The sequence below is a fragment of the Hyperolius riggenbachi genome, chromosome 1 (genome assembly GCF_040937935.1).
Source record: "Hyperolius riggenbachi isolate aHypRig1 chromosome 1, aHypRig1.pri, whole genome shotgun sequence".
Classification (NCBI taxonomy): Eukaryota; Metazoa; Chordata; class Amphibia; order Anura; family Hyperoliidae; genus Hyperolius; species Hyperolius riggenbachi.
In genome coordinates this window covers 518,955,935-519,204,459 of record NC_090646.1, presented here as the reverse complement: position 1 = coordinate 519,204,459, position 248,525 = coordinate 518,955,935, and the positions used below count along the sequence as shown (strand labels likewise).

The window sequence follows — 248,525 nt, the reverse complement described above, 5'->3', positions numbered from 1 at the left end:
TTAAAGAGCAGTGAACTTTATAAGGGAGAGAGGTTGTCACTAGAAATTGAGGTTGGCCTGCGACTCTATGTAGGGCTATTATGGTACCTTTCTAACAAACCAATGAGAGGTAATATTTAAAGAAAACAAGCTGATGGTACTTTATTATGTACCACCATTCCACTTGCAATATTATTTAAAAAGAAGAAAAATCTGTACTTTTTTGAATGTTAAACCGCACGGCAGTCAGGTATACTTAACATGGAAGGTTCACTAACCCAAAATAATCATTTCGTACTTAATAAATATTGCTGTACTAATCTGACTTCATGAACCTGACGCGTGATTGGCTGCTGTCAGTATAGTCTGAACCTCATTCTCCTTCTTACCGTGTTAAGCTGAATACTCACCTGAAGAAGCAGGAGGATGGATCACAGTGACATCACCTGACGATGACTGTTCCCTGATCCATCCTTCTGTCTGCGGTAACATACAATGGCACACGATGACTTAAAGATCCGATCCGCTATGACGGCAGTTATCACCGCGTGTCGCTAAGCATCAGTTTGCCTAGTTGCGCGCTTCCAACGATTTTGTTCGCCGGAAGAATTGCCAAAAAATCGTGATGTGAGTACAAGCCTTAAGTGTGCCTCACTGTGGAAAGCCAGTAGAAATTAAAATTATTTTTTACATACTTCATTTTACAGCTGCATTTTTTTTTTAAATTTGCCTTAAATGTTTTATTAACATATTATGCTTGTTTTAATAAACATGAATTTGTCTTACTTGTAATGTGGTTGCATTTTGAACTAATATCTTATAAAGGGAATGTCATGCATGTGATTTGGCTGTTTGGATGTTGCGTCTACATAGCTCCCAACTGTTTCTTTTTCAGAGTGGGACAGTCCCTCTTTGTGAACTACCAGTATATTCCCTGTCCCTCTTTCTTCTTCATTTGTCCCTCTTTCAAGACTGCTGTACACATCTGTGTAAAAAAAAAAAAAAAATCTACTGAAAAATGTTTGACAATAAATTTTATTCCCATCCTTTAAATTGATATAATTGCTATTTTTCAAATGTTAAAATGGAGGAAAACTAATGATGGTAGGAAGCGCTAGTGTGGTTTGGATGACACAAATGTACTGTACTCCCCAGGGCCCCATGCACCGTTTTTGTCAGCATAGTGCAGTCTGTGCACTCTCATCTTCATTGACTCTTCTCAGTGACCTGCAGGGCCGGTTCTCTCATGAAGCAAGGTGAAACATTTGCATCAGGCAGAGAGATTTCAGAGGCAGCATTTTTGTACTGTGTCCAGCTTCCTGAGGAAGAATGGAGTGGCTGAAGATGAGCAGTTTTTGTCACAGACTCACAGCCAGCCAGTGTGTGTTGAGCTGCAGTATGTCATGTGAGAACATAAATGAAGCAGAATAAATTGCTGGGAGCTGTGCGATCATTCCATATCGGGGGATGGGGGCGCATCCTCACAAGTTTGCCTCAGGCAGCAAAAAGTCTAGAACTGGCCCTGGTGACCTGGCACATGTTACTGCGGAATGACCTGGAGAAGAGGTAGTGAGCATGGATGAAGACGAAGAGAATGGATGGAGCAGCACGCTGGAACATTTGTGCTGCTATGTTGACAAAACTTTGCAGGGCCCCCAGGAAGCACAAGTCAAGGGGAGACTGGGGGGGGGGGCAGCAGAACTTGGGAGTTCTAGGGAAATTGCCCCCTTTGCCTCTGTGGTAGCGCCGGCCCTGTGACTAAGGGTGTGGTGGGGTTGTGTTTAGAGTTGTGGAAGGGGCACATCTTTAAGCAAACCTGTAATGAAAAAAGTTCTCCTTGGGCGTACTTACCTAGGGAGTTGGAAGCCTCTGGATTCTAAAGAGGCTTTCCCTGTCCTTTTTAGCCAGCATGATCCAGCGCAGAGACACCCAAACTGTCTACAACCATAACAAGCTTGTGATGTGCCTTGCGCAGTCGCAGTAGTGTCTTTCTGATGGTTAGGGATGGTCGCTGGATTCCGCAGAATTTTAAATTTCCGTGATTCCGGACGGAATTTGGTGATTCCGGTTCCGATATGACGGAACGGAATTGCTGTAGGGCTGAAACGGAATTCAAATTTGTTTCCCCACCAAACTGATTTCTGCCTGAAAACAGGTATTTCTACTCCCGGAGGGAGGAGGGTCTCATCTTCCAGGGAATTGTAGTATTTCAAAAGCCAGCTTACATAGCTTGGCCGGGAATTAAACCCAGGTTTGAGTGTGTGGTAGGTAGCTCTCTTCACCACTATACCACCACCAACACTACATGCTGAAGCCAGCCTAGCATGTACCATTATGATATATCCAAGAGAAAAATGAGAGAAATATGGTACTGACAGCACTCCTGTGATATTAGCAGTCGATGTGCCAGGTCACTGGGTCTCGCAGCATTCGAGGCCCAAACTTGATCCAAAGGAATTGAGGACCGGCACCATCAGGTGAGTATTAAGCTCTTTATTGTAGACAGATGAACAGATGCATTAAAGCATATCAGCGACGTTTCGGAGGACAATCCCTCCTTTATCAAGCTCTGTCCGTGTCTGAATGAATATAATCATTTCACATCACATTTATATATGGAATGAACCAATCATAGTGTTGCAGCCAATTTTGGCGACCAATCCCCATCCGTCCCCCAAAGCGGACTTGATAGGGGACTGCTACTTAATATGCACACTCTATGGCAGCCAATGAAAACCTGCCGTACACGGGTCACGTGCAGAGTGGGGCCGAACCTCCGATTTTAGGTTTGCGAACTTCCGCGTAAGGTTTGGTTCGCGTAAAAGTTCGCGAACCGCCATAGACTTCAATGGGGATGCGAACTTTGGAAAAAAAAAATTATGCAGGCCACAAAAGTGATGGAAAAGATGTTTCAAGGGGTCTAACACCTGGACCCCCAGGTGGAGGAGTGGGATACATGCCAAAAGTCCCCGGGAAAAATCTGGATTTGACGCAAAGCAGCGTTTTAAGGATAGAAATCACATTGAATGCTAAATGACAGGCCTAAAGTGCTTTAAAACATCTTGCATGTGTATACATCAATCAGGTAGTGTAATTAAGGTACTGCTTCACACTGACACACCAAACTCACCGTGTAACGCACCGCAAACAGCTGTTTGTGTAGTGACGGCCGTGCTGGACTGGTGCGCACCATGGCGAGAACAGGTATGCAGTGGCGGGTTCACTGAACAGAACAGGTATGCAGTGGCGGGTTCACTGAACAGAACAGGTATGCAGTGGCAGGTTCACTGAACAGGTATGCAGTGGTGGGTTCACTGAACAGGTATGCAGTGGTGGGTTCACTGAACAGGTATGCAGTGGTGAGTTCACAGTACAGGTATGCAGTGGTGGGTTCACAGAACAGGTATGCAGTGGTGGGTTCACAGAACAGGTATGCAGTGGCCGGTTCACTGAACACGTATGCAGTGGTGGGTTCACTGAACAGGTATGCAGTGGTGGGTTCACTGAACAGGTATGCAGTGGTGAGTTCACAGTACAGGTATGCAGTGGTGGGTTCACAGAACAGGTATGCAGTGGTGAGTTCACAGTACAGGTATGCAGTGGTGGGTTCACAGAACAGGTATGCAGTGGTGGGTTCACAGAACCGGTATGCAGTGGTGGGTTCACAGAACAGGTATGCAGTGGTGGGTTCACAGAACAGGTATGCAGTGGCAGGTTCACTGAACAGGTATGCAGGTACTGAACAGAACAGGTATGCAGCCAGGAACAAGCTAAGCCTAACTAATCTTTCCCTATGAGAGACAGTCTGCAGCAGCTCGCCCTACTCTCACTAACGCAGGCACACGAGTGAGCGTAATGGCCGTCGCTGCCTGCCTTGTATTAGGCGGGGAGTGGCTCCAGGGGCTAGTGTAGCCTAATTGGCTACACTGGGCCTGCTGACTGTGATGTAGAGGGTCAAAGTTGACCCTCATGGTGCATTATGGGGCAAACCGAACTTCCGCAAAAGTTCGCCTGCGGGACGCGAACGCGAACCACTGAAGTTCGCATGGAACCGTTCGCAGGCGAACCGTTCGGCCCAACTCTACACGTGTGGGGGCAGCGCGGCATGACATCAGCGGCGCACAGCCACTCCCCACAAGACGCCGACCAGTGGAAAGAGGAAGATGGAAAAACGTCATCAGGCTCACGCCCCCAATAGGAGCGGACCTGATGGGAAACCTCTACCACCAGAACGGAGCGAAACCACACCCCGAAATGACGTCTCTCGCCAGACTCCGTGCGGCGAGATGTAAACAAACCGCCCACGTGTCTGGATGGAGCGCTGTGCGTCGCCCATGCCCGCCGCAGTGTCCCACAACGCCAGGAATAGACCCTACAGATACAATAAAGAATATTAGAGAAACATAACACAATACCATACACAAACAGAAGTGGACACAACAAGCTCATGTAGCCACCTAAAGCAAAAGTCTGTATCACAATAGTGAAAATAATGTATGTGAAAAATGTTTTGGGTGTAGTATTTTTTGGCCACAAGATGGCTACATTTTTTTTTGCAGGCGTCCTACAAGCGTCGGAAGGACGCTTGCAGGAAGGTAGGCTGGGAAACTGAGTTTTTTCACAATGGTCGCGCTGCTTCTCATAGAAGCATGCTGATCATTGCGGGGGCAGAGATCAACGACCGGGAATGGATTTTCCCGTTCATTGAGTTCCGGGCGAGCGGGTGGCGGCGTGCACGACCGCGGGAGTGCGCGCACGTGCGAGCGGCAGCAGTGGCGTAGCTTAGGAGCTGTGGGCCCCGATGCAAGTTTTACATGGGGCCCCCCAAGCACTCTATACATAACAATTGATATGGCGCGGCAAAACCTGCCAATGACAACTACAGTGTCAGAGGTGCAAGAAGGGGATAGGGAACAGTTTGTTAATGATTACCACTATTCAATATCTCTATAGAAGTTATTATTATGGGTGCAGGACCAATAGAGAGCTAATGCTGAAGTTCAGGGAGGGACCTACCAAGGGCCCCGATGCGGTCGCTACCTCTGCACCCCCTATTGCTACGCCCCTGAGCGGCAGCGCGGGCAGCGGTGGGGGGTGCGTATATCTGCGCTCCGGGCGGGGAACTGAAGTCCAAAAGATCGTAGATATACTGTACCCGGGCAGCGAAGTGGTTAATTAAGCAATATACAGTATATCACATATATTTTCTACTGGCAAGAGGAATCACTGTGGAATGGGGCTGAACCCGCTACTGTACTGAAATTGTGGTTAATTGCAATTGCAGGATAAACAGCATTTTGAGTGTGTTTGCGCTCAATGTGAAGTATAGAAATGCTGCAAAATCGTATTGAAAAGCAATTTTGCTGCAATTTTGGGGGTGAGCGATATGAAGATTAATAAAGTCAATTATACTTACCGGGTGTCCCGAAGTCAGGCTTCCGTCTGTAGCCCCATCCCCAAGCAGAAAAGTTAACAGGCGCTTCTCTGATTGGTCCTAGAGAAGCACCCATGACCTCTTCCTTTGGAGGCAGGGCTACGGACAAAAGCTGGACATCGGGACACCTGGTAAGTAAATGAAAGTTCATTTATAAAAAAAATTGGAGCGCTAATCAGAAGCGCTGTACAGTTAACTATACAGCGCTTCATAACAAAGGCAATGGTACTCACTATCGCCCTAGAAATTGCTGCACACAGCACTGGCTCAATTTAAAAAGTGCTGCAATGATTCCTAGTGAGTTCCAGCCCTTAGGCGGTCCGATCGCATTAGCGTTCGAGTTGGGCGTTTTTTTTTTTTCCTTTATCTTTTTTTTTTTTGTTGCAATTCCCAGCAATTTCTGTGCGTTGGGCATTTTTGGTAAGACTTTTTGTAAGCGCTTTTTTGGGCGCTTAGCGATTTCTAAGTATCCTAGGCCTTGTTTTTAAAGGGAAAAGGACCTAAAAATCCTGGAAACACTTCACATTTAAATTGACAGGGAAAAAAACGCCCACAAAATCACTGGCAAAAGCGCTTTTTCTAGCGCTTTGTGCTTTTTTCCAATACCTTCCATTACCGCAAAATCGCCCCGAAAATGGTCCATGCAGCACTTTTCAGATCAGAAAGCGAACAGAACGCCCCAATCTGAACTAGCGCATAGGAAAGCATGGTGTAAGCGCTTTCAAGCTTAAAAAAATGAAAAAGTGCCTCTAGTGTGACCGAGCCCTTAGGGCCCATTCACACTAGAGCGCTTTTCAGGCGATTTCTGCATCGCTGGAAATCGCTAGCGTTTTGAAAAGCGCTTGTGCAATGTAAAGTCTACATGGCTGTTCTCATTTAAGCATTTTGTGTTTTTCAGCGATTAGCTGAAACGCAAACTCGTAGCATGCACCATTTCTGTGCGATTTTGAGTGATTAGCGCTTCAATGCTAAAGATAGGAGCACTTCAAAATCGCACCAAAAGCGCTGGGCTGTTCACAATCCTCAGCGTTTTTCCAATGCTTTTACTCAGTAAATATTGCAGATTGCCCACTAGACAGAGCAGATTACCCATTAAAACACCTCTGTTTCCTGTCTAGCAGCAATTTCCTGTAAGCGAGAGCTAAACGCAAAACGCTGAAAAACGCTATCTCATACAGTGAAAAAAACGCTGAAAACCCTATGGAGGAAAATGCTGGAAAACAGCAGAAAAAAAGCTCAGCGTTTTCCTTAGCGTTTAGCGATTTATAGTGTGAATGGGGCCTTAGAGTTTCCTGGACTGCCAGAAGATTACACCAGCCAATACTTGGAGAAATAAGGGGAGAGTGCTCACTAGAAGGGTTGACTTACTATTAAAACTAAAGTACTTTGATCACATAATGAGAAAACTAGATTCTTTAGAGAAATCCTTGATGTTTAGAAAAATTAAGGTTAAAAGAAGAGGACCGGCAGAGGGTAATGGTGGCCACACACATTACAATTTTTATTTTGTTCAGTTTGACAATTTTTTGATCGTTTTTTTTTTTCCTCTTAGACTCTCTTAACCAATGTACCACACACTTCCGATTTTTACACAATCAAAACAAAAAGGATTGAATAAAAGATATAAATTAGATGAAATAATATATACATTTTCATTTATAAATGTGTATGGGGTGCTTTATGCCATCACTGCTGCGTGTAGAGCACACAAACAACTGTAGGCCTGGTGCACACCAATCGTTTTTGGTAGCGTTTTCAAAACCGCTGCTGCCTGTGAAAACGCTTGGCTAATGTATCTCAATGGGATGGTGGACACCAGCGGTTTGAGGTTTTTAGCAAACCGAAAACGTGGCTCCTGCAGCGTTTTTGCGGTTTGCAGATGCGTTTCTGCCTCAATGTAAAGTATAGGAAAAGCTCAAACCTCTCTGAAAAACGCTAGATCAGAGTGGTTTTCCAGGCATTTTTGTTACAGAAACTGTTGAGTAACAGCTTTACTGTAACAATATATGAAATCTGCTACACAAAAATGCTCCAAAAAACGCTAGGCATGTTTGGAAAACCTCTCTAAACATGCCTAGAATCGCTCTGAAAATCTGCTTCAAAAACCTATTGCGTTTTGCGGATCTGATAGAGGTTTGCACTGGGCCTTAGAAAATGTACTTTACATTAACAAATATATTCCTCATTTATTTTAGGCTGCTTTCACAGTGGGATGTTACAGGTGCATGTTAGAGCAGTCTGTAATGCAGCCCAACTCACAGTAATGAAAAAACAATGGGCTGTTCACAGTGCCCACGTTGCGTTACATTGTAACGCTGCACGTTCAATGAAAGTGCAGCATGCTGTGCGTTATACACGGTTTTAGCCGCGTTAGACTGTTTGCACATGCTCAGTAATGTTGTTTTTTTTAGTTTTTTTCCGTGCAGGAGAGGAGGAGGGGAGAGTCCACTATTGTGTTTAGCCACATGGCTAATTAATATTCACTGCACTGCAGTGTTTACTTCCTGGATCGGCGCTTATTGGCTGGTGGAGCCATGTGATGTGGAGTGTTCCGATCACGTGGTCTCCCCACTCTTGATGCATGCGCCGTTTTCGTTCTATCACTATCGAACAAAAACGGCGCACCAAGAGATGCATAACGCGTCTCTTAATAACGTCCAAATTTAACCCCACCATGCGTTGCGTTCGGCGGACGTTATGGGATTATAACGTCGCCTCTAACGCAACGTCCCTGTATAAAAGAGCCCTTAACAACACTACATTTATTACATTAAAGAAATACAGTACATTCTAATGTGTCACATTGACAAATAAAGTTTCTTTATTCTTGAATGCAAATTTAACATTAGGTCGAATAACTTTCATACAACCTACCACACACCATTCAATTACTAACAAATTTAATCAGATTTTTCCAAGCTTTCTGATTTTTTTTTTCTGTTTTTTTTCCCACACAATCAATCCTTTCAATTGGAATTGGGGGTTCATATGGTCATGAGGAGTCAGGCCCAGTGCACACCAAAAACCTCTAGCAGATCTGCAAAACGCTAGAGGTTTTTGAAGCAGATTTCAGAGCGATTCTAGGCATGTTTAGAGAGAGTTTCTAAACATGCCTAGCATTTTTTGGAGCATTTTTGTGTAGCAGATTTCATATATTGTTACAGTAAAGCTGTTACTGAACAGCTTCTGTAACAAAAACGCCTGGAAAACCGCTCTGATCTAGCGTTTTTCAGAGCTGTTTTCCACTTTCCTATACTTTAACATTTAGGAGGAAACGCCTCGGAAATCCAAAAAATGCTGCAGCCTGGGAGTTTGCGTTTCTGGAAAAAACGAGCCGCTCTGGTGTGCACTATCCCATTCACTTTCATTAGCCAAGCGGGTTTCCCCCTGCAAGCGTTCTAAAAAACGTTTCAGAACCGCTCCTGTGTGCACCAGCCTTCAGAGTGGACATAGGCCTCATACACACATCAGACCATAGTCTTTTGAAAATGAAAGATCACAGACCAATTTTACCCCCTTCCATGTAGTTTGAGAGCCATACCTTCACAGTCTATTCTATGGAGCTGAAATCCCCATCAGACAGAAATCTTTGCAAGATGCTGCACACAAAAATGTTGTAGACATTCAAAAGATCAGTATCTGCAAAAGATCTGTTCCTGAAAAAGATCTGTTCCTGCAAAAGATCCGTTCCTGCAAAATGCATTCATAGTCTATGAGATCTGCAGATCATCATACACACTTTGTTTAACAGACATTCATCTGCAGATCAGATCCCCCAGGATGGATTTTCAGATCTGCAGATGATTGTCTGATCTGCAGATGAAGGTCTGTTAACTTCCTGGGCGATAATCCCGAGCTGAGCTCAGGGTAAGCCGCCGCGGAGGATTTCTCAGGCCCTGGTGGGCCGATTTGCACGTTTTGCTAGCTGCGTGTACGACACGATCGCCGCCGCTCCGCGCCGATTCACCCCTACTAGCCGCACCGCGCTGCCCCCCCCGACCCCTTCGCAGCCTGGTCAATCGCCGCCAGGCAGCGATAAGGGGTGGATGTGGATTCCCTCCGACGCCATGACGTCGATGACGTCATCCCGATCGTCGCCAAGGGCGTCCACAGAAATTTTTCCAGGGGGGCAAAAAGGGAGGGAGGAAGAAGTGGGGCGCCGAAAATTTGGGGTGGCGCCAAAAAATGGGGCTACGTCATGCAAAATGGGTGTGGTCATGGACCAAAATGTGGGTGTGGGTGTGGTCGCGGGTGGAACAAGTTTACATGAACTTAGCAATGGTGGGACATTAGATTAGGACAGTGGTGGCGAACCTTTTGGAGGCCGAGTGCCCAAACTGCAACCCAAAAGTCACTTAACTATCGCAAAGTGCCAACAGCAATTTAAACTAAATACAAACGTTTTAACTTATATATGAACATTATGGAAAATCCAAGTTGTGAATAAACTGTGAAGATAAATAATTTCATCCATCCTACTCCTGAAAAATGTATTCATTTTTTTAAAACCTCCCAGTTTCTTTTTCTGTTTTAAAAAGCTGAAAAAAGTAGGTTTAATGCTATTGTCTCATATGATGATGATTCAGCTTTTTCCATAGTCTCGAAGTTAGCAATCATGAGGCCCCCCATCAAGACAAATTCAGCAATCATGAGGCCCCCAACATGACCAACTCAGCAATCATGAGGCCCCCAACAAGACAAATTCAGCAATCATTAAGCCCCCAACAACACAAATTCAGCAATCATGAGGCCCATAACAAGACAAATGCAGCGATCTTGAGGCCCCCAACAAGACAAATTCAGTAACCATGAGGCCCCCAACATGACCAACTCAGCAATCATGAGGCCCCCAACATGACCAACTCAGCAATCATGAGGCCCCCAACAAGACAAATTTAGCAATCATGAGGCCCCCAACAAGACAAATGCAGTAATCTTGAGGCCCCCAACAAATCATGAGGCCCCCAACAAGACAAATTCAGTAACCATGAGGCCCCCAACAAGACAAATTCAGCAGTCATGAGGCACATAAATAGACAGCATTTCACATAAATAGGCAGAATGCCCCCTTAATATGGTAGACACCTCTCACCTGGCAGCAGTTCCCCAAAATACACTCAATCTGACAGCAGTGGTTCCCCAAAAATAGGTAGCCCCAGGTCTATAGGTGTCCCCAGAATAGGTGGCCAGCAGTATAGATTTCCCTAGAACAGGTAGCCAGGGGTAGAGATGTCCCCAGAACAGGTAGCCAGGGGTATATGTGCCCAGTATACAGTATGTAGGCAGGGATATAGGTTCCCAGTATATGTAGCTAGAGGTATATGTGCCCAGTATATGTAGCCAGGGGTATATGTGCCCAGTATATGTAGTCAGGGGTATATGTGCCCAGTATATGTAGTCAGGGGTATATGTGCCAGTATATGTAGCCAGAGGTATAGATGACCCCAGTATATGTAGTCAGGGGTATATGTCCCCAGTATATGTAGCCAGAGGTATAGATGGCCCCAGTATATGTAGTCAGGGTTATATGTGCCAAGTATATGTAGGCAGGTGTATATGTGCCCAGTATATGTAGGCAGGTGTATATGTGCCCAGTATATGTAGGCAGGTGTATATGTGCCCAGTATATGTAGGCAGGTGTATATGTGCCCAGTATATGTAGTCAGGGGTATATGTGCCCAGTATATGTAGGCAAGGGTATATGTGTCCAGTATATGTAGGCCGGGGTATATGTCCCCAGTATATGTAGGCAGGGGGATAGATGACCCCAGTATATGTAGTCAGAGGTAAATGTCCCCAGTATATGTAGCCAGAGGTATAGATGACCCCAGTATATGTAGTCAGGGGTATATGTCCCCAGTAGAGATGTGGCGAACTGTTCGCCCGGCGAACATCTCTGGAGCTGTTACTACCTCCGGGTCGCACTGACCCAGAGTAGTATGCCTGTGCTGCCCGGCGGAGCGTGTCCTAGATCGCGCTCCTGTTGCCGGGCACTCTCTGCGCATGAGAGTGACATCATGACGTCACGCACACGCGCAGAACGTGCCCGCGCCGGGCAGATCAGGCGTACTACTCCGGGTCAGTGCGCCCCGGAAGTAGTAAGAGCCCCAGGGATTTGGAGATGTTCGCCGGCGAACGGTTTGGGAACCGTTCGCCACATCTCTAGTCCCCAGTATATGTGCCCAGTATATGTAGGCAGGGGTATATGTGCCCAGTATATGTAGGCAGGGGTATATGTGCCCAGTATATGTAGGCAGGGGTATATGTGCCCAGTATATGTAGGCAGGGGTATATGTGCCCAGTATATGTAGTCAGGGGTATATGTGCCCAGTATATGTAGTCAGGGGTATATGTGCTCCGTATATGTAGCCAAGGGTATATGTGCCCAGTATATGTAGGCAGGGGTATATATGCCCAGTATATGTAGCCAGGGGTATATGTGCCCAGTATATGTAGCCAGGGGTATATGTGCCCAGTATATGTAGCCAGGGGTATATGTGCCCAGTATATGTAGCCAGGAGCAGGGGCAAATCCAGGATTTTCAAGGGGGGATTCCTGATAGGTCTCTTTTGGCAAGCCGCACACTACCGCGCATGCGCTTGCCCACAAAATCCACATGATGCACAGCATTTCTCCACAAAATACACAATGCGCAGTGTTTCCCTACAAAATACACATGATGCAGTAGTGTTTCGCCAAAATATATATAATGTGGCAGTGATTAAGTAGCTAGATAACCCCCCTTTATTATGGATAACGAAATTACCCCACCCCTCTTTAGTATAGGTGACCAGATGACCCCCATTTATCACACAGGTAGCCAGATGAGGCCCCCCCCCCCCCAGTTAGGATAGGTAACCACATGATCCCCATTTATAGTATATATCCAGATGACTCCCCGTTCAGTACATTCCCCCTTGTATTTCGCCAGATCCCCCTTGTATATATAGCCAGTGTATATAGTCAGATCCCCTGTATATATAGCCAGAAATCCCCCCCCCCCTGTATATAGCCATATACCCACTGTATGTAGCCAGATGCCTCCCCCTGCATATAGCCAGTGTATATAGCCAGATCTCCCTGCATACAGCCAGTGTATATAGCCAGATCCCCCTGAATATAGCCAGTGTATACAGCCAGATCCCCCTGCATATAGCCAGTGTATATAGCCAGATCCTCCTGCATATAGCCAGTGTATATAGCCAGATCCCCCTGCATATAGCCAGTGTATATAGCCAAATCCCCCTGCATATAGCCAGTGTATATAGTCAGATCCCCCTGCATATAGCCAGTGTGTATAGCCAGATCCCCCTGCATATAGCCAGTGTATATAGCCAGATCCCCCTGCATATAGTCAGTGTATATAGCCAGATCCCCCTGCATATAGCCAGTGTATATAGCCAGATCCCCCTGCATATAGCCAGTGTATATAGCCAGATCCCCCTGCATATAGCCAGTGTATATAGTCATATCCCCCTGCATATAGCCAGTGTATATAGTCAGATCCCCCCTGTATATATAGCCAGATGAACCGACCCTCTCTCCCTCTCACATATGGTGGATCATGGCATGGCTGGCTGGCTTCCAAACACCCCCCCCCCCCCCCCCGTTCCCGCCCTGCCTCTCAGTGAGCCCTTGCTGCACTTGCCTTATCCAGACTCCAGCTCATCCAGCAGAAGTACTTCTCTCTCCATGGACGCATACTCTGATGTCCAATGGCCTTCAGGGGGAGGAGCGTGGCCACTGCGGCTGGATGGCGTGGTGACGTCACGTTAGAGCCAGGATGAAAGGTAGCCAACTAGCCATGGAGACCAGGGAAGCCATCACCGCCGCCGAGAAAGGTAATGTATCTCTGCGCCGCCCCCCTAGTACCCCTGCTCTCATACCGCCAGTCAGAGAGACCCTCCCCCAGGGGCGTAACTAGAAATCACTGGGTCCCCCTGCAAAAATGAGGATGGGGCCCTTCCTTATAGGCACCAAATAATCGTAATGGGGCAGCGTTTCACTATAAAATAATCCTAATGCAGCAATGTTTCACTAGAAAATAATCCTAATGCAGCAATGTTTCACCAGAAATTAGTCGTAAATTGGGCAGCATTTCACCAGAAATGAATCGTAAAATGGGCAGCATTTCACCAGAAATGAATCGTAAATTGGGCAGCATTTCACCATAAAATGATCGTAAAGTGGGCAGCATTTCACCATAAAATAATCGTAAAGTGGGCAGCATTTCACTATAAAGTAATCGTAAAGTGGCCAGCATTTCACTAGAAATTAATCATAAATTAAGCAGCATTTACCTATAAAATAATCGTAAAGTGGGCAGCATTTCACCATAAAATAATCGTAAAGTGGGCAACAGTCACCAGAAAAAAATCGTAATGTGGGCAGCAGTCATCAGAAAATAATCGTAATGTCGGCAGCAGCCATCAGAAAATAATTGTAATGTGGGCAGAAGCCAGCAGTCATCAGAAAATAATCGTAATGTGGGCAGCATTCACCAGAAAATCACAATGTGGGCAGCAGACACCAGAAAATCGCAATGTGGGCAGCAGTTACCAGAAAATTGCAATGTGGGCAGCAGTCAGCAGAAAATTGCAATGTGGGCAGCAGTCACCAGAAAATCGCAATGTGGGCAGCAGACACCAGAAAATCGTAATGTGGGCAGCAGACACCAGAAAATCGCAATGTGGGCAGCAGGCACCAGAAAATCGCAATGTGGGCAGCAGTTACCAGAAAATCGCAATGTGGACAGCAGACACCAGAAAATCGTAATGTGGGCAGCAGACACCAGAAAATCGTAATGTGGGCAGCAGACACCAGAAAATCGTAATGTGGGCAGCAGACACCTGAAAATCACAATGTGGGCAGCAGTGACCAGAAAATCGTAATGTGGGCAGCAGACACCTGAAAATCGCAATGTGGGCAGCAGTCACCAGAAAATCGTAATGTGGGCAGCAGACACCTGAAAATCACAATGTGGGTAGCAGTTACCAGAAAATCGCAATGTGGGCAGCAGGCACCAGAAAATCGCAATGTGGGCAGCAGTGAGCAGAAAATCGTAATGTGGGCAACAGACACCTGAAAATCACAATGTGGGCAGCAGTCACCAGAAAATCGAAATGTGGGCAGCAGTCACCAGAAAATCGTAATGTGGGCAGCAGAAACTTGAAAATCACAATGTGGGCAGCAGTGACCAGAAAATCGTAATGTGGGCAGCAGACACCTGAAAATCGCAATGTGGGCAGCAGTCACCAGAAAATCGTAATGTGGGCAGCAGGCACCAGAAAATCGCAATGTGGGCAGCAGGCACCAGAAAATCGCAATGTGGGCAGCAGTGACCAGAAAATCGTAATGTGGGCAGCAGACACCTGAAAATCACAATGTGAGCAGCAGTCACCAGAAAATCGTAATGTGGGCAGCAGGCACCTGAAAATCACAATGTGGGCAGCAGTGACCAGAAAATCGTAATGTGGGCAGCAGACACCTGAAAATCATAATGTGGGCAGCAGACACCTGAAAATCGCAATGTGGGCAGCAGACACCTGAAAATCATAATGTGGGCAGCAGACACCTGAAAATCATAATGTGGGCAGCAGACACCTTTTATTATTATTATTATTTTTTATTTATATAGCGCCAACATCTTCCGTAGCGCTGTACATAGTACAAACAAATAATGGGGAACAAATATACATAAGAAATACAAGACACTGTACAGTCATGACATTTAATAGAATAAATACAGATACATACATAGTTGATATGTAGTTGGTACATATGCATATGTTAAAATTACAGCATTATGAGAAACACTAGGAGGAGGTCCCTGCCCTTGCGAGCTTACAATCTAGAGGGTAGTGGGGAGGAAACAAAGGGGAAGGAAACACCAGGATTAGTGGGTGAGCCAGTGTGCCTTCAGTGCTGCCTATAGCAAATTATAGGCTTTTCTGAACAGGTGTGTTTTCAGAGTACGTTTGAAGGTTTCCAGACTCGTGGCATGACGAACCGGCTGAGGGAGAGAGTTCCAAAGGAGAGGGACCGCCCGTGAGAAGTCTTGGATGCGAGAGTGAGAGGAGGTGACTAGGCTGGAGGACAAAAGGGTCTCCTGTGAGGAACGGAGGGTCCGAGCGGGGAGGTATCTGGAGATTAAAGAGGAAATGTATGGAGGCGACAGCTTGTGTAGAGCTTTGTATGCAAGTGTGAGAAGTTTAAACTGGATCCTTTGGGCAACTGGTAACCAGTGGAGGGATTGGCAGAGAGGGGCTGCCTCAGAGGATCTAGAAGAGAGGTGGATGAGACGGGCCGCAGAGTTTAGTAGGGATTGGAGAGGTGCCAGTCTGCTTTTTGGTAGACCACAGAGTAGGGTGTTGCAGTAGTCAAGACGGGAGATGATTAGGGCATGCACAAGCATTTTAGTTGCTTCTTGAAAATCATAATGTAGGCAGCAGTCACCAGAAAATCGTAATGTGGGCAGCAGACACCTGAAAATCGCAATGTGGGCAGCAGTTACCAGAAAATCGTAATGTGGGCAGCAGACACCTGAAAATCGCAATGTGGGCAGCAGACACCTGAAAATCGCAATGTGGGCAGGAGACACCTGAAAACCGTAATGTGGGCAGCAGACACCTGAAAATCGTAATGTGGGCCGCAGACACCAGAAAATCGTAATCTGGGCAGCAGACACCTGAAAATCCTAATGTGGGCAGCAGTGACCAGAAAATCGTAATGTGGGCAGCAGACACCTGAAAATCACAATGTAGGCAGCAGACACCTGAAAATCACAATGTAGGCAGCAGACACCTGAAAATCACAATGTAGGCAGCAGACACCTGAAAATCGTAATGTGGGCAGCAGACACCTGAAAATCGTAATGTGGGCAGCAGACACCTGAAAATCACAATGTAGGCAGCAGACACTAGAAAAAAAATGCACCTGTGAAAAAAAAAACAATTCACTTACCTGACAGAAGTCTTCTCCTCTGCTGGCATCTGGCACACAGCTCCCCGACCCGAGGATCCTCCAGCAGCACATCTCCCGCGCTGACAGGCAGAGTGCAGGGCTATGACAAGATGGCTCCCGAAGCCCTGTATTGGAGACACAAATAGTCTCCAGAGCAGGGCTTCGGCAGCCATCTTGCCGTAGCCCTGCTCTGCCTCTCGGGAGACTGCAGGCTGCGGGGAAGAAGTTGTACACCTGGCTGGGGGGTCCCGCAATCGGGAGGGCGACAGCCTCCCCCCACACACAGCTGGCGGGCCCCGGGCCCCCCTGCTGCGCACATACATGAGCTGGCGGCAGCTGCACTATAACATTCAGTGGCTGCCGCTGCTCAGATTCAAGAGGCACTTCCGGTCTAGGTGCGAAGGGGTGGTTCCAGACACCCGGAACACCCCCTTCCGTGCGCCAGTGAGGAGTATATGTGCCCAGTATATGTAGCCAGGGGTATACTGTATGTGCCCAGTATATGTAGGCAGGGGTATATGTCCCCAGAATAAGTAGCCAGGTGTGCCCCTAGCAGGAGGGGAGCAGCGCAGAGAAGAGGGAGAGCTGTGGGGACAGCGGGGAAGGGGGGCCATCTCCCCCCTCCTTCCCTCACCTTGGGGCTCTCCCTCCCTCGCTCTTCTCCCTCCAGAACTAAGTCGTGTGCAGCGGCTGGCAGGGGGAGGACATTACCTCCATCTCGTTGCAGGCGCTGGATGGATTTGCCGCTAGTCTGGTCTGGTCCAGACCAGAGGCACCAGAACTTCCGGCGCTTGGAGCGAAACTGAGGTAAGTTCCGCCCGCTGCCAGACGCTGCACATGACTTAGTTCTGAAGGGGAGAGCGAGCGAGGGAGAGCCCCAAGGTGAGGGAAGGGGGGGAGATGGCACCCCTTCCCCGCTGTCCCCACACGGAGGGGCAGCGGGCGGCTGGGGGGGGTTTATTGCCAGCCGCCCGAATTTGCCATACGTGCGGACGCCCATGATCGTCACCATGGCGACGGGGGAAGCCAAACATCCTGCTCTGATCGCCGGAGGTGGAAGGATGCCGCTGCACAGCGGCTATCATGTAGCTAGCGGTAGGCTAGCTACATGATTTAATTTTTTTTTTTAAAGTACTGCGCCGCCCCCCTGGCGGTTTTATTGTATCGCCAGGGAGGTTAAACAAGGTGTGTATGAGATCTGCAGATATCATAGACTATGAATAAATTTTGCAGACACGGATCTTTTGCAGATACTGATGTTGTATTTGTACAGCATCTTTATGTGGAGCATCTTGCCAAGATTTTTATCCGATGGGGAGTTCAGCTCCATAGAATAGACTGTGTAGTAGAGTATGGATCTCATACTACATGGAAGGGGGTAAAATTGGTCTGATATCTTTCATTAATCTTTTAGGGCCCGTTTCCACTCTCGCGGAAACGGCCGCGAATCCGCAGAGTTTCCCCGCAGGCAAATCGCGCAGCGAAACTCTGCCATAGGGGATAACTGCGCCGCCGGCCGAATCGCTTGCAGTAGCGATTTGGCCGGAACCCCCTACAGAATTCGCGGCGGAGTCTGCGATTCCCATAGCCGTGCATGGCTCGGCTCATGGGATTCGCCTGCGATCCCGCTCACCCGCTCAGTGCCGACGTGCGTCTACGAGACGCACGTCGCACTAGTGGAAACAAGCCCTCAAGTGTGTACACACACCATAAAGATAGGCAGGTAGTAAAATGCAGAATCTCATTGGGCTCTATTCTCAAAGACTTCCCGCATGCGGTAAAGTACATGCGGGAAGTTTGCGACCAAAACACCGTCAAGTTGACATTCTCAAAATGTTCCGCATGTTTTTTCCACATGTGGAAAAAGTGCGGCATTCATGCGGAAACATTTCCGCAAAAGTCGGTATTTTCCCCAATAAAAAATCAATTCTCAAAAGTGTTCAGGCGCATCATTTCGTTGTTATTTACCGATTTTTTTATGACCTACAAGTAGTAGGTGATATATTCCGCATCCCATTGACTTTAATGAAGTCTGGAGGCTTAAGGGCTGTGCTTGCTAGACTTTAATTTTTTTTTGAATCATTTTTTAATGCGACCTTTTTACCGCATGATTCCCGCATGAATAATGGCTGTTTCCGCATCTTTTTCCCCGTATGCGGAAAACATGCGGAAAATATTAGTGAATGTGGAAAAAATGCGGAGTTTACCGCTGGCGGAAATTTAGCGGTAAAATTTTGCGGAAATTTTGGCTCTTTGTGAATAGAGCTCATGGTGATAGATAGTGGTTAGCGCTCTCGCCTTGCAGCGCTGGGTCCACGATTCAAATCCCAGCCAGGTCAACATCTGCAAAGAGTTTGTATGTTCTTACCGTGTCTGTGTGGGTTTTCCTTCTGAGCACTGCGGTTTCCTCCCAAAAACATACAGATAAGTTAATTGGCTTCCCCTAAATTGGCCCTAGGCTATGATACATGCACTACATATCATAGACTATGAATGCATTTTGCAGAAACTGATTTTTTGCAGATTTAACCACTTGAGGACCGCCCCCAGCCGATGGGCAGCGGCAAAGTCCGGGCCCAAACGACCGCAATACGCCCATCGGCGGGGGCGGCTGCGGGAGTGGCTATGCGGTGATCGCGTCATTCGTGACGCGATCAGCCGCCGGGGACTGGCTCCGCCCACCGTTCGCTGTAACCCGCCGGCCGTTCAGGAGCGCCGGCGGGTTACTAGCACCCGGATCGCCGCTGCACGTATGTATAATAGGCTTTGTAATGTATACAAAGCCTATTATACTGGCTGCCTCCTGCCCTGGTGGTCCCAGTGTCCAAGGGACCACCAGGGCAGGCTGCAGCCACCCTAGTCTGCACCCAAGCACACTGATTTCCCCCCCCTGCCCCCTGATCGCCCAGAGCACCCCTCAGACCCCCCCCCTGCCCACCCCTAGACCACTGTTTGCACCCAGTCACCCCCCTAATCACCCATCAATCACTCCCTGTCACTATCTGTCAACGCTATTTTTTTTTTTAGTCCCTAATCTGCCCCCTACTCCCTCCTGATCACCCCCCACCCCTCAGATTCTCCCCAGACCCCCCCCCCAGATCCCCCCCGTGTACTGTATGCATCTATCCCCCCTGATCACCTGTCAATCACCTGTCAATCACCCGTCAATCACCCCCTGTCACTGCTACCCATCAATCAGCCCCTAACCTGCCCCTTGCGGGCAATCTGATCACCCACCCACACCAATAGATCGCCCGCAGATCCGACATCAGATCACCTCCCAAGTGCAGTGTTTACATCTCTTCTCTCCTCTAAACACCCACTAATTACCCATCAATCACCCATCAATCACCCCCTATCACCACCTGTCACTGTTACCCATCAGATTAGACCCTAATCTGCCCCTTGCGGGCACCCAATCACCCACCCACACGCTCAGATTGCCCTCAGACCCCCCTTATCAATTCGCCAGTGCAATATTTACATCTGTTATTCCCTGTAATAACCCACTGATCACCTGTCAATCACCTATCAATCACCCATCAATCACCCCCTGTCACTGCCACCCATCAATCACCCCCTGTCACTGCCACCCATCAATCAGCCCCTAACCTGCCCCTTGCGGGCAATCTGATCACCCACCCACACCAATAGATCGCCCGCAGATCCGACATCAGATCACCTCCCAAGTGCAGTGTTTACATCTCTTCTCACCTCTAAACACCCACTAATTACCCATCGATCACCCCCTATCACCACCTGTCACTGTTACCCATCAGATTAGACCCTAATCTGCCCCTTGCGGGCACGCAATCACCCGCCCACACGCTCAGATTGCCCTCAGACCCCCCCTTATCAATTCGCCAGTGCAATATTTACATCTGTTATTCCCTGTAATAACCCACTGATCACCTGTCAATCACCTATCAATCACCCCCTGTCACTGCCACCCATCAATCACCCCCTGTCACTCCCACCCATCAATCAGCCCCTAACCTGCCCCTTGCGGGCAATCTGATCACCCACCCACACCAATAGATCGCCCGCAGATCCGACATCAGATCACCTCCCAAGTGCAGTGTTTACATCTCTTCTCTCCTCTAAACACCCACTAATTACCCATCAATCACCCCCTATCACCACCTGTCACTGTTACCCATCAGATTAGACCCTAATCTGCCCCTTGCGGGCACCCAATCACCCGCCCACACGCTCAGATTGCCCTCAGACCCCCCCTTATCAATTCGCCAGTGCAATATTTACATCTGTTATTCCCTGTAATAACCCACTGATCACCTGTCAATCACCTATCAATTACCCCCTGTCATTGCCACCCATCAATCACCCCCTGTCACTGCCACCCATCAATCAGCCCCTAACCTGCCCCTTGCGGGCAATCTGATCACCCACCCACACCAATAGATCGCCCGCAGATCCGACATCAGATCACCTCCCAAGTGCAGTGTTTACATCTCTTCTCTCCTCTAAACACCCACTAATTACCCATCAATCACCCCCTATCACCACCTGTCACTGTTACCCATCAGATTAGACCCTAATCTGCCCCTTGCGGGCACCCAATCACCCGCCCACACCTCAGAACGCCCTCAGACCCCAGCCCTGATCACCTCGCTAGTGCATTGCTTGCATCTATTTCCCCCCTCTAATCACACCTTGAGACACCCATCAATCACCTCCTGTCACCCCCTAGCACACCTACCCATCACATCAGGCCCTAATTTGCCCCGTGTGGGCTCCTGATCACTTGGCCAAACCCTCAGATCCCCCTCAGACCCCCTTCCGATCACCTCCCCAGTGCATTGATTGCATCTATTTTACCCTCTAACCGCCCCCTGAGACACCCATCAATCACCTCCTGTCACCCCCCTAGCACTCCTATCCATCAGATCAGGCCCAAAACATCCTGTCATCTAAGAGGCCACCCTGCGTATGACCGGTTCCACAAAATTTGCCCCCTCATAGACCACCTGTCATCAAAATTTGCAGATGCTTATACCCCTGAACAGTCATTTTGAGAAATTGGGTTTCCAGACTACTCACAGTTTTTGGCCCGTAAAATGCCAGGGCAGTATAGGAACCCCACAAGTGACCCCATTTTAGAAAGAAGACACCCCAAGGTATTCTGTTAGGTGTATGATGAGTTCATAGAAGATTTTATTTTTTGTCAAAAGTTAGCGGAAATTGGATTTTTATTGTTTTTTTCACAAAGTGTCATTTTTCACTAACTTGTGACAAAAAATAAAATCTTCTATGAACTCACCATACCCCTAACGGAATACCTTGGGGTGTCTTCTTTCTAAAATGGAGTCACTTGTGGGGTTCCTATACTGCCCTGGCATTTTAGGGGCCCTAAACCGTGAGGAGTAGTCTAGAAAACAAATGCCTCAAAATGACCTGTGAATAGGACGTTGGGCCCCTTAGCGCACCTAGGCTGCAAAAAAGTGTCACACATGTGGTATCGCCATACTCAGGAGAAGTAGTATAATGTGTTTTGTGGTGTATTTTTACACATACCCATGCTGGGTGGGAGAAATCTCTCTGTAAATGGACAATTGTGTGTAAAAAAAATCAAAAATGTGTCATTTACAGAGATATTTCTCCCACCCAGCATGGTTATATGTAAAAATACACCACAAAACACATTATACTACTTCTTCTGAGTACGGCGATACCACATGTGTGACACTTTTTTGCAGCCTAACTGTGCTAAGGGGCCCAAAGTCCAATGAGTACCTTTAGGATTTCACAGGTCATTTTGAGACATTTGGGTTCAAGACTACTCCTCACGGTTTAGGGCCCCTAAAATGCCAGGGCAGTATAGGAACCCCACAAGTAACCCCATTTTAGAAAGAAGACACCCCAAGGTATTCTGATAGGTGTATGATGAGTTCATAGAAGATTTTATTTTTTGTCACAAGTTAGCGGAAATTGATATGTATTGTTTTTTTTTTCACAAAGTGTCATTTTCTGCTAACTTGTGACAAAAAAAAAATCTTCTATGAACTCACCATACTCCTAACAGAATACCTTGGGGTGTCTTCTTTCTAAAATGGGGTCACTTGTGGGGTTCCTATACTGCCCTGGCATTTTAGGGGCCCTAAACCGTGAGCAGTAGTCTAGAATCCAAATGCCTCAAAATGACCTGTGAATAGGACGTTAGGCCCCTTAGCGCACCTAGGTTGCAAAAAAGTGTCACACATGTGGTATCGCCGTACTCAGGAGAAGTAGTATAATGTGTTTTGTGGTGTGTTTTTCCACATACCCATGCTGAGTGGGAGAAATATCTCTATAAATAGACAATTGTGTGTAAAAAAAACAAAACAATTGTCATTTACGGAGATATTTCTCCCACCCAGCATGGGTATGTGTAAAAATACACCCCAAAACACATTATACTACTTCTCCTGAGTACGGCAATACCACATGTGTGGCACTTTTTTGCAGCCTAACTGCGCTAAGGAGCTCAAAGTCCAATGAGCATTTTTAGGCTTTACAGGGGTGCTTACAATTAGGCACCCCCCAAAATGCCAGGACAGTGAACACACCTTACAAATGACCCCATTTTGGAAAGTAGACACTTCAAGGTATTCAGAGAGGAGCATAGTGAGTCCGTGGCAGATTTAATTGAAATGGAAACTTTTTTTTTTTTTTTTGTTGTCACAAAGTGTCATTTTCCGCTAACTTGTGACAAAAAATAAAATCTTCTATGAACTCACCATGCCTCTCACTGAATACTTTGGGATGTCTTCTTTCCAAAATGGGGTCATTTGGGGGGTATTTGTACTATCCTGGAATTTTAGCCCCTCATGAAACCTGACAGGTGCGCAGAAAAGTCAGAGATGCTTGAAAATGGGAAAATTCACTTTTGGCACCATAGTTTGTAAACACTATAACTTTTACCCAATCCAATAAATATACACTGAATGGTTTTTTTTTTTATCAAAGACATGTAGCAGAATAACTTTCGCGCTCAAATGTATAGGAAATTTTACTTTATTTGAAAAATGTCAGCACAGCAAGTTGAAAAAGTCATTTTTTTGCCAAAATTCATGTCTTTTTTGATGAATATAATAAAAACTAAAACTCGCAGCAGCAATCAAATAGCAGCAAAAGAAAGCTGTATTAGTGACAAGAAAAGGAGGTAAAATTCCTTTAGGTGGTAGGTTGTATGACCGAGCAATAAACCGTGAAAGCTGCAGTGGTCTGAATGGAGAAAAAGGCTCTGGTTTAAGGGGCGAAAAGACTGTGGTCCTTAAGTGGTTAAACAGACATTCATCTGCAGATCAGATCCACCAGGATGGATCTTCAGATCTGCAGATGATTGTCAGATATGCAGATGAATGTCAGTTAAACAAGGTGTGTATGATGATCTGCAGATCTCATAGACAATGAATGCATTTTGCAGGAACGGATCTTTTGCAGGAGCTGATCTTTTGCAGATACTGATCTGTTGCATGTGTACAGCATCTGTGTGTGCAGCATCTTGCAAAGATTTTTATCTGATGGGGAGTTCAGCTCAATAGAATAGACTGTGTAGGTGTGGCTCTCATACTACATGGAAGGGGGTAAAATTGGTCTGTGAGCTTTCATTTTCCAAAGACTATGGGCTCTATTCTCAAAGACTTCCCGCATGCGGTAAAGTACATGCGGGAAGTTTGCACCCAAAATACCGTCAAGTTGGAATTCTCAAAGAGTTCCGCATGTTTTTTCCGCATGCGGAAAAAGTGTGGTAAAAGTGCGGAAAACATGCGGAAAATATTAGTGAATGTGGAAAAAATGCGGAGTTTACCACTGGCGGGAATATAGCGGTAAAATTTTGCGCAAAATTTGGCTCTTTGAGAATAGAGAGCCCTATGTTCTGATGTGTGTATGCACCCTAACTATCACTACTGATCACATACCCACCACAGGATTCTGAATATCACTACCAGTCTGCCACTAAAATCTACCAATCATTACCTACCTCCAAAGGATCGTTGAAGCCCCATGTAAGTGACACTTTTTGTTTTTAAAAGCCCATACAAAACCCCTTTAATCATTAAGTTAAATTCAGTATTCCTCTTTAAGTTAAAGCCTGCCTCCCACTTTTATGATCACTTCACTTATTGTATCAAGAGAAGATCATATCAGGATTTTTTTTTTTTATTTATTTATTTCAAGGAAGAGATTATCGTGACAGAATCCTCTCTGTGGTTCTCTAGATTTTAGGGAACTGAGAAACAGAAAGTGAACTTTCTATTCCCTGAAACACCACTAATGAGATTGCTCCAGGAGCGCGTATAGTAAGTAGGTGGTGTTATAGAGCCCTCTCCGGCTCCACCTTCCCTGCCTCGCAGAGCGGTCATATGACAGGCTGGAGTTCACAGTAGTCCCGGGCCGGCTGCTTCTACAGTCATCATGTCCAGCGGGGGCTGCTGCGGGGAAGTGTACAGCTGTGTGTTAGATTACAGCACCCCTCGCATAGCGCTCATCAAAAGCAGGAAGATTGGATTACTGAACAGACTCATCCAGCTCCTGATCCTGGCTTATGTCATTGGGTAGGAGAAAATGAGAGTAATTTCTGCTTTCTGCCGCTCTAGGCACGCAGCGCTGTGCATTTCACCTGTGAAGATGCTCTGCAGGTTACGTGTGTGGGATGTGTGTCGATTGCCATATGCTCCACTGTGAAGTGTCTGTGCCATGTAGCACGGGACTGAGCTAGCTGGGTATGACGCGAGGGAGTTTTCTGTGAATTTCCAGGGAAATGCAGGCTTCAGTCATTGTCATGTTACAAAATGTTAAGTTCCCACCACATTTTCAGTCTCTTCTTTCTCACTTTAAATGTGTGTTGTACAAAGATGTGCGTGCTTTTTACTTATAGTCCGCTTTTGTGATATGTGGTGGTACATAAGTCTCCCTCCAGAATCTACTTCCCTCAATACATATCATATGTACTGTATGTGGAAAAAGTGTTGCATGTGTAGTCAGACTGCCAGTGGCGTAGCTAAGGAGCTATGGGCCCCAGTGCAAGTTTTACGTGGGGCCCCCCAAGCACTCTATACATAACAATTGACACGGTGCACCAAACCGTGCTAAGGACAACAACCGTGTCAGAGGTGCAAGTAGGGGATGGGAAACAGTTTGTTAATGATTACTACTATTTTTTTAAAGCATCTGTTGAAGTGATTATTACCAACACAGGGCCAGTAGAGAGCTAATATTGTGATTGAGGGAGGGCCCCTCTGACCCTAGGGCCCTGATGCGGTTGCTACCTATGCAACCCCTATTGCTACGCCACTGCAGACTGCTGCTAGGGATATTTTCAGTACTACACCTTGCTGAATGATTACCTCTGTTTTTTTTTAATTTAAAGTATGATTGTGATCAGCTGTAACCTTTCACTAAGCAGTCAGAAAGTTGACAGATGGCTGCATGTGTGTGGTTTTTTTTTTTTTTTTTTTTTTGTTTCCCCCCCCCCCCCCCCCCAGCCTCTGGTTGTGGGGGGAGAGAGAAGGTGGTGTATTCTACCAGAGATGTCCTGTGCACTTAAAGGAAAGATCGGAGAAGTGGAAAAACAAAACAAAAAGCAGATTCTATTTACCCAGGCTCCCTCCAGCCCCTGGCAGCTGATATGTCCCTCGCTGCAGCTCTGGTATCCTGGGTTCCCCTCCCCGGAGCAGTGCTTTTCAGCGCTGCTAGATTTGGGCGCAGCCATCGCCGCCATAGACTATAATGGGAATCAGTCTATCGTGGCGCTCTGTAACATCAGCTGCGTCAGAAGACGGAGCCAAAATTGCTTAAACACAATAATTCGGCCTCCAGCAATTGCTGGAAGCCGAATTATATCATTCCCCCACTATCCATGGCGGCCTGGAGGGGGAATAATAATTAACACGGCCCGGACTTGTGCAGAAGCAGGATCAGCCATATAACAGCTGTATCCTGCGCCCAAGTCTACCGGTGCCGGTTTCATATGTATGCCCCCTCCCCCCAGGTCGGCATCTTCTGCATCTGCTCTGATTGCACTCATGTGGTCTGGCGCATTTTGCGCAGGTGCAGTAATTCTGTGCCTGCGCAAAACGCTCCAGACCATGTGAGTGCAATACATTGAAGTGCAAATGCTCCCAAAATGCTGCATGTCTTGCGATTTTGTTAAACCCCAATTATGCTCTGAACTGATCTTGTACAATTCTGGTGATGGCAGGTGGGTGTTTGTCTGGGAGAAGGGCTACCAGGACTTTGACACAGTAGTCAGCTCTGTGACATCCAAGGTGAAAGGCGTCTCCATTACGAATACGTCCAATCTGGGACTGAGGATCTGGGATGTGGCAGACTATATTATTCCTGCTCAGGTATGTGCTGCTTACATCTATTTGTTGTTTTATATTATGGATGGTCCAGGTACATAATACAGAGTTGGTAGACAATCAATTGTTTATAGTCCAGTGTGTGTTTTCATTTTATTATACTAATGCCTCTTCCCAGTTCCACCTAGTTATGTAAACAAAATGTGAAAAATATCAGAAGTATGTAGAGCATGTATGTATTTGTATTACCGTATGTTTTTATTTTTTTTTATTTTATGGAAATAGTGTCGGTCCTTTATCACAGATTTAGCAGAAAGACCACTGCTTTCTGGGAGAATGTGTGAGTGAACTACTGAGCATCGTGTGTACCTGACACCTTCCAACAATAATGCCATAGGGGTGTGTGTCCAAACTAACACTTAGGGCTTAGCCACACTATAAGCGCTTTTCTGAGCGCTTGTTATTTATTAGTGCTTTTTAAAAATCGCTCCAATTCACTTTCATAAAAATCGCAGCTAATCATTCACAAAGTGCTCAGAAAAGCGCTTATAGTGTGGCTGAGCCCTCACAGTGAGTATCAAACAAACAAAACCAGATACTCGCCTAGGGAGAGGGAAGGCTCTGGATCCTCCAATTCCTTCCTGTTCTTTCTCCGGTCGCCGTGTTCCAGCGCTGCGTGCCCCGTTAGTAGTCTCCCTCCAATCGGGTCGGGCATTTTGTTTAGAAAAAAATCGCAAAATGCAAAACACTTTTGTGATTGTGTTTCATCTTGTATGGTGTGAAAGAGTCCTCACAGTGCAGCGTTGCGGTGCGACGTAACAGCTACATTGTAATTGGTCTAATGGTGTGTGGCACCCAATACACTGCATGCAGTGTTACTGCAAAATGTGTGCAGTGACAGTGAAGCATACTTTTACAGGGAAAGCAATGTCCATTGTGAACTTGCCTTAGATGTTCGACTCCATATATGTGCATTCCATTGACTTTACAAACCAATTCCATGATCTTTTTATTGAGGCCCTATTTACAATTAATGCATTACGTCGTGTTGCATTCCATTTGCCAAAATTGGATGCAGTGTGACGCAAGGCATTAAGTGTAAATGGCTCCTCTAAGTTTAAATTGTGTGGTAAGCTATTACAGTTTTCGTTTTTATATCGGTGTTTTGTGTCCTAGTCTGTCAGGGCCCGTTTCCACTATCGCGAATCCGCATGCGGGCAACGCATGCGGATTCGCACAGTCAGTACAAGTGGATGGGACTGTTTCCACTTGTGCGTTTCCCCGCACGTTTTTCTGTGCAGAAAAAATCTGCAGGGAAGGGGCCTCAGAATTCGCCTACGCGTGGAATGCAGGCGAATCGCACGCAATGTATTTAATAGGGAAATCGCATGCGTTTTCCCCATGCGTTTTTTGCCGCGATTTCGCATGCGACTTCGCATAGGTACCCATGTTAATTCACACAGGCAGTGACATGGTTAAAATCGCATACAGCCTTACCTATGCGAAATCGCATGCGAAATCGCGGCAAAAAACGCATGCGGAATCGCACCCGCATGCGATTTGCCTGCGGTGATTCGCCGGCGATTTCGTAACGCTATAGTGGAAACGGGCCCTCAATGTGTATCACTTCCTCTCCAAACAGAAAATGGGAAAAGCGTCTTCTAGAATGACAGACAACACATTTTTTTTTATTTATTTTTTATTTTTTTTTAAATGAAGCGTTAGAATCCCCAACTGGGGTTTCTAGTTGTCCCTCATTTCCTGTTCTTGGGCCTGCTTGTTTTATATTGAAACAGTAAAACTCTACAAAAGCGAGGAGAAAATGTTCCCAATTAGGGAATGTTAATGAGCCTGAAAAGTTTCTCACTTTTTTTTTCCATATTCTTTGCAGTTCAAATTAGAAAATGTTCCTGTGCTTGAGGTATAAAGGAGAAAGTTGTCCACAAGTTTTAATCTGAAGTGACTTAATCGCTGTCTTTTCAGAGCCTTACAATCTGCAAAATGTAAAGGACAATTGTAGCAAGAAGGATATGGAGGCTGCCATATTTATTTCCTTTTAAGCTATCCCAATTGCCTGGAAGCCCTGCTAATGTACTGTGTCTAATCATTTTAGCCATAGACACTGAACAAGCATACAGCAGATCAGGTGTTTGTGACATTATTGTCAGATCTGACAAGATTAGCTGCATGCGTGTTTTTGCTGTTATTGAGACATTACTGCAGCCAAATAGATCAACAGGGCTGCCAGGCAACTAGTATTATTTAAAAGGAAATGAATATGGCAGCCTCCATATACCTTTTTTAGTTCAGTTGTCTTTTGTTAAACATCTGTATGCTTGTTCAGGTTTTATGACAAAGTATTAGAGACAGATGATCAGTAGGACAGCCAGGCAATGTGCATGGCTTAAAAGAAAACAAATGACAGCATTCATATCCCTCTCAGGTCAGGTGTCCTTTAATGAAGGTCTACTTTTAGAGATTGTACAGTGTGCTTTAATACCACTGTGTCATCAGCAAGGGCTTAAAGAGAACCAGAGACTAAGCATCCTCATGTATTTTACCATATATATCAATGGGAACATGACAGTAAACACCGACCCTGCTCTCTGCTTCATTCTTCTCTGCTAAATCTGCCTGTTATCAGCCCTGATAAGAATCCGACTGAGCATTCAGTCTAGCTTTGCCCTGGAATGATTATAGCTGAGTCAGTCTTCTGTGATGTCTTTTCAAGCCCAAGTCTTCCCCCTTGTGGCTCTGCTTTCCTGCTATGTACCCTCCTAGCAGGAAATCAGAGCCTGGAGGGGGGCGGGCTTGGGCTTGAAAAGACATCACAGAAGACTGAATCAGCTATAATCAATCCAGGGCAAAGCTAGACTGAATGCTCAGTCTGGGATTCTTATCAGAGCTGATAACAGGCAGATTTGGCAGAAAAGAATGAAACAGAGAGCAGGGTCGGTGTTTACTGTCATGTTCCCATTGATATACAGTATATGGTAAAATACATGCTGGTTCTTAATCTCTAGTTCTCTTAAAAATGTACTAGAGCGGTAAATATAAGAACCGATACTTACCGGCTGCTTCCTCCTGCAGCATAAACAAGTGAGTCCCTCGCAGTCCTCCTGTGGTTTGCCGTTCAGCTGTGATTAGCCCCTCAGTCGACTGAGGCGACTGAACCAATTACCAGAGCTGAGTGGCAGATCATGGGAGGACGGCGTGGGACTCGCACGTGTTTATGCTGCAGGAGGAAGCAGCCGGTAAGTATCAGTGGTCCTTATATTTACAGCTCTGGTTTCCTATAACTGGCTGATGTATACTGGCTGCAAAAAAAATCAACCCTTCCATTTAATTGGCTCTTTGAATTTTTGCAGAAAGTCAAAGCTACCAGAATAGGTTTAACTTTACTAGGTTAAAGATTTATAGCATATATAAACTGGCATGCTTTCGTCTTCTGACATCAGCCTTTAGACCACAGCTCATAAAATCACCGGTCTTATTCTAGTTTTGTGGCGCTTGTAAGTTTACATTCCCAGGGCAGAAGAAGTCAGTGTTCTCTCCACCCTGTTTACATGTTCTTATACTAACCACCGCTATCTGGAATTATGCTGGCAGGGTTTCAGTGTAGGTGTATTGCACCTGTCATGATTGTTACTCAATATTCAATATGCCGAATAGGAGCTGAAGCCCCAATGTGGGGAGGGGGAGTTAGTGGCAGTTCAGCAATGTCACTTCCTGTAAGAGTCTGTCTGGCTCAGTCAGAGGACTCAAGGTGCGTACACACATGCGACTATAGTCGTTTGTAACGATCGTTCCCCGATCTTTACCAACGACGATCGTTACAAAAAACGAACCACCGACTATTAAGTCTAACGACGAACGAGCCAAATCGCTACAAAAGAAAGTTCTGTCTCGGCGGATTTTAACCAACGACGATCGTTTGCAAAAGTAGTACATCGTTGGAAACGATCGTTTGTACCAGGCTGGACATGCGCATTTCACTTTTTCTCCAGGGAACTTTACAATTTTATGCGCAGGCGCATTAAGTGCTTTTACGTGGTGTAACGTTCGTTCTAACGATGTGATCGTTACACACTTTTTAGAACTAACTTTACTCCAGTCGTTCTTTCGTCAATTAAAAGATCGTTCGTCGTTAACAACGAACGATCATAGTCGCATGTGTGTACGTAGCATTAGACTCCAACTCCAGGCTGTCCACCACCTGTGCTGAGTGCTAGCAAGCATCTGGTTGTTGTACGAATTGGGTGGTTTCCCCGCCTGCAGCTGCCCATGTAAAAGAGCTCTGAGGCAGGGAACACACTTGACAGTTTTCGTACGCGGTTTCTGCACAGAACTGAGAACTCATGTTAATCAATGTGCTAGTGCACACTTACTGTGGTGTTCGCGTGCAGAAAAAAAACCTGACATTCTGCATGATGACTCTGCACATTTTGGCAGTTTCCTCTATCATTTACATCAGCTGCTGTGAAAAAACGCGCACGTTTTCCTGCATGGAAACACACTTGGTGTGCAGAAAAAGGTACTTATCCATTAGCCGGGCGCATCCGGCAGGTGGCGCTAATTACTATTCCCCCTCCAGGCCGACATGGATAGTAGAGAAAGATGTAACTCTGGTGGAGTTTTGTCGCCACCTAGAGGATGCGCCCGGCTAACGGATAAGTACCCAGAAAAAGTATGCAGAAAAGGTTTTTATTTTAATTTTTTTTTTTTTTATGAAGATTACAAAGCAGTGTGAGATTTAGCAGTAGTTTATTTTTTTGATTAGCTACAGTGGTTTGCTAAAGTATTTGGCCCCCTTGAAGTTTTCCACATTTTGTCACATGACTGCCACAAACCTGAATCAATTTTATTGGAATTCCACGTGAAAGTCCAATACAAAGTGGTGTACACATGAGAAGTGGAACGAAAATCATACATGATTCCAAACATTTTTACAAATAACTGCAAAGTGGGGTGTGCGTAATTATTCAGCCCCCTTTGGTCTGAGTGCAGTCAGTTGCCCATAGACATTGTCTGAGTGCTTATGACTAGAGTGCACCTGTGTGTAATCTAATGTCAGTACAAACACAGCTGCTCTGTGACGGCATCAGAGTTTGTCTAATAAGAGAATCTTGGGAGCAACAGCACCATGAAGTCCAAAGAACACACCAGACAGGTCAGGGATAAAGATTGAGAAATTTAAAGCAGGCTTAAGGTGCATACACACATCAGACTATAGTCTTTGGAAAATGAAAGATCACAGACCAATCTTACCACCCTTCATGTAGTATGAGAGCCATACCTACACAGTCTTTTTTTCTATGGAGCTGAACTCCACAGCAGAAAAAAAATCTTTGCAAGATGCTGCACACACAGATGCTGTACAGACACAAAAGATCAGTATCTGCAAAAGATCCGTTCCTGCCAAAAATCCATTCCTGCAAATTGCAATGATAGTCTATGAGATCTGCAGATCATCATACACACATGATTTAACTGATATTCATCTGCGGATCAGATCCACCAGGATGGATTTTCAGATCTGCGGATGATTGCTTGATCTGCAGATGAATGTCAGTTAAATCATGTGTGTATGATGATCTGCAGATCTCATAGACTATCATTGCAATTTGCAGGAATGGATTTTTGGCAGGAACAGATCTTTTGCAGATACTGATCTTTTGTGTCTGTACAGCATCTGTGTGTGCAGCATCTTGCAAAGATTTTTTTCTGATGTGGAGTTCAGCTCCATAGAATAGACTGTGTAGAGTATGGCTCTCATACTACATGAAGGGTGGTAAGATTGGTCTGTGATCTTTCATTTTCCAAAGACTATAGTCTGATGTGTGTATGAGCCTTTAGGGCCTGTTTCCACTACACGCAGATTGGATGCAGAAAAACTGACTCCAATGAATGCCTATGGGCCTGTTTCCACTAAACGCGATTTTTCTGATGCAGATTTTCCCATAGGCATTAACTTGAGTCAGTTTTTCTGCATCCAATCTGCGTGTAGTGGAAACAGGCCCTTATGCTACAAAAAGATTTCCATCCCACGGAGCACTGTTCAAGCGATCTTTCAGAAATGGAAGGAGTATGGCACAACGGTAATCCTACCAAGACAAGGCCGTCCACCTAAACTCACAGGCCGAACAAGGAGAGCGCTGATCAGAAATGCAGTCAAGAGGCCCATGGTGACTCTGGATGAGCTGCAGAGATCTACAGCTCAGGTGGGGGAATCTGTCCATAGGACAACTTAGTCGTGCACTGCACAAAGTTGGCCTTTATGGAAGAGTGGCAAGAAGAAAGCCATTGTTAATAGAAAAGAAGTCCCGTTTGCAGTTTGCCACAAGCCATGTGGGGGACACAGCAAACGTGTGGAAGAAATTAGACCAAAATGGAACTTTTTGACCAAAATGCAAAACTCTGTGTGGCGGAAAACTAACACTGCACATCACTCTGAACACCCCATTCCCACCGTCCAATATGGTGGTGGCAGCATCATGCTCTGGGGGTGCTTCTCTTCAGCAGGGACAGGGAAGCGGGTCAGAGTTGATGGGAAGATGGATGGAGCTAAATGCAGGGCAATCTTGGAAGAAAACCTCTTGGAGTCTGCAAAAGACTTGAGACTGGGGCGGAGGTTCACCTTCCAGCATGACAACGACCCTAAACATAAAGCCAGGGCAACAATGGAATGGTTTAAAACAACATATCCATGTGTTAGAATGGCCCAGTCAAAGTCCAGATCTAAATCCAATTAAGAATCTGTGGCAAGATCTAAAAACTGCTGTTCATCTAATCTGACTGAGCTGGAGTTGTTTTGCAAAGAAGAATGGGCAAGGATTTTAGTCTCCGGATTTGCAAAGCTGGTAGAGACATTTCCTAAAAGACTGGCAGCTGTAATTGCAGCAAAAGGTGGTTCTACAAAGTATTGACTCTGGCCTTAATAATTATGCACACCCCACTTTGCAGTTATTGATTTGTAAAAAAATGTTTGGAATCATGTATGATTTTCGTTCCACTTCTCACATGTACACCACTTTGTATTGGTCTTTCACGTGGAATTCCAATAAAATTGATTCATGTTTGTGGCAGTAATGTGACAAAATGTGAAAAACTTCAAGGGGGCCGAATACTTTTGCAAACCACTGTATATTTGTAGGTTGGGGTTCTGCTGAACAAAGCGTTCCGTGCGCTCTGTTTTCAATTGCAAACCACTGTATATTTGTAGGTTGGGGTTCTGCTGAACAAAGCGTTCCGTGCGCTCTGTTTTCAATAACTGTGCTTGAGCCATTTTAGGGCATTTTTGCTATAATGGGAGTTATAGGAATAACGCAAAACGCTCACAAAACCGCTTTGTGGAGCGATATTTTTAAGAGTAAATAAATTGCTTTTTTTTAAGAATAAATACATTGTATTTATTTTCTGGATCAAAGAGTTCACTTCCTGACTTGCGTCAGGGAATTAATTACCAAAACGCTCTGGAAAAACCCGTTGGAAACCGCTAACCCTCCCAAAAAAATCGCCCACCCAAGCGCCAGGAGTCGGAAAGAAAAAAAGCCTCAAAATAAGGCCACCGCGGATGGACTCGTGAACCGAACGCAATGTGAACAAGGCCTGAGAGGAGCTCACAATCTATTCCTTTCCACGGTCATTGTGCTGAGTCCCTATCAGTCTAGTTTCTTTCCAAAAATGTCCGCAGATTGCCTGGAGATGCCTTACAAACATTCAAAGAACACCTAAAATGCGTTCAGTTATTTTCCTAGCTCAAGTTTAAAGCTGAGGCTGTAGTTATGCTAGACAAGTGCCATGCATAACATTACTGTGCTCACTGCTGCCCACGTTTCTTTTGAGGAAATATTGTTTCTGTAGAAGAGCAAATACCATAAATACATAACTAATACTGTGCATGCCGGCTTTGGCACAATGTTATCTGCACAGTTTATTTACATTCTTATCAGCCTGCATGCTTTAGTGTTCTATTTGTCTGGTGTGTGCATGTAAGTTCATTTTAATGTATATTATTGTTGGTGGCATCCATGCTTCACTCCCTCTTCTGCAGAACAGATACAGCTGCTCTCCAGCCAGGGTCCTCTATTAGTGCAGTCATGAGGGCTTTCTTGTTCCTCACTCAAAATTGCTAACCCAACCGGCAGCATGTTTGTTTTGCAAGGATGGGAAATTGACTGTTGTACAGTTTCAGCACATAATTCTTTTACACGAGCCTGGGCTACTCTACTATTTAAGGTGGACCTGCGCTGTACTTCTAAAAGTAGCTAAATGGAGAAACCCAATGCGATGCTAATCTATGCACAAATTTGAGTCAAATTTGGATCAATTTAGACAGTTTGGCATTGTCAGCAATTTGTATTAACTCAGGAAATTGGCATCTCCTATATTGGGCTCTATTCACAAAACTTCTCATACATGACTTATCACTTAATTGATAAAAAATAACCTTTCAGTACATTCACAAGCAAAATAATCGCTCAAAGGAATTTGTTCTGAACTTCATTTCTATATTGCTTATCTTACCTTAATTATATATTTTTGCTCTTTGGGAGCTTAACAATGTTACATAGATAAGGTGTAAACAGGGGGAAAAAGCTTTGAATCATGCCCATTATCTCTGTTGCGAAACTCATTTTAAGAGGCAATGCCAGTTACCTGGGAGTTATGATTATCTTTTGGCTTAAAGAGAATCCGTGACCAAGAATTGAACTTCATCCCAATCAATAGCTGATACACCCTTTCCCATGAGAAATCTATTCCTTTTCACAAATGGATCATCAGGGGCTGTGTATGGCTGATATTGGTACTGATGAGAAGTGTGACTCCTGCCTACCTCCTTTACTATCAGCTGTCACATTGCTGTAGTGCCAGCCAACCTCTCCTTTATCCAATGACTGATAGTGTGGTGTATCTCCTTCCACTGACATCACCTGCCAGCAGTAAAAATGTCACCATGTGGTAAATGTCAGAATGTAAATCAGGGAGAGGAAAGCTTTTACAATGGGAAACCGCCTACTAAATTATTTGTACATAATTATTGTAAAAATGAAGCACTTTTTTTTATTACATTTTCACTGTCGTTCCTATTTAAGTAATTTGTTGCCCACCTGCAGGAGAGAGAGAAGATAAAACCTCTGATTTGCATACTTGTTTTGAAGCAAATCATTTAAAGCAGGGGTCCACAAAGTTTTCGGGTCAACATAATTCAAACTAATGGGGGCCGGAGTATACATAATATGATGTAGAAAACATTCCATTGAACCTAGTAGTGTAAACTATTACCTGTTTACATGTGCAGCCCTTTTGTCTCCCATTTAACCAAAGCAGATATTATGCCCCCAATACAGCATGTGCAGATAGTGTAAAAAGCAAACCTCTTTTCAACACAGTGATGCATACTCGGGGAGTAACTTGTCGTCCAATTGGACAGCAGTGTCACCTGATGCTTAATTGGATTGGAAGCCAGCGAATTACTGCTCGCTGGCTTCCCTTTGGATTGATGGTACCAGCACTGCTATTCTATATGCGAGACACCAATATTTAAAGATGCAGTGGACCGCATCTATAAGTAATACATTTTGTGAGTGGGGGGCCGGTGAAAAAGCCTCAGGGGGCCGCATTTGGCCCGCGGGCCTTAGTTGGAGGACCACTGATTTTTAAAGGCACGAGATCACTATGACAACCTAGCAGCTTTAATGCTGGGAATACGCGGGTCGATCCGGCGGCCGATTAGCCGCAGGATCGACCCCAGCCGCGCCCCCGCTCGTCAGCGCGGATCGATTACCGCTTGTCCCTGCTGGCGCTTCCTTATCAGCGTTCGATTCCCTGCCATTGTCCGCCGGCGAAGGGTCGAGCGGCTTGATCGGGCCAGCTGAATATTGTCAGCGTCAGCTGGCCGATACACGGTACAGAAACGTACCGTGTATGCCCAGCATTAAAACCAGGTGAACCATAATCACAATAGTAATGTATACAGATAATTCTTATCTACTTCATCTAAGAACTACAGGTCCTTGTGAATAGTGACCCCCCCCCCCCTTCCCCTCTCCTTGTTTTGATAGGGAGAGGTCCGTGAAAAAGACCTGTGATTTTATTTATTTTATATATTTTCTTTCAAGACCACGTGATTACTATAGGGCATATTTACTAAAACCTGGTAAATTAACCAAGCACATGACCGTTTTTTTACTGGTGATTACGTGACTCTTGTAGTGCGTGTTCCACTAGCAAACACTGGGGCTGGTTCAGACGGACGTCTGCGTGGCGTCGCGTCTGGGGCGTTGCGGCGGCTGCGCATTCAGGCTTTCAGTAGCCTTCGGTCGCGTTCCGATGCGGTCGCGTTTTTTATTTCCCCTAGGGGAACATTAGCCGTCGCAGTTGGCCGCTCCCTGGAAGCAACATGTCGCTTCCAGGGGCAGCTCGAACGCTAACGAAAATCGGGACCCGAACGCCGCTTTCGGGTAAAAGCGCGCAAAAGCTCGGTGTAAACGCTCCCATTCACTTGAATGGCATCGTTTACCGCGGTGTTCCAAACGCTTGTGGTAAACGCTCTGCAAGCGTCCATCTGAACCAGCCCGAGGTTATGCGTGTTGCACTACTTGAGCACTCACTACTTATAAGACACCTGAGGTGAAAATAAACTAATGAAATAAACAATTGTATTTATCTTCCTTCTCCTAAAAATGACTTTTTACGATACTCCCACAGTTTTTTATTTTGTTTAAATCTACTTTTTAAGTTGTTACTGCTTTGTTTTTGCTCAGTGACACATTCCTTGAAGTATGCCAGAGCTAAAATCTATGAACTATTTTCCCTTTTTATCTCTTTCCTGTTCACAGAAGCCATTTTCTGCTAGGAAAGTGTTTTATAGTTGGAATTTCTTATCAGTGAGGGTCCCACTGTAGTCCCTTCCTGTCTGAGTCAGCCACTTGTATACCTGATATTTAACTCCTTTCAGACAATGAAGAAGGAGGAAAAAAAAAAAAAGGAACACAGCATAGTTATTGTGTGCTAGGCACTGTACATTCCCATGTCTATCTTATCATGTCACCTCAGGCATCCTTTAAGTTGTTTATATAGTAATATTGCCATAGACATGAAGTGCTGGGTCAGAATTATCGAGACTCCAATCTCTTCCATAAGAAAGATTGATGGCATGCCAATTTCATAACCTGTTTATTTCATCACCCCACCATCAGGGTGGCCCTCGCGCAGAAAATGGTATACACCAGATGGAGCAAATGACACTCCTTGGCCAATAACACAGACCAGTGGTATCGGGCATGGGGCTGTGGGTGGTCTGGGTCCCTACACTTCCCTTGATCACCTTCTGTGTGTAATATGTTTCATTCCTGTACCTTGAAACCCCTGCTACAGCCTAATATGTATGCAATAGAGTGATGGTAATTGTTCCAAATTATAGGGTTATTATGTAAAAATGATATGCATAAGACTTGTAAGACCTATTCATACATCTAGCCACATTTTACATCCTGGAAAATTGCAGGGGCAAAGGGAAATGTGAGGTAAGAGTGTTATCCATTACACCACAATGCTGCTCTGCAAGAGATGGCCTCCAATTAGACTCAAATTATACACCATGCGCATTGATTTGTTAAAAAAAAAATTGATTTGTTAAAAATTGTACACCATGATCATATAAAGCAGTTCAACAGCCTGCCAAATAGTTACGTGTGTGTTTGTTTGTTTGTTGTTGTTAATCTAGTTCATTATTTCAATCTTCATACAGGAGGAAAATGCTTTCTTTGTGATGACAAACTTAATCCTGACACAAGATCAGAAGCAAGGCCACTGTGCAGAGGTGGGTTAAAGTGACTTCTGCATCGCATATCTATTCCAGGACAGAACATTGCGATTGTGGATACTGTTTAACTATGTCAGATGGGGGCTTTGAAAGTTATAATTTCCTATTCTTCAACGTGTCTTTTGCTGCTAAGATTGCTCTTGTGTAGAAGCACATGATCAGCTGGTAGAATGTTGATGTCCTCACGGTCTTCCTTCCTTCTGGCATATGATTGTGACCAGCCATAAAAATCAGTCACCTGGTCACTGTGATCACAGGCCTCTCCATGGGTTGTCATGCCCACAGTTACCACATGGGTGTATCCTTTTTTTTTTAAATTCTTAAAGCTGTCAGCAAATGTACTGTGACATCTGAAGACTCTGAGGGGCAGTGATTAAGAGCACCCTCCTACCCTGTCCATTAATGCATCCTGGGATTTATTTATTTTGCTTTTTGTTTTTCTTCTTATAAGAGTATATAATAGAATAAACGGGATAGAAAAGAGCAGGTTATGGAATACAGAATTGTCTAGCCAATTTAAAAAACAAAATGAGATTCAAGCTATAGAATGTAGAGTAGAAAAATATCATTGTGTAGGATGTGGCATATGGAATGGAATATAAAATATAGAAAATAGAATAGATTGAGGATTGTAGAAGAAAATGGAATAAAGGATGGCTTATAAAAGAGAACAAGCAGAACTATACAGAAGCAGATTAATGAAGATAACTGTAAAGTTATTAGAGCAGAAGAGAAGCTGTCCAGTGCAACCAATCAGAATCCTTTAAGGCTCCCTGCACACTGCAAATCAGTTTTGCGATTCAGTTTCCGATTTTTTTTTTTTTTTTTTTTTTAATTTATTTATTTTTTTTTTTTCCCCCCCAATTCCGATTTTCCCTGAATACAATCAACAGAAAAATGCAGCATGCAGTGGAATCGGATGTAAAAACCGATTAAAAAACGGAATCTGAATCGCATGAAGTGTGCAGGGAGCCTAAGGCTGGCTTCACAGTGGTGTGTTGTATAACTTGTTAGGAGTGTGAACTGCAATGGAGACTGGACATGCAATGCGATCAGTTACAATGCAGTACTATGAACAGCCCCATAGAACTGTATGGGCAATGAGTTAACCTACAGAATTATTCTGCAACCAACTGGTGCATTGTGAACTAGCCTTAATGTACATACTAACTGAAACCTGATTGGTTGCTGTAGATTCTAGGTTAACATGTGGTAGACTTCTGATGGGTTGATAAAGTAAATGAAGTATTACACATTTTATTTTCTTGATGGATCACACAAAAACAAAACCAAATGAGTATATTTTTGTTACCTAAAAGCAATATGGAATGTTGAGAAATGTACCGTTTTCGGACTAGAAGACACTCCTGACCATAAGACACACCTAGGTTTAGAGGGCAAGACCCAGTGGCAAAATATATATATACTAAACCTGGTGCATCCACGGTGAGGGGGCATCTTGTGGCTTAAACCCCCGTTGTACCGCTCGTCTCCCTGTTTACTTCTCTGTCTCTATTGTCTTCCTGTGTCCTCCATGTTTCCGCCTCTGTCCTCCTTGTGTCCTCTATGCTCCTTTGTGTCCCCCTGTGTCTATCGTTTGTCCCCCCCGTATTCTCCTCTGCATGGGTTGTGACTCTTTTTTTTTTTTTTTTTTTTTTTCTCCCACTTTTGGGGGAGAGTCTTATAGTCCAAAAAATACAGTATATACACAATTAGGACTTACTACTAATTTTACTAGGATATATGAAATAATCTTACCTATAAACTAGAATCAATTGCTTCAATTTTGCAAATGTTTTCCATGCACTTGACAGACCAGAATATACAATAATGTGGAGAGACTATAGGGTATTCAATATTTTGCATTTCAAAATTAGCTAGAGTATTGAAAAAAAAAGCAGTACAGAAAATTATAACCAACATAATTTTTTGGGCAACTTTTAACATGGTCAATATTAGGGATGGCAATGCTTAGAACTCTTGGAGAAGCATTTGATCAGCTGATCGGAACCTTACAAATCTATCAGCTGATCACATGGTTCTCTTAGCATTGCCATCCATAGTCAACATGGTGCTAACTTTTTTTTTTTTTTTTTTTTTTTTTTTTTTTTTTTTTTTTTTTTGTGTGTGGAAACTGAACTGCAGTGAGTGATCTAACTGAATATACATTGTTTGTGAAATCCTTCCTTTGATGAAAGGCACGATCACTTGCCACTCGTGGCTCTGCAGAAGTATTTTAGGTACAGTATTTTTGTCCCAGTGTAGACTTATTACTGTAATTCTGCACAGGGGGAAAAAAATGACACATTGGTTTGGATAAGGAAGATTTCTGCTGTTTGAGCGCTTCCACATTGTTCAGTGTGGTGATTTTTGCTTTTTTTTTTTTTTTTTTTTTTTTTTTTTTTCCCACCACAGCTTCCAGATGCTTCAACAATATGCAGCTCCACTCATAAATGTACTCCAGGTTATGTGGACAGTCACAGCAGTGGTATGATATAAAATTTTTCTGTTCTCAATATATGTATTTTAAAATTGTAATGCTCCTAGTGTGTAAGTGTCCCCTTTCAGTGCAAAAAAAATAAAAAAAATAAACAGTTCATCTGTCTAGAGCAGGGGTTTTCAATCTTTTCACTAATTGTACCACGTTTATCACCTGAAAATTTTCCAGTACCACCCATGCGCCTGTGCAGTAGGCATACTGATAATGAGATCTTCGGGGGATCTTATCGCTGGATCCCCTCGAAAGAAGGGGGAAGCCTCTTTAGCATTCAGGGCCTCTCTCCCCCCCCCCGTGCTGCCCTGCAGAATAGTTCAGAGTCAGGGCTCAGATCAGAAAGTGAACTTTGTGGAGGCAAGATAGAACCAGAACAAGTGGCAGGCAAACCTCGCCTGTACCACCTGGCCAACAGCAAAGTACCACTGGTGGTACGCGTACCACAGGTTGAAAAGCCCTGGTCTAGAGAACCTAATTTTAGAAATGACCAAGTTTTAATGTGAACTTGTAGAGGACACCAAATGATCTTACTCTTTTAAAGTACAAAGGAGGTTTTAAACAAAACCCCTCTAGATGGCCCTAGCTCCCCCTTGGGATTAAAGATAGACCATAATTTATAAACGTGGAGCATTCCAAAACATGAATTCTTGATAACCTCAGAGTGTAAACTAGGTAATGGCAGCTGGGGAATCTCCCATTCTTCATGAGAAGGGGCTAGACTAGAGGCCATACAGACCTGGGAGGGTCTCATTCACATAGATTGATAGATTGATGTGATGTAGAACTCTCCTCAGTATTGATGAATAATGCTGCTATGTGATTTGCAGGCAGGTTGACTGAATAGGTTGAAACTAATTGGCAATAAAATAGAACCTGAATTTAAGCAAATTTTAAATAGATGATAGCTGAATTTGAGTGGGCCTTTTGGCAATCTGGAAGGCATACTTGGCTTTGCATTGACTTTTCTATGAGTCAGTCCTGTTGCTTTAGGCTTCCTCGGGTGGTGGTCATAAATGTATGCTTTCATCTTTTTATATCCTGTTTTAGCTCAGGTAGGAGAAGGGAAGGCGGTGGGGCACAAACCTTCTGGTTGGCCGGCTTACCCAGTGATTGGCCAGGATGCACTTGTCATTAAGAGGCTTTGTTGTGAATGAGGTGACCAGATGGTTTCTTTACCCCTGAAAGCCCACTCCTAGAATCCTATCGAAAAGACTAGTTCGCACACAGGCTTGCTAGAACACGATATGGTTATTGTCCCGTCACACACACATGCAAAATATATCTGACCAATAGGCCGACGATCATTTCGGGGCCACAACGGGGTTCCGTTTTATCATGTTTTCTGCCAGCCTGTTGGATATATATGGATATATCTCTATCTCGTGTTCCAGCAAGTCTGTGTGGACTCCTCTTTCCTATATTATGATCTGAGCAGCTTGGGAGTCTTGCACCAGCACTCGCACACTCTGGTGTGCGGTTTTTATTTGATGGATCACTCCTAGAATTAGGCTAGTTACACACCGGGACGTTGCGTTATAGTGGACGTTATGGTCGCATAACGTCCCCTAACGCAACGCCTGCCGGTGTTGGTAGAGGACGTTGAGTGAGCCGCGTCAAGCGGCTCTTTCCGCATTAGGGCAGTGAGAGTGGCGCTGATTGGCCGGCAGGACCACGTGATGCGGAGTGAAACACTCCGCATCACGTGGTACCGCCAGCCAATCAGCGGCCACCAGTGCAGTGCATATTGAGTAGCCATGTGCGCGGCTACGTAGCGGCATCTCCCCGCCTCCTCTCCGCCCCAACACTGAGCATGTGCAAACGGTCTAACGCGGCTTAAGCCCCTGGAACGCTATAGTATGCTGCATGTTCTAAAGAACGTGCAGCGTTACAGGTAACGCAACGTGGGCAGTGTGAACAGCCCCATTGACTTTGTATTTCTGTGAGTTGGGGAGCGTTACAGGCTGCACTAACGTGCGCCTGTAATGTCCCTGTGTGGAAGCAGCCTAAGTCTTATGAAAGGGCCTCTATTGGTTCTAATATGGCTGCTGCTAGAATGGCAGGTAGAGGAAGGAACTCTGATTGTAGTAGTCCAACTAGATATCGCTAAGGGGCACCTGGATCACTCCACTCACTCAGAAAGTGCAATTGATCTCCTAGTGCTGTCTAAATTATAGGACAACTATGCTGGTGTTGACTTGCTCCTCAGCAGCATGGCCACCTCTCCTCCCATGGCTATATCTGGGGCACTGGTAAGTGTGCTCCTTGCTCAACCTTCCAGCCTTTTATTCAGAGTCCCTGAATGACCTCTCTCATTCTCCCCCAGGAAAAGCAGGTGATTTGAGGACGCAGTTACTGCCACACTGCACCTGACCTGGGCGCCATTATATTATTACCATGTTATTCCGCCTATAGCGGTGCAGCAGATTATCAGTGTAATTTGGGTGCCAGCGATAGCCGAATTCCGAATTACTTATCTGTCCAAGTTGCTACGACTTGGACGGAAAATGGTATTTAACGCTGTCCTGAATTTCAGCAGCAACAGGGTGAGTATTTGGCTCACCCTGCACCCAACTGACCAGGTGGCGAAACAATACGTACTCCTTCTAGGGCCTTATAATCTACTATCATTACTGTCCGTACTGAGCATGCAAGGTTCATAATCCGTGACTTGACTCCCAGCTCTATAACTTCCAGCCCCCAACCAGCTTTTCTCAGAAAGCGCTGCTTGCACAGCAATGGCATTGGACACACAGCAGGAAAGCTTGCTATTTTTATTATTGGTGAGGGAAAAGAGGTGTGATGGAAAGTGGTCCTTCACCCCACATGCAGGAAAAATATAATCTTAGGATTGTTTTATTCCATATCTTATTATGCTTTTGGTTTTTATACTATACAGGTGTTCAGACAGGGAGATGTGTGCCATATAACAGCACAGTCAATACTTGTGAGGTCTTTGCATGGTGCCCTGTGGAAAATGACACGGTCTTGCCAAAGTAAGTGCCATCATTATTGTAATTCTGTGATGTTTACTCATGTTGAATTAACTTTCATATCTGTATCTTCTTTCAGACCTGCTTTTCTCAAGGATGCAGTAAATTTTACAGTTCTTGTAAAAAATAATATCTGGTATCCAAAGTTTAATTTCTCAAAGTAAGTGTGACCTTTCCAGCAATGGATATTTTAGAAAAATTTAAATATGAAGTGAACTACCCTTTAGATTGGTTGAGTAGCATCTGTATTTTTAAAATGTTTGCTCCAAGTTACTATTCCTCCTTCCAATATTCCTAGGAGTTATTTTAACCAGTTGCTCTCCCGCGGGACGAGAATCTACGCCCCTGAAAACTGCGCTTGAGCTCCCATGGACGTAAATACTCATCCCTTCCTGTTTTGTGAACAGCGTGGATTAAGTGATTAAAGGGACTCTGAGCAGTGCAGTAACTATGGAAAGATGCATATCATTTTGAAGCCCTTTCTCCTCTTTCCAACGATATATAAACCGCCTGCCTATGCCTTTTAGTTTTTACTATTTTTTGCAATCGAAATCGCAACCGCTGCAATTTCAATCACAAAAATAGTGAAAACTAAAAGGCGTAGGGCGGCGGTTTATAGATCATTGAAAAGAGAAGGAGAGCTTCAAAATGATATGCATCTTTCCATAGTGTCTGCACTTTTTGGAGTCCAGCATTGTATTACACAGGACGACACTTTCCCCAGTGTCGGCAGCTCCATTCAGCACAATGCAATGAAATATAAGGAACACGGGGATATAATTACAAACATCATGCTGGTAGGTGTGAGGATATAATTAATTAGTTGTGGTTATGCTTAAAGGCATACCCACAGGCACTGCTCGGAGTCCCTTTAAGCATTCCAACCAGACAGGTGGTCAAAAAATAGTACAATAAAGAATATTACAATATAATTTTCCTATACCTATAACCAACCTATTCTCTCTCATTCACACACACACACACACTAACACTAACAACCAGTATCCTTAAAAAATGATGGTGTCAAGATGGAGTCCGCTATTTCTTCGGATGGCAGTCCACTAATTCAAGAATCATACAGTTGGATTAGCGCACATCACATAGTATTCCCTATCACAAGTATAGTATTCCCTATCACAAGTATAGTATTCAAATGTTTTGTCGCTGTCTCGTGACTCATCAGGGACACGTCTCTCACCCGTGAGTTTGGTTCACACAGCATCCACGTGTAGGCTTGCTTTCCGGGTCCTCCTAGGCTCTGCGCGACATGTTTCGTCATTGTCTCATGACTAATCAGGGACACGTGTCCCTGATGAGTCACAAGTCGGGAATACTGTGTGATGTGCGCTAATACAACTGTATGATTCATTAACCCCCCCCTTTGCCGTTTACCATACCTGACTCTATATAACACACACACGTGTGTGTGTGTGTGTGAATACATTAAACCCCCCCCCCCCCCCCCCCAAAAAAAAACTTTAACGCAATATCATAAATTGTTGCTTAGGGACTTTTCTTTTTAAGTAGGGCTTATACTTACTGACCGGGTACAAAGAGAAAACCAAAAACCTTTACGTTATTTCCAGATAAAATATTGTCTCCATACATTGTTTAAATTATCTCCCTAGTACAATGTAACAACTGGGACAAATGGGCAAACGTGTGGGTTTTATCTAAAGGAGCACATTTCATTTTAAAACTATAATGGCTGAAAAGTGAGAATTTTTTTTTCTTCTTTCCATTAAAATATAAAATAATTCTCAGAAAAAACTACCACCCCCAAAAAAATGTGGCAAAAAGAACCCCTTAGGCTGCCTGTGACACCGGATGGTCTACTCCTCCCCCACTTTTATCTATAAAACCTCTCTCTTTTAATGTTTGTTCAGAGAGAGTTAGGCAGCTGACATAGTAATCTCCTATGAGGTGCTCTTTTTAATGCAGTGTGCCACACAAAGATGGCATCTCTTGCCTTTATATCCATAACATTTTTAAAGTGGAACGTAAACAGTTCCTGAACGTATCAAAATGCAGGATGTTGACTTCTGGGACAGGTGTGCTATTATAGGACAACCGAGGTGACATGGTGTGATGTGTATGTACAGTGCCAAGCACACAAATAACTAGACTGTGTTCCTTGTCTCTTTTTCTCTTCCTGAAAGAGTTAAATATCAGGTATACAAGTGAAAGTTTCTGTCCGGGTCAGGACCGGGTCGTACTGGGTCAGACTTATGCTTCATACACACTTGAGATAAAAGTCTTTGGAAAATGCAAGATCACAGACCAATTTTACCCCCTTCCATGTAGTATGAGAGCCATACCTACACAGTCTATTCTATGGAGCTGCACTCCCCATCAGATAAAATGCTGCACACAAAGATGTCCGTACACATTCAAAAGATCATTATCTGCAAAAGATCTGTTTCTGCAAAAAAATCCATTCCTGCAAAATGCATTCATAGTCTGAGATCTGCAGATCATCATACACATCTGGTTTAACAGACAATCATTTGCAGATCAGATCCACCAGGATGGATTTTCAGATCTGCAAATGATTGTCTGATCTGCAGATGAATGTCAGTTAAACAAGGTGTGTATGAGGATCTGCAGATCTCATAGACTATGAATGCATTTTGCAGGAATGGATTTTTTGCAGGAACAGATCTTTTGCAGATAATAATCTTTTGAATGTGTACGGGCATCTTTGTGTGCAGCATCTTGCAAAGATTTTATCTGATGGGGAGTGCAGCTCCATAGAATAGACTGTGTAGAGCAGGGGTGCCCACACTTTTTCGGCTCGCGAGCTACTTTTAAATTTGCCGAGGCCAGGAGATCTACCAACGTCTCAAATGCTAAGCACGCCCCCCCCCCCCCCTGCGTAGGTTAGCCAGGTATATGTGCCTGCAGCATAGGTTGCGTGCCCTCAGTGTAGGTTAGCCAGGTATATGGGCCCTCAGTGTAGGTTAGCCAGGTATATGGGCCCTCAGTGTAGGTTTGCCAGGTATATGGGCCCTCAGTGTAGGTTAGCCAGGTATATGGGCCCTCAGTGTAGGTTAGCCAGGTATATGGGCCCTCAGTGTAGGTTTGCCAGGTATATGGGCCCTCAGTGTAGGTTTGCCAGGTATATGGGCCCTCAGTGTAGGTTTGCCAGGTATATGGGCCCTCAGTGTAGGTTTGCCAGGTATATGGGCCATCAGTGTAGGTTTGCCAGGTATAGGGGCCCTCAGTGTAGGTTAGCCAGGTATAGGGGCCCCCAGTGTAGGTTAGCCAGGTATAGGGGCCCCCAGTGTAGGTTAGCCAGGTATAGGGCCCCCCAGAGTAGGTTAGCCAGGTATAGGGCCCCCCAGTGTAGGTTAGCCAGGTATAGGGCCCCCCAGTGTAGGTTAGCCAGGTATAGGGCCCCCCAGTGTAGGTTAGCCAGGTATAGGGCCCCCCAGTGTAGGTTAGCCAGGTATAGGGCCCCCCAGTGTAGGTTAGCCAGGTATAGGGCCCCCCAGTGTAGGTTAGCCAGGTATAGGGCCCCCCAGTGTAGGTTAGCCAGGTATAGGGCCCCCCAGTGTAGGTTAGCCAGGTATAGGGCCCCCCCAGTGTAGGTTAGCCAGGTATAGGGCCCCCCAGTGTAGGTTAGCCAGGTATAGGGCCCCCCCAGTGTAGGTTAGCCAGGTATAGGGCCCCCCAGTGTAGGTTAGCCAGGTATATGTACCTGCAGGCAGAGGAGAAGAGGCGGCGAGGAGAGACTCTGGCAGGCCAATGGGATGTAGGAGAGAAGCGGCGGCGAAGAGCGAGGCGGCGCGGCCGCTACGTCATGGCTGGGGGCGGCGCCGGGCACGTTACACACGCACATTACACAGGCTGCCCGCCGCCGCCCCCAGCCATGACGCAGCAGACGCGCCGCCTCTCTCCTCCCTCTCTCCTCGCCTGCATGCATCCTTATTGGCCAGCGGCCAGCCGGCAGGTCCCTCTGCATACACACGGCGGAACTGATGTGAAGGAAGCTGTCGCTGATGCTCCTCCCCCCCCCCCCCCCCCCCACCCCCACCTCCGGAAGCTCAGGGTATTCCCTGCTGGTTGCTGTCGCTAGTCCGCAGCATACCCACGCGGACTAGCGACAGTTGCAGCGGCAACTGTCGCCAGGCGATTGACCGCGCCAATCGCCTGGCGACAGCTCGGGGTGCGCGCCCATGTTGCGCTTTATACTCACGGGCCGCGACAATTGTAGCCGTGAGTATGGGCCATAAAGCATAACCCTCACTAAGTAATTACAGCCATAAAATACTTTCCTGTCAGTAAATCGCTTCTGAGAGCAGGAAAAAAGATAAAAAGGATCAATAATTCATAGATTTGAGCTCTGGCATACTTCAATGAAGGTGTCATTGAGCAGAGACAAACAGTAAAAACTTAAACTAGATTTAAATATAAAACTGTGGGACATCTAAAAAAGTCATTTTTGGTGAAGGAGGATGTATACAATTGTTTTCTTATCAGTTTATTTTCACCACGGATGTTCTTTAAATACATATATCAAAATAAGTAATGTTTGGGAAGGTGAAAGTCTGACACAGGTTTGGTGAAATCTTTAAAATTAGTGCTAAGCATAACTGTTGTAAAACAAAAAGTTGGGGAAAAAAATGTTATTGTATTTTACCTGCAGTTTGGCATGTAGTTTTTTTTTTTTTTTTACAGCTTCTGTTTTATCTAGCCTGTATTCTAACGATGTAATGCTAACATTTAATTCCAGGAGAAATATTTTACCAAATATCAGCTCTACCTACCTAAAAACATGTCAGTATAACCGTGTGAGTGATCCATTTTGCCCTATATTCCGTCTGGGGAGTATAGTGGAAGAGGCTGGAGAATCCTTCCAGGACATGGCAATACAGGTGTGTATGAGGACTGTGAGTTTTTTTTTTTTTTTTTTCTTTCGTGGTCTGGATCTGGATCTTCCCAGCTGCTGCCCATGTCACTCTCTCACATGTAAATAGTGTACTGTATAACCATAGCAGAGTCTTTAACAGATCCTCAGAAGAGCTCCGCCTAATCCAGGCATGGGCAAACTTGGCCCACCAGCTGTTGAGGAACTACAAGTCCCACAATGCATTGCAGGAGTCTGACAGCCACAGTCATGACTCATAAAGGCAAATGCATTGTGGGATTTGTAGTTCCTTAAAGGGACTCCGAGCAGTGCAGAAACTATGGAAAGATGCATATCATTTTAAAGCTCTCTTTATCCTCTTTCCAATGATATATAAATCCCCGCCCTACGCCTTTTAGTTTTCGCAATTGAAATTGCCGCGATTTCGAGTGCAAAAATAGAGAAAACTAAAAGGCATAGGGCGACGATTTAGGGGTCGTCAGAAAGAGGAGAAAGAGAGCTTTAAAATGATATCCATCTTTCCATAGTTACATTGTATTACACAGGACGACGCTTTCCCCAGTGTCAGCAGCTCCATTCTGCTGAATGGAGCTGCTGACTGAGAAAAAGTCGGCCTGTGTAATACAATGTAACTATGGAAAGATGGATATCATTTTAAAGCTCTCTTTCTCCTCTTTCTGACGACCCCTAAATCGTCACCCTATGCCTTTTAGTTTTCTCTATTTTTGCGCTCGAAATCGCGGCCGCGGCAATTTCAATCGCGAAAATAGTGAAAACCAAAAGGCGTAGGGTGGCGGATTTATATATCATTGGAAAGAGGAGAAAGAGAGCTTTAAAATGATATGCATATTTCCAGTTTTTGCACTGCTCGGAGTCCCTTTAACAGCTGGAGGGCCAAGTTTGCCCATGCCTGGTCTAATCCCTACAATTTGGGCCGACTGTTGCTCAGAAAAGGGAAAATTCACTGGTCATTAACCTGCTGTCTGGAATGGTGATGCGTCTTGCTGCTGTCACTAGTCTGTGCACACTGACAGTCTCCCTGGTGCAGATTTGTGTCACTTGATAAAAAGGCACTCTGCTGTCTGATGTATGAATGCTTCACATAAAATACAGACTTTGGAATTTGCATGGAGTGTCTGTTTATACCTACTCTATATAATGGTTCCTGGCCACTTTTTGTGTTCTAAAAGGAATGGTTTTCGTAGACAGAATTGATGTGAACAGGAGCTGGTTATGAATCCTTATCAACAATATTATTATATATATATATATATATATATATATATATATATATATATATATATATATATATATATATATATATATATATATATATATATATATATATATATATATATATATATATATATATATATATATATATATATATATATATATATATATATATATATATATATATATATATATATATATATATTTTATTTATTTTTTTTCTACTTGAAGCAAGATGTTTTAAATCCCGGCCTTTAATTTGGCTCCTTGAAAAATCTGACTTTTGGCTAAAGTCAAATTCTTAGACTGGGTCAGGTATCTGTTACTTTTTGAGTCTGAAGAACCAATTTTATCAAAAAAGGGTATTAACTTAAAAACTAGTTATGTAAACTAAACCTTTCTTTCTCGGTCATTGTCTATAGCTATGCTTTGACATTTAGCTTCATTACTACGTGCTGTGTGGTAAAATTGGTTGTTTGCCATCTGTTTAAGGGTGGTGTCATGGGAATCCAGATAAGCTGGAATTGTGACTTGGACAAAAAACACACATCCTGTGTGCCAAAGTATTCGTTCCGGCGCTTGGATAACAGGGAGCTGGATCATGATGTCTCTCCTGGATATAATTTCAGGTAAGCAAACACACCTTGGGCTGAACAACAAGGGCTGATTCTTAACAAGGCTTTGATATTACTTGCTTAGTCTTTGAATAACCTCAGCCCTAAAGTGTTTTTACCTGTTACAGATATCCCAAGTGCATCTTATATACATTGAACACACAAACGCGCACACGTTCTAAAGACCTCAGTCCCTCAGCTGCCCCTCACTCCACGGTCAGAGGGTTGGACCTACAAATAGACCCGTCCCCTGCTTTCTATATCAAATTTAGCAGCTTTCCTCGCCTTGTGCATAGGGAGTGTTTAGCGAGGTGCACTGGATGGGGTGTAGCAACCATACCTACTCTGTGTTCCCTTTCAGTGGGTCTCGCATCTATCCTTCCACTAGTGTGCATCATGTGCCCTAGTAGTTAGCCTGGAATGCACTATGTGGGCCCAGTGGCCAGGGCCGAACTAGGTCCTAAGCAAGACTAGACTTTGGTGTGTCCCCCTACACATGCACACATGTATTAAACTTGGTCCGATGCATCACAACATGTCACTGTAAAAGTACTCTATCACTTAGTAGTCCATTGTGGAATTTAAAAGTGTGTATTCCGATTTATGTACCTGCAAGTCAGGGTCTTTGTGAACTCAACCATCGAGGCTGCTGTACACTGGGATCCAACTTTCTTGGAAGTAATGTCAAAGAATTATAGACAAAGCTTGGGTTTAATTTCAACTAATTATTCCCAGCTGTGGTATGATAAAGTACAGGAGACCTCCAAGAGGGAAGTCTGCTCCACCGTAAGGTTTAAGAAATCCAACCTTTGACAAACTTTTCTGGGAAGAGGCAATTCGGCTAATCCGTATCGTAGCATTACACTCGCTCCTTAGTCATGAGCTATGACTAAGGAGGGAGTGTAATGCTCCAATACGTGCGAGCTGAATTGCCTTTTTCTGGAATAGTTTGGCAAAGGTTGGGTTTCTTAACCATTTCTGCCGCCTGGACATGAAGCTCACGTCCGAGCGGCTGCGGTGCTGCGCTTCGGAGCGCTCCTGCCCCCGTGCCCCAGTGGTGTCCCCCGGTAGCCCTGGGATCAGTGAACGGGAACATGGTTTCCGATCACCGATCCGTCTCCCCAGCAGAAAAACCGAAGCGCTCTTGCCCGTAAAAATTTCCACATCCCCTTGTGCTTCTGCTAAGCGAGAAGCACAAGGAGGGGAAAAAAAAATTAATGGTGGCCATCTTGTGGCCAAATAGTAAAACTACATCTACATATTTTTTTCACATTACAATTTACACATATAACATTAAAATTTAACTTTATTTCCCACACCAAAATATTACCCAAAACATTTTTAATGGAAAAAAAAGTTACAATAAAAAAGACATAAATAGTTAAGGGTCTGAACTTTTTAAATATACATTTGAAGGGGGTATACTACAAACAAATTTTATTAAATGAAGAAGCTTGTAAATGGTGATGGATGCAAAACGGGAAAAAATGCACCTTTATTTCCAAATAAAATATTGGCGCCATACATTGTGATAGGGACAACATTTAAATGGTGTCATAACCGAGACAAACGGGCAAATAAAATACATAGGTTTTAATTATGGTAGCGTGGATTATTTTAAAGCTATAATAGCTGAAAACTGAGAAATCATGAATTTTTTTTCCATTTTTTTCTTTATTAATCCTGTTAAAATTCATTTATAAAAAAAAAAAAATTCTTAGCAAAATGTACCACCCAAAGAAAGCTTAATTAGTGGCGGGAAAAAACAAGATATAGATCAATAAATTGTGATAAGTAGCGATAAAGTTTATTAGCGAATGAATGGGAGGTGAAAATTGCTCTGATGCATAAGGTGAAAAATCCCTGCGGGCTGAAATGGTTAAACCTTAGTGGAGCGGACTTCCCTCTGGTACCTGTTTTTGCTGAACCTGGTCCTGCTCCTGTCTGGTGGGTTGAGCAGTGTTTTTGTGAATATACTACCAGAGACCTCACCCTCTGACTAAATGGCAGGATAGACTTCATGCTACCTGGGATGCTGAGGAGTGGCAGGACATCTTCTCAGGGATGGCCACATCCTCCAATAATGTAGTTTGGGAAAGGTGATATAAGATTTTTTATGATTGGTATAGAACCCCTAGCAAGCTCTTGAATTGGAAGCTCACGTTAGCTAACTTATGTTTCTGGGGTTGCACCCTACTAGCTGATCAGCTCCACTGTTGGTGGAAATCTGTGTTCATGCAGTGGTTTTGGGTAGAAGTGCTTGATCTCCTCTCCAAATTCATCGGTGAAACGGTCTCTTTGAATCCATGGACTGTTCTTTCACAAAAAAAGTGGTTGGGTTTTCTAAAGTGGAAAATGCCCTGGTCTCACATGTTTGTAATGCTACTTCGGCTCTCTTGGCCTGGTCCTGGAGGTCTTAGCCCCCATCTCGGGTAGAATTGCTCAGGAGAATACATTATATCTACCTGATGGGAAAAAAACACCCCAAAGGTCAAATGACCCAAATAAATCTTTGTGGATATGGGGAAATTGGTCACCAGCAATACCATTGTATAGTAGGTTACTTCTTATGGGTCTACCCTTGTTGGGTGCTATCTGGGCCTGGCTGAGGGCATAGCTGCCGAGGCATATGTTGAGTAGGATGAGTTTGATGTTGCTCCATTCCAACCTACGGTTTATGCTTGGTTTAATTTTTACTGAGTCGCCAGTAACTATTTTGTATAGCATTTGCTAAACTTGCGGTTTAACGTTGTGGTTTACTGCCAGCACTGTTTTGCATACTGTGAAATTAATGTGTAATGCAAAAATGTAATACAATTTCAAGTTTAAAAAAGTGTATTCCTATTTCTGGGGGGAGTAATTGTTAGTTTGTGCCACTACCAACAAGCCTCAAATTCCACGTGATTGGAAACTTTAGTTTTTCCCACATGATTGGAAACTTTAGTTTTTCCCACATGATTGGTAGAGATGTGATCTAAAATGCAACTTGCCACTTATTTTATTTCATCTTTAAAGGATACCCGAAGTGACATGAGATAGACATATGAATGTGCAGTGCCTAGCACACAAATAACTATGCTTTTTTTTTTTTTTTTTTTTTTTTTTTTTTTTTCCCCCTGTCTGAAAGAGTTAAATATCAGGTATGTAAGTGGCTGATTCAGTCCTGATTCAGACAGGAAGTGACTACAGTGTGACCCTCACTGATAAGAAATTCCAACTATAAAACACTTTCCAAGCAAAAAATGGCTTCTAAAAGCAAGAAAGAGATAAAAAGGGAAATGTCTTTATCAGCGAGGGTCACACTGTAGTCAGCTCCTGTCTGAGTCAGGACTGAGTCAGCCACTTGCATACCCGATATTTTACTTTTTCAGACAGAGAAAGAAAAAAAGGAACACAGCATAGTTATGTGTGTGCTAGGCACTGTACATACACGTCTATCTCATCATGTCACTTTGGGTATCCTTTAAATACTGCAGTGGTTGGGGGTTGAATCACAGGCTTTGCAGTGGGCTATCTAGATTTGAGAGCCCGTAAAGATTTAACTGACAAGTTTAATTTAAGGAACCTGTACAAAGGTTCAGTCCCAGCTAATTCTCCTGTAGAAAAAACTCATTTTTGACGGAAAGGGTATTCCAAATCACTGAAACCGTTAATCAGTTTCTGTAATAGGGGTGAATTTCTATGAAGTCAATCATTTGTGAGAGGAGCTTCAGTTTTAACTGTGCATGCAAATTCTCATGAATTTGAAACCGAGCTAATTAAATCTAGCCGTTAGTAATCAGCTGATAGCTGATCAATTCACCAGCAGCCACTGGGTTTGATTGTCTTGGTTTGAAATGGGTGGACATTTGCATGCAAAGTTGAACTCATTATAGTATCTGCTTAAGGTTTGTGCATTAAAGCGGTATTGTCGCCATACAAATAAAATTTCAACAGCAACTAGTCTGAGTGTATTAAGTGATAAAGATGCTAATCCTGCATTCAAAACTTGCAAAACTTTTTCTGCCGTTATGGTTTGGAGTTATCACATACTTTAGGAGCACTGGCCCTTTAGTAGTCAGTGCCAAACAGTTGAATGCTGGGGGTTCTTTTTATCTATAATACATTCCTCCTCTTCCATTTATTTCCCTGCCTAGCTTCTTATCTGAAACACCTCTGCTCACTTGTTTACAAGCAAGGCTAAGGTGATTCAACGATTGGAGGATAAGACAGTGCAGTTGTTGGTAAACCCCTCAGTGGGAGTGTCTGAAGACTCTGGGAGGAGGGCAGCTAATGAATACACAATGAGCAAGAGAAGGGAAGGGGAAAAACAAGAGGCGGGGCCCGTTCACACTACAAGAGCTTTTTAAACGCTAGAGATTTTAAAAGCTCTTGCTAATGCAATGCTATGAGGAATTTTTACAAAATCACATCGCTGCAGTGTGAACACTCACATAGGATTACATTAACAAGAGCTTTTAAAATCACCAGCACTCAGAAAAGCTCTTATAGTGTGAACAAACCCTCAGGGAGGATATGTCACCATTAGCTTGGCAAGATGGCCACTTCCTAGAATAGGATTTTCTGCTTTTCCTTTATAAAATTTACAGGAATCATTACGTGGATAGCACAATGCATCTGTTATCTAAGTAGAAGTAGTATTTATCTACTTATATATGTGTTATTTCAAGGTTAGCATGGGAGTCGCTTTTTCTTTAAAAACTAGAACTCATTGCTGCTCCAGAGTTCACTACTGTAGTTACTTAGAGCTCCAGAAGTGACAGTCATCTGCTGAAAGGGAATGTGCAATCACAGAGACCCTGCTTATTGCTGCCCTGGGTTCATGCTGCTCTCTTGGGATGCATGCATCCAATCTTGATTTGCCAATCACTGACCAATTTTACCACCACCATGTAGTATGAGGGCATAACAGATTTTGAATACAAAGAACAGATTGTGTAGGTAAGCTCTCATAGTATATGGGAGTTGTAAAATTAGCCAATCAGTTGGATGTGTGTACTTGGTGTTAGACTGATCTCTCTCTCCGCCCCCCCACCATATACTATTATGCATATTTACCAGTGGGTAGAAAGTATGTATAAGGGCTGGTGCACACCAGAGCGGTTCTGAAGAGTTTTTTTATAACGCTTGCAGGGGGTGAAACCGCTTGGCTAATGAAAGTGAATGGGATAGTGCACACCAGAGAGGGTCATTTTTTCCAACAACGCAAACTCGGAGGCTGCAGCATTTTTTAGATTTCTGAGGAGTTTCTGCCTCAATGTTAAAGTATTAGGAAAGTGGAAAACTGCTCTGAAAAACGCTAGATCAGAGCGGGTTTCCATGCGTTTTTGTTACAGTAGCTGTTTAGTAACAGCTTTACTGTAACAATATTTGTAGTCTGCTACACAAAAACGCTAGGCATGTTTAGAAAACCTCTCTAAACATGCCTAGGAATTGCTCTGAAATCTGCTTCAAAGACCTTTAGATTTTGCAGATCTCCTAGAGCTTTTTGGTGTGCACTGGGCCTAAGAGAGGCACTGACTAGGGAACGATCGCTGACCATTAGTCCCTGGAGGGACGATGCACCATCAGTACCTGCACGACAATGGTCTGATTGGGGCTTATGGAAGATCAGCAAATATTTCCCTTAACCTAAAAATCTCCAATGACCCTGGAATTGAAAGCCATTGTTAAAAAAATTTAAATCCCCAGCCATGAACCAGTTGGCTGGCAGCTAGTAGTTTTTCATTTGCTATCACAGCTTCCATTTTCTGGTTCAGCTGTGATTTGCATGCTAGATTTTTTTTTTTTTTTTTTTTTTTTTTTTTTGCCTAAACCATTTGTTGTTTTGATGGGATCATGCGGGAGACAGGACTATCTTGAGAGCCATCGTCTAAGATGTCACTGTTTCTTGTGAAATACGTGGTTGTTGTTTGTTTTTGTTTTTGTTTTGTTTTTTTCTTGTAATCCTTATCATATACAGTATCTATTTTTCATGTGAAGGAATTACAATGTCATTTGTATATTCCAGGTTTGCAAAATACTACAAAGATGCTAATAATACAGAATTAAGAACTCTTATGAAAGTTTATGGAATCCGGTTTGATATTCTAGTTTTTGGAACAGTAAGTCCAGCATGTTAACCTTTTTGTAATAACAATTGTCACATCTGTTAACCACTTGAGGACCCACCCTTTACCCCCCCTTAAGGACCAGCGCTGTTGTAGCTGATCTGTGCTGGGTGGGCTCTGCAGCCCCCAGCACAGATCAGCGTGCAGGCAGAGCGACCAGATCGCCCCCCTTTTTTCCCCACTAGGGGGATGATGTGCTGGGGGGGTCTGATCGCTCCTGCCTGCGGGTGTTGCGGGGGGGGGGGCACCTCAAAGCCCCCCTCCGCGGCGAAATCCTCCTCCTCCCTCTCCTACCTGGCCCCCCCCCCCTGGTAAGCCGGGCTGCACAGGACGCTATCCGTCCTGTGCAGCCAGTGACAGGCTGTCTCCGGTCACATGGCGGCGATCCCCGGCCGCTGATTGGCCGGGGATCGCCGATCTGCCTTACGGCGCTGCTGCGCAGCAGCGCCGTACAAATGTAAACAAAGCGGATTATTTCCGCTTGTGTTTACATTAAGCCTGCGAGCCGCCATCGGCGGCCCGCAGGCTATTCACGGAGCCCCCCGCCGTGAATTGACAGGAAGCAGCCGCTCGCACGAGCGGCTGCTTCCTGATTAATCAGCCTGCAGCTGGCGACGCAATACTGCGTCGCTGGTCCTGCAGCTGCCACTTTGCCGACGCGCGTTATGAGTGCGCGGTCGGCAAGTGGTTAAAGGACACTGGAAGTGAGAGGGATATGGAGGCTGACCTATTAACTTTTAAACAATGCAAGTTGCTTGGCTGTCATTTTGGTCATCTGCTTGTAATTTTTGCAGGGACGTTTCCAGTCCATGGAAACGTCCCGAGCCCTAGCCTTGGGTGGGGCGGCCACCATGCTGAAGGGGAGAGCAGGCAGGAAGGGGGCAGCAGTTGGAAGGGTTTCGCTCCCCCCCCCCCCCCCCCCACCTGGGTCCCCACTACCCCTCCAGCTAATTTCACGTTTAAAATCAAGATAATGTAGCAGGCGGCAAGCGGGGAACTTCCTTGCGCTCCCTCCGTCACTTCCTGTAATGCCGTCCAATGAACATCAGAGTATGGCATTACAGGAAATGACGCGGCAGCGGTGGGATTCAAGGAAGTAAGTTCCCCGCTTGCTACATTATCTTGATTGTAAACCTGAAACTAGCTGGAAGGGTAGTGGGGACGGGGGACCCAGGTGAGGCCCCCTTCCTGTCTGCTCTTCCCTTCAGCATGGCGCCCCCCCCCCCACGGCAAGGGCTGGGGACGTTTCCACGGACTGGAAATGTCCCTGCAAAAATAGCCATTGCTCTCAAAACTGAGAAGAAAAATTTACAAAAACTGATCCGTTCTGCCGACCGCTGTCACCCCTGTCCTGGCTGCTAACAACTTCCAGCATGGCGGATCCCGCTCCCAATCACCCCCCCCCCCCCCCCCCCCCCATGCTGTGACACAGAAACTGATCTGTTTCTGTGTCAAAATTTGCCTGTGTAGAGGGAAATCAGTTTTCCCATTGCCTGCCATTACCCCTGCATGTATCAGGGTCCAGATCCGTTGCGTTAAAATGCAGCAGATCCGGACCTTTCGTTCATGTTTTGAAAACTGGTCCCTGCAAACGCAGATGGATCAGTTTTCTTCTTGGGTGAAGACAGCTGCTATTTCATTAGTATCCGGGGCTCTGTTTTTTTTAATCAGGGCTGAAAAACAGAGCCACAGATGTTTCCGGACCCAGTGTGGATTAAGCCTTACCGCTATTTTTTTGTTTGTTTATGTATGTATTGCTTTCTTGTTTTTGTTTTTTTGTTTTTTTCTTGCTGTTCTGGGTACATTTTTTGAATTAAAATATTTTTTTTTTTTTTTTTTTGTGTAAATCTAGCTGTGAACTCTTCAGCACTTGTCATAGCTTTTATTGTAGAAAAAAAGTTCTCAAGCCACCTGCCAAAACTGACTGTCAGTATTTTATTTCCACTAATTATCCATCTTTCTTGGGCACAAACTCTCTTCTCCTGCAGTTTCTGCTTTTGCCCTCACTGTACCTAATATTCCTCCACCTCCCAAAGTGACCATTACAAGAACCATTTAATGAACAATCGTGAACAAAAACAGAATCTTGTAGGACAAATCAATCCTGAACAATTGCATTATCAATCGTTTTTCTTTCAATCTGAATGATCCTTTTCGGAAATGAGAATTCTCTAAAAATCTCTAACAGCTCTGCTGGGCACTATGCTCCTTTCCTTGGGGATTAAAAGGTTGAAGCATTTCAATAAAGAATAGTTAGATACAAAAAAGTGGGGATGATCAATGAGATGCAAATAATTCCCAGTTGATGCAGGAATATGCCTTTTTTTTTTTTTTTTTTTTTTTTTTTTTTATATGCAGCTTGAAAGGTTCAAATCCCCTACCCCCCCCCCCCCCCCCCCCATTTCTGTATTATTTGCATCTTGCTGGTAATCCCTAACAAAAGCAAGGACACATACAGTATTTGAATGTTACTAGGAAGATAGGGTTTTCTCCTGTAGATGGTGCTATGTGCTACATGTGACTGATCTGACTACTTTGTACAAAGGTGATTGTTCAAAGCTAATAAAATGGTATACTTTTTCTATTCAGATAAGCAATCAAACACATATACAAACATTTTGTGTTTTACTTAATGTTAACCTACCTTCACACTGGAATTGTCATCCCATCCTAGAGCCCTCTTCTGGTAAAGACAAAATTCAGCAAATGGAAATGTTTGAGATACTGTGGTTGTGTTTTTTTTTTTTTTTTTTTTTTTTTTTTTTTTCCCTCCCTGTAGCTGACATCAGATCAGCCATGTTCTCTTATATGCACCTTTTAGCTTACTAATATACATTGCTCTCTAACTAACCCAGCAGGGTCTGGATGTTATCTGTATGTTTAGGGAGTTTTTCTGCAAACTCTGAAAATGACATTACTTGCATCTGCCACTTTTTTCACTATTAAAATCCGTTATATTTACCTTACCAGGCTGGAAAGTTTGATATCATTCCAACAATGATTAACATCGGCTCTGGCGTGGCACTGCTTGGCGTGGTAAGTGGCGACCCTTGCTCTTGATGCAGTACAGAATTTACTAAACAAGTGTTGTCCAACAGTACAGCAAACATGCTATGCATCAGGGGTCCTTAACCTTTTTCAGCCCGGGGACTGCTATCCAGACCAAACTTTTCTCTGGGGCCCAGGGAGGGGGGGAGGGTGTGGCAGCGGGAGTATATTTGCCCCAGGATTGCTAGTATAGTTGCCCAAGGATAGGTAGTATAGTAGCCCTTTGTGCCTGCTCTCCCGATTACCCCCCCCCCCCCCCCCCCCCCCCGCAGCCACCGATCGTGTTACCTTTTGAGCTGGTGGCCGATTCCTCTTTTATATTCGCTGGTCGGGCCCTCGTCGAAGCTCAATCTTCTTCTTTCAGGAGCTTGTCTCACAGCAGCGCAGGTGCGTCTCACAGCAGCTGTGCAGAGTCAGGAAGCAGGGCATGGTAATGACCTACATCGCCGCTACAGGAAGCCGCTCTCCTGCTTCCTGACGCTACACAGCAGCCACCAGATGCGCCAGCTCTGCTGTGAGACAAGCTGCAGTGAGGCCTTGTTCACATCTAAATCACTGACGCCAGCATTTTCGATCCTGTGCGCATTTTTTTTTTTTTTTTGTGCCTCCTGGCACTTGCATGTTGCGCTTTTTTTGTAAACCGCTTTTTCTAAGCGCTTTTGCAGACCGATTTTGTTCATTAATTTCCTGACACAAGTCAGGAAGTGAACTCTTTCACCCAGAAAAGACTAACATACAATGTATGTATTCCTAAAAGCACTGGGGAAATCTATGTATACAAAGCGCTTTTGCGATTTTCCTATACTTTCCATTGAGGCAAATTGTCCAAAACTGGTGCAGGCAGCGCTTTGGTGAGCAGATCTGAATCGAACCGCTCATATGTGAACGCTGTCATAGGGATTCATTGCACAAGCGCTTTTAAGGCAATTTTGAAAATCTCCGGCGCTTAAAAAGGCAAAAACGCCCTAGGTGTGAACAAGCCCTAAAAGAAGATGCCAGACCCGTTGTCTGGCGCAAAGCGGACCAGGGGTTGGGGACCCCTACTATACATACTACTTTCATTGCTGTTGCTTTTTTAAATGTTTTAAATCTCTAATCTTCACTGCTTGTGAAGAATACTCTGGGTGTGATGAGCTGTACTAATACTGTACCTCTATCATTTTAATTAACTGGTTAAATAATAACAGTATATCTTCTCCCCAGAGACTTCATCTTGGCTCCAGGGGTGTAGATATATGCATCTTAAAGAAAGGTACAACATCGCTGCCAGCACACAGTCCACAATAAATGTGATAATGCAACAATAGCTAGAAGTCCCACAAACCACTTCACGTGTGCTCAGGTACATAAACTGACTCACCAGAACCTTTCACTCTTATGCTGGGAATACACGGCTCAATTTTGCCGCTCGATTCCGTGCCCGATCGTTTTCCGCGCTCGATTCTGCAGGCAATTCTCTTATCTTCCGCTCGTTTTTCTTATCTTTTTCCCCATTGTCCTCCATGCAGAAATCGGAAATTAACTATCGAGCCATCTAAATGGTTCAGAATCGAGCCGTGTATTCCCAGCATTACACTAGAGCCAAAACGCGTTAGTGTAAGGCCACATACACACATCAGACCATAGTCTTTGAAAGATCACGGACCAATTTTACCCCCTTCCTTTTCCAATGTAGTATGAGAGCCATACCTACAGTCTTTTCTATGGAGCTGAACTCCCCCATCAGACAAATCTTTGCAAGATGCTGCACACAAAGATGCTGTACACATGCAACAGATCAGCATCTGCAAAAGATCTGTTCCTGCCAAATGCATTCAAAATCTATGATATCTGCAGATCATCATACACACCTTGTTTAACAGACATTCATCTGCAGATCAGATCCACCAGGATGGATTGTCTGATCTGCAGATGAATGTCAGTTAAACAAGGTGTGTAGTATGATCTGCAGATCTCATAGACTATGAATGCAATTTGCAGGAACGGATCTTTGGCAGGAACAGATCTTTTGCAGTTACTGATCTTTTGTGTCTGTACAGCATCTTTGTGTGCAGCATCTTGCAAAGATTTCTGTCTGATAGGGAGTTCAGCTCCATAGAAAAGACTGTGAAGGGATGGCTCTCATACTACATGGAAGGGGGTAAAATTGGCCTGTGATTTTTCATTTTCAAAAGACTATGGTCTGATGTGTGTATGAGCCTTAAGAGTCAAAGGATCTGGTGAGACTGTTTATGTACCTGAGCACATGTGAAGCTGTTTGTGGGACTTCTGGATATTGTTGCATTACCACGAAGAGACTGTGTTTTTTTTTTTTTTTTTATTATTATTATTATTATTATTATTATTATTATTATTATTATTATTATTTAAATCGGTAATTGTTTTTGTGGGATATACCAATAGTGCACCGGCAGCCATTAAGCACTTTATGTAGATGTAGCGCAGTGTATATATTTGCTTTTATTTAATATACGTATCTCGCAGAGATCCCTGCTACGGGCGTTCACGTTGCCGCCCATTGGTGCACAGACCTAACTAAGTGCCTAAAATGAGATGCTGCGGAATTTGATAAAACAAAAGTAAAACGCACAAACCATTTCTTGTGTACTGCTCACACAGTACACAGGATCAAACTGAGGGGGCCAAATAGTAAAATTACACCTTACATACATTTTCTTTAATACATTAATTCCCTGTTAAAATTAACCCCTTCCCTCCTCACTCTACACACACACTCACACACTTTAAAAACAAACAAACACATAAATGGTTATTTTCGGGACTTAATATGTACAGATAGATGTAACTGGTCATTCCCCCTTTTTTTTATTATTATAATTTTTTTTTTCTCCTTCTCTTTGTAGGCCACTGTGTTGTGTGACATTGTGGTCTTCCATTTCTTTAAGAAAAGGTATTATTACAGAGAAAAGAAATACAAACACGTGAAGGATTATGAAGAGCTGGTAAGAACCTTTATTTTTATCCCTTGATATGATATGGTGAAAAATACTGTGATTGTGTCATGGTCTATGCTAGCTATGCATAACATATTGTTAGAGATACCTTAGTGACTTCTGAGCAACAAATGTCATGCAAGTTTACTGCATTTTAGATTGTATTCACTCTTTTTAGGTGTGTTAACATCCCTTTTATACCAAAAAGCAGTACAATTTTTAAGCATTTCTTTATATTGTAAGCATTTTTGTGGACTGGTTACAAGCTGTCCACAAGCATGCATACAATATATCCCCCCCCCCCCCATTTTTGTTTACTTATTTGCTGCTATGGGCAGTAGTGCTTTATAGTGTGTTTTGTTTGTTTGTTTGATCCAATACAGATGTTTGTATTGGATCCAATTAAAGAAATTTGTATCTGACACCAGGGGGCCGTTCCAGCTCCAGGACCCCTCAATGCTCACTGAAGCACTCCCGTATATGAGAACAAGGACGGCTCCACCCGTGCCTCAGTGGAAAAACCTGGTCGTGGCACATGCCCCTGATCTATTCTGGGGTGCCTCAGATGTCCCCCAGGCAGAGTAGAGGCACCCAGCATGGCACCACACAGTACCCAGCATGCCCCACAGAGGTACCACAGCATGGCATTACAGCACCCAGTGAGCCCCATAGAGGCACCCAGCATGGTACCACAGCACACAACGATGGGGGGGGGGGGGGGGGGGTATGCTGGGTGCTATGCTATGGTGTCTCTGTGGGCATATTGGGAGTGGTGATGCCATGCTAGGTGCTGTGATTCTTCTGTGGGGACATGCTGGAAGTTGAGATGCATGAGAGGGGGTCCACTAGAAAGTCAGGGAATGCTATGATGGGGGGGCACAAAAGCCATGTAACTGCCTGGTTATGTTTAAGTGACACTGCCTATTTATGTAACATGCGTTTTTTTTTTTTTTTTTTTTCTTTCTTTTGTATTAATGGAGAGGAGGCTTCATCCAACATTTTCCTGGACAGTCCTACTCAGACCGCTGTTAAGTTCTTTTAAAGTTGGCTCCACCCATGACCACACCCACATTTCAGTGCATGGCCACACCCATTTTTTGGGCTAAAGTGCCTTGGATCCCTTAGGATCCTAGCAACACCCCTTATGCTGAGCCATCTGTACCTCTACAGTGGCGCTCTAGCTCCGGCGACAATGGGCTTGCAGGGGTTTCAGCAGAGTAATGGCGAGGAGCAGGATGATGGCGTACATCAAATAAGGGCGTCTGGGGGAAAAAGGAGTATAGCCGAAATTTTATATTTATAACAATATTTTATTTCTATGAAAATATGTACTATCATAACTATAGTAAAAGATTAGTAATTAGCAATATTTACCAATCAACCTAACCCTACTTTCCCACAGAACCCTCCCTCTACCTATCCCTAAGACTCCCCTGATGGTGCTACACCCTAAACCCCCCCCCCCCCGCTAGTGCCTAACCCTAAAATCCCCTTCCTGACAACCCTAAAGGCCCAAACACACGGCAGACTAATGTGTGCACACACGCAATGGTTTGTGTGACAATTGTGCTGTGTGTATGCAGTGCACAACAAAGGCTGTATGCAGACTAGCACTGTTCCGAGTGATTGAAATTTCCAATTGCTCACATCTTTTTGTGCAGTTTGCGTATATGACAGTTAGCTAGAGATGGCAGAATAGTTTCAAACAGGCGTACCCGTAACATCCGGCAGACAATCATTGCAATGTAGTCCCTGACAGACAGCTTCCGCTGTAATATGGCTACGGATGTTGTCGCATATTTTCATTCCTCATTGGGGTGAACTGTGGCTTGTGCCTGCATGCTGAAATCTTAGGTCTGCATGGCAGCTAAAGACATTTGTATGCCGTGTGTTTGTACCATAAAACCCCTTTTATCCGCTGCACATGCCATTAATAGAAAAATGATAATTAATAATTATAACTCACAAAACTAATTTCAAAATGCTATAAAAAGCTAACTATAATTTACAAATTATTAAAATGAAAAAGGACAAGTTTTAAAGAGAATCCGAGGTGGCATTGTATTACGTTAGTGGGGCACAGAGGCTGGTTGGTCACACTAACTCCAGTCTCTGTTGCCCCATCGTGTGTCTCAAAGACCCCCCTGCTCGCCGCTATACCCACGCAGTGCTGGCGACACGCAGCGTGCCGCCAGCACTGCGGGGAGTATAGCGGCGAGCAGGGGGGTCTTTGAGACACACGATGGGGCAACAGAGGCTGGTGTTAGTGTGCCCAACCAGCCTCTGTGCCCCACTAACGTAATACAATGCCACCTCGGGTTCTCTTTAAACGATGCATTTACAAATTATCAAATTATCAAAACAGAAAAATAGTATAAATAGTTAAACCTATAAATTTTGTTTTGATAATTTGTAAATTATCGGGTGCCCTAATTTCTTCTTTGGTGTCTAATAGCCGATATATTGCATTATCACACCCAAATAGTCCATTAGCTCCAGACGCCCTTCTTTTTTTTTTTTTTTTTTTTTCTTTCTGATTCCGGATAAGGATTTAGTTCTGCACTTTTAAATTTCGTTACAGGTTTTCTTTAATTCCTCTTGTGCAATACAAATATCAAAACACAGGGCTTGCGTTACATGGCCTAGTTTTGCCTTCCACTTCTAGTCCTAAAGTGCAAGCTTTAGAAGAAGCGAAGGGTGAAGCGGTTGTTGGCCATGTGTCTCTCCCCTTGCACCCACCAGCACTCATTGATGAACTGTAGTGCAAGCTGTGCACTTGCTTGATATTTGTATTGCTCAATACAAATTAAAGCAAAAGGCTTACCTGACAGTACCGTATCAGTCTAACTACTTCTTGTGAATTTACTGTAGTTGTGCTGTACAGGTAGGCTGCTCTGCTGTCTGTTTTATGGAGAGAGAAGTGGGTGGACAAGCACAAGATTTCTCCCTGCCAGAACAGTAAAGGTCACTTGTAGGTGATCTGGCATGACTTTTCAGCAATGATCGGCTAAGGGGCATCAAAGGACACCTGTATATATTATTTCTGGTGAAAATTTTAATGTGTATATGTAGCTTATTGTAACTTTTTTTTGAGGTAGGTTGTAAGTGTTTGTTTTTTTTTTTTTTTTTTTTTTTAAGCAGAGACTCTATATCTCTCTCTATCTATTATTATTTTTTTTTTTCTTCTCCACAGAGCAATGGCGGATCAGAAGGCTCAAACCCTTGACAAAAGATGAGAATGTGCCAAAATCAGTCCATCAGGAAACACATTTGTACTTGTGTTCTGAGACTATTTGGAATCCTGGCTTAGGAAATCCTCACCTACACATTCCACAGTTACCGGCCACCTCTGGCCTAACATTTAATTGGTGATCAGGTCACCATGAATTTGTGAGCACAGGGTTTAGATGCTATAGGAAGCATTGTCTTGTCATTTCATTGTTTATCACTATTGTCTGAAATTTAATTTCACAAAGGGCTATATTTACATTTTTATATAGTAGTTATGCGGGCATTTTATTTTTAAATGAAAATGTGAATTTGTTGAATGTATTTTTGAGTGTAACAGAACTACTAGTATGAAGTTGGCCATAGACTTTAGTCTGCAGATGTCTGACTCCTTCAGCTTACTTGTCATCTGCCATGTTAATATTGTTAGTAGCCAAAACAGGCATTGCCTTATTTACTATGGAAATGCCAGCTTCATCACCATCCTCCCCATTCAGCCTTGAGCATTGCACAGGTGGCATTACGATGAGGCGTGTGGGGACAGTTTCCTCATTTTACCATGTGAACATTGCTGACATTTGTCTGTTGGCTTGGTGTTTTGACTGCACTGTCTCCATTAACTGCTGCATCCCTACGTGACTGACCAATATTCCCTTGTACAGCAGAGCTGGGATGCTACATCAAGTCTCCCTGTTAGACTCTGTCCTGTCACAACAAGTTTCTAGCACATAACTTTTGTTTGTTATTAACTGCAGGTGGGTCATCTGCTCCATATCTGCCAATTAATCTTTGAAAAATGTATTTGGGTAGCTTTAAGCAGACTAATATGCTTTTTCTAAGCTAGGCTCGTTTAGATCAGATAGGTTGGGGTGGTTGTTTTTGTTATATTACAGTTAAGAAGCTATAGAGGCCAAAATTATCAGTTATGGGAAAGCATAGTCTTTGGTTATATTAGCTATACATCAGAGGGTAGGTCAAGTCTTTAGGCCATGGTGTAAATTTAAGAATAGGTGAATACTTAACTTTGGAATAACTGGTTTGGGGTACAAGTGTTATAATTAGGCATGGTCAATGGTAGGAAGAGGACAGCACGAGGTTTAATGTTAGATATGGGGGTAAGTGCAGGCTTTAAGGTTGTGGTCCTACTTTTGGGGGTCAAGGCTAGGAGAGGTCAGCTGGATTTATCTTTAACTGGGTATTTGATTTTTATGGTTGAACTCTAAATCATGCATTGACATCCCTCACCTTTACTGGCAAGTGCCTGACAGTAACATAACCTTTGATGTATGCACAGCCTAGCCTATTTCTAACGTGTTTTAACCCTCAATTATCCTAGTAGTTTCAACTTGCCCTAATTGATAATCCCAACCTACCCAGACCTTAACATGCCTTTAAACCCTGACACTTAAAGAGAACTTGAACTGAAAATAAAAAGTCAAAATAAACACACAGGTCATACTTGCCTCCCATTTAGTCTGCTCATCAATCTTTCTCCTTTCCTGCGTCCTGTTTGTTCTCTGATCGATGTACTTCTCTGTATCCCATTTTTAAAATGTCCATTACCCCATAACCGATTCCTGGTCAGCACACTGTTATATCGCCCACTTGAGCCATAGGGAAATGTGGACATTACCTTGCACATTCAGTTGTAAGTTATATATCAGCTGCTGTTAGTTACAACAACTGGTATATTTCAGTTATGACAAAATCATGTCAGAACTGGAAAGGTTCACTGTCAGAAGAAAATGGTGAGGTAAGTGTGTAATCATTTGCAACTGCATCATGTGTTTATTTTAAATTAATTTTACTCAGTTCATGTTCCCTTTAAAAACTGCAACTCCCCCTAACATACCCATCTGCAGTGGGGCTTCCAATAACAGAGCACACCATTTATCTGGCTCATGCCAGGTTATAGTCAAGCTTGGAGGTGAAAGCAGAATATTGAGCATTTTGGTTGTCTGTAAGAAGTAAGGAAAGTTCATGTGTGGATGGCTTGGTACTGCTGTCATTTTCAAAGGTAGGCTTATAATAACTTTATACAGCACAAATGAAAGTTAGCAATTCATGTTTTAATACCCCGGGGAAGAGTAGGTAGCTGTGCAAGACACCATGACTACACAAAGGAAAACCACTGTTTGGGACAACATTTGTCATGAAAAATTAGCGACAATATTCACATGCCACACATGCGGGGAAAAAAAAAGTGTTGTCTTGTATGCAAGAAGTCCAGTTATGTCAGGCAATGCATTCTGATATAGAATATAGTTTACACTGTATGTTTAGTTATTCATGTTGTTTTTTTTTAGTTGTCAACATACTACTGCTCTATCCTCTTGGAATGCACCAAAGAATATTGCTCTTATGAGTATAGATGTTCATATAGAATGACCTTGTGCTAAGGTGCCCAAGTAAACTGAATATGGTGCAAATGTTATTGGTTTGAAGCTGTTGTCAGGGTATACATTACATTTTGATGAAGACTATAGTGTAGCTGCAGGTGTTACAGCGGAGATCACCCTGAACCACATTGAGGTGGCACTCACTGGCCAGCTTTGTGACTTACAAGTTCCTGATTTACTATGGAATCTCAAAAGATCTCCTAGTATCTCCTCTAGGGATATCATGTGTGATCCAGGAAACCTGGACTGGATCAATTAAAAATGGGCTGCTGTTAATTTGACATCTTCAGCTGCATCATGTATGATTATAGTTTGGGATGGTTGTGGGGTTAATAAACTAGCGGCTGTGTAATTGCAGTTACATGCACCATCCACAGCAAGGTTTTCTTTCATAAATCCAGGACAGCCTAGGTTAGTTAAAAAACAAAAACCCTCACTACTGAAGGCACCTGCACAAGGCTGTAGCTACACAGATGCTATTTTACAAACCTTTGTCCTTCTGTGTAATAAGAACATGGTGACATGATAAAACTGTTTCGAGATCAGTTTACATTAAGGTCCATACACATACTATTTTGATCAGCCAAACCACCCCCATGAGTCTGAGGGCCAATAGATTTTGAATACTAGTAACCTTATGTAGGTTAGCTCTCATACTACAATGGAAGTGGTAAAATTGGCAAGACTGCCAATCAAAATTGGATGTGTGTACCAGGCATTAGACATTCAGATTGGGTCTGTTTTATAAGTTTGTAAGTTATTTCCAGACAACAGTTCCTTAGTCAAGTATCATTGTTTTATGTTATTGTCCTGTTAAAGGGAAACGGATGTGTACCAACATGACCAGTATGTTGTAGTTCAACACACAGTTCTTCACATTAAAGCGCACTAAATATAAAGGGAAACTTGTGGGACAGTAACTCACACTTGCTTACCTCCACAGTGAAGGTTCTTCTAGTCTTCTATCCCTCTTCTTTTATTGGGACCTTTCTACCCTTGGTACTGCTGGTTCTCTCAAACAGGTGGCAGTCTTGAAGGACATCTGCTCTGTTCTTCTAGACCCCACACTGGTTATTGGGGAGCTACCAGTACTGTTCCATGATGCAGGTGTCTGGGATTGGTAGGAATATTAAATGTGGCTTGGGGCACAGCTGCTTTAAGAGGAAAGGTCCTGATCAATAAAGAGATGATGCTGGCTCCAGCAGGAGACTATCTAGGAAGGGGAATGGGCATTCTCACCACTCATGGTTTTGGTTCTAGATAATGCTGCCATTATCAGCAAACTATTTGAAGTAGCACTCCAGGCACAACTGTGAAAATGCCAGCAACATTTATGTAAATCAAACCGAGGGTTTATTAGTTTTAGTTTAAATGGGCATTAGCTATTTTATGTAGCAGACAAAAAAAAAAATAGTAAGTAAATATCTAAGCATTAAATGCCCCTCCTCCACTTTATCTTACAAATAGTGGTTTTTGAGTAAAACCTTTATATTTTCCATAGGAAAATCTAAAGCAAATAATCACTGGAAGAAAGTTGGTGAATACCCAGTTACACTAATACATATTTAATGAAGTTGAGAAATGCTGCTATACAAGGTAGGGAATAGTCTGTGGACTCCCACTGGAAAGTCACAGCAAGAGAGAATTGCTAGACTGAATAAGATTTAAAAGTAAAATAATTATTGTTGAAGACCCCCTCCCCCCTCTATTTATTCCATGGAGAGGCACCCAATCAAAAATAGTTCAGATTTGCTTTGATATTCCTTTAGCTTAAGTGTACCTGAGATCACCGTATAAAGATTTTATACTCACCCGGAGCTTCCTCCAGCCCCATGAGCAGTGAGATATACCTCGCCATCGTCCCAAGTGCCTCCTTTTGGCTGCAATTAGTCCTGAGAATCTGTAGTGCCAGTCGGCTCTTCAGCACATGGAGGGGGACAGTGAGAGATGCATCCATGCTCATGGGCTGGAGAAAGCCGCAGCTGAATAAAATCTTTTTATACTGTGATCTCAGGTGTCCTTTATGGCCTTCTTTAAAACAGCAACTGTTTTAGGCTTTTGCTTACTTTAGCACAATATGCTGAGCAATGGCGGTGATGGAAAAGCTTGGCAAGGAAACGATCTGTCAATGTTTTCCTGTAGTAGTGATGAATAAGACTGTACTTTAAACCAAGCAAGCCTTTCACTATACTTTGTCACAATCCTTATCTGCTGCAGTGTGATGCCAAAGAATATCAGAAATGTATACAGGATGGAAAAATAGAGTAAAAATGGAAATGTGCCTTTCCATAATGTGTAGTGTGTTTGCTCAAATGTCTGTCCAGTAGCCATGATTTATTGCACAGCTGTAATGAGTAAAAAAAAATATTTTTGCAATAAAAGGAAATTTCTGCAGCATTTGCGTTTGATTCATTTGTATTTGTGAAGCTCTGTGGTGATAAGCTGCAGTTGTTCAGTAAATGCAGAGTCTGAGGAGCAGTGATGGATTAAGATGTAATGGGGCGCTAGGCAAGGTAGATGCAAGTAATTCTGAATTGATATATGCAAGTTTTTTACATGCAAACACATGCAGCTTGAAAATGGACTAATTGAATTCCACCTTGGAGGAATTTGATTTATCTATTTCTATGCTGCATACATTATCAAATTTGCATAATGCAAGGGGTGGGTATATATGTGGCAGCAAGTGAACAGGCAATGCTTGAAGGCGATGTTGGAAGCAAGAAAAATGGGCATGTTTAAGAATTGTAGAGACTTTGACAAGGACCAACACATGATGTGTAGGCAGCAGAGTTGCAGCGTCTCCAAAATGACAGGTCTAGTGAGGGGTATGCAGTAGTTGGTACTGCCAGGTCTGATCCCACACAACAGCAATTCTTACTAAAAAATTCTGCATAGCCTTAGATTACTCAGTGCCCATTTTAAGCCCTACATTGGACATGTGGACTTCAGAACTGGGGTCTCAGTGCATCCCAACAAGCCAGCATGTCATGAATAGGCAAACTGGCTGCAATTTAGAAGCCTGGAAATCCATAGCAATCCGTGGCTTTTATACCATAGATTGCTCTCTAGTGGTCCCTCCACTGGCTAATAGAAGTACAAATAAGTGCTGCGTGCATTTTCCAGTCTGACACTAAAATTAGAAGGTCCTTCTCATTGAAAGTGCTTAAAAATATAAATGGGCGGTCGACTTTTATAATGCATAATCCACTTGCACAGCTCAACATCTTCAGTACTACAGAACATCCAGACATGTCATGGTGACCTAGAGCCACTAGGAAAGTCAGGGACTAAAAGAGACCAAAAGGCCCGTGCTAAAAAGTAACATTGAATATACGGTAATTTTGCCTTCTTAAAGGACAACTACAGTGAGAGGTATATGGAGGCTGCCATATTTATTTACTTTTAAGCAATATCAGGTACCTGGCTAGCCTGCCGATACTCTGCCTCCTAATGCTTTTAGCCACATACCTTGAACAAGCATGCCGCAGATCAGGTGCTTGACATTATTGTCAGATCCGACAAGATTTGCTGCATGCTTGCTTCTGGTATTATTTACAGTGATGGACTGGGAGGTGGGAAAGCTGGAGAAATTCACTTGCTGGCCAAGCAGCAGTAATCGGGTGTTGCTGCTCACAGTGAAGACTTGCTGCAGGTTTCTTTTGGGATTGATAACTCAGGGTTACTGCTGCTTGGCCAGCAGGTGAGTTTTTCCACCTCCCAGTCCAACACTGATTATTTAGACACTGCTACAACCAAATAGACCAACAGGGCTGCCAGGCAACTGGTATTGCTTAAAAAGAAATATGGCAGCCTCCATATGCTCACTTCAGTTGTCCTTAAAAACAGAAGGTATTTGAAATAATTCAGTTTTTTAAGGGAGCAAGTGTGGTTTTCCATGATGGATCACTCCCAAATATCTCTTTATGCCCCCAAAAGCCAGGCTTATAACCAGAACCACTGGTGTATAGCAATTGAGTTCCTGACCAGGCCAGCTACAGCATGTTAACGTGCCATCAATCCATTGCTTCAGTGTCTGTGCTTTCTGGCTAAGCAGACCTTGAGGAAGGAGGTCTGTATCCAGAAGAAGCTTCAGTTTACTGCAAGGGCTTGCACAGCCACAATGTGATTAGCAACAATGCCTTGCTAATTTTTTTTGGTGGGGGAAGGGAGGCTCAGTGACAGGGGACATTAGCGCAGGGAGAGAAGCCTTATAAAATCCTGCGGCTTCCTTCTCTTAACCACTTGCCGACCGCACGCTTATACCGTGCGTCGGCAAAGTGGCAGCTGCAGGACCAGCGACGCAGTACTGCGTCGCCAGCTGCAGGCTGATTAATCAGGAAGCAGCCGCTCGCGCGAGCGGCTGCTTCCTGTCAATTCACGGCGGGGGGCTCCGTGAATAGCCTGCGGGCCGCCGATGGCGGCTCGCAGGCTAAATGTAAACACAAGCGGAAATCCGCTTTGTTTACATTGTACGGCGCTGCTGCGCAGCAGCGCCGTAAGGCAGATCGGCGATCCCCGGCCAATCAGCGGCCGGGGATTGCCTCCATGTGACAGGGGACGTCCTGTCACTGGCTGCACAGGACGGATAGCGTCCTGTGCAGCCCGGATCACCGGGAGGGAGAGGTAGGAGAGGGAGAGGGGTGAATGTCGCCGCGGAGGGGGGCTTTGAGGTGCCCCCCCCCGCCGCAACTAGCCTGCACGCAGGAGCGATCAGACCCCCCCTGCACATCATCCCCATAGGGGGGAAAAAAGGGGGGGTGATCTGATCGCTCTGCGTGCACCCTGATCTGTGCTGGGGGCTGCAGAGCCCACCCAGCACAGATCACAACAAACAGCGCTGGTCCTTCAGGGGGGGGTAAAGGGTGGGTCCTCAAGTTTAAGTAAGCATCCCATTTTCAGCATCATTACTAGTTTCAGTTCCTACATTTGGAAAGACTTAACCATCTCACAGGACTGACTTACATTTTGCTTTAATAGTGATAAATACACAGTATTTAAACAAAACTTGGTGAAATGAAATGCATAGTAAAAGATAAGCAGAAGTGCAAGCAGAAGTAAATACATCAAAAATATTAAATGTATACAATTCCAATTAAAGTGTAGACATCTGCAATCACATAAGCATTTAACATGGTGCAAAATTGTAATTCTTTATTATATAGTCTGAAAACAGTGGTGCAACCCATACAAAAAGCATATATAAAGCATGTAATAAGTAAATCAATATTTTAGCAGCTATTTGTGAGTTTAGCACCCTCAATACATATCTGCAGAGGCTGCATTTTTCCATGCAATAAGATGTTTATCAAAGAATGGATTCTGTACTTTCCAAATACATCAATACAACATACGTTTTTACGAAAAACATGACTTTATATATGTTCACCCCTTATTATATATTTTTCTTTTACTGCAAAACTTGGGTACCTACAAGGAAATTGAGGATTTCAAGATGTTGTAAATATAATCTTTAGCTTTTTTTGGACAAAAACTCCAACACAATTCATCAAAATGACAATTGTAAATCGTCGTAATATATATATATATATATATATATATGTTACGGCCAGAACCCGAAGTTCTGGCCGGCCAATGTGCGAAGTGGCTGCTGCGCTGCGGCCAATGTGAGAAATGGATTGATTCCTGTGACATTAAGGTATCTTCTGGCCGCAGCGGCCAAACGTATAACAACTTAGTTAATTTAATGCAATTAAGTTGGCGGCAATGTAACAATTCAAGCCGCCGGCTTTTGGTCTGCCTCTCTCTCCTCCTCCCTCCCCGCGTCTCTCTCCTCCTTCTCTTATGGGCAGCCGGCGGGGACATGCGTGTCCACGAGAGTCGTTCGTCGCACCAGGAAAGCAGAGCGGGGAGGCTGCAGACATTGCTTCTGCCAGCACCCGCTCTGCAAGAACGGCAGAATTCCCTGCCGCGGCGAACGACTCCGGGGGGGGGGGGGGGGGGCACGCGTGTCCCCGCCGGCTGCCCATAGGAGAGCAAGAGAGGCAGGGGGGAGGAGAGAGGCAGAGAAAAAGCCGGCGGCTTAATTGCATTAAATTAACTAAGTTGTTATACGTTTGGCCGTTGCGCTGCGGCCAGAAGATACCTTCATGTCACAGGAATCAATCCATTTCTCACATTGGCCGCAGCGCAGCGGCCACTTTGCACATTGGCCAGCCAGAACCCGAAGTGGCCGGCCAGAACTAGAAGTGGCCAAACTTCGGGTTCTGGCCGTAACATATATACCAAACATCAAAAGTGATTTTCAGTTAAAAAAAATGGTTCATTATTTTAGAAAAGCACAATCTGATATGATGGGTGATTTATTTATTCATTCATTCATTCATTCATTAATCTCTACTTATACACAGCATGCTTTAAAGTGAACCCGAGGTGAAAAACTGATAAGATAAATGATTATATTTCTCCTCCATTACTCAAAGACTTTTTTTCAAGTATCCCAGGGTTTTCTTTCACCGTATGTTTAAACATTTACAAAGCAGGTTGAATGTTTTTCTGTCTCTAATCAGTGGCAGTGTCCCAGAGTTAGAAAAAGGTCAATAGTTCATGTGTTATCTCTCCCTGCCCTTAGAAGTTGTATTCTGCCAGGAAAACTTTTGATTTTTACTATATTCCCTCACAAGGTACTGCCATGCCTAAAAAAAAAATTAACTTTTAGGCAGCAAAAAAATTAAAACAGCCTGGTTGTTTTGCACTATACATACACACGTTTATCTCATCATGTTACATATGGCCTTGGGTACACTTTAACGTATGTAAGTGAATGTCACACCTGCCGCTGGGATTATATTTAACATGACTGTATAGCATTATGTACTTGCTGGTCATGGAGAGCCAATGTCTTAACTACTCCCAATTTAGAGCACTATGTACATGTAGACAATAGAGATGCACATAGTAGTAATATGCATGCAAATTTGTATGCAGGTTCGAATTAGGCCAATCAAAGAAGTTATTTTAATTGGTTTACTTTGGTATGGCTGTGTTTTTATATCATTTAAAACTACAGCTTAAAGTAAATCGGGAGCTATTGAATGGATTAGTGAAGGTGATGAAATGTGTGACAGTGAGTTCTGACATCCTGCACAGGTAATAACATGCTGCAAGGTGGCAGTTACTGAATTGTTTCCTAGGGCAATGGACAGGTAGAGCGCATGTGAAATGGGCAACTGGACAGCACAGAATCATCATCTCCCACCTTTCCCAGGCAAAATCCTCATTACCCCCCCCCCCCCCCCCAGCCAGCATCCTTATCTGCTGCCTTACCCTGGGCAGCATCCTCACCTTCCCCGGGACAATATACTCATCGCCTACCTACCCCCCCCCCCCCCTACAGCCAACATCCTCACCTTCCCCGGGACAATATACTCATCGCCTGCCTAACCCCCCCTCCCCCCACAGCCAACATCCTCACCTTCTCCCAGGGCAAAATACTCCTCTCCCACCTCCCCCTCTACTCCTCCCTTCCCACAGGTAGCAATTCTTATCTCCTGCCTTCCATCAAGGAACAATCCTCATCTCCTGCCCCCCTTACTCCATCCAGCATCCTCATCCACCACCTTCCCTTGGGCAGCATCCTAATCTTCCTCCCCCAGATAGCATTCTTATCTCCCGCCTTCCCTCAAGGAAGAATCCTCATCTTCCACTCTCCTGCCTCACTCCAGGTAGCATTCTTATCTCTCACCATTCCCCCCCCCCCCCCCCCCCAACATCCTTATCTCCTGCCTTCCCCTGGAAAGCAGTCTCCCCTCCTCTCTCCTGCATCTACATTTACCACATTCCCCTGGCAGTATTTTCACCCCCCTCCAGCCCCGGCTGCATTTATATTCTCACCTGCCTTAAGTCTGCTTCACACTGCAAAAGCTTTTTAAGAGCTGGTGATTGAAAAGCTCTTGCTAATGCAATACTATGGGTGATTTTCATATAATCACATCACTCAAGTGAGAACACACATTACATTAGCAAGAGCTTTTAAAATCACAAGCACTTAGTAAAGCTAAATATACAGTATCTTCAGTTCTTATACAAACACAACACTGAGTGTAGTATAGTTCAGCAAATAAAACTTTCAAAACATGCATAGAACAGATGCTTCCGGTGGTAAATGGGGCAAGAATGGGCAGTCTGACTAATCTGTGAGGGTAAGTCACACTGTTCTGACACTTCTCCCTTGTGCCCAGCAGTATGCTTTCAGCATTTTGTGTTAAGCCTTGTACCCACCCGATAATTTTGGCAATATAACCCAACGACATTCATATTAATCATTTAATATGATTATGTTAAACAATGTTAGCCGTCGTCGGGTAACATCGCCTGAAATGTTGCCCCCCACAGCGACCGAGCATCGTTAAGCGATGGGTGTGGTAGATCAGATCGTTAAGATCCCCAACGACTCTGCGCAAAATGCCGAAACCACTACCTTCCCATTTGCACCCGTCGAGAACAGGAAGAGGCGTCGCTTAACGACCCTCCTCAAGGGGACATCACTGGACTCTTCAGGTGGCAAGTACATAGCTTTAGAATAGCTGATCTGAGGGATTGGACAAAATGTTTGCTTTGCTCGCCTATGAATGAGCCTTGAGCGCTATGATCATTGTCTTTACTTGACCCATTTTTCATTAGGTACTAACCGCTGCATACCAGGAGAAAGCCACATGACCAGTTGCTTTGACTATGCTCTGAACCAGCCGGACAGCCCTTACTATGTAGGGTCAATGAGAAGCAAAAAAATTCTGAGTTGATGCAGGATTGTGCAAATTTTGTATGCAAATATGTTTAGCTTGAACATAGACCAATCATTTCCTGCTGAGGAGTTATTTGATCCATTTCAAGCTGCACCAATGAGTGTAACTGTGCAGATTTACAGTATGATTCTTATATTTGGCCAATTGATGGTGTGTATGTACCTTCCACATTTCTTATCTGTACTCCCATTTTAATCTACTCCAGTATTTTGTGTCCTCGCTGACACAGGTGCTAACCAAGGAATTGGCAGTTTCCCAGAGAGGACAGCTCAGACTGTGATATTTGAGTTGTGGCTCTGTTTAGGACAAGCATTAGGCTTGCACTGTATAGAGAGTTTCTTGTTTATTTAGGAGCTCATCCAGTAGCAATGGTTTTGTTTATTTTGTAAATGGCTAAATAGAGACTGGTGCTTGTGGATCATGGAAGACTATCCAGTATTGCACAGTTACAGATTGCACAGGAAGCTCATGATGAACCAGGACTCACAGGAGTGTTAAGGGCTAAAAGAGATGGAAAAAGCCCTCCAGTGCCTGTCCCAGAGAGTAAATGTACCTGCTACGATCACATTCCTTTATTGAGCATTTCTTATTTTGTCTAAGGCTTACACTGGAGCTTAGAAGTTGGCAGTTGGGCAAGTAGCAAGGGCAGCTACATTCAGACCTAACATTTAAATAACACAGCTTCAAATTGGACATAAATGGAACTCTGATCTGCAGGTTCTCAGCAACTAAATGTGCCAATCTTTGTCACAGGACACATTTGGAGCAAATATCAGCTTTACAACATGTAAAAGATAGATGGGAATTAAAAATTAACGAAAGTTAACTTGCTTGTTGAAACAAAGGCCTCAATTTACTAGCATCATGCTGGAGATAATAAGGCAAGGGAAAACTTACCTCCACACAGTGAGAGTTATCTCTTCATTCCTTAAGTTACCTCCTCTGTAGTGGTTAGCTCCTCGGTGGTTATTTTCACACAGTTAATTAACAGCCTGTCTTTAACTTTAGCATTCTGGAGTTATTTTAAGGATTGAAGAGTTAACTTAAAGACAGAAGAGTTAACTTTAGGTTTGCCTGAGGTAAAATGTTTCCTGAATAAGACATACCTCAGCACCATGGTGATAACTATAGAAATGTTATTAAAGACAGGAGATAAGCTTAGTAAATTGAGACCCAAGTGTGGTCAAATTCTCACACAAGACCTTGTATAATCCTAATAGTGACTGGCTCGCCATGAGTCAGATTTTATTTAACTGAATATACTTCATCCAAACATAACAACGTGGACACTGACAGTATCTGACATCTGTCATAAAGCAACATTTGTTTGCAAATTGCTTCTAAAGCTAATTGAATGCTCATTGTTTGGTCCATGTGCTCCCTTTTTGGGGAATTTACCTACAGTATTGCTTGACCATTTGACACATTTAACGTGACTTCCATTAATTACCATACGTCTTTAACCACTTGCCGACCGCACGCTTATACCGTGCGTCGGCAAAGTGGCAGCTGCAGGACCAGCGACGCAGTACTGCGTCGCCAGCTGCAGGCTGATTAATTAGGAAGCAGCCACTCGCGCGAGCGGCTGCTTCCTGTCAAATCACGGCGGGGGGCTCCGTGAATAGCCTGCGGGCCGCCGATGGCGGCTCGCAGGCTAAATGTAAACACAAGCGGAAATAATCCGCTTTGTTTACATTGTACGGCGCTGCTGCGCAGCAGCGCCGTAAGGCAGATCGGCGATCCCCGGCCAATCAGCGGCCGGGGATCGCCGCCATGTGACAGGAGACAGCCTGTCACTGGCTGCACAGGACGGATAGCGTCCTGTGCAGCCCGGCTTACCAGGGGGGGCCAGGTAGGAGAGGGAGGGGGAGGATTTCGCAGCGGAGGGGGGCTTTGAGGTGCCCCCCCCCGCAACACCCGGCAGGCAGGAGCGATCAGACCCCCCCAGCACATCATCCCCCTAGTGGGGAAAAAAGGGGGGCGATCTGGTCGTTCTGCCTGCACGCTGATCTGTGCTGGGGGCTGCAGAGCCCACCCAGCACAGATCAGCTACAACAGCGCTGGTCCTTAAGGGGGGGTAAAGGGTGGGTCCTCAAGTGGTTAAAAAGGTTAGGCAGGGATCACACTGCTTTGCATACATTGGGCTTGATTCAGAAAAGGGTGCCAAGTGTTAGCCCGCCAGTGAAAAGCCACTTTGCATGTGCTAACATGCTTTGCACGTGCTAACTACGGTGCTAAGTAGTTAGCACATGCAAACTACTTAGCACTGTAGTTAGCACATGTAAACTACTTAGCACGCTAGTTAGCACGGTGCTAAATAGTAGTTTGCACGTGCTAACTACAGTGCTAAGTAGTTTGCATGTAAATGTTCACATGCCTGAGAAAAATGAGAGCCTATTGCATCATTCAGACATGGTGTGAGTTTTCTCTGATTTTTTTTTTTGTCTAGTGGCTGTGGAGAAACCATGAATGGCTTCCCACAAAAATGCATAGTAACATATGAGAGCATTTTTAAAATGCATTCAAGCGTGAGCCCTGCTTTAGTGTTAAAGGACCCTCAATAAGGAGCCTAACGCACGGTTAACACTATCTCCACCACGCTGCAAAGGGCAATATCATTGCAACACGATGCAAGGGCACTTACCATCTACTACATTTGTGGTGCAACGATTTCCATCAGAATAATGTGCAGTATGCGGTGTATTATCGGCTGATGTGGGATGTAACAGTAGCATTATAAGCAGAAGTCTATGGACTATTTACTCCAAAATGTGCCATGTGACTTTTCAACACTATTGCATTGGGATCCTATTTTTCAGGATGCGCAACGTATATAGTGTGAAAGTAGCCCAAGCCTCATTACTCTGGAGGTAGATGTGTTTCATAGCAAACAACTACACTATTACACACAAGTGATCAATGGCTATTTACTACTTCACTACTCAGAGCGAAGGCAGTAAGCTGCTTCCTGAAACCACAAATGGAAGTATTGAATATATTAATCAACAATGCAGTGCTAAATACTATTGTGAAAGTTCAATAATAAACAATTGTGAAAGTGCTATAACCTCCAGAAATGGTCAGGTTTCTACATACATTATTGTAAGAGTCCTTGCGCGGTTCCATTCATTATTATTGCACATCCATAAATTAATGTAATTTGTAAGTCTCTTACTGTATAATATTTGCTTGAAGAGGTGGAGCTAGGACACACTTATCATCTAGTAGCACTCCAGATCATACTATCAGGAATTCTAGGCCCCTGACTTCAGCATATTCTGGTGAATCAAGCTGATCTGGTATCAGTTTCCTCAGTGTCAGATGCTCCTTTCTTTTGCATGGGACAGCAAAGATAGAAATGTTGAAACAGACAAGGGTCAATACCAGACTTTCCATGCTGAAGTTACACTACTACTTGTGTAATCTCCTCAGCTCTGGTCATTTCAGACTATATTACACGTTTGAGATGTAAGGGGAATTATGGGTCATGATATACAAGCAACCTGTTGCTTCGACTAGACTTTATAACATTACAATGTAGTTGCCAGTGATAGCGGCTAGCCACTAAGTGCAAGCTGTCTCTTCAAGGCCATCATCTTGTTTGTCACTTGCGCACCAGACAAGCCCTGGGTTGCTGGGGGTATTCTATACAAGAAAGGCTTGATTTAGAAGGGAAGGGCTTAGCCTATCCTTGCCATTTCAAGTTCTTTTGTGACGGTCTTAAGATTAGGAAAGTCCAAGTATTTTTGGAATTTACCAAGAAAAAAAAAAAAAGCGTTCAAACATTGTTGGTGTTCTTAGTCTGGTTCCACTATATGTGGCATGATAGGTTATCTATCTATAGGAAATCTGTGAATGGGCAATAATTTCTATAAGCAGGGTAGACACCAATACAGATCCATTTACAACTCACCTCGGACCACCCAGAAAACAACTGTGTAGGATTTCATAAATTATATATACCTTATATACTGTCGTATAAGCCTAATTTTTCAGCACAAAAATGTGCTTAAAAAATACCCCCTCAGCTAATACGTGAGGCAGTGGAGCAGAACAGATAGTGGAGCAGGTTTTGTTACTGGCAGACGATTAGAAGGCTCGTGCACTAGTGTTCCTGTTCTTGTCAGCTGGCACCCTGCTGTGTGCCCGCCCCCCCCCCCATCCCCTGCAACATGGTGTGCAGAGTGTGCTGCTCAAGACTACCTGTGTCCCCTGGCTTGTGGAGCGGAGTGTGCCAGCAACATATCAGCGGTGCAATGTTTGGGCATTCATCCTGTGTGGAAATTGCTGTCTCATATCTATGACACCATCTAGTGGCGTCTTGAGACACAGCTGTATTAATCTTGGGGCTACTGTGGAGGTGGCTATACTGCTCAAGTGCTCTGATGATAATGTATGTGGAAACCTGACAATTTCTGGAGGTTATGACACTTTCACAATAGTACTTTATTGAGGGAAAAGCAGGTACCTCATATGCATATATATATATATATATATATATATATATATTTATTATTATTTTTTCAATAATTGAAAAGTATGTCACATGATGAGTCTGGTTTTGTATCAATTTGGCAGAAGCCGAGCTGTTTGTTATTGGATATGTGAGACGCTGGTAACTGTACCAATATATAATAGAACCACAGCCTAATCCACGAGCCTCTGTTAACTAACAGTAACAAACTATACCTCACCAACCTAATAAAGCCAAAGATTATCTTCACTGGGGATTACTATTACAAGGTTGTATAAAAAAAGGTTAAAATGGGTGGAATACATAAAAAGCCATTTGTAGTATTTTTACAACAAACATTTTAAGTAAAAAAGAATACAATATTACATTTTACATTGAGTACATAAACAGGCATTTACATATGCAGCCATTTTCATTTTCATGTATTTTAATGTTATTTTTTGTGCCAGGATGTAAGTCAATAAAACCATCCTTAAGAAAAGTTTAAAGAGATACATTTATACAAAAAGAATAGGATAAAAGTGGAGCCGTAGCTCATAGCAGTCAGAGACCATCTGCCATTATTAAAGTGGAGAATAGCAAACCAGTTTTATTTGGATGAATGGCCAGCTCCAGCCACTGCCTTAAGTCAGGTTTGCCTATGAACAAATGTTGGTGCACTTCTCTGACCATTAACTGTGTGTCCTGAGGTAAACCCATTACAGTTAGTATTAGCTAGGACTGTGTTTCTCAAATCGTGGTCAGTTGTACCACAACCTGGCCTCAGCTGTACAGCCACACGGGCTCAACTGTAGCACCTTCTGGGCTCAGCTGAACCACCCTCATGAATTCTGCCATGCCCCTCTAGTGTTTAAAGCTTTCCCTCTCACCATCAACCTACATTGCTCAATATATACTAGCATTTTGACTTGACATAGTCATTTGAGTGGGATGGTGATTCAGTCACATCTGTGAGGCCTGATGTCCACCAACATATAACCAGTCTTAGAATCATAGGTGGGTGTGGCTTTGAAGGATATGGCCATGCCCCTTTTCCACATACATAACCAAACCATCATATGCACAGTTCTCTATAGTCTGGGCAGGCATAGCTATAGTTGCTTCTGCAGACAAACTGCATTACTAGAAAGTTCTGACTTCAGATGAACTCCTACAGCTCTCAAGTGCCTGTTTTTCCAGACAAGCACTATAAAGAGAATGGTAAGGTTTTATAAAATACAGTCTTACCTTTTGTGACCACGGTAAAAAGTTTGAGGCAGAAACAGAGTCACTTTAAAGGGAACCTTAAGTGACACATGACATGATGAGATAGACATGTGTATGTACAGTGACAAGAAAAACAAAATATGATGTGTTGCTTTTCCTCTTTCCCTGCCTGAAACAATGAATATTCAGCTATACAACTGACAGTTTTTCTCCAGTCAGGACCCAGCTGACTATAGCGTCCCTTATTGATAATGAATTACAGCCATAAAACACTTTCATGTCAGAGAACTGAGCTTCTGAGAGCAGTGAATAGATTAAAAAGCTCAATAGTTTATAGATGTTAGCACTCTGAGACAGGGACAGTGTTAAATTGAATTGAGAAAAAAAACAACACTTTTTTTTTTAAAGTTTTTGAACATCACTTAAAACGGGGGGATATCTAATATATATATATATATATATATATATATATATATATATATATATATATATATATATATATATATATATTTTAGGAGTAGGAGGATAGATATACTTGTTTATCTCATCAGTTTATTTTCACTTAAGTCTCACTTTAAGGCAGGGTTCAAACTGCAAGCCCTTTCCTGCAATTGAATTTGCATTTGCACTTAAAAAAAAATGCAACTCAATGGGATCATCCCCACTTAAATGAGAATTTTTCATGTAGGGACTAAAAACTCAAAGCAGCACAACGTAATTTCGCACATTGTGTTCTTCTTTCACTGACAACCATTAGCTACTTTGGAAAAATGCATGCTTTGTAATGCGCATAATTGCGCACAGTGTCCAAAAATGTACGCTTTCTGAGCAGACAACCATGAACCCTCCCTAAACTGCATACATATGAATTGGCCGCCGGGAGACTTGGGCACAGGATGCAGCCGGTATGGCTTATCCTGCTGCTGCACAAGTTCCCAGCGGCGTTAAATACTATTCCCCCTCTAGGTCCACGTGGATAGTGGGCCATGATGTAATTCGGCTTCCAACTATTGATGGAGGCCGAATCAGTGTTTTAAATGTAACTTCTGCTCCGTCTTCTGACGGCGCCGAAGTTACTCAGTGTGCGCCGGCGGAGCACTGCCCCTATGGTGGCGCTGGCTGCTCCCAAATCTCCTGCGCTGTAATTACAGCGCTCGCCCTGAACTTGTATACCCCTGCATTGTCCTCGTTAGCCTACACTACAGTAAGCAAGTTTTCTTACTAGACTCCAAATACATGAAATCATGAGGGTTTCAGCTTACCACCTACAGCAGTGATACACATTCCCCACACTTTAGGAAACACTGGTAAAGATCTATAGAACTCTAGTGCATTATCATTCATATATTTAAACAAACAAGATACAATGATTGCACCACTTCAAAGGGAAGAATAAGAATATGCAATATGATGCTGTGTGTCTGAAACACAATGGCACTGGCATGGCTTGAACCATGGAAGCCTGAGGATGAGGTTTTTTGATAAGAAGTTTTTAGTACAAAAAATGAATCTGTGTTTTAGCTTAACATCAGGATTGTAACAGCGTGCTGTGCAGGCTAATTCGAAAACACATGTGAGGTTAGCGTTCATATACCATCGAGACACAGAAACTCAAACAGGAGCCAATCACTGGCTTCCAAAGCACAGATTCACTGCTACTGTATATACCAAAGATTGCACTACATAAACAAACAGATCAGTTTCAATAACCGGAACAAAGAAAAAAAAAATATAGGCGTTTTTTATTCCAGCCAAATTCCTGGTAAATTCCGATGGTCCATTGTTAGTAATGCCAGGGATTTTCTGCTGCTCCAGTTAGTATAAAACAACCCTGATAAATGTAATCGGCTTACCAATACTGATTCTTGATAATTGGCACTGATGTTCCTTCACTGGGAACACTCACAAGGCCATTCGTTAAGCAGCGAACCAACCACAAGCTGCCCTCCTTCCCGCGATATAATTGGCAACTCACTGAATGGCAATACTAGAACTCCAGCAGGCCATATTGGACGTAGTATGGTCAATCTTGGATATCAAATTTGTCATTTTTGCAGTGCTTAGTCTAAGTAACTCAACTACCATATCAGAATACAGCTATTATACAGAGTATAAATGAAGAGCAAAAAATTGGCTTAAAAGTAAAATTGTCCATGCAGCAAAATATGTATACGTATATCGTTACGGATCCAGATATGTTACAAAGATTCAAAAGCCCCACCTAGTGGTTTTAAAACCATATTAAAAGAACCGCAATAATGGCAAAAAGCCAGAAAGATGGGCAAGTCTGCTTCCGACCAACACTATCCAACGTACATCTGATAACGAGCATCAGATTAACTCTCAAAAGCACACAAAACACTTTGGTTAGTGTAAACTATATTAAAATGCAACTGCAAAAATTCTAAAAAGGACGATCCAACAAGTCCTCATTCAAGTGCCCCTCAGGTTGGGGATTAAAGTACATTAAGGTGTTGTCAGACTGCTGTCTGAGTAAAGTTGAGCCTCCTGACGCCTCAGATATGTGCACGATATGTCGTATTTGGCATCGTTAAGACATATATGCTACAAGCCACTTGAATCTTTTCTTTTTTTCCCCAATATATATATTTAATACAAGCACCGTCTCTGGATGAGCTGCCTCCAGCAATGATCTGGAAGATTAAGCCCATAGCTAAGAGATTAACAACTGAACAACCCCAGGCAGGACATTAAGGTCTTGAGAGCATGCAGCAATATAAGGTGTTTGAGGACAAAGCATGCACACGTCAGTTTTTACAAGGCGCGATCACCAATACGCATCTGTCACAGATGGTAACACCAGACATGTTATAATAGCGATCCTCAAGAAAGGACTTCATCCTCCCCAACTTCCAGCAGGTCGTTCTCTCTCAGGCTCTCATCGCTGCCTTGGATCCTGTAGAGTAAACACAAGTTACAAGAGTTCCAGAGATGTGAGATGTGCATCGATGTGGCACAAAGGACAGCATTCCCACATAGCAGTGCAGTCTTAAGCTGAATACCCACTGGCAGATGTGGCCAGATGGGTCGGTGAACTCTCATTTCATCTGGCCGCATCTGAAATTATCATTGGTGGCGGTGGAAATAAATGATTATGTAAACGATCGTTTACACGATCATGGCAAACCAAGTCAATGAGGACTGGAACGCTCCTCAACGGCTTAATTGGACTAATTAAACGATCACCACGTGTGTCATATCAGTCAACATCGTTTAACTAATTTTCATTAAACGATGTTGCACAATATCGTGAAAAATGTGTTTATCGCGCAATATCGTTTGCAAAAAATCACTTGGTGGGTATTGGCCTTAACTAAACAGGGCAGACAGATCTGAGAAGACAACAGATGTGCTAAAAGGCAGAGCAGGTTAGTTTGAGAATGCAATGAATATATATATGCTTTTAGTTTTGGAAAAATTAGACTGTAAATGTAAGCGCAGTCCAAGAAAAGGCCCAGCAAAGAACACATAACAGCCTTCTTCCAAGTCACTCCCACACAGACATATTCCATCCAGGTGTTTACATATGTCATCTAATACGCAAGGATGCATAGTATTGCCAGTGTCACAGGTGTCCTAGTTGTGATGCTTTAGGCTTCCATATGTTTGCCACACTTACACATAGTTTAGGCATAGAAGAGAGAGAACATCTGCCTGCATGCTTTAGACTAGTGTTGTTGTTGTGCTGTTCAGGACTAAAGACACCTGAATCTGAAGCCAATGTTCCCATAGAGAGGGCCGCAGTGACCAGACTCCGCGCGGACAGACTTCCCACGCAAATGCCAGGACACAGAGTCATCAGTGCTGGACACATTTCCATCCAAAGTATAGCTTGTTTATATAACAGAGTGCAGATTTCAGCTGCTGTGGTCCCCATTATAGAAATGTAATTTAGTAATCCTCAGCTTAATATATGACGACACCACTCCGGTTGCTGCCTGCAGTCAAACATTGCTCAATAAACAAGATGTGGCAACCACCCAGGGTTAAAAACCGCAACACAGGCTTTGTTTTCCTTGCAACAGGGGGTTCCACACATTTTATTTAAAACATATCACATAAAAATTTGAGTACAACAGCTTACATTTGAGGGTCCATGCAAACTGGACCCTCCTTGCATGAATTTGCATATAAGATATATGCACTGACAGCTTGTCAAGTGCACCTTATCAATAAAACCTTTAGCTGGTAATGGAGAATATAGCCCATCTCTCCTTCAGAAAGATAGGCAAGCATGCACTGTACCTTATATGCTTGTTTTACATCAAACTTGCTGGCCAGTGAAACCAGAAACCCAATACTTTCTTTTAAAGATAAGAAAAGCAGAGGATTTCAACAATATCAGTCCTCAAATGTATTTCTACTGCCTGCAAAATAAACATCAAGAGACACAGGTGATTATTCTGATACTGGGCAGTCTTATTACCCTGTCAGGTTTGACAGCTTAGTAAAATGAGGCCTCATTTAGTCCACCAATTGTTACGGAGGCCTGATTACTGACAGATACACGCACAGGTGTCCAGTTTGGCATCCACATGTTTTGGTGTCTTGGTGCTGTATGGTGCAGTTGGAAGGTGGAGTAGAGGCATGGCTGGAGCTTCCTGTCCAGGTAATTGGATGGTTTTTACTGGGTTTTGAAAGTAGTAAAAGCCTACTATGCAGCTTAACCACCAGCATGTCTGCATAAAACAGACTTTAGTTTTCCTTTAAAAGCTCCTGTTGAGGCATACTGGGAAATAGTATAACTGCCTGAGAGAACAGTAAATGAACTACCACAGTTTGTGCACAGTGACTACAATGTGGTCAACCCAGGTTGGTTTTGTGCTCTTGTCATTCTATTTTTACAAAGACCCCTTCAAGTAGGCACATAAACAAAGGGATATCAAATTCACTGTTGGTAAATGGCAGGAGCTAAACTAGAGTCCTATTCCTGTACGCTTGTAAATTATTCATATGCTTGAAACAAGTATTCCGGCCCCAGAGCCCATTTTCACAGCAGCAATACTTTAACACACTGCTGTTATAAAATGCAGCATAATCTAAATATGGAACATACACACTACAGCAAGCAAGCGTTTAAGCTGCCAGTGAAATAATCAAGAGGATGCATCTGTAACACAGACATTCTCAAGGGTGACAATACCAGTTATAAGCAGCCATTATACGTCCCTTTACACCTCAGTCTTTAGAGATCCAGCCACCACACTCACTGCAGCTCTCTGCTTAGCATAACTAATCTCTCCTCAGGCACCCAGCCTGAGCACTTCCCCATGATCTGGCACTTCACAGTGTATTTCACAATTCCTGTAGCCAGGCGATACCGGTCGCTGGTGGCTGGTTGGTGTAATGGTTAAGGGCTCTGCCTCTGACACAGGAGACCAGGGTTCTAATCTCGGCTCTGCCTGTTCAGTAAGCCAGCACCTATTCAGTAGGAGACTCCCTAACACTGCTACTGCCTATAGAGCGCGCCTTAGTGGCTGCAGCTCTGGCGCTTTGAGTCCGCCAGGAGAATAGCGCAATATAAATGTTATTGGTCTTGTCTCGTCTCCTGTGACACTGTGACAACACTATGCAAAGCTTTGTTAGGTCAGGAGCGCAGAATGTTAGACAGGCATTGAGATTGTGTCTGAAGCATTACACTGGTTACCTTTTGCTGAAATATTCCCTGACTTTTTTCTAGAATTAAAAAAATTAAAAACAAATGAACCTAAGAAATACAATATTTGCACATTGTTGATGTTCAGCATAGCAAACTGCATTAGAAATGTATCAGTTGTCTCCATGTGGTATAGGAAGCCATTTTGTATGCAGAAGATGTATTACCATTCTCAGTGTTTACTATGTGCCTCACAAACTGTTCGACAGCTGACTCCAAAGGGCTGTTTTTAGGTATAGGCAAATCAGGCAGATGCCCGGAACAACATCTGCAGGATGTGTACCACAGGGCTATTCTTAGAGTATTGTACTTTATGGAAAACTTATACACAATGTTTGATGATAATTTTAACACCTTAAAGCAAGGCCGCCTTCAGGGCATCACAGGTGGGGGGGGGGGGGGGGGGGGACTGCTGTATGAGGCTCAAGTGAATATGGGGCCTGGCCACACATGGGCCAGAGATGCAGTCTGTGCCTATCCTTCTGGTTGCCCATTAATGTGGAGAGAAGTGCCGGAAGGGTCATCCAGGAGTTACCTTAGTCAGCTAGTGAATAAAGTAAACCTGACAAATGGTAGAAAAAGATTTTTACTTACATGGGAATTTTCCAGCCCCTATAGTCCCTCAGTTCCCTCGATATTCTTCCGGTCGCATCAGTTGTGCTTCTGTGAAGTCTGCACAATCCAATTTGGTTGCCGGGCACTGCGCATGCATTGTTCTGGGCCACACACATCCTCCATCGTGCGCCCATAGAGCACGTTCCCAAGGAGCGTTCTGAGCAAGTGCAGTTACACTTAGTGAACTGAGCATACGCAGAACGCTCTGAGCCATGGGAGTGTGAAAAGTGGACACATGGATGTTAAGCTGGCCACTAACGGTCCAATTTCTAGCGAAAAATCGTTTGAGCAATCAGAAATTTTGATCGGACGAAAAATCGTTCACTACACCATCAACTAACCAGCTTCCTATCTATCACGACCACCAAGAAAATCCAAATTTTCGTTCGACGAAAATTCATTCGGGAGACATTTTTTCACTCATTCATAATCGATTGTGTCCACCAATGGAGATTATTTACAACCAATCCGATCAGAATTTCTGATCGCTCAAACGATTTTTCGCTAGAAATTGGACCGTTAGTGGCCAGCTTTAGTGTGTTCAGGCCTTCAAAGATTGTGATTTGCCATATGTGGGCAGAGGGGAGTGAGGGGGGCCCAGTAGGTGTGCCCAGTATGGGGCCCAAACAAATTAGATATTTACCTAAATCAATGCTCTGGCGCCCCCCTCGCTGAGCACGGCCCCCTTGAAGATTGGCGACAAGGCATTGTCGCCAATCATATCAGGGCCAAGCGCCTCCTCTTCCATCACACCTGCACATGCGCAGTAAGCCGTAGCCGCTCATGTACAAGTTGCTCTGTGCTAATGTGCAGATTATGGGGGGACATCTGAGCACAAAGGGAAGCCTCAATAGAATCCTGAGGGTTCTCTCTCTTTAGGTAAATAACTCTTTTTGAACCCGAGCTTTAGCTAGGGTTCCCGTTAAAGGGCATTGCTTATTAGCATAACAAAAAAGGTCTAAGTAGCATAAGAATGATATGGTAGATGTTGTTAATGTGCTAATTCTGCTGTAATTGCTTCAGATTTGGTCTGTATCTTCTAGATTTTCATGACAATAAAAGCCCAGACTGTGCATAAACAGTATAATGTTTTTCTATACACAACCCACATAAATATTATAGGGAGGGTTTGTTATCTGGCATGATGGTGTTGATTCACTATAACAAACAGCGTGCCTTGTCAGAGTTAACACGTCTTTTCAGAGTTAACATGCCTTATCAGAGTAGCATAGCAAGCGCTACGAAATGATGCCTGCTAATTGGCAATGAGGAGAGCTCCACTTGTCCTTCCCTGAGCCCCTGCTGGTCCAATCACTTTAAAGGGCATTATCTCCGCACTTTGTTTGGCCTAATAGGCTGCCTGTCAAGTTTCCGGTCAAGTGACAGGCAGCCTATTGGGCCAATCAAAGTGTGGGGATGATGCCCTTTAAAGTGATTGGCCCCGCAGGGGCTCAGGGAAGGACGAGTGGAGCTCTCCTTATTGTCAATTTGTCGAAACTCCAGAGCCTTCATAAAGTGCAGGCTAAAAGTACCTATCAAGGTTGAATTCTACCAGATAGGTAAATAGCCAGAGCCCAAATTATAAAAAAAAATCAGTGCAATAGCTGGACCCCAAATTACACGGGGAACAAAAAAAAAAAAATCAAAAAAAAAAAAAATCACCTGCACTGTTTTTTTCATGTATGCTGAATTCTAACCAAAAATAAAGGTCACCATAAAATGGTGAAGTATTCACTAAAGGGCCCCCCATGTAATTTTGTAGCCAGCTAAATATATGCATGGATGGAATTCTACAGTGGTCGCCATTTTAGGATTTGGGGTGGTCTCATTATTGTAAACACAGCAGGTGTCATTTGTACAAAGCTGTAGAACGACAAGACGTGAAATGAGTATAAGGACTTACGTTTGCAGAGTTCCAGGTGATGACAAAGACCGCTCATCTTTTCTGCTGCCTTCAAAAGGATTCCCAAAGGAGCGCTTCCGAAGCATGGTTTTCACTAGTATCTGAGAGGATGTGAGAGACTCACATTAATACTGAAACCTCCTGGCAGTGGGGTCAGAGGGCAGTGGAACTTTGCCACCCAATATGACTCTACAAACAGAACATCTTAGCTCTATGTCCAGCTCTTAAAGTGAGTCTGTGTCCAACTGCCTATGGAGCAAGAGTCAGGACCAAGTCATAAATTGTGCTGCCCCACTAAGCTGCTTTCACTGGCCAACTCTCATCATCATACTCCTGACCGTATCTGTGGACACCAGTGTAGTAAGCAGGAAGAAGCTGCTGTGGGAGGAAGGGGAGGGCACAATTTACATATCAGGCCTGAGCCTCACTACATAAACAGTTGTACACAGGCACTATTTGAATACCAAATGGACAATAAATAATGAAGCCTGCATAACCATGCTGCAGAGATTCTGATTCTTGAACCTATCGGTGCTGATCCTTACTATACTTATTATCTTGGTGTAATGTATTTAGCACTACATGAAGTAGTGGCCAACGTGTCCCACCACACTGGATCAGGTGATTTAGGCACCGAGTAGACGGGTGTGCACAAAGTATCAGCGGTGAGTTGGGTGCACGATGCTGTACAAGTAACCAACTGGATACTGGGTAGGGAAGGAATAGAGACGCCTATCGTCTATTTTGCAGATGATTGGCTACAATAGTGGTTGTTTGGCACTAGAGGGGATAGTGTTAGGGACTTGGAGGGGGGTTAGTTTGTGTGTGTGTGTGTGTGTGTGTGTGTGTGTGTGTGTGTGTGTGTGTGTGTGTGTGTGGGGGACCATTGTAGCCCCTCACACACCCCAATGAGTTCTTGTTCACCATGAGCTTTTTGGTTAGTCTGTACCTCATTACCAAGTTAATCCTCTTACAGACACAACACAGTTGACTTTACTCTCCAAACCATACTACCAAGTGAGATCATTTATGCAGAAGATACCAGCACTTAGCGCTATATAAATGCATAATAATAAACTGTCCCCAAAATTGTTTCATGTTCACACTCTCTGACAAGGTGTAAAACATCGCCTGTAGTAGATTTTTCCGTGAATCAGAAGATCAAATAAGTAAATGCTATATAACTGCAGAGGTGTAGCAGAGGTGTAGCATGCTTGGTGTATAAACATTAAATTAATCAATATGTAGAAGCCTCGCCTGGCTTAATGCATTTAGTAAGAACTGCACTCCATTACTTATACCATTGTTACATTTATCATTTTCGTACTTAACCTCCCTGGCGGTAACCCTGAGTCAGGCTCGGGGTGGAAAAAAGCAGTAAGGAGCTGTAACCCTGACTCGATCCAGGTGCCAGCAGCCATTCTCCTTCCTGTCTTCAGAGGCTCTGCACCCCTTTGGTGAGATTGCCGTCTGTCGTCATGACGTCAGAAAGCAATTGCACTACAAGGTTACAGCGCCACCTAGATGACGGAGGGAGATATGCAGCGCTGGATCCCAGGGAGGTGAGTAAATGCTGGGCTGCCGCAGATCTCTCTGTGGCGTGCTTCGCCCCCGACCCCCCCCCCCATTTTAGGTTCTAAAAGCATGCTAAAAAAATTGCACCACTATTAGACCATAAAATCTGGAAATAATCAAACCGCCAGGGAGATTAATGTTTATTTTTGCCCAGGATTGATCTTTATGCAATGAAAAATTGAAATACAGAATACATATCAGTAGCTCTATTTCTCAGAATATCACTGATATAAATGGCAGCCTGTGCACACCGGAGCATCTGTAAAGAGGTCAGCAATAAACCTACCACTGTAGCCAAGCTAGGAATGTGCTTGACAGAGTTCTCCACTTCCTCTTCAGTGACCTCTATGAGAGTGCAGTTCTCATCTTCGCTTGGCAAAGGTTCAGCGCCGTGCTTGGTGACCCATGGGTGTACCTTACAAATTTAAAGTACGAAAGGAAGGGTAATTAAAATAATGGAAATAAAAATCTTAATGGTTGACAAGAAAATACCAAAGAACAGAAATATAGGCCCTTATAGGCACTTAAAGTGTACCTGAGACGAGGGGGGACTTAAAGTTTTAAACATACCTGGGGCTTCCTCCAGTCCCCTCCGCGCAGATCACGCCTACGCCGCCATCTAAATCCTCCTAGATGTTCTGGTAGCCCTGTTCTCTGAGGCCAGTCAGCACAGGCGCAGTGCGCTCTCTCATCTCGCTCCAGCACCTGGCTACGGGAGCAGGGTGGGCATGCGTGGCCTGGCCAAGGAGAATGGAAGTGTTCCCAGAGTATCTAGGAGGCTTTAGACGCCGGCGTGTGGACGATCTGCGTGGTAGGGGCTGGAGGAAGCCCCAGGTATGTTTTAAACGTTTAGTCCCCTCATCTCAGGTACACTTTAAGTGATATTTACTCCTTTATATTTACCGGTATTCAGTTTGGCACTAAAAATTTATTTTTGTAATTATTTTTTTTCCCAATCAGAAAAAGAATAAATATCACAAATTAAAATGTGAAGATGGTGCCATAGCAGTTTAATTATCAGTCAGCTAGTCTGGGGACTTTGTTCAACTAATACTTAACCAATATGTTGATTAATCAACTCTCGGAATGATTTCCAGATGGGTAAAGGTGAAGGAAAATCCATACCAACATTTATAGCGTCCCTTCCATCCAGGCTTGCAAGTTTCTGTCACATTACATGTGCTACTTCCTGTCACATCCACATGCTTGCAGTGGAACAAGCACAAACAACATTTACTAGCACTTTGTATTGTTAAAGGCACCCTGAGCTCTCCATAAAAATGCAGTATGGACTTACCTGGAGCTTGCTATGCGTAATGACACATAGCATGTGTGGCTCGGGCGACTTCAGGCTGAAGTAGCTGAATGATTGAGCCACCAGCGGGACCAAGAGAGAAGCTAGGAGGACGCAGGCTGACCTTGCGGGCTATGGTGGGCTAAAGGAAGCCCCAGGTAAGTCCTTATTGCATTTTTACAGAGAGCTTAGGGTCCCTTTAAACAAAACCTCAGTTATCTAGACTGCTCTGCTGCAGTATTCACTGTGGGTTTTAGAGCAATTCAGGCGCTTGATTGGAACCTAGATTGGATTGGAAGTGAATATCTGCCCTTGCATGCTAGGCCTTAGATACTCCGTTACTAGAGATGGTCAATGAGAGGCTATTTTTTTCTGACTTTACATGCAAATGTAATGCAAACTGTATCCAGCCAATTAAATAAGCTTCTTGTCAATTTGGATTTGCCAAAACCCAAGCTGTGTACAATTTGAATTTAAATTGCATGCAAGTTGGGAAGAAAAGACCATCTCATTGACCAGCTCTACCGATTACTACAATAACCGTGTACCACTCTTGTTGGGGGAGAGCCCCTTGTACTTCATATTAAGACAATAATGCGCTGCCTGGGGGGAGGGGAAGACTGTAGACCCACCAGCGATGGTCAATGAGATGCAAATAATTCTGAGAATGCAGAATTATGCAAATGTATGCACAAATGTAAAAGGACTAATGCAATACCATCCAGAAGTCATTTGATTGGTCCATTATCAAGATGCATCTCATTGACCATCCCTAGTACTCGCCTGCTTTTTGGAGACTACCTGCTAATGTGGGCTACAATTATTCCAGGGGCACAGACTCAACCTCATTCCTTGGGGAATATCAGGAGCAATCCATTTCTTTTCTTCATTTGTTTAATGTATATTGTAGTGTTAAGGTGGCCACTAATGATACAATTTGCTGAACGATCAATTACAAAAACGATTCTTCGTATGAACACGCGTAAAATGATCGTTTGGGACCGCTAATGAACTAAAATCTCCAAACCAATCTGATCAAATTAATGAAATCAATCCAAAATCCAGTTCAATCTGATCGGACTTGTTAGGAGATTTTTGTCCATTAGTGGTCCCAAACGATCATTTACGATCGTTCATACGAAGAATCGTCCTTAATCGAGTTATATCAGTTGTTGCAATTAAAGTAGATTTCCAGCAAAAAATTAATAATTCCCAGAAGAGAGAAGACATAAAACAGTCCCCTTCCTTGCCTAACTATATATACAGCTCGAGGGGGGCTTGTTGAATCAGACCCGTGGACTGTCACTGTATCGGCTGCTCTGTATGTGCTCATATTTAATGGACTACCAGTAAAGAGCTGTATTTACATGGCAGTGTCGGCCTGTTATACGGATTTCTACTTTAAAACTACACATTTCCCTGCCATTCACAGGCAATGCACATGGTCCGAACTACACTGGCTTCCATGGCTGTGTGCAAGGCTACCAGCATAGGTAGAGATCTATTTCCACATGATACAGCATATTACTGACATCTAATTTACCTTTATGTCAGGCACAGAAATTCTAGATTCTGGGTTCTTATCCAGCATCTTCAGAATTAGATCCTTTAGGTCGTCTGAAATTTCTGGCCTGTGTAAATAAACGAGGAAGAGAAAACCTATAAGCAGCCATATTCTTACAGCTACTGCACAACAGACTAAACTATCAATCTTCGATAACAGCAGCTTAAGAAGCAGCTTTTAGGCTTAGGGATGATTTATAAACACTGGAGACCAGAAAAGCATTTGTTTTCATCTCTACCCATTAGCCAGAGACTGGCTTTTTTCAATTACAGGAACTGCTCCATGTGACTTCCATTATACTCTGTACAGCGCTGCAGAAGATGTCGGCGCTATATAAATACTAAATGTGTGTGTGTAGGTTTTGTTTTTCATGCAAAAGCTATCTCTACCCTACTTATAATAATTTTGTAAAATTATTATTTAGTATTTATATAGCATCAACATCTTCCGCAGCGCTGTACAGAGTATAATGGAAGTCACATTGAACAGTTCCAGTAATAGAAAAAAGCCAGTCACTGCCTAATGAGAAGAGATGAAAACAAAATGTGCTGAATTATTCTGCAGGATGTCAGGGTTTTTTTGTTTGTTTTTTTGCGTGCGAAAAACGCATTCAAGTGGGAATTAGCCCACTGATTATCATGAGTTTCAAAACACACATGAAAATAGACAAGTGTGACTGGCCTTTCAGAGCTTGGGATTCCCATCACCATCACTAGTAGTGACACATGCACATTAATAGAAGTAATGCAGATGGGAATACGGGAAACACACTGCATGGTTTCTCTGTACAGTCATATAATATACAAGCAAGGAGTCTATTAGACCACTAACCTATGCATGATCAAAAGTGTCTGCTTCCTCTAAAGACTGGGGTGTGTTTCAGGGTAGGGAGGACAAATGTTCTAGATGTCTAAGTGAGTTTGGGATATTTTTTATAGGACGTTGTCGTGTTCGCATCTGTGAGCAGGTTTGTAGGGTGCTAAGCAAAGTCTCTGAGACACCGATCATTATGGATCCAAATCTGCTCCTGCTGGGTTGATCGTTGCCAGAAGGGGAAGAGTAATACTCTGCAATGTACTGTTTTTTTATGCATCATTTCTGTGGTATACAGTTTTTGTTTCACCACTGAGGGGTTTTACCCCTTGAGCACCAGAGCAATTTTCACCGTTCAGCGCTCCTTCCATTCATTCGTCTATAACTTTATCATTAAAGTCAGCGCAGGTCTATAGTAATACAGCTTTCATCATTTTTTGGTATACAGGATCTTCGAACAAAAGGGTAAAGAAGCAAGGCTTACCAGATTCCAACAACCCACATTATAAGGTTGTAAACGAGTTTGAAACCACTCCCACTTTTTAATTCAAAAATGTTATAAAGTTGGTGCTGGCCGCCTGGTCGCCTTTCTCCCCTGATGACGCAAGATTGCGAAACCGGTCGGGAAGGCGACAGGCGGCACCATTTTATTTGAGGTCTTCTATTGACCATTTTATGCGCGCTACTTTTTCGGGGTTCCCAGTGCACGGGCCCCGTATGTGAGTTTTCCTTTATCCTTGTTTTTAATTGTTTTACTTGTTATGTAATAAAGACGGTTTACACTTAGATGTGCCGTACATCTCTTTCATGTCACTATCCTACTGGACTCCCCTTTGGTGAGTCTCTGCGATCTCAGGATATCAGGATATCTACTATATTCCGGAGGAATCTGTAGTGTGCAACATCGCTGGTGAAACGACACCATTTGAAAGTTCTGCGGACCACCTATCAAACTCGTTTACAACCTTATAATGTGGGTTGTTGGAATCTGGTAAGCCTTGCTTCTTTACCCTTTTGTTCGAAGATCCTGTATACCAAAAAATGATGAAAACTGTATTACTATAGACCCGCGCTGACTTTATATATTCATTGCTTGTGTGGACTTTTGGACATTGTCCTTCTCGGCTGCGGTCGCCTTCTGCCTTGGCGCTGACACTTGTTTTTTTATAACTTTATCATTACTTATCGCAATGAAATGAACTATATCTTGTTTTTTTCACCACCAATTAGGCTTTCTTTAGGTGGGACATTATGCCAAGAATTATTTTAGTTTACAAAAGGTCTTTATTAGAATAAAGTCATCAACAGAGCATAGTACAATATAAAACTTTTGAAATAACTGAATTATAAGCAACAGTAGCTTACAGTATAATTAGATGACGATATAACAGTAAAACAGACAAAACCACTAACAATTTTGCTCCATAGTACAAAAAGGCACTTATTAAGTAAGACATTGCCGAAACATTGGCTCTCAATACATCACATATAAAATCAAGCAGGAGAAGAGTTGGACCTATATTCCAACCAGGTCGACCACCTATTTTGAAAGTTATCATAAGATGAGGAGATGACGCTAGCTAATCTATCAGATTCCATAATAAGATTCAGTCTTTGTTCAAATAATGAAAAAGGTAAAGTATGTTGCTTCCAATTATAAGCGATAACCCATTGGGCGGCTAACAGGCAAGCACTATATAGCCGTCTGAAGGTCTTAGGGATAGTAGGAGCATTAGCATATAACAAGGCTTGGGCCGGAGAGTTAGAGACCGTTATTTGAGTAATATTATGAAACAAGGTCCAAATTTCAGCCCAGAAGGATTGAGCAATCGTACAATCCCAAAAAATATGAGTTAATGTACCCCTCCAGCCACAACCTCTAAAACACAATGGAGAATGAGTGGGAAAGATCTTGTGAAGTTTAACCGGTGTATTGTACCATCTCATCATCAGTTTAAAAGCTGTTTCTCTTAAGCAGGGGGATGGGGAGGATTTTAATATTCTATCATAAATGAGCATCCATTGGTTTTCAGTAAGGGTAATCCCCAATTCCCCCTCCCAATCCAATATATATTTAGGCTTGGCTTCAATACCGGCTGTGATCAAATCCTCATAAATAGAGGAGATAAGTCCCTTACTTAGGGCATCCCCTCTACATAATCTATCATAGAGTGACGGGGCCAAGAATTATTTTATTCTAAATGTGTTTTAATGGGAAAATAGGAAAAAATGTGGGAAAAAAATGTATTATTTTTCAGTTTTCGGCTATTATAGTTTTTAAATAATGCATGCTACTGTAATTAAAACCCATGAAATTTGCCCATTTGTCCTGGTTATAAAACCGTTTAAATTATGTCCCTATCACAATGTTTGGCACCAATATTTTATTTGGAAATAAAGGTGCATTTTTTTCAGTTTTGCGTCCATCCCTAATTACAAGCCCATAGTTTATAAAGTAACAGTGTTATACCCTCTTGACATAAATATTTAAAAAGTTCAGTCCCTAAGGTAAATATTTATATATTTTTTTTAATTGTAAGTTTTTTTTTTTTTTTAATTACAAAAAAAATAATAATTGGGAAGTGTGGGAGGTAATGAGTTAATTTTTTGTGTAAACCTAATGTATTTGAATATGAAAAATGCTTTAGGGTGTAGTTTTACTATTTGGCCACAAGATGGCCACAGTAACTTTTTGTTTATGCGACCTCCAAGCGTCGGAAGGACGCTTGCAGGAAGTGCCATGAGGCTGGGAAACTTTTTTTCTTTACAAAGATCGCGCTGCTTCTCGTTGAAGCAGCAGATCATTGCGGGGCTTAGATCAACGAATGGGAACGGTTTTTCCTGTTCATTGATCTCCGGGCGAGTGGGCGGCGGCGTGCACGAGCGGGTGCGTGCGCACAAGGCAGCGGGAGTGCAGGAGGTGCGGATATCGGGGGTGAAAGGATGGAAAAAGGGACGGAGATATCCGTATAGCTGGGGGTAAAGTGGTTAACATAAAAAGGTACAATACAAAAAAGTAGTAACCCCTCCCTCACCCCCAGTCCCTCCCAAGTAGTCTTCCAAATTCATGGGCATAGCCCAACATTAATCAACAATAAAATTGGATTAAAGGTGGTTCAAACAAAATACATCATAGTATAATTACATAGTAGTATAGTAATCATAAGAAAGTTAGATACAGGAAAATTACCTATCAATTTTAAATAAAGATAACCAGCAGGTCCAGATTTTATATAATTTCTTTTTTGATCCCCTATTTTCATATTCGCGCTTATACGTTGGCATATCAGCATGAACAGATTGAATAAGATCATTTAAGGTAGGGGCATTAGTATTTTTCCATCTGAGTGCAATCTGTGTTCTAGCATAAAAAAAGAAGTAGTCTAGCTAAAATTAGCTTCCGTTCAGAGAGGGACTTAGTACTGAAAATGCTAAGTAGTAAACTCTTCGAGGTGGAGGGGACAGAGGGACCCACAAGGTCAGTTAGTAAACCATGTACTTCTTCCCAGTAAAGTTGAATTCCAGGACATGACCAAAATCAGGACCGTTCCTAGGGTCCTTGGAGATCGGGGGCACCTGTGGACACTAGATGGGGAGTATATGTTGCGGCAAAAAAACGGCCGTGGCCATGCAGTGAGTAGGCATGGCCTTGGGTGGGACCAAATGTACATGAACTTAGCAGCGGTGTAAACTACAGATAACGGGCCTGCCCATCGAAATATTGGATGGAGCCCCCTGCCCTTTATTTAGATAATTTACAATATAGGCATAGATCAAAGATGTATACGCACATACAATTTTGATTGGTCAATCACTGACCAATTTTACCACCCCCATGCAATAAGTGGACCAACAGACAATGATGAATTTGATGAACAGAGCTAAAATTGGCTAATCAAAATGGCATGTGTGTACCAGGCTTTACAGTGAATACTGTACATACTGAAAGTAGCAGGGATCAGCATACAATATAGCTGGTTTACAATCAGTAAAGGCACAGAGTAACACCTTATACTGTACACACTGGAGGTAGATCAACACACAGTGCAGGCACTAGAGAACAGCTTATACTGTACATTCTGTAGGCAGCAGAGATCAGCACACTGCAGCTAGCTCACCGAAAAATATGAGGGTTACGTTGTGCGGCCATGGACCAGAATGTGGGTGTGGTCACGGGTGGAGACACATTTACATGAACTTAGCAATGGCCCCCTAAAATAAGGCTAGCGACGCTGCTGACCATTAGATTAGGACAGTGGTGGCGAACCTTTTGGAGGCTGAGTGCCCAAACTGCAACCTAAAAGTCACTTATCTGTCGCAAAGTGGCAACAGCAATTTAAACTAAATACTGTACAAACGTTTTAACTCATACATGAACATTATGGAAAATCCAAGTTGAAAATAAACTGTGAAGATAATAATTTCATCCATCCTACTCCTGAAAAAAATGTTTTCATTTTTTTTTTTTTTTTTAGAACCACCCAGTTTTTTCTGTTTTAAAAAGCTAAAAAGTAGGTTTAATACTATTGTCTCATATGATGATGATTCAGCTTTTCCCATAATCTCGCAGTTAGAAATCATCTGACCCCCAACAAGACAAATTCAGCAGTCATGAGGCACATAGACAGCGTTTCACATAAATAGGCAGAATGCCCCCTTAATATGGTAGACACCTCTCACCTGGCTTCTGAATTCTCCTCTACTGGCTGCTGTGCCTGGCAATACTGTTTTTGGCTGGATTGGGGATGATGTGTGGGCTGAAAGGCCTGGCAGTGATGCGGTGGCCTGGCTGGCGGTGATGCTGTGGCTGGGTTGGCTGGTGGTGATGCTGTGGCCGATGCTGTGGCTGGGTTGGCTGGTGGTGATGCTGTGGCCGATGCTGTGGCTGGCGGTAATGCTGGGCTGTGCTTGGCTGGTTGAAGTAAATGCTGGCCTGACTGGTGGTGATGCGATGGCCTTTTTGACAGTGATTCTGGGCTGGTTGGCTGGTGGTAATGCTGGGCTGGCTGGCCTGGATAGTTTAGGTAGTGACAGGTGCCCCCTAGTCAAAGTAGCGCCAGGGGTCCCCCAGTTTAGGTAGTGAGCGCCAGGGGTCCCCCAGTTTAGGTAGTGAGTGACAGGCGCCCCCCAGATTAGGTAGTGAGTGACAGGCGCCCCCCAGGTTAGGTAGTGAGTGACAGGCGCCCCCCAGGTTAGGTAGTGAGTGACAGGCGCCCCCAGGTTAGGTAGTGAGTGAAAGGCGCCCCCCAGGTTAGGTAGTGAGTGACAGGCGCCCCCCAGGTTAGGTAGTGAGTGACAGGCGCCCCCCAGGTTAGGTAGTGAGTGACAGGCGCCCCAAAGGTTAGGTAGTGAGTGACAGGTGCCCCCCAAAATAGGTAGTGAGTGACACGGACCCCCCAGGTTAGGTAGTGAGTGACAGTGACCCCCAGGCTAGGTAGTGAGTGACAGGCACCCCCTAGGTTAGGTAGTGAGCGACAGGCCCCCACCAGGTTATGTAGTGCGCCCCCCAGGTTAGGTAGTGAGTGACAGTGACCCCCAGGCTAGGTAGTGAGTGACAGGCACCCCCTAGGTTAGGTAGTGAGCGACAGGCCCCCACCGGGTTATGTAGTGCGCCCCCCAGGTTAGGTAGTGAGTGACAGGGACCCCCCAGGTTAGGTAGTGAGTGACAGGCACCTCCCAGGTTTGGTAGTGAGTGACAGGCGACTCCCAGGTTGGGTAGTGAGTGACAGGCAACCCCCAGGTTAGGTAGTGAGTGACAGGCGTCCCCAAGGTTAGGTAGTGACAGGTGCCCCTCACCTCCCAGCAGCAGCAGCCCAGCGTCAGACCTCAGTGTTAGCCGGCGACCCGACCAGTTAGAGCGGGTGCACACAGACACACCACTGTATATGCGGAAGTGATGTCACTTCCGCGGGGAGTGGGTTTTGGAGGGGGGCAGCGGCGGCCGAAGGGAGCACCGGGTACCCCTGCAAATAGATTGGGGTCACCCGCGGACATGTTGGGGGCACAGGGCCCCCTAAAATAGGGCTAGCGACGCTGCTGACCAAAATATATGAATAAAAGAAGCAGCAGAATCGCCACATCTCCAACATTTATCTTGATGGCTAGAGCCAATTTTGGAAAGTTTATATGAAGTGTGGCAAGCTTGATATAAGTATTTGAGTGCTGATAACTTATGGCGGGCTGCTATTGGGGTAGAAATAAGGAAGGGAATAGCTTCCGCCCCTTCACCTCAGTGAGATCCACCAGGTCTCTCTTCCACAACAGGTAGGGCTTTTGCTTGATGCGATTATTTGCCGTAATAAGGGCATTATAGAGGAGGTAAATGAGGCCCGAGTGGCCCGATTGGACCGAGTGACTCAGAATATCTTCAATTGGGTAAGAAGGCATAATCAATCTCTGAGAGCCAAATTGTGTCTGGAAAGCATGACATATTTGAAGATATCTAAAATACATTGAATTTGGTAAGGAGAATTAGCTTTTAAGGGTATTAAACTGTTTGATCTCATTTCCCTCAGCTAAGTCCCTCAACTTCACTTTGCCTTTTTCAACCCAGATTGACGGATCAGGGACAGTAAGGAATTTTTTAAGTTTCATATTATTCCAAAGAGGGATGAAGGGTAACCATTCTTCATTACTGGAGAGAAAGCTGACTGCCTCATCCCACACTCGGACAGTAGTGGTCATGGGTAGAGTGATAGAGGAGCAAGCTTTCAGTCCCCGAAAGGGTAGACTAGCTAGAGCTAGTGGGAAGCCAATGATTGCTGCCTAAAGGGCAGAGGCTGGGTTTTAGGGGGATTGTTCAAACCACCAGTATATCGTGGGGAGGACAGCTGCCCAATAATAGAATTTCAGTTTGGGAAGAGCAATTCCTCCCTGATCACCTGGAAGCTGCAAGCTGGACAAAGCAATCCATGGGGATGAGTTATTCCCAATAAAGGAGGTGAACATTGCATCAAGTGTGGTAAATAATTTGGCAGGTAATGTAACAGGGGTATGTCTAAAAACAAACGAACTTAGGCAGGATGCACATTTTAAGGGATAGTGGTAGGGTGGCCCAGGCTCTTAGCTTATCTTTAACACGTGTGAGTAGGGGTTCTATATTAATAGTATAGAAGGCTTGGACACATGGGGTAATTAATATACCGAGATATTTTATTTGGCTGACAATTTGTAATGGGATATTGCATGTGGCAGACGTGATGGAAGGCTCAATGGACATAAGAAGTGAGTGCCAGTTTATGACTAAGCCTGAGTAGGTACCAAAGGTATTGACTGAGGCAAGAGCAGAAGTGAGGGAAGGCTGAAGATCTGCTAAATAAAGTAGCAGATCATCTGTGTATAATGACACTATTACTATACTAATTTCATCTAGAGTGTTGATCTGTAGACCAATAATATCCGCCTTGGATCGAAGTATCGCCGCCAGGGTTTCCATTGCCAAGGCAAAAAAGTGCTGGAGATAGGCGGCAGCCCTGGCGCGTGCCCGGACCCAAGGGGAAGAAGTAAGAGACTTAATTGCCCGTTTATACTCTGGCTTTTGGAGAGTGCTATAATGCTTTAATATATGTGATGAATTTAGTACCCACATCAAATTTATTAAAGGATACCCGAACTGACATGTGACATGATGAGATAGACATATGTACAGTGCCTAGCACACAAATAACTATGCTGTGTTCCTTTTTTTCTGTCTCTGTCTGAAAGAGTTAAATATCAGGTATGTAAGTGGCTGACTCAGTCCTGACTCAGACAGGAAGTGACTACAGTGTGACCCTTACTGATAAGAAATTCCAACTATAAAACACTTTTCTAGCAGAAAATTGATTCTGAGAGCAAGAAAGAGGTAAAAAGGGGAATTTCTTATCAGTGAGGGTAACACTGTAGTCACTTCCTGTCTGAGTCAGGACTGAGTCAGCCACTTACATACCTGATATTTAACTCTTTCAGACAGAGAAAAAAAAAAAGGAACACAGCATAGTTATTGGTGCGCTAGGCACTGTACATACACAGGTCTATCTCATCATGTCACATGTCAGTTCGGGTATCCTTTAAGGACTGCCCAGAGATAGGACCACTCAACTGCGTTGAAGGCTTTTTTGGTATCTAAGGACGCGACCACTCTAGATGCATCATATTAAACTGGATCCAGGCACAGGCCCCAACGACTGAAAGGTGGGTTAAATCAGTTATTGCTTTGCTTCAAATATATAAATTCACATATCTCCAAAGGAACCGTGCTGCTAAATTTGACAAGCGTGTGGACCCCTTGGTTCGCATACCTGAACTACTTCACGCCACAGGCTATTTTACCCTTACCACCAAGAGCCATTTCCCCGTGTCAGCGCTCCTCCCATTCATTTGGCAATATCTTTATTACTGCTTATCACACCTAAATGATCTACATCTTTTTATTTTTTTCTTCTTTTTTTTTTTTTTTTTTTTTTACACAAATTAGTCTTCTTGTGGGCAATGCTTGTGTTCAGTAATTACTTTATTTTCTATGCATGTTATGCAGAAAAACAGGGGGGGGGGAATAAAAAATACACAATTTACCCTCTATAGTTATAAGATAAACAATGATTCTGCAGATAAAACCCACACATTTTATTTGCACATTTCTCCCGGTTATTAAAACATTTCAATTATGTCCCTAATACAATGTATGGCGACAGCACATTATTTGGAAATAAAGGTGTATTTTTTTTCTGTCGTGTGTTTTTTGTTCCCATCAATAATTACAAGTCCATAGCTGCCAAAATAACAGAAATATACCCTCTTTACATATGTATTTAAAAAGTTCAGACCCTAAAGTAACTCTTCATTAGCGGTGGGGGGGGGGGGGGGGGGGGGAGGTGGTTGGGTCACTTTTTTTTTTTAAAGTGTGTATGTTTTGTAAGTACAGTGGGTGAACGGGGTATTAAAAAAGTTTTAATAATAATTAGACATATTTGTTGTTTGTTTTTTCTTACTTTAATTGTACTTTTTGGCCAGTAGATGGCGCTAAACACTCATGAAAGTTACCATGAAGTGTTCATTTTAAACTACCAGTTCTACTCTCACTTTGATGAATGAACATGCCTCATTATTTGAGGCATGCATGTTAATTCATTATTGGTACGCCAATTGGCTCGGGGGAACGCTTATTCCACTTCACCCATCCCCCCTCTCTTCCGGCCGCCGGGTACGTGCGCCACTGTGAAATGACAGGATGTGCCTGTGTGTCCTATTTGACGCACACAGGCATAAACTGGACGCACATATAGTTTCAGTTTGTGTGAAAAAGTTAAATATCAAGAGATTGACTATGAATTTAATTGAGCAACTGTAGTCTTTGCTGAATAACTGATTGACACTTTTTGTATGTACATTTGGTTCTGTTGACTGGGAGGAACGCATGGGATGGAGGGTGGAGATTGTTTTGTATATGTTTGTATGAAAATTCAATACACAATATCTGTTTAAAAAAAAAAAAATGCTTCAGTAAAAGTAAAGGTGTACTATTAAAATTGGAAGTCAAAACAGCTCGTCTCCTTCCAGTCTGGGTAACAGATAACATTTTGTAGAGGGAAACATGTAGAAGGAGAGCATTCAAAGTATTTCCAGTCACGTGTACATCACTGTTCACGAAACTTGCTTCATTTTACAGATACTAATACTAATAAGACACTAATATTTCCAGCTTGCATGTAAATGTAACGAAAGGCGCATGAAATTTGGAACTGCGCTAATCAAATGTATTTCCTTCTGATTTAGGCTGGCCCATGTTTAAATACAATTTGCATTAAATCTGCATGCAAGTCTTTTTCATCAACCAACTCTATTCATGTTCTGAAAAAGATGAGGAATGGTGCTGAATTGAGGCGATAATGAGCTCATTTCAGTTCCATCCGAGTTTATCATCTTCTGAAGGCGAGCTCCAGACATGCTTAAGCTGGCCATACACTGGCCCGATTTGCCACCGTTTCGACAGCAGATTCGATCACTGGGATCGAATCTGCTGCCAATCGTTTGCGCTACACGCCGAATTTCGATCCATTTCGTCCGATCCCGTCAATCGCTCCGTGCGGAAAATTACCGTCGATCGCCCGCGGGTAGGGAGCGCGTCGCTAGCGGCGTTCGAGTACCCGACGACCGACGCAATAGAGCCGCATACATTACCTGCTCTGCCGGCACGACTACCCCCAGTCACCGCTGCTCCGTGTCCGCGCTGGTCTCCGGCATGCTTCAGTTCCTTCTGCCCGGCAGGAAGTTTAAACAGTAGAGGGCGCTTTACTGTTTAAACTTCCTGCCGGGCAGGAAGAAGTAAAGCATGCTGGAACTGGAGACCAGAGCGGAGAAGACAGCGGAGACCTGGGGACTGGAGTCGCGCCGGTGGAGCAGGTAATGTATGTTTCAGGCTGAAATCGGTTCACAATCTGTTTGCAGTAAAGGTAGCCATACGATCCCTCTCTGATCAGATTCGATCAGAGAGGGATCTATCTGTTGGTCAAATCTGATGGCAAATCGACCAGTGTATGGCTACCTTTAGACCTATGTGACGTGGGTCTCTGCACTAGTTTCAGTGCTGGATATAAGGTGGAGCATACAGATTAACACAAAATAATGAGTCCTCAGGACCACTAATCAATACTGCGCTGATAACAGTTATTGCATTGAACTGCATCACTTACTGGTCTGGAAACTCCAGTGGCTGGTTTTTTATCTTGCTATGAAGTGATAAAATCCTCTCATCCATAAACGGACACTGAAAACAGGAAGTCAGTAAAAAGTAAGCAATCTGTTCCATAAACCAGACGTACTGTACAAACACAAATGCATGCACTAGCACTTTATGAGTCAGATATAAAATTCATTTTAAAGGGCCAGTACATATACAGGCAATTTTACAAACATCAGAACACCTGTATGGAAACAGCAGTAACTTACTGTAAAGTCAATATGCTGTCAAAAATGACTTTTTAAGTATCCCAAGGTTTTATTTTATATTTGAATATGTACAAAGTAGGTTGAATGTTTTTCTGTCTCTAATCAGTGGCAGCCTATTAAGTGTCCCAGAGTTAGAAAAAGGCCAATAGTTCATGTATTTTATCTTTCTCTGCTGTCAGAAGTTGTATTCTGCCAGGAAAACTTTTATGCCTGTAATTTGCTGATCAGTGATTAGTACTGTATTCCCCGACAAGTAATATACCATAGAAATTTCCATACTTCGAAATTTACTCTTTTAGGCAGCAAAATAAACCAAGTAAAACAGCCAGGTTATTAATATGTTGTGTACTGTACATACACATGTTTATGTCATCATGTCACATGTCCCCCTGGGTGCACTTAAAGGCATATTCCATTATGTACTGTAAAGGCCATAGCAACCAGTTTCAACTTTATTTCAGCCACGTCAGTAAAAGGGAATTCCAAGTGGCTGCTGTATGTTATAGTACACATCACCCTGCTCAATGCCTTGCGCAGTGCATATGTAGTCTGTAAGACAAGTTCCCAATGCTGCATTTCAGCAAACCCCACATCTGAAGATCTATAGGTATATGGGGTACTGCCACTCCAGAGTCCAGACCACTGAGTCTGGATGCAGCAGCCTTTTTGTACACATGGCTGGGCTCCAAAGGGATTCTGATCATAACGCCCATAGGCCAGCCACTTCACGACCCCTGATTATTAAAAGGAATACCCCACAAAGGTCTGCATATTATAATGTACACAAAACATCCTTATTCTTACATATGTAAAGACCGCTCTGACTGCACTGACCACTCTAGAGGTGTGATCCTAGGGCAGATTTCTGTACTGAATGGGACACCTGCCTAAGGCAATATAATGGCACCTTTCATACAATGGATACATATCTACTCAGATGTTTGATATCCAATTCAGGATACGGACGGTACGCAAGCTACAGTGTTGTCAGCTGTGGTTGGCTCGGCCAAGAATGCAGCATTAGTACAGGTGTACCCCAAGGTCGCTTTAATGGTTCGACACACTTGAGCCATTGGCAGGGGAGTCCACTGTTCCCCTCCTTACCTCCACTTATGGAAGCTGCTCTGTCCTGTGCCACACCTTCTACCCTCCTCCATAGACACAAACCGCATCACTTGGCTGTTGCCTAACAACTACCCTGTACAGCATTGAAACCTTTCATTGGCAAGACTGAATGCTATCCTGGAGGGCGACACATATGTGGACCAAATCATGCATGTATACACACTTTAAAAGACAGCTGAAGTAAGAGGGATATGGTGGTTGCCATATTTATTTCCTTTTAAGCAATGCCAGTTGCCTAGCTATTCTGCTGATCCTCTGCCTCTAATACATTTAGCCATAGACCCGGAACAACCATGCAGAAGATCGGACCAGATTAGCCACATGCTTATTTTTGGTGTTATTCCAACACTACTGCAGCCAATTAGACCAACAGGATTGCCAGGCAACTGGTATTGTTTAAAAGGAAAGACATATGGCCACCTCCATAAACGTCTAACTTCAACCATTCTTTAAAGGACACCCGAGGTAAAAATAAACTAACGAAATAAATGATTGTATCTATCTTCCTTCTGCTAAAAATGACTTTTAAGATATCCCGCGGTTTTATTTTATGTTTAAATCTACCTTTTAAATGTTAACGGTTTTATTGTTTTGGCTCAATGACACATTCATTGAAGTATGCCAGAGCTAAAACGTATGAACTGTTGACCCTTTTTATCCCTTTCCTGCTCTCAGAATCCATTTTCTACTAGAAAAGTGTTTTATAGTTGGAATTTCTTATACCTGATATTTAACTCTTTCAGGCAGAGAAAGAAAAAAAGGAACACAACATAGTTATTTGTGTGCTAGGCACTGTAAATACCCATGTCTATCATCATGTCACGTCGGGTATCCTTTAACTTGTGCAAGTTCAAGGGTTAATCAACAAGGACATGATGTGGCGTACACCAGATCTCAATATACTTACATGGTATCATATACAAACAAATTGCTAATCAGGTTAAACAGTTAGTTAAGCCATTAGTTTACAGATATTCTTTCTGCGGTTATAAAAACTATACCATAATTAAACCAAAGAATATCTTTATACCAGTATATATAAAAAGAGAACGACCAGCTAACATGTATATGATGCTTTGTATAAATACCTGGCCAAACACAAAACAGTGCAAAGTAACTCCCATTGCCCAAACATCCAGAGCCTGCAAAAGAAAAAAAAAAGTGTTAATGTGCTAGCAATCTACACCTGCCATACACCGTTCATTCTCTCGCAATACTCTGTATCTATGGCAACTTCCCTACACCTCCTACTCAGCGTATACATGTGAATTATCTGCAGATATTACACAAAGAGTGGTGCGAGGTCACTGCTTGATATAAAGTATACTGCATAAAATATGTATGCTAATTTGTGCCCACCAGGCATGGCACAGTTTAAGCAGCAAGGCTGAGTAGATAATGTGAGCAGGAAGAAGGAAGAAATAAAGTGAGTGGCCTGCAGGACAGGCAAGATGAAGCACACACAGGGGTACTGGAGCAGCTGGTGATGGATATGATAGGTATTATGTATGGGAAGTACAGGGGAGGTTAATGGAAAATGAAAAAGGCTAGAACATGCATGTCAAACACTGGCTAGCTAGTGAAATCTGGCCTACAGAGCCATCAAATTTGCCCCCCCCCCCCTCCCCAAGTGGTTTCCCCACTTTGCATTATGTATGGCAAACTGAAGACCAATAGGGAAACTATATAGGAGGTGAAGCATAAGGCCGCGTTCACATCTAACTAGCGCATATAGATGTGTGATCGGAACGTAACGCATACGATCGCACGCCATCTGCGCCGCTACCCGCTGTGCTGCTGATCCCATTCATTACAGTGAATAGGTCGGCTCTGCGCGTGCGGGCAAAGTGCATGCAGCATCACGCAAGCGCATCACAGCGCATCATCCTGCTGTGCAGCACATATGATGTGAACGGCAGAATCTATGCCCTTCTGCCGTTCTTGCGTGTCGCACATCATACGCGCTTCCAAATGCGCACGGAAGTGTGTATGATGTAAACAAGGCCTAAGATCATCAGGAAAAACATATGGGGGAGTAGAAGTACTAGACACCAGGGAACTGTATAGAGGAGGAGGGAGGGACACTAAACACCAGATAATTGTATAGGGGAGGGAGGACCACTAGACACCAGGGAACTGTATGGGGGGGGGGGGGGCATTACACATCAGGCAACAGTATGGGGAAATGAGAGAACCACTACGACCCAGGTGACTGTATGGGAGAGGGAGGGGGAACCACTTGACACCAGAGAACTTATAAAGGAGAGAGGTGGCCACTAGACATTGAGGTTGACCCGTGACTTGGTCCCAGTGTAAAGTTTTGGCCCACTTTGTATTTGAGTTTGACACCCTTGGACTAGAATGCAAGTCAGGGTGTATGGATTTCTTGCTATGGCAGGGGAGAAATAATGATTATACAAGTAAGGGTGTATTAGCAGTAGTAGTTCTCCTGGGTGGTTTCTGTATGTGAAGGACAGACTGTTATATAGAATGCCAATTGTAGGAGGTGTGCTGCTGTGAAAAAAAACAAAAAACAAAACCATGTCACTGCAGCTTCACACTGCGTCCCGCCCTATTGTGGCAGCAGCGATTCTGAAAAGTGTCCTCTGCAACCTGTGAGAACAAGCCCTTAGGGCCTTTTTCCACTAGCCTGCGATTTGCTTCTAATCGCAAATCGCAAGGTACATTAAACTAATGGAAACTGCAGCAGCATTTTCCATTAGTGCGATCCGATTGCGATGCGATTTTGGTCAAAGCGCAATCGTCGTCCTGCCGCGTTTTGTATGCGATTGAGCTGTACTATAATGAGTATAGTAGCTCAATCGCAATCGCAATCGCATGGTGGAAATTGAAACGCGATCGCGATCGCAATCGCATTTCATAGTGGAAAAGAGCCCTTACTGATTCATGTAAATTCAGATTTTATGCTAGGTTCACTTTAAACATACATCTTTAGCACAAATCAATTATACCTTTCCAGAAAATATCCTGCGTGTTTCCGACAGGGTTTCTGGCGCCATGAAGGCTGGGGTTCCCACGGTGTTAGTCAGAAGGGCATCGGTTCCTTCAAACTTATTACTGACCCCAAAGTCAGCAATCTTAATGTGACCATCTTCCCCAACCAAGAGATTGGATGGCTTGACATCGCGGTGAATGATCTTTTGATAGTGAACTGCAAAGACATGTCAAATGTTTAAAATGAGAGTGAAACCTGTAATGCTGCACAGCAAAGCATCATAAGGCAGGGATTGGTTGACAACTGTGGCTTATACCCAGAGCTGTTTTGCAAAGTTAAATTCATGATTCTGTGTAAGTAATGCTAATCTATGTGGCCGATTTAAAGAATCTAAGATATAAAACCTATACCGGTTTCACTGAATGATGTCATTTTGGTGGAATTTTGTCGTACATCGGAACTTCAGCAAATATGCAATACAACACACAAAATCAATATTTTTTTTAATTACCAAATGGCACGTAGATTTTTTTCCAGTGACACTGCAAACCAACTTACCACACATCCAGAGTTTCAGTTTATCCTAAGAAAGTAATCAAATCACTTTTAGGGTGCATCTCTACACGTCATGCCAGATAATGGCATCTGCCATATTTTTCTCACTTTAGAAATCCCTACTGATTGAGATAAATGCCAATACTTACAAATGAACAATAGAAAGTAAAGTACCTAGAATGAAAACATTTTTTCCAATTCAGAGTAACAATGTGTCGTAAAAACTCACGATATTCTATTCCCTTGATAAGATCTTGAAAGTAGAATCTTGCCTGATCTTCTGTTAGCGGTTTATTTGCAGGTACATCCATAACTGCCCTGCAAAAAACAAAAATCTATTTTTATTAATAAAAAATAGGAGACAGCACTGTACGTAGGAGAAGACCAAAACTAGCTGCAGGCAACAAAAAAAAAAAGCAAAGAAAAAGGGAAACGTCTCAATGTTATATTTTTGCCTGAACTACATACAATAGTCAAGAGAAATTAGGTCATACCACTGTTATTTTTCTCTGTGACTCAGGGAATCTGCACTTTTCTATGTCTTTTTGTAACACATTTGTAGGTGTCTAAGGTAACAGTCTACCACTTGGAAGGCAGACAGAAGAGTTTTCAGCTGACCAATCACTATAGATCAAGTATATAATCAATATCTACCAAAAAAAAAAAAATCATTCACCTAGTCAGCCACCATGCAGCAGTAGGTATTATTATTTCGTAGCAATAGGGGATGCAGAGGTTGGGACCTGCACTTTTATTGGCCCAGTAGGCTGACTATCAAGTGACAGTCAACGTATTCGGCCAATCAAAGTGCAGAAATCTCATCCTTTGAAGCCACTGGACCTGCCGGGACTCCAGGCGGATTCAGTGGAGCACTCGTTAAGTTAAGCCATAGAACCTGAACAAGCTTGAAGATCAAATCTGACTCAAGCCTGACTGGGTTTGCTGCATACTTGTTTCAGGTTTGTGACTCAGACACTACTGATGCCAGAAGATCAACAGGATGATGGACAACGGATATTGTTAAGGAAAAGGAAATAAATATGTCAGCCTCCATATCACTCTCACATTAGGTTCACTTTAAGAAAAGAAACAGCATTTCAAGGATGTGGAACCCTGTCTCTTAGTGCAGTGCCAAGTTTAGTTCATCTCTACTTTGGAATGTTTTCCAAAACCACAATTCTACTGACTGGATCTCAAACTTCAGGATTTTTTCTAAATTCTCTTATGACTAACACACTTCTATTCAAGCTACAAAATAGAAACATTTAGAGCAATCTGAAAAATATCCTGTACATTCTTTACTGTATCAAAATTAACCCGTAGATTTGGATTATCAAGAATGTAAGGCTTGTCTTTTTACAGTAACATAGGAAAAACATCATTATAAACTCCAGCAGTCCACAGGTTAAATGAAGCTTTCCTATTCCGGTTATCTGTGCTGTTGCCTTGGTAACAGTCACCACTAACTAAACAGACTGACTTGGTGACAGCTGTTATGTGTGAGAGAAAGATGCAGCAGCAGTACACTTCCTACAGATCCTCTGCTTGGGATGCAAACCACAGGGGAACATGACCACTGGTGATCTGCATATATCCAGTTCTTGAAAATGATAAGTTTGGAAAGGACAGTGAAAAGCAGTTTGAGAAGACAGAATAACTGGATGCTATCCCTACATGGCCAGAAAACAGAGAAGCCCTTGGTGGTAGCTAGGCTCTGAATACAGTGCTAGCACATACCAAAAGGGCTGCTTTGTCAGAGTATTAATGGCTTACATACGGCCCTATGGGTTTTCTATAGCTCTGTTTCAGTTAAACAAGGAATATGCTCCATAAACTATTGTTGCACTTGGTCCTCATTATTCCACTGTGCTAGGCATGGAGCCAACACAAATATTTTCTTAGTATCTGCGCTATGGAAAAGTGGCCTAGAAGACTGGACAAGTACAACTGACAAAATATAGCTGCCTCCAGCTGTCTAGCATAGAGAATGGACTACTTTTCTTTACTTTTCTCTTCATGTTCTCTTTGGAGGCCATCTAAAATCTTGTTGCAACAGGCAGTAGAGTAGGCTGAACAGTATGAACACTTGCCCTGCGAAACAGAGAGTTTTGGTGCACAGGTGCCTCTCATCTTTCAGAAACCCTTTACTATTAAAGACCCCTCGTTTTGCCGCGGGATAGCGGCATTTTAGCAGGGGCAAACATGCCCATGTTGAATATAAGGTAAAAAGCTATTTTTAATCTCGCTTCAGAGTCTGTTTAAAGTGTACCAGAAACGAACAACAATAAAAAAAATGTATACATACCTGGGGCTTCCTCCAGCCCCTTCACACCGATCGCTCCCACACCGTCCTCCTCCGCCTTCTCATTCTCCCATTAGCAGCCCCATAGCACAGCTGCCCCCCCCCCCCGCTCCTGCAGCTGGTGGGATACGCGCCCGTGCATGCGCAGTGCGCCCAGACGCACCAAGCTGTTGGGGCTGCTGACAGGAGGCGGCGGAAGACGCCGAGGGAGCGATCGGTGCGGAGAGGTCTGGAGGAAGCCGTAGGTATGTATACATTTTTTATTCTTGTTCGTCTCAGGTTCACTTTAAAGTGAATCCGAGATGAACTTTTACTCATTGCATAATTGTGTTCCTTTCCTATTGTTTATAGGGCATTCCTCAAGCCAAATACTTTTTTGTTTTAATACTCTTATTCCCTATAAACTAAACAAGCCTCCCCCACAGCATTTCAGAGAGCCTTGGCATTTTCAGACAGTAGCAAGGGCTCATGGGAGCTCAGTCTGGGCAGGAGGAGGGGGAGGTATTACTTGCCAGAGATTTCAGAGGCAGAAGGGAGGAGGGATTAGGTTTATTTCACAGGCTGAGTGCTGAAGATGCAGCTAAGCTGTATCACAGGAAGAAATAATCATATTCTATTGAAGCTGTTTGCAGCCAGATTTTATGTGTAAACTATCTTAACTTTAGATAAGATATATAGACAAGTTACTTGTTATAGTTAGTTTTTCATCTCGGATCCGCTTTAAGATTCGTTTTGAACCCGAGTCTGTTCTTAAGTCCCCTATCTCGCTCAGTAACTGGGGACTAGGGATGATCATTGTGATGCAAATTATTCCAAGTTCATGCAGGATTATGTAAATTCTGTATGCAAATATATGCAACTTGAAAATGGACCAATCTATTTAAACCTTGGTGGGACCCAATTGGTTCATTTTCAAGCTGCATACATTTCCATACAAAATTTACATAATCCTGCATGAAATCTGAATCATTTGCATCTCACTGATCATCCGTACTGGAGACTAACTGGATTATGTAATTCTGATTACTCCTTTCATTCAGAGGACACGATCCTGGCATATTCCACATATAGAGCAAAAGTGAGTGCACACCAGTAATCTGCCTGATAACAACAATACACTTTCTCAAGCGGTGCAACATCCGGTTAACCACTGAAGTACCCGCGGTCTCTGCCCCCTTAAGGACCAGAGACCGCTGGTACAGGAACGGCTAAATCCCGACGTAATACCGACAAATCACCGCACATACCCGTTGCAACCGCTGTCACTGCCGCACGTTGGGATCCTGGGCCATGCACACTGCTGTCTCTATGATGAGCCGGTCACGAGCCCCTTTTATTGGCTCCTGACCCTGTCTTTCAATGGAAGCGGCTTACATTGAAAGACAGGGCCAGAAGCCAATAAAACCGGCTCCTAACCATCTTACATGGCTCTGCCATCATAGAGACAGGCAGAGCCAGTGAGATGCCGCGACAGACGGCGGTGATTAAGCGGCAAGAGCGACAGAAACGGCGGATTCCCGCAGCAGCGGCTAATTGAAATCTACGCCCTGCCAGCCAGGAGCCCACCAAAACAGGGCGTAGATTTCAATTAGCTCTGTCCTTAAATTGTTAAGCAAAGATCCATAGCAAAGTATTCAACAAGAGGCATAAAATCCAGGAGCAGCTCGCTTACGTAGTAAAACTTCCATAACTTCCATTAAAATCTTCATAAAAACATAGGCAACATAATAGAAACAATACTTATCGAATCCAGAAAGTAACTGGTGCAGCAGTTGGTGATGAAGCATATAAGACTGACCAGCCTCCGCACCTCTTATAAGTTTTACTACGTAAGCGAGCTGCTCCTGGATTCTATGCCTCTTGCAGAACACAATCCTGGCATATATTGTAGAATTTTTTATTTAATTTTTTTTCAAATAAAGTCAGCAACGGCAGGTTCTGTGTTCCTCTCACTTCAGAGCATACGGAATATGTTGGCGCTTTATAAATCAATAATAATAATAATAATAATAATAATATGGTTATTTGGTCACAAGCAACTATGTATCTGCAGCTTGTCAGCTAAAGGGAGTAGCAGCAAATTGCTCACATCCTAGTGACAAAGAAACACTAGTAACCATTACATTGTTATCTTCTGGCAGCTGCCATTCTTATAATGTGTTATCAGTGAGGGAAATGCCAGGCAATTACTTGCAGGGTGATATGGTCTCTCCCAAGATCCAGGTCACACCAGTACACACAGATCTATCTGGTCACAGATTATCTGATATGCAGTAAAAGCAGGAGGAAGTGAAGTGCTTCCTGCACATGGCTTTCCAGGCAACAGAAAATACTAGCCTACAACACAAGCTGGATTGTATAGCGATTGTGATAATGGAAGAATCTTCATATAACTATGCCAGGCATGTCCAGATAAACCTGAAATATTGCATCTCATCTGAGCTTGGGAACACCTAAAAGCAGTGATAAATTCCTACCCTTAACTGAATCCCATCAGGCCTTAAAGGACACCTGAAGTGAGAGGAATATGAAGACTGACGACTCCCTGGCTTTTCTGCCGACCCTCTGGCTCTAATACTTTAAGCCATAGACCCCCAACAAGATAATACAAATAACATTTATATTGCGCTTTTCTCCCGGTGGACTCAAAGTGCTTGAGCTGAAGCCACTAGGGTGTGCTCAGTAGGCAGTAGCAGTGTAAGGGAGTCTTGCCCAAGGTCTCCTTGCTGAATAGGTGCTGGCTTACTGAACAAGCATGCAGAGCATGTTTCTGATTGAAGATTGACTGGATTTGCTGCCTGCTTGCTCCAGGTAGGTAATTCAGACACTAGTGATGCATGAAAGATGAGCAGGCTGCCAGGAAACTGGTATTGATTAATAGGTAATAAATATAGCAGCCCCCATATCCCTTTCACTTCAGACGTAAGGAACAGGACGCAATCCCTTTGCAGACAGGGCCAAGGCTGCTCTGTTCCTATTCCCGGATGGGGGGAGGGTGCTGCATTAACTTGGAATTATTTGCATCTCATTAACCAGATCTAAAGAAAAGTCATTGTCCTTCTGGTCCATTTCTCACAGGGCCTTTTTCACTCCCAACCACACTCATACAACTAAAATCCAATCACAACTGGATATGGTAACCACCTTAACATAGTTCACCATACAGGGGTTACATAAACTAACCATCTACCTAGGGGCGTAACAATCAACCCTGTGACCCCCGCCATCGCAGGGGGGCCCAGAGGCTTTGAGTGCCCCTCCTCCTCCCTCTCCCCAACCACAAGTGCAGCCAATTACCAAAAAACATCCCTGTTTGCTCACAAAAACCGTGCTTGCCACCTCCTCTCACCAGGCAGATTAGCGAGTAGCGGGATTGAGTGTTATATATCCCTGTTTCCAGACGCTGCATCACAGCAGAACACTCTCTGCTGCCATTCACCGGCTCTCGATCACGTGACCTGCATGGTGTTCGAGGACCAAGGGGGCCCAGTTAAGTCTAGTTACACCCCTGCATCAACCAAATATCACATCATGGTTTTAATGGAAAAGGAACAAGTAGTCTGCTTCCACAGATAAACAAGTAATTTTAAACTGAGAAACAAACACCAACAATGGACCCACTGAACCTGTAGTCTTCCAGCAACCAGAGGTTGAAGAGAACCTCCAGGGATCAAAATGTATATTTTTGTATCTAATGCCCAAGTTTCATCTACTAAAACAAAGGTGTTTAATAATGTCCAAATAGGAAAAGGACATGTCCTGCATCCAACACTGTCCTGCATGACAAATGACATGTCCTGCATCAAACAGTGTTCTGCACGACAAATGACTTGTCCTGCATCCAACACTGTCCTGCATGACAAATGACATGTCCTGCATCCAACACTGTCCTGCACGACAAATGACATGTCCTGCATCCAACACTGTCCTGCACGACAAATGACATGTCCTGCATCCAACACTGTCCTGCACGACAAATGACATGTCCTGCATCCAACACTGTCCTGCACGACAAATGACATGTCCTGCACGACAAATGACATGTCCTGCATCCAACACTGTCCTGCATCCAACACTGTCCTGCACGACAAATGACATGTCCTGCATCCAACACTGTCCTGCACGACAAATGACATGTCCTGCATCCAACACTTTTTCTGTCTTCATGCTGCCTAAACCTGTTAAATTGGTAAAATTGTTCATGTTAGAAGATGGCAGTGGGCAGGTCCAGAGTGTGTGAGCAGCAGTTTTAGGTTGGGGGTGTCACTCTGGCCAAGTTAAAATGTGTTCGTGTGAGGTGGTAGCCCGTCTCCATACACCTGCACCTGTCATCTGTTATATATTCCTGTTTCCAGACGCTGCATCACAGCAGAACACTCTCTGCTGCCATTCACCGGCTCTCGATCACGTGACCTGCATGGTGTTCGAGGACCAAGGGGGCCCAGTTAAGTCTAGTTACACCCCTGCATCAACCAAATATCACATCATGGTTTTAATGGAAAAGGAACAAGTAGTCTGCTTCCACAGATAAACAAGTAATTTTAAACTGAGAAACAAACACCAACAATGGACCCACTGAACCTGTAGTCTTCCAGCAACCAGAGGTTGAAGAGAACCTCCAGGGATCAAAATGTATATTTTTGTATCTAATGCCCAAGTTTCATCTACTAAAACAAAGGTGTTTAATAATGTCCAAATAGGAAAAGGACATGTCCTGCATCCAACACTGTCCTGCATGACAAATGACATGTCCTGCATCAAACAGTGTTCTGCACGACAAATGACATGTCCTGCATCCAACACTGTCCTGCATGACAAATGACATGTCCTGCATCCAACACTGTCCTGCACGACAAATGACATGTCCTGCATCCAACACTGTCCTGCATGACAAATGACATATCCTGCATCCAACACTGTCCTGCACGACAAATGACATGTCCTGCATCCAACACTGTCCTGCACGACAAATGACATGTCCTGCATCCAACACTGTCCTGCACGACAAATGACATGTCCTGCATCCAACACTGTCCTGCACGACAAATGACATGTCCTGCATCCAACACTGTCCTGCATCCAACACTGTCCTGCACGACAAATGACATGTCCTGCATCCAACACTGTCCTGCACGACAAATGACATGTCCTGCACGACAAATGACATGTCCTGCATCCAACACTGTCCTGCATCCAACACTGTCCTGCACGACAAATGACATGTCCTGCATCCAACACTGTCCTGCACGACAAATGACATGTCCTGCATCCAACACTTTTTCTGTCTTCATGCTGCCTAAACCTGTTAAATTGGTAAAATTGTTCATGTTAGAAGATGGCAGTGGGCAGGTCCAGAGGGTGTGAGCAGCAGTTTTAGGTTGGGGGTGTCACTCTGGCCAAGTTAAAATGTGTTCGTGTGAGGTGGTAGCCCGTCTCCATACACCTGCACCTGTCTCTTACCCCCTATGCTCTATTACCCCCCTTCCCACACACACACACCACCACCATACTCCCCAATCCTTGAGGAACACCACCACCACACACCATCAAAACCACCTACCCCCCCCCCCCCCCCCCTCCCCCGGAAAAAGTTCCAACTTTAAAGCATTCCTCAGGCTGAAAATAAAAATAAAAAAATAAAAAAAAAGGTTGGGGACGCCCGTTGTAAATCAATATCTTCAGAACAGGGAAGCCAGTAGAAAAGATCTTTTGGAAAATCTTCAGTCATCTCAAAGGATGGTAACCAATCTGCCAATCAGGTCATATAAATTCATACATATACCGTTAAAATTATTTTGCTGATCAATGGCATAAACAGAATAATAAAACCAAACTTACCCCTTTTTAACTAGTTCAAACACTGGAAAACAAGAAGAGAAGATTGGATTAGGCGTTTGTGTGTTTCAATCACAGATAAATTAAATATGCAGAGCAAACTGTGCACATGTCTGTTATTATCACTGTGTATTTATACAGCGCTGACATCCTTCTGCTGCACAACAGTCACGTCACCAACTGTCCGCTTCAGTCCAGTTTCTACCATAGCCATCGTCTTGTGTTCCCATCATATACTTAGGCCAAATGTGGAGGAGCCTCTGTGCGTTTTGGTATATGTGAGGACACTGGAGTGTGCAGAAGAAATGCATGCAAACAATGTAAATACTCCATGCAGATAGTTTCCTGACCCAAATTTGAACCTGGGACTCTGCTCCTAGGCAAGAGCATGGTGCAGTTCTCCAGTATGCCACTCTTCTTCTTTACTAACAACTGGGTCACTCACACATCAGGGTCTGACTGGGCCACAGTAGTACAGTTTTTTCCCTCGGTGGGCCCCCCCTCCTTGTCTGACAGAGCTCCAATTGCTGCCTGCAGCACAAAAATTCTCTTCTCAGTGCTGTAATCACTCATGCTGAGAACAGTGGCGTAGCTAAGAAGCTGTAGGCCTCGATGCAAGTTTTACAATGGCCCCCCCCAAGCACTCTATACATAACAATTGATACGACACACCAAAACCAGTGGCAACTACAGTGTCAGAGGTGCAAGAAGGGGGTGGGAAATAGCTTGTTAATGATTACCACTGTTCAAAGTATCTATAGAAGTGATTATTATGAGCACAGGACCAATAGAGAGGTAATACTGTAGTTGAGGGAGGGTCCTTCGGGGCCCCGATGCGGTTGCAACCTCTGCAAAGTAGGACATTACTTTATATTGAAGGAGGGGACTCTATGTAAAGTTTTGCTGGGCAGCAGTGTCTCTGAATTACAGTGCTGCTAAGATCATGTACATTTGGCCCTGTCCATAATACATCATGACCACGCCCACCTTCCGGTGCATGGTTACGCCTTTTTTCACCGCAATCATGGGATGTGTGGGCCCCAGGTTGGATTTTCTTTGGTGGGCCCCCAGTGTCCCAGTCCGACCCTGCTCACACTTGTCCTTGCCTTAAAGCCTGTGATTTATTCAAGCAGGATTCTGTGTTTGTGATTTGTGTTAAATTTTGAATGAACATTTGTGCTAGATTTTGTGATTTTTTTATATGCGGAAGTTGACACTGCAGCTTTTCTGTGAATACCGAATAAGTTAATTTACTTGAAAATGATATCTGATGCAAAAACGTGTTTCTTAGTAATAAAAACAGAAAAATTGTGAATTCAAATTCGCAGATAAATGCAAATAAAATGCAATGCCATTGAAATACATTATATGTACTGTGATGAGGTTTTCAGAAAACCAGAAGCTAATTTTAATGTGTGTGAACCCTGCCTAGGTCTGACGTTTTACCTGCTTGGCTATTTTAAGGATATTCACACATGGTATTCATGGTACATATGTACGTAGAGAAAAACAGAGGGGCCAACAGGGTAAAATCAAAAGTAATAAAAAGGTTAAAAATGCTTTGGAGGCAGTGGTGGACTTACCTCCTGTAAGCAGAAACTAGAAACTGTGTATTCAAAATAGAATTACATTTTATTGGCATACTCCAAAACAGGGGGGCTGCAACACGTTTCACAGGTGTAAACCTGCTTCTTCAGGCAATATAACATAGGAGCATACATCAGTATAAGGTCCGGGTGACACCTGGCGCCTGTGTGATGGTACATATTTAGGTACTAGCAGCTCCCTTGCAGGATTAGTTAGATGCACTATCTGTCCCAGGGAGGACAGGAAGGATATGTGCTGCTATTCCTTAGATAGGTTTTGATGCGCTGCATGCATGTTTGTGCTATGCATGTTACAGGGCCAGAGCTAGGACACATACCACATTGGGCTACCTCTACGCGGTGTATGTGATTACGCAAGAGACTTTATTCTTGTAACTAAGATCCCAGCTTTTTACTTGGCTGTAGGGACAGCATTGATTGTTGCATGATTTTTGTGAATGGATTCGCATGGAGGATTTGTATGAGTGTGCGGAAGTTCATTTTGACTGAGCCAGTTACCAGGGCTGATCGCAGCTGAACGGCAGACCACGGGAGGACGGCGAGGGTTTCGCACATGTTTATGGGGCTGGAGAAAGCCCCGGGTAAGTATCGATTCGGTCTATGTTTAGACCTCTTGTACACTTCAACTTCACATTTGCCTGCAAATTTTCGTGTTTGGAATTTAAAGATTTGCATTTTCCCTGACTTGCATTGTATGCAATTTAGATGTTCGATGTGGAAAAAAAGGCATACATGAAGGCCTTTTTTTTCCATCAAAAGATCTGGATGCAAAAAAATTCAATTCCATTGAGGGAAGAAGGATCCGCAGACCAGACTTGGCTCAGTGAAAAAATGTCCGTTCTTTTATTAGAAAAATCCACATGACAAGAAATGGTGCAATAAAATCACAGGGTCGACTAACGCGTGTCGGGCTTACAATCTACCCTTAGTCAAGCCCGACACGCTTTAGTCGACCCTGTGATTTTATTGCACCATTTCTTGTCATGTGGATTTTTCTAATAAAAGAACGGACATTTTTTCACTGAGCCAAGTCTGGTCTGCGGATCCTTCTTCTCTAGTGTGTGTTCAAGGATTGGCTCTCTAGATCCTGCACCGACTGGTATGTGTTACAATGGGGGTAGAGCGTTCATGAACTTGTTTCTCAATTCCATTGACTTGAATTAGATGTGCAATTCGATTAATTGTGATATGTGTGAAAGCCTTACAGATGCACAAATTGTGCGACTATGGCCCTCTACCTCTTACCAATCCTTGCATCTATAGCAGGCAGTTATTAGTAGACAGTGTTTTCAAAGGGTTTGTAAACTGGTACAATACATACTTTACTTTTGCAGTTTGCAAATACTGCAGTGAAGCTTGATAGACCTTTTTGTGCTCATTTTAAATGACATGCGTATAAAAAATGCTCATGGATTTCGGCTTTAAACATCAAAGCTACTCAAGGCAGTGTCAGTTTTTTTACCAAAGTGGCTTCCAGACCTCACATTTGACTTTGACAAGTGCTTGATTTTCTAGAATTGCACTCCAGTGCCTCAGAGTCACATCTAATCACTGACATGTTATGTGCAGTCATGTTCCAATTATTATTGCATCTGCTCTTCAACGACTGGTGTAAAAAGCAGAGTGTCAGCAGTGCTTAGTAAGGTAGGAGAAATACAGAATGTGTCACCTGTATGCCGTATATCCAGCCTGCAATCAAAGCAGCTGGGAATGTTTTAAGTATAGGACACCAACACCATGTACATACATATGACTAGAGTCAGGTGCTTATAAATGGTGGCATTAATGCTCCACAGTTAAGATGGCTCCTTGTTACATACCCCAGCTAGTTAAAGTGACTCTTCCATCACCGGGTGGCGCTGACATGGTTACCTGGATCCCCATCACGTCATATCATGTGATCAGAACAGAGAAGACATGTCAGGAGTACATCGTCCTCACGGTGTAGGAGAGAAGAAGCCAATCCACACGTAACTATAAAACGCTCCCTGCCACCTTCTCCGCATACCCTGCACGACCAGGGAAGACACACTTCACCAGCAGCAGAAAAAATTAAACCGTGCAGCCAAATAAAGTTTTACAATATTTGGCTGCTAAAGGGTTAAAAGGAAAGAATATCAGCCACAGGGCCCAGTCCAATTTACTTTTTCTCTTAAGTTTTCTCCTACGTGAAATTTCACATTTATCGATACAATACTTTTAAGCCATCAGCAAGCAAGAAAATAGAATAAATTTGACAGTACTTTTTACTTACTTTTTTTAATACTTTTTCAGCTGCTGAAAAACCTATCTCCTAGGAGAAAACTGACGAGAATAAGTGACTTGGATAAGGGCAATAGTACCCAATATGCTTTCCTTCTGTACCACAATAATGTGCAAATAGTGGGAAGAGGGGCAGGAAATTCCCCTCTTCCCTTGTTCTACCCACCAGGTCTGTGTTTTAAATACTAGTGAGAGTGAATCTAATCCATTTCAATAGGAAATTATTGTTTCCGTCAGTGTCAGGAGTTTCTGCAGTGTCCAGAAAAGTCGAGCAGGACCCGAATTTGCGTTCCATTTCTGCTACGGAGAGAAAGGATTAATTAGAAACAGACAAGTCTGAATCGGCCCTATTGATAAAATTGGATGAGTGGACTTGTCTGTTTATCCGTTGGTCTCCGTTGCAGAAAACTGTCCATTTTTACATGTCGTGTGAACCAACCCCTAAACATGATGAAGCCCTAATGTGCCAACTCTGTAAAACGAATGCTTTCTAAAACCAACAATCCCTCATTTCTCTCCTTTAAAGGGAATGTAATTGTTGTGTTTTTATGTTACAGTTTTCTACTTGGTTTAGAACAAACATTTAAAAAAATATACTTTTATTTTTAGGAACAATATTAAAATATTTCAATTAAAAACATAACAAAAAAAAACCAAAAACAAAACAGGAGCTTTCGCTGCTTTGACTAGTGCAGATTGGCAAAACATTGTGAGTTTACTGCTGTACTAAATACATCTGTAACATTACAAAAGAAGCTCCCCCTTGATTAAACGCATAAATATAAAAACATTGTGTTGACTGGAATGAAAAAAAAAAAAATCATAAACAGCAATACACATTTCCTAAGAAAATGCGGCTCCTAAACAGAAGAGTGCATTACTGGGAGGGAGATGTGCTATATAGCTGTGGAAGTGTTTACAGAAGACCTTGATAATTCGTTTTACTCTGATCTGGAAGGATTTCTTGAAGCCAAGCATAATACTGTCTCCTGGGTGTCCCAGTCACTGAAATATTCACTTTGATCAGTCCAGCTCACAGCAGAACAGCAGCAGCAGCTAATGCGGGTTGCCATGGGATGCAGCACATTTTCACCATGGGAAGAATCCAGCAAAACTGGATAAGACTATAGGTAGCAATATTAATGTTCTTTACAGCAGGCAGAATTCTCAAATAAAAGAAGCAGCAGAGCAATAGCATTTGAAGTAAGTGAAAATTGTATACCCATATACAGATGGTCCTCACTGGGGTCATCCAGCACCTAGCAACACAAGAGAATGAAAGATCAGCCATAGAATGAACAATACAGAGACTACCTTCAAGCACTACTAGTGCATAGAGAGTATACAGAGTATGTACATAAATATACACAGTAAATGCAAACACATTCTGCTGTTAAACTGTTAAGTAGCATTTCTTCTGAGTAGAAATCAGCAAGAACTATTCCAGAGGACAACAAAGCAAAATCTTCATCGAGGTATCCTCTGGATGAAGCCTCTTAAAATGTATATAAGCAAATCTGTTCACCATATCAAATCACTCACTCTAATTTCAGATCCAAACAATAAGTACCAAGGCTCTAGAATAAAAGGGACATTTGTTATCTAGTATGAAGAATTCCTTAAAGGACACCTGAAGTGTTAAGGATATGGAGGCTGACATATTATGCAAATGACCTGCCTGCCCTGCTGATTCTCTGCCTCCAATGCATTTAGCCATAGACCCTGAACGAGCATGCAGATCAGACGTTTCTGACTCAATTAGATTAGATTAATCACATGTTGGTTACATGTGTGATGCAGACACTACTGCAGCCAAAGAGATCAGCAGGGCAGCCGTTTTAAAAGGAAATAAATATGGCAGCCTCTATATCCCTCTCACCATTATTGGCAATGGTGCTCTTGCAGTAAGTATACAGCACTGAGTACCACTGCATTTCTGAGCATTTTTTGCCAAAGTTTATTGAAGATTGTATCCCTTTGTTTAAAGCAAACCTGTGTCATATGTGACATGTTCACTATGGGTAAGGTAAGGCTGCATTCTTCATAACATTGCCACCTTTTCTGCAGAGCTTTTTTCTTCTTTAAGTTTAGCAGGAAGCCATCACAATTCTCATTACTATCTGCGCTTCCTAGTAGTGCAGGCAGTAACCATAGCCATGACCACACTTGCCCACTGCACCATACAGCATGGTGTGCATTGGAGCAGAAGATGGCAGTTCTGTGAGCAGGAAGCCTAGCTACACATCGTAATTCTGCAGCCTCCCTCACCCACCTCATAATAAACTAGTGCACAAGTGGTAATGTGAGGGTGTAGCATCATAAAACGTGACCATAATCCAGCCTCTGCTCCAATGGACAGACGGATGTATGGTCAGGTGGGACAGCATGGGGCGTGGCTATACTTACAAAAGCTGTTGTACTTCAACAAGAGGTACAGACTGCATTTCAGTGCTTGAGCTTTCTACATCTTCATTTTTCAAAATGAGCATTACAGAAAAAGTGAATGCTCATTGAAGAATGGCACAGAATATAGCAGCTGCCACATTTATTTCCTCTTAAACAATACAAGTTGCCTGGCTGTCCTGCTGGTCCTCTGCCTCTAATACTTTCAGCTATAAACCCTGAACAAGCATGCAGATCAGATGTTTGTGAACCAGAGACGAAGCACCCTCAGGTATTTCACCATATATATCAGTGGGAACATTAGAGAAAACACCTACCCTGCTTTCGGCTTCATTCTTCACTGCTCAGCCTGTTATCAGCCCTGATAAAATCCCTGACTGACCATTCAGTCTCGCTTTGCTCAGGAATCATTATAGCTGAGTCATTATAGCAGAGCCAGAAGGGGGCAGGCTTGGGCTTGAAAAGACATCAGAAAAGAGAGACTCTTTTGGCTCTGGATTTGCTGCATGCATGGTTCAGGTGTCAGATTCAGACATTACTGAGGCATGAAAGGTCAGCAGGGTGCAGGCCAACTGGTATAATTTAAAAGGAAAAACAATATGGCAGCCTCCATATCCCTCTCACTTCAGGTGTACTTTAAGTTATATCTGCGCAGTTACAAAAACTGAACTCGCCCATTACACAGAATTTATCAAGCAGGACTCCCACAGATTCAGTTGCTTCACTTGTGTAAAGCCAGCTACTTATGCATCAAATGATATGTGACAATGTCTCTGCCTCTGTAAGAACCTCATCTGAAATCCACTGTGACAGAAATATAAACACACAAGATGAATTTGTGACAGACATGAAGGAGAAAGGAGCCACACTTGTACCAAGTAGTCTATGGGAGTTTTTATATTTTACCACAGTGCTAGCTTCTAGGAGATTTATGGTGCAGGCCGACCCGCTGTAATAAACCTGTCATATTCGCATCCCATTTTTGAATCCCCGTTGTTCTAACAGAATTGATAAATGTTCCCCACTGTGCAAATCAGAAAGTGCTATAAAAACAGAACTGCTCGCCAACATTAGACACAAAACCAGCACAGTACACCAGCTGACAGATTTCCAGTTTGCATGCAAATTATGTATGCAGCTTAGAGGTGGAATAATCAAATGAGCTTCCTGTACCTGCTTCCCCTATATAAACGGACATATCAGGATCGCAATCATCTGAACACATTTGGGAAAGTGTGTAGAGAACTCAGATATGGTCGTTCCTACTAACCTTGACATTAAAGGACAACCGAGGTGACATGTGACATGATGAGATAGACATGGGTATGTATGTACAGTGCCAGCCACACAAATAACTAGGCTGTGTTCCTTTTTTTCTTTCTCTGCCTGAAAGAGTTAAACATCAGGTAGGCAAGTGACAGTTTACAGCCATAAAACTCTTTCCTGTCAGTAAATGGCTTCTGAGAGCAAGAAAAGAGATACAAAGGGTAAATAATTTATAGATTTGAGCTCTGGTATACTTCAATAAAAGGTGTCATTGAGCCAAGACAATGAAACAGTAAAAACTAGATTTAATTACAAAATATCTATTTCTCATCAGTTTATTTTCACCTTGGATGTCCTTTAATACATCAGTTAGTGAAACACAGCTGTGACAGACGAGTCTTATATAGTACTGCTGGATCTCTGGTCTCCATGTACAAATAATCTTGATGTATAATGATTTGAAAGATAATTCAGTGCTTTATTCCCAGTTTTTACTCATTTTTATGAGTTTATGGAACCAATCCAATTTACTTTATTTCACATCTTATAAATAAGATGATATTTTCACATCTTATAAATAAAGCACATTAGAGTCACCAGCAAGCAAGAAAATACTCAGAAAAATGTTGATACCGTAATACTTTCACAGTAGTTTAAAATAATTTTTCAGTACTCTGCAATTTAAAAAGTACCAAAGAGAAGATGAAAAATTATCTCCTAGGACAGGGGTCGGCAACCCGCAGCTCCGGAGCCGCAAGCGGCTCTTTTTCACCTTTGCCGCGGCTCCTAGACCGCGGCTCAGTCGCGGCTCCGGTGCTGCAGGGCTGCCCATTCTGACACTACACCGGTAGTGAGTGTCAGTGGCTGCGGCGCGCTTGTTTCATGTGCGCGTGTGACGTGTGCTGCCAGCTGGCCGGCAGCCTATCAGAGAGGCCGCCGGACCAGTGTAGAGCTCCGGGCGGCCATTTCCCCGTAGCCCTGCAGTGTAGTGCAGGCAGGACGTGACGTCGGGAAGGAAGGAAGAGGAGCCGAGGGAGTTGCGCGCCACAAGGAGGTCGGGACCGGAGGTCGGGACAGGAGGAGATCGTGACAGGAGTACTTCTGACTAGGTGAGTTAATGGGTTTTTCTTTTCAGATCTGCTGAAGGATTTGTGCATATTGGGGTCATATCTGCATATTGGGGTCCATATCTGCTAACGATTTGTGCATATTGGGGTCATATCTGCTAACGATTTGTGCATATTGGGGTCATATCTGCATATTGGGGTCATATCTGCTAACGATTTGTGCATATTGGGGTCATATCTGCTAACGATTTGTGCATATTGGGGTCATATCTGCTAACGATTTGTGCATATTGGGGACATATCTGCTAACGATTTGTGCGTATTGGGGACATATCTGCTAACGATTTGTGCATACTGGGGTCATATCTGCATATTGGGGACATATCTGCTAACGATTTGTGCATATTGGGGACATATCTGCTAACGATTTGTGCGTATTGGGGACATATCTGCTAACGATTTGTGCATACTGGGGTCATATCTGCATATTGGGGACATATCTGCTAACGATTTGTGCATATTCGGGTCATATCTGCATATTGGGGTCATATCTGCTAACGATTTGTGCATATTGGGGACATATCTGCTAACGATTTGTGCATATTGGGGACATATCTGCTAACGATTTGTGCATATTGGGGTCATATCTGCTAACGATTTGTGCATATTGGGGACAGATCTGCTAACGATTTGTGCGTATTGGGGACATATCTGCTAACGATTTGTGCGTATTGGGGACATATCTGCTAACGATTTGTGCATATTGGGGACATATCTGCTAACAATATGTGCATATTAGGGTCATATCTGTTTTATAATGGCTTTGCGGCTCCCAGTTTTTATTCTCTTTTCGGAAACGGGTCCAAGTGGCTCTTTGATTCTTAAAGGTTGCAGACCCCTGTCCTAGGAGAAAACTTAGGAGGAAAAGTGAACTTGAATCGGGCCCCATGTGCTGGAATGTACGGATTGTGTTTTGTTATTTTTAACCTGCAATATGGCAAGAAGTCAATGTCTGGCTTCCAGCTAAACATTTTAATAAAAATTCTCTGTTAAAGGATACCAGAGCTAAAAGACTCTGGTAAAAAGTTAAGGTGCAGTGGGTGTGGGGGGGGGGGGGGGGGGGGGGGGGTATAAGCAGATACTTACCGCGCATCCTGTTCCCCTCCATTACTTGCCGTTCTCCTACACTCAGTCCCGTTACCTCAGAGACTCCAAACTTGGACAGGGCAGAAGCGCACTCGTTCCCCCCACTTCTCCACTTTGCACTGCATTCCAGCACACTGTGCTCACTGCATTGGAGCGTGCAGGAGGAGTGGCAGAAGCGAGCATGATCCTGTCCTCTGACATCACTGCACAGCCACAGGGAAGCAGAACGGACATATTACGCATGCACGTCGCAGTATGTCCGGGTTTGGAGTCGCCGAGGATAACGGGACTGAGTGTAAAAGAATAGCGCGTAACGGAGCAGAACGGGTGGCACGGTAAGTATTTGCTTATACCCCCTACCCACTGCACCTTCACTTTTTACCAGAGTCTTTCAGCTCTGGTATCCTTTAAAGAAAGAAAGAAAAAAAAAAAAAAAAAAAAAAAAAGAACTTTCTGTGTCTATTTTGAATGCCACAATTACCATCTGCATTCATCTTATAAAAAACAAATCTGCTGATGACTATGGCTCATAGATGGTGTACTGTGCGGGTTTCATGTTTGATAAAGGAATCAAGATCAGGACATATCACATATCCGCTACAGAATGACAATGCCAACACATTTTTGTGTGAATCATAGTATGGGAGGTGTCACCATTCAAACACACTGACATGAGCTCAAAGTGTTCTAGTAGTTTGATGTTATTGTTTTGTGCGATGTTAGCAATGCTGCAGTCAAGTAAGCAGGCAGGCTAAGAATGTAATGTATCTGGCTGCTTTTCATAATGTGAGCCCTGGCTGACACATACTCAGCTGTGGTGAATATAATGCAAGTGCTGTGAGCAGAGTGTTTATATATTGAATTATCCTTGGCCAAAGAATGCTTGGATTTAAACAGTACAGAACAGCTCACAAATACCAGACCTTGCAATAAGCATTCAGGACACAGAGAACTGGTCCCAGCAGGAAAGCCAGCTAGTATGAGCTCTGGCTGAATTACAATTTACTTATTCTAAAATGTGTAATTTATACCAGCTAAAAGTTTTTACCGTAAATGAAAAATACAAAACAAGTCCCAATAACAACAAAAAAGCTTGAAGCCTTGAAATGACAAACAAAGTTACAGCACAAGGTATCCACTATTCCCCATATTGGATTCTGCTGCTTATTTGTCTGTCTGCATTGAAGCTGCCATCCTAATTGTGATGTTAGCACTATGCACAGCAGCTCGGAAAATCCTGAGAATTTGCGGTCTGTAAAGTGAACTCACTTGGTTACAAAGAGTCTTGTATGAGAAAAGAGAAAAAACACAAGGACACCGGGAGCCCAATATGGTGTAGTATGTCAGGATGATATGGAAATACAGTAATGATACATTGAGGCATACCTCCCAACTTTTTGAAATGAAAATGAGGGACACTTAAGTGACACCCCTGACACATCCCTAATCGCACCGCTGGCACAACCCTAGTCACACATACCATAAAGATTTCATAAGAAAAAAATGTTTTACAATTCAAACCACACTGGTCCTTTCTATCCTGGTTAATTTTCCTTCATACTAACACTTGAAATAAGAAATATATAAATTTAAAGGACGGGGGATCAATGAAACACATTTTTCTGTATAACAATACTGTACATATATTTACACAGATTTGTACATCAGTCCTGAAAAAGGGACAAAATGAGGGAGAAAGAAGGACAGAAGGCCTGGATTCCCAAAGAGGGACTGTCCCTCCAAAAGAAGGACAGTTGGGAGCTAGGATGAGGTACTCACAAGTCTGGGTTTCTATCCAGCAACCACCGAATAAGCATGTGGAGAAAGATTGTCTACACTCGGCCTTTCAGGATTACCAATGTCACGGCTCCACAAAAAGAGTTTATGATGTAGTCATAAACTAGACTCCAAACCAGGGTAAGGGAAAACAGCACAAGGGTGCAGGAGGCGCCCAAACGCAAATCACTGATGATTGAATGGTGTATGAAGATGAATCTGGCGCTCCAGGCTTCATTTGAGGATTAGTGGGCACATCCCTGACCTGATGAAGCGGCATTAAGCCGTGAAATGCGTCGTCTACGCTGCCAATATACAATGTATGTTTCTTAATTATGATAATTTATCATCATTAAGGTTGGCTGACACCCAGCTTATACCATTCAATCATCAGCGATTTACTTTTGGGCGCCTCCTACACCCTTGTGCTCTTGTCACTTGGTTGCATGAAGCACTCTAGTTTTTGTTTTATTTTTTTAATCAGGCTTTGGTTTGTGGAAACAACATTGGATTTAGGAATGTTAATCCAGTCATCTGTACCTGAAAAGTTTTTCCAAGTGATAATGATCATTTAAACCTTCCCAAGCTGTTTTCCTAGTTTGACTCCCATCAAGGTACCAAGAAATTCAGAAGGGCAGTTCAAATGTTAAGTTGGCCATATACTTACATATTTCCACCCAATGTTCCAAAATGATTGGTTACTTTCTGAAAATAATAGATTCAGAAGGAAACAATTGCTATCACACACAGCACATCAGTTTCCAATAGATTTCTGAAGGGAACTACAGAGAAGAGCTGCACTGGTCAATGTAGTGCAAAGCTATAGGCCATAGATTTGCCAGTGCTTGTTTTAAATTTTCCATCCTGTCCAAACAATACTTTCGATCGATTTTTGCAAAAAATCAATCCTAAAAAAATTGATCTAACATTTTGGGGAATTAACTTCTAGTAGATAAATCGAATTTTCAAGGAAACAAATGGGTATCATTCGACTGACCACTTCAGAGACCACAGAACGGACAGGTTCTGAACTGGAACAAAGTGGTTACTGTAGACACAGCTGGTGATGGTACAACAAGTCTTCTTAAAGAAAAAAGACTGGAGCAAAAAAACTACTACTCAAAAGACCTAAACTCAGAATGTCCTCTCTGCTCTAAAAAATAAGCAACAGCATAGTATTCTGTAAAGAAAAACATTTGTTACAACTTATAGAACTCGAACACAGATCCAGAAGTGTAATACAGTTCATGGTATGTATATAGAGTGGGGTGTAGTACCGGATTAGCTAGGCCTATCTTTAACATTGAGTCTCAAGCAACCAGAAAGCACATCAGCTGATACCTGTCAGTGCCGGTTAACCGAGGCTATTGTACAACTATGGTCAAATGTGAGCTCCATATGATAAAAAAGGTCTTACAAAGGCTGAGAAATACTGATTTGAAGATAATAATCATATGCAACTTAATAGGCAATAGAGCCTGACAGCGGCATGTCACGCGACTCACACAGACCAATCTGTATTGTATAGCGGGATTCCGCAGGTTGAAAAGCTAGCTAGAAGGTTAGAATAAACACATCATTTGTGTCTGTGAGAAGAACCAAATGAGGAGGAGTATTTTATGGCCTCAATATAATTCATAATGTTCAGGGACACTTGGGAATACACAGCTCTCTTTTAAAACCAGGCTAATCAGGCTTCACTTATTCAGACTTTGCATAGAGCTCATCCAGTTTGCACGTTTCCAAGGGAACCAGCGCAGAATCTTCTGTAGTAGTCTCAAAAGCATCCATAATTAACCCCAAATGTTCTGCAGTGCTGCAGGGGCCAAATCTACACAGCAAACCCCGCAATGGAGACAGACAGGAAACAGTAACAAGTGTAAAAGTTACATAATGATACCATTCCATTACGGGTGTCAATGTTAAGCTGTATTTTAATTTTTGAAGACCACCTTTAAAGTGAATCCTACTGAATTGCAGGCACCTAGTGAGGTCTGCTACCTGTTTTGGCCTCCAAACCAGATTCTGTATACCCTGGAAGCCCCCAGGTCAAGTTCTAAGCCAAACTCCATCAGTAAGATATACCGTATGTACAGTTTCTCAAAGTTTTTCAATTTCTGCTTCCTTCCTCTGCACAAGATAATTAGAACAAACCTGAGAAATAAAACTCTCAAATCCTTTTTTTGTTAATAAATTCCTTTGGGGACCTCAGTAGTACTTTCCAATTCTCCAGACTACCAGTGGAAGAGGCTTGATGACAAAAAACAAGACAAAAAACAAACTGCTATGGGAACTGAGGACACAGCAAACTCTTGCCTTGGAGTGCTGGGTCCCCAGTTCTATTCCCAGCCCATCTGCACAGTGTTTATATGTTCTCCCTGTGTCTGTGTGGGTTTCCTCCGGGCACCCCGATTTCCTCACATATCTCTAAAACATACAGATACATTTATTGTCCACCCCCTAAATTGGCCCTAGACTATGATGGAAATAGGACTATGGTAGGGATTACACTGTGAGCCCCTCTAAGCGACAGCTGTTAACAGGACTATATTCTCTCTGTAAAGCTCTGTAGAAGATGTCAGTGCTATATAAATACACAATAATAATAATTCCCTCTCCCTTTTCCCATTAGAGGAGCCCATAATCCTAGGAAATAAAACTCAAGTAAAGCCTAGAGTGCTTTCCATGCGTGAGCCTAGAGTGGTTTCCCTGTGTGAGCCTACAGTACTTTCCTTGCGTGAGCCTACAGTGCTTTCCTTGCGTGAGCCTACAGTGCTTTCCTTGCGTGAGCCTACAGTGCTTTCCCTGCGTGAGCCTACAATGCTTTCCTTGCGTGAGCCTACAGTGCTTTCCTTGCGTAAGCCTACAGTGCTTTCCTTGCGTGAGTCTACAGTGCTTTCCCTGCGTGAGCCTACAGTGCTTTCCCTGTGTGAGCCTACAGTGCTTTCCTTATGTGAGCCTACAGTGCTTTCCTTATGTGAGCCTAGACTGCTTTCCTTATGTGAGACTGAGTGTTTTGACTGATGTTCAGAGTGCTTACACATGACTCAAACCCAGGCATTACAAAAGATGATTAGATTACCGTATAGATGTTCATAAACAAATATTAAAGGAACTATTGAGAATCAAAGGCTATTGGATTTTAGCTTGCCCAAACTGACAGCTGCTCGGTTCTAGAGTTGGGCCGAACGGTTCGCCTGCGAACGGTTCCATGCGAACTTCCGTGGTTCGCGTTCGCGTCCCGCAGGCGAACCTTTGCGGAAGTTCGGTTCGCCCCATAATGCACCATGGAGGGTCAACTTTGACCCTCTACATCACAGTCAGCAGGCACAGTGTAGCCAATGCACACTCTCTCTCATAGGGAAAGATTAGTTAGGCTTAGCTTGTCCCTGGCTGCATACCTGTTCTGTGAACCCACCACTGCATACCTGTTCTGTGAACCCACCACTGCATACCTGTTCTGTGAACCCACCACTGCATACCTGTACTGTAAACCCACCACTGCATACCTGTACTGTAAACCCACCACTGCATACCTGTTCAGTGAACCCACCACTGCATACCTGTTCTGTGAACCCACCACTGCATACCTGTTCTGTGAACCCACCACTGCACACCTGTTCTGTGAACCCACCACTGCACACCTGTTCTGTGAACCCACCACTGCATACCTGTTCTGTGAACCCACCACTGCATACCTGTTCTGTGAACCCACCACTGCATACCTGTTCTGTGAACCCACCACTGCATACCTGTTCTGTGAACCCACCACTGCATACCTGTTCTGTGAACCCACCACTGCATACCTGTTCTGTGAACCCACCACTGCATACCTGTTCTGTGAACCCACCACTGCATACCTGTTCTGTGAACCCACCACTGCATACCTGTACTGTGAACTCACCACTGCATACCTGTACTGTGAACCCACCACTGCATACCTGTTCTGTGAACCCACCACTGCATACCTGTACTGTGAACCCACCACTGCATACCTGTTCTGTGAACCCACCACTGCATACCTGTACTGTGAACCCACCACTGCATACCTGTTCTGTGAACCCACCACTGCACACCTGTTCTGTGAACCGACCACTGCATACCTGTTCTGTGAACCCGCCACTGCATACCTGTTCTGTGAACCCACCACTGCATACCTGTTCTGTGAACCCACCACTGCATACCTGTTCTGTGAACCCACCACTGCATACCTGTACTGTGAACTCACCACTGCATACCTGTACTGTGAACCCACCACTGCATACCTGTTCTGTGAACCCACCACTGCATACCTGTACTGTGAACCCACCACTGCATACCTGTTCTGTGAACCCACCACTGCATACCTGTACTGTGAACCCACCACTGCATACCTGTTCAGTGAACCCGCCACTGCATACCTGTACTGTTCAGTGAACCCGCCACTGCATACCTGTTCTGTTCAGTGAACCCGCCACTGCATACCTGTTCTGTTCAGTGAACCCGCCACTGCATACCTGTTCTGTTCAGTGAACCCGCCACTGCATACCTGTTCTGTTCAGTGAACCCGCCACTGCATACCTGTTCTGTTCAGTGAACCCGCCACTGCATACCTGTTCTGTTCAGTGAACCCGCCACTGCATACCTGTTCTGTTCAGTGAACCCGCCACTGCATACCTGTTCTGTTCAGTGAACCCGCCACTGCATACCTGTTCTGTTCAGTGAACAGTTTGGTGTGTCAGTGTGAAGCAGTACCTTAATTACACTACCTGATTGATGCATACACATGCAAGATGTTTTAAAGCACTTTAGGCCTGTCATTTAGCATTCAATATGATTTCTGCCCTTAAAACGCTGCTTTGCGTCAAATCCAGATTTTTCCCGGGGACTTTTGGCGTGTATCCCACTCCGCCATGCCCCCCTCCAGGTGTTAGACCCCTTAAAACATCTTTTCCATCACTTTTGTGGCCAGCATAAATTTTTTTTTTCAAAGTTCGCATCCCCATTGAAGTCTATTGCGGTTCGTGAACTTTAACGCGAATCGAACCTTCCGCGGAAGTTCGCGAACCCGGTTCGCGAACCTAAAATCGGAGGTTCGGCCCAACTCTACTCGGTTCTATTCTAGAACTGGATTTACATTCTGAATAGCTAAATGGCAAAGTTGAGCCTCAGCATCCAATGCGGATTTAGTCATTGGACTCAGTCATGGTTGGAGGCGAAGGTAGAAAAAGTCAAGGGCCTGTGCATATAGCAGCACACTTAGGATTTTGAAGCTCACTGAGATCAAAGGGAAACCCAGGTGAGAGTGATTTAGGGGGCTGACACATTTATTTCCTTTTAAAAATGCAAGTTTCCTGGCTGTCCTCCCGATTGTGTGTCTCTAATACTTTTAGCCATAGACCCTGAACAAGCATGCAGATCAGGTGCTCTGGACTTAAGTCTGACTGGATTAGCTGCATGCTTGTTTCAGGACTGTGACTCTGACACTACTGATGCCAGAAGATCAACAGGACTCTCAGGCAACTGGTATTGTTTAAAATGAAAAAAATAATGGCAGCCTCGATATTCCTCTCACCGCGGGTTCACTTTATATAGGAATTTGAAGAGTTATTTGTGACCTGATAAATTTGCATTAAGGAATACAGAAAGGAGATCCATATCTCTGTAAGAATAAGAACACAATCTAAATGAACAGGGCCAGTCCAACCAGAAGTAATACCAATGTAATGTGCTGATTAAGATGAATGAACCTCTGACTCTTTATATCTGCTTGGGCCTTCACTGGCAAGATCTTCCAATGAATGATAAGATACCAGGCCTGTCTCCTCCACCATGTACAGGCAACAGCGGCAGCTCAGCAGATGGTGAATCTGTTTCAGGCTGAAATCGGTTCACAATCTGTTTGCAATAAAGGCAGCCATACGATCCCTCTCTGATCAGATTCGATCAGAGAGGGATCTATCTGTTGGTCGAATCTGATGGCAAATCCACCAGTGTATGGCTACCTTTACTCTTTTTGATGCAATATCAGAGAAGTCATTATTAATCAGTGAGAATCTCTATTACTGGGCATGATACACTGAGAAGGCACAGAGTTTTCACTGCCACAATCTGATTAAACTGGCAATTCAGCTCCCAGGCACAGGTTGTATGGGCATTGTGTACAAAGATCAGTAGTGGCAATGTAAAATGTATTTCTACTTTTAGAAGTTTACAGCAGCCGGTTACAAGGAAACCTGATGGCTGATTGGTTGCTGTGGGTTACTGCATACCATTTGCTTTGTTACATAAACAAAACCTTCAAATGTCTACAAATTTCTGATGCAGCATCAGGAATCCATAACTACATTGTCAGCCGTTAGCCGGGTGCCAGCACCCTGACATTTCCTAAGTTCCTTCGCTAATGGTTAACTCCCTTTGCCCCAAGGAAGCTTCAAAGCAGGTCTTCTAATTTCTTCTAATAGACAAGAAAATATGGTTTTATAGCTGTTGTGTCAGATCTTGCCTGTAGCAAAGCATACATAATTAACCCCATAAGCCCTCTAGCACTGCAGGGAAACAAGCTAAAGCTTTCAATTATGTCTGCTACACTAGATCTCTCCTTCAATGCAAATAGACTAATACTATTTAAATGCAAAACAGATTCATTATTATAAAGACATGTACATTTCTGCGGCTGGCAACAGACATGTGGGAAATAGGCTGCAGGTCATGATCCTGCTCCCATCCCCTCACTTACCTGTTGGCACCAGAACCCATGCTTGCGTAGTTATGGCAGCTGCTGCATATGGAGGTAACCAAATCAGGAAAAAAAGGGTGCAGGAGCTCTTATGAGAAAAATGGCGCCGTCATAAGCGCCTATTAAGAACGGAAGTTTGGGCGCACTGCAGCGCCCGCTATCGGGCACCACCCAGGCACTGAAATGTACCTTTTTTGCTGCAAATCAATGCTTTTGTAATGGCCTCGATATGCAGTAAAGAAGGTACATTTTGGCGCCCGGAGGCGTACAATTCGTGTCAAAAAAGCTAGGTTTAGACAAGGGGGGTTAGACATGGGGGAGGGTCTTAGGGTTAGACACCACCAGGGGCTGTCTTAGGCACCACTGGGTGGGGACACACCGGGGGGTGTAGGGTTAGAAAAAGGGTTCTGTGTGAGAGATGAATTGGATTTAGCCATAGCAAAATATCAGTAAACATTACCAATGCTTTACTATCCGAATCCAGCAGTAGAATATCGCTAAATAAATCGATATTCTACTAGTGGCAATCGCAAGTGCCTTTTTTTCCCCGGTGCCTTTTTTTCCTAGGTGCTTTTTTTATTGAGGATTATACAGCAGACATCTGTTAGGTTACTCCAAAGCATTAACATTTTTATATCCATACTGTGTGATACTTTATTGCTGATATATTCATTTTACTGATTAGTACACTGTTAATGGTTATAGTTTTTATGGTGTTTTTGTTTTGCACTGGCATTTGTTTATGGATTTTTGGAACACAAAAAAACAGCACTTGCACTCTTTCTACAAACAACCCGGGTCCTATTGTGAGAGTTGTTGATTGAACTCTGCATGGTATAGATCAGCCTTTCTCAACCTTTGTACCATGAAGGAACCCTTCAATTCACTTTTGGATCCCATGGAATTCCTGCATTGGCGGAGGGATTTTATAATAGATGTGGTCTTTAAAAGTGGGTGTAGCTAAACCCATTTTATTATTGTAACAGCCTCTACTGTATTCTGTACATGTCTCCCATAGCAGAATGTGCTATAAATTACTTTTCTTGTATATTGCTGTCCCTTAGAGTAGGTAGTAGAAATCTGACAGAACTGACAGTTTTTGGACTAGCCCATCTCCTCATGGGGGATTTAAAGTATCTTCTTTATTTTCAAAGGCACTAAGTGAACGGCAGTTACTCAGTCCAAATGCCATAATACTGTGCAAACAGGTAGAGCTGGCGGCCTGCATCTTTATATAGATCCTTTCCAGGGAGTGCCGAATTTTACAATTTTCGAGATAGTGGTTCTTTAAGCACAACTGCAACAAACCTGTGATGGCATTTTAATACATGTGATGTGCATGAAATTTGACTATTCATAGTGTATTTAAGTTTACTTGAGTTTGCTTTTGAAATGGCAATATTTATGTGAACCCCACCTCCTGCTGACATCATTATATGCCTGCAAGATCTCCAGCCAATGTTCTACACATGTTTTAAGTACTACAAGTTTTAGGTTGCATACCAATTAAAGTATTATACCAGTTATTTGAAATACCCTGCACCATCAACCTTCTTTTCTTTAGTCATTTTGGTACCAACCAGAGGTATTTGGGAACCTCTGCTGTGTTGATAGCAGCGGGTAAAATAATATCGCCCTATTGGGCCCCTCCCAAGCACCCTCCATCGATTCTTGTTGTTTTACACATAACTTTATCTGTCACTGAATCAGCGTTTCCAAAAGCATTCCCTCACTTCCCACCAGTACTACATGTTTGAAAGCTAAACTCACCCATTCACAAGTTCAGAAATTACTGTCTCTAGAATGAGGATAAACGAGATGTGTAAACATTCACAAAGCATCTATTGCTGGTGGGACAGGTTTAGCAAAAACAGATCTAAAAGCAGACCAGCAAGGTATGAAGTTCTATAGTAATATTAAACATGACCTCTGTTACCACATCAGGCTCCAAAGACGTTCTGACTTCGGACTGACTTTTCTGTCAGAAAGACCATTGCTTGTAAATACAATACAATACAATAACATTGTAAAGACCAGTACTTGCTGGAACATGGCTGATTCTATAGAATCTCACAACAACTAAGCTGTATACGCAGTTACCTCAACTAGCTTCACAACATTGGGATGGTCTAGCTTCTTCAGAATAGCTATTTCCTGATAAACCCTCTCAATCGGACCTTTGGCCTGAGAACCTCCATCGGTGGCTACTTTAGCGCCTCTGGGAGGTGGACGACCTGTAGAGAGGAAAAGACACAGGTAGAGATTAAGGGTATATTCACAAAACTGATATAGAATTGCTGTGTGCAGGCAGCGCATGGTCATTTTACCACCACTTACTAGTAATGTGGCGCATGTGCAAACCACATTATGTATACTAAGCACGTTGCTGGTATAATGCATGTTGTCATATTTGAGTAAAGATCAGTAAAACTGCAATGTACATCTGCACTGCAATTTTACTGCTCCTTCATGAATATACCCCCAAAATGTTCTAAGAAACATGCAATAAAATCCAGGCAACAATTTAAATAATTCTGAATTCCCTCTATTAATATGTATATGAAATCTAGCATTCCATGGTTTCCATGTACCAGAAAATCTATTGGGCCTTGGAAAAAAAAAAAAAAAACGTAAGCATTAAGCAGTAGCTGGACAGGGGTGTCAAACTCAAATACAAAGTGGGCCGAAATTGAACTCTGGGACCGAATCGCAGGCCAACCTCAATGCCTAGTGGCCACCTCTGTTCCCTGGTGTTTAGTGGTCAACCTCCCTCCCCTATACAGTTCCTGGTGTTTAGTGGTCCTCTCTACTTCCCCTAAATAGATTCCTGGTGTCAAGTGGCCGTGGCCCCCTCCTTCCCCTATACAGTTCCCTGGTGTGTCCCCCCCCCCTGCCTCTATAAGTTCTCCTGTATCTAAGTGCTTTCAACCTACCTATATGGCTTCGCAGGTGATCCAGGGCTTACCCTCCAATATAGCTTATCTGGTGACCTAAATTTATGTAGCCACGTTTTAGAAATTATTGTTAAAAGTTTTGTTTTAGAGTGATTATAGTTTTTTCTTTAAGAGCCTGATAGTGTGGGTTAATGTTTCAAGTCATGTAATAAGCACAAAAACAATCCAAAAGCAAGTGTGCTTTATGAGATGTGCAGAGTAACCTGATGCCATTGTAATTACAGACAACACCCACTCACAGAACACATTATAAACTACAGTATATAGCCACAGAAAACATACTGCAATCTAGGAGGGCTCTAATTATACACTTCCAGCTCACTTAAATAAAGGCTGTACACAACTTAATCCAAGGTTTACAACCTAACTACACATGACCCAGCACATGCTCAAATTCCACAACCCTCAAACCTAAACTTATTGAACTGTGCAAGGCTGTTAATGAGCTTGTCACACAGGAACTACAGCTTTAGGGTGCATTGGCGCCACATTCTGCATGTGAACTGCCCATACAAGGCATAGTTGGCAATCTTGGCGGGCAACACTCCTCCTATGGCACTAGCGATGCCGTGCAGTAGCCAGGCGAGTGCACATGAGCAGTAAGCCAGAGCTACTTGTGAATGAGCAGCTCTGAACTAATGCGCATGCATGGCTGCACTCATCACAGAAAAGGAGCGCGGCCCCAATGTGCAGAAGGTACGAGCTCAGCAGTGGAAGGGCAGGAGATCAGAATCAGTTTATTCGCCGAGTACACTGTAGACGTACCCGGAATTGGTTGTGGTACACATGGCAAAGGCAGGAGAGCGTGAGACATTTAAGACATTCAATAGTTTCAAGAGACAGAGCATTCAGTAATTAACCTCCTTGCCGGTTATCCCGAGCTCAGCTCGGGGTAACCTGCGCAGGAGGATTTCTCAGGCCCCGCTGGGCCGATTTGCATAATTTTTTTTCCTACACGCAGCTAGCACTTTGCTAGCTGTGTGTAGTACGCGATCGCCGCCACTCGCCGCCGATTCGCCGAGACTAGTCCCATCTGCTCATGGGGGATTTTCAGTAATAAATGTATTCCTTATAAAAACACTCCCTGGAAAGGATCTATACAAATATGTCCTTCCCTGTTCACTTGCACACTATTTTGGCAGTTGGACTGAGAAACTGCAGGTCAGTAAGTGCTTTCGTAAAGAAAGAAATAACTGAGAATCTCCCATAAGGAGATGAACTAGTCCAAAACCTGATAGACCTGTCAGATCTTCACTACCTACTGAAATGCTAGTTACACACTATTCAATTTCCTGTCAGATCAATGGGTTGAAATTATAATTTCTGACATGTCCGATCTGCTCCTGGCGGATAACAGGATTGATTTTGCGCTGTATTGATCTGAAAAGCGATCCCTTTATCTCTCTAAATCTAAACTGCATTTTCTCTGTAAGAAATATACATTTATATGTATTTATATTTAATTTTACAATTTTTCATGCTAGATGTCCTTTAAAGCGGAACTGAAGATATCTTTAAAAAAAAAAAAGTTTCACTTACCCGGGGATTTTGCCAATCTCCTGCAGCCATCCTGTGCCCTCACCTGTACATAACGATCCTTCGGTCCCCCACCGCGGCTCCGTTTTTCACCGCCGACTTCCAAGTTGACTGCCATTGGGCCTGCGCAGCCCTGGCTGTGCACACGCTCGTTTGAGCTCCCGCTGCCGTGAGCGTCCTGCACAGGCGCAGTATGAGAAAAATATCTACTGCACCTGCGCAGGATGCTCTCTGCAACGGGAGCACAAATGAGGACACGCGCGGCGGCGCAGATGCAGGGGACAGAGACTGAAGAAATGGAAACTGTGCCATGTCAGAGGACCAGAGAATCGTTGTGTACCGGCACAGGACAGGCCGGCTGTCAAACTTTTTTTTTAAACTTAATTAGCATGTCAGCATTTAACGTTATTTAGCGCTGCATAATATGTTGGCGCTTTATAAATACTGTATATACTTGCATAGAAGCCGAATTTTTTTTGGGAAAAAAAAAAAAGAGGCCCTAAAGTGGGGGTGTCCGCCATGCTTCACAGTGGGCAAGGTGTTCTTTTCTTCATAGGCCTTGTTCTTCTCCCTCCAAACATAGCATTGATCCATGGGCCCAAAACAGTTCTAATTTTGTTTCATCAGTCCACAGAACACTACCACAAAAGTTTTGGGATAGTGTTCTGTGGACTGATGAAACAAAATTAGAACTGTTTGGGCCCATGGATCAATGTTATGTTTGGAGGAAGAACAAGGCCTATGAAGAAAATAACACCTTGCCTACTGTGAAGCATGGCGGAGGGTCAATCATGCTTTGGGGCTGTTTTGCTTCTGCAGGTACAGGGAAGCTTCAGCGTGTGCAAGGTACCATGAATTCTCTTCAGTACCAGGAGATATTGGAAGAAAATGTGATGCAGTCCGTCACAAACCTGAGGCTTGGGAGACGTTGGCCTTTCAACAGGACAATGATCCCAAGCATACCTCCAAGTCCACTAGAGCATGGTTGCAGATTAAAGGCTGGAACATTTTGGAATGGCCATCGCAGTCACCAGACTTAAATCCAGGGCTTTGGAGTTGGTACAAAAATCCACCGACTCAGACTCCTCAGTTTAGGATTCCACCGACTCCAACGTCGACTCCTCTAATTTGCATATTTCAATATTTCAAATGATGATTGATAGAAAAAAGTAGGCGGGCACTACACCGCTAGTGTGCTTTCATAAGGGCATGTACACGACATTAAGGGGATCCGGAGTAATGACCAGGTTGGGTCAAAGTGGTTCATGCGTGCTCAAAACCAAAAAACAACAATATGCATAACAAAAAAGAGAAAAAAAGAAGGGAAGGAGCAGTTTGGCACTTGCATTCCACTTAAAAAAGCTTTATTCTTGCGGCTTCAAAATTTCTCTTAGACATGCGTACGTACAAACAACATGCTAAAAAAGTTCCTACCAGGTCCTTTCAGCGCTGTGGGGTATGGTGGGAGCAGTGTGGGGACCTGACGACCGTTTCGCTCACTGAGCGTCCTCAGAGGCTCTCTGCCTTATACTGCCTAATATTTCAATATTGTTGATTGAAAGTATTTAACATGAAATTCGTCTCTTAACTGCCAACGCTTAGGAATTTTAAAAGACAACTGAAGTGAGAAGGATATGGAGACTGCCATATTTATTCCCTTTAGTCATAGACTAAAACTAGTCCTTGGTAAGAGTACTTGTAAAAGGTACAAACCGGAACAAAGAAAATCTATCAGGCCCTAGGCAATGTAACTGTGGGTACATGTAAGAGTGATGTGCAGGTGCTCTGCAGGGGAATAAGGAGATATTTCCTCTATTACACATTTTTCATGCACAATCTGAACCAGGTTTATGGGTGACAGACAACACCTCTGTGTTCAACGTGCACAACATTCTCAGTGGATTCCCTGCAGCTCTATGGAGAGTGCATATGTAACAAAGTAAACAAAGTAAACCTGAGACAGATGAAATTCAAGTTTTATACATACTTTGGGCTTCCTCCAGCCCCCTTTAGGCTAATCAGTCCCTCACTGTCCTCCTCTGCCACCTGGATCTTCTGCTATGAGTCCAAGGTACTTGAGCCCGTCTGGCGTAGTGCACATGCACACACTCCGTTGCCGGGAGTGTACGACACCTGCGCAGCACTATTGTGCAGGTGCAGAACGCTCCTGGCTGTGGAAGCGGCATGCGTCCGGACTGTGCTGACTGGCTGAATTACCAGGACTCATAGCAGAAGATCCAGGTGGTGGAGGTGGACAGCGAGGGACTGATTAGCCTGAAGGGGGCTGGAAGAAGCCCCAGGTATGTATAAAACTTTTCTTTTCATCCGTCTCAGGTACCATTTAATTCGTCGTCACCAAACCAAATTTTAACAACATATCAAATTATTTGATTTCATGAGCAAAGAGAGTGCGTACATTTGCATAAATCAGAATCAACGCAGAATTATTTCCATCTCATTGACCATCTCTATTAGTGACACAGCAACACATCAGGCTATACTTACAGCATAGATGTTATTTAGTATATATGAGATTCCTGTGTACACATATATACAGTCACAATCAGATGTGTATATCTGACTTTAAAAATACGGTGACTGCTTTATTGAAACAGCACAAGTAACTCATTTTGATTGGTTTATTTCATTTTTGTGGACTAAGCACAGCTATTACTGTATGTATAAATTATTTATGATGACTATTATCTGAGAAATAATTTAATTACAGTGTAAATTCATTAGGAGTCGGAGCATTTTTTCCCGACTCTGAGCACCCAAAATTGCCCCGACTCCAGGACTGACTCCACAGCCCTGCTTAAATCCGATTGAGAACCTCTGGTGGGACTTAAAGAAAGCAGTTGAAGCGTGCAAGCCTAGGAATGTGACTGAACTGGAGGCTTTTGGGCTAAGATACCCGTAGATCGCTGCAAGACACTTGTGTCAAGCTACGCTTCACGTTTAAAAGCGGTTATAACTGGAAAAGCATGTTGTACTAAGAATGAATGTCACTTGGGGGTTGAATAAAACGGATGATGTGAGCACAGAAAAGACATTTGTGGTTATTTCATTATAAATGTTATGTTATATTTGTCTGACTTACAAGTGCCTCTGATTTAATTGTAAACAAGATGACTGAAATGATCAAAATCAATGTCAAACTGACCAAAACACTCAATTTTTAAGGGGATCACCTGATGACGGCATAGAGCCAAAACCTGGTAGGGAAGGAGAGACGGGCTATCTCTACTACACACTATGATAAGGTGCACTTGATGCAATTCAGTGCAAAAACCTTATGAGCGATTTTATGCAGTTGGGTCCAGTTTGCATGGACCCACAATGTAAGTTATTTTGTTTTTAATCATTTGTGAAATAAAGTGTAACCCCCTGTGGTATAGATTGTACTAAGCCTGGCATTTGGTTTTGTCCTTTGGTGGTGGACACTGTATACCCTGTGAGCACTGGGTGACTGCAGGCTGTAGCAGCAGAACTGGGGTGGCACAGCAGCGCTGAGGATAACAAGTACAGTTTCTGCATTTCCATATCTATATTCTTTTGTGGAGCGCTTGATAAACCTTTTACAATATATCCTACACATGTTACGGGCAGGGGGCGGACACAGACACCCAACACAGGGGGTTCCGTAGTGCGCACGGTATGCTCCTATCCCTGCTCCTGCCACGGGGGCACAGGTCAGTTATCCTATTGCCGCACTCTGGCACAGACACCGAACACAGCAGGAATCTCCAGTGCACATGGCATGGTTCTATCTGCTGCACATTGCTTTCTGCTGCACACTCCACACCATGTTGCGACTGGGGGCAGGCACAGACACAGGGCACAGCAGGGATCCCCAGTGCGCACAACATGTTTCTTTCTTCACTCCGCTCTAGTGTAGCAATAGCAGGCCCGCGGGACAGTTATTACCGCAGACACCATCTGCGGGCATGAAAACTGCTGGGAAGTGTGCACCAAGTACATGACTCGCATATAAGACGAAGGGGGGACTTTTAAGCACATTTTTTTGGGTCAAAAATTTGGCTTATATGCGAGTATATACAGTAATAGGAGATCTGTGTGCAATTGATGTGACTAACAGCCCTAAACTACTTGTATCCGCCATACGAATATAGTCCGTGAACAAGGTGAGCTACACTGGGTTTAAACAAATAATAATAATAATAAAAAATAGATGCAGTAGCTGCTGAAAGGCAGCCAATGGCCCAGACATCACTTACGTGGAAATCCAGCTTGCCTCATTAACTTCTTTTTTGAAAGAACTTTCATTGCCTGTAAAGAGAAAAAATAGAAGTAGCCAAAGCTAATAAAATGGGTCAGTTAAAAAATGTTGGGAACATACTTCAAAATAAAATGAAACCTTTAAAAAAAAAAATCACTTTAAACACTAAGTAAATATTTGACAATCTATATTTAAAACTGGATTTCTTCCCCACTGACCCATAAATTATGTTTGCTTAGAGGTCCCTGTGGAAGCCGCTGTTCCTGGATTATCACACAATCAAGTTACAACTAACTACATTTTATTCATCTTTTTGTTGGACATGGTGGGTAGTTTCCGCCTCAAAGGGTAGAATGGCAATGCAAGTCCAGCAACACCTTCTACATTGCACTGCTTGTCATACAGTATGTCCTGGGGGAGGGCAGCAGCACATCCTGAGCAAAGTGTAGGCACACAAAGAAAGGTAGTTTACTGAAGAAACTGAGGAAAAATAACCAGAGAGATGGGAGTACTCCAAAATATCAGCGGCAAATAGAAAAGGTGGCAAAAGGAACGTGAATGCATGTGTATGTCCGGATCAGGGTACAGATGGTAACACATAATACATGTCACAGATTAATTATCACTCACATAGTAAGTATTGTCGTCTTCATTGTAAGCCAGCTTCACCACACCATAAGAGCCCTGCAAGAACACAAACATTTGTAAAGTCATCACAATAAACAACTTTTCCCAGCACGATGTAGATGTAACTCGCTTCAGAGCGGTTTAAAGGGACTTCGAGCAGTGCAAAAACTATGGAAAGATGCAGATCATTTTAAAACTCTCTTTCTCCTCTTTCCAATGATATATAAACCACCACCCTACGCCTTTTAGTTTTCGCCATTTTCGCGATTGAAATTGCCTCGGCCGCTGAATGGAGCTGCTGACTTTGAGAAAAAGTCGCCCTGTGTAATACAATGTAACTATGGAAAGATGGATATCATTTTAAAGCTCTCTTTCTCCTCTTTCTGACGACCCCTAAATCGTCGCCCTACGCCTTTTAGTTTTCTCTATTTTCGCGATCGAAATTGCGGCCACGGCAATTTCAACCGCGAAAATAGCGAAAACTAAAAGGTGTAGGGTGGCGGTTGATATATCATTGGAAAGAGGAGAAAGAGAGCTTTAAAATGATATGCATCTTTCCATAGTTTTTGCACTGCTCGGAGTCCCTTTAAAGTGGAACTGAACTCTAGATAGCAAAACAGACCAAAGGAATCCACTTAAGTTCCAAGTTGAATATGGTGTATTTATTTGATACCATTTATGGGAATAATTAAACCTGTCTGTAGACCAATACATTTTAAGCCTCATCTATATGATACAATTTTCCTTCAGATCATAGCAGAATTCAAAATTCTTTCCGATGGATTTTGCATTGATAAGTACCCTCAAATTTCCTGTATCATATTCAGATACTTAGCCAAGTTCATGAATGTATCTACAGGTTTCGTGTTGTGTTTTGTTTTTTGACAGTTTTCAGTTTACTAGTGTTTGTTTGGGTATTGAAACTGAATAGGCAACACAGGAATTTTTGATTTTCCCATGAAGTTGAATTGGCGTCTAGAGGTTGTGGTTCATGGAGCTTTCAGATTGCGAGCTTGCAAGGCCAGGTCCCCCTCCCCTATTGTGTCTTGCAACTGCTGTTTTGTAGAACACTTTGGTTCTTATTCAATTAACTTTTTCGCCTACGATTTCTCCTAAGTGATATATTTACACTTTCTCAATAAGACGCCTTTTAAGCCACCAGCAAGCAAGAAAATACTCTAGAGTAATTTTGACACTACTTTTCATCTACTGGTAATTTTTCCATTGCAGAGTGCTGAAAAGTTATTTTAAACAGAAGATGAAAAATTAGCTCCTAGGAGATTTCTTAGGAGCAAAAGTGAATTGGTTCAGGCCCTTTGAATGAATGGTCATAGAATTTTTGTACTTCCTTTGTCTTATGCACCCACGTCTTGTAATAAGATATTACAGCACTATGGAAGAGGACGGTGCTGTTTAAACTCAAGAATAGTAGTAGTAGTAATAATAATAATAATAATAATAATAATAATATGGCAAAATATGGGTACTAGGTTACTAGCATTATTCAGAACAAAATCAGATCCAAGTCAGTGGTCTTTTTGTCAGCCTCTTTACCCAGAATAAGAAAGGCATGAGAGCTGTCTAAAAAGGTGAAGCAGTGATATAATGACAACACAGGCACAACGGCCAATGCTATAAATATGAATACTAAAATTTCCAAGCTTTTAGCCCAAATATGGAAATCAGATGGACTTTATTTAGGGACATCAGGAACACTGTGTCTAATATATTAAGCCAGAGGCCAGTATCAATCCGTCATACTTTGTTGTTATCTACAGAGAGTAGAACTAGGTTTTATTAAAATTTAGATTTTGCAAACATCACATTATTTAAAAAGGTAACTTTTTGTGATGGTTTACTTCACATTGCTACTACTGTATATGCAAGACTCAAAATAGATTTAAAGCAAATCTGAAGTGAAAATAAACTTCTAATCTATTGAATTGTATGTGTAGTACAAGAAGAAAAAGTGCTAGTGTAGTGCTAAGAAAGAGAACATGAATTAGTAGCAAAGGAAATGATCTCATATTGTTTCCAGTACAGGAAGAGGTAAGTAACTTCACTTGTTATCTATGCAATAGAATTTCTATGCAAAAAAAACCCCAATCTAACGCTAAAAATAGCAATCAACTTTTTCAGCTATTACACCTTGTCCATTGTGCTTTCTTGCTCCTAAAAATGAAGGTGCACAGGCAGGCACAGAAACCTTTGTGTACACGGGCCATACACTGTACCCATTTGATGTCATCTAGGAATGTTCTTAGTACAGTTGTCATTGTAGAATGATGCTAATGAAATTCCAGTACTTGTGCTTAGTCGGAAGATGAGAGAGCCAGCGATGGCATGGCAGCTGAAAGCCTGAACACTGGTCATTCCTCTTTCACACTGCAACAAAATGGCACCCAGAAGTGCTCAGAACCTTAAAGGACAACTGAAGCCAGGGAGATATGGAGGCTGCCATATTTATTTCCTGTTACACAATACCAGTTGCCTGGCAGACCTGCTGATCTTTTTGGCTGCAGTAGTTTCTGAATCACACCAGAAACAAGCATGCAGCTAATCTTGTCAGATCTGACAATAATTGGCAGAAACACCTGATCTGCTGCATGCTTGTTCAGGGTCTATGGCTGTGTGGTGTGTGTGTGTGTGTGGCTTTGGTTTCATTTGTCCATGTAAGTCAATGTATCATACTCCTCTTCCCTGGCTGTCACTATAAAGTTCAGTCTCCTGCATGTAGTCACTTTTGGAAAGGGGCATTGTGTCCACAGCAGTCAGTCCCTCCCTTTGCACCAACTGAAGGCGAGGAAATTGTTGTTCCAGCCACTGACCACTCCACCTGTAGGACATTGATCAGTGGGGCAAGCAAAGGATCTAAAAAAGACCCCACAGAGAGCGGCTCCAATAACCTGAACCATTTAAGTGAAGCGGTGTGATCTAATTTTAGAAGCTCTAGACCAGGGGTCTCAAACTCGCGGCCCGCGGGCCATTTGCGGCCCTCGGTACAATATTTTGTGACCCGCGCCGGCAAAAGCAAAAGAGACACGGAAGCAAACTATTTTACCTTATAGTTCGCTTCAGTGCTCCCAAGTAATCTGCCGTATCCCCGCCGCAAAACGAGGGCTGCAGAGCCCCCAAATCCCCCGGGCAAACATCCACGACTACGCTGAGGGGCAGAACTTCCAGCTGTAGCTCTGCCCCTCCTGACGTCAATCGCCGCCTGGATCGCCGCCTCTCCCCGCCCCTCTCTGTGAAGAGTGAGAGGGGTGGGCAGAGGCAGCGATCCACCGCGATTGACATCAGGAGAGGCAGAGCTGAAGCTGAAAGTTCTGCCCCTTCCAGGAAATTCCGGCGGATTGCCCCCCGGGCGATTTGGGGACTCTGCAGCCCTCGTTTTGCGGTGGGGACACGGCGGATTACTTGTTATGGGAGCACTGAAGGGAACTATAAGGTAGGACACTTCATGTTCAGAAGAAATAATTAAAACTGTTAATGACATTTGAGGACTTTTTTGTGAATTCCTTTATGCGGCCCAGCCTCATCCTGACTTTGCCTCCTGCGGCCCCCAGGTAAATTGAGTTTGAGACCCCTGGTCTAGACAATCAGTATACTTTATTGATCAGTGGGGGTATGGCTTGGCTTAGATTGGGGCATCCAATAAGAGTAGTTTCTCAGATATGGAACAAGGGGGTTGTGGAAGGTGGAATAGGGACAATCTGATAAGAGCCAAAGTGCTTAAGAGGTTCTCTGTCTGCTCAGAAGCTGAGGTCATGACCCCAAAATGAAATATCATATAGTCAAGTATGTCAGGGCGTTAAGGGGCTAACACATATAGCATTAGGTTACTCAGGAAGGCAGGATATGTTTTCTGTCCAGGTGGATTGGAGAAAAAGCTCATAAATCACATGAACACAACACCCCCCCCCCCCCCCCCCCACACACACACACCACCCCAATAACAATTTGGTAAACAGTTTCACACCAGCACTTTAAACACTGCAAGTAGTTTGTTTCTATAAAAAAAAAAAAAAAGCAACATTATACTAATTGCAATCTGGTTTCAAATGTGTAATTTTCTTAAATTGCCCTTTATTGCAGCATGTGGCCCATCTTTGCTTTACAGGTATAAGTAAGCACACACCCTTCACAAGGACATCTCATCATATTATTAAACTGTTCTTGGAGGAACACCTAGCTTAGAAAGCTACACAGAAAGGTAGTGCAACGCTTCAACACTGTCTCACTACCAGAGAAAATGAAGAAGCACTACCATTAACCCTTCGCTCTTGGGACGTCTACAACTAGCAACAAGAGCTTTCTTGCTAGAGAAGACACTGAAGAAGATCTGGTTGAGGCAGGTAATTTAGGCATCACCGCCGCAATTACGCTTAATGTTAATTGCAGCTATATCAGCGTCCAGTTTGTAATTTGGATGCCAGACTTTACAGCCAGTAGAAGATATTGTGCGAGAAGGGACAGATAGTGTTAGGCATAGGGTGGCAGGAGGATTCGTTTTAGGAGTAGCAAGGGGGTCATTAGTGTTAGGAGTATGTAGGGAACGGTTAATGTCAGGCGTAGGGTAGCAGGAGGGTTAGTTTTAGGAGTAGCTAGGGGACAGATTGTGTTAGGAGTTGGTCTGGGAAGGATTAGTGTGAGAGGTAGGCTTGGCATAAACAATTAGTAGAATATCGGCAGTATTGGAAATATGCTTCACCTGAGCAGCCTTTTCTCATGTACGCAATCTGAGAAATTTCCCCAAAACTCACAAATTCAAAAAAATCATACATAGATATTGCGTAAGGTGATTTAGAAAAGGCATCCCCAATGTTTTTCAAGTGGGATTCAGCCTGGATTCATACTTTCATTAAAGGGAACCTAAACTGAGAAAGATATGGATTTCCTTTTAAAATAATACCAGTTGCCTGACTCTCCTGCTGATCCTGTGTCTCTAATACTGTTAGCCACAACAAGCATGCAGATCAGGTGCTCTAACTGAAGTCGGACTGGATTAGCTGCATGCTTGTTTAAGGTGTGTGATTCAGCCACTACTGCTGCCAAAGAGATAGCAGGACTGCCAAGCAACTGGTATTGTTTAAAAGGAAACATCCATATCCATCTCAGTTAAGGTTCCCTTTAAAGTCATGGTGATGGTGGAGGTGGTGTGTGTGTGTGTGTGTGTGTGTGTGTGTGTGTGTGTGTGTGGGGGGGGGGGGGGGGGGGGGGGGGGGAACTACACACATTTAAAACTTTCAAACAACTAAATACTGCAAATGAATCAACCAAGAACCTCACTTGTTTGCAGGTTTTTAATCTTCAGATGGAAAAAACTTGATGACTCAAAAGTTTAAATTCAGAAAAAGCACAGAGGTTATGAAAAATACTTTTCGTGTATGAAGGCCGCACTCACCTTTCCGATTTCATCTTTCAGCTTGTACTGGTTAAGCTGCACACAGTCCTTGAAATAAAGCAATAAGAGAGAAGCTTAACAGAATGCATTCTAGGGTTGTTGGACATCAAAATGCCGGTATAAGTGTCAGATCACTGCACCTTCTATCATGTATCACTACACCTACAGTTGTCATTTATTAAAGTCCTATTATTGCGCACAGGAGAACCAAGTGGAACACTTTAATTTGAAGGAAGGCAGTCAGGTGTGAACAATTCAGTACTCTTGGTAGACATGCTTTAATTTCCATATTGACTACATTCATACATACACAAATAGGAACTCCAGAATTACCAATGAGTATATTAGCAACCAATAGATAGAATTGTATACTAATATATGTATCCAGCCATACTCAAATAGCAGATAAACCATAATGCATTCAAAAGAGAACTATAAACAGTACTTCATAAGTAAATGCAATTTAAAATGTTTGCTATGTCAGTCAGCTAGATTTAGAGGACATAAAGGTTTAGGTTAACAAACCAATAATATCAATAAACACGAATGAAGCTTTAGGCCTCATTCACAGTATGGGGAAGTAGTGATGATGGTCTAGTAACAGATCTCTACTTTTCTTGTTCTCAAGTTTTTATAATCCAATTACTATGGCACCAATTTAATCTGTTAATTTTGCGGTGATCGTTACTGTAATTACATTTAAATGGCAAATAGAAATGCCATCAACGAATACAGTTGCAGCAGTAGGTGGCTCACAGACTTCTACTGCAGCAGCATCCCGTTACTTCTGAAAGTGCTGCTTTAGAGCAAACTGTTAAGTAGGGCGTGTCAAACAAGCATTCCTGTTCTCCACTGAAGTGCATGTTCTTTGACAATGCGGTAGGGGATTGTACTATACATTTTTTTTTCCTATGAAGTCACCCACTCTTTACAAAAGTACTCCTTAGAAAGGATATATATATACAAAAATGCTGGCCAACCTCCCTACTTGTTTGCACACTATTTGGTCAGTTGGACAGCAACTGTCATGAAGTGCTTTTGAAAATAAAGAAAGCTCTGAGAATCCTCCATAAGGAGATGGACTAACAGCAGTCAGAGTTTTACTACCAATTTACTACTGCAACACAGTGCATTTTATTTTGTGACAAATATACATCTTCTACAAAATATACATCTGGCTACAAAAAAAAAACTTGTTTTTTTTAGTTTTTTCTTTCGATTCAAGAATTATCAATTTAAATTGATTAAAACTTTTGAAATATCTGAGCAGTTATGAAAACCCCCCAAAATTGGCTGGGTCTATAAAATAGGGAGATTTTCCATCTACCCTACACCATTTTATTTTTGGCAAAATTGATACAAATTTTCCACCACGGTCGATCAACAAATTAAAGAAAGGGGAATTCAGATAACTTTGAAAAAAAAAAATACATTACATTTTTCTGGACAATCCATTTTTATATAACAAATTTGATTGGACTTTTTAGGCATTCTAAATTTTACAATTTCAGATAGTGATCCTTCATTCATGTGAAAATGTTGTAAAGGAGAAAATAATTAAGTCAACTGTTTATAAAATTACATTTCCCCATTTGTATTGGGTACATTTAGAGGAGTATAGTAGTTTTGTAAACATTCAGAGTGAAAAAAATAACTAAAAAAAATCAATACCTGGAAACCTGTAATGTTAACTCGATGGGACTCTATTGTTGGTCTACGAGGTAAGCGGGGAGAAGACTGTGGTGATGTTACTGGAGAATATGGAAGAGATGGGTAAATATATCGTCCATTCGTGCCCAAGTTATCAGTTGGAGATTGAGCAGATGGAGAACGTTCTTGAAGTGAAAGTTTTCTATTGGTCAGGTTTAGTTTTAGTCTCTGGTCTTTATTATCCTTTGGAAGCCCTTCGGTGTCATCCTTCAAACATCCACTTTCCGTTAGTCTATGAAGATCAGGTTCTTCTCTGCAGCTCTCCTTGAGCTCTCCATCCTTGTGGCCTGTTTGTCCATTTTGGCCATGCTCTATCTCAGATATGCTAGAATCATATTCGGTAACCACAATAACAGATTCCATTCCGATGTCTAAACTCAGAGCTGAGAAGCTGCATACAATGTGAGGCTGGTTTGTCGTCTCATGGTCATCCTGCAGGATGGACCTCTCAGAAGAAGTCCTCTTGGACACGCATGATGACATGGTGTATGGACCTTTTGTGCACTTGCTTAATATGCTCCCATTGGAACCTTAAACAAAAAGCACAATTAAATCTAAGTCAGCAGGTTACTACATTGGACAAGTCTACTGTAATCAACAGGAGCACATTTACGTCACACAATAAAATAAATTTTGCTGGTTACCTAACAATATAAGCAGCAACGATTTACAGGTAACATCAAAGTTATAAAGACATGCACATGTGCTTTAACTGAATCCTAAGTAGGACAGGCACATTCTTTTTTAGTTTGAGATGACAGGAGGTTGACATGGAAAATAATGCACACATAATAATCACAATCTCTACATTAAAAATGCACCAATGGGAACAGCTTCTAACTCTTCCAATTCTTTTTTTGAAGGCAGAGAAATGCTCCCTCAACTTGCTGCCCCAACTATTCACCAAAAGCAGAGGCAGTCTCCACATCTTGGTCTCTTCCCTTTGCACGGCATAGATTTCGCCATGGCAGTCTGCTTTGCCCTGTATCAGCATACCTGAACGTGTCCACAGAAAAGGTAGTAAGGTCCATAAAGCAGTACCCACATTTACTCTGTCTTTCAAGCTTTGGCCAGCACGTCAATAGCGATATAATCCAGGGCATAAATATAGGGGGCATGGCACCCCAGGGGTTGAAGGGCTGTAGGGGGCTCAAACTAATTTACCTTTCTGAATACAAGGGTCTCCCCCATAGATGAATCATGACTGTGGCTGTCAGACTCCTGCAATGCATTGCGGGACTTGTAGTTCCTAAACAGCTGAAGAGCCAAGTTTGCAGATCACAGAGTTAGGGGAAGGAGGGGGTCGTGATGGCAACACCTCATATGAAGTGGGAGGGGATATGACCATTGGGGGATCCCATCATCAAAAATTTGCGAGGGGGCCCATTTATTATGCCCCTGATGCCATCTTTCATGCATTTTCTGAGGCAAGAAAAGAGAGAGGTTTCCTTATCCAGTGCCAGCAAGAAAAGTGCTAGATGCATTTTGAAAGCTTTAAAGTTTGAAGAAAAAAAAGGGATGTGAGGTTCCCTAAAGAGCTTATCTGACACTCCAGCCACTTATAGAATCACACTTTCTTATTGGTTTTAAGGACAATGCACACCTTTAGCTAGGCTCTTCAAGAATCAACATCTATATAATGAGTGTGAAATTAGTTTAAAGTGAAATAGGTCTGATATAATCAAATTTAACTGAAAGGTGCAGCTTTACATTCCGATGTGCAGTACAAAATAAATAATAATAATAATAATAATAAAAATAATAATAATAAACAGAAATCCGTAATCTGTGTCCAAGTCCTGGAGGTGCAGAGGCAAGGTGTGAGAGCAGCAAGAGAGGTGTCTACATTTCTGCATTACTTCAGGGTCTGCCAGGACTTGGAGTTTCACGGTAAGCTACATGCTAAGCTATGAGCTATAACATATATATACGGTAAGCTATAGGTTAAGCTATGAGAAGGTAAAGCTGCTTAGGTCTGCATGTAAATATCTTCTAAAGGACCCTTAAAGTTGATGGACAGAAAGCATGTCTGGTTGAAAAAAGGGACACTTTTTCAAGTTAATTATCACTAAGGGGTCCTTTTATGTGACAGTAGGACATTAAATTCCATATTTTCTTTATAGATATATGGGTATATACAGACTTCTGAAGCATCCAGTGTGTGGTAGGAGACCTAACACAAAATGATGCTCTTCTTATGTTGCCTAGCAGCCTGCAACATCACTGAGAACACTGATTCAGAAGTGCTCATCCCTCCTGACACTATGTTAAAGAAGAAAGTCATTTATACCATTGGGTTGTCCTGAAGGTGGGAAGAGTGACTTGTGGAATGGGTGAAGGTAGTGCAAATCGCATGAGTCATTAGGTGACCTGTGGATGACCTCTACACAAAACAAGGAACTTCCACAACTAATTAAAATCAGATGCAAAATGCAATAAGTAAGGTTGCATTTCACACCGCTTTAGGCTACTTTCACACTATTTGTGGTTATACATACTTTCGTTTCGATTCTCCTCATTCAAGTGAATGAAAATTGAGAAGAAAAGATAAGGAATCGAGAGGAGAATCTAGCGGTGATTCGAGAGTAGAATCGATCGAAAGCGACAGCAAAAACGAACGCAAAAACGCATTGTGTATTCCCGGCATTAGTCTAATACTAACCAGGGCTGTGGAGTCGGTACAAAAATCATCCAACTCCCACTCCGACTCCTCAGTTTCTGAAACTACCTCAGTGAAGCATACTTTTCATTAATTGTATGCAACCTAAAGGTCACATAACATGTGGTGCAACTTTTTTGCTCCAGTGCATTTCTGTTTTTTTCAGGGAACACAATGCAGCTTCTACTGTGGAAGCAACCTTATAACTTAAAGTTGTAGATATATAATAGAAAACCCTATTAAATAATAAAAGTATACCTCTGAAAAACTGGGGCGGGAGGGGGCAAGGTGTGGCCAAAGCTGCACTGGAAAGACTGATCAAGGCATCATGCCTGTTCAAGGCGGTCGCCCTCCCAAGCACAAAATAAGTTGTCCATGCTGCTCAGCAGGCCCCATTCTCTACAGCTAAAAAGACATCACACAAACCCACACAGACTATCTTGCCTAATAGGGAGCACTCTGGGACCACAGCTGGCAGGTTTGGCTGAACAGCCAGCATGGGAAGATTGTTAATAGCACAACTAACAAAGCCCTTTTTCGTCTGTCAGAATTTAGATTCACTTTAAAGCTTGCTTTTAACTCCTTCATAGTCAAGGTGTTTAGTACATGTCCTTAGCAGCTAATTACAAGCCAACAATACTTCAAGTCAGTTGTGCATTACTGCTCCAAGATCTGTTTTCCCCATTGTTACTGCATGAAGAGCTCTCGAACAGACAAGGGATTTACAAAGAAATAAAACATTTTGCTATGAATCTACACATTCAGCTCATAAAAAAGCATCATACTTCTGCGTGGGCGGGAGATGCACTTCAGTGGCAAGCGAATAAATCGGATGGCAAGTGATAAGGAAATAACATCTGCAAGGGATCTTTTCCTTTCTTACCCCTCCCAATTTTAAAATATTTAATGCAAATGAATTCTGCTTGAATAACAATGAATGGAAAAATCATTCTGCAGCACCAACAGAACTTCAGCTCACCTAGCAGCTTGGAAGTGTTAATTAGTGCCATAGAAACAGGAGGCAGTAAGAGATGCAAATTGACACAAATACCTCATCCTCCTTCTGCTAATACAAACTGTATGTGAACTTAGGTATGACTGCAGGACTGTGAGGAAGCCTTGCAAATTGTCAGCTTCTCACTCCTCAGAAACCGCTTCACAGCCTGCCTAACCCCCCCCCCACCCCCACCTCCACCCCGTATTGAGCACAATCTCTATAATGCGTGTATGGAATTCCAATACACATTTACAGGAAATCTTTTCTAATATATTGCATTGTTATTATAGTGAACATTAGAAACAGGCAAGGACGGGGGCACAAAAACTGAGTGTAAGGCATGTCATGAGATCAGGTTTCAGACAATGCAATCTAATGAGAGATTCAGCTGAGAATATAGACAGCATGATTTCCATTGAAAGCAATATTTAAAGGGAACCTGAGGTGAAAGTGATATGAAGACTGCCAGGTTTGTTTCCATTTAAACAATACCACTTGCCTGGCTGTCCTGCTCATCCATTTGGCTGCAGTAGTGTCTGAATCACACCTGAAACAAGCATGTGGCTAGTTCAGTCAGACTTGAGTCACACCCAAGTGATTCCTGAAGACAGTCTGCTCCGTACTGCACATGCGCGAGTGCTTACGGAGCCTTCCAAGGATTACTGAAAATGTAGTTGACTGGGTAGGTGTGGTTGTCAATGGTGGACTGGGGACACAGAGAGAGGACCAGGATCCAGAGCTTTTACCTCTCCATAGGCGAGTATTTTTTTCCCCCGTGATGCTTCAGTTTTACTTTAAAATAAAAATTGTGTGTGCAAGAGCATTTCCTCCTCTCTTCCTGCTGCTCGTTGTCTTTGGGGGTCCCACCCATTCCCAGTTCCATTGGGTTTTATGTTCATATGTCCTGGACATTCACTGGGCTGTGAATAAAGCACATTTGAACTAGGCAATACTCAAGCTGAGAACTGTGCATGCTCCGGAAAAAGAAGCAATTGAGCGCATCTTCTTTCATGCATGAGGGCTGCCTTGTACTGGGCATGTGTGGCTTTAAAATGTGTACATGCCCAGTTTAAATGCGCTCATGTCTGGCCACTTCCTACAGAGCATTTGACTAACAAGCCTGTCCAATAAAAAAAAAAACATTCCTGATCAAGACAATATAAATCCAATTTGATTTTTTTTTAATTTCGCTTCAGGTGTACTTTACCACTTATTTCATGCCTCTTCAGCTTCACGCGTATGGACAGTTCCCATCCCTTAACTTAATTTCCAACCCCCACATAAGATTAATATAGCGTATCTGACACAAAAACACAATTTAAATATCTTCTATACTTCAAAAGCAGTTACAAAATCTCAACCAGCTTCTGTCAGAGAGTGTCCTCCATACACTGCAGTGCTGCCTACTCAGCGTGGCCTTTTCCTTTCATCCCCCATTCTCAAGTGAAATTAGGTTAAAAAGAAAAGCAAAGAAAATTGTTAAGACAGGAGAGACAGGAGACTCAGGGAAGAATCAGGAGGGGCTTTTTTTTATTACTGTTATTCATTTATAAAGATACTAGTAGACCTTAGCCCGTTTAAAAACGGGCTCTAGGTCTCTTACAGCCTTCACCGCCAGTCATGCACATGCACACCCACCCGCGGCACATGCCCGCCACGTGCTTCGCATGCCACCCGCCTGACTCCCTGGTCCCGTCCTCTTGTCCCAACAGCTGTCTGTACTGCGCACATTAGCAAAAACACGGACACAGAGACAGCTGGACGCAGCGACACAGGGGTTATATTAGATAGGACTAGTGGACCTAAGCCCGTTTAAAAACGGGCTCTAGGTCTGTGTTTTAACTCCCTCCCCTCCTTCCCCTGTGACCGCCCCGCGCGCACACGCCCTCCCATCCTGCTCCCTGTGCAATGGGTGTCCGTGCTGCACATGCGCAGTAGCGCAAAACACGGACACGGACGGACACACACACACACACACACACAGAGGAAGTGCAGGGACGCAGAGACACTTCAAAATTATTATATAGGATGGAAAGATTTGTTGGTACCCTTAATATAGCTCATTGAAAAAAGTGCTTCATGCAAGACCCCGGAATACCTGCATGTTGTTATGTCACCATACAAAGCAATGCAAGTGTGAAAAGAGAGGACTAGCCTTACAGCACACCTGAAGGGAGAGGGATATGGAGGCTGACCTTTATTTAATGCAAATTGCCTGGTTGTCCTGATGCTCTGTCTCTAAGACTCACTCGTACTTGCAAAGCGCAATCCCAATCACCTAGTGATTGCGTTTCACGATTGAGACGTTTGACCTTTTTTGGTGATTGCGTTTTGCAATTGTCATAGTCAATAAGAATCACAACGAAATTACTGGGAAAATGCTACATACAGCACATTTGCGATTGCACCACTTGTGCAGCAGCGCTTTGCTGATCGCCGCTGATTTGCGTACATTGTGTAAATTTGCATTAAAGAGGAACTGTAACGGCAAAACGTCCCCTGGGGGGTACTCACCTCGGGTGGGGGAAGCCTCAGGATCCTAATGAGGCTTCCCACGCCGTCCTCCGTCCCTCAGGGGTCTCGCTGCAGCCCTCCGTGAAAGATGACGTCATTATTTACCTTCCCGGCTCCTGCGCAGGCGCTCTGATGGCTGTCGGCTCCGAAGTAGGCGGAAATACCCGAACGCCGTCGGGTCCGCTCTACTGCGCAGGTGCAAGTCTCCGGCGCCTGCGCAGTAGAGGGGACCCGACGGAGATCGGGTATTTCCGTCTATTTCCGAGCCGAATGCAGCCACAGCGCCCCCGCTGGAAGCAGCAAAGGTAAATATTGAAATTACAGTCGGGCCTGTCGCCGGCTGTTCAGAGGGCTGCAGCGAGACTCCCGTGGGACGCAGGACGGCATGGGAAGCCTCATTAGGATCCGGAGGCTTCCCCCACCCGAGGTGAGTACCCCCCAGGGGATCTTTTTCAAGTTACAGAGTCTCTTTAAGTCTACATGCAAGCTGGAATTATTTTTGCCTTTTTGTCTAATTTTCTCACCATCCCTGCTTATTTTTAGGCTTATGTTCCTGTTGCAGGTAAGTGCAGGGAGCTTCAAAATTCACTTATTGATTTTACATTTTTTGATTTTAAAGGGGAATATTTAAATTGCTACCATTCTAAGGCCTGTGGTGTCGGTAATAAAAAAAAAACAAAAAACAAAACAAAAACAAAAAAAATCACCCATCTCTGAGTCCTAGTTCACAACCAAGTGCTGGCGATTTGGTGAGCGCTTTTCAAAGTGTTTTTTTTTTTCTAAGCGCTTTTGCTCATCGATTTTTTCACAACCTGACGTCAGTCAGGAAGTGAACACTTTGACCCGAAAATGAATACAATGTATTTATTCAATAAAGCGCTTGGAAAATCGCAATTCAAAGCGCTTTGCAAATTCCTTATACTTTCTATTGAACACAAACGCTCAGAAAATTGTGCAGGAGCCGCGTTTGCGATTCAATAGAAAGCGAATCGCTTATGTGAGAACACTCACATAAGTGACCATTGCACCAGCGCTTTTAAGGCGATTTTTTTAAATCGCCAGCACTTAAAAAAAAGAGCGAAATCGCTCTTAGTGTGAACAAGCACTGACTCCTTAGTTTAAACACCACAGACTCAGACTCCAGATACCCAAAATTGGTCTGACTCAGAGACTCCGACTCCACATCCCTGGCAGGGCTATGGAGTGGGTACAAAAACCATCCCACTCTTTAGTTTATGAAACCCCCGACTCCAGGTACCCAAAAGTCGCTCCGACTCCACAGCCCTGCCATTCTTATACTGTTAATGGCAGAGACCTCAAACTTACTACAGTCAGTCACTAGGTGACTGGGGTTCAAATTCAGAAAAGAGGGCAGAGCAACAAATAGCTAATCAGGTTGTATGCTTGATTTCACTGGGAAAATTTAAACTCCTCCATTCTCAAATTATTGATGCCCAGGACCCCAAAGCTCACAAACTTGGTCATTGAGTGACTGTGTGTCAGTGTTAGAAAAGTGGTTGGACCCAACAACCAAATACATACCCAAGCACATTTCAAACTAATTAGTAGTGAGACATAATATCAGGGGTTCATCATGAAAGATAAGATAGAATGGAGATTGTTAAATATTTAAAGTCTGTGGCAATTAAATAAATCAAACAGGTCAGACGCAGACAAGAGGTCTACCAGCGACAAAGTGCTAATTAACGGACGTCAAATAATTCCAAAAAAGTCAAATAGACCTGAGAAGCAAATGTCAGTATGTGTAAATATACCAAAGTACGCAAATTCCCACCAGTATGTCGAATAAGAAATTTGAAAATAAAATTAAAATGTCAGGAATTCAAACTAAAACAATTAACGCAAAGGAGATTTCAGCCAATCAGGACCAGAGATTGAGAGAAATTCCAAAGTTAGGCAATCATATTGGATGGAGTGGGTATAAAAATAGGTGGTTTGAGAGCTATTCAGACACTAGCCTGCAAATCTTCTGAGAAGACTCCCATAAGCTGAAGCTCTTCTGAAGCCCTATGTGGTCCTAGAAGCAGAAAAGAGGTAATATGCTTAATATTCTGTTGATTTACTTTATTAATTTTTATGATAGAAGAAGAAAAGCGTCGGCACTACAGTATTTGCGCTGAATTTGAAAGGATATAGCATATAACACACACCTCTTCATCCACACTTCTGGTATTGATAGCGTGCTCTGGTTGATAGAAGTTGCAATACGATAAAGGAGAGGAGGGGGAGACAATCGGCACTGCTTCTATTGCTATTTAATCCAGAGTGTGGTGGAACACATGTAAACAATCCAATACAGTGTATCTTCAAATTGTGGCATCAAAATTATTCATTCAACGTAAACATGCATGAACATACCATTGTCTGAGGTGGTGTGGTAGCGGTGGGTGCTGGGCACAGATAGCCTTACAGCCGTTTCACGCAAAATCTGCGCTTCTACGGAGGCTGCCTCCTTAGAAGCGCAGATTTTGCGTGAAACGGCTGAATCTGTGCCCAGCACCCACCGCTACCACACCACCTCAGACAATGGTATGTTCATGCATGTTTACGTTGAATGAATAATTTTGATGCCACAATTTGAAGATACACTGTATTGGATTGTTTACATGTGTTCCACCACACTCTGGATTAAATAGCAATAGAAGCAGTGCCGATTGTCTCCCCCTCCTCTCCTTTATCGTATTACTTTATTAATTTTACAGCATTAAAGAGACACTGAAGCGAAAAAAAAAATATGATATAGTGAATTGGTTGTGTACTATGAATAATTACTAGAAGATTAGCAGCAAAGAAAATATTCTCATATTTTTATTTTCAGGTATATAGTGTTTTTTCTAACATTGCATCATGCTATAATATGTGCAGATTACACAACATTCAGCATTCAAAATGAGTCTTTCAGAGCAGTCTGTGCACTAATGACCTCTCCTCTAGCAGAGTTGAGATAATAAAAGTCAGATAACAGCCCTCTCCACCACTAAACTTAGTCGGAGAGTTAATGGCTTGTTTGCATAGAGATAACAACTGGAGTTTCTTAACTCTTCCTGTACTGGAAACAATTAGACTGATGTATCTGATCTTAATGTTTTATTTCTTAGCTGTACTACACATACAAATTTATTTATTTTTTGTATTTATAAAGCGTCAACATATTACGCAGCGTTGAACATTAATTTAAGTTACAGACAATATTTAGGGGTGACATACAGCAATATGACAATACAGGAATACAAGAAAACCAGATCACACACCATAGTATGAGTACCAGGTAATACTTAGACAGTCACTGGATGGAGCATGGAGATTAGGCAAGTTAGGTTCACTCAGATGCATAGCATGGGTTCACAGTAATGGAGGTGCAAGATCAGGTAGGACACAAAAGGAGGAGGACCCTGCCCAAAGGCTTACAATCTAGAGGGAGAGGTAAGGACACGAATGGTAGGGGACCAGAGTTCAGCTGTAGGTTTAGAGCACTTGTGAGGGGTAGTAGGCCAGAGTGAAAAGGTGAGTTTTGAGGGCTTTCTTGAAGATGTTGAAGGAGGGGGCTGCCCTAATGGGTGGAGGTAGGGAGTTCCATAGTGTTGGAGCAGCTCTTGAGAAGTCCTGGAGGCGTGCATGGGACTGGGTGATGTGGGGGGCGGTTAGGCGAAGTTCATTGGAAGAGCGGAGTGAGCGGCTAGGTGTGTACCTCTGAGTAAGATCGGAAATGTAGGTTGGACAGGTTTTGTGGACAGATTTGTAGGTCAGACACAGTATCTTGAATCTGATTCTGGACTGGATAGGAAGCCAGTGGAGGGATTCTAGGAGGAGATCTGCCGTGGTGGAGCGATGGGAGCAGTGGATAATTCTGGCTGCCGCATTCATGATTGACTGCAGTGGGGCTGTTCGGGTCATAGGGAGACCAGACAGCAGGGCATTGCAGTAGTCAAGGCGGGAAATTATGAGGACATGGATGAGGAGTTTGGTGGTGACAGAGGTCAGGAAAGGGCGAATCTTAAAGATGTTACGAAGGTGGAAGTTGCAGGACTTTGTGAGGTTTTGGATGTGGGAAGTGAAGGAGAGTGCGGAGTCCAGGGTGATACCCAGACAGCGGGCTTGAGAGGTAGGGCGAATGATAGTGTGGTTAACAGTGACATGCACATCTGGGAGGTTCGTGGATGGCCGGGGTGGGAAGATCATAAATTCCGTTTTGTCTAGATTTAGTTTCAGGAACCTAGCGGACATCCAGGAGGAGATGGCTGATAGGCAGGAGGAGACCTTGTCCATGGTCGTGGTGGATATGTCAGGGGTGTGGAGGTAGATCTGGGTGTCATCTGCATACAGATGATAGTTAAAACCCATGGAGGAGATAACCTTGCCAATGGAGGATGTGTATAGGGTGAACAGTAGGGGGCCAAGGACCGAACCTTGGGGGACTCCCACCGAGAGGTGGTTGGGGGTGGACGATGACTCATTGAAGGCGGTCGTGAAGGAGCGGTTTGAGAGGTAGGATTAAAGCCAGGACAGGGCGAGATCGTGAATGCCCAAGGACTGGAGGGACTGGAGGAGTAGGGGATGATCTACTGTGTCAAAAGCTGCTGACAGGTCAAGGAGGAGGAGAATGGAGTATTTACCTTCAGCTTTAGCTAAGGCAAGGTCGTTGACCACTTTGGTGAGAGCAGTTTCGGTTGAGTGGGCAGGCCGAAATCCAGATTGGAGTGGGTCTAGCAGTGAGTTGGCATTGAGGTACTGGGTCAGGCGTTTGTAAACCAGACGCTCAAGGACTTTTGAGGCAAAGGGGAGGAGGGAGATAGGACGGTAGTTGGAGGGTAGCGAGGGGTCGAGTGAGGGTTTCTTGAGCAGGGGTAGTACAGTGGCCTGCTTGAAGTCTGAGGGGAAGGTGTCTGTGGACAAATCATAAATTTTTTTTCGCTTCAGTGTCTCTTTAAGTTCTGTTAAGATGTTAGCAAGACCGTCGGTTAGATGTTATTTTTCTAGAATTTTATTCAAGATGATTTCTATGAGTTTGACACAGCTACTAATAAATCTAATACAGGGAAACACTACTTGGAACTGTTCATATTTTTGTATATATGCTGTATGAGGCAAATTCCAGAAGTGAACTGGCGGTGGGAACTGGAGCATCAGAGAGTGGCTGCGCAGGCACAGGACGACTGTGGGGGACAGTTACAAGCCCCAGGTAAGGTCAACTCTTTCCCCCCTACAGTTTTCCTTTAACATTGAGTCTTCAGCAATCAGAAGGCACACTTATGTGGCATCAGCTAGTCCCTGTCAGTGATGGATAGCCGAGACACTGCGTAACGATCTTACCTGTCAGTGGCTCCAGCGAAGTCACAGCAAGCTCTGGAAATGGAGTTTTGCAGTCTTCTTCCTGCAGTGGCATCCCCGGCTCCCCAGCGGTCGTGGCTGAGCGCTCCTCCAGTCCCCCCAGGCGAACGCACGCGTCTCTGAGAGGTTCTTATACATGCTTGTCAGCTGACACCTTGCTTGGAGATTGCCTTTGGTCAGCTGGTTTCTGTTATGCTGCTCTGATTGGTTGTTTTCTCCTTAGGGTTGGTCTATGTTCCTTTCTGTCTGTACTTAAACTCCCTTGCTGCAGTCTCTCGTTGCCCTTGATAGCAATCAGTACGCTGGTTTTGCTGGGCACTTTGTCACCCTGTGATAAACTTATTGTATTTTCAATGCTACTTTCATTACTCAATTATTGCATTTCAATGCGACTGCCAGACTGACTTAAGATACGACCTTAGCTTACTGACCATTCTCTGCCTAGTCCACTGTACCGCAGCCATCTGATTTAACGTGTATGGCCCTAGCCTTTTACCGACTACGTCTGTCTCATCCATTGTGTATTGTAATCACATAGCATCTAGCATGATACTCTGCTTGTATATGGTATCACCAGTGTACTGTATATTGTATCACCAGTCTCCTAGACCAGTGTTTATCAACATTTTATTGGTATGTACCCCTTTTACAGCCCTGTACTCACCAAGTACCCCCTAGCATAGTAAACAAGTACCCCTTGACAAGTACCCCTTGACAAATATATATTTAATCATATACATGATAATTGGTTCTAAACAATTTCCAAGCATTTACTATTTCTTTTAATTAGCTAAAACACTAATTTGGTGTTGAATAAATAAGTTTTATCCTTTTCTAAAACTCTAAATATGTTATTCTTGGTTAAGTATATCAAGCCCGAGTACCCCCTGGAGTCATCAGAAGTACCCCCTGGGTACACGTATCACACCTTGAGAACCTACAGTGGGTTGCAAAAGTATTGAAGTTTTCCACATTTTGTCATATTACTGCCACAAACATGAATCAATTTTATTGGAATTCCACATGAAAGACCAACACAAAGTGGTGTACACATGAGAAGTGGAACGAAAATCATACATTATTCCAAACATTTTTTACAAATAAATAACTGCAAAGTGGTGTGTGCATAATTATTCGGCCCCCTTTGATCTGAGTGCAGTCAGTTGCCTATAGACATTGCCTGATGAGTGCTAATGACTAAATAGATTGCACCTGTGTGTAATCTAATGTCAGTACAAATACAGCTGCTCTGTGACGGCCTCAGAGGTTGTCTAAGAGAATATTGGGAGCAACAACACCATGAAGCCCAAAGAACACACAAGACAGGTCAGGGTTCAAGTTATTGAGACATTTAAAGCAGCCTTAGGCTACAAAAAGATTTCCAAAGCCTTGAACATCCCACGGAGCACTGTTCAAACGATCATTCAGAAATGGAAGGAGTATGGCACAACTGTACACCTACTAAGACAAGACCGTCCACCTAAACTCACAGGCCGAACAAGGAGAGCGCTGATCAGAAATGCAGTCAAGAGGTCCATGGTGACTCTGGACGAGCTGCAGAGATCTACAGCTCAGGTGGGAGACTCTGTCCATAGGACAACTATTAGTCATGCACTGTACAAAGTTGGCCTTTATGGAAGAGTGGCAAGAAGAAAGGCATTGTTAACAGAAAGCATAAGAAGTCCCGTTTTCAGTTTGCCACAAGCCATGTGGGGGACACAACAATCATGTGGAAGAAGGTGCTCTGGTCAGATAAGACCAAAATGGAACTTTTTGGCCAAAATGCAAAACGCTATGTGTGGCAGAAAACGAACACTGCACATCACTCTGAACACACCATCCCCACTGTCAAATATGGTGGTGGTAGCATCATGCTCGGGGGGTGCTTCTCTTCAGCAGGGACAGGGAAGCTGGTCAGAGTTGATGGGAAGATGGATGGAGCCAAATACAGGGCAATCTTGGAAGAAAACCTCTTGGAGTCTGCAAAAGACTTGAGACTGGGGCGGAGGTTCACCTTCCAGCAGGACAATGACCCTAAACATAAAGCCTGGGCAACAATGGAATGGTTTAAAACAAAAGATATCCATGTGTTAGAATGGCCCAGTCAAAGTCCAGATCTAAATCCAATTGAGAATCTGTGGCAAGATCTGAAAACTGCTGTTCACAAACGCTGTCCATCTAATCTGACTGAGCTGGAGCGGTTTTGCAAAGAAGAATGGGCAAGGATTTCAGTCTCTAGATGTGCAAAGCTGGTAGAAACATACCCTAAAAGACTGGCAGCTGTAATTGCAGCAAAAGGTGGTTCTACAAAGTATTCACTCAGGGGGCTGAATAATTACGCACACCCCACTTTGCAGTTATGTGTAAAAAATGTTTGGAATGATGTATGATTTTCGATCCACTTCTCACATGTACACCATTTTGTATTGGTCTTTCACGTGGAATTCCAATAAAATTGATGCATGTTTGTGGCAGTAATGTGACAAAATGTGGAGAACTTCAAGGGGGCCGAATACTTTTGCAACCCACTGTAGGTCTAAGACTATCTCTTGCATACAATACTTTATTGCCCTTGTCTGCACAAAGCACTACCCATGAGGCACAACATCTCTACACATATACAGTTAAAAAGGTCTCCCCCCAAAAAGATACAAAACAAGTACAGTAATCACAACAGAAAACATTGTTTCATTATGTAAGTTAATTCTAGGTTGTTTTTTGTTATGGAACAGGCTTTTAAAATGTTACAAATGAATGAACATGTAGATGCCTCTGGATCATTCCTCTTTTGCCTGCAAACATTGTTTCCCATACGGAAACGGTAACTCTGTATCGCAGGTAACTCATTATTCCAGAATGAACAACAAGTACATGTTGCTATTTAGCTTATCTTCAAAAAGCATGGTTCCTCCACAAACCATTTTAGAAACGCTGCCAATTAAGCAAAATTAACATATTTCCATTAGCTGCAAAGTGTTTTCCCTTTAATCCACCAAGAATCCAAAAGCACTCCTAGCTGGAACTGCAGATGAAATAGGCCAAGATATATAAACTAACCCGGAGAAGAGCAGCAACTGTAAACTGCCATACCACTATACTTCTCTTTCAGCAAAGTCCAATCTTGTCCACACTAGATAAATGCATTTTAATATGTGTGAATGCAGAGGTCCTAGATGCATGCATTGGAAAAGGACCACTTCCATGTGTTGGACATGCAGCAAGCACAAATAACAACCACCCAAGGGCTTAATTTTTATTTATTTATGTATTATTGCACAAAAAGACATCTGCAGATAAAAATACTGCTGTACAATTTTGAGATAGGACCGGGTGCATCTGAGATTAGGAAATTTACAGCAACCTAGGTAAGGTTTCTGTTCTAGCCTAGCTCAGCGTCATGCTATTCAGACTGAAAGGTTAGCTTCACACTGGGGAGTTGCATTGCGTTCCCTGTAAAAACAGGATTGCAACAGAGGGGAAAAGTCACACTGTTTGTTAAGACGTGCGATGTGAAGCATACAGTCAATGAAAAGTATGCTTCACTGCAACTGCAAACCCGCACGCTGTCAGTGCAGTGCATACCTCATGTTATGCCAACAGAACGCCCCATGTGTTTGAACCATTACAATATACATATAATGTAACTGCATTATCCTAGCAAAGTAATTATATTTTCCAATGCAACGCACTAGTGTGAATGTAGCCAAAGGGGCAGCACTAACTTAACTCTATGAGGAGACTGCAATCTACTGCAATGGAAGTCTCTGTTCTAGGAAGTGGCTGGTAAGGAGGTAGCTGGCCATAGGCCCCTTTTATACTTACCATGTTAAAGGTACTCTACCCAGCCACAGCTCTTCGCAATGGCCATTAAAGTCTATGAGAAATGACACTGCTCGCTGTGTGACGGAAGCGCTGCGGGCGCCGCAGAAGTAACACACAAGCTGCAGTGCGTTACCCTGTGGCTCCCAGAAGTGTACAGGAAGTTTGCGTTAATAGATTTATTTCTTCGGCCGCTAAAACATACAGTGCAACTTTTCATCTGCAATGCAATTGATCCATATCGCACCACTAATACAGCGCAGCAATGTAAAGGGACCCTCAAAATTGACTTAAATCAAGAAACCTTTATACAAGCTTTGTCAACAGGTGAAAGCAATGTCTGCTACTGGGTGAAAACACCAGACTAAGAAAATAGTTCTACCTGGGTTAGACTTCAACTATTACATCTTATATGTAATAAGGATAAACAACCATTTGGAGATGATACATTTGCCTCTGCAAAGATAATCATTCTTGATCGTCGTGGATGAAAGTCTACCATTCTGCCTGCTAGTGAATTAGAAAGATCTGTACAGACAAGATGTGGTACTGTGCACCTCTTCTATATAACCATCAGGAAGGTTTAACTAGAAGAGACCTAGCAGGGATTAACATAACCTTGTGGGCACTGGGGAATGGCTGCAGAGTCTGGAGACCATCAATGTCAGGTTTGACTTTTCCAAGCAACTCTCTGAAAGCAACCTTAACGCTAAAGATGGAATAAACAGGTAACAGCATGGAAAATGGAATTACATGGTCCCTAACCCTCCCCTTGGGGATGTCATGTTTCCTGCCTGGTGTGCCAGTTTAGCAGGATCTGGAAGGCGTCACACAGTTTTTAACTTGAAGTAACACCGACAGCCAAAGTGCCAAGGTTACAAAAACAAAGGACCATCACCACAAAGAGCTTGCAGGATATTTATGCTCAACACTATATTTATGACCATGTTAAATACGTACGTACGTACGCGCGAGTGCGTCATAGAGGGCGCTCGCGCATGCGTAGTATGGAGCGGCCGCGTCATCGGGAGCCCGAGTGCTCCCGAAGGCATGCGGAAGTGGCAGTATTTGACCGAACTGGTCGAATACTGCCACGGGGCATCCTGCGCGGGACGGGGCACCGGGAGAGGAGGGGGAAGGCTCATTAGGACCGAGCCTTCCCTCTCCTTAGGTGAGTATCTGACTTTTTCTTTTTTAATCTGGTAAACATTCACTTTAAGGCTAATTGGCATAGGGCTTGTAAGGCTTTTCTCCTTCCGCTGGATCAACTGGGATATGTGCAGGTTCAGGATGGTGTTTTTGTTTTTGCTATTTATTTTTCTCTGGTTGGACGGATGTCTTTTTTTCAACCAAACTATGTAACTACACTTAAGGGCTACATTTTAAAGCGTAGATAAGCTAAATGTGGAGTCCTTACATATAATATATATAGTCAATTCTATCCCCCCCCCATTTTTTTTGGGGGGGGGGGGGGAAACAATGTAGCCTCTCCCATCTATCCAACTGACAGCATTCTGGTTTCCTAGACCCCAATTGCTCTGTGGAACAACTCTTCTGGAGGCTCTAAGGAGCGCAAATGAAAAAGTAAATATTGCATGCGCTGTTCATTTGCATTTTTAAGAGGGTGGTAGCCGTATTTGATACAGCAACCCACTTATTAGAAATTTTCAACAGTGGGCGAGGTTCACCAGCTTCATTCAGCTCAAAAACATAAGAAATAATTACCCTTTGAAATATTCAGTACTATCATGTTATCAGGATTGTTTATTCAGCCAAGTGTTTTGGCTTCTATTTACTATACATGAGAACTGCCACAGCATTTGACTGCCTCATTTGTATAACACACATTTAACCTTGCAATAAAATAAATAAAAAGTAACCACCAAAGTTTTAAGCAAGACTGTTGCTATACAGAGGTTTGCAAAAGTATTCAGCCCCCTTGAAGTTTTCCACATTTTGTCACATTACTGCCACAAACATAAATCAATTTTATTGTAATTCCAGGTGAAAGATCAATACAAAGTGGTGTACACGTGAGAAGTGGAACGAAAATCATACATGATTCCAAACATTTTTTACAAATAAATAACTGCAAAGTGGGGTGTGCGTAATTATTCAGCCCCCTGAGTCAATACTTTGTAGAACCACCTTTTGCTGCAATTACAGCTGCCAGTCTTTTAGGGTATGTCTCTACCAGCTTTGCACATCTAGAGACTGAAATCCTTGCCCATTCTTTGCAAAACAGCTCCAGCTCAGTCAGATTAGATAGACAGCGTTTGCGAACAGCAGTTTTCCGATCTTGCCACAGATTCTCGATTGGATTTAGTTCTGGACTTTGACTGGGCCATTCTAACACATGGATATCTTTTGTTTTAAACCATTCCATTGTTGCCCTAGCTTTATGTTCAGGGTTGTTGTCCTGCTGGAAGGTGAACCTCCGCCCCAGTCTCAAGTCTTTTGCAGACTCCAAGAGGTTTTCTTCCAACATTGCCCTGTATTTGGCTCCATCCATCTTCCCACCAACTCTGACCAGCTTCTCTGTCCCTGCTGAAGAGAAGCACCCCCAGAGCATGATGCTGCCACCACCATATTAGACAGTGGGGATGGTGTGTTCTGAGTGATGTGCAGTGTTCGTTTTCCGCCACACATAGCGTTTTGCATTTTGGCCAAAAAGTTCCATTTTGGTCTCATCTGACCAGAGCACCTTCTTCCACATGTTTGCTGTGTTCCCCACATGGCTTGTGGCAAACTGAAAATGGGACTTCTTATGCTTTTCTGTTAACAATGGCTTTCTTCTTGCCACTCTTCCATAAAGGCCAACTTTGTGCAGTGCACGACTAATAGTTGTCCTATGGACAGATTCCCCGACCTGAGCTGTAGATCTCTGCAGCTCGTCCAGAGTCACCACAGGCCTCTTGACTGCATTTCTGATCAGCGCTCTCCTTCTTCAGCCTGTGAGTTTAGGTGGACGACCTTGTCTTGGTAGGTTTACAGTTGTGTCATACTCCTTCCATTTCTGAATGATCGCTTGAACAGTGCTCCGTGGGATGTTCAAGGCTTTGGAAATCTTTTTGTAGCCTAAGACTGCTTTAAATTTCTCAATAACTTTATCCCTGACCTATCTTGTGTGTTCTTTGGACTTCATGGTGTCGTTGCTCCCAATATTCTCTTAGACAACCTCTGAGGCCGTCACAGAGCAGCTGTATTTGTACTGACATTAGATTACACACAGGTGTACTCTATTTAGTCATTAGCACTTATCAAGCAATGTCTATGGGCAACTGACTGCACTCAGATCAAAGGGGGCCGAATAATTACGTACACCTTACTTTGCAGTTATTGATTTGTAAAAAATGTTTGGAATCATGTATGATTTTTGTTCCACTTCTCACATGTACACCACTTTGTGTTGGTCTTTCTTGTGGAATTCCAATAAAATTGATTCATGTTTGTGGCAGTAATATCACAAAATGTGGAAAACTTCAGGGGAGCCGAATAGTTTTGCAAGCCACTGTATTTACCCATGTTGATTTAACTCTTTCACATGTCAGTTCAGGTATGCTTTAAGCTTATGCATCTGAATTTGGATTTTCAGTGGAAAAAACACAAATCACTATAATACCTCGATTACACCTCATGATGACTAACAGCCGTCTAAGGTAATTTATTCACATACCAGTATGTTTAAAACTAACAGCAAAGCTAAGCAATTGCAGGCCCACAAATTATCGTGATTTGGGTCTTAGCCTAGCTAATATGACGATTTTCCCAAGGATTAGACAGAGATCTAGGCTTAGCCCTCTCAAATAGGCATAGACCAACTTAGAGAAAAGTGCTGAAGAAGGGTTGCAAAACTCTAAGCAGCAAATAAAAATATCATTACCCATTTGCACACACAAAAAAATTGTATTACATAATATAACTAACATGTCTACCAATTCTTTATTATGTACCAATGTCAATATTTTGTATTGGCCATTGTCCGTATGTCTATGTACCCACTGATTGTTTCATATGCTGGGAATACACGAGGTTTTTGGGCAGATTTATTGTCCGATCAAGTCTCCAATTGTTTTTCTGATTGATTTCCATTAACTTCTATGAGAAAAATCGATAAGAAAAAATGATTGAAATCAAATTGGACATGTCGGAAATTATCAAGCCATCTATCTGCCCAAAAAGAATAAAAAAATGTAACCGTATATATTCCCATAATTACTCTGTACAGCACTATGGAGTATGTAGGTGCTTTATAAAATCAATAATAATAATGCTAGTTGGCAGATTCAGAATTATGTGGGATGTAACTTCCATCCTGTTCTGCCTCCTTTGGCAGAAGTCTTGGGTGGAGCGAAGGGTAAATAAGTTTTGCCACAGTCCTACCACCAAGACTCACAGATTTTAAAATGCCATATTAATAGCATATAAACCCAGTAAAGTTGCTTATATACATGCAATTTATGTACATCTGGAAGCAGGCAGGCAGAAACTGAAGAGCTGAGCTGACTAACTTTCATTGCCAGATTGCAAAGTTTAGCATATGCCAATAGTACATTATACATATCAGTACTCTCTGCTGAAAAATGTTGGTTAGGCAATTGGAGCCATCCACTGAGCATGGGGGCCTCAAGCTCTGAGCTTGTGACATGCTAACACATGGGGTAAAGCCAAGGACACCATATCTCCATTGGTACTAGCTGAATACAGTAAGGAGCATACATAGAGGAGCAGTTGCTACTTTAGCGCATGAGAACTTTGCTTGGCATAAAAGTGTAACTTTTTAAGTTCTCAAGGAGAACTGTGTGATGCTGGGTCCGTGCTGCGCACATGCGCAGCTGCAAAAAGCACGGACCCAGCTACACTGAGACAACTGTCCCCCCATATATCGGAGTATACCCTTTTTCACTGATGTCAAAATCATGGGGTTTGAAGTTAATGATTGGCATTGCATTGCTGCTGTATGTACATATGTACAAAGAAAATGGTGAATGGAATATAGTAATGAAAAACTTCTGCTGAACACTGTTAGGTTGATATATATATATATATATATATATATATATATGAAAAGGTGTAATACGTTACCTATAAACTATGGCGCGAATGTCTTAGGAACAGTTTCCAATCTGTGAAAAAGAGAATCACGTATGCACGGATAGGAGGAGCTGCAGTATGACGGGGATAGAAGGATTGAGTAATGTGAGCCCAAGTTACGTCCTGACAAAATCGCCCAATCAGAGGGCGAGAAACTCGTAGATGGGCGGAGACTGTGCGTCACTGGTCCATAGACTGTACGCTACCTGTCGGAGACACGCTGCTATCGGCGGCTGTGGCGTCCTAACATTATGGGAGGCGAGACGCTGTGAGTTTCTGTGGGCGCTGAGGTGAGCTGTGCAGCTACATCAGCGGTGAAACACAGGTCGCAGAAGTCCCATCCTTCCACTGGCAGCACAGACGGGCGGATCAGAAGCAAGGGTACCCACCGGAAAAGCTGTGAGCGATACAAGTGGTCAGAGACATCCGTGTTGTTGAACTGTTGAACTCCTCCCCAAAGTATACAGTGGCAACAAAGGTTGAGGAAATGTGGATGCCTGACGGCTGTTGCTGATCTTACTGCTATCGCTGCTATGCAGGTGGACTCCCTGGCTGCCCCCTATGGGGTGCTTAGCTGCTAATGCTTATCCGCTCTTGGACTGTGGCCACTATTGCATGTGTGAAGGCGCTTTGACTGGATGGCAGTGTGGTTGAATGTGTGCAAGCCGGCATAGATAGGTTAGCTAGGCCTGAGTTTTATGCACGAGGTGATGTACAGTCTTCAAGCAATTTTTTAATTTAGGTTTTTATACATTTTGCTAATTTTTGCATGCAATTAAGCTCAAGTGTACAGTTTTGATAATTCAATAAATATTTTGATCTATTTGGCAATCACATTGTGAACCCTGGCCATATGTATATAGATACACTGAGACGCAGGGACAGTTGCCTATTATTATTATAGAGGATTTACTTTTTAAGTTTTGACTGTTTCATGGTCACTGTTTAATGACACATTCATTGAAGTATACCAGAGCTATCAACTATTGACTTTGTTTTTTTTTTTAAATCTCTTTCCTGCTCGCCGAAGCCATTTTCTGCTAGGAAAGTGTTTTATGGTTGTAATTCCTTATCAGTGAGGGTTATGCTGTAGTACGACCATGTTTTGACCCAGTCCTGACCCGAGCAGAGTAAAATCCATTCTGGTCCAGTACCTCTGAAGATATACCTGTACTGTATGGTGTGCCACTTCACTCTGGTGCTGCTGACACTCTTACATACCTGATTTTTGACACTTTCATTCAGAAAAAAAAAAAAAAAAAAAGGAACACAGCATAGATATTTGTGTGTTTGGCCCTGTACATACACATGTCTATCCCATCATGTCACAGGTCATCTTGTGCATCCTTAAATGTGATAAAACAAGATAAATGTGTATGTACCTTACCAATTCTGATCAAACTGTGTGTTCCTTTCTCTCACTGTATGGGTTAATCATTTATGGCTTTAATCAATTTCTCTGCAGAAGAACACAGGGTAACTCACAGATAAATTAGAGCTGAAAGGAAGCTGAAACATATTGAGGCTAGGTTCACCCTACTGTTAGAAGTGCCATGGATGGTGATAGTGCATACGCTGTTACCATCCACCCTCCATAGATGGTAACAGCGTATGCACTATTGGTGACCCGCTGATCATTATGGGCGGCCAGCGGGACACCGCGGAGGACCAGGGCTGCGGTGAGGGACTGAAACGGCTGCTAGGGGCTGGAAGAAGCCCCAGGTGAGTAAACATAGATTGTAATCGTCGCCTCAGAAGGCCTTTAATCTACAGGGATGAAGAGAATCTTCCTCTATTAGACATTCTTCGTGCACAATCTGAACCACACTGATGGGCAAGAGACACCTCTGTGTTCAATGTGCAGAACATTCTCACAACAGCTATGCAGGGAATGTGTATGAACAGCACAGCAGTACTTGATTGGGTTTTATAAACCAGGGCTGTGGAGTAACTCACAATTTTTGGGTACCTGGAGTTGGAGGTTTAATAAAGAGTCACATTATTTTCATACCAACTCCACAGCCCTGGAAAGCATAGATTAAGGAGTCAGAGTAATTTTGGTTCCCTTCGAATCGGAGGATTCATAAACTGCCGAGTCAGAGTATTTTTGTACTGACTCTACAGCTCTGATATAAACACCAAGGCAAACTTTCATATATCAAATTTCATAAGCCAAGCAAGTTTTAAGCTCATTTGGAACTGGTCCGACAGCCGCCAATAGTTAAAGGTGTTAAAACTCAAATGAACATGTTCAAACACATTGGAGCTCAAATGATATGAAAACACATTTTGTAATGTACTATAATCCAGATTAAAATGAAGTATGAATGTCAGGTTGCGTAACAGCTCAGCTGGACAGCGCACTAGAGAAACAACTACGAGCTGTGCTTTATGCTTACAGCAGGGAAGTACTTTATTACAGCTAGTCTCTGAGAAAATAGGACATGTTAATGTATTGTATTTTCTCATTTTGATTTGAAATGTATTAAGCATTTGAGTCGGAACAATTTGTTCACAACCGCAACTCCCTGATATTGGTTTCTGACAATTTATAAGGAAAAAAAAAAGTCTATTTGTAAATGGCAGAAATAAATGATGGAAATAATTAAATTGCCTCATTCTATACCTCAATAGTTTCTCAAATCCTCATTAGGACTATTTTTGGCTGCCTTAGGGCAAAAAGCATATAGCACATTTCCTGTAGTATTACAGAAGAAATTAAGTATACTGCATCCACCAATAAAGGCTGCAGCTTTTGTCTTCAAAGCAACAGTCAAATTTCCTGACTCAACTGTGACCTCATTTTCCAAACTATGTAAAGCACTTTTCCACAGGCAGGCAATGCATCACGTCAAATACAGTAGATGCTGCTCCCATGCCCGGGAATCATTGAAATAAATTACCATCTACAGTCAAATGGAAGATCTTATACTCCATTAACACTCTCGTTAGCAGAGTGACATTTCATGTAAACACACTTTGGTTTGGTTTGGTTCTGTGTGCAGAACATTCACTGAAGTAGGTAACAAAAGCTATTGGAGGCGCCCTTTTGTATTAAGTTATACCATATTTCTCGAATCAAATCAGCCAAAATAATGAAATTTGCCTACCTTATTTCAAGGAGACTTCCGAATTAGTTAAACATTTTTTATATAGACAGGTGTTTGGCACCCGGAATCGTCACATACCACAGTAAGCACCCTATTTGACCTGAGGAAGCGGTTTGAGCCGTGAAACGCGTTGTCTGAAGTGCTTGACTACAATAAAGTATCTATATAAAAATGTTTTAACTAATTCGGAAGTCTCCTTGAAATAAGGTAGGCAAATTTCATTATTTTGGCTGATTGATTCGAGAAATATGGTATAACTTAATACAAAAGGGCGCCTCCAATAGCTTTTGTTACCTGATTCACCACCCCACTCAAAGTGGGGCCTTCACGACCAATCGGAAGTGAGGATTTTTTCCAAGGAGCTGCGACCAACCCCAGGAAAAGACCGAGTGGGGACGGGATTTCCCCACAGGCACAGTCGAGTGGTTGCCTCATAAGCAACCCATGTTTGTGAGTAGTATATTCTCCTACTTTTTTTTATCTCTTTACCTGAGATAATACACCATTAGGGCTCCCGGTGTCCCTGTGGTTTTTTTCTTTTCTTTACGCTCATACAGCACCTGATTCACTGAAGTAAGGGGAGACAAAATAGCTGATGTTGCATAGCTCAGATACAGACTGCTACATACAGAGCCAAAGACTAACAAGCATATATAGGAGCTTCAGGGCATCTTGTCAACATCAGTTCCAAGTATGGCAGTCCATATTTCTACCTTGTACAGTATGAGGAGGCAGCGAAGCAAGATACCCAGTTAGGCTATGGAGAACCACATAAGTATTTTGAGGTGGCTGAAAAGGAACCCAACTCCATGAGTGCACTGCAAAGTACAACTCCTCAAAACAGAAGGTACTTACATGACAACACTGCCAACATATGTTCAAAAAGCAATGCATTATTTAATGCAGTGGACAAACCATGCAAATTTACTAGTTTGAAAATCAATGGCAAATCCTACACAAGAACTTCTGGATGACATTTAGGCTTTCTTTCGTGTCTTTTGCTGTTGACACTTTTCTTCTTTCTGGACGAGCGTAGAGACCCGTGATATGGGACTCTGTGTGTACGCTGCGTCATTCGCACATATTTCTGGTTTCTTCCTCTGTAAGATGCCGGAATGCTTATTTACATTAGATTAATGTCATTAATGATTTTTCCACTGTGTGTTCTTTTTTAGATAGCACTTCCTGCAACTTGGCTTGATGAAGGGCTTTCTGGGCCCGAAACGAACGTGTCGTTGCCTTTTTCTAAATTGCATTAAAGGGAAGGTCCAAGCAAAAAAAAAAAAAGAGATTCACTTACCTGGGGCTTCTACCAGCCCCATGCAGCCATCCTGTGCCCTTGTAGTCACTCACTGCTGCTCCAGTCCCCCTCTGGCAGCTTTCTGACCTCGGAGGTCAGGGCCAAATTGCGTACATTTTTACACATTCCCGCTAGTGCAGGAACATTAACACATACATTTTTATGCGTTAGTGGTGAAACGCGTAAATTTTTGTTCCTGCACTAGCTGGAATGCGTAAAAGTGTATGCAATGTGGCCCTGACCTCCGAGGTCAGAAAGCTGCCAGCGGGGGACTGGAGCAGCAGTGAGTGACTACAAGGGCACAGGATGGCTACATGGGGCTGGTAGAAGCCCCAGGTAAGTGAATCTCATTTTTTTTTTTTGCTTGAACCTTCCCTTTAAGTCTATGACAATAGTTCATGCTTGTGCTATAATTCTGTACTGGATGTATTTGCAAGGAACCTTTTACAGAGATTTTTAAACAAATAATTTTTTCTATTTTGTGTCAATAAAGCATTTTGATATCTTTTGCATCTAAAAATCCTGTATGAACTTTTTTTCTATGGTCCTTTCTACATATGAGAGTCTTGTGATAGGGTCAAGTGGATGACCCCTAAAAGGATTAAAGGGTTTTTTTCTTTTTCCCTGTTATGTTAAAAAGGCTTTTTCCCAATTATATTTAAACTTGACATTTAGGCTAGGTCAGGCCTGGGCAAAGTTTGCATTCCAAACATTCCTTTCTCCACCCCCCCCCCCCCCCCCTCCTGCAGAGTTGCGAGCGGACAATTAGCGGGGATGAAACGGATCGTACATCGGACCGTCCACATCGGGACGGTCCGATGCAGGAAGCTGGAGCCGCTTGTGCTACTGTGCAGGCACAGCTGCGCTCATGCTGGAAGAGGAGCGTGGCCCTGATCAGCTGGAGAGTCCGCAAGTAGCAAATGGGGACCAGAGGACAGCGTGAGAAGCCTCATTAGAATTTAGAGGTGTCCCTCTCCTTAGGCAATATGTGTTTCTGAACATGAGCTTTGGCCCAGTTTCTTTTAAGCCACCTTCTTGAATTGATGAATTGAAAAAAAAAAAAGACAAAACCTAACTAAAGGTGGTCATACATCTAGCAATTTGGCTGTATGATGGACCATTCGATTGTTTTATAATGCATTCAGAGCACGGAGGCACAACATCGGTCAGATCGATTAGTGACCGTGACTGATATAAGATATCACCTGTAGTGTGTGGGCCACTAGTTGATCGACTTTCGATCAAACTGGAGGTTGATCGCCCAATAAAGTCAATTGCTTTGTCGATTGTATCAGAATCGCTAAATTTATGGCTACTTTAACAGACTTCCAAAGAGCTCACACATTTACATGGAATTGAAATCTAGTGGTAAAATAAAATAATCTGCAGAGGTAAAGAAAATGCAGTCTTCCCAGATTGTGAAACTACCCAGAAATAGCCTCTTGCAGACATCTATCAGGTCAGTGACATGAAAGAACTCATAACAAAAACTCTAGTAGGGTGTGATGGAACAAACTAGATAAGAGGTCCATTATCTGTACACTTTGAACAAAAGAGAAAAAGCATTAGAGTGACCATGCATGGTGTGATCTGAGCTCAGCTCCATCACTGCTGCATCCGGGACTCCCCTATGAGACGGCAGGAAGGGGATAATCAGCTTGCTCGGAATTCTGTAGCAGACGTCTAATAATCTTCCCACAGGCAGTCATATCACAGCTCAGGTTGCACTGTGGCAGCATATTTTATATCCCACTGCTGCTTGCTTAAAGGACAACTATCAAAGTTACCTAAAATTCTAAATGCCACATATATATCCAGTGATTACAAGCAAATAGCAATACAAAGGCTTTTTTTTTCTTCTTTTCATGTTTTATGTGAAGAAAATATGATATTTACAGAGAACAGTTTTCACTGTGGGCATTACTATGGAGGACTGTGTCCAGCACATCCAACATACAGAAACAATCTTCACTGGCTGTAATCCTGTGAGTAAAAGGAGTTCAGAATGATAGAAAGCAGAAATATAGCTTCAAATAGGTGTGTAAATAACTTATAAGCTGCCGCTCTGTGTGCCTGATCCTGCAAGTGTCTCTCTCTCTGCCTCACAGTGTAAAGAAAACAGTTTACAGATAGAAAGAGCTTATTCTGAATGGGATGTGGGGAAGCATCCAAGTAAGGAAAAAAGTACAAATCCTTCTCATCATGATCCTTTCTCTGTATCTGACAAATCCCTCCGCTGTTCTCATATGATCTGTAAAAATGCAGTGTATGTAAGCAGGACAGAAACTAACAGTAAATCATTTCTTTGTGAATAGTGACAGAGAAGTGGAACCTATCTACATGGTATAGCCTCTAGACTGACGCCAACACAAACTGTTACAAACAGCTTATAAACAAAGCATTTTTTTTCCACACAGGCTGTGATGAGAGACCTCTGAAAAGCTTTCTAGTGTTGCTAGCTAAAAGCTCTATAGGTATGTGGGGTTTACAGAAGCACAATTTCTTGGTTCTCTGTAACAAAAAATAAAACCCCTCTGGGGGATACTTACCTTGAGAAGGGAAGTCTCTGGATCCTAACGAGGCTTCCCCGGTCCTCCACTGTCCCTCCGTTCAATTGCCTGAAGTGCGTCGATGTAAATATTTACCTACCGTGATCCTGCGCAGATGCACTAGCGTCTCTCTGTTCCAGTTAAGGCAGAAATAGCTGAATCTGATCGGATAAGCGTTATACCGCGCAGGCGCGAGTCCTTTGCGCCTGCGCAGTAGAGCGGATGTGATCGGGTTCGGCTATTTCTGCCTTACCTGAACGAAGATTTGCTAGAGCGTCTGCACAGGATAGCAGAGAGGCAAATATATCATCCCTTGTCAAGCTTGTTGGGGGGAGGTTTTGGGAGAGCCAGCGTCGGATTCTTCTGAGCTTTAGAGGTTGGGGAAGCCTCATTGGGACCCTGAAGCTTCCCCCTCCCCAGGTAGGTATCCCACAGAGGGTTTTTTTTAGTTACAGGTTCTCTTTAATACTGCTCCATAATCCCAGACAGTGATATTGATGAATGTCCTGTTGCCATTACATCTGCACCACATTTACCAGCCAGCACATTGTGGATGGTCATGGAGCTCAAAAACCGAAAACAGGCACATGTCTTACTGTCCACTAGTGATGCTCATCCGGAATCTGGATATCCGGGTTAACCCGGATATCCGACCATTTTTGCGCTATCCGGATCAGATTCCGGATCTCGGATAGCTATAGAAATCCGCATAGCTATCTGCGGATAGTTTGATGCATGACCCGGATATCCACGGATATCCGAATCCGAAATACTGTAACTAAGGTGATGACATCCTGGAGCCAATCAGAGGGCTCCCAGCAGAAGCCCTAGCAACCAATCACAGAAAGGAACACTGGCCAGCCCCACTGTATAATAAGGAGGGCTGCCATGATGAGACAGATCGTTCTGGCTTGCAGGATGCTTCCTGAGAGACATGCTGCAGTGCTGGTGGCCTAGCGAGGGCTGCCTGTACACAGTTATAAACCTAAAGCTGTTCATTGATTAACCCCCTCACTACTCTATAGTAATCGTTATTTAGCTTGATTGATTATCTCATAGTGTGACAGTTAGAGTGTGTGCTGCACAGCTGCAGTGCTGTTGCTGGGGCAAGGGCTTTACACAGTGATAAGCTCAGTGATTAACCCCTTCACTATCACTACACTATTGTTAATTCATTCATGTGTTAGTGTGCACTAGTGTTTTCTCCTCTGCTGTCTGACTGTCACTTGGCACGTGTCTCTTCGCACGTGCCAAGTGACACGTCCCAAGTGACACGTCCCAAGTGCCACACTTGGCAAGTGCCACGTGACACTTGGCAAGTGCCACGTGACACTTGGCAAGTGCCACGTGACACGTGCCAAGCGCCACGTGCCACATCCGGCAGGCTCCTGGCATACGTTACACCTGCTGCTGCTGCTGCATTGTCCTGCTCCTGCTGCCTGTGCAGCTCCCACCGCCAGGCCAGGGTGCCACAGGCCACTGATACCACCTATATTTAATCCAAAACTCAATTGCTGCATAATTTTTCGGAGGTGTCTTGGCTGAAAACTGTCATGTCCCAGTTGTGCGGTTGGACTTTAGACACAATACTTTAGACACAATGTGGGCTGCACGACCGCTGACTAGAACCTAGGCCTGATGTTAATTGACAGCCAAGTCCCCACATCATCAATTAGTGTTCCCCTTTGCAAAATAATGATGATACATGCCTCATTTACCCTAAAAACACCTTTTAAAGCTATTTAAAGGGCACTTCCGGTTTTTCTATCCAGATATCCGAATAGTCCGGATATCCGCGGATAATGCAACCGGATATCCGCGTTCACGCGGATATCTAAAAGGCTGGATTCGGATATCCCAACCGGATCCGGATATCTAGGTATCTGGTTCAGGATCAATTCGAATTTTAAAAAGCACTATCCGAGCAACACTGCTGTCCACAAGTCATATGAGAGACTTGCCTGCAACAGCATGAAATAATAAGTGAGTGATGTTCTGCTCTGTACATGTGAAACAAGGCTCTGATTTCAGTTACCACTAACAGTTATACACAAACAAAAGGTAGCCATGCTCCTCCGGCTGAGACTTAAGCCTGGTACACACCTTAAATTTTGATTGGCCAGTTTTACCACCTCCATGTAGTTTTAGGGCCAACAGGCTTTGAATACTATGAACAGACCGTTTAGGTAAACTCTCTACTACAGGGAGGTGGAAAATTGGTCAGTGATTGGCCAATCAAAATGAAAGGTGTGTATAAGGCTTTAAAAAGGAGCAAAAGCAGGTGCTGAGAAAAGTGGTCAATTTAAAGCGGACCCAAACCAAACATTTTTTTAATTATAAATATTTAGTTGCACCACTCTGACACATACAAAGATAAATAAACACTCCTTCAAACCTATGATCATTTCAGTGCATGCTTTTCACCCTTCTCTTTTCATAACTAGGGTTATACTGGGGGCAGCCATTTGCAATTCCTCCTTTGCCGGACATCATCTACTCCACCAGTTTGCCGGAAAAATCCCGGCAATTTGAAAGGAAGGGAGGGGTTCCTCCAATAAATGTAAAATATTTTAGATTTGTCATCATGCAGCTGAAAAAAGGCTGCTATTTATTATTATAATTTATAAAATAGATTTTATTTCTGAAATCTTGTATTTTTAATTTGGGTCCACTTTAAGTGTAATGAATCATTTACCCTCTGTACAAAAAAAGCTCTAGTAATAATAACAACAACTAGGTTGTGATAATGGAGGATTTTGGCTTTAAAAATTGAATAAAAAACAGAAAATATGCCAGTGCTACAAAAAAAAAAAACAAAAAAAACCCCAGAAACATAAAAAAAAAAATAAAGCAATATATTTTATTATATCTGACACAGCCTTCAAAGTCCTTCTTCCAAATTCTTCCCCAAGAGCAGTCCAACAAGTGTACAGCAATAAAACTTCAGGCACAGTCCACTTTATACCACTGTGTTCCTGGGTTAACCAATGTGTCCCCTGTCACCACAAGTACACATGTGAGCTTGTGGTGATATGACAGATTTCATCGCTTTACACTTTAAATATTTACTGAGGCAATTTTGTACTGGACGGACCAACTCATCACATTGAAGTTTCCGGCTTAGAATTGTGCCCTACTCTACCTATGGCAGGCAGCAATCAAACAAGCACCTCCCATGCTTTTGAAGCTGAAATTCAAGCTCTGGAAATTTCTGGTCCTGAACCTTAATAAAAAAGGGAGTAGTCTTTCTCTTGGGAGTGATAAACTGCACCTCTCACACAATTAAATAAAGTAGACTGTGCTGGCATAGGGGCAAGAGAGCTACAGCCTGCAGCCATATTGCCAAGGCTGCTAAGACGCATGCACAAAGGATAGCCATGCTCTTCCTGCTTGCTGTGTGTATTTTCAGGGCAGAGAGTTAAATTGTCATCATGTAAAACTGACCACATCCCTCAACGCTGTCACCCCCATTAGCAGTCTTTGACCCATCGATCGAAGACTGCTAACAGGGGCGGCGCCACTGGAACGAGGGGACCAGGAGAGGAAAGGTAAGGCCCTATAGCAGGGCTTTTCAACCTGTGGTAAACGTACCACCAGTGGTACTTTGCTGTTGTCCAGGTGGTACACACCAGGCTTGCCTGCTATTTGTCTTGGTCCCATCTTGCCTCCACAAAGTTCATCTCCCCTTGCTGGTTCCTCACTGTGCTGCCCTGCAGCATACTGCAGACCTCAGATCAGTGGTGAAGAGACACAGGCGAACGATGCACAGTGGCAGTCGGGTTACTGCTGATCTGAGGTCTGAACTATTCTGAAGGGCAGCACGGCGAGGACCTTGGAGACTAAAGAGGCTTCCCCTTTCCCCACAGTAGAGGGGATCCAGCGATAGGATGCCCAAAGATCTCCTTGTCAGCATATCTGCATACACAGTTGCAGTTCTCCACTTGTCAGGCTCGGGTCCGCTCTACTGCGCAGGCGCACGGGTGGTACTTTTAAATTTTCAGGTGATAAAAGGGGTACAATTAGTGAAGAGATTGAAAAGCCCTGCTCTATAGGACCCAGGGCCTTCCCTCTCCATAGGTATCTTTTTTTTTTCTTATTTACATTTTGCTGCAGGTTTGCTTTAAAGGACCACTATCGCGAAAAAAGTAGGCAGTTAAAAAAATGTGACAGATGACAGGTTTTGGGCCAGTCCATCTTTTTAAAGAGACTCTGTAACATCAAAAACCTCCCCTGGGTGGTACTCACCTTGGGTGGGGGAAGCCTCCGGATCCTAATGAGGCCTCCCACACCGTCCTCTGTCCCACGGGGGTCTCGCTGCAGCCCTCCGAACAGCCGGCGACAGACCCGACTGTAAATTCAATATTTACCTTTGCTGGCTCCAGCGGGGGCGCTGTGGCTGCTTTCGGCTCCGAAGTAGGCGGAAATACCTGATCGCCGTCGGGTCTGCTCTACTGCGCAGGCGCAAGTTTCCGGCGCCTGCGCAGTAGAGCGGACCCCACTGAGAAATGTTAGAGTCTCTTTAAAAAGATGGACTGGCCCAAAACCTGTCATCTGTCACATTTTTTAACTGCCTACTTTTTTCGCGATAGTGGTCCTTTAAGGGAAAAGCAGGAGGAACATGGTTACCCTTGCTTGTATATGTGTTTTAGCAGCCATGGTGGTATGGCTGTAGCGCTCTTGCCCCAATGCCAGCACAGCTCTTTTATTTGATGGTGTGTGAGGTCCAGTTGATTGCTACCTGGAAAAAGACTAATTTATGCATGTTATGTTCCTTTTGTGTACAGATTTCAGGGTCCAGAGTATGAAAATATTCACTAGCTTGCTGCCTGGAGTAGGGAGAGTAGGGACCAACTCTAAGGAGTGAACCTGAATGGTCCAATACAAAATCACTGCAGTCCATTTTGGAAGCCAAGATGGTCTATTTTTACAACCTACTTTTTATTACTACTAGAGTTCCTTCCAGCTTGCTGTAAACGTGTTTTGAGAACAGAGGGTTCATAATGGCTACTACAATACTAGGAAGGCTGTCTGCAAGAAGTTTGTATATTCTCCTCGTTTCCGTGGGGGTTCTCTAAACATACAGAAACTTGTTGGTCGGTATGCTGGTTCAGGACTAAATCAGACCTAGAAGGTGTTTATATGACTCCATTAGGGCCTTTCGATGATAAGCATCTCTCTGGGGCAGTGCTCACGGTTCCATGCACTCTGTAAAGCAAGCACAGCAGAATATGGAGGAGTTACATGAATCCAGGAAAGACAAAACACACACACACACACACACACACACACACACACACACACACACACACACACACACACACACACACACACACACACACACACACACACACACACACACACACACACACTTTTTTTCCCCAACACAACACTGATTGAACTATTAACTAATGGCATAGCCTGTTCCTCATTAAACACTGGAGCTGTGTAGCTCCTTTGATATAAGAGAGATGCTGAGGAAATTGTGACATCCATCATATACCTGACCCCTGGCTTCTCTCGTTACAGCATCCATTGTCCTCTTTTATCCTCTGCCTCATTAAATGCAAAACTTACTGTGCAACATGAATTCAGATCTCAGAGATGAACGCAGAAGAATTCACAGCTCCTCGCACAGACGAGAGGCTCATCGCTGACAAGGATGCAAAGGTTCACGTTAAGTAGAGAGATACAGGCATTAGAGCCCACATCTTAACTCACTCACTGCCTGAGATAACTAGATGGAGAACCTGACAGTGCGCCATGTAACTCTACAGATGTACAGTTCTCTGCCACTATACTCAGACTCATGGACCAAAAACAGCAGATGGCCGTCGTAGGAAAAAAGCTTTATATAACTCCAACATGAGAACATAATTAACATACTGAAGCCACCCAAAACATGATATGGTGATGTGCCATCAGCACACAACAATCTGTTTACCGGGATATTCATACAGAGAAGCAGGTTGTTTTGTTTCTCCTCCAGACTCATGCATAGATACTGTATTACATAAGCCGTCTTCTTTATTTGGATTGTACAACACTGTACTAATGTCACTATTAAAAGGACCACTACAGCAAAAAAAAAAAAAAAGTAAGCAGTTAAAATCTGACAGAAGAGTTTTAGACTAGTCTATCTCCTCATAGGGGATTCTCAGGGCTTTTTTTTTTTTTAAGCATTTCCTGAATGGCAGTTGCTAAGTGTAACTGCCAAAATAGTGTGCAAGTGAGTAGGGAGGCGGTATGGTATTGTACTATTTTGGCAGTTGGACTGAGCGACTGCCGTTCAGGAAATGCTTTTAAAAACAAAGCAAATCCTAAGAATCCCCTATGAGGAGATGGACTAGTCCAAAACCTGTCGGCTCTGTCAGATTTTAACTGGTTCATTTTTTCGCTATAGTGGTCTTTTACAGATAATAGAAAATGGATCACCAGCTGGTAAACTGCCATCAAAGTTTTCTCTTTCTTAAAAAGAAAGCTTCTGAAAAATATAATCAATAGCCAATTAGTATCTGATGCTTCTGAATTTGCTGATACTCATCAAATGGCTGCTTGTTTAACCAAACAGAAAAAATTCCAATTGCCGGATAAAAAAAAACAAACAAATAAAAAAAATATTGCAATACTATGGGTATAAAGATGACCGTTCTAAAACTTTCAATGGAACAGCTAGAGGTAACACCGTTGTCAGACTCTTGTACTAACCATTAATGCTACAACACTAAGCATCCAGCTAATCTTGTCAGATCTGACAACAATGTCAGAAACACCTGATCTGCATATGCTTGCAGGGCCTATGGCTAAAAGTATTAGAGAGAGAAGATCAGAAGGACAGCCAGGCAACTGGTATTGCTTAAAAGGAAATAAATATGGTTGTATCCATATCCCTCTCACTACAATTGTCCTTTGGGCCCTTTTCCACTAGAGCGATTGTGATTGCTGAATCGCAAAATCGCAAATCGCTAGTGATTTTTAAATCGCTAGGGTTGTTACTTTATCATAGAAATCACGAGAAGTATTTTCCACTACAGTGATTCGATTTGGAAATCGCTAATCGCAAATCGCAATCGCTTGCTGGAGCGATTTTTACAATGATAATGCAATGCAAATGAAAATCACAAATAGCAATCGCATAACAAAATTAATGAAAAATCGCAATCGCAATCGCTGGCGTTTGTGATTTGTGATTGCGATTGCTAGTGGAAAAGGGCCCTTAAACAGGAGTTAGTCAAAGACTGATTCCATTTAACAATTCATGCAGCATCTGCCATGATAGTGAACACTGAGAACTGGACACGCACACATTCAACAAGTAATACCAAACAAATATAAATCTATCCTCATGTCACTTAAAGGACTCCTGAGGCGAAACTCTAAATCTATCTTCACTTACCTGGGGCTTCTTCCAGCCCCTAGAAGTCGTCTGGGGCCCTCTCCGCAGCTCCAGTCCTTTCTGGTGTCCAGATGGCTGCCTGTTAGTATCCATCGGTGGGTCAGCGCTTCTGTGCATGCGCGGGTGAACACCAATGTCACCGGGAGCATAGTGCACAGACTACGGCCCTTGACGTGGGCACATTCGCACGCAGGTGCTCATGCAGAAGCCCGGACGAGACGGCGATGCTTACGGGCAGCCAGCGGGACGCCGGGAAGGATCGGAGCTGCAGCGAGAGCCAAAAGACTTCTAGGAGCTGGAAGACTCCCCAGATAAAGATTTAGGGTTTCACCTCAGGAGTCATTTAACCACTTGAGGACCGCAGTGTTAAACCCCCCTAAAGACCAGGCCATTTTCTGGAAATAGGCCACTGCAGCTTTAAGACCTCGCAGCAGGGACGTCCAACTCAGCACACAAGCGATCCCCCCTCCCCTCTTTTCTCCCCACCAACAGAGCTCTTGCCCCCAGCCTATCACAGCGATCGCTGCCTTAGATCGCAGTGCTGTACTAAGTAAATAGACAGCGGTTTCGCCATATACCAGTCTCCTAGCGAGAGACAGATGGCGGAGCTCCATCATCCATGCGGAGATGTGCGCGATCTCCTGCAAATCCCTGCCCCAGGACTTGACGCCAAAACAGTCCTGGGGCTGCCGCCTTGATCACGCACATGGGAATTAGGCGGTCATTAGGTAGTTAAGTAAACAGTAACTGCAGGCTCCTCCCTCTACATGGAAGGTCCAGGCACATCTGCATTAATTGGGTCTACCCAAATGTGGCAAAGCCCATGACAACAGCTGCAGAACATCACCAAACTTTCTGTAAGTAATGGGAGTGAATGAGGGGAGTAAGCAGAGGGAGGGCCACTGGAGCCCCTGGCCTGTATGTTAGACCAGTGTTTCTCAACATTGTATTGGTATGGACCCCTTTTAAAACCCTTTACTCACCAAGTACCCCCTAGCATAGTAAACGTTATCACAAGTACCCCTTGACAAATATATATTTAATCGTAGTACATGATACTACACTGACATGATCTAAACAATTTCCATGCATTTACTCTTGCTTTTAGTTAGCTAAAATACAAATTTGGTGTTGTTTAAATAAGATTTATCATTTTCTAAAACTCTAAATTTGTTATTCTTGGCTAAGTATATGAAGCCCGAGTACCCCCTGGAACCATCAGAAGTACCCCCTGGGGTACGCGTACCACACGTTGAGAACCTAGGTGTTAGACAACCCAGATGATCCTTGTTATGAGCTGCTGACTAACATTTAAGAGGTTTAGAGACAGGAAACTTTTATAAACATTCATCTCTGACTATACTTTCGAAAACATTAACTGGTCATAAAATGATTTGTTGAATTTACTCAGCAGTTTCAGTAGACACAAAACTGATATCAACTTCCTGCTGACACAGCGGCCTGCTTCAGATGGGAGAGCCAGCAGCAGGCTATGGTAGAAGGTTCCTTCTGCTAGCAACAATCATTGGGAATACAATGCGGTTTCACAAACTCCCTACAGTAGATTGTGCATGATCTCAATAAACTAGTTAAAATCAACAATTATTACTCTGGATCCAATCTTTATAACTGAACTCTGGTAAACTGACAGTGAAGCACTGGCTTGAAATCATTAGGGACGGTGGATGCAGTACACAAAATTAAATCAATCCGCTCTCTTGGTGATGAAACTGTGAATGTATTTACTGTATCAGTCTAACAGGCAGGATTAACCTGACATATGCTAGAGAGCAAATGCAGTATCAACCAATGCAGCGCACCTTCCCACATCACGGTTTAAATCCCTGTGGTTCGGTTAAGTAAGACAGCAATGCGTTGTCTCTGAGCTGGATGGGGATAGCTAGTCATTAATAAGAGAAAACACTAAAGCAGGAAAGTAAACTCCCAAGCTCATTTCTGTGGTTACCGACATATGAATTACATAGTTATTAAGGCTAAATAACTCCAGGTAAGGCATGTCTGAATATAATGCACATACGTGACCCCTGCTACAAAGGGGGAAATATATAGTATAGAGAAAAAAAAGCCGATAATACACAATGACCCATATTCAAGTCACTTTTTTCTCCTGGGTTTTCTCCTAGGACCTTGGTAATATTTTTACACTTGTCAATATGCCTTTTAAAGAGACTCTGAAGCAAAATAAATTTGCTATATTTACAGTGGATTGCAAAAGTATTCAGCCCCATTGAAGTTTTCCACATTTTGTCATATTACTGCCACAAGCATGAATCAATTTTATTGGAATTCCACATGAAAGACCAATACAAAGTGGAGTACACATGAGAAGTGGAACGAAAATCATACATGATTCCAAACCTTTTTACAAATAAATAACTGCAAAGTGGGGTGTGCATAATTATTTAGCCCCCTTTGGTCTGAGTGCAGTCAGTTGCCCATAGACATTGCCTGATGAGTGCTAATGACTAAATAGAGTGCACCTGTGTGTAATCTAATGTCAGTGCAAATACAGCTGCTCTGTGACGGCCTCAGAGGTTGTCTAAGAGAATGTTGGGAGCAACAACACCAAGAAGTCCAAAGAACACACCAGACAGGTTAGGGATCATGCTGGAGATAATAAGGCAAGAGAAAACGTACCACCACACAGTAAGAGAGTTAGTTTATCTCTTCTTTCCTTAAAGTGAACCTCCGGACTAAAAATCGACTTAGCAGCACTGAAAAGGCCTGGTGTTTCTTTAACAGTTTCACAGCATCAGAACTTTGTTTCTCTTATACAAGCCTCATTTTTAGCTTTACAGAAGAAAACTGCCTGGGCTTTTTTCCCCTGATGCTGTGCAAAGCATGATGGGATTTCTGATGTTGTTGTTCTCGTTCTGCTGTTTTGGTGAATTTTTTTTTTTTTTTACATTTTGAATTTGACATTTGAAGCCAAGCGTGTGCAGCTGGGAGGGGTAATCAGGACACAGGATAGTTGGAACTGTGTCTCCTGCTCTTTGTCACCTCCTTTCAACCAAAAAGATGGCTGCCCCCATGACAAAGATGGCAGCCCCCATGAATCACAAACATTTGCCTGTTCTTTTAAAACAGGGTGGGTAAGAGATTATATTACCTATCTATTCTAATTAACATAACTAATGTAACTTAATGACAGTATGGTTGTTTAGGCTGAAGTTCCCCTTTAAGTTACCTGCTCTGTAGTTAATTTACCTCCTCTTTAGTTAATTTCACACGCAGTTAATAAACAGCCTGTCTAACTCTGGAGTTATTTTAAGGATTGAAGAGTTAACTTAAAGACAGAAGAGTTAACTTTAGGTTTGCCTGAGGTAAAAGGTTTCCTGAATAAGACATGCCTCATCACCATGGTGATAACTCTAGAAACGTTATTAAAGACATGAGATAAGCTTAGTGAATTGAGGCAAAGGACTAGGCCAATATCAGAGGCAGATGCATGTTCCATAGGAGATAGATCATTGCTTTTATATGGTGTTGTATGTTCCTTCTTTATTTGCTTTACTGATGTTTCCCCCGCAGGGGCGATTATTTGTCTATGTTTGAACAATTTGACTTTTCTGTCAGTAAAAGTAAACAATGTATAATCTGTAAGTCTGTCACCATAACGGAACATTTCCTCATTCAGCTGCTCGTGAGAAACCTATTGCTACAGAAGCTTCATTGTCATCTGCTTCCTATTTCTCACTAACTTCAGTGGCTTTAAAGCAGTTATCAGGAAATGACAACCAAACTTGTCTTTGAAGAAAAAAATTGGGGCCCATTGGGAAAGCTTCCTATTACTCCATGTGACCCGCTGTCATTTGGAAAACGTTAAATGCAAAGGCAGAAGAGGAAGAACACTCTATAAAAACTTAAATATGGGTTACAGTGAATGCATTGCAATTAACACTAACTGATGCAAAGCATTAAAATAACATACTTTAAAGCATATACATTAAAAGGATACCCGAGGTGACGTGACATGATGAGATAGACATGTGTATGCACAGTGCCTAGCACACAAATAACTATGCTGTGTTCCTTTTTTTCTTTCTCTACCTGAACGAGTTAAATAACAGGTATGTAAGTGGCTGACTCAAAAGGAAGTGACTACAGTGTGACCCTCACTGATAAGAAATTCCAATTACAAAACACTTTCCTAGCAGAAAATCGCTTCTGAGAGCAGGAAAGAGATAAAAAGGGTCAATAGTTTATAGATTTTAGCTCTGGCATACTTCAATGAATGTGTCATTGAGCAAAAACAAAACTTAAAAGTAGATTTACACATAAAACTGTGGAATATACAGTGGCTTGCAAAAGTATTTGGCCCCCTTGAAGTTTTCCACATTTTGTCACATTACTGCCACAAACATGAATCAATTTTATTGGAATTCCACGTGAAAGCCCAATACAAAGTGGAGTACACATAAGAAGTGGAACGAAAATCATACAGGATTCCAAACATTTTTTACAAATCAATAACTGCAAAGTGGGGTGTGCGTAATTATTCAGCCCCCTCTGGTCTGAGTGCAGTCAGTTGCCAATAGACATTTCCTGATGAGTGCTAATGACTAAATAGAGTGCACCTGTGTGTAATCTAACGTCACTACAAATACAGCTGCTCTGTGACGGCCTCAGAGGTTGTCTAAGACAATATTGGGAGCAACAACACCATGAAGTCCAAAGAACACACAAGACAGGTCAGGGATAAAGTTATTGAGAAATTTAAAGCAGGCTTAGACTACACAAAGATTTCCAAAGCCTTGAACATCTCACGGAGCAGTGTTCAAGCGATCATTCAGAAATATAAGGAGTATGGCACAACTGTAAACCTACCAAGACAAGGCAGCCCACCTAAACTCACAGGCCGAACAAGGAGAGCGCTGATCAGAAATGCAGTCAAGAGGCCAATGGTGACTCTGGACGAGCTGCAGAGATCTACAGCTCGGGTGGGGGAATCTGTCCATAGGACAGCTATTAGTCGTGCACTGCACAAAGTTGGCCTTTATGGAAGAGTGGCAAGAAGAAAGCCATTGGTAACAGAAAAGCATAAGTCCCATTTGCAGTTTGCCACAAGCCATGTGGGGGACACAGCAACCATGTGGAAGAAGGTGCTCTGGTCAGATGAGACCAAAATTGAACTTTTTGGCCAAAATGCAAAACGCTGTGTGTGGCGGACAACTGACACTGCACATCACTCAGAACACACCATCCCCACTGTCAAATATGGTGGTGGCAGCATCATACTCTGGGTGTGCTTCTCTTCAGCAGGGACAGGGAAGCTGGTCAGAGTTGATGGGAAGATGAATGGAGCCAAATACAGGGCCATCTTGGGAGAAAACCTCTTGGAGTCTGCAAAAGACTTTAGACTGGGGTGGAGGTTCACCTTCCAGCAGGACAATGACCCTAAACATAAAGCCAGGGCAACAATGGAATGGTTTAAAACAAAACATATTCATGTGTTAGAATGGTCCAGTCAAAGTCCAGATCTAAATCCAATTGAGAATCTGTGGCAAGATCTGAAAACTGCTGTTCACAAACGCTGTCCATCTAATCTGACTGAGCTGGAGCGGTTTTGCAAAGAAGAATGGGCAAGGATTTCAGTCTCTAGATGTGCAAAGCTGGTAGAGACATACCCTAAAAGATTGGCAGCTGTAATTGCAGCAAAAGGTGGTTCTACAAAGTATTGACTCAGGGTGCTGAATAATTACGCACACCCCACTTTGCAGGTATTTATTTGTAAAAAATGTTTGGAATCATGTATGATTTTCGTTCCACTTCTAACGTGTACTCCACTTTGTCTGAAACGCGATCGCGCTGCGGAGCGATATTTGCCGCGATTTTGCTATGCACACTACAGCATAGCAGAATCGTGAACGCAATCGCCGGAACTTTCCTGCACTTTGCGATTCAGCAATCGCCAGCGTTCACGCTAGCGATTGCTAGTGGAAAAGGGCCCTTAAAGAGACACTGAAGCGAAAAAAAATATATTATGTAATGAATTGGTTGTGTACTATGAATAATTACTAGAAGATTAGCAGCAAAGAAAATATTCTCATACTTTTATTTTCAGGTATATAGTGTTTTTTCTAACATTGCATTATTCTATAATATGTGCAGATTACACAACACTCAGCATTCAAAATGAGTCTTTCAGACCAGTCTGTGAAGTAATGACCTCTCTCCTCTAGCAGAGAAAAAGTAAACAGTTCACTTACAGTTGAGATAATAAAAGTCAGATAACAGCCCTCTCCACGACTAACTTAGTCGGAGAGCTTAATGGCTTGTTTGCATAGAGATAACAACTGGAGTTTCTCAACTCTTCCTGTACTGGAAACAATTAGGGCCCTTTTCCACCAGCGCGTTTGCGCTGGCTGAATCGCAAAGACGCAAACCGCTAGCGATTTTACAATCGCTACGGTTTGCTTTTTAACATAGGAATCGCGGTAGGTGATTTCCACTACCGCGATTTGTTTTTTACGGGAACGCGAACGCGCGGCGGAGCGATATTTGCCGCGATTTTGCTATGCAGTGCATAGCATAGCAAAATCGCGGCCGCAAACGTCGGGGAATCGCCGGTAATTGCGATTCAGCAATCGCTAGCGTTCAGCGTGAACGCTAGCGACTGCTAGTGGAAAAGGGCCCTTAGACTGATGTATCCAATCTTAATGTTTTATTTCTTAGCTGCACTACACATACAAATCATAATATCATAATTTATTTTTCGCTTCAGTGTCTCTGTAAGGTGCATATTTTCATAGTGTAAACTCTGATTAACGAGCATAAAACATATGGAAATGTGGAGATAGAGTGGTCCCTTTCCCCTGTGGATATACTGTGTAATCAGAAGAAAAAGATTGAGGCACTGTAACTTGCAAAAGGTACTTTTACTCACAGTATACAGACAGCGGAATTGCGGTGGGGGTGACGGGGCCAGTAAGCAATCTATATGTTGTGCACGTAACTATAGGTTATACTCCAGCACTAGCCATCCTTCTCTGATCTTCATCTAGTGCCGCCAGCCTTTTTCTCCCTAAGGGCCCGTTTCCACTGTTGCGACGCGATTTCGCCGGCATTCCGACGCTTGTAAAAACGCATGCGGATGCGTTTCCGCATGCGTTTTTTACCCGCGATTTCGCATGGCAGGGTGCCATGCGAAATTAACCATGACACTGCCAGGGCAAAATAACATTGAAAAAGGTGCGAAATCGCACGCGAAATCGCGGGTAAAAACGCATGTAACAAACGCATGCGTTTTTACTATTAAATACATTAGCGGCGATTCGCACGGATTCCCGACGCAGGCGAATTCTGTGGGTCCCGTCGTGCAGATTTGGCCCGCCGCCAAATCACTCCCGCACGCCGCATATGTGGAAACAGCCCCGGCCACTTCAGTGTAACAAGCGAATCCGCATCTCGTCGCCGCATGCGGATTCGCTATGGTGGAAACGAGCCCTTATACATACCCCTGTGGATATACCATAGCCATGGCCTGGAAAAATGGCAACCTTCAGACATGTTGTATGTGCTTATTCTTTCTGAATAGGTCGTTTGGAAGTCAGCCTCTTGTGCCCTAACCCAGATGTAGAACAAGCCACAAAGACAAAACGTTATCTCCTAGACCTATTATCTAGTTATAGCTGTAGATGCCCTTCAATATAAGAAAGTTTTGTTTTCTCCATATGAAGTTCATGCCATGTTGCTCTTTGTACAAACCTAAGGATAAAAAAAAAAAAACACGTATTTACGAAGCTTTTACATTTGCCCTTGGGTGTATTTACACATTAATTGCCCAACTTTTCTTGGCAAGTGAGACCCTCCATCAACTTGGTAGCCCGTTTTTCTACTCAAGACTGAAATATTTTTTCCTGTTATGTGGAGCACAAAACTGTATTCCACATTCCAAAAGGGGCCTTACAGGCGATTTATACAAGGCGTTATAACTTCTCCCTTTCAATAAATCCCCAACATTTGATTTGCCTTAGTGCCTACTGCTTGGTATTGTGATTACTTAACCACTTTACCCCCGCCCGTATGGATTTCTCCGTCCCTTTTCCCATCCTTTAACCCCCAGGGACGGAGAAATCCGTACTTTGCGCACTCCTGCCGCTGCCCGCGCTCCCGCTCGTAAACACGCCGCCCGCTCGCCCAGAGATCAACGAACGGGAAAATCCATTCCCGTTCGTTGATCTAAGCCCCGCAATGATCCGCTGCCGCTCGGCTGAGCAGCGCGATCATTGTGAGCAATAACAAAGTCCCAGCCTCTTTCTACTTCCTGCAAGCGTCCGGAAGGACGCTTGCAGGTCGCATGAAACAAAAAGTTACTGTTGCCATCTTGTGGCCAAATAGTAAAACTACACCCTAACCATTTTTTACACACAAATAAACTAGTTTTTCACAAAAAATTAACTCCTTACCTCCCACACTCCCCAATTTTTTTTTTTTTGTAATTAAAAAAAAATAAAAAAATTACAATTTAAAAAAAATACATAAATAGTTACCTTAGGGACTGAACTTTTTAAATATTTATGTCAAGAGGGTATAACACTGTTACTTTATAAACTATGGGCTTGTAATTAGGGATGGACGCAAAACTGAAAAAAATGCACCTTTATTTCCAATTAAAATATTGGCGGCAAACATTGTGATAGGGACATAATTTAAACGGTTTTATAACCGGGATAAATAGGCATATATATTTAATGGGTTTTAATTACAGTAGCATGCATTATTTAAAAACTATAATGGCCGAAAACTGAAAAATAATAATTTTTTCCCACATTTTTTCCTATTTTCCCATTAAAACACATTTAGAATAAAATTATTCTTGGCATAATGTCCCACCTAAAGAAAGCCTAATTGGTGGCGAAAAAAACAAGATATAGTTAATTTCATTGCGATAATGATAAAATTATAGACGAATGAATGGAAGGAGCGCTGAAAGGTGAAAATTGCTCTGGTGGTCAGGGGGTAAAACCCCTCAGTTGGGAAGTGGTTAACCTCCTTGGCGGTAACCCCGTGTGCGACAGCCGCCGGATAGTGCCGCTCAGGCCCTCCTGGGCCGAATTACATTTTTTTTTTTTGCTACACGCAGCTAGCACTTTGCTAGCTGCGTGTGCATAATGATCGCCGCCGATTCGCCGATATCCGCCGCGCCCCCCCCCCCCCCCCCAGACCCCTTTCGCTGCCTAGCCAATCAGTGCCAGGCAGTGCTGAGGGGTGGATCGGAAAACCCGGTGAAGTCATCGCGATTGTCGCCATGGCGACGGGGAAGCCCATACAGGGAATCCCATTCAGATAGATAGGAAGCAAAGATTGGTTCATTGATGGTGTAGTGAACAATTTCACTTTCGATCAGAATTATCTGATCGCCGATTGATTTTTCACTAGAAATTGGATCGTTAGTGGCTACATTAACATTCTATTTCCCAAGGCACTAATATCTGCAGCCAATACTGTCACTGGTGGTACTCAGCTGCCCATTCTGAGTATGATCCATTTATTACTACCACCAGTGTTTTAGCCAGCTCTTGACCCACATGCACACATTCTCCCCTAGTCTTTGCATCCTCAGCTTCTGCAGCTATTGAGATGTCCAAACACTATGTGTACTGCTTTCTCAGTAACCACATATGCAGTAATTACTTCATAAAAGCTGAATGTGTTTGTCAGACGACACCTATTTTTAGTAAACCCGTGTTGTTGATCTGAAATTAGATTCTCCCGCAGTATATAATTTAGCATAACATCCCCTTAGGATGCCTGCAAACAGTTTACACACTTTACACACAACTGATGTTGAGCTTAAAGGTCTATAGCTTCCCAGCCGATGATTTCTCTTCTTCTTAATAATGGGAAAATATCAGCTGTACACCAGTCACATTAGAAGTGACCCAACTAAAAGACAGTATAAGGGCCCATTCACACTACAGCGTTTTGCCACGATTTCGGCAAAACGCTCAAACGCTAGGGCTTTTTAAAAGCGCTGGTGTAATAAAACCCTATGGGCCCTTTCTTGTGCGATTTGCGCTAATCGCCCAAAAACGCAAACGCGTCGCCTGCACCATTTTCAGGCGATTTCCCGGCATTTCAGTGCTATAGAAGCGTTAAATGCGATCGTGGCGAAATCGCTGCAGTGTTCAGTGATTTTTCTGCGTGAAATCGCGGAAAAATCACTCCTGCAAAACACCGGCAAAATTCGCCCGCGTTTTGCGCTTCTAAGTGTGAATGGGGTCTAAGGGCTAGTTCACACTGGGCGATTTTTCAGTGTTTTGCTGATCACTGGCGATCAGCAAAATACTGCTGCTAATGCAAGTAGTGTTCACACTGTAGCGATTGCCAATGATTAGCGATTTGCTGATGGTGCGTGCAGCATTTTTGGAGCGATTGCATTTCAAGGTTATAGAATCACAAAACGCAATCACTCCTAAATCGCTTTCCTGTACAGTGAGAAAACCGTTTTTTAGCTGAGCTTATCTTAAAATCAGAATTGATAAAGCACCTGGTCTTGATGGCATCAACTGCTAAGTAATGTTTAGAAATGTTCATGCATTAACCTCTTGAGGACTGCAGGGCTAAACCCCCCTAGTGACCAGGCCATTTTTAGTATAACAGGCCACTGCAGCTTTAAGGCTAAGCTGCAGGGCCGCACAACACATCACACAAGTGATCCCCACCCCCCCAATAGCCGCTCGGAGAATGAAGGCGGGGCGGAGTTCCGCCCACCAAGCAGGAGATGCGCGCGCAGCCTGCGCGCAATTTCCTGCAAAACAGAGCCCCAGGACTTTACGCCAACTGGCGTTAGGCGGTCCTGGGGCTGCCGCCGCGGCCGTTGGCGTGATGCGGTCGGCAAAAGGTTAAAGGACAGACGCATGCTAAAAAACACCCCCCCCCCCCCCCCAACAAAACAAGATCTACTAACCTGCAGCTTCCTTTAGCCTCTTGCAGCCTATCTGTCCCTCGCTGCAGCTCTGCTCCCAGCCGGTGTCCCTTGGTCCCCTCCACTGCAGATCTCTTGTGATTGCGCGAGCGCAGAAGATGCCGACCTGGCGAGGTCAGAATCTGCAATGGAGGGGTCCCCAGGAAAGCGGCTGGAAGGGGAGCTGTGGCGAAGGACAGATAGGCTACCAAGGGCTGGAGGAAGCCCAAGGTTAAATCTTAACAACATCAGAACAATATTTTTTGACAATAATGTCAGAAACACCTGATCTGCTGCATGCTTCTTCAGGATCTATGGATAAAAGAGGCAGAGGATCAGCAGAATAGCCAGGCAGCTGGTATTGCTTAAAGTGAACCTAAATTGGCATATACAAAAAAAAAGTTTAACTTACCTGGGGCTTCTACCAGCCCCCTGCAGCCACCCTGTGCCCTCGCCGTCACTGTACGACCCTTTGGTTCCCGCAGTACCCTACTTTTATTTGTATGTGCGGCCCCGGTCTGTGGGCCTCCTGATCGTGCTTTGTGCAGTGCAGGAAAAGCTCTACTGCAGTACGCAGAACGTTCCCGATGGAGTGTGATTGAGGATCGAGCAGTGGCCGTCGACTCGTCTGCCCAACAGAGGAGTGCCGTGGGGGTCTGGAGGATCATTTAGTGATGTCGCAGGCACAGGGGCTGGTAGAAGCCTCAGGTAAGTTAAACAAATTTGTATGCCGATTTAGGTTCCCTTTAAAAGGAAATAAATATGGCAGCCTCCATATCCCTCCCACTTAAAGGGACTCCGAGCTCTGGCTAAAATAAAAATTTTCACTTACCAGGGGCTTTCTGCAGCCCAGTGCTGGTCTGGACGTCCCACGCCGGCCTCCTGGCTCTTCTCCCCACGGCTGTCCATATAGGGCTGATCGGCGGCTCCCCGGGCGACACTGGCTTAGTGCGACGTCATTGATGATGTTTGCGGAAGAAGGAGCCCCGACACTCGGCCAGTGTCGCCCGGGGAGCCGCCGGACAGCCCTATATAAAGAGAAACTCTGACCAAGAATTGAACTTTATCCCAATCAGTAGCGGATACCCCTTTTACATGAGAAATCTGTTCCTTTTCACAAACAGACCATCAGGGGGCACTGTATGGCTGATATTGTGGTGAAACCCCTCCCACTAAGGAATCCTGAGTACATACTCTTGGCAGTTTCCTGTCTATGAACCCTGTTGCATTGTGGGAAATAGCCGTTTACAGCTGTTTCCAACTGCCAAAACAATAAGCAGCAGCTACATCACTTGCCAGCAGTAAAAATGTCACCATGTGATAAATGTCAGAATATAAATCAGGGATTTAAAATATTTTACAATGGGCAAAAACTGACTAAATCATTTATACAGAATCATTGTAAAAATGAAGCACTTTTTTTATTATTTTCACTGGAGTTCCTGTTTAAGGTTCCCTTTAAAGACAAAATTCACATGGCAACAGTTGGTCAGCAGTTAAGTATAGCAGCCATGGAGCTCCCTGAACATCACATATGCAGTGCGGTAGAGGCTCCTAATCATTTCTGCAGTGGGCCCACCCTGCCCCTCCTCACTGGAACACCTGTCAGCTGCCATGGAAACACCTTAGAGGGTGAATGTGCAGCTGCAATTACCACCTTTGTGACTGAGACCTGAAAACTGGAGGGTTCTAGAACGGACAGTATTTCAAATGTCTTACATTATTACAGTTTACTCTGGAAGATAATTTGCTTAAAGGGACCCTATCGATTAAAGGCTAGTCCACACTAGGTCCGGAAACGTATCCGTGGCTGCGTTTTCAAGCCATGATGAAAAACGGAGTCCTGGATACTAATGTATCCTCACCCAAGAAAAAAACTGATCCGTCTGCGTTTGCAGGGACCCATTCTCAAAACCTGAACGGAAGGTCCGGATCTGCTGCATTTTCACGCAACGGATCAGGACGCTGATACACGCAGGGGTAGTGAAAAGCAATGAGAAAACGCAACTCCATATCCACAGGCAAAATAGCACCAAAAACGGATGAAAAAACGGATAGCCTGAACTTTATTATTGGCCCAAACAATCCTCCCACTACCTTCCTAATGACAGAGACGTTTTCTGTCCGTGTTTTGGGGTAAAAAAACTGAACGGAAACTGATGCAAAACTGATGCACTTTTTATGAAAATGGATCAGTTTGCAGTCTGGTGGTACTTCCCCTGATCCCGGACTGCAGTGTCCATCCTGCAACCGTGCCTAGTCTGGACCTAGCCTACAGGTTTGTTTTTTCAATTGAGATAGGATATGTTTGGGAAGTGCTGGTGTATATATTTCACTGCTTATCTATTGGTTTACTGTTATCTAATTCCTTTCACATTCTTCTGAGGACAGTCTGCTGAAATTCAAACAGTAGACTAAGCCATGAGGGGAGGGGGGAAATCCCCTCACAGTGTATCTGTTAACTCTGTGTGTGCAGAGAGCTCAGTCAGAGACAGGCAGAGCTTTCTCTCAGAGAGCGCAGAGGAAATGTATCTTATGTGCAACATAAACATTTGTAATACTGTAGTGTGTGAAACCTGATGCTTGTTTTCAAATAATCTGCTTCAATATTACACTGTTCTTAGCATGTCAGACTGCAGAGATTCATACAGATTCATACCTCTGCAAATGAGACATTCCAAACTTAGCTAAAATCTACACACAATGAATTACAGCTTTTGCCTCTGATATTGAACATGAATAGTAGGAAAATGTTAACACAGCTACTTAGACATTATTCGTACTTTGTCATTTTAGAACACTTGGGCATTGATAGCATTCCTTTAAGATGGTGTCGTGTGGATGGAGACAGCTTTGCTTTACAAACAAGTTACCAGATTTCGCTTTCTGCATATGTGAGGGCCACTGTGTATCTGATGAAAGCTGGCACAGCTGTTGCAAAGAGCAAGAAATAAACCTTTAAAATGAGACAAGCCCCTGACTGGCTGCGATACAGAACAGATCCAGCTTCATGCGGCAGTCCAGCTATAGTTAGGAATGCATTTTCCTGCCTTCATTACAGAACATAGAGCTCACCCAGGGCTCCAGGAGACATGTTCCATTACTGTAACCCCCACAATAAAACATTCTGTGTGCCTCTATGTGGGTTATTCCGGGCAGCATTACAATCACAGCAAGAACATTACTTTCATCTAAGTAGGTAAGTGGGATGAAGGCAAATTATTACAGGCTAAGCACACAGATTAGAGGAGAGCCGACTGCAAGGGTTCCTATAGTTGGATTGAAACTTTACAAGGTGGCCAATTCCACAGACAGATCACACATCTTAATCCAAAGGTCCGTTTAATTAAGAGTCATCCCAGTGTGTTTGCAATAGATTAAGAATATTAGTACTTTGTTTACATTAAAGCAAGGGTTCTAGTTACAAATGAGCTCTGAAGTCTGAGGACTAGATTACAGTGCTCAGCCACATTGCAGAATAATTCTGCATGCCAACTCGCTGCCCATACAATTCTATGGGCCTGTTCACACTGCATATCAAATGAAAAAAGGTCACTAAGTACAGCCAAAATTTTAAGATATTCTCTAACAATATTTTGCATGGTTATCTTTATCTGAGATGAAATAATCAATATGTTAAAATTGCGGTAATTAAAAAAAAAAAAAGTACAGAGTGAAGCCAAAACTGCAAAAAATTGTCTATAACAATGGAAACGAAAATATATTTACAGTAGTTATAAGCATAGTAAAACATTGGTAATTATTACCTATGTTTTACTACAACTAAACCTAACCCTAACCCACAGCTCAAGCCCAATATTCCAGTCACTTATCCACCCATAATCTGTCCTACCTCTACCCAATGTGGCCTAGTATCTAGCCCTTATCTGGTAGGCCCGGTTCACATTAGCGTTCGCTGTCCGGATTCGCCGGGCCGGATCCGGACCGTATACTGTGCAAACGGAACGGACGTTCGGCATAGCAATGCAAAGTCTATGCTACCGTATACACGCGTCCGTTCCGTACGGACCGGAGCAGGACCGGATCCGGTCTCCAGACACTTTTCCAACATGTGCTATTTTTAAGGTCCGGATCATCTGGCCGACGCACCCGGACCGGAGCCTGACTGCACCGTCCGGCAATAGAAACCAATGGGAAACGGAAAGCACAGAACACACTGGCTATAAAAACAGGATGTTCTACCCCACTTCCTATGCTTTTTCTAGCGGCCATTTTGGATGGGGACACATGGGCACAGCATTTCTGGAGTGGAGCAGCAGTGACTTTGTGCTGGAGCTGTTTGGCAGTATGTCGGACGTGGAGGTGAGGCCCGACACAGCGGAGGACCTGATTCTACAGGTGCAGCTTCTGCTGACCTCCCAGACCCCAGGTATTTATATAGTGTGTTATCTCTTTTAAAAAAACGGATCCGGATCGCAGCCATATTCATACCTGATTGAAAACGTATGCAAACGGACCGGATCCGGATAGGAACCGCACGGGTCCGGTACGGTCCGGTCCAGACATCTGGTCCGGTTTTCCCAAAAACGCAAGTGTGAACAGGGCCTTAGGCCCGGTTCACATTAGCGTTCGCTATCCGGATTTTCCGGATCTGATCTGGACCGCATATTGTACAAACGGAACGTACGTTCCGCATAGCAATGCAAAGGCTATGCGGACGTTCACATACGTACGTTCCGTACAGTACGGAGCCGGACCGGATCCAGACTCTTTTCCAACATGCGCTATTTTTTGTGTCCGGATCTCCGGCCCACACATCTGACCTGAGCCTGACAGCACCATCAGGAACACAGAAACCAATGGGAAACGGAAGGCACAGAACACACTGCCTACAAAAACCTGACGTTCTACCCCACTTCCTATGCGTATCCAAGCGGCCATTTCGGATGGGGACACATGGGCCAAGCATGTCTGGAGTGGAGCAGCAGTGAAAGACGTGCTGGAGCTGTTTGGCAGAATATCGGAGGTGGAGGTGATGCCTACAGCGGAGGAACCTGATTGTACATGTGCACCAGGTGCACCTTCTGCTGACCCGAACATTTTTTTATTTATATTTAACTATTTTTTGCCCACGGATCCGGATGGCAGCCTGATGCATGCCTGATACAAACGGACCGGATCCGGATCGGAACCGTACGGTTCTGATCAGGATCAGGTCAGGATCCGATCAGTTTACTTGCCAAAACGCAAGTGTGAACGGGGCCTTACCCCCAATGTGACCTATCTTCCCCTCATCCGTCCTACCTATGCTGATAAACAGCAATGAACAGGGCTGTATATAGGTTTCATGCTGCGCTAAGCACCTTAGACCTACGTATGATGAAACAAACATCTCCCCGCAAGGACATTGGTGGTGCACAACACGCACCACAGGAAAGGGGGCTTGGCCACAAAATGCAATGGGCATACCCATAACCTGCAGTGGGTGTGGCCTATGAAAATTTCCTAATAAGAGTGCAACCGGTCACAAAGTCAGTGGGGTCTGTGTTTCCTCCCCACATAAGAGTAAAGTGACCCTCAAACAAGTAAGTAGGAAATGTTCCCATCATAAAAACACATTTACCAGTGTTCTCTCCCACAAAATTGTGGTAGATATTAGATTGTGAGCTCTTCTGAGGATGGTCAGTGACATGACTATGTATTCTGAAAAGTGCTGCAGAAAATGTCAGTGCTATATCAATAGATAATACTATGGTAGGCACTATGGCAGGATTAGATTGTGAGATCCTCAGAGGACAGTCAGTGACATGACTATATACTCTGTAGGGTGCTGCAGAAGATAGCAGTGCTATATAAATAATAACAACAATAATAGTAATAAGGTAGGACATTAGATTATGGACTATGGCAGTATTAAGATTGGGAGATCCTCAGAGGACAGTCAGTGACATGACAATTACCGTAACTCTGTAAAGCACTGCAGAAGACGTCAGTGCTATATAATTTTGCTATTGGTGCAGTTTGATGTAAGCTGCCAGAGAAATTTGAGCGAGTCCCAGCATGGGCAATAGTTAAAAACAGTGTGCCCCAAAATACACATAATTTTGCAGCATTTCCCTAAAAAATACACATAATGTGCAATTTTGCCCCAAAATACACAATGGGCTCTATTCACAAAGCATTACCGCATTCGGTAATGCTCAAAATGTCTGATTTTACCGATCGCCTTCCCAAAATACAATTCACTAAACCTATCACCACATAGAAAATCACAGTTCCCGACTAGTGAGGCAATTACCTCAGGAAATGTCAATTCACGAAGGTTTCCGCATTTCGATTACCGGCCAAAAGTGTTCGGTATTTTTCTCCAGCTCACAGCAGCCGATAACTGGCTCTCCCCATGCTGTCTCTGTGCAGTGGATGTCACAGACAGTCTTTGGGGAGAGACAGGCAGCCAATAGGGAGAGCCACACAGCCTGCTTCTCACTGATTTGATGCGACGGGGTATCGGGTGGGTCTTTCACTGTATCAAAGCAGAGGAGAAGCTGATAATTCGGAGGGTTTTCCTGTATCCCTTTAGATGTGTAAATCTGTATTCTAGCATGCAGAAGAGCTCCCCCTGGTGGCTGCAGCACATGACAGACTGCATTGGACCCTGCTACATGCTAGTAAGTGACACTTACCGAGCAGGGCTTAGTGAATTGAGGCACGTTTGTTTGGTAAATTATCGAACTTCTGCCTCGTGGGAAAACTTTAGTGAATTTGGAAAAAAAGTGTAAAATATCGCAGCAGGTATTTTACCATCCAAAATGATTTTACCGGACTGGCCATTGTGAGTAGAGCCCAATGTGGCAGCAATTCCCTTAAGGCATTTCATACAAAATACACATAACATGGCAGAGTTACTAACAAAATACGGCAGCATTTCTCCTAAAATACACAGAATACAGCAGTGTTTCCTTCAGAATACACATAATGAGTCAGTGACAAAATACATATAATGCAGCCAAGTTTCACACAAAATACACATAATTCTTCAGTGTTCTCGCGAAATACACATAATGTGGCAGCATTTCCACAAAGTACACATCTTGCTGTGTTCCTTCTAAAATAAACATATCGTAATTGGCATAATTTCCCCCAAAAATGTACATAAAAACATATGAAGCAACATTTCCACCATAAAGTATATTAGGCAGGGTTCCCCTATAAAATACATTAGGCAGAGTTCCCCAATAAAATACATTAGGCAGAGTTCCCCAATAAAATACATTAGGCAGAGATCCCCAATGAAATACATTAGGCAGAGTTCCCCAATAAAATACATTAGGCAGAGTTCCCCAATAAAATACATTAGGCAGAGTTCCCCAATAAAATACATTAGGCAGCATTTGCCCCATAAAACACACTAAGCAGCGTCCCCCCATAAAATACACTAGGCAACATTCCCCCATAAAATACGTTGGGCAGCATTCCCCCATAAAATATATCAGTCAGTGTCCCCATAAAATACATCAGTCAGTGTCCCCATAAAATACATCAGTCAGTGTCCCCATAAAATACATCAGGCAGTGTCCCCATAAAATACATCAGGCAGTGTCCCCCTAAAATACATCAGGCAGTGTCCCCCTAAAATACATCAGGCAGTGTCCCCCTAAAATACATCAGGCAGTGTCCCCATAAAATACAGCAGGCAGTGTCCCCATAAAATACAGCAGGCAGTGTCCCCATAAAATACAGCAGGCAGTGTCCCCATAAAATACAGCAGGCAGTGTCCCCATAAAATACAGCAGGCAGTGTCCCCATAAAATACAGCAGGCAGTGTCCCCATAAAATACAGCAGGCAGTGTCCCCATAAAATACAGCAGGCAGTGTCTCTATAAAATACAGCAGGCAGTGTCTCTATAAAATACAGCAGGCAGTGTCTCTATAAAATACAGCAGGCAGTGTCTCTATAAAATACAGCAGGCAGTGTAGTGTCTCTATAAAATACAGCAGGCAGTGTAGTGTCTCTATAAAATACAGCAGGCAGTGTAGTGTCTCTATAAAATACAGCAGGCAGTGTCTCTATAAAATACAGCAGGCAGTGTCTCTATAAAATACAGCAGGCAGTGTCTCTATAAAATACAGCAGGCAGTGTCTCTATAAAATACAGCAGGCAGTGTCTCTATAAAATACAGCAGGCAGTGTCTCTATAAAATACAGCAGGCAGTGTCTCTATAAAATACAGCAGGCAGTGTCTCTATAAAATACAGCAGGCAGTGTCTCTATAAAATACAGCAGGCAGTGTCTCTATAAAATACAGCAGGCAGTGTCTCTATAAAATACAGCAGGCAGTGTCTCTATAAAATACAGCAGGCAGTGTCTCTATAAAATACAGCAGGCAGTGTCTCTATAAAATACAGCAGGCAGTGTCTCTATAAAATACAGCAGGCAGTGTCTCTATAAAATACAGCAGGCAGTGTCTCTATAAAATACAGCAGGCAGTGTCTCTATAAAATACAGCAGGCAGTGTCTCTATAAAATACAGCAGGCAGTGTCTCTATAAAATACAGCAGGCAGTGTCTCTATAAAATACAGCAGGCAGTGTCTCTATAAAATACAGCAGGCAGTGTCTCTATAAAATACAGCAGGCAGTGTCTCTATAAAATACAGCAGGCAGTGTCTCTATAAAATACAGCAGGCAGTGTCTCTATAAAATACAGCAGGCAGTGTCTCTATAAAATACAGCAGGCAGTGTCTCTATAAAATACAGCAGGCAGTGTCTCTATAAAATACAGCAGGCAGTGTCTCTATAAAATACAGCAGGCAGTGTCTCTATAAAATACAGCAGGCAGTGTCTCTATAAAATACAGCAGGCAGTGTCTCTATAAAATACAGCAGGCAGTGTCCCGCAAAACAAAACATCAAGCAGTGTCTCGCATAAAATACATCAGGCAGTGTCCCATATAAAATACATCAGGCTGTGTCCCATATAAAATACATCAGGCAGTGTCCCATATAAAATACATCAGGCAGTGTCTCCATAAAATACATCAGGCAGTGTCTCCATAAAATACATCAGGCAGTGTCTCCATAAAATACATCAGGCAGTGTTGCCCATAAAATACATCAGGCACTGTCCCGCATAAAATACACCAGGCACTGTCCCGCATAAAATACATCAGGCAGTGTCCCGCATAAAATACACCAGGCAGTGTCCCGCATAAAATACACCAGGCAGTGTCCCGCATAAAATAAACCAGGCAGTGTCCCGCATAAAATACACCAGGCAGTGTCCCGCATAAAATACACCAGGCAGTGTCCCGCATAAAATACACCAGGCAGTGTCCCGCATAAAATACACCAGGCAGTGTCCCGCATAAAATACACCAGGCAGTGTCCCGCATAAAAATACACCAGGCAGTGTCCCGCATAAAATACACCAGGCAGTGTCCCGCATAAAATACACCAGGCAGTGTCCCGCATAAAATACACCAGGCAGTGTCCCGCATAAAATACACCAGGCAGTGTCCCGCATAAAATACACCAGGCAGTGTCCCGCATAAAATACACCAGGCAGTGTCCCGCATAAAATACACCAGGCAGTGTCCCGCATAAAATACACCAGGCAGTGTCCCGCATAAAATACATCAGGCAGCGTCAGGGCTGTGGAGTCGGAGTTGAGTAGTTGAAGCCATTTTGGGTAACTGGAGTCAGAGGTTTCATAAACTGAGGAGTGCTCCCCATAAAATACAGACGGGCAGTGCTCCCCATAAAATACACCAGGCAGCGTGCCCCATAAAATCCATCAGGCAGCGTCCCCCATAAAATACATCAGGCACCGTCCCCCATAAAATACATCAGGCACCGTCCCCCATAAAATACATCAGGCACCGTCCCCCATAAAATACATCAGGCACCGTCCCCCATAAAATACATCAGGCACCGTCCCCCATAAAATCCATCAGGCACCGTCCCCCATAAAATCCATCAGGCACCGTCCCCCATAAAATCCATCAGACAGCGTCCCCCATAAAATCCATCAGACAGCGTCCCCCATAAAATACATCAGGCACTGTTCCCCATAAAATACATCAGGCATAAAATACATCAGGCACTGTTCCCCATAAAATACATCAGGCACTGTTCCCCATAAAATACATCAGGCACTGTTCCCCATAAAATACATCAGGCACTGTTCCCCATAAAATACATCAGGCACTGTTCCCCATAAAATACATCAGGTAGTGTCCCCCGTAAAACACATCAGGCAGTGTCTCCATAGAACACACCAGGCACTGTCCTCCATAAAATAAATCAGGCAGTGTTCCCCACAGAATACATCAGGCAGTATTCCCCTTGTTTTCTCTTCTCCAAGTTAATCCCCCTGATATCATGGATGAGAGTATATCTGAAAGAAAAATCAATGTACTTACCTGCTGGCAGAAGACTCCTCTCTCGGCGTCCAGCGTTGCTCCCTGATCGTCATTGCAGCTCCAGCTGCAAATCTCCCACATGGTGCTGAGCAGAGCAGGTGTTAAAGGAAATTGCCCGCCAAAGCCCATCACTGGAGACAAATAGACTTCAATACTGGGCTCCAGCAGACATTTTTCCATAGCCCTTTTGCCGGAATGGCGTAAGTTATGATGAGTGGGCTGGCACCTGATCGGCCGCCGACAGTTCCCAAAAAAAAAAAATCCTGATTGCCAGCCCCAAAAGTGCCTTGCTGTAAATATGGCCCTGGAAGTAATCAGAAAAAGAGCAGACCTTGTCAGGAGGCTCTCACAGCTTCCTAGTTCAGTTTTCTTCCCATGTTCCACTCTATATCTATTTCTGCAGCTCAGATTTCCTATTATAGCTCTTCCTTTCCTGTCAATCCACCCGCCCCTCTTCCCATACACCACCAATTCCTGCAACACTGTAGCATCTGTCTAGCATTCCCCTATTAACCCCTGGATAGGACATCCTAACCCCAGAAGCATCTCCCACCTCCAGCATGCTGCAGGCTCCTAGCAACCGATCACCTATCCAACAAAGCACACAGCAACAATCCAGCTCTTCCCAGCCTGTGTAGAGGGCGGCACCTCCACTCTGCCACAGCATATACGGTATCTTATACCACAATACCGCTTTACCTATTTCCATGCATGTCTCAGTCTCTTCAGAAGCAAATCTGATTATAATGCAGAACGAGAGCTGCCATGCCTTGAAGTGAAGTAGCATTAACAAAATACAAACATGGGAAAATGAAAGCACTGCCAAATAATTATACAGGAGCACATTTATCAAGAGCAGTGCAGTGAAAATTAAAGAAAAACTAGTGCCAATGTGGAACAGATGCCCAAAATTCTGATACACATTTAGGTCAAGCATTCTGATGGAAGCCCAGGGGGCATCTGATAGGTGCCCAGGTCAAGCATTCTGACAGGTGTTCAGGACAAGAATTCTGATTGGTCACTCTGAGCAACTGCTTCACTTCCCCACCTATGTAGCTTCAATTGCAATCCATGCTCTGAATGTCTATCATTGTATACATGAGTATGTAGCCTAAAATACAACATGTTGTTCTGAAAGTAGTAAGCAGACTCAGTCAGCAATCATTGCTGTACAGTGTCTATGTAGAAAATAAACGAATAAGTGTCAGTTAGTACACTCCATGATCCCCCCCCCCCCCCCCCCCATTCAGGATGTGCCTTCATTTAGTGCCAATATCGCCTGCAGTGCTTTACAGGGTCCATAGACATATGACTAAAGCATTGTATGTTGCAGTGGTGTAGTAATAGTGGATGAAGAGGTTGGCACCGCACTGGGACCCTTGGACCAAACGGGCCCACCCTCAACCCCAATATTAGCTCTTCAATTGTGCTATGTCGGAATGAGACAGGCCAGCCCTCCATGATCCCCAGGAAGGTGGGTGACAGAGCATTGTGGTCAGTGCAGCAGCTGGAATATGATGACATCACATCTGCAGACGATGTGTGACATGACAGCTCCTGCCCTGATCACCATCACACCGAGCGGAGCACCAGAGAGGAGACTGGGGACCCTGCATGCACCCCCGGCTCTTACCTTCATGACACCGACCGCTCTGTGCTCCCCTCCGAGCCGCGCTCTGACAGGTAACCATCAGTCGCCGCTGCCACTACGTGTAAATTCTAGCCATCAATGACATCACCGTCATGTGACCGGACCTCAGCATGACGTCACACCACCACGTGATTAGAAAGAGGGAAATCTGAACAGGGAGTGATGCATGGAATCGGGGGGCAGTGGGGCACTGCAGGCTGCGTACTGAAGAGGCGCAGCAGCTTCAGCTTCATCACGCCGCTTCTTCCACGCTGGAGATCAATACTGGGGAGTGGGGAAATTATACTGTGGGCTGCTGCTAACAGGCTTTCAGCGGGTTATATATACAGAGAACCCGTGAAAAAGAGAAGTCATATGAGATGTGGCAAATCACAGACATACATAGATATATAACTGGTAGGGATTAGATTGTGAGCTCCTCTGAGGGAGAGTCAAGCGACAAGTCAGTATACTATATACAGCACGGCGGAAGATGTCGGAGCTATATAAATACTAAATAATTACAGCAGTTCCAGGTATCCCCCAGTATGTCCTGGAAAAGCATAGATAGGCCCAGTGCACACCGAGCGGTTTTTGGAGCGATCCGCCGGCCGCATCCGCCTATAAAAACACTTGTCTAATGTATTGCAATGGGATGGTGCACACCGGCGGTTTGCGGTTTTTGCCAAGCCGCAAACGCGCCTCCTGCTGCGCGTTTGCGGTTTTCGGAAGCGTTTCGTCCTCAATGTAAAGTATAGGAAAAACGCAAAACGCTCTGAAAAACGGCAGATCAGAGCGGTTTGCCAGGCATTTTTGTTACAGTAGCTGTTCAGTAACAGCTTTTACTGTAACAATATGTGTAATCTGCTACACAAAAACGTACGCAAAACCGCTAGGTATGTTTAGAAAACCTCTCTAAACATACCTAGAATCGCTCTGAAATCAGCTCCCAAAACCGCTAAGCGTATTGCGGATCTGCTAGCGGTTTTGGTGTGCACTGGGCCATAGAGAAGGAGAGAGGGCTGGTGCACACCGAGCGGCTTTTGTCGCGTTTTCAGATCCGCTTGCGGGTGCGGATCCGCTAGGGTAATGTATTTCAATGGGATGGTTCACACCAGAGCAGGAGGCGTTTTGCAGAAACGCATACTCCCAGGCTACAGCATTTTTTGGATGTCGGAGGCGTTTCTGCCTCCAGTGTTAGGGCTGGTGCACACCAAAACCCGCTAGCAGATCCGCAAAATGCTAGCAGATTTTTAAACGCTTTTTTTTATTTTTATGAGGCGTTTTACTAGCGTTTTGCGGATTGCTGCTGCGGTTTTCAGTATAGTAGATTTCATATATTGTTACAGTAAAGCTGTTACTGAACAGCTTCTGTAACAAAACCGCCTGCAAAACCGCTCTGAAGTGCCGTTTTTCAGAGCGGTTTGCGTTTTTCCTATCCCGCTGATGTCATCAAGAGCGCACAGCGCAGGCCCAGTATAGTCTGTGTCTGCGCTGTACACTCCTGGTGACATCAACGGGAGCGAGGACACGGCAACGCAGGCGCAGTGGTTTTCTGACTTTAAAGTCAGAAATTCCAGAAGTGAACCGGAGGCGGGGCCAGAGCATTGGGGAGTGGCTGCGCCAACACAGGATGTCTGCGGGGGACCATTAGAAGCCCCGGGTAAGTTCAGCTCATTTCCCCCCGACCCCCCTACAGTATCCCTTTAACATTGAGGCAGAAACGCATCCGAAATCCAAAAAATGCCTCACCCAGGCATTTTTCGTTTCTGCAAAACGCCTGCCGCTCTGGTGTGCACCACCCCATTGAGATACATTGACCAAGCAGATCCGCAGCCGCAAGCGGATCTGAAAACGCCCAAAAAGCCGCTCGGTGTGCACCAGCCCTTAAAGTATAGGAAAAACGCAAACCGCTCTGAAAAACGTTAAATCAGAGCAGTTTTCCAGGCGTTTTTGTTACAGAAGCTGTTCAGTAACAGCTTTCACTCTGCTACACAAAAAAGGTCAAAAAACTGCTACACAAAACAGCAAACCGCTTCATAAAAATAAGAAAAAGCGTTTCAAAAACCGCTAGCGTTTTGCGGATCTGCAAGCGGTTTTTGGTGTACACCAGGCCAGAGAGAGGATAGATAGAAGGAAGAGAGAGAGAGAGCGTTAAGCCTCTTTCACAGTAGGACGTTGCGATTTGATGCGCCGTTAAAGTCACAACACAAATTACAACGCAATACCCCCAAAAAGTCGCAACGCAACTTATTGCCCCGGGATTGTCGCATACAGTAGAGCATACAGGCAATGAAAAGTAGGCTTCCAAGTAATTACTGAGCATGTGCAAACAGTCCCAACGCAGCTAATAATGTGTATAACGCACAACATGCAGCACTTTCTAATAACGCTACACACAAACGCAACTTGTACACTGTGAATATCGCAGAGACTTAGTATTGCTGTGCGACTTTTTGGGGGCATTGCGTTGTAATTTGTGTTGCGACTTTGACGTCGCATCAAAACGCAACAGATTTGCAGCAGATTCGATCATCAGATAGATGTCTGTAAGACCGAATCTGAAAGGAATCTATCTGATGTTTGCCACACACTAGGAACAGATTTCCAATACATTTCAGAATGAAATCTGTTGGAAATCAATCTAAATGCATTATTGGACCATTAGATCCAATGCAACTCTATGGGCCATCGATCTACTGCCAGCAGCAGATTGACCTAGGTTTTCCATCCTGTCAGACAGATCAAATTGATCGAAATCGGCCGCAAATCGATCGATCAATAGATTTGATAGAATTGATTTCTGATAGAATTGATTTCTGATTGATCGATTCCACAGAATCGATCGATCAATGGCTGAAATTGACCAGTGTATTGGCCCCTTTAGGAAAGAGGGAAAACAAAGCAAAAGGAGAGAGATAGAGTCCGCCTGGGGCTGCAGGTCAAAGCACCCTTGCATACAGTTCAATAGTCCATTTGCAGCAATGGCCATCCCAGCCGACGTGTGGGAATCACAAAACTTTCAGGGCATCTCTTTGACAAAATTTCTTAAAAAAAAAAAAAAGTGTACCAAAACCCAGACAGTGGCATGGTGGAGGAGGATCAAGTGTGAAATAGTCGCCAAAAAATATGAATTATGCGCAAGTGCTTTTTTAAATAGTTATTTAAAAAGGAATTTTAACTTTAACGGTTAAAAGCAAAGCCCCCATACAAGCTAGAATCCCCAAATGTGCAGGGTATGGAAAGGAGAAGAGTGGCTACAAAAGGAAAAAAAGACAGTTTTGGAGAAAATCCATTTGAAATGCACAGAGTGTGGGTAAGGCCACATACACACATCAGACCATAGTCTTTTGAAAATGAAAGATCACAGACCAATCTTACCGGATTGGCTCTCATACTACATGAGAGGTATGGCTCTCATGTAGTATGAGAGCCATACCTACACATAGAATAGACTGTGTAGAGTATGGCTCTCTTACTACATGGAAGGGGGTAGAATTGGTCTGTGATGATGTGTGTATGAGCCTTTAGTGGCTGAACCATATTTTGGCGGTTAATAGCAAAGCCCCCATACATGCTAGAAACACCAAATTTTCAAGGTATGTTAAGGAGGAGAGTGGAAACGAGAGGATAAAAAAAAATTCAAAAAGACCTTGTAGTTTTGGAGAAAATAGATTTTAAAGTTCATGTCAGAGTGTGGGAAAGTGGCTGAAACCTATTTTAGCGGCTAATTGCAAAGCACCCATATGTGCTAGAAACACCAAATTTTCTGGGTATGTTAAGGAGGGCAGTGGGAACAGGTGGAAACATTTTTTCAAAAATACCATGTAGTTTTTGAGAAAATCGATGTTAAAGTTAGTGTAAAAAGTCTATATTTAAATGCAGTAAAATTACATAATATATCAACATGTATATAAATGTGTTTTTGTTTTTTTTATATGTTCCTAGTGTGAGATAAAAAAAAAAAAAAAAAGATATGAAGTCCCCCCTCCCAAGCCTTTTAAATCCATTGTCCCCCATGCAGGCTGGGATAACCAGAATGTGGAATTCGGGTCGCACAGGACTTCGCACTCTTAGCTGTACCAGCCCGCATGGTCCATGGTATGGGGGGGAGGGGGGCTCTGAAGTAGAGGAGCAGCCAAGTACAGTCATATTCAGTCTGTCACCAGGAGATCTGGAATGCCATTGTCTTCCTCCTTACCCTTACAGTTCGAAGCTGCTCTGTCATCCTCCTCCCCACTCAACAGCAACAGAATGCATTGCTTGCCTGTAGGCTAGTGACATATCTATGCAGCACTAGGCTTCAAACTGTGATTCATTCAAGGGATTAAGTTTTGATCCCTGCGAGTCAGGGCTGTGGAGTCGGTACAAAAATCCTCCGACTCCTCAGTTTATGAAACCACCGACTCAAGGTTCCCAAAATGGCTCAGACTCCTCGGTCTAATACTTACCAGGGCTGTGGATTTTGTACAAAAATCATCCAACTCCCGACTCCTCAGTTTATAAAATCACTGACACCGGGTACCCAAAATTGCTCCGACTCCTTGACTCAGACTCTACAGCCCTGCTGCGAATTACAGTAATTGTGAATGTCCCTCAGAGGCATTGAATAATCCCTACCATAGTCATAGTCTAGTGCCCCTATAATAGTGTGAGGCCAATTCATACAATTAAAGAGGAACTGTAACTAAGGATTGAACTTTATCCCAATCAGTAGTCAATACCTTCTTTCCCACCATACTTTTCTCAAATAGATTATCCAGGGGTCTGTATGGCTGATATTGTTTTGAATCCCTCCCACAGTGTGCTGTCACGACAATGGTCCTGACAGTTTGCTGTCTGTGAACCTCAGTGCATTGTGGGAAATGACAGCTTTTTCCAACTTTACCAAGCAAGCAGTATCTCCCTCTGTGCACAGAACTCTCAGTAGCGAGCATTCTGTACAGATCACTTTGCAGAACTAAAGCTAAATTACAGACTGTAAATCGGGGAGCTGAAAGATTTTACAATGGGCAAATATTGACTAAATAGTCTATACATGAATATTGTAAAAATAAGCAATTTTAGTCATTAATCAATTTTAGGGGCAAGGAATGGAGGTAAATTCTGATTCTGGTTCATGTAGACATCTATTTTATTTCTTGCTACTGTATCTTCCTTTTTTATGTGAAGCACACAGGCAAGTTTGTTGCTTTGTGTGTCTTCCTAGGTAAGCTTGTTGTTATCTCCAAAAATTTATAGGTTTTGGTTTTGCACATTCCCAAATTACTGATTTGTAGTCATTCCTTTCCATCGCTTCAGTTAGAGACATTGGAGATCCCATGGTGCAGCCATGGATGATAGGACAAGTAATTTTTAAGTGTCACTTTATGTGCTTAGTTCAGTACTGTTGGTGAAATATGTCACCACAATGTAATTTCATCATAATGAATATACATTTTCATGTCACAGATGGATTAAAGTTATGTTTTTGTTATGATCTTACTTTTGCATTTTCAATACCCTTTTTTGTAATGTTACCCAATAAAACACTTTTTAGAAAATAATCAGTCAGTAATCCAATCAGTTTCTGTAGGCGAAAACATCCTATGCGATGTGTAACTTTTAACAGTAAGCACCACCTAGTGGAAAAATAAAGTACTATGCAACAAAATTGAAACGTTTTCCCAAACTTTTAAGTTTCTTAAAACCGTATCAAACTGAGTTCAGTACATAGAAAACTATATACAATTACTAATTAAAATGTATTACCTAAAACAACGTGTGCTGTTTCGACAAATAGGGTGTCTTTTAGATATGCTGCAAAAAAGGAATTAAAAGAAATTATTACTAAAAAGTGCTACAAGAAAATTTGGGTTGTTCTAAAATCTTTGACTGGTATTTTACATAGTCTGTGCATGGTATAAAAATCCCCAGCAACACAGGTACAGGTTTCCTTTGACAGAGGAAGTACAGTAGAAATGAGAAACACAAGGGGAAGGACCCCGCTTTTGTGAGCTTATAGTAACAATCAGGCCCGATTTACATCACAGGAGCCTATAGGCACAGATGTCCTGGCACCCTAGACCTAGCCCTCCACTAACCTACAAACCCCCCACCAAACTGCACCTCAAGTGTGCTGGCTGTCCCAGCTATCACTTCTCCCTTACTTACCTTGCCCGTCATAGGTAGTTACAGTTGCCCCTTAGTATTATGTAGCTAGAAGTACCCCCGGTATTAAGTAGCTAGTGGTGCCCCCGACTGAAGGGAGATCTCATCAGAGGAATGCAGACATAACCTTTCATTTATGCTCTGCTCAGTACTCTGCATAGGGAAGGAGAGAGGGAGCCGCCTTTCCATCATCAGGCGCCTGTAGGCACATGCCTACAGTGCCTAATGGTAAATCCGGGCGGCCTTGGTAACAATTTAGAGGGTAGTGGGGGACACTAGGTAGGAAGGTTAAGGAGCTTGTTAAGTCAGACTGAGGAGAGTGTGGCATTCATAACATTAGTTTAACCCTCAAAACCAAAAGAAAGCAGAAAAGTTCTAAGTAGGATTCATACTATATACGCACCTCATCATACCATAAGGTCACTTTAAAGTGGACTAAGCAACCTGTCCTCAGCCTGCTCCTGCTCACTCATCTCACTAGTCCTGGGCCACTCATTGTCCCCGATTACTTTTTGCTTGAGGGGAGCCTGGTAGTCTGTGGGACACTTTCATCCCACCTCTTTCACCAATGGAGAGTACGGGTGTTATGCTAGGTACACACCATAAGATAGGTTGGCAGATAGATGGTTCGATAGATAATTTCTGTCATGTCAGATCTTATTTTTTGATTGTTTTCTCATAGAAGTAAATGGAAATTGATAAGAAAAGATAAGAAAATCGATCAGAAGATCGAAATCGGCTGAAAAATCTCATCGTGTGTGCCTAGCATAAAGTCCTGTGGAGGTGGTTGGCTGGACAAAATGTAATTATTTCCACAGTGGCAACATCCAAGAAGGAATTGCAATAATGAATAATGGCTGATAAGCATATACATGAAACTCTTCTACGTGTGTCTGTTATGCTAGGTACACACCATACAATCTTCTCTTAGATTTACCTGCCAGATTGATTTTTTCCAATATGTCCGATCTAAATTACAATCAATTTTCTGATTGATTTCCATAGAAGTGAAAGGAAATCAATCGGAAAATCGATTTAAATTAAGATCGGACATGTTGGAAAAAATCAATCTGGCAGGTAAATCTAACAGAACATTGTATGGTGTGTACCTAGCATAATAGACACTGATTATAAAGTTGCATGCTATATCCTGAACAGTGATGTGGAAGAGGCGTTTCACCCCTGGTACTAGCCAGTAGCTTGTGAGTCACACAAGGAGCCTCTGTCAGAAAGAGATTTACCTTAATAACAGACTCTATTACCACTAGCAATTAAGTTATAGGTTTCCACATGTTATTAACACATGGCAACAATACATTTGAAAAGGTTTTCTAATTGCTGGCATTCAGCTCCATGTGCTGGAGGAATCGCTGAGCAAGGAAAGTCCTTCAGCTTCTTATGAAATCATTACTTTTGTAATACAGTATTTACTATTCATCAGACCAAACGTGCCTCCTGGTCTGCATGAACTGCAGTGTTCATATCACACGGTTCGTCTTTATTGGTGTGTTAAAGAGAAAATAACAAATTAACATACTTTTTTTTTAAGTGCTTAATTTTTACAATAATTATTTATAAATGATTTAGACGGTGTTTGCCCATTGTAAAATCTTTCCTCCCCCTGATTTACATTATGAAATGTATCATTGGTAGTGACATCTTTACGGCTGGCAGGTGATGTCTGTGGAAGGAGATGCTGCTTTTTTTGGTAGTTGAAAATAGCTGTTATTTCCCACAATGCAACAAGACTCCCATACAGAGCCCCCCTTTGAGAAAAGGTAAATATTTCTTGTGGGAAAGGAGGTATCAGCTACTGATTGGAATGAAGTTCAATCCTTGGTTACAGTTCCTCTTGAAACAGGATTATAGGTATGTATCTACTTTCTGCCATTTCCTAATCTACAGACCACTTTCACATGCCTTCTATACAAGCTCTTTCCATACAGTCCCTCATCTTCCCACTTTCATTACAAATACTGGACAAGCAATTACCTTTACCCCCACCATCTGTCTTCTGTTACCCCACCCTCTTTTCTGTTACAAACTAGGCCTGCATGCGGTGACTCAATTAGCACACATTTATTACAGGACTATTTCCACAACTCTTGGATCCAGTAGCTGATACATTATTAATCTCTCTATCATTTATAAATAGCTTAGCATAAGCACCAGAATAACAGCAAAATTATATTTGACACTGTATCATTGTTTTTTTTAACACTTACAAACTGATTGTAATAGCCATCAGTTTGTGACAGCCGGGTTGGGAGGGGCGCACTTTGGTGTCTCAGCCATGGGCGCTAGAGGACCTTGTCCTGGCTCTGTCTGCTAGTGAAGACTGCTTGGTAGGTGGTTCATCCAACATATTGATAATGACAACTCGGCTATCCCATGACATAACAGAAAAAAACAGGTTGAGAAACCATGTTTGAACCCTTTACCAAGGTTTCCAAATAAATAAAAAAAATGGTTTGGCTGGAGTCCACCTTAAAACATCCTCCTAAGCAGTGAATCCATAGCACAGCATGTAGTTGTTATAATAGCACAACTAAGTCATCCTCAGATACTTCTGGCCTTGTTGCCAGACTAAACAGCTTTGCCTAGTTTGATCGCTTAATAACTTTCCATGGACAATAAAGAGAGTGATTAAATGTTGGCGTGCTTTATCTGTGAGGTTCTCATGAAACATCTCTGGAATGTTTCCATGAGCCCATGCTGCTTTTCCTTACCAATGATTAAAAGAGAATATATTTTATATCACATGCCAAACATTTATTTTTAGGCAATAACTGATTATGGCACAGAAGAGAGTGCCAGAAGTTTGTCAGAAACAACAAAACAAATGTGACTTTAATATTTCATGATGTAAAAAATAAAACATGTGGGCATATGCTATGATCAGATGATTATGGCCCAATGTGATCCACAAGACAGTTAGAAACTTTCACAAACTACCACAAAATAGAGAACTTTTAATAAATATCATCCGAGTTTACAGCATCGCTTAGGCCTTTCTAAAGAGCAAAATCCACTTTGGATGTGGGGGTCTGGGGGAGATGTGGGGAAAAGGAATGGAAGCACTAACTGCCAGTGTGAACCGGGCCTTATTCGTGCAAAAGGAGCCCCGACCAAATATTGTGTGCATACTTGGACATACTTCTTAGTAATTTCTGTATTAAAATATTTTTTTTAATTGGTCCTCCTACGTAATATTCTAATCGTATGAGATATTTAATTTGAGGTTTTCATTGCTTGTAGACCATAATCAGCACATGAAAAGAAATAAACACTTGAAATAGATCACTCTGTGTGTAATAGATCTATAGAATATACACGTTTCACTATTTGAGTGGAATTACTGAAATAAATTAACTTCTCAATGACAGTCTGATTTATTGAGATGCACCAAAATATTATACAGACACACACTTCTTGTTTTCTGCAGACACATGGTGTATATTTTCAAAGCGAAGGCAATATTTAGAATTCTAGTCTCCAGGGCATTTTGCTTTATGTTGTATTGAATAATCGTCGCCATATTAGTAGCTTTATGTTGGAGTAAATCCCCCACCACCACCACTGGCAAGACGAACAAGCAAAGCCCAATCCGATAAGAGAACCGCGCATTGCCAGCATTACTGAGCACTAAATCACATTACTGTGTTCACCGTGCTAATCTCTGGGATTGCCAGATGTTGTGTTTAGTTGATTAATTGTAATACCATTTGTGCCAGTCTGAAATTACGTCACCCTCAGAAAACAACTGTTCTACTCCGAATGACATTATTTCCACATGTAAAATGAAAATAAATAAAGTCGCTATAGGACTCCCTAGAGCACTTTTTGTGGGTGGGGGAGGGGAAGGGGGTGTCAGTTTTCCTTGAATGTTAAACGGGTATAATGCCAGCAATTGCTTTATTACAGTTAAAATGACTAACCCTTCTTGCAGAGAGCTGCAGCAATCACCTTTCACACTGTAGTTCCTTCATGAGGGAAGGTAGAGCAGGTGCTGCTCATCTCCGTAATCCTTTCTGCAGAGTTATGCCTTCTAAAAAGAGATGAACAAACTTCAAATCCACTCAGCTGGCAATTCATCAAATTCCTTAAATGAGCTTTTTTTTTGCTATCTGCAATCCATTTTTCTAGCAGTGGGTTTCTGGTTTAACCTTGACATTTCTTTTAATTAAAAAGAGAGCCTGTGTCCTAAACAATACATGTTTCACACAGCGGGAAATATGCTGGTAAAAGCATTGCTATGCTAGACTGGTAGATGACCCCATTTATAAAACAGTGGCAAATCCGCAAAATGTGTTTTCACAGCTTCACCACCATCGCATATGGAGGGGTGACCTGCATGTATCATTAACCACTTGAGGACCACAGTCTTTTCGCCCCTTAAGGACCAGAGCCTTTTTCTCCATTCAGACCACTGCAGCTTTCACTGTTTATTGCTCGGTCATACAACCTACCACATAAATGAATTTTACCTCCTTTTCTTGTCACTAATACAGCTTTCTTTTGGTGCTATTTGATTGCTGCTGCGAGTTTTAGTTTTTATTATATTCATCAAAAAAGAAATGAATCTTGTCAAAAAAATGATTTTTTTTACTTTCTGTGCTGACATTTTTCAAATAAAGTAAAATTTCTGTATACATTTTTGTCCAAATTTATTGTGCTACATGTCTTTGATAAAAAAAAAAATCCATTCAGTGTATATTTATTGGTTTGGGTAAAAGATATAGCGTTTACAAACTATGGTGCCAAAAGTGAATTTTCCCATTTTGAAGCATCTCTGACTTTTCTGACCACCTGTCATGTTTCATGAGGTGCTAAAATTCCAGGATAGTATAAATACCCCCCAAATGACCCAATTTTGGAAAGAAGACATCCCAAAGTATTCACCGAGAGGCATGGTGAGTTCATAGATTTTATTTTTTGTCACAAGTTAGCGGAAATTGATTTTAATTGTTTTTTTTCACAAAGTGTCATTTTCCGCTAACTTGTGACAAAAAATAAAATCTATGAACTCACCATACACCTAACGGAATACCTTGGGGTGTCTTCTTTCTAAAATGGGGTCATTTGTGGGGTTCCTATACTGCCCTGGCATTTTAGGGACCCCAAACCGTGAGGAGTAGTCTTAAAACCAAATGTCACAAAATGACCTGTGAAATCCTAAAGGTACTCATTGGACTTTGGGCCCCTTAGTGCACTTAGGGTGCAAAACAGTGCCACACATGTGGTACCGCCGTACTCAGGAGAAGTAGTATAATGTGTTTTGTGGTGTATTTTTACACATACCCATGCTGGGTGGGAGAAATATCTCTGTAAATGACAATTTTTAGATTTTTTTTTTTTTTTTTTTTTTTTTACACACAATTGTCCATTTACAGAGATATTTCTCCCACCCAGCATGGGTATGTGTAAAAATACACCCCAAAACACATTATACTACTTCTTCTGAGTACAGCGATACCACATGTGACACTTTTTTGCAACCTAGGTGCGCTAAGGGGCCTACCGTCCTATTCACAGGTCATTTTGAGGCATTTGGATTCTAGACTACTCCTCACGGTTTAGGGCCCCTAAAATGTCGGGGCAGTATAGGAACCTCACAAGTGACCCCATCTTAGAAAGAAGACACCCCAAGGTATTCCGTTAGGTGTATGGTGAGTTCATAGAAGATTTTATTTTTTGTCACAAGTTAGTGAAAAATGACACTTTGTGAAAAAAACAATAAAAATCAATTTCCGCTAACTTTTGACAAAAAATAAAATCTTCTATGAACTCGTCATACACCTAACAGAATACATTGGGGTGTCTTTCTAAAATGGGGTCACTTGTGGAGTTCCTATACTGCCCTGGCATTTTATGGGCCCAAAACCGTGAGTAGTCTGGAAATCAAATGTCTCAAAATGACTGTTCAGGGGTATAGGCATCTGCAAATTTTGATGACAGGTGGTCTATGAGGGGGAGAATTTTGTGGAATCGGTCATAAGCAGGGTGGCCTCTTAGATGACAGGTTGTATTGGGCCTGATCTGATGGATAGGAGTGCTAGGGGGTTACAGGAGGTGATTGATGGGTGTAGTGTTGGGCGAACAGTGTTCGCCACTGTTCGGGTTCTGCAGAACATCACCCTGTTCGGGTGATGTTCGAGTTCGGCCGAACACCTGACGGTGCTCGGCCAAACCGTTCGGCCACATGGCCGAACTAAGAGCGCATGGCCGAACGTTCCCCGAACGTTCGGCTAGCGCTGTGATTGGCCGAACGGGTCACGTGGTTTGGGCCCGAACGCGCTCTGATTGGCCGAACGGTCACGTGGTTCGGGTAAATAAATACCCGAACCACGTCATATCTCCGCCATTTGTCTGTGGGTTTAGCTTTGGGTAGGCAGGCAGGGTAGTTCGCTCTCCAGCCACGCTAGCCAGGGTCCCCCCCAGTCATTGTGTGTTGCTGCTGGGAACAGTAGTACACCGCTCGCTCAGCCACACTATATATAGCATTGTTTACTGCCACTGTGTACCTCGCTCAGCCACGCTATATATATAGCATTGTGTTTTCTGACACTCTGTGTACACGGCTTAGGCTAGCCTGACTAATATAGCATTGTGTGTACTGCCACTGTGCACCTCGCTCAGCCACGCTATATATAGCATTGTGTGTACTGCCACTGTGCACCTCGCTCAGCCACGCTATATATAGCATTGTGTGTACTGCCACTGTGCACCTCGCTCAGCCACGCTATATATAGCATTGTGTGTACTGCCACTGTGCACCTCGCTCAGCCACGCTATATATAGCATTGTGTTTTCTGACACTCTGTGTACACGGCTTAGCCTGACTAATATAGCATTGTGTGTACTGCCACTGTGCACCTCGCTCAGCCACGCTATATATAGCATTGTGTTTTCTGACACTCTGTGTACACGGCTTAGCCTGGCTCTATAGCATTGTGTGTACTGCCACTGTGCACCTCGCTCAGCCACGCTATATATAGCATTGTGTTTACTGCCACTCTGTGTACACCGCTCAGCCAGACTATATACAGTTGTTTACTGACACTCTGTGTACACCGCTCAGCCAGACTATATACCATTGTTTACTGACACTCTGTGTACACGGCTCAGCCTGACTATAAAGCATTGTGTGTACTGCCACTGTGCACCTCGCTCAGCCACGCTATATATAGCATTGTGTTTTCTGACACTCTGTGTACACGGCTTAGCCAGACTATATAGCATTGTGTGTACTGCCACTCTGTGTACACCGCTCAGCCAGACTATATAGCATTGTGTTTACTTCCACTCTGTGTCTGCTGGGCCTGGGAACAGTAGTACACCGCTCACCCGCCACTGTATAGCATTGTGCTCTGTGTCGCTGCTGGGAATAGTGGTACTGTATAGCATTTCTGTACTGCCACTGTACTGCTGCCAGTCAGCGTGTACTGTAAGGATAAGTGAAATGAGGAAGAAATCCGGTGAAAGAGGAAGGGGCAAGGGAAGAGGTGTTTCCCCTGACGGTTCACGTACAGGCCACAGGGGAGCACCCAAGAAAACCCACTCAATACCGCCCATGTTGTCCAGGACAACAACCCTCACAAATCCAAAAGAACAGGACTAGATAATTACTTGGATGACCTCTCAAGCGTCCAGCAGTGGGTTAAGCAGCACCAGCACATCACGCACGAGGTCCGAGTCCTCAGCCAGTTACAAGGAGCCAGTGGGCACAAAGCTGACACAACCGGCAGCGACACCACGCACACAACTGCCAGATAACCAGTCCTATGAATTACCTCAGGACACAATGGGGTATTCGCAGGAGCTATTCCCAGTCCAACAAACTTCCACCTATGAAAGGTCAATGGAGGAACAGCCAGAAATGTTGTGCCCGGATTCACAACCATTAACTGTGGGAAATGCACCGCGCACTGAAATACAAGGCAAGTCCGAGGAGGACTCGGAAACCCAAATCCCAGAGCAAGTTGGGCAGGAGGGGTTGCAATTGCAGGAGGTCGGCCGACAAGATCTGGAAGACGACGTTGGAGTGAGCTGCGCAGAGGTTGTTCTGGGGAGCTCTACTCCACGGCGGCGGCCCCCCACAATGACATATGACGAGTTTGAGGAGATGGAAGAGGAGGGTATGGACAATGTGGACAGAGACCCAGATTTTATTTGTGAACGAGAACATCGCCGTCGTAGCAGCAGCACAGATGAGTCTGTTGAAGAACCCACTGCTGCACGAGTTCGCCTTGTGCCACAAGGTAGGCGGCGCGCAATTTCAGGCACCACAAGCGTGGAAGTTAGAGTGAGAGGCAAAAGAGGAGGAAACAGAAATCGCCAGCAAGGAGGCAGGTGCTCCAAAGTCTGGGCTTTCTTTGAAGACTGCACTGAGGATGTTACCATGGCGATTTGCAAGGTGTGCAAGACTCGCCTGAGCAGGGGGAAAAGTATTAACAACCTCTCCACCACCAGCATGAGCCGCCACATGCTATCCAAACATCCCACTCTGTGGGCAAACGCGGCAGGACAGGGTACCAGCAACACTGCCTCCCTTGGGTTCACCAGACTCACCACCAGACCCGCCTCAGCAGCAGCAGTAGCCCAGCCATTGCGTGGTTCACAACATTCACAAACATCAGACGACGCTGACACTGTCACTTTCCGGAGTAGTGCTCTTGAGGTCTCCCAGTGTTCATCAAACACAACAACCAACAGCCCTTCCGTGTGCAGCGCTACGGTTCAGTTGTCTGTGTCGGAGATGTTTGAGCGCAAGAGGAAATTGCCAGCAAATGACCCCCCGGGCCGTGGCAGTAACAGCCAGCATAGCCAAGCTTCTGGCCTGCGAAATGCTGCCATATCGAGTGGTGGAGACAAACAGCTTCAAGGGCATGAAGTCAGTGGCCATCCCACGTTACGTGGTTCCCAGCCGCTACCACTTTGCGCGCTCTGCAGTGCCTGAGTTGCATGAGCACGTGGTCAGCAAAATAACCCGAAGCTTGAAGAATGCCGTTGCCTGCAAGGTTCACCTCACCACTGACACTTGGACGAGTGCGTTCGGCCAGGGTCGATACATCTCCCTTACCGCGCACTGGGTGAACCTTGTGGAGCCTGGCAGCGATTCCTCACCTGCTACGGCGCGGGTGTTGCCCACGCCGCAAACAGCTGCACCGCCGTCCCTCCCACTGGATAACAACAGCAGCACCTACCTCTCTGACTCCTTCTCCTCCAACGCATCTCAAAGCTGTACCTAATCCGGAAACGCTAACCCAGCAGCAGTAGGATCGTGGAAGCAGTGCAGCACAGCTGTTGGCATGCGTCAGCAAGCGTTGCTGAAGCTGATCTGCCTTGGGGATAAGCAGCACACAGGGGAGGAAATTTGGAAGGGAATAAAGGAACAGACGGATTTGTGGCTGGCACCGCTGGACTTGAAACCGGGCATGGTTGTGTGTGATAATGGGAGTAATCTCATTCGCGCTTTAAGGTTGGCTAAGCTGACACACATCCCTTGCCTGGCGCACGTGATGAACCTAGTAGTTCAGCGGTTCCTGAGGACATACCCAGGCGTGGCCGATCTTCTGTTGAAGGTGCGTCGAGTGGCCAAACATTGTAGAAATTCCAGTACTGCTTCGGGGGCACTCGCCAAGATGCAGGAGCGCTTCAATCTCCCCCACCATCGCTTGCTGTGTGATGTCCCTACGCGCTGGAATTCTACGCTGCACATGCTAGCACGCTTTTGTGAGCAGAAGAGTGCAGTGGTCCAGTACATGACGGCGCAGTACCGAGGCGCATCCGGCCAGCTGCCAAGCTTCTGTGGATCCGATTGGGCCAACATGTTGGACCTCTGCCAAGTCCTCCAAAATTTTGAGCAATCCACGTTGCTTGTGAGCAGTGACAACTCTTCAGTCAGCATTACCATACCACTGCTGTGTTTACTGAAGAGGTCAATGTTGAAAATCAAGGAAACAGCTGTCATGATGCAACTGGGGGAATCTGAAGGAGAAAACGATCAGCGTGATGGTACCAACATCAGGCCATCCGCCTCAGGGAACGCTGGCCCCAGCAGCTATGACGAAGAAGAGGAGGAGGAACAGCTGGAGTTGGAGCAGGAATTTCATGCCACCACTGACGAGGGCCAGAGCGGTGCACGTTGGACTTCCACAATTCAGCGCGAATGGTCAGCAGAAGCAGACCAGGAGGAAGGTGACGACTATGATGCATCACAACAACTATCACAACGCTCACAAGAGGATGATGAGGATTCTGGTAGGACTCTTGCACACATGGCTCAATTCATGCTAGACTGCATTGAACGCGACCCACGCATTGTGCGCATTCTGGACAACACCAATTACTGGGTTTATACCCTTCTGGATCCACGGTACAAACACAATGTTCCAAAACTGCTTGAAGAAAGAGTCAGACAGGTCAAAATGGAAGAATACCAGCAGGCCCTTGTGGAGACTTTAGAGAGGAGATTGACATCCTCCCCCTCCTCTAGCCAGTTGTACGCCGACAGACTGACTTCCGCAAACCCAGGACGACCAGGAGGGCAGCAAACAACGCAAGCCGCAGCTAGTGCCCAAAAGGGAACGGTATCGGCAGTGTCCTTGGAGTGGGAAAATTTTCTGACACCCATGCAGCAGCAGCCCACTGAACAGGAAGCGTGCAGATCCACCTCCAACACCGATCGCCTGGAGAAGATGGTCAAGGACTACATGTCAGATGACGTAGCTGTGTCGAACAATCCATCTGCACCCTTCAACTATTGGGTATCGAAGCTAGACACCTGGCACGAACTGGCAATGTACGCAATAGAGGTGCTGGCTTGCCCGGCAGCCAGCGTTATGTCGGAACGCTGTTTCAGTGCTGCCGGAGGCATCGTCACAGATCGGCGTATCCGCCTCTCCACAGAAAATGCAGACCGTCTGACTCAAATTAAAATGAATCAATCCTGGATTGGAAACGACTACGCAACACTCCAGGACCCCAACCAAGTAACATGACCAATGAACATCTGGGATGGTGTAGCGTTACCGGTCCCTGTTTATTGAACCTCTCATCTGTATTACATTTATGACTACATGGCGGCAAAAAGCATTGCTGCTATATCCGCACGCTTTTTGTCCTCATGCAAGGCCTGGGTTGTTGTGTCTCAAAAAGCATGGCCTTCTCCTCCTGCGCCTGCTCCTGTTCCATCACGTGTGCTGCTGCTGCTGCTGGGTTAGCGTTGCCGGTCCCTGTTTATTGAACCACTTATCTTTATTACATTTATGACTGCATGGCGGTACAAAGCATGCTATCCGCACGCTTCTTGTCCTCATGCAAGGCCTGGGTTGTTGTGTCTCACAAAGCGTGGCCTTCTCCTCCTGCGCCTCCTCCTGTTCCATCACGTCTGCTGCTGCTGGGTTAGCGTTGCCGCGTGGTCCCTGTTTATTGAACCACTTATCTTTATTACATTTATGACTGCATGGCGGTACAAAGCATGCTATCCGCACGCTTCTTGTCCTCATGCAAGGCCTGGGTTGTTGTGTCTCACAAAGCGTGGCCTTCTCCTCCTGCGCCTCCTCCTGTTCCATCACGTCTGCTGCTGCTGGGTTAGCGTTGCCGCGTGGTCCCTGTTTATTGAACCACTTATCTTTATTACATTTATGACTGCATGGCGGTACAAAGCATGCTATCCGCACCCTTCTTGTCCTCATGCAAGGCCTGGGTTGTTGTGTCTCACAAAGCGTGGCCTTCTCCTCCTGCGCCTCCTCCTGTTCCATCACGTCTGCTGCTGCTGGGTTAGCGTTGCCGCGTGGTCCCTGTTTATTGAACCACTTATCTTTATTACATTTATGACTGCATGGCGGTACCTCATGCAAGGCCTGGGTTGTTGTGTCTCACAAAGCGTGGCCTTCTCCTCCTGCGCCTCCTCCTGTTCCATCACGTCTGCTGCTGCTGGGTTAGCGTTGCCGCGTGGTCCCTGTTTATTGAACCACTTATCTTTATTACATTTATGACTGCACGGCGGTACAAAGCATGCTATCCGCACCCTTCTTGTCCTCATGCAAGGCCTGGGTTGTTGTGTCTCACAAAGCGTGGCCTTCTCCTCCTGCGCCTCCTCCTGTTCCATCACGTCTGCTGCTGCTGGGTTAGCGTTGCCGCGTGGTCCCTGTTTATTGAACCACTTATCTTTATTACATTTATGACTGCATGGCGGTACCTCATGCAAGGCCTGGGTTGTTGTGTCTCACAAAGCGTGGCCTTCTCCTCCTGCGCCTCCTCCTGTTCCATCACGTCTGCTGCTGCTGGGTTAGCGTTGCCGCGTGGTCCCTGTTTATTGAACCACTTATCTTTATTACATTTATGACTGCATGGCGGTACCTCATGCAAGGCCTGGGTTGTTGTGTCTCACAAAGCGTGGCCTTCTCCTCCTGCGCCTGCTCCTGTTCCATCACGTGTGCTGCTGCTGCTGCTGGGTTAGCGTTGCCGGTCCCTGTTTATGGAACCTCTTATCTTTATTACATTTATGACTGCATGGCGGTACAAAGCATGCTATCCGCACGCTTCTTGTCCTCATGCAAGGCCTGGGTTGTTGTGTCTCACAAAGCGTGGCCTTCTCCTCCTGCGCCTCCTCCTGTTCCATCACGTCTGCTGCTGCTGGGTTAGCGTTGCCGCGTGGTCCCTGTTTATTGAACCACTTATCTTTATTAAATTTATGACTGCATGGCGGTACAAAGCATGCTATCCGCACGCTTCTTGTCCTCATGCAAGGCCTGGGTTGTTGTGTCTCACAAAGCGTGGCCTTCTCCTCCTGCGCCACCCTCCTCCTGTTCCATCACGTGTGCTGCTGCTGGGTTAGCGTTACCGGTCCTTTTTCCTGGAACCTCTTATATGTATTACATTTATGACTGCATGCCGACAAAAAGCATGTTACCTGTGCAAAGAAAACAGACATTTCCCGCATTTAAAAGACAGTTTTCCCTTTGAAACTTTAAAATCGATTTTCTCAAAAACTATAACCTCTTTTTGCTAAAAAAAATTTTTCCTCTTGTACCCACTCCCAAGGTGCACATACCCTGTAAATTTGGGGTATGTAGCATGTAAGGAGGCTTTACAAAGCACAAAAGTTCGGGTCCCCATTGACTTCCATTATGTTCGGAGTGCGGGTCGAACACCCGAACATCGCGGCCATGTTCGGCCTGTTCGGCCCGAACCCGAACATCTAGATGTTCGCCCAACACTAGATGGGTGTCTCAGGGGGTGGTTAGAGGGGAAAATAGATGCAATCAATGCACTGGGGAGGTGATCGGAAGGGGGTCTGAGGGGGATCTGAGGGTTTGGCCGAGTGATCAGGAGCCCACACAGGGCAAATTAGGGCCTGATCTGATGGGTAGGTGTGTTAGGGGGTGACAGGTGGTGATAGGAGGTGATTGATGAGTGTCTCAAGGTGTGATCACCTCGCACTGGCGAGGTGATCAAGGCTGGGGTCTGAGGGCGTTCTGAGGGTGTGGACGGGTGATTGGGTGCCCTAGGGGCAGATAGGGGTCTAATCTGATGGGTAGCAGTGACAGGGGGTGATTGATGGGTAATTAGTGGGTGTTTAGAGGAGAGAACAGATGTAAACAATGCACTTGGGAGGTGATCTGACGGCGGGTCTGCGGGCGATCTGATGGTGTGGGTGGGTGACCAGATTGCCTGTAAGGGGCAGGTTAGGGGCTGATTGATGGGTGGCAGTGACAGGGGGTGATTGACAGGTGATCAGTGGGTTATTACAGGGGGGATAGATGTATACAGTACACAGGCGGGGGTGGGGGTCTGGGGAGAATTTGAGGGGTGGGAGGGTGATCAGGAGCCCCCAGGGGGGGAGTTTAGGGCATAAAAAATAGCGTTGACAGATAGTGACAGGGAGTGATTGATGGGTGATTAGGGGGGTGATTGGGTGCAAGCAGTGGTCTGGGGGGTGGGCAGGGGGGGGTCTGAGGGGTGCTGTGGGCGATCAGGGGACGCAGGGGGGGGGGAGATCAGTGTGCTTGGGTGCTTACTGTGGTGGCTGCAGCCTGCCCTGGTGGTCCCTCGGACACTGGGACCACCAGGGCAGGAGGCAGCCTGTATAATACACTTTGTATACATTACAAAGTGTATTATACACTTTGTAGCAGAGATCGGGCAGCTAGTAACCCGCAGTTGCTTCCGAACGGCCGGCGGGTTACTGCGCAAGGGGGAACGAGCCTCTCGCCAGCGCCTGATCGCGTCACGCGGAGGCGCATAACCACGCCCGCCACCGCCAATGGGCGCATTGCGGCCGTTTAGGCCCAGTACTTGCCGCCGCCCATCGGCTGTGGGCGGTCGGCAAGTGGTTAAAACTGCTGTTTCTTAGTAACGATCTGTAAAGCAGTGATACATATATATAGAGTAATGCTACATACACACTTGAGATAAAAGTCTGTGGAAAAGGCAAGATCACAGACCAATTTTACCCCCTTCCATGTAGTATGAGAGCCATACTCTACACAGTCTATTCTATTGAGCTGAACTCCCCATCAGATAAAAATCTTGGCAAGATGCTGCACACAAAGATGCTGTACACATTCAAAAGATCAGTATCTGCAAAAGATCCATTCCTGCAAAATGCATTCATAGTCTATGATATCTGCAGATCTCAATACACACCTTGTTTAACAGACATTCATCTGCAGATCAGATCCACCAGGATGGATCTTCAGATCTGCAGATGATTGTCAGATATGCAGATAAATGTCTGTTAAACAAGGTGTGTATGAAAATAAAATAGAAAAAAAATGTGAGCCCAATATGGTGTAGTATGTTAAAGACAATTGGCAAGTGGTTTAGTGAGAGAATTTATACTCACAAACATGGGTTACCATTCAGGCAACCACTCAATAGGCAGGTGAGGAGATTAGACCTGTCCTCACTCAGGATTAAGAAGTCGCTCTCTGTAGTAAAGAAACAAGAAGGGGGGTAGCACTCCCCTCCACCAGGAGTTGACACAGAGTATTTGTGTGTAGAACAGAGGCGCCAGCAGGATAAAAGTCAATAAAAATTTTAAAAATTGCTTGGAGGAAGTGGTGGGCTTGCCTCCCAAAAGCAGACACGAGATCCTGTCTTATAAATTAATACATTTATTATACGGTACCCCAAAAACAGTGCAACGCGTTTCGCAGGCCCAGCCTGCTTCATCAGGCAATAAAAGTGGGGACAAAACAGAATTTTGTCAATAGCAGGTGTATATTGACGAAATTGCTATTGACGAAATTCTGTTTTGTCCCCACTTTTATTGCCTGATGAAGCGGGCTGGGCCTGCGAAATGCGTTGCACTGTTTTTGGGGTACCGTATAATAAATGTATTGATTTATATGAAGACAGGATCTCGTGTCTGCTTTTGGGAGGCAAGCCCACCACTTCCTCCAAGCAATTTTTAAAAATGTTATTGACTTTTATCCTGCTGGCGCCTCTGTTCTACATACAAATACAAGGTGTGTTTGAGATCTGCAGATATCATAGACTATTAATGCATTTTGCAGGAACGGATCTTTTGCAGATACTGATCTTTTGATTGTGTACAGCATCTTGTAAAGATTTTATCTGATGGGGAGTGCAGCTCCATACAGTGGCGGACATACGGCCGTGCAGGCCGTGCCGCCGCACAAGGGCCCCTGAAGTTCTGCTGCTTCAGGGGCCCATTAAGTATTGCAGGGTTTTTTGTTTTTTTTTTTATGTTTTTTTTTTTTAACCTGGGGGGCCCAACTCCTGTCCTCCCCCCTCACCTCGCCCCCCCCCCCCCCCCTCATGCGGCGGGAGAGTGGAAAATACAAGAAGTCTCCGGCCGGGGCGGCAGCTGCCGCTTGGTCTCCAACTTTGGAGACATATCGGAAACTAAGCAGCAGCTGCCTCTAGCGTCTGCTGCAGCCCCGGCCGGAGACTTCCTGTATTTTCTGCTCTCCCGCCGGCTGCAGCGCATACCGGGAGGGGGGCCCCGAGGTGAGTGAGGGAGGATAGGAGTCGGGCCCCCCACCCGGATAGCTACCCACCCGGCTACCTTACCACCCACCCGGCTACCTACCCCGCTACCTAACCATCCACCCGGCTACCTACCCGGCTACCTAACCAGGCTACCTACCCACCCACCCGGCTACCTAGCTACCCACCCGGCTACCTAACCACCCTGCCGGCTATCTACCTGGCTACCTACCCACCCGGCTACCTAACCACCCGGCTACCTAGCTACCCACCCGGCTACCTAACCACCCTGCCGGCTATCTACCTGGCTACCTACCCACCCGGCTACCTAACCACCCTGCCGGCTATCTACCTGGCTACCTACCCACCCGGCTACCTAGCTACCCACCCGGCTACCTAACCACCCTGCCGGCTACCTACCTGGCTACCTACCCACCCGGCTACCTAGCTACCCACCCGGCTACCTAACCACCCTGCCGGCTATCTACCTGGCTACCTACCCACCCGGCTACCTAGCTACCCACCCGGCTACCTAACCACCCTGCCGGCTATCTACCTGGCTACCTACCCACCCGGCTACCTACCCACCCGGCTACCTAGCTACCCACCCGGCTACCTAACCACCCTGCCGGCTACCTACCTGGCTACCTACCCACCCGGCTACCTAGCTACCCACCCGGCTACCTAACCACCCTGCCGGCTATCTACCTGGCTACCTACCCACCCGGCTACCTAGCTACCCACCCGGCTACCTAACCACCCTGCCGGCTATCTACCTGGCTACCTACCCACCCACCCGGCTACCTAACCACCCTGCTGGCTACCTACCCACCCGGCTACCTACCCACCCACCCGGCTACCTACCCACCCGGATACCTACCTACCCACCCGGCTACCTACCCACCCACCCGGCTACCTACCCACCCACCCGGCTACCTACCCACCCGGCTACCTAACCATCCACCCGGCTACCTACCCGGCTACCTAACCAGGCTACCTACCCACCCACCCGGCTACCTAGCTACCCACCCGGCTACCTAACCACCCTGCCGGCTATCTACCTGGCTACCTACCCACCCGGCTACCTAACCACCCGGCTACCTAGCTACCCACCCGGCTACCTAACCACCCTGCCGGCTATCTACCTGGCTACCTACCCACCCGGCTACCTAACCACCCTGCCGGCTATCTACCTGGCTACCCACCCACCCGGCTACCTACCCACCCACCCGGCTACCTACCCACCCGGCTACCTACCCACCCGGATACCTACCTACCCACCCGGCTACCTAACCACCCACCCGGCTACCTACACACCCACCCGGCTACCTACCTACCCACCAGGCTACCTACCTACCTACCCACCCGGCTACCTACCAACCCACCAGGCTACCTACCCACCCACCCAGCTACCTAACCACCCACCTACCCACCCACCAGGCTACCTACCCACCCGCCTACCCAGCCACCCACCAGGCTACCCACCCGGCTACCCAGCCACCCACCAGGCTACTTACCCACCCGGCTAAGGGCTACCTACCTACCCACCCGGCTGCCTACCTACCCACCAGGCTACCTATCCACCCAACCACCCATGGGAGCTGCGCGCCGGATGGAGGCTGGGACAGGAGGTCTGCTGCTGCAGGTGAGTAAATGGTTTTTTTTTATTATTTATTTTAGCAGGTGTATGTTCTGGGCAGGTCTGCCACATGATTGCGTGTATGTTCTGGGCAGGTCTGCCACATGATTGCGTGTATGTTCTGGGCAGGTCTGCCACATGATTGCATGTATGTTCTGGGCAAATTTGCTACATGATTGCATTTGTTTTCTGGGCAAATCTGCCGACATGATTGCACGTATTTTCTGGGCATATCTGCCGACATGATTGCAGGTATTTTCTGGGCATATCTGCCGACATGATTGCAGGTATTTTCTGGGCATATCTGCCGACATGATTGCACGTATTTTCTGGGCATATCTGCCGACATGATTGCACGTATTTTCTGGGCATATCTGCCGACATGATTGCACGTATTTTCTGGGCATATCTGCCGACATGATTGCACGTATTTTCTGGGCATATCTGCCGACATGATTGCACGTATTTTCTGGGCATATCTGCCGACATCATTGCACGTATTTTCTGGGCATATCTGCCGACATCATTGCACGTATTTTCTGGGCATATCTGCCGACATCATTGCACGTATTTTCTGGGCATATCTGCCGACATCATTGCACGTATTTTCTGGGCATATCTGCCGACATGATTGAATGTATTTTCTGGGCAAATCTGCTCACATTATGTGTATTTTCTTGAGAAAACCTGCACAATTATGTGAATTTTCTGGGGAAAGGGTCACCAAAACTTGGGCCCACTGTCTTTGCGTTGCACTTTTCAAGGGAACCTGAGGTGAGAATAATATTGAGGCTGCCATATTTCTCTCCTTTTAAGCAATACCAGTTGCCTGGTTGCCGTTCTGGTCCTCTGCCTCTTATTCTTTCAACCATAGACCCTGAACAAGCATGCAGCAGGTCAGGGGTTTCTGACAATATTGTCAGAACTGAGAAGATTAAGCTGCATGCTTGTTGCTGGTGTAATTCAGTTTATTACTGCAGCCAAATAGATCAGCAGGGCCGCCAGGCAACTAGTATTGTTTAAAAGGAAATAAATATGGCAGCCTCCATATCACTCTCACCCCGGGATCACTTTAAATTACAGTTAGCTCCGCCCTTATCCGGTCATTGCCACGCCCATTTTTTGCCGCGGCGCTAAGCGCCGCAGGTTCTATCCACGCCCATGTTCTGCCGCGGCGCGCTTCGCGCGCCGCAGGTTATAGCTGCACCCATTTTTTGACGCGGCGCGCGAAGTCAGGGGGCCCACAATTGATATTTTGCACAGGGGCCCACTGCTGCCTGTGTCCGCCACTGGCTCCATAGAATAGACTGTGTAGAGCAGTCTTTCTCAACAAGGGTTCCCTGGAACCCCAGGGTTTCTTGAGGACTCTGCAGGGGTTCCTTGGCATTTTACCCCATCGTGGGGGAAGTATAATAGAGCACACTATAATAGGTGGTACTGTAACAAGAAGCACTAAATTGGGGGGGGGGGGGGTCAGGAGACAGTATAATGAGTGGCAGTGTAATAGGAGATAGTGAAATTAGCAGCCTAACCTATTTAAAGACCATGCCTCCTGAAAAATAAATGTAGGGGTTCCTCGAGACCAAAAAATTGTTTGCAGGAGTTCCTTGAGATCCAAAAGTTATTTACAGGGTTCCTCTAAGGTAAAAAGGTTAAAGAGAACCCGAGGTGGGAATTACTTTTACTATTGGGGCACAGAGGCTGGTTGTGCGCACTAAGACCAGCCTCTGTTGCCCCATCGTGTGCCTCCATGTCCCCCCTGCTCGCCGCTATACCCCCCGCATTGCTGGCTGTGTCGCCAGCTCAATGTTTACCTTGCGCTGTCAGTCAGCGCCGCTCCCCCGCCTCCTCCGCATCGGCGCCACCCGCCGCGTCACTTCCCTCCTATCAGCGGGAGGGAAGGGACACGGGCGGGTGCGCCGATGCGGAGGAGGCAGGGGAGCAGCGCTGACTGACAGCGCAAGGTAAACATTGAGCTGGCGACACGCTGCGTGTCGCCAGCAATGCGGGGGGTATAGCGGCGAGCAGGGGGGACATGGAGGCACACGATGGGGCAACAGAGGCTGGTCTTAGTGCGCACAACCAGCCTCTGTGCCCCAATAGTAAAAGTAATTCCCACCTCGGGTTCTCTTTAAGAAAGGCTGGTGTAGAGTATGGCTCTCATACTACATGGAAGGGATTAAAATTGGTCTGTGATCTTGCCTTTTCCACAGACTTTTATCTCAAGTGTGTATGTAGCATAACTATAAAGTGGACAGACAGTTGCCACTTCCTAGTCATTTATAAAACAGTGAAAATAATATTAACTGCCCGAACTTCACCACTGATTATGTTAAGACAAGTCAGTGTCATACCAGGATTTCTACCTGGTAAATTCTGCCCAGTTATTGCAGCTTTGCCTTTTACCTAGAATAAAAGCCATTCTAGTGCTTTGGCTTATTGGCTTTATTCTCCCTTCAAATCAGAACTAAGCACCCTTTCTTTCCCTGGAGTTTCTCCTGGCTTGTAATAGCTACAGGAGCTGCCATGTCCCCACCTCCTCTTCCTTATAGAAGTCACAGGTGCTATTTTCACACATTCCCTCTAGATATGTTCTTTGAAGAGTTGTGCTAATAACCCACCCCCTATGTTGATGAAAAGGTTTTTTTTTTTATTTTTTTTATAATGGGACAGTGTTGGCATGCCTTCTTAATGTGCTATTAAGATGCCCTGGGTGCTATAAATGGTGCTTGGTCCACTTTAACAAGCAATGTGCAGAGGCAAGAGAGTACATTATAAAGTAAATAGACCCCTTGGTGCTTCAAGGAGGGAATTTTGGTAATAGCACAGTAAAATATGCCATACACAGCAGAGAGAGAGAGAGAGAGAGAGAGAGAGAGAGAGAGAGAGAGAGAGAGAGAGAGAGAGAGAGAGAGAGAGAGAGAGAGAGAGAGAGAGAGAGAGAGAGAGAGAGAGAGAGAGAGAGAGAGAGAGAGAGAGAGAGAGAGAGAGAGAGAGAGAGAGAGAGAGAGAGAGAGAGAGAGAGAGAGAGAGAGAGAGAGAGAGAGAGAGAGAGAGAGAGAGAGAGAGAGAGAGAGAGAGAGAGAGAGAGGAGAGAGAGTGTGTGTGTGTGTGTGTGAGTGTGTGAGAGAGAGTGTGTGTGTGTGTGTGTGAGTGTGTGAGAGAGAGTGTGTGTGTGTGTGTGTGAGTGTGAGAGAGAGAGAGTGTGTGTGTGTGTGTGTGTGTGTGTGTGTGTGTGTGTGTGTGTGTGTGTGTGTGTGTGTGTGTGTGTGTGTGTGGTGTGTGTGTGTGTGTGTGTGTGTGTGTGTGTGTGTGTGTGTGTGTGTGTGTGTACGTACAAATGTGTATTTATAGGTTAGAAGAGAGCAGGCTGGCACTTGCAAGTTCCAAACATACAAAACAGCTCTATTATGTCCGGCTGATACATTTAAAAATATTCAATTGCATCATGCAAAAATCTTCCCTACCCTGTTTCTGATGGTTGTGGGGTAAGGTGGGGGCAGTGGGGCCATCTAACAACCGTTTCGCTCCTTGAGCGTCTTCAGGAGCTAGCAAGTGCCAGCCTGCTCTCTTCTAACCTACAATTGCTACCTGTCTTTCTCTTGGCTTGAGCACGCATCATCTGATACAAAACTACCCTGCTTGCTGCCTCTGTACGTCTGCTACGTCACTGATTACGAACAACGCAAAATAACTGCAGTGCCTGTTCTGTGTTCTATTCTGCCTACCAAATGAGTATTTATGTACAGTATGTATAAGCTCTGGGCATACAAGGTGTAAGCATGGCCGGATGTGGCCCATCTATCACCTTCCCCCATCTGGTAGGAATTAGATTGTGAGATCCTCTAAGGTCACTTAAACGACTTACGAGGCCAAAAGGAGGGAAAAAAGTTCATTACCTGCATCGTCGTTTCAGGCACGGGGGACGCCGTCCGCGCCCTCCGTGTCGATCTGCCGGGTCCCCCCGCTCATTATCCCCCCGGGACTGGCTCCCGACCCCAAGGCTCGGGTCGGGCTCTCCTGCCTCTCCAGATGGCCGCTTCCTCTGGCCGCGGCTGCACAGTTCGCCTGGTCACGAGTGCGGCTGCGCAGCTCTAGGGCCAACCTCCCCAATCCACGCTACGTAGCGTCCTCCGTGCCTGAGACGACGTTGCAGGTAATTAACTTTTTTCCCTCCGTTGGCCTCGTAAGTCCTTTAAAGCTCGTCCAAGTCCTTTAAAACGGACCCAAACCAAACATTTTTTTTAATTAAAAATATCAAGCCTATGAGCATTTCAGTGCATACTTTTCACCCTTCTCTTTTCATAACTAGGGTTATACAGGTGGCAGCCATTTGTAATTTGTTCTTTGCCGGACACCACCTACTCTACCAGTGTGCCGGATTCTGTCCCGGCAATATGAAAGGAAGGGAGGGGTTCCTCCAATAAATATAACATATTTTAGATTTGTCACTATGCAGCTGAAAAAATGCTACTATTTATTATTATAATTTAGAAAATAGATTTTATTTCTGAAATCTTGTATTTTTCATTTGGGTCCACTTTAATATGACATTGTACGCTATAAAGTACTGCAGAAGATGTCAGTGCTATATAAAAACATAACAATATGGTAGGATATTACACTAGGACTATGGCATGGATCAGACCTTTGCATTGGTCTCCATAAGGCAACACAACCTGCACATTATTTTGGATTGCATGAAAATTGTTACAGTTGTGTTCAAAATTATTCAACCCCCAATGCTGTAAAGGGTTTTAGGGAACTTGGTGTACATTTGTAATTGTAGATAATAGGATAACAGAGGCGCCAATAGGATAAAAAACACTAAAAGAACTTAAAAACCCATTTTGGTAATAGAGGAGGCAGTGGTGGACTCACCCCCTCCAAGCAGAACACACGACTGTGGATTTTCAGTCCAAACAATTTTATTGGATACTCCAAATAAAGTGCAACGCGTTTCACGGGATACAAACCCGCTTCATCAGGCAATAACAGATAGGAGTAAACAGCATCTGCCAGTATCATCAACACTGAGCGCCTCTGAGGCGCTCAGTGTTGATGATACTGGCAGATGCTGTTTACTCCTATCTGTTATTGCCTGATGAAGCGGGTTTGTATCCCGTGAAACGCGTTGCACTTTATTTGGAGTATCCAATAAAATTGTTTGGACTGAAAATCCACAGTCGTGTGTTCTGCTTGGAGGGGGTGAGTCCACCACTGCCTCCTCTATTACCAAAATGGGTTTTTAAGTTCTTTTAGTGTTTTTTATCCTATTGGCGCCTCTGTTATCCTATTATCTACATCAAGTCCACCCTTGGTGGAGGGTTGTACCCTTCCTTCTTCAACTACAGAGAGCGACTTTTTAATCCTGAGTGGGGTCAGGACAATCTCCCCACCTGCTTTGACAGTGGTTGCCTACTTGGTAACCCTGGTTTGTGAGTATTAAATTAATATTATTACTCTATCAATTATACCTTACCAGTACATACTACACTATATTGGGCTCTTGGTGTTCTCTCTTTTTCTCATTTGTAATTGTGTTCAGAATTAAATCTTACAAGGACTTTTTAAAGAACCACATGCAACTAAAATGATATCAATTGTTTTTGTAATACAGTATTACATTTTTTGTGTGATTTCTTCATTAACACAATTATTCAACCCCTTAAAGACTACCACTCTTAAGAACAGAGGTTCATTCAAGTGTTTTCGATCAGGTATTGAAAATACCTGTAGATGTTAACGAGCAGCAATCAAGCATAATAAGCACCAATTAGGCAGATTTAAAATGACTGTGACACTCAGCTGTTTCTAGACATTTACTGGTGTGTTTACAAACATGGTGAAGTCAAGAGAATGGTCCAGGAAGACAAGAGAAGAGGTGATTTCTCTTCACAGGAAGGTCAATGGCTATAAGAAGACTGCAAAGATGTTAAACATACCAAGAGACACCATAGGAAGCATCATTTGCAAATTCAAGGCAAAGGGCACTGCTGAAACGCTACCTAGTCGTGGCAGAAAGAAGATGCTGACTTTGACTGCTGTGCGCTACCTAAAGCGCAAAGTGGAGAAAACTCCCCGTGTGACTGCTGAGGAACAGAAAAAAAGATTTGTCAGATGCGGGTACTGAAGTTTCAGCTCAGACAATAAGGTGCACAATGCGTAATAAAGGCCTCCATACCAGAACTCCCAGACGCTCCCCCTTGCTGTCTCCAAAGAATAAGAAGAATCGACTGCAGTATGCCAAAAGTCATGTGGACAAACCACAAAAGTTTTGGGATAGTGTTCTGTGGACTGATGAAACAAAATTAGAATGGTTTGGGCCCATGAATGAATGCTATGTTTGGAGGAGGAAGAACAAGGCCTATGAAGAAAAGAACACCTTGCCTACTGTGAAGCATGGCGGGGGGTCAATCATGCTTTGGGGCTGTTTTGCTTCTGCAGGTACAGGGAAGCTTCAGCATGTGCAAGGTACCATGAACTCTCTTCAGTACCAGGAGAAATTGGATGTAAATGTGATGCAGTCCGTCACAAACCTGAGGCTTGGGAGACGTTGGACCTTTCAACAGGACAATGATCCCAAGCATACTTCCAAGTCCACTAGAGCATGGTTGCAGATTAACCACTTGAGGACCTAGCCTTTACCCCCCCTTAAGGACCAGCGCTGTATTTTCAGATCTGTGCTGGGTGGGCTCTACAGCCCCCAGCACAGATCAGCTGGCATGCAGAGCGATCAGATCGCCCCCCTTTTTTCCCCCCTAGGGGGATGATGTGCTGGGGGGGGTCTGATCGCTTCTGCATGCTGTGGGTGTTGCGGGGGGGGGGGGGGGCACCTCAAAGCCCCCCTCTGCGGCGAAATTCCCCCCTCCCTCTCCTACCTGCTACCCCTCCGGTGATCGGGGCTGCACAGGACGCTATCCGTCCTGTGCAGCCAGTGACAGGCTGTCCCATGTCGGCGATCCCCGGCCGCTGATTGGCCGGGGATCGCCGATCTGCCTTACGGCGCTGCTGCGCAGCAGCGCCGTACAATGTAAACAAAGCGGATTATTTCCGCTTGTGTTTACATTTAGCCTGCGAGCCGCGATCGGCGGCCCGCAGGCTATTCACGGAGCCCCCCCGCCGTGAATTGACAGGAAGCAGCCGCTCGCGCGAGCGGCTGCTTCCTGATTAATTAGCCTGCAGCCGGCGACGCAGATGTGCGTCGCTGGTCCTGCAGCTGCCACTTTGCCGACACGCGTTATGAGTGCACGGTCGGCAAGTGGTTAAAGGCTGGAACATTTTAAAGTGGCCATCGCAGTCACCAGACTTAAATCTGATTGAGAACCTCTGGCGGGACTTAAAGAAAGCAGTTGCAGCCCGCAAGCCTAAGAATGTGACTGAACTGGAGGCTTTTGCCTATGAAGAATGGGCTAAGATACCCGTAGATCGCTGCAAGACACTTGTGTCAAGCTATGCTTCACGTTTAAAAGCTGTTATAACTGGAAAAGGATGTTGTACTAAGGACTAAGAATGAATGTCACTTGGGGGTTGAATAAAACTGATAATGATGTGAGCACAGAAAAGACATTTGTGGTTATTTCATTATAAATGTTATATTTGTCTGACTTACAAGTGCCTCTTTGATTTAATTGTAAACAAGATGACTGAAATGATCAATATCATGTCAAAGTGGTCAAAACACTCAATTTCGATAATTTGAATAAGTTTGAACACAACTGTATGTGAGTGCCCATTATCGTACTGTGTGTAGAACCACACCGTCGAAAGGACTTTGAGAAACGTGATCCATTACAACGAGGTGGGAGCATGCCCATACAACAATGAAATATTTGTTAAAGGACTTACGAGGCGAAACGCGGAAAAAAAGGTAATCACTTGCCTCATCTTTCGAGGCACGGAGGACGCCGTCCGCGCCCTCCGTGCCGACCTGCCGGGTCCCCCCGCTCATTAGCCCCCCGGGCCGGCTGCCGACCCCACGGCCCGGGTCGGGCTCTCTCGCCTCTCCTAAGATGGCCGCATCCTTTGCCCGCAGCTGCGCAGTCCGCATAGCCGCGAGTGCGGCTGCGCAGCTCTAGGGCCAAACCCCCGGATCCACGCTACGTAGCGTGGATCCGGGGGGTTGGCCCTAGAGCTGCGCAGCTGGCACGGAGGGCGCGGACGGCGTCCTCCGTGCCTTGAAAGATGAGGCAAGTGATTAACTTTTTTCCGCGTTTCGCCTCGTAAGTCCTTTAAACGCTTTTCTACCGTAGGACCCAAAGTGCATAAGCTTGTCTCAGATCAGTACATATTGATGTGTACAGGAGGGGGAAACGTTCTGTGATCATAAATACCAGAATAAACAGGTGGCTTTTCAGTTTTTATTTAAACATGTCCAGAGTTGGAGCGGTCTTATGTTTGGCAAGACACTCCACAGGGTAGGGGCAGCATGACAAAGCTCTGGCTCCAAAGTTTTTTTAGTTGAACACATACAATTAAATGGGTGGTGCATTCACATCCAGTAGCATACTATGCTTGGTGTTCAGACATGCATGTACTTTTTGGAGGTCAGGAGCATGAATGTGTGATTTCCACACAGCTGCTACTGCACTGTTTATTTAAGGCCTTTATTTAACCTGCTGGGCGGTCTGGACGAGCTCAGCTCGTCCAGTACCGCCGGAGGCTGCCGCTCAGGCCCTGCTGGGCCGATTTGGGTGAAATAAAAAGCAGCACACGCAGCCGGCACTTTGCCAGCCGCGTGTGCTGCCTGATCGCCGCCGCTCTGCGGCGATTCGCCGCGAGCAGCGGCGAAAGAGGGCCCCCCTAGCCGCCTGAGCCCTGCGCAGCCGGAACAAAAAGTTCCGGCCAGCGCTAAGGGCTGGATCGGAGGCGGCTGACGTCACGACGTCGGCTGACGTCGATGACGTCACTCCGCTCGTCGCTATGGCGACGATATAAGCAAAACAAGGAAGGCCGCTCATTGCGGCCTTCCTTGTTTATTCTGGGCGCCGGAGGCGATCGGAAGATCGCCTCCGGAGCGCCCTCTAGTGGGCTTTCATGCAGCCAACTTTCAGTTGGCTGCATGAAATAGTTTTTTTTTTATTAAAAAAAAACCCTCCCGCAGCCTGCCTGGCGATCTTAATAGAACGCCAGGCAGGTTAAGGTTTATTTAAAGTGGATCTGAGATGAAAAACTATAACAAATAACTTGTCTATATATCTTATCTAAAGTTTAGATAGTTTAACCACTTGCCGACCGCCTACTGCATATTGGCGGTGGCAAAGTGGCAGCCCCAGGACAACGTAACGCAAAATGGCGTCGGGTCCTGGGGCACTGTTTTGCCGGGGATCGTGTGCTGGTATGCGCGCATCCGCTGGCAATAGGCTCCGCCCACCCGCGACGTCAACCCGACGGCCAATCGGAAGCGCCGGCGGGTTGTTAACCCGACGATCGCCGCATAGGAAGCGTATAATACGCTTTGTAATGTTTACAAAGTGTATTATACAGGATGCCTCCTGCCCTGGTGGTCCCAGTGTCCGAGGGACCACCAGGGCAGGCTGCAGCCACCCTAGTCTGCACCCAAACACACTGATCTGCCTCCCCCCCCGCCCCCTGATCGCCCACAGCACCCCTCAGACCCCCCCCCCCCCCTGCCCACCCCCCAGACCACTGTTTGCACCCAATCACCCCCCTAATCACCCATCAATCACTCCCTGTCACTATCTAAAAACGCTATTTTTTTTTAGTCCCTAAACTGCCCCCTGGGGACTCCTGATCACCCCCCACCCCTCAGATTCTCCCCAGACCGCCCCCCCCCCCTGTGTACTGTATGCATCTATCCCCCCTGATCACCTATCACCCCCTGTCACTGCCACCCATCAATCAGCCCCTAACCTGCCCCTTACGGGCAATCTGATCACCCACCCACACCATTAGATCGCCTGCAGACCCGACGTCAGATCACCTCCCAAGTGCACTGTTTACATCTGTTCTCTCCTCTAAACACCCACTAATTACCCATCAATCACCCCGTCACCACCTGTCACTGCTACCCATCAGATTAGACCCCTATCTGTCCCTAGGGCACCCAATCACCCGCCCACACCCTCAGAACGCCCTCAGACCCCAGCCCTGATCACCTCGCCAGTGCATTGCTTGCATCTATTTCTCCCTCTAATCACACCTTGAGAAACCCATCAATCACCTCCTGTCACCCCCTAACACACCTACCCATCAAATCAGGCCCCAATTTGCCCCGTGTGGGCTCCTGATCACTCGGCCAAACCCTCAGATCCCCCTCAGACCCCCTTCCGATCACCTCCTCAGGGCATTGATTGCATCTATTTTCCCCTCTAACCACCCGAGACACCCATCAATCACCTCCTGTCACCCCCCTAGCACTCCTATCCATCAGATCAGGCCCAATACAACCTGTCATGCAAGAGGACACCCTGCTTATGACCGGTTCCACAAAATTCGCCCCCTCAATTCGACCACCTGCCATCAAAATTTGCAGATGCTTATACCCCTGAACAGTCCTTTTGAGACATTTGGTTTCCAGACTACTCACGGTTTTGGGCCCGTAAAGTGCCAGGGCAGTGTAGGAACTCCACAAGTGACCCCTTTTTAGAAAAAAGACACCCCAAGGTATTCTTTTAGGTGTATGAAGCGTTCATAGAAGATTTTATTTTTTGTCAAAAGTTAGCGTAAATTGATTTTTATTGTTTTTTCACAAACTTTCATTTTTCACTAACTTGTGACAAAAAATAAGATCTTCTATGAACTCACCATACACCTAACGGAATACCTTTGTGTGTCTTCTTTCTAAAATGGGGTCACTTGTGGCGTTCCTATACTGCCCTGGCATTTTAGGGGCCCTAAACCGTGAGGAGTAGTCTAGAAAACAAATGCCTCAAAATGACCTGTGACGTTGGGCCCCTTAGCGCACCTAGGCTGCAAAAAAGTGTCACACGTGGTATCGCCGTACTCAGGAGAAGTAGTATAATGTTTTTTGGGGTGTATTTTTACACATACCCATGCTGGGTGGGAGAAATCTCTCTGTAAATGGACAATTGTGTGTAAAAAAAAATCTAATATATGTCATTTACAGAGATATTTCTCCCACCCAGCATGGGTATATGTAAAAATACACCACAAAACACATTATACTACTTCTGAGCACGGCAGTACCACGTGTGGCACTTTTTTGCAGCCTAACTGCGCTAAGGGGCCCAAAGTCCAATGAGCACCTTTAGGATTTCACAGGTCATTTTGCGACATTAAGGTTCAAGACTACTCCTCACGGTTTAGGGCCCCTAAAATGCCAGGACAGTATAGGAACCCCACTAATGACCCCATTTTAGAAAGAAGACACCCAAAAGGTATTCTGTTAGGTGTATGACGAGTTCATAGAAGATTTTATTTTTTGTCACAAGTTAGCGGAAATTGATTTGTATTGGGTTTTTTTTCACACCGTGTCATTTTCCGCTAACTTGTGACAAAAAAAAAAATCTTCTATGAACTCACCATACTTCTAACAGAATACCTTGGGGTGTCTTCTTTCTAAAATGGGGTCACTTGTGTGGTTCCTATACTGCCCTGGCATTTTAGGGGCCCTAAACCGTGAGGAGTAGTCTAGAATCCAAATGCCTCAAAATGACCTGTGAATAGGACGTTAGGCCCCTTAGCGCACCTAGGTTGCAAAAAAAGTGTCACAAATGTGGTATCGCCGTACTCAGGAGAAGTAGTTTAATGTGTTTTGGGGTGTATTTTTACACATACCCATGCTGAGTGGGAGAAATATCTTTGTAAATGGACAACTGTGGTGTTAAAAAAAAATCAAAAAAATTGTCATTTACAGAGATATTTCTCCCGCCCAGCATGGGTATGTGTAAAAATACACCCCAAAACACATTATACTACTTCTACTGAGTACGGCAATACCACATGTGTGGCACTTTTTTGCAGCCTAACTGCGCTAAGGGGCCCTAAGTCCAATGAGCACCTTTAGGCTTTACCCCCCAAAATGCCAGGACAGTAAACACACCCCACAAATGACCCCATTTTGGAAAGTAGACACTTCAAGGTATTCAAGAGAGGAGCATAGTGAGTCCGTGGCAGATTTCATTTTTTTTTTGTCGCAAGTTAGAAGAAATGGAAACTTTTTTTTTTGTCACAAAGTGTCATTTTCCACCAACTTGTGACAAAAAATAAAATCTTCTATGAACTCACCATGCCTCTCAGTGAATACTTTGGGATGTCTTCTTTCCAAAATGGGGTCATTTGGGGGGTATTTATACTATCCTGGAATTTTAGCACCTC

The 248,525-nt window shown here is 44.0% G+C and overlaps 2 protein-coding genes across 8 annotated transcripts; one reads left to right on the top strand and one right to left on the bottom strand.

The window, feature by feature from the left end:
• The first annotated feature begins 24,743 nt into the window (after nucleotides 1–24,743).
• On the top strand, nucleotides 24,744–70,846 carry P2RX4 (purinergic receptor P2X 4). The gene is made up of 12 exons (XM_068245213.1): nucleotides 24,744–24,933; nucleotides 26,580–26,727; nucleotides 38,435–38,506; nucleotides 40,925–40,997; nucleotides 43,900–43,996; nucleotides 44,073–44,153; nucleotides 48,729–48,870; nucleotides 50,589–50,725; nucleotides 56,721–56,814; nucleotides 59,791–59,856; nucleotides 62,733–62,831; nucleotides 66,016–70,846. Exons 1-12 carry the CDS (start codon nucleotides 24,794–24,796, stop codon nucleotides 66,046–66,048), a joined length of 1,182 nt encoding a protein of 393 aa, XP_068101314.1. The 5' UTR covers nucleotides 24,744–24,793; the 3' UTR covers nucleotides 66,049–70,846.
• Nucleotides 70,847–82,097: 11,251 nt separating this feature from the next.
• On the bottom strand, nucleotides 82,098–212,593 carry CAMKK2 (calcium/calmodulin dependent protein kinase kinase 2). 7 transcript variants are annotated; one of them, XM_068245148.1, is made up of 17 exons: nucleotides 212,477–212,593; nucleotides 154,712–155,280; nucleotides 153,041–153,088; nucleotides 147,640–147,693; nucleotides 147,008–147,059; nucleotides 140,380–140,513; nucleotides 125,126–125,162; nucleotides 120,038–120,059; nucleotides 112,127–112,215; nucleotides 111,359–111,558; nucleotides 109,475–109,528; nucleotides 107,006–107,079; nucleotides 95,502–95,589; nucleotides 92,951–93,079; nucleotides 91,090–91,190; nucleotides 88,563–88,591; nucleotides 82,098–85,811 (listed from the first exon to the last, which is right to left on the bottom strand). In XM_068245148.1, exons 1-17 carry the CDS (start codon nucleotides 212,532–212,534, stop codon nucleotides 85,786–85,788), a joined length of 1,764 nt encoding a protein of 587 aa, XP_068101249.1. In that variant the 5' UTR covers nucleotides 212,535–212,593; the 3' UTR covers nucleotides 82,098–85,785. The 7 variants fall into 7 exon arrangements, with proteins under 7 accessions (XP_068101249.1, XP_068101260.1, XP_068101269.1 ...); XM_068245159.1 differs by lacking the exon at nucleotides 88,563–88,591 and adding an exon at nucleotides 187,266–187,346 and having other exon boundaries at nucleotides 212,477–212,564; XM_068245168.1 differs by lacking the exons at nucleotides 88,563–88,591; nucleotides 212,477–212,593 and adding exons at nucleotides 187,266–187,346; nucleotides 210,844–210,864.
• Between the last annotated feature and the right edge of the window lie 35,932 nt (nucleotides 212,594–248,525).

What these genes read in the sequence shown, in the direction of transcription:
- P2RX4 (XM_068245213.1), top strand. Translation starts at nt 24,794, where the DNA reads ATGTCCAGCGGGGGCTGCTGCGGGGAAGTGTACAGCTGTGTGTTAGAT. An exon ending in AATGACACGGTCTTGCCAAA is followed by an intron (nt 43,997 to 44,072) that starts GTAAGTGCCATC and finishes ATCTTCTTTCAG; the next exon opens with ACCTGCTTTTCTCAAGGATG. An exon ending in TGAAGGATTATGAAGAGCTG is followed by an intron (nt 62,832 to 66,015) that starts GTAAGAACCTTT and finishes TCTTCTCCACAG; the next exon opens with AGCAATGGCGGATCAGAAGG.
- CAMKK2 (XM_068245139.1), bottom strand. Translation starts at nt 212,534, where the DNA reads ATGGTTACCTGTCAGAGCGCGGCTCGGAGGGGAGCACAGAGCGGTCGG. An exon ending in ATGTTGTGAAGCTAGTTGAG is followed by an intron (nt 125,163 to 140,379) that starts GTAACTGCGTAT and finishes TTGTGTTGCTAG; the next exon opens with GTGCTGGATGACCCCAGTGA. An exon ending in TGAGGACCATCTGTATATGG is followed by an intron (nt 120,060 to 125,125) that starts GTATACAATTTT and finishes CTTGTTTTCCAG; the next exon opens with TGTTTGAACTAGTTAAAAAG.